This window comes from Marmota monax, unplaced genomic scaffold, assembly GCF_021218885.2.
Source record: "Marmota monax isolate L192 unplaced genomic scaffold, Marmota_monax_Labrador192_F-V1.1 WCK01_AAM20220418_F8-fsc00083, whole genome shotgun sequence".
Taxonomy (NCBI): domain Eukaryota; kingdom Metazoa; phylum Chordata; class Mammalia; order Rodentia; family Sciuridae; genus Marmota; species Marmota monax.
The window spans coordinates 1,189,457-1,473,258 of NW_026692848.1; the positions used below are offsets into that span (position 1 = coordinate 1,189,457).

The 283,802-nt window shown below is 55.3% G+C and overlaps 2 protein-coding genes and 1 long non-coding RNA gene across 5 annotated transcripts; 2 read left to right on the forward strand and 1 right to left on the reverse strand.

Annotated features, from left to right (window-relative positions):
- Window positions 1-11,618: 11,618 nt before the first annotated feature.
- Window positions 11,619-155,726, reverse strand: Smoc2 (SPARC related modular calcium binding 2). Of its 3 annotated transcripts, none has more exons than XM_046449355.2 (13): window positions 155,401-155,726; window positions 106,603-106,774; window positions 95,860-95,966; window positions 94,872-94,971; window positions 83,492-83,539; window positions 80,838-80,921; window positions 79,444-79,518; window positions 53,394-53,580; window positions 45,911-45,993; window positions 24,359-24,461; window positions 22,185-22,459; window positions 14,713-14,750; window positions 11,619-12,900 (listed from the first exon to the last, which is right to left on the reverse strand). In XM_046449355.2, the coding sequence occupies exons 1-13, from the start codon at window positions 155,482-155,484 to the stop codon at window positions 12,883-12,885; spliced, it is 1,374 nt and encodes a 457-aa protein (XP_046305311.1). In that variant the 5' UTR covers window positions 155,485-155,726; the 3' UTR covers window positions 11,619-12,882. The 3 variants fall into 3 exon arrangements, with proteins under 3 accessions (XP_046305311.1, XP_046305312.1, XP_046305313.1); XM_046449356.2 differs by having other exon boundaries at window positions 80,838-80,888; window positions 155,401-155,725; XM_046449357.2 differs by lacking the exon at window positions 155,401-155,726 and adding an exon at window positions 123,985-124,041.
- LOC131424353 (uncharacterized) lies at window positions 141,261-145,311 on the forward strand. Its single transcript, XR_009227213.1, has 2 exons — window positions 141,261-142,084; window positions 142,660-145,311. It is a non-coding gene; the product is annotated as an uncharacterized LOC131424353 (long non-coding RNA).
- Window positions 155,727-240,516: 84,790 nt separating the features above from the next.
- Window positions 240,517-260,086, forward strand: Dact2 (dishevelled binding antagonist of beta catenin 2). Its single transcript, XM_046449369.2, has 5 exons — window positions 240,517-240,883; window positions 245,824-245,956; window positions 246,885-247,157; window positions 247,764-258,250; window positions 258,869-260,086. Exons 1-4 carry the CDS (start codon window positions 240,653-240,655, stop codon window positions 249,458-249,460), a joined length of 2,334 nt encoding a protein of 777 aa, XP_046305325.1. The 5' UTR covers window positions 240,517-240,652; the 3' UTR covers window positions 249,461-258,250; window positions 258,869-260,086.
- The last annotated feature ends 23,716 nt before the right edge of the window (window positions 260,087-283,802 follow it).

Sequence of the window (283,802 nt, forward strand, 5' to 3'; positions counted from 1 at the left end):
TGTCTGAAGGTCTGAATGTCAGGGCTGCGTCTGTGTTACCTCTCAGGAGTGTGGCTGGCTCAATGATGTGTGGATGTAAACTGTGGGGCAACCAGGGGGTCCTCGTGTGCCGTGTGGTCTCTGCAGCCCCCTGGGGCCACTGCCCTCCTTGGTGAGATCTGCTCTGGGCTCTGTGGTGCAGAGGGGCGTCTAAGCATCTGGCGCCAGGGGTTCTTCTGGGGGCAATGCCCCTGGGTAGAGAGACCAAAGACAAGGGTCACTTGGCTCAGGGACAGTGCCAGGCAGCAGGAGGTGGGGTCTGTGTGCACCAGGCTCCCTTGCGCCGGGGTCCCGGGCGTGAGTGTCTGTCAGAGCAGCTCATTTCTCCAACCTCGTGGCTTTACTCCAGGTGGGACCCCGTTGGGCCCTCTGACACCGTGGTCACTGCACTAGCACAGCCGGACTCCTTTCCGGCACTGCCACCTCTGGACCCTGCAGGCTCCTCTGGCCCTCAGTCTGGTCTGCCACTCACTGTCCTGTCTGCTTCAGGACTGACTGTGACTCTACATCAGTTAATCAAAGAATCCATGCTGAATGCACAAGCTACACTTATGCACACACAAGTGTATACACACACAGACGTGTAGATTGAGCACACACAGAGACATGTATAGGCACTGACCACTATGATTCAAGCCCAGGGGCCCTGGACGGGTGTAGGGGACAGAACAGCACCTGGCTCTGACTTCCAGGTGGAAGGAAGGCCTCAGGGAGACCCTGGGCGGGTGCAGGGGACAGAACAGCCCCAGCTGTCCTTCACACGACACCTGCTGCGCTCCCTCTGCACCAAGTGCCCTCTGGAGTCTGATGTGGGGGCAGGGTGGGTTCCATCACCTGCACCCTCACAGTGAGGCGACTCACAGCCCCTAGGGTCATGCAAGTGTCCAGTCACAGAGCTACCAATGGTGTGTCTGGGCCTCAGGGCTGCGTCTTCCTTCTGAATGTCCCTGCCCTGGGTGTCCAGTGGGGCCTGGGCACAGGGCCTGGGTTGCTGGGCGCGTCGCTGCCTCGGGGCTCTGGGGTCCGTCCTTCTCGCCTGGGGACACGGTGGTTCTTGGCAGAAGCTACGCGAGAAGGACAACAGGGAGGTCGGAGAACCGCCCCTTCAGGCAGGGAGGTCTTCTCACTGCAGAAGAGGCAGGGGCCAGGTCCCTCTGTGCCCAGGGCGCCTTTCAGCACACTCTCCTGTTGTCTGCTTCTGAGCCCAGATGCAGGCAGGAAAGTCCAGGAGAAGGGCAGCAGAGCAGGTCTCCAAACCCAGGTCCCCAGGGTTGCTTCTCTGCTGCCCGGAGAATGTGCAGGGCCTGCAGGCCAGGCCACCCCCCCATGGCCATGCTGGACCCAGGGCCAGGGCCAGCCGCAGGCCTCCCCTCCTCCCATTCTGGGCTCTCAGCTAGGGCGCTGGGAAGTAAGGGATTTAAGGGCTCCACCTCCGCGTTGGCAGGAAGGGCGTGGCTCACACAGCAGCCCCCGCCACCCTCCTGAGGTCCAGCTCTGTGGCTGGGAGCCACACCTCCACCCAAGGCCTCGGCTTGGGGAAACAGGAGTTCAAAAGGTCCCTACATCAGGTAACTATTACAAAGCACCGTCAGGTATGTCTCAGTAAGAATCGAGGATTAGAAACACATGAACCATAATTTTCTTTAAAGCCCACTTGGATTTAGAGATTAAGGAACAAAGCCATCTTGCTAAGTGTGTGCAAGGACTGACTGACTCAAAATACTCAAGCACAGAGAGACGTCACAGCCTCCTGGGGGAAGAGTCACCGCATCCCTCACCCCAGGCCGACCTGCGGACCCAGCACCCTTCAGGAGCTCTGGGGGATTCCAGGCTTAGCGTGGCTTCCCTGGGCCACGTGACCCCCACACTGTGTGCCACGGAGGCTCCGTGTGGCTCCCGACCTGGACTCAGGGCAGGGGCTGATGAGACCTGACCATCGTGGGATGCTCTCCTTTCTGTCAAAGGGACAGCCTTTCTTTCCCTGAGTCAATGGTAGCCCCTGGGAAAACCTTTTCATAGCTTACGAAGTGCCTTGGAGTGCAGCTGGTAAAACAGGGTAAAGGCAAGTCCACTACAAAATCAGCTCACGGAGAACGTATGTCCAGAGGAAATAAGGGGGGTCCGAGGTGGAGTTGGTGGTCAAAGTGTGGCGGAAAGGCCCTGGACGGCCCAGGACGACAGCCCTGCCGCTGCCCTGCCTCTCCACAAATGTGTCTGAGCTTCCTAGAAGCCAAGGTGAAGAGAGGAACAGAATCATTCAAGATTCTTCATCCAGAAAGAGCAGCAGCCACCAGAGGGGATCTCAGTCGTGCCGCCAGGAGCCGCCTGGGAGCTGGGAAGGCTTGTCCTCTCAGGGAAGGGGCATGCGTGGGCCCGCTTCCCCTCGGGTCTGAGGCCGTCTCTTCCCACGTGGCTGCAATGCCATCGCACTCTGGCTTGTGCAGTCCTGGGCCCTTCTTCCACTCGAGGGCTCTGGATGTCTGCTCTGGATCATGGCCACGTCTGCCCCTGGTGGACCTGGGTAGCACAAGTTCTCCTGGTTACAGTTGCAAGTATTTTGTAATTAATGTCATAACTTCTTCTTTAACCAATGATTAATTCAGAAATGTGTTTTTTTTTAAAGAGAGAGAGAGAGAATTTTTTAATATTTATTTTTTAGTTTTTGGCGGACACTACATCTTTATTTGCATGTGGTGCTGAGGATCGAACCCGGGCCGCACACATGCCAGGCTAGTGTGCCACAGCTTGAGCCACATCCCCAGCCCAAGAAATGTGATTTTTTAAATTTCCAAATACTTGATATTGTTATATGAATGCTAATTTCCAACAGGATTCTACTGTGGCAATAAACAAGGTCTGTGTGATATCAAAGCTCTGGAATGTGTCAGGACCTCCTTTGTGGCCAAGTTCTTGTTTTTAATTTCCTTCGACATTAACTTTAGTGTTTATGCTGTACTCTCTTATTAGTATATTACTTCTCACTGTTTTTCTACTTTGAAATCCCCCGACTTACAGAGACACTGGAGGTGTGGTGCAGAGTCCCCAGATCCGTCCTCGGGTGCTGACTTTCCCCCATGTCACCTTCTCAGCTCACTTCCCTGTGCACACACCAGGTGTGTGTGCACGCAACTTGCTCCTTCTGAGCCTGTTACACGGAACCCAGGAGGGTTACCCTGCAGTAGACACCAAGACCAGCAAGCCACAAGAGTCCCCCCTGCTCAAGGCCATTGTGACCCTGAGACCCCAGGCTCCGGAACAGGTTGCCCCTGGGTCACCACCTCCCGCCTGCTCGCAGACACTGCCCTCCAGAGCTCTTTGAGGATCCTTTAAATATTTGACAGGTCAGATCACATTTTACCGTGTCTGCAAACCTCCGAGTGGCATGATGGTGTCCCTGTGTCTCACCCACCAGCCTCTGTGCGGCACTAAGAGCCTCAGGGGCTCCTGGCATTTCCTGGGCTGGGAGTTCTTCCCCTCCACCCCTGGCCCTGAGGCCTCGGCCCTGGGCCAGCAGCCTGTACCTCTGGTCTGGGGCCCTTGCCCTGCAGGGTGTTGCAAGGGCAGTGTCCCAGCCCTGGGGGTCTGGGCCGCCCCCCAGCCCTGCAGCTGCCCTGCGCCTGGACTTCGATGCTACGTCTTAAGGACCTTCTCCTGCTGCCTCGCTTAACTTTTCCTGTTCTTCATTTCTCGAGGTCGCGGTGCCCAGGAGGAGTGTGACGCCAGCTCACAGATACTCAAAAACAGCAGGGGGTGAGCACAGGCAGATGGGTGCTGAGGAGTGATGAGCTAGGTACATTCAGTGGGCGTTGCAGGCCTGTCCCCACACCAAAGGCCCAAGCTGCCCACCAGGCCTGCAGCCCGCTGGCCCTCTCCTCTGGGAGTCAGTGTGTTGAACGTGGCTGACACCGTCCGTCAGATTTTTGATGGAAACGTGCCTGAGTCAGCAGGCTGGAGCGCAGGTCTGGCAGGAAGGCACCCGCCGTGGCCAGGAGGACCTCAAGGACCCCATTGCCCTCGCCCAGCCTCAGCAAGATGGTCCTTGAGCCAAGACCTGAGCCCATCCCCTGGGCTCGCAGAGCACTAGCTGGCTTTCAGACAGTGCCTTCGAAGGCCAGGTGTGCTCTGGAATGTCCCCTGCCCGACAGGCTGCTGCGGCTGAGGGACTCCCACCCTGAGCAGGGGACTCTGGCACTTGGCTCCCGTCTGTGGGCTGGTGGCTTCTGTCCTGACCCTGATTCCCCTACTTGACCCTCCCCTTCGTGCACGTCATCAGTGCCTAGCACAAAGGGCAAGGAGATGGAGTCCACAGCCAAAGGGAAAAGGAGAAAGGCAGATGGAGAATGGCCAGCAAGGAACATCGGGCAGATTCAAAACCTCAGCTACTGTCGAGACTCCACTGACCAATGAGAACTTAGTGGGTGACATGGACACTCTGTAACATTATTATCTACAAAATGCTTCCATTCTGTGTTTCTATCCAATCACGTTTTAAAGTGTGTTTTCACCTCTGTTTGTCCGCACAGGCCCAAGGCCATGGTGCTGTTGCCCAGGAAGGAAGGGGGTGTGGAGCTTCCGCCACTAGTCAGCGCACCTTGAGCAGCTCACTGACTGTCCTGCTCACGCACTTTGCTCTCTCACCCCCCCACGCACAAGCCCCGGGGCGTGAGCACCTCAAGGGGAATGTGAAGCCAGGCCAGGGCCTGCTGTGTCGGGGGAGGGACCCCGGGGATTCTTCCTAGGGCGTCACTGGTGGCTTGGAAGACGAAGGCCCTGAAGCAGAGCTGGCCAGCTGGGCTAAGGTAAGAACTGCAGGTAAAGACGTGGACAGGCAGCTCCGGGCAACCGCCGAGACCTAGGCCTGGGACTCTCCCTGGACCCAGCCCGGCCTCCTGCTCTGCGGCCTCCTGGGGACAGGGCTTCCTCCTTCTGCTCTTCACGCAGACCACACGGGTCCCACTCTGAGGTTTGTTCTCACGGTCGCTGCGTCCACATGCTGACACACCATCTGATGGGTAGCTGCCTGCTTGGTGGGGCTCGGGGCTTCTGTCTTGAGAGTGGAGCGGCTACCTGCCCAAGGCCCAGCGTGTGCCCAACTCCAGCGCCTGCGCAGCCAGGGAGCCCGAGTGAGCCTCACCATCTGGTCAGCTGTGTGTGTGGACAGAGCTTCCTGGCTGCTCCAGGGCGGCTCCGTAGCATGTGAGGTACTTCCCTGGGGAAGTCAGAGAAGGGCCCAGGGGGCCTCTGCACTCGGTGTGCCTCTTCCTGAGTCTGTGAGTCCACCAACATAGGAACATTGTACAAATAGGGCGTGGGATGCCTCCACACGCCGCACTACGGTTTGCAGCACCCACCTTTGGATCAGGGAGGACTCCTCCCAGTTCCACCCCCGGCCACTTCCTGTGGCCCCCACCCAGGACTGTCTGCCCCCTCTGTTCCTCTGCTAGGAGCTCCAGTACCATAGGGGATGGACTCCCTGTCCACCCTGCAGGGTCTCATTTCTAGTTTCATTCCAAGGTTCACCTAGTATATGGCTTAGTTTTCCTAATAAATATTCATTATTAGGAATATTCTAAAATATGACATGCTCCTTCAAAGGGAAGTGCCGTCTCCTGAGGGAGTGGGATGTGCTGCTGCTCACAAGGACACTCCTCAGGCCACTGTGAGGCAGAGACAGGGTGTGTTAGCTGGCACCTCAGGTTGCAAGTCTGGGGAGACATGGACACCTCAGGGCACTGCCCAATGGACACTGTCCCCTGAGCCCACTCTTCACAGGTGCTGACCCACAGAGGGCCCTGAGGAAGGCCCTGGAGACCACTGGCAGACACTGTCCCCTGAGCCCACTCTTCACAGGTGCTGTGGGGCCCTCCGGGTGGGTCCCTGAGGCTGAGCCACGAGGGCTCTGGAAGGCCCTGGCCTGCATCTCGTCTGCCCTCGCAGGGGTGGCTCCTACAGTCCTGCCGACACTGCAGGCTGCCGTGAGGCTGTGAGCCGTGTGTGACCCGGGGTGCCTGAGAGCAGTGTGTGCACGTCAATGCAGCATTCTCTGTCCCCGCAAGTTTTCTCCTGTGCCCACACTGTGCACGCTAACCCCACTTAACCCCCAGAACCGCTGTCGGGCCTCAGTTTCCAGGCACAGGTGAGGCTTTAAGGCCGATAGGCATGCAAGGGGCCTGGGGGTCTCGGTGCAGTTCCTAGCAGAGCCGGGTGCTCAGCCCCAACAGGCTCCTGTGGAAGCAGCCCCGTGGCAGGGCTCTGGGGAAGACGACTTACACATCGATCCAAGAAATGGGTTTTCTTTTTTCCGTTACTACAGACCAAAAACCTTTGGCAATCTCTCTCTCTCTCTCTCTCTCTCTCACACACACACACACACACACACACACACAAAGTTAGAATGCACACTTTTCCACTTTCTTTACCAGCAATGTGTAGCTATATAAATAACTTCAGCTTGTTACTCTATCAGCCGAATCTCCAGAGGATCTCTGTCAGAGGAACCAAAAGTACCGTGCAATTAGGCTTCACTAGAACCTTGATATGTCGAACTTGAGGAGGGGAAGGCCTCTGCTCTGGTTCAGACCCCCTCCTTGGGTTGAGTCTGCTCTGAGTTTGGAAATGATGCTGGTCCCGTCTTCCGATTCCCCACTGAGGGCTCCCTCGCCCGTGGTCCTGAATTCTCAGGTGTGCACAGTGGGTTGGTGGCATGTGGATCCCGCGGGCCATTGCCAGTCCCACTTTCACAGTGACACTGCTGTGTTCACGTTCCCGTCCCCTCTGCAGGGCACACACCTGCTGCTCCAGACCACACCCATCCCTGTGCAGGCTCCACTGACCTCACCTGGTCCTCTGGAGTTGACCTTAAATGTTGAGCTCACATCAAATGGTTCTTATGGGAAACACGATAGGGACTGAGTTCTGCACCCCCAAATGTGTGGCCAAAGCCTCACCTTAGTGTGAGGTGTTTGGAGATGAGGTCTTTGGGGGTGAGTAGGTTCAGGTGAGATCACGAGGATGGGCCTCTGCTGCGTCTTCACCATGCGAGGTGACCGAGAGATGGACCGTGTGTGAGCCAGGAGCTGAGGCCTCAGCCGAGCCTGACCACGGGGGCATCTTGGTGTCAGACCTCCAGGCCCAGACCAGGGGGAAGGAACCCCAATGGCTTAAGTGCCCAACTGTGTGGCATAAGAACAAGGTGGTGGCACTGTCACAAAAATAACTGTGACACCAGTGAGGACTGTGGATGTCCTGTGGATTAAAGACAGGAGAGCATCACGCTGGCTCTGTTCAACCGATGAGGGGCAGCGATGGCACATGGCGAGTCTGCGTCTGCCTAGAAGGCACAGTGAGACCTGGAGGCGGATGTATGATCCCCTGCAGCACCCTGGACGCCAGGGCTTAGACTGTCCACGCTCAGCCACGATTACCAGCCCCTGCTCACGTGGGTGAGAGAGCGGGGGTCTGCACCTTCTGCCTGCAGTGCTCAGGGCCCCTGGAGGACCATGTGGGCACCTGAACACTGAAATCGATGAGGACAGACATCTGTCACATGTAGAAGACGACTGTGCTGGAGGTGACTCCATCTAGGGACAGCATGGTCACAGTGGGTCGGCCTTTCCTGCACCGGCCTCTGTGAATTCTGTTTGGGTGCCTGGTAAGCTGCAGCCAGCTCTGGGGGGGTCTCGAGGCTCTAGCCGTGATGTGCTACTAGGATTGGGAGATCCCAATAGGGACCAGGAGACCAGCACTGCTGTGGTTTTGAGTATGAAAAAAAAGTCAAACACTATGACATACGAGTATCTTATTTCACTATTTAAATTGAAATGTTGATTTTAAAGGAACTGTAAACATCAAGAATGCGTAGCTGGGTTCAAACAATCAGCATGGCATCTGGAGGCACTCACATGTCAAGCACCAGCTCACAATTCTTGCAGGAAGCGTTTGCATCTGTGTCTGCTTTATAGTTTTCCCTACAACTGGTGCAGAGACCAGGTGTCTGCAGTTAAGTGGACGACCATAGCCTTCCCAGGACCTCAGCTCTGGAACCTGAGGTCCTGCCCCTCTGTCCTCTGTCCTGAAGCTCCTCTCGGGAGCTTCAGCCCCACAGAACAAACATCTCATCTGGGAATCAGGGGGACATTAGTGCATCTGCTTTGCTCTTGAACAGAATGGAAACGGAAGCCACGTTCAAGGGAGGGTATCTATCGGTCCTGGGCCAATTATTCTCGGAGCACAGGGTACGGGCTGGCTGTTTATTTCGTATGTGCCGGTATCATCTAGGACAGTAGAGGAATAATCAGAAGAACCAGACAGAGGGGTCGCCGGAGCAATGAAGCCATAGAAGGGGGTTTGTACGTCCGGCTGCTTCACATGCCTGCAGAGGGCAGGAGGAGGTGGTGAGCTACAGACTTCTTTCTAAGAGAGAAAGGTGTTGGTCCCAGGACAGGAGGAATGAGTGGGGACAAGCAGTTGTGTGCTAGTGAGGAGCATTGCCATTTCAGTTACAATTGTCAGATACGGAGAATGGAAACCCTAAGATAGTGGGGGGAAGGGAGTGAGAAGAACGGCTCCTGTGACAGCTCTCCTCTCTTCCACGGTGAGTCCTTCCCAAACGCTGGCCACTGCTGGGGGAAGGTATCTTGTCAAACCCAGGACGATAGTGTGACTCCTCTCCAGGTGCTGGCCACTGACCCAGCCCCAAACCCAGAATCCTGAGTATCCAAGTGACATGCTCTCAGCGTAACCCATATAGCTCAACTCCTCCTTTGGCCAGTGGCTCATTTTCCACCAGGACGTGGGTCCATTGGAGGTGTGATCCCATTCCTGATAAAAGGCTGAAATGATCTGTGGAGTTTGCTGAGAACAATCCCACTGCGGCACACTAGGTGCGTGCACTGGGTGCTGTGCTGCGTGCTTCACGTTCACCCACCAGCTCTCCAACCACCCTGACCAGCAGCTGTACCCCGAGAAGCGTTTGTCGAGCGCTCCTGTCACTCCTGCCTTGCTGTTGGAGCCGGCTCTTATGAGCAAAGGATGAAGGGTGTCTTCGGACACCCGAGTGGAGGATTCCAGAAAAGGAAAAGCGAATAAATTAGCCGAATGCATCCTGCTCTGGAGAGTCCCAGGAGACCGTCACTGGAGGCAGTGGCTTTGAAGGCCCCGTTGCTCCATGGTGGACAGAGGGAGGCTCAGCTCAGGCGGGCTGAGCACAGGGATGGCATGGGAAAGTCAGGCGCTGGTCAGCTCCTTGTGAACTTCCCCACTCCACACAGCAGAAGCCCGAGAACGTGGAGTTCCCCAAGACCCAGAGAGGCGGATATGTTGGCCTTCCAATACACCCACGAAAATGACCAGCTCTGGAGAGTGCTGCTGGAAGGGCTCAGAAACCAGGCTGCTGCTACCTGGGGTGCCATGTCCCCTCAGGAAGGCAGGTCTGTGCACTGCCCAGGTCCTACTCCAGGCCCAGGCCCAGCGGCTGACCTTGCTGCTCAGGAGTACCTTATGGGGCAGGGCTCCAGGGTCAGGAGCCGTTGGGGCAGGGGCACCCAAGCTCAGAGCGGAAAGAGACAGTGAGATCCCCAGGAGTGAGGGGGATGGGATGCAGCCTGGAAAAGGCCGAGGAACAGCCTCACCGCTGTGGAGACAGGAGGAGGAGGAGCATCTGGCTGCAGAGATGTGTGGGTGAGCCACCCACGAGAAGCTGGCAAGCAGGGTGACCAGGTGGGAACCAGGGGTGGAGGAGAGAGAAGACTGAATCGGAATACCAGGGACACCCAACGGTCACCCTTGCCCTTCAACGGCAGGTTAACTCAAAACAACACTGAGGGATGTGAGTTTGCAAGTGTTTTGATGCAGGCTCTATGGGAAGGGCTGTGTGGGCTCTCTACGTTGGGCTTTGCCTGACAAAGCTCACAGAGGGGGCTGTGACAGAGATGAGGACATTGCAGAGGGTCCACTGGGTGACAAGCCCAGACCTCCCCAAGTGTGAAGGTCTGACCAGACGAGAAGGTTCCCAAAGAAAAGCACTGTCATTAGTGGACGTGCATCTGACTTATGATCAGGTAGGAGTGCTCTGGGCTCCACGCCAGGGCATTGATCTCTGGGGCTTTTCCGCACCTGGAAGGGCGGCTGGGGCTGTGGGAGGCCTTCCTTTCCAGGTCTTATTTACATGAACGGTTTCCCTATTAATAGTTAAGCCGCATTCCACCCACATGGGGAACACAGCCTCCGTGTCTTACTCTGTCTGCAAAGACGCAGGCTCTGCACAGTCCCGAGCTGCTCAGCGTTCACACAGAGCTCAGCTCTTGGGCATGTCCTCCAGGCACGAAACTCCCAAGACCTGAGAAATGGCCAAAGCACCAAGAGGCTCTCCTGGCCACCATCAGATGGCGGAGAACAAAAAACTTAAGAGCTTTTATTAACTGAGATGATGGAAGCGGACTGGTGGAGAGGGAAATGCGTCCTTTAATCAGGGGCAGGGGCTTCCTTGACATGACTGCAAGGTGTCGACTCTTCCCTAGTCAGAGACTTGAACGGGGCCATCGGGACCTCCTGTAATGGGGTAATGAATGCTGCCTAGGGTGCCACGTCCCCTCAGGAGGGCAGGTCTAGATAGGCCACGCGTGTGTCTGGAAGCACGTCCTTTCTGTGCATGTTAGCCACAGGTTCTGCTCACACCGCAACTCAGCGGTGTCCTCGCCAGCCCTGGGAGAAGAGAGCATTTCAGCTGTGCTCTACTGACACAATGCAGGCAGCCCAGGGAAGACAGGTGGGCAGAAAGGCAGGCTCTAGGCAGGACTGGCTGGGGACTGGGGAGAAAGGTGCTGCTGTGGGGACCTTGGTGCGAGACAAGCCAAATGCCGAGACGTGGAGGACTGTCCCCAAGGCCAGAGCCCAGCTGCCAGCACCGACCCTGCAGCCTGGTCCCTGCCCTGGCCGGGGGCCAGGCTGCACATCAGAGAGTGACCTGCCTCTGCCTGCGCAGGCCTCCCATTCTCCCCTGCCTGCGGAGAGCACGTCCAGCTCGTCTGCCCTGCTTCCTCCTACTCCAAGCTCAGGCTGAGTCAAGAGACCAGTCCTCTCTGACCCGGGCGGCACTCCAGGTGCAAGGAGGGAGCGAGGCTGCTGGAGCAGGCCAGAGCCTTGAGTAGCCCCGGCAGGCACCCGGAGGAGAACTGGGAGAGGTGGGAGCTGGAAGTGAGTGTCCCCTCCGGGTTTCGAGCAGTGTGACTCTTTCATCAGGACGAGGGAACCTTTCTGTGGTCCCGTAGCCTCTGGCACAGGAGGGTACCGGGAGGGCTGCAGCCCTCTCCTGAGCCTGGGCTCCCCAGGAGCTGACAAGCCCAGCACACCTGGGTGCCAGCCCTGTGCATCCACCCTGCCCACACAGCCGCCCCCACGGGGTGCATGGCAGCGTCCCTGAGCTGCAGGGGGACACCGCGGGAGGCCAGGCCAGAAGCAAGGCCTGCGTCTCAGCCCTGTGCCTCCCGGCCCAGAGCCTGGCTTTGCCTCCACGTCAGCACACACCTTTCCCATTGAGAAGTATCAAGTCGTGTTGGTTGGAAAGAAAAGACTCAATGCAGTTTGATCACATGTCTGATTTTAATCTAGGAAAAATGATTAATTTCAAAGTTCAGCAATATAAACGAGTATCCAAAACAACTAGGCTCACAGCTGTTTCCTAGACGATGTTGACGCGCGTTGAGCTGGCCTGGGGCTCCCGGCTTGTTCTTTGCCCTTGCACAGTAAGCACAGTCCTCGTGACGCCTCTCCACACACTCTCAGGGTCATGACTGCACAGGACCCTGCGGGGGACCAGGCCACGAGGGCCCTCCTACAGAAGTCTGAGCTGGCTGGCCTCACACCTCTCGCTTAGGGCCAGGTCCAGGGTGGCAGTGGCCATGAGAGCCAACTCTGCTGCTCACAGTGGGCACGCAGTTGCTGACCCTCTTGTGCCACACCCTCAGATGGACTCTGGCAAGGCCCCTGCCCTGAGGTTTCAGCAGTGTGCGGAGCAGGACTCGCAGCCCTTCCTGAGGCCCAGTCCACACCCTGCCCACACCTCTGCCGTCATGCCTCCTGGGGGCCATTTGTTCAGGGACAGCGTTGTCTTCCAGGGGACCCTGGGGGCACAGAGAAGCAGGCTGGCAGGAGTGGCCTAGTCACAGCCTGGGTCCCCTTTCTGAAGGAAGGGCCCCTCTAGGCCGCCTGCCTGGACTTATCTGAGCCCAAGGCAAAACCCAAAGAGAAGCTTGGAAGTGGAGGTGAAGAAGTTTGAAAGCTCTCCCCCACCCCAGCCATTTCTGCCCTCCTTCCTGGGGACCCGGTCCTTCCTGGTGACCTGGCTCATCGGGTGCGAGAGACCTCGGGAAAGCGAAATGAACAGACCGGCACAGAATCCCAAGAAACAGCCAGTCCGAGCACAGTAAGGGCAAGACCTACGAACTCCATTTCAGTGACACTTCTATGAAGCCCCAGCTGAGGGGACAAGGCTGGCGCCTGTGGACTGTAAGAGCGCGGGCAGCCCGAGGCAGGGCTGCAGAGGGCCTGGAGGAGGCTGCCAGCAGCTACCCCGGGCAGAGCCGAGAAGCTCCGTGCTTTCCAAACTCCTGTCCGCCAGGTGCGGGTTTCCACGGTGGACGAAGGACACATACATTGTATGTGAGGACTCGTCTGAAGCCAGCCTTCCACATTCCAGATCCAAACAGTCCGTTTAAATATCTCGTGTCTACCAAGTGGATTTACATGTAAAGTACAAAGTGCAAATACTATGGGCTTGTTTTTAAATCGCTCTTTGGTGAGGGAGACTCCCACATGTCTAGAAACCGCCATGGAAGGGCCAGCTGCTCATCCTTGCTTCCTCGGCTGAAAAAGAGAAGAGGGGAGTGTGAAGGGTGTGCATGTGCCAGGACCAAGACCTGCCTCCTGGGAAGGAGATGGACGGGCCCCAGGAGGGAAGGCCGGGAAGGGAAGAGCGCTGGCCTGTCGAACGAGAGCGTCCTGGACGGCACTCACACTGGCCCCTGAGAAGGCCAGGGTCCCAGGAGAAACACCCAGTGAGGACAGCAGCACTGACTCAGATATTCTAAGTGGGCCATACCTTGGTGTTCTGCAGATTCTCCTGTTCCCTTAGATTCATCACACCCACGTGGCTTTTATAAGCTAATCTATGCTTCAAATTTGATAAAGCCACAGTTGGTTTTTAAATTTTCCTTTTCACCTTTTCAAGAAATGCACTTGGAAAAGCATTTCAGTGCAGATCTCTTGCTCGGTCAGCACCTAACTTCCTGTTGAAGTAACTGAGGAGGCAGGAAGCAGGAGCCACCCACCGGGACTCCCTCTCCACGGGGACCAGTCCCTTCAGGCGAAGTTCACCCTGGCTTCTGCTGTGTTACTTAGGATTATTAAACTCTGAAAATTTAGGCACCTTCCGGGTTGCCCTCGGTCCCCTTGATAAAGATCTAAGGAGGTGGCGAGAAGAGAGAACTCGACTGCACACCAAGCCAAGGGCGGGTTTGTTCAGCCAGTCACCATGACAAGAGCCTGGGCTCGCTTCCCAGCTACTGCCGACAGACTTGCGTCCCGGCTAGGCCTCAGCTTGAGCACAGCTCGGACACACTAAGGAGGTGGCTGTGTGCCCTATCAGTTCCTGAATCTGCCTGTCACGCCTGCCTTGACAGTCCTGCCTATGGTGACGCACCCACAGGCTTTGGTCGTCGGCACCACTCCATTTCTCAAAGAAATGCCAATGGTCTTCAATTACAGTGTCACAGGCAAGTCCCAGCCCTTACTCCCAGGGTGGCATCTGCAGCGGCAGCCACCCTAGTGAAGACACAGCCAGGCTGCACCTTCAGGACGAGCCAAGCCGGGGACACTGCTCCAGCTCCTTTCTCTGGGACAAGGCTGAAGACCCAGGCTGGTTTTCATTGTCTACGGAAGGCAGTCCTCGGGAGCCCCAGAGCTCCACTGCACACCTGCTTTCCCAGCAGCCGCTTTTCAGGTAGCTGATTTGCAGGGGGATTTGAGAGTTAGACCATAAACATTCGTGAAACGAATCTTACAAGTCTTTCCTAATGAAACAGTTTGAAATTACAACCAAGGTGCGTGTGGAGGTCCCCACTTACAACCCAGGGGCTTGCCTGAGGGTGTCCTACAGATATCAAATGGGAAGGGACCGACTTCCAGGGAGGGACAAAGGTCTGCTAGAAAACGCTCAGTCCTGGCTGCGGCACGTGGTGCTGGAGAGAGGCACCACGTGGCATCCCTTAACCTCTATAAGATGAGATTCAGAAACAGAGAACACGTCTGCAAACACCAGGCAGAAGCCGAAAGCCCTCTGGGAGCTCAGCGCTCGTGGCCGTGGGCTCTCCTCCTCCTGCCCTCTCCTGAAAATGCAAGAAATAAACTTCAAGCACCTAGAGGACAGCTGGAAAACAGCCACTCCACAGAACAAGCCGACTCAGAAATTGTCCTTAAATGATTGAAATTTCAAATGATAAAAGGAGGGCAAAATCTGTGACTGAATGATTCAGCAAGTTGGTGGTTTCGGGTGGCACTTGGTGGGCAGGGCGTGGGCCCACAGGGTCAGGTCCTTCCTCTGCTGCTCCGAGAGGTGTCCTCGGATCTCAGCATACTGTGAGCCAGCGGGCCATTAAGCTCCAACAGAGACACACTCACCTGCCTTGGAGGGGAGCCCTCGGTGCTGCCTCTGGGGGCTGGGAGGGAAAGAGACATCATTACAAAAGGACGCTCACGGTGGCCTCAGGGAGGTCATCTGCTCTAGTGAGGTGCTGCTGGCCAGCAGGCTCCGAGTGGAAGGACACGGGGACGCCTCAGGCAGGCCAGGAGCCGGGCTGCGAGGCTCTCTGCACACTGACATCACAGTGCTCAGGTCCAACTAAAGAGTGTTTCATTTAATCTGAATTCCTGGGCCAAGTCCACTGACCCCAGAGAACTTTCTTCTAGGACCTTCCCCACGTTCCCAGAGGAGACGAGGTTCTGCGAAGGAAGCCCTGAGCCATGTACTGTACAAGGTCTGGAAATCTTTGGTTTCATTTAAAATCATTAAAAATCACCATGTGTGTCTCAAAATTATTTCCCCCAAATATCTGGGTAAAATCAGAGCTGCAGGGAGAAGCACTGTGTCCTTCCTGGCTTCACGGCCACACCCGGGGGAACACCTGGGCCTCTCCTTCCTTCTCACTCCGAGCCTCAACTTGTGTGTCTCGGTAGCTTCTCATATGCAGTCCTCCTGCCTCCCCCTTCCTGACCCCATCTTTGCTCAGTGCTCCTCCCGGCCCACCTGACGGCCACCCTCTCCTTCTCCCAGTTCCGGGCGGCCCCCCCACTCCCCTGGCTTCCTCCTACCTGGAGGGCAGCCCCCCTCTCCATTTTCTTTGCCCTTCCTCCTTCCTCCTTCCTGACACTGAAGATGGCTCTCTGGTGGGCTTGGGCCTCATCTCCTTCGTATCTACACCCACTCACTGGTGGGCTAGGTCAGCCTCTTGGCTTCAAATCAGACCACTCCTGAGGGTGCCCTGGGGGCAGGCGGCAGCTCCTCAGCCCTCTCTCCCTGGTCAGATTCTCCCCCAGCTCCCCACTTAGGTGTGCAGTGGGAGACCCTAGGGAACAGGACTAGACTCCACCGTCCCCCAGACGGTCGTCCCCTTCCTTCCGGGACAGGCTGGTGCTGCTCTCGAGCTCCTCTGGCTCATCGCCAGAGCGTCCTCATGCTGACCCCTGCCACTCCCCCTGCTGTCCTGTCGGCCAGGCGCAGCTTGGCCCTACCCCGAGCCTCGGGTCCACGCTTGGGCACCCCTCTGCTTCGCCCTGTGCAGCCCTCCCCACCCGGGGCCTGCACCAGGGGGCAACCGGGGATCCCTTACAGGAGTCAGGACACGTCCTTCCCACCAAACCACGGATGGCCTCTCGCCAGAAGGCTGATGGCCTCTCGCCCGAACGCTGGCCAGCGTCTCCGACACAAAGCGCAGGCTGGGTGCCTGCCGCCCCCACGGGTCTCCTCTGCTCCAGGGGTAGGCCCTGGAAGGGGCGGGGCTGCTTATTTTCTGACCTATTTTGGCAACGTCCTGGACAGGGGCACTTAGTAAAGAGCCTTCAGTTAGTCAACAGACAAAAGGCAATGTTTGTCCTGCCAAATTCCTCGATTGATTGTTGATTCACATCGACTCGATAAAAAAATAGTGGAAAAGGATGACTCTGTTTTCCTGCCCTATCTTCCTTGCCATGTCGGGGCAAACAGAAACACATTGTGGAAGGGTAAATGCAAATGTATTTAGCAAACTGCAAAAACATTGAATAATTAGGAGTTTTCTTTGTCTCAAATACAGGTTTTGAAAATGACCCAAGTACTAGGAAACCACTGCTCCTCTTCTGCTTTACTTTGCCTGAAATAGGAAAAAAAATGCATGGTGCAGTGGCCACACCCGTAACCCAGTGACTGGGGAGGCTGAGACCGGAGGTCCAAAGGCTAGCCGCAGCAACTTAGCAAGACTTGGTCTCAAAATAGAAAATCCAAGAGGGCTGGAGGTGTAATTCAGTGAAAAAGAGTCCCTGGATTCTAGTCCCAGGACCACAAAAAGAGATTGGTTGATTGATAAATAGATAGATGGACAGATAGATTAGAAAGAAAAATAATAAGATTTTTTTTCCCAATGATTCAAATCCAAAGAGTACTACAGTGATTCTTTGACTCTCTTTGGGGCCAGTGTGGCTATTCAGCAACAGTCTGTTTTTGTTTGGCTTTTCTTTATGGCTAATGTCAATCCCCCTCATAATTCAAGGTTGCTATGGATTAAAGGTAAGTGACAGGAAGAAAAAGTTAATAAGTATAAGAAAAAAGCTTGCTCTGCTGATGAAGAGTATGGACTTCATCCATGACCTCTGGCACAACTTTCCACTTAAGATGGGGAAGGGAAAGGCACCATGCGAAACAGGGAGAGAGGAGAACATGTTCTTAAGGATCTCAAAGGACAGAATGCGAATTATCAACACAAATACCCAGCACTGCCACTGATAAACATGGGGTCCAGGCGGACTACAGGGAGGGAGGGGACACAGGACAGCTGGGGCCTACGCCTCTGGCCCTGCGTGGTGGGGAGCAGCCTGGGCACCCTGGCCCTGCTGCTCAGCTCAGACAGCTTGGCCACTTGGTGGAAAAAGATGATTGGGTCAGAGATGAGCGTCTCCTGATCGCTGAGCTTCTGTGCAAAGGCTAGACTGAGAACTGTGAAATCAAGTTGAATACCTTCTGACTTTGTTTTCTGAATCCTTCATGAATCCATCTTTTTTTTTTGCTTTATAATGATAACTTTCAGACAATCATTTCCTTTTTGTATTTTTTATAATATAATCGTTTATATCAAGCTTGCCAATGTATCTTAGAGGCACTAATTTGAATGCAAAATCAGCTGTAATTGCTTCAAATCAATGGGGTTAATTTAGAAAGTGCCTGTGTTAAGAGAACCCTCGGGGGGCGTGTACCTCTAGACCTGTGTATGGAACGTCTCTTCCTTGATTTCTCACCACTCTAGTAGCAAAAGCCCGTCCTGGAGAGCGAGCAGCACACAGGCACCAGCAGGTTTGCTGTCTGCGCCCAGGCGCTCGGCTCTCACTGAGACGGGCTGACACTCTCCCAGCTCCACAGGGCAGGCAGAGGCCCAGTCCACGCCCAGTCCACGCCCAGGCCGGGCAGCAGTGCCATGAGACAGCATCTGCCAGGACCTGCGGAGTGGACCCCCGCCCCCGGGAACAGGACGACTGCACCACTTTAAACCCGAAGGAGGCGCATGACCCTGAGCCAGGGACAATCTGTGGTCACTGTCCTACAGCCTGACCCACGAGGGCGGCCAGCTTACACACCAGGCTGCCCTCCATCGGTGCTGCCAACTCCGAGCACTTTCCAAAACCAAGCTCCTCCTCGGCCTCAGCAGGCCAGAGTGGGACAGTCACATCGGCCACCAAACTGTCCACACAAGCTTCCCAACACTGCCCTAGGAACTCAGCTTGTCCATCGGAAGGCAGTCAGTGGGCAGACGCCCTCGGCCAGGGGTGGATGATGCTCTTTGATTTTTTGTATCTGCTGCTGTGGGTCTGCTCCCTCTCAGTGCCCTGGGCTGCCAAACTTGGGTTTGGACCTCCATGGGGCCCAGAGCCCCTGGCTGGGTGCGTGCTCTCCTCTCCACACCTGGCATTTGGCAGACCGCTGGGCATTGGTCACTTGGCATTTTGATGCTCTACTCTTTTCCTTCACACGGTGAGACCTCAGACCCTGCACCTGCCTCCTGTAACCCACCCCAGAGGCCAATGTCTTTGGTGAGTGACTCCAGAGCAGACGTGCAGGCTCCAGTGTCATGGCAAGACTGACCCTGACCGCAGTGGACACTTGACCCTTCCTGGGCTGATGGCCTGCTGGGCAGAAGTGTCCCCCATGCACCGTCACCAGCCTGGGAGTACAACAGCCCGCTGGCCCTGGAGGCCCATCATGCAGTTAGCATGGAATGGGTGCTCTGACTGTACCAAGTGCTGAGGCTGAGACAGACTCCCCAGCGAGCAGTTTTGGGGGGACAGGGGTCACAGCTGAGGGGGCCTTACAGGGCATAGGACAGAGAGCTGCTGGCTTTCCTGTAAGAAACCAGACAGCTGGGCGCAGTGGCCAAGCCTGTACTCCCAGAGGCTCGGGAGGCTGAGGCAGGAGGACTGCAAGTTCAGAGTCAGCCTCAGCAACTTAGCAGGACCCTGTCTCAAAATAAAAAATAAAAAAAGTCTGGAAGCATGGCTCAGAGGTTAAACGCCCCTGGGTTCAACCCTTGGAACTAAAAAAGATAAGAAGAAATGGGAGAGTGGGCAGTGGGGGGTGTCCTGAGGGGACGAGGCATCCTTGCAGAAGCCACCTGGAGACTCCCCAGGGACCCCAGCTCCTGAACCCGTCCCGGCAGCAGCTCTGGTCCTTGAAGGCCCGTTTACTGCAGCATGTGTCCTGCTCCTCCAGCGCACAGCCTCTGCACTGCTTCCACCGAGGGAAGGACTCCGCAGGTTGCGACCCACTACAGAGCAGGGGCCAGGCGCTCCATCCTCCGTGGGTCCTCGGGGCTCTGGAGGCTGGCCCTGCTTGGGCTTTATTCCTAAAGTGGCACTAGGCCTCCAGTGTCCCAAGCAGCAACCAGCGTAAAGAGAGTGAGCCAGGTCCCGGGTCACAGGTCGAGTCAGGTGGAGCAGGACAGAAGAGCCCAGAGCCCCAGCTGGGCCTCCGCAGGACAAGCAGGTGGTGGGGTGCAGCTCCTATAGCAAAGCCAGGCACAGGTGCCCAGGACGCCACCTGGGTGTCTGCAGGGGGCAGGCACACTGCTGAGGACAGGGGACCAACAGCAGGCGGGACTGCAGACAAGCGCCCCTGCCCTGCCCTGGTCCTGAGGCAGCAGCTGCAGAAGACAAGACACAGTGCCCGGTCCTCATGTGATGAGCGTCCTTGCCCACGGTGAAGCGGTGGTGACGGACCCCTGCCCTGTGACCTCACCACCCAGGACATGGCCAGGATAACACGGCCAGGAGGACACACAGCCTTGAGTGGACAGCTTCAGTCGGAGCCGCTGCTGCTCCAGGCACAGCAGGGACATGCCTTGTCCCTCTCTGTAGCGCACACCTGCTGGCTTCCTGTCCTCCCAAGAGTCTGCTTCAAGGCCAGCTCCTGCCACCCTGGCCAGGGTCCTTGATGGACACAGAGGTCTCAAGTAATTATGAGATTTGTTCCTTGACCCCTCAGGCATGGCGGGGTGGGCCTCTCCAGAGTACCGTCCCCTTGCCAGAGCAGAGGACAGCTGAGGTTGCCACCTGGCCTGTCCTAGCTGAGACCTGGTCAGGACATCGGGCAGCACTAGGAGCTGCAGAGATGCCCAATCCTCGCAGAGGAATCAGCAGACGGTCTCACAGAGAGGCCAGTGGAAGCAAAGCTGGTCATGAAACGCTGAGACAGTCAAGGCAAGCACCGGGGACAACTCCAGGCTGGTGTCCCCACTGCCTTCCAGGGGCCCACCCCCAGCTCAGCTCAGAGGAACCACCTCAGAGTGCTGCTACACACCAGAGGGCACAGAGACAGAGGATGCCACTCACGCGTGCTGGGGAACAGCCAAGCACAGCTGCCTTCCCAAGGGTGACCCGAGGCTGACCAGACTCCATGATGTGGCTCGGCTGCCCACCCTGCCCAGCACTGGCCCTGCCCAGACGAGGACCCAGGCCTGCCCCAGTGAGGGGCTTTCCCCAACAGCACACATGTGTGGCCGGGGCCCTTGGGCTCAGACCTGGCTTCTCCCTGTGTGTGGCCTCTGAGGACATGAGACCCGACTCTCCTGGGACTCCCTGGCTGCCTGTGACAGCACGCTACTTATGCCAGGCCCACCGCAGAAGGTGCTTCCACTGCTAAATCTGCTAAGCCACAGGAAGAGCAGGTCTGGACACTGGTCTTCTGCTCATACACTGGCCTGGACATTTGGTTGGAGCCCGTTCACAAGATTGGTGAGCTATGTCCAATGGCACCTGAGTCCTACTTTGAATTTTGAAAGGCAAAACGTATTTGGAGAGTTGGCCACTGATTTGAACAGTAAAAGCCTTCTAACCCTGTGGCTCTGGGGTTCTGACCGCTGGCCTGCTGCCCAAGTTCGCTATTATTTCTACAGCAATGGTCTGCAATCACCATGTGCTGTTTCTCAACACCCTCACCTGAGGCAGTCTATAAACCTTAGGAAGTGAGCACACAGACATCACACTGGGACACACAGGGAGTGCATACACCAGGAAGTGAACACAGACATCACACTCGGACACACAGGGAGTGCAGACACTAGGAAGTGAACACAGACATCACACTCGGACACACAGGGAGTGCAGACAGGAAGTGAACACAGACATTACACTCTGACACACAGGGAGTGCAGACAGGAAGTGAACACAGACATCACACTCAGACACACAGGGAGTGCAGACACTAGGAAGTGAACACAGACATCAAGATCCAACACACAGGGAGTGCAGACAGGAAGTGAACACAGACATTACACTCTGACACACAGGGAGTGTAGACACTAGGAAGTGAACACAGGAAGTTCAGACAGGAAGTGAACACAGACATCATGCTCTGACACACAGGAAGTGCACATAGGAAGTGAACACACACACAGGAAATGCAGACAGGAAATGGACACAGACATCATGCTCTGACACACAGGGAGTGCAGACACTAGGAAGTGAACACAGACATCACACTTGGACACACAGGGAGTGCAGACACTAGGAAGTGAACACAGACATCACACTTGGACACACAGGGAGTGCAGACACTAGGAAGTAAACACAGACATCACACTCGGACACACAGGGAGTGCAGACAGGAAGTGAGCACACAGACATCACACTGGGACACACAGGGAGTGCAGACACTAGGAAGTGAACACAGACATCACACTTGGACACACAGGGAGTGCAGACACTAGGAAGTAAACACAGACATCACACTCGGACACACAGGGAGTTCAGACAGGAAGTGAGCACACAGACATCACACTGGGACACACAGGGAGTGCAGACACTAGGAAGTGAACACAGACATCACACTTGGACACACAGGGAGTGCAGACACTAGGAAGTGAACACAGACATCAAGATCCAACACACAGGAAGTACAGACAGGAAGTGAACACAGACATTACACTCTGACACACAGGGAGTGCAGACACTAGGAAGTGAACACAGACATCACACTCAGACACACAGGGAGTGCAGACACTAGGAAGTAAACACAGACATCAAGATCCAACACACAGGGAGTGCAGACAGGAAGTGAACACAGACATTACACTCTGACACACAGGGAGTGTAGACACTAGGAAGTGAACACAGGAAGTTCAGACAGGAAGTGAACGCAGACATGCTCTGACACATAGGAAGTGAACACACACACAGGAAATGCAGACAGGAAATGGACACAGACATCATGCTCTGACACACAGGAAGTGAACACACATAGACATCATGCTCCAACACATAACATCACCCTCCAGGCTTCACACTGGCAGCACACACAGGAAATGAACGGGACATCACACTCTGACACCAGGCGTGGGGACATGGGCAAGGCTCACTGTGGCGCTTCCGCGTGCTGGCTTTGCCCTCCTCCTTGGTGGCGCCCAGGCAGCCCGTCAGCTCCTGCACAGAGATGGCCTTGTTGTTATTCACATCACAGTACTCCACAAACTTCTTCACACACTTTTTGGGCTTGGATTTTTTCCGAAGGAATCTCTTGAAGGGTTTGATTTCCTTCTTGCCAATGTCCCCGCTGGAGTTTTTATCGAGCAGCTTGAAGTACCAGTGCACCACCCGCTCCTCCAGGGTGTGGCTGGGGTCTGGTTCTGAGAGTCTGGAAGGAAGACAACCTGTCAGGATGCAGAAGCTCCTACTGTCTCCACCCAGCCCTCCAGTGTCCCCCTCTGTGGGTACTCACATCAGAGACCGATGGACAAGACTGAGGAAAAGCTAACCAGCAAATTCTCCAAGTTGGCTTGGAGTCACAGAGGCCACAGTGATCGTGTGCACGTCAGGCATGCACCTGGCCTTGTACTTGGGGAGAAAAGCTCCAGTCCTGGGCCTGGGCACCTTGACGGGCGGGTAGGAACAGCCACCAGCACCCTCCTAGGTCCTCTGGGCCCCTCAATGTGATCATTTTTGAATCATATAAAGCAACACACATGCATATAACAGGTGTATTGAAAGATCCAAATCAAAGCTTTTTAAGGCTACAACTATGCCGCAGTCTGGCTGGGCACAAATCATGAGCCACCGAAGCAGGAACAAACTTTATTTCTGAACTCCACCAGCACACTCCACACAGGCTCCCCGGGAACTCTCCCGAAACCCACGCGGCTTGTCCAGGAACCAGCCAATGGAAATATCTCCTCCAGAAATCCCTCCTCCTGCACTTCCCCAACCAATGGGAACTCTCCGGGAATCCCCAGGAATCCCCACAAGAACTCCAAAGTAGTGGCCGAGGCAGATAGTAATGCCTTGCCTGTCAACCAATACTATTGGCAAAATGCCAGGGGCCATTTCGACTCAGCTGTGGCTCTCAGCACAACTAGACAATTTCCCTTGGATTAAAAAGCAGTTTGCTATTTTAAGGAACAAATAGGTCAAAGCTGCCTTGGAAGCCTGGCTTCGAGTCAGACCTGTAGGCTGCACCTGCTCACAAGGGAGGAGGTTGTGCATACCCCACGGGCCCTCCCACAGGCTCTGCGTGCCACCCTGCCTGGGTGTGCTGAGCTTTGCCCCTGAGTGTGAACAGTGGGCAATCTGGCTGGCTGACACTGTTGACCAGTTTCCCAACTGTCAGAGGAGCTTCTCGGAGAGCAAGTCACCCATGGCCTTCAGCTGCAGCTCCCACGAGAGAACCCTTCCTACAAGAGCAAGAGGTGTAAAGCTGCAATCTTGGTGACGTTTTGCTTAATTCAATTCAATTTTCTACCCAGTCATGACCTTTTCCATTAGCACTGCCTTCCCCCTGAGTTGTCTGTAGCAGAGAGAAAATGAAGGTCCTTTTGCTGAGAGACCAAAAGCTTACATCACCCTGGATGGATGAGAAAATTGAGGGCTTGGGGACAGTGGGGAGAAGACCGACACTCCATGGAAATAAAATGTTAGACTCTCCACTGGAAAAATTTCCTTAAAATGCACAAATATGTATTGCTAGTTGTCAGGAAGAATACAGAATGCTTGGGTTGCCGTGGCAACGGCCCACGGGGAGTTTCCATCCTCCTGTGTCATCCGTGGGGTACAGAAAGGCACTTGTTCCCACAGGGAACAGGGAGGCAATGAGGCTCAGCTCCAGGCAAGTGTGCAGCATACCAAGGGGACCCTTTGGGGTCAGAGAGGAGTGACCGTACCTGCTGCCCCTCAACCACACTTGGAAACTGGGAAGGTGGCGAGTTTCATGAGCTGCATGTTCTACAATAAGTAAACCACATTTTGAGAGTTTTAAGTGAAACATTTCATTCCAAGGATTTAAAGCCTAATATATAACTGTAAAATGGGGTCTCATGACAGAGGGCATTCAGAAGTGCTCCCCTATCCCTGGCCCTCCTCACCACAGGGACCCTTGGAAATGCAGGGCCAGTCTCTTCCCCTGTGGTGCACAGAGAAACCTGACGAGCAGCCTCCTGGCCTTGGAGGGCTCTTCCTTCAGGCCCGAGTACTTCCCGGTGTCCCACCCTTAGGATCTGCTCTTCCTTGAACTTCCAGGGCTTCTGCGGGAAGCACAGCATACCTGCCCGATGGGGAGGAGGGGTCAGAGACAGCATGGACCATGTCTGTGGACAGTGCATCCAAGACGCTTGTCAAAAATTCCTGCTTTTTGGCACCAGGACAACCTGAAAAATAAAGGCACATTACAAAACTCACAAAAGCTAACAGGTTTTTCTCGACAATGGAAAGAAATGGCTCAGTGCTTAGAAAGTCTAATGTTGGGCTACTTTAATGTTAATGAGCTAATTTAACACTTATAGGCACTTTGAAATATGCAGCTTTTGATTTTGAATCAGATATTATTGATTGCAATTCTTGACATTTACTGAATTACATGAGGCTAAGAGCCATACAGTATTTCACTGATGGCCGCAGCAGTCCTCAGCTTGCTGTCCCGTCTTACACAAGGCCAGCCAGGCTCGACACGGTCAGGACGCACACCAAGCTCTCCAGGTACTGGAGCTCTAACCCAGGAGGCTTCTTGGCACTGTCCACTCTGCAGCCTCAGCTCTGTGGCCAGCCGCAGGGGGCAGGAGAAGCTCTGCAGCTTCTGCCGGGAGCAGACCTGCACATGGACACCAGTGGGACAGGAGTTAGCACTAGCAAACCCCAGAGCTGACCTCACATAGGTTCCCAGGGTCCAGGAGTAATCCAGCAGTTCCATTCATCTACAGATCACTGTTCACAATGTATTTTACACACAAGTGCCATGTAAGGACCCGTCTGTTGCTCACCCCTGTGGAATTCCCTACACCTCTCTCTGTCCTGCCATGTCAGAGACCTTCTCCCCACCCTGAGTTCAGGACCAAGAGACTGCCACCCACTTTGGGGTCTTTCCCTCCAGCGAGTTCCTCCCGACGTCCTGTTACCAAAGCCTGCGACTGGGAGGCACCATCATGGAGCCCCTCCGCCTAACCACGCTGGACAGCCCGAGCAGCCCTCACTGGGCACACCCTCCCTACAGAGAGAAGACCCAGCAAGGCTCGCTGCTAGACAGCCCAGGAGAAGAGACTGAAGAGGGCAATGCCAGGCAGAGGGCAGGGGAATGGTGTCCGTGCCCCTCGACAAGCTGGAAGGCCAATGATCACATCCACATTGGAGAGACAGAAGCAGAGATGTAGAGGGAGTGAGGCCAGGCTGGACTCCATGGGGGGTGACTAAAGGGACACGGGAGACGGTCTCCCTGGGGAGGGGACGGGTGCTGCGTCGAGCAGCCAGCACACGTTGGGTTCTCCTCACACACAGAGCCAGGCTGCCCCTGCCAACAACGGCCCAGGACCCCGCTGCTCCAGACCCCACCCTGGCAGGGAGGGGTGGCCCTGGGCAGTGAGCAGTCTCCTCATGTGGTGAGACCAGATGCAGGGAGAGGCCCTGTGAGTAGCCTGGACACTGCATGGACAGCAGGAGCCACAGGCACCCAGGCGCTGGTTCTGAGGCACACTGGGCTTCTCCAGCTGCTGTCAGGAAGCAAGGAGTCTAGACCACAGGGACAGAGAACACAGGCAGTGACCTGTAGACACGAGGGACCTCTCAAGATGTCCAGGGCCCTATGAGTCACAGACAGGAGTTTGGACTCATCTGAGGAAAGCAGGGGCCTTGGAAGATGTGGACACAGTCTGATGTGGTCCCTGCAGATGTCATGGTGCCCTCTGCAGACCACAGATTATGGAGGACCAGAGGAGTCCAGCTGAGCCACTGCAGGGTCCTGGAGGACCAAGAAGGGTCCTGGGAACCTGGCTCAGGATAAACCAGGCAGCGGGAAGCTGGGCTCTGGGATTGGGAGGGCCAGGGTCTAAGGGCCTCCTGAACCAAGTTCAGAGCCATTCCTAGCTCTGACCCAATCTCCAGATCACTCTAGTAAGCAGCTCACAACCTGAACTCCTGTGGCCACAGAGGAGTGAGAAGATGTGTCCTGAGCACCCCACTTCCCCCAGGGAGCACCGGAGGGCTTCCATACGGTTCTGCCTTCCTTCCTAACGTTCTATGTGGGCTTAGCCATGGAGGAGAGCTGAACAGGGGGGAGGTTTCTTCTGGAACTTGGACTTTAAGACCCTAAATCTCTGCAGCCTTTACCAGGTGCATGAAGTGTTTCCTAGCAAGTCTCCCTGCAAACCAGAACCTGGCCAGTGTGTCCACCTTTGGGCCATGGCTTGGAATTCAGAGGCCCCGTGCAGGGCAGCACATCTCTCCCTAAGCACCTTCTAGGCATTTTGAGACAGATGCACTGCACATGACCACCTGGGAGGTAAACTGCTCCAGGGAGCCTCCGCGAGAAGCCTCAGCTGGAGCCCATCAGACCTGACTCAGCTGGGACTCTCCGGGTCACAAGGGTGTGAAGACCCTCCCTCAAAGGCATGCTCAGGAGAAGCAGGGCACCCTTGCCGGGCGGGAGGACGTGCCGCTGTGTGCCTGTGCTCCACACCTCTCCTGCTGCTCTTCTGCACACAGACGTCTATTTCCAGGTTTCAGTCCATTCCCCACTACTCCAACTACGCATCCCCGGCTTGCAGGGTCCCCCCAGGAGCTCCTACCTGGGGCACACTGGAGCAGCCACAGGCTGCAGGGCCCATGAGGGCCCCAGGGAAGATACGATAAGAAAGGGTATCACCCCTAAAGAAAGCAGGGACAGCGAGCCCCATGTCCCCAAACACCTCCTTCTGTTCCCAAAGACCTCACTGAGCGAGGGGAGCAAGGAGAGCAGGCCTAGTGCACAACGTCTCGAGGGACACTGCTCTCTGGGAGCCCGGGCCAGTCCTGCTACTGGCAAAGCTACCCCCCTGCATGGTGGCCAGGGCAGTTGCTCCTGGTCAGACGAGCACACAATGACGTCGTCGCTGCTCCTGCAGCCCAACATGTAAACCCTCTCTCAGGGAGCAGTGCACTGGGCTGGGGCCCTGCGCAGAGGACCATGGCATCTGCTCAGCCGGCCACCATGCAGAGGAGGCACTGCTTGGCAGAGCACTGTGAGGGACAGGGAGCTGGCCACCAGCCCGTCTCCACTGACCCCTCCTTGCAGCAGTCCTGGTCTCTGCCAGCCCTGCCCAGCAAGCCCCACCCCCACGCTGTCTCTGGCACTTTATTTGGCCCCTCAGCAGCCTGCTGCACAGGCCTGGCACACGTGGCTGGTGGCTGAGGTTTGGCACACCTGGCTGAGGGCCTGGCACACCTGACTGAGGTGTGGCACACCTGGCTGAGGGCCTGGCACACCTGGCTAAGGGCGTTGCACACTCAGCTGGGGTGTGGCACATCTGACTGTGGTGTGGCACACCTGGGCTAAGGGCCTGGCACACCTGGCTGGTTTGTGGCACACCTGGGCTGAGGGCCTGGCACACCTGGCTGAGGGTATTGCACACCTGGATGAGGGTGTGGCACACTTGGCTGGGGTGTGGCACACCTAGGCTGAGGGTGTGGCACACCTGGGCTGAGGGCCTAACACATCTGGGCTAAGGGCATTTCACACCTGGTTGAGGGTGTGGCACACCTGGATAAGGAGTGGCACATGTGAGTTAGGACGTGGCACACCTGGGCACCTGGCTGAGGCACTGCATACTAGGGCTGAGGTGTGGCACACCTGGCTGAGGGTGGGGCAGAATTGCAGACTTGGGGGTGGGGTCTCCTGCTCTACTCTGGCAGAGCCCCTGGACGTGCGGAACACCCAGAGCTGCCCTGCCTCTGAGCCCAGGGGCTGTGCTGGACAACACCCGGGTGCTTCTCTGGCCTCTCAGCCTCCCTTACTTAGGAGGGGGCCAGTGTGGCCGTCATGAGACAGTGACAGTGCACAGGCCGTCAGGTCCAGGAGGACACCTCGATAGTAAGGCTGAAGACATCCGCAGACCTAATGACGACAGACGGAGCCAGTGGATTGGGTGTCCACGTTGTGGGCAGCGTGGCCGCAGATCCCTCGCTCCCCACCCGCCCCATCCTGGGTGAACTTTGACCTTAGCTCCTGTGGCCACAGTAAAGGCCTGTGAGGAAGCACCTCGGCCTTCAGAGCGGCCCCTGTGCCGGAGCCTGGGTTCTCCCAGACCTGCCCACTTCCAGCAGCCCAGGCCCCAACCGCACGTCCTCTCAGTCTCTTCAGTTGGAAGGGCATGGTGGCTCGGCCCATGCCAGTCCTGGTGGAGGTCCCTGACCTGACCTTCTCAGCCCTACGCCCCTGATGACCACCAGCCCTGCTCTGCCAGCCTGCCCCGAAGGCCTTGCTGCAGGACTGGGCCTCCTGCCGAGCCTGGCCTACGCTCTGGCCGCCACTGTCCTCGCAGGCGGCAGAGCCCCTTACGGCAACGCAGAGAAATTGCTGGAACAGTGTCCTCAGTGAACACAAGGGCAGGGCTGCTCATAGCCAGCATGGTGACACGCCCTGGCCTTAGAGCCCTGGCCTTACAGCCCTGACCTTACAGCCCTGGCCTTAGAGCCCTGACCTTACAGCCCTAACCTTAGAGCCCTGACCTTAGAGTCCTGGCCTTACAGCCCTGACCTTAGAGCCCCAACCTTAGAGCCCTGGCCTTAGAGTCCTGACCTTAGAGCCCCAACCTTACAGCCCTGACCTAAGAGCCCTGACCTTAGAGCCCCAACCTTAGAGCCCTGACCTTACAGCCCTGACCTTACAGCCCCAACCTTAGAGCCCTGACCTTAGAGTCCTGGCCTTAGAGCCCTGACCTCAGAGCCCTGACCTTAACAGCCCTGACCTCAGAGCCCTGACCTTATATCCCTGGCCTTAGAGCCCTGACCTTACATCCCCGACCTTAGAGCCCTGACCTTAAAATCCTGGCCTTAGAGCCCTGACCTCAAAGGCCTGACCTTACACCCCTGACCTTACAGCCCTGACCTTACACCCCTGACCTTACAGCCCTGACCTCAGAGCTCACTGAGCTCACACCAGGAAGCAGGGTCTCGGCATGAAGCCCAGCATGGAGACCCTACTTAACCTGGTCAAAAAACTTCTTAGTCTTGCCATTCAAAGACAGCAATCCCTTTCTCAGGACTGAGGCCTGTGGCCAGTAATCGTCTGCAGGGTCGGTGGACACAGGGGTCCCACTCCTCGTCAGTGCAGTTCTTCTTGGCCAAGGCGGCCGTGTTGGCGTGTGGTTAGCTGCATGCAGTGCGTTGTCATGAACGAGTGCACCGAGGCTGCCGCAGAGCTGCTGCAGAGGGCATCTGCCCACCACCCTGCCACTCTGTGACCTCTGTCCAGCAGGCCGTGCCCCAAAACGCACGGCATGGGAAGGGGTGGCTCCACGGTGTGGGTGCCCCTGGTGCTGCGCCCCCGCGAGGTGACAGGAGACCAGGATCCAACACCCACGGCCACAGTCCGCTGCAGGCCCAGGGACTGCCAGCACTGCAACCCCGACCACCCCCACCACCAACACCCCCACCACCAACACCCCCACCACCAACACCCCCACCACCAACACCCCCACCATGTCGGTGACGCTGAGGGTGCCCTGGCGCCCCGGCTGGCAGGGCTTCGCAGCGGCCCACGTCAGTTCAGATCTCACACCTGGTGTCTTCCACCATGGTCACAGTGCTCCTTGGGGACAGCACCTACAGCAGCACATTGGGACAGGGAAGGCAAAGGTGAGCAGAGGCTGACTGGCCTGACAGAGGCCATGTCCCTACAGGCAGTGCTGGGAGGCTGGGTGGGGACGCCAGGCAGTGGCTGTTGGCTGCTGCTGTCCACCTGTGCTGAGCACCACGCAGCCCACGTCTGCCTGGGTGGGACTCGGGGAGGACCCCCAGACCTGGGGGGGACTGGGGGAGGACCCCAGCTCCTGGGTGGGACTGGGGGAGGACCCCCAGACCTGGGTGGGACTGGGGGAGGACCCCAGCTCCTGGGTGGGACTGGGGGAGGACCCCCAGCTCCTGGGTGGGACTGGGGGAGGACCCCCAGCTCCTGGGTGGGACTGGGAGAGGACCCCCAGACCTGGGTGGGACTGGGAGAGGACCCCCAGACCTGGGTGGGACTGGGGGAGGACCCCAGCTCCTGGGTGGGACTGGGGGAGGACCCCCGTCACCTGGGTGGGACTGGGGGAGGACCCCAGCTCCTGGGTGGGACTGGGGGAGGACCCCTAGACCTGGGTGGGACTGGGAGAGGACCCCCAGACCTGGGTGGGACTGGGGGAGGACCCCAGCTCCTGGGTGGGACTTGGGGAGGACCCCCAGACCTGGGTGGGACTGGGAGAGGACCCCTGTCACCTGGGTGGGACTGGGGGAGGACTCCCGTCACTTGGGTGGGACTGGGGGAGGACCCCTAGACCTGGGTGGGACTTGGGGAGGACCCCCGTCACCTGGGTGGGACTGGGAGAGGACCCCCAGACCTGGGTGTGATGGGAGAGGACCCCCAGCTCCTGGGTGGGACTGGGGGAGGACCCCTGTCACCTGGGTGGGACTTGGGGAGGACCCCCAGACCTGGGTGGGACTGGGAGAGGACCCCAGCTCCTGGGTGGGACTGGGGGAGGACCCCCGTCACCTGGGTGGGATTGGGGGAGGACCCCTGTCACCTGGGTGTGATAGGAGAGGACCCCCGTCACCTGGGTGTGATAGGAGAGGACCCCCGTCACCTGGGTGTGATAGGAGAGGACCCCAGCTCCTGGGTGGGACTGGGAGAGGACCCCTAGACCTGGGTGGGACTGGGGGAGGACCCCCGTCACCTGGGTGTGATAGGAGAGGACCCCCGTCACCTGGGTGGGACCGGGGGAGGACCCCCATCACCTGGGTGGGACTGGGAGAGGACCCCAGCTCCTGGGTGGGACTGGGGGAGGACCCCTAGACCTGGGTGGGACTGGGGGAGGACCCCCGTCACCTGGGTGTGATAGGAGAGGACCCCTGTCACCTGGGTGGGACTGGGAGAGGACCCCTAGACCTGGGTGGGACTGGGGGAGGACCCCTGTCACCTGGGTGGGACTGGGAGAGGACCCCCGTCACCTGGGTGGGACTGGGGGAGGACCCCCGTCACCTGGGTGGGACTGGGGGAGGACCCCCGTCACCTGGGTGTGATAGGAGAGGACCCCCAGACCTGGGTGTGATGGGAGAGGACCCCTGTCACCTGGGTGTGATGGGAGAGGACCCCTGTCACCTGGGTGTGATGGGAGAGGACCCCCAGCACCTGGGTAAAGGCACATGCGTGCTGCCAGATGGCACCTCATGCTGGAAACTCTCCAGGGGGCTATTGGAAGACCAAGGGCTCCCGGGCCCAGGGGTCACTCCTGGGCTGTGCTCTTCCTGCCCCACAGCAAACGCACCCCGTGGCTTCACTGTCAAGGGTCAGTTTTCTGCAAAGATGCCCTCTGACCCGAGGGACAAGCCTCACGAGTGGGAGAAGTCTGTGTGTTCGTCATCAAGTGCCTGCGGGAGTGACCTGAAGTGAGTCCTGGGCAGGTGGCACCAGAGGAGCCGTGTCAGACCAGGAGACCTGCAGAACTGCCTGGGACGGAACTTGCCATCCATTCTACCTACAACGGTGACAGAATAAAGGCTGATGAACCTGAAGCGCTGGTCGGGAAGGGAGGCTGGTCACCTAGAGGCAGCCACAGCCATCGCCCAGCAGAACTGGAGGACAAAGCGCTTCTCCCCAGCACAGCGTGCGCCTTGCCCACCTCAGGACCTCCTCTAACACCACGCTCAGTGTGCACGGACCTCCCCAGTGCACGACCTCCACTCCAGGTCAGGAGCACGCCCTGTGGACCCTCTGTCCTGCCACTGACCTGCCTATCCCCAGAGGCTGCACCAGGTCAGAGGGTCACGGAACCCGGGGTAGATGGATGACCCCATGGAAACCAGGCCTAAAGGTGGAAGCTAGAGGGAGCTGTGGGACCCCACCCAGGAGCCAGAGGCTCACCCTAGGGCCTGGGAGCCGATTCTCTCAACAAGGACTGACAAGGTGCCCTGGCACAAGGCTGTCCTGTGAGTGCCCTTGAGGCGGTGGGGCTGCTGTGTCCTTCACCAGTGAGCACCTGAAGGTCACGGATCCCTCCAGCCAAACACGATGCAGTCCTGTTTCTAAAAGCACAGCAGTCTCGTGCAGAGGGAAAGCTCTGGAACGGTCAGGGCTAACACGATTGTCAGAGAGGCCGAGGTGATCAGAGGTGACCCGCCACACAGGGCTGCCCTCCTTGATTGCGAACAGCACCCAGAGACCAGAGTCCAGAGGGCCCCTGTGTGTGACACCGAGAAGCACGTAAGTAGCGCACTTCTGTAGGAAACTTTCCAAAATAATCGTGGCCCTCAGTGGCTGCCAGCCTGGGGTCCTCCAGCCTGACCCTTGGAAAGTGCGAGGCACCAGGCAGGGGTTCTGCTCCCAGCCTGGTGGCATGGCCTCACTTTGGTTTCTCCATGTATTTCAAATGGTTCCCAGAAACTCCCTTTGGTGAAAGCTGGCTCTCTAGGTGCCCAGAGCAGCCGTGTCGGGGGCAAGCAGTGGCCAGATCCTGAGACCTACTGCCCACTGAGATCTACTGGCTCCTGAGGAGGACGCCCCCAGAAAGACGCCTGTGAGCACTAATGCCGGCCATCGCCAGCCACTGTCGTGTGCCATCTCACGCACAGACACGCCCTGTTCCACCCACAACAACCTGGGGTGGGGTGTCTGTATTCTCTCTGCTAACGGGTGACTGAGGCACAGACAGTGACACAGTGGGCTCAGTGGCATGACCGGCTCCCAGTGTCCCCAACCAGAATGCAAAGCTCATGGCCGAAGGCACACTCAAAGCCAAAGTGACACAACCAATGCCACAGCGACGGGACTCGCCTCTCCAAACGCCCTCCTGCATTCCCACCTGGGCCCCCGATGCTCTGCTGCCCTCTGCCCACCCACGCTCCGGGGGCTGCCTCCCATCCAGCCTGCCGTCCTGCCTCCGCAGAGGCTACAGTCTGGGCTGTCCTTCACTCGGGGCCACCTTCAATGCTTGCTGAGTGGCTCACAACTTGTTTCACACTTTCCTTACTAGGCCCAGCGTCTGTGTCCCTGTGAGCTCCCGAGCCCACGTCGCAGAGAGAAGTTCACTAGAAAGCTCTGTGCGCAGCACGCACCCCGCTTCCCCCAGGGGCTCCCTTTTGCTCAGTCCTGAAACTTGCTCCCTGAGACTAAGAAATGGGGGCACATACACCAAAACCTCTGGGGAGGGGGCCTGGGTGGCACCCCTGCCGAAGGTGCCATCAACAGGTTTCACACATGTGCATTTCCCCACAGCTCAGGGCGTATCTGACTGTGGCACATTTTCCGGATGATCCTCAGCTTCTTCCTGCCTGGAGAACAGAAGTTCCAGAGGCCAAAGAAGAAACATTGGTCACTTTCACCTGGTGTTCTCAAAGAGAAGGCCACGGGCTACCCAGCTGCTCATCGACACCTTCTGGATGAGGGACAGAATGAACCCCTCGCATCCGGAGCTCCGTCTTGATGATTGCTCTTCTGGGAGGATCGGAAGCGAACACTGGGATACTTGAGGGCAACTCAGGATGTCAGAGGGTGCAGTCAGGACGTCAGCCATGAGGCCAGGAAACAGGGCCACCCACATCCTGGTGGTTTTGGAAGATGAATGAGACCAAATATGGCATGCACGGTCCTCCAAGATCCAGCGGAGAGAGGAGCACTCTGTTCTGGCAGCCCTGTTACGACCACTATGGCTTGGGAAGCAAGCAGAGCCCCAGGACACTCCCAGTGGAACAGAGCAGGAAGAAATGGCCAGCCCCTTCCCACCCCAGCCGAGGGCAAGGTCTCTGCACAGGATTTGTCCTGGGTCCTGCCTGACGTCACCTCAGGATGGCACCGAGTCCCTCAAGACAGCCGCCGCAGGAGACTAGGAGACTGCAAAACCCACCATGAGCAGCTCAGGAATGAGTGCCAGGATGAGGCCGGGCCCCGGGCAGCGCCATGCTAAGCGCTGTGCCCAGGAGGGGGCGGAGATCTCCAGGGAGCTGTTCAGGAGAGCGAGTGCCTCAGGGCTGCCTGTGTGCTCTCCACCTGTAGGTGGTGGTCTCCATGGAGACTCTGGCAGCCGTTAACAAGCAAGAAGAGCGGAGGATGGGGACACACAGGAGGGACGCAGCACATGGCAAGTGTCCCCTGTGGTGCCCGGTGCAGCTGGGCTCTGGGTGCCAAAATGAGACCCTTCCTCTGAACCCCACGCCCAGCCCCATGTCTTGAGGCTGACACTGCTTCTTCTTTCCACCAGGCTCCCGGGACCTGCCCCAACCCCTCCAGCGTGTCACTGACATGGGAAGCCGAACCAGCCCTGTTTAGGGACGAGCTGTCTTGCTACTCCTGCAGCGCGTGCGGGAGGCAGCCGTGGAAGCCGACTTCCCAGAGGAAGCGGGTGTTACGGATGTCACTGCTCTGTCCTCGGGGACTTTCACAGCTGGACCAGACCCTGTCACCCAGAGCAAAAGCAGCCAGCTGGAACAGGCCCCTGAGTGCCACCTTGTGCTGGCTGGCAGCGGGCCCTGGGGGGCCAGGTTGACGGCACCCCTAGCCCGCCTCGGGGTACAGCAGAGCTCCCGTGTTCCACCTGTGGCTGCCCCTCCCACAAGAGGAGCCTGGGTAAGAGCTGAGGGTCCTCGGGACCCAACACCACGAAGCCATCTCTCCATCCACGTGGAGGGAACCACCTGATCTGTTTTGTTGCTAGGACTGTGTCACGCTGAGCAACTCAGAATCAAAGTTGCTGCAAGTGTCAGCTGTTTTGCCATTGAAGTGCATGCATCCTCCCAACATCTGCCCTGGGAGCAAGAGGGACGACCCCTGGTGGAGACGCTCCTTCCTGGGAGTCCACAGGGGGCCTTCTGTACTCTATGCCTTCCTGCTTGGACCTGCAGCTAAGGCAGCGGCTGAGGCACCGGCTCCCCCAGGCCAGCCGAGGGAGGCCTGTCCCGCAGTGCCGTCCGTGCACGAAGCCTCCGCTTGCCCAACTCCAGGAAGACCCCAGGCACTTCACCACAGTGCACACACCGTCACGGTGATGCCAAAGGCAAAGCCCTGGGAAGGGAGAGTAGGGCGGGAAGACGGTGGGCAGCGAGAGTCTGGTTCAGACAGAGCGCCCTTGGGCTCCAGAGGGAGCCTGCGTCTGGCTCAGCAGAGCAAGGAGAGAGGAAAGTGCGCTGAAGAGTCCGGAGATTGGGTGCCACTTCCTGGTGGAGAAAGGGATCTTCTCTGCAGCACCACCGAGGGCACAGCTCTGTAGCAAGGGGCCGCGTGCTCGCCTGCAACTTTCCAAATGGCACACTGTCCAGACGGCACACTGTCTGCGGTCTGTGCAGACCTGACCATTGGCCTCACGAGAGGAGGAGCCTGTGGTCCGGGTGTTCACTCAGCTCACTGCTGACCCCAAGTCGACATGCTGGAGGTCAGAAGCAGGGACGTATTGCTCATGAGATTGTCCTATAAATGTTTTCCTCAGGCTAGAGTTTGACACCTGTCCTGCTCCTCCAAGACTCTAGGGCCTGCAGCACAACTCTTCTCTGGAGCAGGTTAAATGAGGAGCTGTTCACCTTGAAATCTCTTGACCTAGGAACCTTACCAGCCACCCCACTGGGAATGGCCCTCCCTTTTAGAGGTGGCAAGTGGGCCACGGCTCTCCCCAGACACCCGTGAGAACTGAGCAGCCCTACACTGCCGAAAGCCACCTCCCAGCCCAAGGGTGTGCGAGCAGGTGTGGCCGCTGTCTCCAGCCTTGAGCAGTTGACATGGGCTCCGAGGCTGCAGGGTGCGGTGGCGGCTGAACACTCCAGATGCACAGGACAGACCAGCCTGGGGACAGCACCTGGGGTGAAGGGGATGTGCCAGTTTGATATCTTCGGTTTGACTGTCATACGGCCCTTCCACTCGGGTGACAATTAGAGAACAGGACGCATGTGAAAGTGAAGCTGTGCCCTGGACTTCCCCGGAGGCCTCACGCCACCAGGGCTGGCCTTGCAGAACCCTGGTGCTCAGGGCAGTTAGTGGTCGGCACTCTTCCAGGGCCTGCTTGCACTCGCAGGGGCTGAGGCAGCATCTGGTGGGTGCAGTCTTCTTACTACAGCAGCTGAGCCACGTGCACACAGGCAGAGCAGCAGCCGGCGGCCTGCACTCCAGAGGGGCCCGTGACGGGCAGCTCAAAGCACAGACTCCCTTCCTGCTCCAAGGCCCATCGCCCGGGTGAGAAAACCCAGAGCTTGTCTGTTTGTTTGCTCTGGCCCAGGGCTGGCCTTCCTGGCCAGGGGGACGGGACGGTGCCTTGCACACTGCAGAGCCAAGAAGCAAGCTGGCGGCGTGGACAGGCACAGCCACCTCAGCCCAAATCACGCTGCTCCCCTCTGCTGTGCACACCCCTCACGGCCTGCGAGGAGAGGCCAGAGCTCCTGTCCTGCAGAGGGGCAAGCCTGTGACAGCCACACGTGTGGCGAGGTGTCTGCCGTGAGGTTTGAGCCCACACTGTAAATAAAGAGTAAAGAAGGTGAAAAACGGAAGCACCACAAGCACATGCCAAGGGGAACAGAGCCTGAGTCCCAGGAGCACCGGGAGGAGAGTCAGGAGGCCTCTTGGTCCGCGGCGTGGAGGACGGGCCTCCTGGCCTGTGCAAGTCCCTGACATCGGTGGGTCTCGACACCACCCTGCAGGGAGCGGTGCTGGGCGGGGCTCCGGGGTCTGTCTCTGTGTGTCCCGTGCCTGCCTGGCTGCGTTCTGGGCATCCGGGGAAGTGGTCGGCACCATGCAGCAACTTTCTCAGTTGCTTCTGTAGAAATCACAGGAGTTTCTAGAAGCTGCTCTTGCAATAAGGCCAGAGGAACTGGTCCTGCAGAGAGTCGCCTCAGCAGGCCGTGGGCACTGTGACTGATGAGTACCTGCAGGACCTGAGAGCTGGAGGTCACTGCAGTCACCAGGGCACACGGTGCAGGCACAGCTCACCAGTGTACACCCACACTGCAGAGCCTCCTCTCCGAGCAAGCTTGCCAAGAGGTCAGGACTGTGCAACTCCAGGACATCAGCTCCGGTGCCCTCTAGGCGCTCAGTGGCACCCTGTGCTGTGCCAGGGCTCTGGTGGCCACTGTCTACTCCTAATGACAGAGGCCAGCCCAGAGGGTGGCCGACTGTGCTCCCCGAGGTGCTTAGATGAGACTGACCAGTTACGGAGCTTCCTCCCGGCCACCCCAGTGCTGGGCGGCTCTGACTCCTCTGGCCGACAGCCCCCTCACCAGGGCCTGAGAGCCCCCAAGGCCTCCGCACATGCTCCCCCGCCTGACCCTGTCTTGTGCATCTCAGCTGCGTCCTCCACACGGCTGCCAGAATCACTGTTTTAAATAAAAAAATGAATGATCCACTTCTCGGCCAAACCAATAAGCCCGAATCCCTTAACAGACATGAGTGAACTCCTCTGAGAACGTTGCACGGTGACCTCGATGGCTTCCCAAGTCTCTCCTGACAGCTCCTTAAAGAATGTGTGCGATATGCCATGGACAGGAGAGCCCAGAGATGAGTAGAGAGGACACCCATCCACGCTCACAGCAGCACCATCCTCCCACAGCTGCCCGGCCTCGGTGGTGGAGGAGACGTGGCCCTGGCCCTGCAGGCCGCCCCTGCACTCCTTCCTCACATGCCTTCCGTGGCTGCAGCACCAGGGCCAGAGGCCCCACCTGCACCTGCCTGCTGGGCTCTCCTGTGGAGGAGGAGGCGCTAGGAGATGGTGTGAGAAGCACCGGGCAAGAGGCTATGAACTGAGGGGGCAGACCTGGTGGGGCCCAGCTCCATGGCACTCTGGCTCTCAGGACGGCACAGCCTCGCACTCCCTTGAGTCAGGAATTCAGCGGTAGCCAGAAACCATGCAGAACTGGACATTAGGGCTGGCAAATTCAGAAAAAAAATAGCACAGGGGTCAGCACACAGCCTCAAGAGCATCAGCAACAGAGCTACGTGGTGATCAGAGGAGGGGCAGCCAAGGCAGCGGAGGCAGCCGAGGCTGGCGATGAGACCAGGTGCGGCAGAGGCATTTTGTTCCTCTCTGCTTCAGAAAGACTTCCCCGTGGGAGAAACTGCAGCAAGCTCCCCTTATGCTGCATCCGAATGACGAATATCTCAGAGCACGTCGGAGGCCACAGTTCATGACAGATGAGTCCGCGTTGTCAGCTGGTTAGATCCTGCATGGATTTAAGGGACAGTGTTGTCGGTGCCACTCCATAGGGGCAGACTCTGAGACGTCTGAGAAGGTCTCGGAACAGAGGGGACCTCAATCCCGGGCCGTAAGGGGTGCATTATAATCAATCCATCAAATAAGGAAGCCCACAGAGCAAAGCAGGGCCTCGGGGTGAGAACGGAAAGCTCTGCAGCCAGTCTGCAGGAGTGGCCGTGGGCATGTCCTGCCGGGGCTTCTGAGGGTGACTGAGGGCTGCCAACACCTCCTGCTCTGCCAGATGGACAGTCCTGGTTCTAGATGGTCCTCAATTCAGCAAGTCAGGAGAGAATCATGCCACCAGGGAGAGCCTTCCAGAAGTGTGCCAGGCCCTCTGCGATTCAGGTTACCCATGTTCCGGCAGCGCCTGCCATTGTGGCCACCAGCATGTCCCAGTGTCCTGCTGAAGGCTCACGGACGAGGACATCCTGGTCTGGGCTGAGCAGCTGACTTCCAGAGGTCGGTTCTCAGGACAAAGCTAACACCATTCCTACCATCAGCCCTGCCCTCTCTAGTCCTGTCCTGCTCCAGGGGAAATGGCTGGTCTGCCAGTGTCCTCCAGGGGCAGCTGGGCAAGCCGGTCCCAGGCTGGAAGGCTGCATACAGAGGGGGTCTTCTCCCCAGCCCCTGCTGGCACCATGAGCGCCCAGGAGCCCCTCAGTGCTAACGGGGTGAGGTGAGGTATTCCTCACGGGGGGACCTGGAATCTGGAGAGGACCTCGGGTCACTCCAACACTGCAGACACCAAGCAGAGTCGGTGCACACCAATCTCCCCCCTCGGGTTTCTGGTCACCTGCAGTGTTGGTCTCTGAGGACGTCAATTCTAGGGCACTGAGGCTGGGATCCCGCTGGCTGTCCTGCAGGCTTGCCTCCGGGCTTTAGGGCCACCTACGCAATAGACATCTGCTCATCGATTTAACAGAGAAAAATGCACAGTTACAGAAAAGGTAAAACCAGAAGGTTCAGTATAGTTGCAGTGTTCCGAGCAGCTCTGGCTTTAAAAGGAGAACCAGCTTTCAAAGGAGCTTCCTATGAGGACAGACTGGCCAGGTTGAAGAGCAGCAGGGGGAAGCCAACGGCCCTAGCTGCTCCCCGGTAAGCACAGCACCGCACTTTATCTCACACCTGACAGCCCGGGTGCCCGAGGACTGCAGGCTGCCACCACCCTGGGGCTCAGAGTCCACCTGGGAAACCCTGGGGTGGGCAAAAGTGGCACTGGGACAGTGGTTATGGCTGGGATCGACACTTAGAGGATTGAAAGTTGTAGGAAAAGTAAAATCAGGACCACAGGCTCTCTAACCAGGGTAGGCACTGACCCCAGACAGGCAGTGTGAGCAGAGCCCAGACCAGACAGGGTCCCACCTGCTTCCCTGTCCTCACCACGGTGTCACCTGAAACAGGCGGGCCTGGAAAGGAAGGGTCCTTTCAGAGTCACCCAGCAGATACTGTGTCCGTGTCACTAAGCCGTGTTGCAGGAGGGCTCTGGTCTGCTCGTGGGAGCACTCGGTGGATCCTGATCTGGTGAGGACAGCCCCATCCACAGCAACGGACTGGGGCCACGAGGAGCCAGAGTGCCTGCCAAGCGTGCCGCACACAGTAAGGTGTTCCAAGTGGTTAACCGTTTTAGATAAGCTGCTTTGATAAAGAGGGATTCTTTGTAACAGGGTAATTGTTGAGCAACAAACTCAACATAATGGTGGTGTGAGGACAGTGGTCCTCAAGCTATTGGAGCTGTCTCTGAGATGCTGCTTCTCTATGAGCCTGTCTGGCAGCTGCTCTTTCAGGATTAATGTGAACCTAAAATCTACTCAGCCTTTCTTCTGCACAGTCCTAACTTTCAAAACCCCAGGGGCCGAGCAGACCAGGAGGCCAGGACCTCACCTTGCAGGTGTGGCTCCCAATGTCCTCTGCCACTTTGGAGTCTTTAACTGGCCCTGAGAGCCAAAAGCCTGGCTTCAGAAGAGAAAACCAACCAAGTCCCGTTCCTCCGGCAGGATATATGCGGGGACCAGGGTGTGCCCAGGCCTGTGGGAGCTGCCCGGGGAGGTGCAGAGCCGCCATGGCCGGGAGCACTGAAGCTGGGGAGCACGGGCCCAGGCAGGCGGGGGCGCAGGATAGGGTAAGAGGCCCTCTAAGACATCACGGTCACAAAGCCTGTGAGGGGAGTGGTCCTCCAGCGTCCCGCCCCTTCTGAGCTGCACTTTTATCCCATCTTATTGACCCCTTGGGAGGCACACCTAATGCACAAGAGAACTCCTCACATTCAGAACGTGTGCAGAAGTGGCTGCTTGTGTCCACCTGCTGTCAATGCTGATGGATGGAGGAAGAGTGCTGACCATCCTCCTCCACGTAGGCATAGGCTGGTGGGAGTGTCCACCGTCCCTATTTGCTCTTACTGTATCGGGCATGATTCCTGCAATCCTTCCTGTGTCTTCTCCAAATTCTCCTCTTCCTCCTCTTCCTCCTCTTCCTCCTCCTCCTCCTCCTCCTCCTCCTCCTATCAACTGAACTCAGTGTTCTAATGAAATCTCACCAAGAATTCTCCAAATGTCACACAGAGGCCACTCTGGATCCTGCCTGTGGGCACCTTCAGAGGCACACTACCACCACCTGGCTACTTATGTGAGAAAACAGCGGGTATCAAATGGAGGGCCTCTGCCGTGCACCCCTCCTGTCCACCATGGCTGCGAGGTGCAGCCCAGGGGGCCCACCAGTGGTGGTCTCCAAGCTCACACCTTCCCACCTTTAATTTCAACGGCCCTGGCCCGGGCCCAGGTGCTCCTGGCTCCTGGGCCTTCAGGGTGCAAGCTACACAGGTGATTCATGGCCTCTTGCTGACAATAGCCTCCTTTGATAAAATGAATCCTGCGGCCCATTATTTTTTTTTCTGGGCTTTCTAAAAGATACAACTGCCCTCTGAGGGGTTAGTGGCTGAATTCTTCCACAAACTTAATTTTATATTCCATCAAAAATATGGTTGTAAATGAGTCCTGAAGGTCAGGTCTCCCAGGCATCACACTTAGACTAGACCCTTGCCTTCTTCAGGAACCAACAAATCGAGATGCCGACTCGGCACTCTGAGGCACACTGTCACCACGGCCTTCAAGAGCAGCGTCCTCTCACACCAGCACACTCCTGGTTCTGTGGCCAGTCCACACCTGGGGTAGGGTCGCTGCTCCTCCTCATCTGTGCTGGGAACAGAGGGCAGTATGCGCCGCCCTGGGCACACCTGGAGCATGGCCTCCTGCAGCTGACACCTTCTCAGACCAGAGGACGTGCGTCTGGAGGCAGCAGGACCTCGCTACAGCTCAGCTACACGGCAGCCTCGGCACCTGACCAGACAGAGGACGCCCTGACACTTTTAAGGAAGAAATGCTGACACTCATTTGCCTCGGGAAGCCTCCAGCCACAGAGGACAATCCTGCTGCTGCCTGTCTCCCTTACAGGCCAGCAACCCAGCACCTTCATGTGCCAGGCAGTGCCTGCAAACGCCTGGCTCGGGTCTGGTCACCTTAGAAAAACATCCTGAGTTTCGCTCACAGCAAGGCAAGAGTCACCTTATGAGGTGATTTAGAATGAAGCTAACATATTGCTTGAAAAATCCAAGAGGTGCTTGGAGGGTGTCGTCACACCTGCCGGTGCAGGAGGTCTCCGGCTGTCACGCTGTGGACACGGAGCGGCTCTGGGCTGCGCTGAACTCTGTCTCAGAGGGACAGACCTGCCAGAGCATATGGAGAGAGCTGTCTGGCCAGACGGAGAGCCAGGGGGGCAGCAGTGGTCTGAAGGCTGACCAGGGCCCCTAAGACCCACCTCCATCCCCAGGCATGAGCTCACATGCCCACAGAACACCACTGCGCCACCGACTGCCCGAGAAGAAAGGCTACGGTGACCAAAGCTTCTCCTGTAGCTGTCAGAGAGTGCGAGCGTCTCACTCCCTGCTTGGCGCCAGCTGCAGTGCCCATAATACGAGGACACCCCGTGCTGCGCCAGTGTCAGGAATTGACGCATCAGGCAGGACACTGCCCGCTTGGCGCAGGCTGTGCCGAGCAGAGGCCAGTCAACAGCAGCTGCCTGTCCAGCTAGAACCGCACCTGAGAAGCAGCCAGAGGGCACAAACCACCTGCAGCACAGGTCACGGAAGTCACAAACTCCAAGCCATAGATGACTTGCTTTGACTTCGCCAGGACAAGGCCTCTGACATCACTTCTCCTGCCACCTCCTCAGAGCTGGTGTTTCCTGGGTGGAGAAGGGGTCAGTCTGGTGTGCTGTCCCCAGACAGCCCCTGCCTGTGCCTGCACCTTCTCTCTGGCAGGCCACACCCCTGCACGCTACGCTGCGGGGAAGGACTCCGAGGCCCTCAGGGACAGGGAGCTCCCTCTGCCCTCAGGTCGCGGGCTCAGGTCACCTTCCCACCTGGCGGCCCCCTTCCTCTACCTGGTTCTGTGGGCCCTTGAAGCAGTCAAAACCCCGAGGCTAGTACATCCAAGCCTGCTGACCTTGCTTAATAGAGGGCCGTCAGGACAGGACGGGGGCAAAGAAACACCGATCACTGTCCTCAGGGTCAGCTCTCATCACCTACCCTGGGCTCCTGAGGGCTCTGTGGGGACAGTGGACGACTCATCTTCCCTCTGCAGGTGAGATGGGTGGTGGCCAGCGAGGGTGTCCCTGCAGAGCCGAGTCCTGAAGGCAGCTTGAGAGCCACGGGAAGTGGAGAGAGCCGCAGCTCAGCAGGGAACGTCAAGCTCACGGCCCCAGATGGGCTCAGAGAAGGCGCCCGTGGCCCTCCAGCCCCACAGCACAGGAGAAGTCCAGGAGCTGGGAGTGCAGGCTGACCTCTCTCCACTGCACCCCGCGAGGGCAGAGAGCCAGGCCGGAACACAGCAAGACAGGCTTGCAAAGGGGGCGGGGGGCAGCTTCCTGCCTGTATTTGGACTTCCCGTCCCTAGGTTTTGATGTCTGTCAAGGTGACAGGGCAGCCCTACCAGGAAACCAAGGGATTCCTAGAATCTTCAGAGCCAACTCTCAACATGGAAGCCATCAGGACGGACCTGGGTGTCTGCTCCACAAGCCTTATGTTTAATATCCATTGGCACAAGCTAGAAAATCTGCTATCTGCTCTGCAGAAGATGTGAATAGATATTTGGCAGCCCACACACCAACGAGTGAGCTGTGCGCGATCTTCTCAGCTCGACCTGGGGGACAGAGGGCTCTTGCTGACCAGAACACAGAGAAGGAGTGCAAGACAAAAGTGTACCAGAAAGAAAACACATCAGCCTATACGTCACTTGGCGTGCTCGCCTACACACTGTCGCTGGCTGTGTTATTTTGGAAAGAGATTTCTCCTCTCCACCAGAACAGCCTGCATCCTGGAGTTAATTTAAGACTCACTTGGCTTTTTTACCTAATAAGGATAATTATCTCCAAATAATGAAAATGATGAAGTGGGCATGAGCAGCACTCCCCACACCCCTGGAGCTCAGCTCGGCTGACCTTCCTGGGGCTGCGTGGGACGTCTGCAGAGTTGAGGGCCCTGTCCCAGGCGGCAGCCTTCCCGAGGAGCCCCAGAGTCCTCCTCCTGTACCTGGCAGAGGAACGGTGGCTGTCCCAGGATAGTGCCCCATCTCCTCCAATGCTGTCTCCCCCGGGGCTCATCTGACATCAGACATGCCTCCAGGGTACCCTTCTTGTTTCTCCATAGCAATGGCCCGTTGTTGGCACAAGATGAAGGATCATTTCAGTCTTCAAATCAGGTCCCCATCTAGTGCTTAAAGGGTGGGATTTTTCCACAAAACGACCTTCCTACCAAGTGCACCCTGGGGGACCAGCAGTGTCCTGTCCCAGAGGAGGGCAAACCTCCTGGGACACTGCTGGGCCACACTCATGCGGAACCACAGGGCACATGTTCAGGAGTCATGTGGCTTCACGTTACCCAAAGACAGAAGACAAGCTCACAAATGCCTTGGGCGCCCTGGAATAGAGTTGAGACCAGCCAATCAGGCAGACGCTCACTGAGGGCCTTCCATGCAACAAGCGTGCGTGAAACTCGTTATTTCTTTTTCAGAAATTTGTCACCTGCTCATATCACCACCTGACTTCAGGGGCTGGGGTGTCATGCTGGAGTGGCCTGGCCTGCAGAAGGCCCGGGCTGCACCCTGGCTCCACACAGACACAAATTTGGACCTCCAATGATACAGGAGACCTTCTGGAGGGAGGCACCTGGTATCTGCCCCCTCCTCACACCCAGTGCAGAAGGAAGCCACCAGGGAAACCGAGAGCAGCTGACCTTCCCCCAGAGGAACATAGGGTGGCAAAAATAAAGCCACCAACAGACTCTTCAATCCTGTCTCTACAGCAGGACCCTGGATGGCCCCCAAGGTGGGGGACAGCTGGACACCTCAGTCCAGAGCACCTTGAGCCTAGAGAACTCTCGATGGGGCAGTCCTGCCATGCTGCTCCTCGGTGCTGTCGAGCAGACCTGGGAGCAGTGAGCGCAGAGTGAGCGTGATTTGGGCACTCTGGCCTTCCCTGCCTATTTGTAAGCAGAGAAGCATCTTTACTTTGCAAAGTTAAAACCTTCTTTATCAATGGCAGTACAAATCCTACAAGAACCACGAATGCTCTTGAAGGGGAATGTATCTAGACCATCCAAGACTAGATCAGACACACAGCACACATGGGGGAGGTAACAGGGCAGTTTTCATGGTCTCTGAGACAATCTGGAGATATTTAAGAAGAAATAAAGATTGAGATGAATCAGAGCAACAAGCAGCTTTGAAACATTTTACTGAAGGCATGGACTCGCCCCATGATGTCAGAGCACTGCCTGCCTCCCGGGTGCAGGGAGCTGGGGGACCGGGTGGGCTCCTGGGTGCTGCTCTAGCCTGGGCAGCAAGTGCCTGTCTCCTGCAACTCCTGGAAGGACACTGTCCCCTGAGGGCTCAGGTATGACTGCTGACACCTTCCTTCTTGGCTCTTCAGATACCCGTGCACTTCTGAGCTCAGAGAACCTTGAGAAGCACCTTGTGGGAATGCGTTTCCTCATTTTGTTTCAAAAGGTCCTTTGCAATTAGACTTACCTGATAACAGACTGAGCTCATGCTTTGTTAAAACTACCCCTACTTTGTGCTGAGGTTCAGCGCTCAGGGAATGCCTGGGAAACATGCTTTGGGCTAAGCATTTCAGGAGCACCCAGGAGTTTCAGAGTGCTGACACTGATGTTGGAGTGATGCTGGTCCTTCCTCCTCCATCACGTGCTGTCACTGCAGCCACAGTGACAGCAGCCCGAGAATCAGCCCCAACTCTCAGCCCTCTGGGAGGAAGTGGGAGGCTCCAATCCACCATGGTGCTGAGCCCCAGAAGCGGGCAGACTCTGTTCCCACCACCCTAGCAAGAGACCCTGCAGTGGTGGCCGATGCCCACTGGCTGTGGGCAGTACTCACCCTGCAGCTGCCGGCCCTTGAACAGGTCCTGGGCCCTGGCGGGGTGTGCCCGGGCTCTGTCGTCACACTTGGGCTGCTCATACCTGGGGGCGGGAGAGAAGAGCTGATGGAGGGCCTGACCCCTGGTTCTCCACCTCTCCAGCGTGTGAGAGGTACAGGTGGGCTCCCCCAGACAGAACCACGGCATCCGGTCCTCGCGTCACATGCCTGTAGGGTAACTACCTCGGCTACACCATGAACACGTCCCCCAGTGACGGGAAGAGGCACCTGCAGCTCCTCCCCAGCAGCCTCTGCCTCACTCTTGTCCCCTCCTGCTATTACGTGATTTCACAAAGGGCAAGTGCTCTGCACTTCGGACCTGTGGCATGGCTCCGGACGGGGACAGGAGGAGCAGGAGTGTGAGCACAGTATACGATGTGGGCTTGGCCACTGGATCCCTCCCAAGAGGTGGCCCAGTCTCCGAGACTCAGGATTTTCCACCGATACATTACTCAAAGTCATTTTCAGTCCAATTCATGAAGCTAAAAGTGTTAAAAATAAAGAAAAGCCACCTGGCTCCACCTGGAGTCAGTCAAAGACCACGGAGCACGCGTGGGCGGGGACTCTGCCACCTGAAGGTGTCAGCCCCCAGATGCCCAGCTTAGAAAAAGCCAATGGTGTGGCCCACAGCCCCTCCAAGTCCACCTGGCCTGGGCGCTGCCTGGGTGTTGGAGATGGAGTGGAGGTCTGTGCCCCATGAGGCCAGCTCAGCCCAGCAGAAAGTGGGCAGTGAAAGCCAGCGCAGAGGCTGTGAGCACAGAGGTGGCCCCAGCCTCCGCTGCCCCCTCCATGGCCCCCCTGCACTCAGGCTTCTCAGGCTGATCCCAGATAAGGACCTGGCCAGCGCGAGGGGAGGGGCATCCACTCGCGGGAGAAACCTCTGGGGGCGGGGGTAGCTCTTGAGCAGAATGACTGGCTCTGCTGGACACGTCCCCTGGTTTTCCTCCCTGGAGGGGACTTCACAGGAGTCGTGGGGCTTGTGCAGCCCTGTCCTGGCCTGCGCCTCCTGCCCCCCATCCGCAGGTCCACTCTTCAGTCCTTCCACTCCACGGCCTCTCCTTGGGTACTCGGGCTCCCGTGCCGGACATCAGTGCAGGCCAGTCAGGACTGACCCATAGAGCAGGCAGACAGACACGTGGGAGCAGCCAGGAGCAGGGGGCAGGAGGCGTGTCCTGGGCCTCGGCCTGCAGGCTGCGGCCCTGCAAGGTCGGCCTCCGCATCCTCCCTTCCTTCCCGGCCCTCCCTTGCTGTGCCCTCCCTCTCGTGCGCTAAGAAGGGGCTGCCAGGCCGCGTTTCCCTCATAGAGATCATGTGTGTTCCCATTTTCCGTTACTCGCTTGTTTCCAATCTTAGAGAATAAAAGCAAGTGGATTTCTCCAGTCCCCTTCCTCTGGTGTCCCAAGAATCGGGCCAGGCCCACACCTCTGCCTCTCCTCCCCGAACAGAGAACCCAACACCCCATGCTCACAGACCAGTGTGTCTTCCTGAAACATGGTTGGGAATGAAGTCCCTGACAGACTCTGGACAGCACAAAGCACACTTTACCCAAAGCCATGAGCCGAGATTTCCTGGGAACGTGAGGTTCAGTGACAGACAGCAGACTCCATGGTCACAGGGACAGCCCCACCCGCCGGCTTCTCCTGGTGCCTTTGGGGCTGCGGCCAGCAGAGGGGAGGTAAAATGCACCCAGCAGGCCTGGGTGTAGCTCAGTGGAAAGCACTTGCTGGAATGTGTAAGGCCCTGGGTTCGAGTCCAGCCCCTCAAAAATAAGACAACCAGGGCACACCCAGCTGGCTGGACGAACACCCTGCTGCCCAAGGGCCGTGGAGCTCCTCGGGCTAAGTGTGGAGAACACTGGCAAGCCCAATCTTCAGTCCCAGCCCTGGGCCAGCATCTGGGCAGCTGGAACAGTCTAGAACTGACAGCTACGTTAGACCAGGCCCCTTCCCAGCACATGAGGTCTGAGCTGCAGAGGACGGGCACTGCCAGTGCCCTCCGACTGGGTAGGCCTGCAGCGAGGCCTTCCCCCCGACTGAGCCTTGACTGAGAGTCCGAGGCACACTCGGGTAGCCATTCTGCAGAGTTAGAAAGCTGCCCCGTTCGTTTCAAATCCCTGCAGTGCATCCAAACCCCTCCAGGACCCAACCCTCCTCACTTAGGATGATGAGATCATTCTAGTTCCCTTTTGTCATCTACTAACTTTGAAGCCACGAGGAAGCTAGCCACACCAGACGTCACTAGGGTCTTGCTCCAAATGGGGGACAGAGTCTCTTAAGGATCCCAGCACTAAGGCTGAATTTAAGAAGGTAGTGAGGGGAGCATCTGCTCCTTCCCGAGTCCAGCAGAATGCCGTCGTCTGCAGGAATGGTGCTCTCAGGACGATGCCCAGGGCACAGCTGAACGGCTTCCACGTGTCTCCACTCTTCTCAGCAGTGTCTGTTCAACTTATTTGCATAAAGAATAAACACATCTCTCTGCTCTCTGGCTGCCCGTCAGACCTCAGGCCGACTGCCATGGAGAAGTGGTTTCATGCCTTTGTGGCCACCGGGACAGAGCTCTAGACTCAGGAACAGAGGCGCCCTTTCAGGACAAGGGACAAGGGTCTGTTCTGGCTCCAGGGTAGCAGCTGGGTCTCACCTGCCCCCTACTGATCCAGTACTCATTCCTACTCTCTGCCAAGTAGACACCTGTCCCTCTCCTCCCAGCCTGGATCCCACCAGCCTGGTGGCCTGGGCTTGCACAGGGGCCTGGGCCCAAACTTCAGGGACCTGCAAACTATGGCCAAGGGGTTGATCTTGACACCGAGGCAGGAGAACCAGGAAGGAGCTGGTCCCTCAGTGGGCAGGACATATGCTCACTGGACTCCACTCCAGTCTGTGACAAAGGCCCTTGATTCTTTAGCTTGAGGACATAGGCAAGTGATGAGGCATTTGATACTGACAGCTGTTCCACTGGCAGAGTTCCACGTTTTCTTCCATCAGAAGACACAGGATCACTGAGGGAACCAGCTCTTGAGTGCTCCACTCAATGCACCTCCCACCTGCAGAGCACCTCCTGAACACCTCCCAAGCTTCGGGACATCGGTGAGGATCCGTGCTCAGGCAACGGAGAGGATGTGAACAGCCATGCGGGTGGCTGTCCCTGTGCCCTGGCTGCCCAGCCCTGGCACAGCAGCAGAAAAGACCCGTGAGGCTATTCTCTCCCCTGATGCTGCTGACCTGGTTTTTTGACGGACTGCTGAGCACCGGTGATCCACTGCTGGGCAGTTATCCACGCACTAAATCTACCTGGGACTTCTTACAAACTTTTCCCCCCAGCAAAAGAGAGAGAGGGGGCTCCCTGAGAACTATGGCACGTGGGTGGGATGCCTGGATCTTCTGCAGCTGCTTGTACCTAAGAGGGGAACCTGTCCAGGGCAAAGCTAACACACGGGGGCTGTTGGAGCAGATTTGAGATTCTCCCGGGCAACACCACCAGGCCATGGGATCAACTGAAACTGAGCTTGCTGTACCTCCATGCCGCCTGGTGACATGGCCAGCCCCGGTCAAGCTCACCTGAACCTTGCTGTGTGGGCAGCATTCACCCCTGCTGGGCTGGCCAGCCCTTGCTCCCTGGTACCTGAGGCCCTGACCGCCATCTGCCTCTCAGGGGTTTCCCTGGCCTTGTGGGCTGCACCCACCACTCTGCCCAGTTGTGTTCATTTCCTACAGGGAATTTGTCTCCACCCAGAACACTGACCCATCGGGCTCCTCTGGTGTCATCTGCTCCCTCGCTAGGGGGGAGCTTCACGGGCAGGGTGGCAGCCTTTCTGGTGGACGGGCATCCCCGGCTCCGAGGACACTGCTGGGACCATTCAGGGCATTCCAAGGCTCACTGAAGGAAAACAGAGGCGCTGGCGCAGGAGGGTTCCAGAATTGGCAGAGCTGTCCCTCTCCACTGAACCCCCAGTGGCTTCCCACCGGGCTGAGGCTCGCCCACACCCTGCTCCCAAGGCGCGACTTTCCCACGTGCACTTCCCCTGTCCCCAGCTGACCCTCAACAGCCTCATGCCTGTGCCCCCACCTGGAAACCCAGTCTGGCCACCAGCTCCTGTCCTACCCCTGAGGCCACCCCTGCTTGCTCCCGTCTGTCTGTGCCTCCTCACTGGGACAGCAGTGAGGGTGGCCCTCTCCTTCCTGTTTCTCAGGAACCACAGGCCCTGCATGATCTGGGGACTGCAGGGAACTCTCCTTCCTGACCACCTTGTGACAGGCCACCCCTGCAGGGGACTCCTCCTTCCTAGTCACCCTGTGACAGGCCACCCCTGCAGAGGACCCCTCCTTCCTGACCACCCTGTGACAGGCCACCTCTGCAGAGGACCCCTCCTTCCTGACCACCCTGTGACAGGCCACCCCTGCAGTAGACCCCTCCTTCCTAGTCACCCTGTGACAGGCCACCCCTGCAGTGGAACCCTCCTTCCTGACCACCCTGTGACAGGCCACCCCTGCAGGGACCCCTCCTTCCTGACCACCCTGTGACAGGCCACCTCTGCAGAGGACCCCTCCTTCCTGACCACCCTGTGACAGGCCACCTCTGCAGAGGACCCCTCCTTCCTGACCACCCTGTGACAGGCCACCCCTGCAGAGGACCCCTCCTTCCTGACCACCCTGTGACAGGCCACCCCTGCAGGGACCCCTCCTTCCTGACCACCCTGTGACAGGCCACCTCTGCAGAGGACCCCTCCTTCCTGACCACCCTGTGACAGGCCACCCCTGCAGGGGACCCCTCCTTCCTGACCACCCTGTGACAGGCCACCCCTGCAGAGGACCCCTCCTTCCTGACAACCCTGTGACAGGCCACCCCTGCAGAGGACCCCTCCTTCCTGACCACCCTGTGACAGGCCACCTCTGCAGAGGACCCCTCCTTCCTGACCACCCTGTGACAGGCCACCTCTGCAGAGGACCCCTCCTTCCTGACCACCCTGTGACAGGCCACCTCTGCAGAGGACCCCTCCTTCCTGACCACCCTGTGACAGGCCACCCCTGCAGAGGACCCCTCCTTCCTGACCACCCTGTGACAGGCCACCCCTGCAGGGACCCCTCCTTCCTGACCACCCTGTGACAGGCCACCCCTGCAGGGACCCCTCCTTCCTGACCACCCTGTGACAGGCCACCTCTGCAGAGGACCCCTCCTTCCTGACCACCCTGTGACAGGCCACCCCTGCAGGGACCCCTCCTTCCTGACCACCCTGTGACAGGCCACCTCTGCAGAGGACCCCTCCTTCCTGACCACCCTGTGACAGGCCACCCCTGCAGTGGAACCCTCCTTCCTGACCACCCTGTGACAGGCCACCCCTGCAGGGGACCCCTCCTTCCTGACCACCCTGTGACAGGCCACCTCTGCAGAGGACCCCTCCTTCCTGACCACCCTGTGACAGGCCACCTCTGCAGAGGACCCCTCCTTCCTGACCACCCTGTGACAGGCCACCCCTGCAGGGGACCCCTCCTTCCTGACCACCCTGTGACAGGCCACCCCTGCAGGGACCCCTCCTCCTGGCACTGCGGTGACGGGCCACCCTGGGGTGAAGCCCTGTCCCCACCAGGCAGGTGGGGAGGCTTTCCTCCTGCAAAGCTTCCCCAGAACCCGCTGTCCTGGCTGCACAGGAGGCTTTCGAAGGCCCAGGCAGGACAGGGACTGAGCCAGGGACGAGAGCCGCAGAGTGGAGAGGAGAACACGCACACAGACAAGTGTCATCGACTGCCAGAGCCGCCGGGAGACCCCATTGCTCAGAGCGGGGGGGCAACTCGTGAGAAGAGGTGGGATGCAGGACAGGTCAGCCGCCCCTCCCCAGGGGACACAGGATGGTGCACTATCCTCCCCCAGAGCCTCCGGGACTGACCCTGGGTGCCCTGTGTGCGGGAGGAGACAGGGTTAGGACAGGACTGCAGCCAGCCCCTGAGCAGCCCCTCATTGGCCCAAGTGATGTCCTCTCCTGAAAGGGGAAGAAGAGGGGGTTGCCCCGCCCTCAGGTGCCTGGGAGAATCAGAATCCGAATCAGTCCTGAGCTGGATGAAGGGGGCGGAAGAGATGAGGGTGGCCGGGGGAGGGTGTGTCAGGAGAGCAGATGGGGACACAGCAGCCTTCGCGGGTCCTTAGGGAGAGCACTGTTGATTCCAGAGCCAGTTGGAGCAGCTCTGGTTTTGATGGCATCAAGGTTTTCCTTGGCCGGCACTAAGAAAACGCCTGCCAGGGACACTTCTCCCTGTTGCAGAGCCGCAGGTCGGGCCAGGGCTGCGGCTGGCACAGCCCAGTGGGGGAGCAGGCCAGAGCTCCCAGCATGCAGCACTTGTTCCGGGTCTCCCAGAAAACTGCTCTCTGGGTGCCGATGCACAGGGACAGAAGTGGTCTCACACCAAAGCCCTGGACAGGGGGATGCTGTCTCCAAGCCGGGCAGAGCCCACTCGCTCCTAACGACCCATTGCTGCCCTGGGGCCCTGCTGGGATCTGCTCTGAGCTGGCTGGCTCCATGGGCACTGATCAGAACACGCTGTCTGTCCCATGCAGCTGGGCAGGGCATGACGACCCCCTGGTCAGCTCTGATGTCATGATGTTACTGCAATTTCCAAGCAGGGATCCCGGAAGATGGTACCACTCCTGGCCAGAGGGTGGCCAGGTTGGGCTCAACCTTAACAGAGTGGGCGTTGGCTGGTCACCTGCGCCTCCATCTCCTGGGTCCTGCCAGCTAGCCCCTCTCCTTCCCCTGGGTTCACACTGGAGAAAGTGGGGAATGATCTAGGGAGTGTCGGAAGGCTGACGCCTGTGCATCATGTCAACCATTTTGATATAAATCTAGGGAGAGTCGAAGGCACGGTCAGGACAGAGCTGCTAGAGGACAGTGCTAGCCCCTGGCCGGCAGCCCTGCCTTCAGGGGCCGGAGGCGCTTTGCACCCGGACCAGGAGTGAGGAGCTATTGTCTTGCATCAGATCCTGGGCTCCTGTTATCGCTCCTGCTTTCCCATATTCCCACTTTCTGTAAAGCGAGGACTTGGGATTCGAGAATCCTTACACCCCAGCAGGCCCCCTGGGCGCCGGTCCCCTTGGCACCCTACACGTCTGGCCTCCTCTGCCGGCACAAGGGGTGAGCGGGAGTGGCACTTGCTCTGGGCTGTGGCCCGCGTGCTGGCCGAGGCACAAGCTGGCACCAGCCACACTGATGCGACATGAGCTTTTAGGGCTGCCCTGCTGGGCCTCGGTTGAGCTCAGGACACACACTCTCCCCCACTGTCTGATGGCAGACACCACACATTCCTAACCAAAGCCCAAGCAGAGGACAGATGGACCCTCAGGGTGTGAGGCCCAGGTCTAACAGGTGCCATGCCCATGGCATGTGCCGAGGTGGCCCTGCCCTCCTGGTTTCCATACCCAGCGCCTTACCTACCGCCCATGGCCCAGGACTGTGCTTTACCTGGTGGATGTGCCAGGAATGGGGCGCCCTGTGTCCACCAGCACACACCAGCAGTACCCCGTGGAGGGGTGGCACTGAACTGGCTTGTAGAGGCCCCCGTGGGCACACTCAGGGATCACCACGTTGTCATTCTTGGGCTGCCTGGCTTCCTCCAGGGCGGACTGGTGCTCCTGGTCACAGGAGGACACTGCGGAGGAGAAGCAAGGGAGAGATGGTGAGCAGGGCTGAGGAGCCGGCCAGACCAGAGCTGGCCCCCAGGCACAGCTGGAAGGGCAGGAAGCGAGGCTCAGAGAGGGCTGTGGACATGCCAGGGGACCCAGAGGAGGCTGAGCAGCAGAGGGTGTGGCCCCTGATCTGAAGCAGTGGACAGGGAAGCTCCCAGGCAGCACCGCTGCCTTGACACATGTCCTGAGTGAACAATGCCACGTCCTCCCTGGTGCATGGGAGGCCAGGACTGAGGAGGGACCCGGATCTCTCCAGGCCTCAGCCACAGCCTGGAGGCTGCCAAGCGTCCGCAGCTCGGGGTGGGGTCCACCCTAGGGGACTGCCCATATTCCCAGCATGCCATTCTTCAGGGTTCAGAGCTCCCTGAGGTATCAGAAATTATCCACTTTTCCCCCAGAGCCCCCTTGAGATCCAGCCTCAGGAGGACAGGTTCTCAATGTTCACAATGTGGTCACCCCTGAATAATGCAGCTCAACTGTGGTGCTCCTTAAATAGCCATGTCACCGGTGGTCAGTAGACAGCAGTGGTGTCGGGAACCTGTACTTAGTCCTGTGTGCCCGGCATGAGCCACGAGAGTTCTAAAACTCACACAGGCGTTAAACAAGGACAGGTAAAGTCCCCGAGGCCTGCGTTCAGTGTGCAAAGGCTCAGCCCACCTCCAGCGCAGCCAGCTCCTCCTGGGTTTAACTCGTCTGACCTGCATCCCTGTGTTTGCCACCACACACATGTGTGCTCCTGACTGGCCCACACCTGAGCTCCAGCCAGCGGGCATCTAGGGACCAAGGCCCACCCTGACTGATTGTGGCCACAGCAGGATCACCACAGAATAGCCAGAAGTCTCCACTCAGGCTGAAAGACACACTGGCAAGGTGCAGTGGCCGAGGGCGGCCAGCATCTCTCTCCCAAACGGGAAGGGTCTTCCATAGCCTGTGCTTTACACCCACAGGAAGAGGCGCCGCCGACTCCAGTCCCAGGTTGTACCAGTGTGAGCGTGGTCACACAGGAAGCTGCTGCAGGGCCCTCGCTCCAGCCCCGCCCAGTCAGAGGCAGCAGATGCAGTGCACCACATGGACACCCCGACACAGGTGACTGTCACACGGGACACAGGGGACTGTCCTGAGGCTCAGGGAGACCACGGAGGCAAGCTGTGGCATATGGATCATGTTCCACCAATGTTCACTGTTGCCGCAGTCTGGCTGGGCACAAATCACGAGCCACTCAAGCAGGAACAAACTTCATTTCCGAACTCCCCCGAACGCCACCCACGCGGCCCTTCAGGGACACCACACACCAACCGGAACTCCCTCCACCGGAACTTCACCAACCAACGGGAACTCCCTAGGAATCCCCACGAGAACTCCAAACTAGCAGGCACCGGAGGCGGACAGCAGGGGTCTACGTACAATCGAATACACAGCCTGTTTCAATCCAGCCTCGTCTTAATGGCTCCCCTCACAACCATTACTTCTGGCAAAATGCCAGGGGCCATTCCGACTGGCTGTGGCTCTCAACACACTGTCATGTTTTTTATTTTTCTAATGCTAACATAATACCTGTGTAGACAAGGCACGCAACTTGTTCTGAGATGCAAATCATAGTTAGGGTGTCCAAAGGTAGAGCAGACCCAGACTCTGCCTTCACCAGTGGTTCCCCTTACAATGGCGTGACCACATGGATGATTTTATGATTACCATCTACTACCTGTATCCCCAAATGTCGTCATTAGATTTTCAAAACATATGATTTGTGTGTATTCACTGGAAGAGAACAAGAAAGTCTTCGTATTTCCCCTTAGGCTTCTCTTCAGAAAGTGCGACAGTGATTCCCTTGCAGTGGCCTCCACTGGCAGGCGTGGCTGAGGAAGACGGAACCACACCGGGGTCTCTCCAGACCGACTGCTGAAGGGTGGCCTCAGAGAAAAGGGATCGCTCAAATCTCAAAGTTGGTGCTTAAAACTGGTTTGTAACAAGAAAAGAAGGAAAAAAATGTAAGTTTCCTGTTTCTGCACATTTGAGTGTGACTACAGCTCAGCAAATGCACAGACACATAAACAGAGAAATCTACCACGAGTTACGTGGCTGTCTTGAAGAGGCACTGCCCAACGGTGACTGGGAAACAGGCAAGAAATAAAAAAGACAATTCCACAGAACTGTCTTTTTCCAAATTGCTATAAAAGTTACTTTAAGACCACGTGAAGAAACTAAGGAAGATGGGTTGAACTCTATGTTTTTGCAGGCAACAGATCACTGCTCTGTGGAAGTCCTCTCCCTGGAAGGAAGTCCTCCCTGTGGAAGGAAGTCCTTCTGTGGAATTAAGTCCTCCCTGTAGAAGGTAGTCCTCCCTGTGGAATTATCTCCTCTAAGTCCTCCATGTGGAAGAAAGTCCTCTCTGTGGAAGGAAATCCTCCCTGTGGAATTATCTTCTCTAAGTCCTCCATGTGGAAGAAAGTCCTCTCTGTGGAAGGTAGTCCTCTCTGTGGAAGGAAGTCCTCTACATGGAAGGAAGTCCTCCCTGTGGAAGGAAGTCCTCTCTGTGATAGGAAGTCCTCTCTGTGATAGGAAGTCCTCTGTGGAAGGAAGTCCTCCCTGTGGAAGGAAGTCCTCTCTGTGATAGGAAGTCCTCTGTGGAAGGAAGTCCTCTCTGTGGAAGGAAGTCCTCTGTGGAAGGAAGTCCTCTCTGTGATAGGAAGTCCTCTGTGGAAGGAAGTCCTCCCTGTGGAAGGAAGTCCTCTGTGCTGTCAGTACATAACTAAGTGGAATGGCGCACCAGGTGATGAGGGTGCAACTTCTCTTCCAGCAGACGTCTCTGGACACTCATGGCTCACTGTAGTGTTTGCTTGGCACTTGGTCAGAATTTTTATGAGTGCACAGAATTTACAGTGTGATTATCTGGCCACAAAATACTTTCTGTGCTCCATCCAAGGACATACTGTATCTATGGAAGTGGTTCTGGAAAATTCTTGAAATGACCCTTCTGAGGATTTTATGTCATCTTTGCAGGATCCCCATGAGCAAAATAGGACTCATTAAGTCAACAGCCTCTTAAAGCCTTCTGAGCATCTTATAAAGTATCAAAGATATTGCAGCAGAGTCAGAAGAAGCCCTGAAGTCCTGTAGGCACCTTGAGCCATGAAGACGGCCGCCCTGTGGGATTCTGTCTGACGACCTGGTTCTGGTGGGGAATCGAGATAACTAGAGAATGCAACCTTGCTTTCTTCTGGGAGGAGCCGCAGAGAAGGCCGGGATCTTTACACCCATCAGTACAACCCGGAACCCAGGCCAGGCAGAAGCAGCTCACGCCGCGGTCCCCTCACCAGCCCAGCCCGCCTGTCTTCTGCAGGGACTACTCGGCCACTCTCAGGAACAACTGGGCTGAGTATGGGGAGCTGCTCCAGCCTAGCTCTTCCCACAGAACCAGCCCTCACCTGCAAGGCCCTTTCAGCACACCAGATGTCAGAAGGAGCCTCTGGACACGTCCAGGAGAAGCTGACCAGTAAGGATCTCCCATCTGCCAAACACACCACAGCAGAGAAAGAGAAGTTGAGATGCTACTTGGAATTGATGGTGGAATCAAAGAGCGACTTTCTCTCTGGTAGAAGAGGGCTCTGTGTACTGAGAGTGAATAAAAAGTCAGACTCTCCAGTGAGGTCTCGCGGCTGGAGAATTAGGATGTGAATGGAGAGCACATGGTACAGACATCAGGGGGGGACGGGGAGGCGGGGAAGGGCGTAGGCAGCCAGGGAAAGATGGTGAGGGAGGGTGGGTGGATTCAGGAAGGAGGGGCATGCAGAGGGTCCCCTGGTGAGGTCAACTTCCTGCTTGGTGAAAGCACTTGTGGACACAAGCGGGGACCCTTCTGTACCCGTGCTCTGTGTGGGGGATCCAGCAGAAACCAAAACAGCCAAGTGGACAGAGGGGACACCAATCAGTAACAGCGAGGAGCACATGGACGGGGGAGGAGACAGGAAAGGAGGGAATTCCAGAGACCATAAATAGACCAAAGCTCCCCTGGATTCCCAGCCCTGGGGCCCTCTCTGCGGAGAAGTCTCTGTGTCTCTGTCACCTTTGCTCTGTGTCCTGCTCTTCAGTTCTTTGCTGAGCAGAGACAACAAACCCAGCACCCCTGACGGCCACAGGAGGACTTAAAGCAAGCTTTGGACCAGCGGCCAGAGGCTCCAAGCAGCTCTTCCAGCCCCAGATCAGCATCTTGCTAGAATGTCAGCAGGAGACCCATCTCATGAGCACAGTCCACATCCCACTGGGCGGATGAAGTCAGCGAGATGTGGTGACAAACTGTCTATGGTATCGTCATTGCCACTGCGTAAACCTGGGACATGCCTATTAGACACAGAGATACAAAGAGCAAAGAGTTGTATAAAGAAAAACAGGAGTCGCGACCCTAAAAGCAGATTTTGAGCCCTTAGCACCGGGAGGCAGCTCTGCTCACTCCTGGGGCTGACTCTGCCACTCCGGTCCTGCCGCTCAGCTGCCCTGCCCTGAGTATGGCGGGGGCCGCCCTGGGCATTTGGTCTCTGGCTGTGCGCCTCCTGGAGCAAGCTCTGGACACATAATTAGCACTTTGGTGACAGTCTTCCTCCATATTTTCTCACTAAATATTAGGCTAAGAAAACACGATTCCAATTCCAGTTTACCTCCATAAATTTCAAGTTTTACAACCATAGAACAACTTTTTATTTTTAGAAAACTACCTTTGTAAGGTTAGTAAAATGCCTATTTGGGGGGAAAAAAAAGTTTATTTCCCAAACTAGCATAAGATGTCAGTGGCTTACCCTGTGCCTGCCAGCTATCCAAATCATGTGACAACCAAAGGGGCAGGGGTCAAAAGAAAGCCCAGGATGCTCCTCCTCCTGGAGGAGGAGCCGGATTCCAGGGGCAATGCTGAGGCCTGTTCCAAGCCCTGCATGCGGGGCCTGGGAGCTTGGTGGCCGGCCATCTTGGTGAGAAGCTCGACTACAGTCCAGAGGTGGCTGCCTCCGGAGGTGCCGGCTCCCAGGGAGCTCAGGGACTCAGCAGCCCTTGAGACTCACTGGACCCCCGGGTCTGCACCCCGGCCGAGGGCCCAGGACTCCGACTCCAGCACTCACGGGCTCCACCACTTCTGCGTCCAGCTCCCGGGGTCTCTGCTTGGCTGCCTGTGCCCTGCCAGGGTGCCTCTCAAGACCTGAGCATGTCACCACAGGTTTGATGGGATCTGTCCTTGAGGACGTTCCTGGTGCAGAGGGTGGCTGGTGGCGTCACTCTTGTCACGGGCCCTGCAGGCCTCCTCCACATATTCTGTCCTTGGAATGCTTGGTGGCCTTCCAGACGTGCCTGGCTTGTAAGGGACTGCCTAAAACCGTTGCTCAGCAGCTGCAACGCCTCAAGAGTTCTTCAGAAATTCATGGCAGATATCGGGAGCGAGCCCACACATCACCCTCATAGCTTCAATTATTAAATAAATCGGCACGAGACACAGTGTGCTTCATACTTACCTTATCCCATGTCTAATTTATACTGGTGGGTTCTGTTTACTAGTCACGCTTATCTTCTTATTTATGTCTACGCTGAGTACAACGAGCAAATTAAGCAAACTTAATTTTTGATGTCCAAGAGTCTTATTTAATTCTATGATAATTCTTTTGGAACTTTGTGTGCGATGGAGAACAGGAGACCATCAGAAGACACATCGGGTGGAGACTCTGCTCTGACCAGCCTGGCCATGTGGCCTCTCTGCCTCCTGTAAGCAGTGGGAGTCACTGGCCACAGAACCCTCCCTGCTCTGAATGCATGTGCCCCCCACACTCGCATCCTCACTCCAGGTAGGGAGGGGCCTGGGAGGTGGTTAGCCTCGTGGGACGTCAGCGGGAGCTGCTTGCCTCTGCCACCAGGTGAGGCGCAGGGGGAGAGTGCCACCTGGGAATGGGAAATGAACCCTGGCCACACAACAGGATGCTGTGCTGTGACCTTGGACTTCTGGCCCTCAGGACTGTAAGGGCGAGTTTATGTTGCTCCGAAGCCACTCCAGCAAGGTATTTTGCTACAACGTCCAACAGACCAGAAGGCATCAGACCTGCCTCAGGGAGTGGCCGGAGAAGCTGCTGGAATAGCAAGAAGGACCAATGTCCTGCTCCTCGAGGGGCCTGGGGAGCACTTGCCCTGGCACTCAGTGGCTCCTTGATTTGCAGGAACACTGTGTCCTAAGAGTCTTCTGACAGGAGGACTTAGTTCATTTTTATTAAGATGACAACTTTGTTATTTAAATGGCAAAACTCTTAGAAAACTGTCCACAAAAGATGAATCTTCATCTGGTAAAAACTATATTTTTAAAATCCCCAATGGTGAAAGGCTTCATGTTTTCACTCTAAGATTGGGGACAACCTTACCACTTTTTGTCATTATGGAGGACGTCCTAGGCAATGCAATAAAGCCAAGAAAAAGACTGCAATAAAGATTGGAAAGAAAGATACAAAGCTCTTTAATCACACAGGACAGGGTCAAGTATGTAAAAACCAAAGGGAAAAAATGCAGGAGTAGCTACAAAAAAAAAAAAAAAAAAGACCATGCCTCTTCTACATATGGTACCGTTAGTCGGAAAATTGAAAAATCAAAATCCTTTGCTGTAACATCAAAAATATAAAATACTTACAAATAAACTTGTGAAAACATTGAAAATTAAAAGGCATTGCTAAGAAAAATCCAAGGAAGCTGCCATGGTGGAAAGGTGTAGCAGGCTAATGGTAAGAAGGTCAATGCCGTCCCAGCGACTTCCCCAAAGTGATCAATGAGTCTAAGACGGTTCCTATCAGAATCCCAGGGACTTCATTTTAGTAGAAGTTGACGTTTTAAATTCTAAAGTGTATATGGAAATGCAAAAGACCCAGAAGATCCAAAGTATTATTCCTTCTAAAGAACAAACTTGGAGGACTAACATCCCCACGTCTGAGAAGTTATTATAAACCCTGCCTGGACAGCATGTTAGTGCTAAAGGACAGGTAAACAGACGGAAGGAAAGAAGAGAGCCCACGACACGGAAAGTGCATGTCCAGCTGCCATCGGACCAGCACCGGGCACTGACCTAGGAGGTTCTAGAACAGGGATGTCCACTAGCCACCCACGGGAAGAGGCCAGCATGCCACCCAGAGCCTGCTTGGGTGAATCAGAGATGCCACCATAAAGATAGAAATGTGAAGACTCTACTGGAAAATGCAGGGAATACCAGGGGGACTCTGGGCTAGATGACATCTTGGGCAGAGTGACCACAGCAGAAAGCCTGGTGAGTTGGACATCATTAAAACTTAAAACAAGTGCTGACCAAAGGACACCGTCAGGAAAGCGGGAGGCAGGCCGCAGACTGGAGAATGTTCCCAGTGCACACCTCAGACAAAGCTTCTAGAGTCCTACCAAGCCAGACCCACTACAGACAACCCCACCCGAATGCTCTGCAGACCCGTAAAACAGCAGGGCACGCGTTGGCAGGCCGTGTGATGCTGGGGCTCTCGTGGGCTCCTCCTCACAGGACAGCTGGTGAGGAAGGGACTTGGAGTCTCCAGTGGTTGCAGCCTTGCAGTGACTCGCTCCCCTCGCCTTCCTTCTTCAGGAGGACCCCCTGTTCCCCGATACGCACTCCCTGGGGAAGACCGCTCTCAGCTGGGGGTCAGGACACGGAGGGAACATGAGCAGCCGTCCCCAAGTTCAACAGCACACGCACAATCTCCCCTTGTTTGTACTGACACTGGGGCCTGCGGGCTGGCTGTATTGGCAAAGGAAGCTTCTCTTCAGGAGCGAGGGTGAGACCACCGGAGTGCCTCAGGCGGTGGAGCTCTCGCGTCCAGCGGACGTGGACTCGAGCTGGTCTAACTTAGAAACAGCTGACAGGTCCTCCCAACTTTATCACAGTCTTGTAAGGCCACCCGTGTCCCCAGTTTGGCCTCTTGGTGAGCTCCCTGTGGCCTGCTTATTTCCGCTGCCCCTGAATGCACTGCCCTTGGCTGTGGGCTGCGGCCTGGTTTCGCAGCCTGCTTGCGGCTCTGACGCGCATGGACTAGTTTGTTTACCTCCGGTGTCCGGTGCCAAGTCCCAATTACTGTTGCAATCACAACTGGAAGGCTCACAAGTGCCTCCTCGTTTCCTCAGCCGGCCCCATACTGGCCCCAGATGGTGCCTCCGTGGGCCCCTCCGACTCCCTTCAGTTTGCCCCCAGGATACGTGCAGCCTCACTTCCAGGAAAAGCAGATTCACGCCTGGCCTGGCTCGCGCTCCCACCTCCCAGGTCCTGGGGTTACCCGAGGCCGGGTGCTGCTCCCTCCTGAGTCTTTGGCTCCAACAGGTGAGCCCACCGTGGCCGGGGCCTGCTAGCACGGCAGGGCAGGCAGGCAGGGCTCAGCATCACCTGGGTGCCCCTGCCACCGGGGGCCTCTGCTGTTGCCGCGAGGACATCCTGGTGTTCTTGTTTGTGCAAGAAAGATGAGAGCACGTGACTCCAACAGGCACTCACAAGACCCAGAGCGGTCACTCCCAGAGCACAGGCACTCACAAGACCCAGAGCGGTCACTCCCAGAGCACAGGCACTCACAAGACCCAGAGCGGTCACTCCCAGAGCACAGGCACTCCCAGCAGGACGGCGAGGCTGCACGACTGCGTGGGCGGACCTGCTGCAGAGCACCTGCTGAGGATGAAGGAAGCCCCTGGAGGGGTCCGAGGGCCGCCCACCTCTAGAGGAGATCCCTGGGCCCTGTCCACCTCTGAGGCAGACCTATGGATCCATCCTCTCAAAAGTGGACTGTGGCTTCCATCTGGCCAGCGTCTTCTGGCAAGCAAGGAGAAAGCCCCTGGCTCCCTGAGCCTGAGTTCCACTGGGACACCAGGAATCAACCAGTGAGCAAACCAGCAAACATGGTCATCGGGAAGAATTTGGGAAAGAGACAGAGGAAGAAGGCTCCGGGGAGAGGGTCAGACCTCGGACAGAGGAGGCTCCCCAGCCGAGGCTGCAGAGGTAGCCTTGGAGTCAGGCCGAGTGCCGTGCTGGGGTCACGTGGCAGGAACAAGGCAGAGGGGAGCCAGCGGGTCTTAGGCCAGGATGGGGCTTGTGGGCAGATTCCTCCTCCAGCATCCCCCCCGACGTGAGGCGGAGCTGTACGAGCACCCGTGTGTCCAGGCCCACCTCCATCCCTGTTCCCTCTTAGCTGAGATGCTTTTAGCTCCTGGTGACCACGATGGCCAACGGTGGGTGTCACTACTCCACTCCTAACTACACGACGACGGCCGTGACAAGCCAGTGTCCCAGACCTGCCCAGCAGGAGGGCACGGGGGCACGGGATCCTCCTGTTCAGAGTGGCGAGCGTGGTGCATCTGTGCAGGGTTCCCTTCCGCGTGCTGGGTGTGCCTGATGCACGTCTCTGGCCAGCCCTTGGGTGATGCTGGAGACAAGCCTATGTCTGCGCTTGCCGCAGCCCTGTCCACAGGGGCCTCCCGGCTCAGGACTGTCGCAGCACTGGCTCTCTACGCAGGCTGTCTTCACCAGTCAGGGCGTCTCTGTGGTTCTCCTCTTAATCACATAACAGATGAGATGATCAAAGAAGGCAAGAAGTAAAATAAAGAAAATGCCTCTTTAGGTTTTGATTTGCTCGAAACGGCAGATGGAGGAGAGGGGGAGGTGGGGGGAAGACCTTGAGACTCACAGTTTTAATGAAGGAACGTGATTCGCATGTCCACTTTCAGTAAAAGATCAAAGCAGCATTTTCAGTGCTAAGGCTTTGCCCATAAGCAGCCTCTATTTATGATCTGCTTATAATTTAATTCCAAAGAAAGATTTTTTAAGATAAGAATTCAGATCCAAGGTCACTGCCTTCATGAACTAAGCATGCCCCCTGCAATCCTTACAGCAGAACAAGACGAATGAAAATGGTTTCATCAGGAGAAACAGAGAGCCAGAGAGCTGCCTGCCTGCTGGAGGGCACGCGGTGGGGGGGGGGGGGGTGCTCTGGTGCAGGTGCGGGGCACCTGCTCTTACCCAGCCCCCGCCCCTCTGAGCGGCATCACGCTGAGCACCAGCCCTTCCGGGGCAATGCCGGACGCTCTCACTGAGGTCCATATTTAAAAAGGGGAAGGGTTGGATAAAATGGCTGGGTCCAGTCTCTCCAGAAAGAAAATGAAAACTGCAGATGTTCATTCTGACTTATTTCCTCCCTTATTTATCATAGCAAAGATCCAGAGTTAGAGTCACTTCTGACCTATAAATCGTCTCTGATCTGAAACACGAATCCTAGACCCTGGACAGGGGAGAGGAAATCATCCTACCAGGCCCGGACTAAGACCTTGCAGAGGTTTTGGGGATCCGCTAGGGAGCTGCTCCCAGGTCACAGTCCCCTCCCTAGCCCACCCCCTCCCGTGCTCCGGAACCTACAGAGGGATGCTGTGTCAAAACCCAACCTCCCAGCTTCCTCTACCAGAGCCAGCCTCACAGACAGGGCTCCGGGATGGCGATGGTTACCTTGTCCCATTTCTTCCAGTCTCTCCTTTGCTCATTAGCCTTGTGCTTCCTGAGTCTCCCGCCCTCTGCCCAGGCCCCAGCACAGAGCCCCCAGGGCTGCTTGCCCTCCCTGCCATGGGGCAGTGGATCTGTCCAGGTGCCTCCACACAGTGACCTCAGGCTCTTAGCAGCTCCCATCACCCTCCCAAGGCTGGTCTGTGCTGAGCCAAGCCATGGCCCCTGTCTGTACTCAAGGGCCTCTATTTGTCTTTAAATAGGACCTGTAGGGATCAGCGAGGGAAACAGAAAATCATCCTGAAATGTATGCACAGAAATGTTCCTTTATTTCCCTTTGAAATTCTGTAGCGTTGGTAGACTGGAGGCATTTGAACAAGTTAAGAGCACTGGTCTACTTCATACCCAGATGCCTATGTAAAGAACCCAATAGCTCACACTTTCCAGAAAGTCCCACATTGAGGCCAAGCCTTTATCCACCACGGTGACCGCAAGACTGAGAAGAGAGCCCAGCCTGCAGCTTCCTGTGAGGGCTGGATCCGGCAAGTGCGGTCCTGTCCCACCCGGAGCACTAGATGCCGCTGCCCTCTCTCCTGCAGGTGCGTGCGTGTTGGATGGAGAAGCTGTTGAGGATGGGATGACTCTGCGTAAATCCCTTACTGTCCTATGCGTAAGGTCCCTTACTGTCACGGCAAGGAAGAGGCGAAGCCTGCAGGCTCCACCAGTGATTCCCGAGTCCCTCTGACCTCGCCGGCTCTTCCTCACAGGAGCTGCTACAAGAGGACTCAAGGAATCATGAAATGCCAGGAGAAGACAGCTGCCAGGGCAGGGCCATTTGGAAGGACGAGAAGCCACCCAATCTTGGGTACAGCTCTGATGGGGCCCTTTGTGTTCTTGGGACAGCTGCTGCTTTTAGCAGGAGCCTGTGAGCCTTGGCCTGCACCAGAGCTGGCCTCCTCCTGCCACGGGACAAAGAAAAGTGTACGCTGTGTTTGCAAGGAAGTGACTCAGAGATGGCCAGCTCTCTTGAGATCACCCACAGAAAGCCCATCTTTCAAGTCTATGGATGTAAAGGAAATAAGAATTTCTACAGCCCTTTCCACATGGGAACACGCCCTTCCCCTCCTCCTGCAGGGCTCTCCCTCCGCCTCCCTGAAGGCTTGGTCCACGCTGGGCACACGTCTGCTCCAGGAGCTACTTGGGTCTCAGCTCACAACTTACTGTCACTGCCCCAGTTTACAGGGGAGGACGCGGGACATAAGCGTAGCCACATCCCCTCATCTGGATCCTCAGAGCAGCAGAGCTGAGCCAGCTGCTGACAATCACTCCGTGGGCCCTGCATCGCGCACACGACTCCTGCAGAGATGGCCACAGAGATGGGCGGCCCCATGGGGGCTTTGCAGTAAGTGGTGGTGGGCACAGACCACCATCCGAGCCCCCAGCCCCAAGTCCATGCTGCTTCACGTCCAGGATCAATCCTGTGGGCCCAGCTGGGACCGGGTGGGTGTTCCTGAAGTCCGACCGCAGTCCCAGGCTCGGCTCAGGGAACAGCAAGGTGACCCATGTTGCTGCGTCATCTATTCCAGGTCTCAGCCAGTGAGGCCCTGGCCTGGTCCCGCAGAACAAGAGTGAGTCTGCTGAGAGTGCCCCGGGGTTCAGTGACCAGCTGCAAGGTCAGGCAGAGGGGCTAGACAGGGCCAGACCAGGAGGAGCGTGCCCTTTACCTTGGAGCATCCACCAAAGGTCTCCAGGAGGCTGGGACCAACTGGTCCAGTACCTTCTATGTAGAACAGCCTGCTGGGAATGCTGGCACTTTTCAGTTACTTTCAGCCTGATTACTGGATCTGGAACCCCAGCACGGTCACAGCAGAAGAGCTGCCCATGTGCTGCAGGCCATGGATCACCAAATGCAGACGAGGCCAGGGGCTACAATCTGGGACTTGAACGGCCACATATGTCTGAGTCAAAGACGATCTTAGTCTGTGACATGCGAACACACGGTGACGCTGCCAAAAGCCTGAGATGTCCTTCAGCCCTGCCTCCTCAGTGGAACATGGCCACTTCTCTCCACCAGAGGAATTCATGCTGTTGGGACTCCTTGTACCCTCAGCTGCCCACTGGTCTGAGCCACAGGGAGGTGGCAGCATAGGGCTACCTGGCTCCTGTGATACACCCTGTTCCTGTCTCTGCTACTGCAGCAGCAGTTCTCAATGTGCCCCCAGGGGTCCCAGGGTGCTGTGGGCCTTTATGACATCAGTCACCAGACACCTGGCAGCTGTCCTCTGAGTTGGGATGCTAAGTGCCAATACTGATCATAAGTATCAGCAGATTCAACTCTTCTTTGTGATACTCAGTTCCAATACATGTGGAGTTATAAGGAATTCTATGCTAAAATGTCTGAACACTCCCAAATCACACTATGAACTTACACTGATTAAGAACATGAACCTCGTGATGTGCACCTTTTTTGAACAACCCCACAGTGGAGTCTCACAAGAGTGGCAGATCCATGTGCCCGTGCTCTGTGCACACCTGCTGGACTGAGCCCTTGCTCAGTCCTCGCCCACTGTGTGAGTGTGGTGCACGTAGTTGTCATTCCAAGGGGAGGAAGCCAGAGGCTGAGTGGCAGCTGCAGGAGCAGGCAGTCTAGGGCAAGGCTCCGCTGCCTCCCCAGTGCCCAGGGTGTTGCTGGGAGAGAACTCAGTGAGCACCCAGAGCCAGGGTCTTGTCCAGGTGAGTGGATCCACAGCAAGACACCTGAGAAAGCTCTGCAACTGGCAGAGGCAGACTGGCTCCTGTGCCTGGGGTCCGGGAGGGACTGTGCCCAGCGGTCTGGCTTTCAGACGAGCTCAGCTGCTCCGAGACGCTCTGCCTGTTTGACTTTCCATGTAAACCAGACACTGGGCATCGTCCTGCCCTGAAGTCCGGGGAGGTTCTGCGGGGTCCTTGGCCCCTCCCCGTGCCCCACCCAGGACCTGACACCCTGTGGAAGGCACAGTGCCCACTGCACTGAGGTCTGGCACCAAGCTGTGCTTCCCGGCAGCATCATCACAAACCTGTTGAGAGTCACATTCATGTCCTTGTAAGACTTAGAGCTGCAAAAAGTAAGGCAGGACAAAGAATCATTCAGACTACGTCCAACACGCATCCGTGTCGCTCATGTTGGCACCTGATAGCCACCGAGTTGACGTGCCAGAGCAGCTGTGTGCATGGGGGGCCAGCACTGTGAAGATGGCCTCTGGGATGGCCACGGGCCCCAGCATGCCCACCAGGCCGCTGCCTCCCCACACACCCTCCCTTGCCCCTGGATCTGAGCGTCTGTGCAGTTTGAAGCCCTTCCTGACCAGGGAGAGAACCTAGGGGACACTGCGGCAGAACTGGGCAAGCAGGAGGGCTCTGAGTCTGTAGCTTCTGGGGCTCAGCAGCAGCCAGGAAGCCCCTGCTCCCCAGCAAGGAAGCGGCTCTGCCCTGGGTCACAGGGCACCTGTGCCCTCCATGGGACTCTCACGGGTGCCCGGGTACAGGTGCTCTGATGGGGCAGGAGGAGCCCAGCTCCCAGCAGAACCCCAGGGGGATGGACATGCAGGTCCTCACAGAGGCCAGGACCACAGCGGGAACCGAGCACCCAGCATTTTGTCCTGTGACCACACATGGCCAGTCCAGGGTGCTTCCTGTTTTCCTGGGCCATTTTTAGCAGAGTAACTGGGTGCTTCAGGAGTGAAGTTGAGCTTCGTGACACTGCGGCCACCTCTCCTCGCCTCCCCAAGTGAGCCAGAAAACTCTCACGTTGGCGACCTTTGGTGCTCTAGAACATTCTCCAGCTCTGCAGGGCCTGGTGAAATGCTGGCTCCCCAAGAGTTACTGTTTCAAGTGCCTGCCCCCCACCCAGGGACCTGCCCTCTGTCCCGTCACAGATGTTTCGTCCCCTACAACCCTTGCTCTTGATCCACCAATGGCAGCTGCCCCCAGACAGCCTGTTGGCCCTCACAGGTCTCCTCCCCACCCTACCTGGGCACTGGGAGTCTGCCGTCTCAGCAGCCCTTGGCCAGGTGCCAGCTGTTGGTCATGGCTGTGGAGAACAGGGCTATGGGGACATCAGCTGGGTGGCTTCCCCAGCATCCTGTCCTTGTCCTTTGGGGGTAGGGAGCCCCTGTCCGCCAGGGTCAGCCCTTGCAGTGGGCATGAGGCTGGAAGTCACCTTCTCCCAACTCCAGGGAGGGACCCATGACCCCAGCCTATCCAGGGAGCAGTTCTTGACCCTCTGGCTATAGAGATTGGTTTGGGGATGGAACTGTGACCCAAGACAGTCACCAGAAACCAATTCCAGGGTTGTACTTAAAAAAGAACACTTCATGGGACTGGAGTCGTGGCTCAGCGGTAGAGCACGTGTGAGGCCCTGGCTTCCATCCTCAGCACCACACGTAAGTAAACAAAAAGATCCACTGACAACTGAAAATATTTTAAAAAGTCAAAAAGGACACTTCATGGGTTGCTTCAGGCTGGAGCTCACAGGTAGAGAGAGCGGATGAGAATGTGGGCCAGGAATCGAGGAGCTTCCGTGGGCCTGGTGTCCTTAGCTAGCACCTGCGTAGGCTCCAGGATGAGCGCCCAGCACACAGCCACAGAGGGGAGGAGAGCTAGCTGACCAATGGACTCCTCCTGGAACTGCTAAAGCCTCCAGGTGTGAGAACCTACTGGTGAGAAACTGCTTCATTCCGCTAGCATACAAAGGTTAAGGCGGAGCCATAAATAACACTGCGGAGTGTCCCACATATTCTATGCAGAAGAGTCACCTGGAAACCACAGTACGACTTCCCGTGCCCCCTCTGCAGGGTAGGGACTCAGCAAAGGACCCAGGAAGCTGCACTTCCCCAGGTCCCCAGATGGTGGTGCCAGGTCACACCAGGAAGCAGAGTGCAGAGAACACGGCACGACCTGGGAACAGGCTGATGGTACCCGGGGGCAGAGCAAGACCACGTGCTGCCCACATGGTAAACAGGGCGGCACAGCCCGTCTCCACCTGTTTCCCCTGGATCACGGATCTACAAGGTTTCTCATATTACTTTTCCTGTTTGCTGGCCTTTCCTACCAAAGCCACTTGTAACTGTGGTGCGAGCTGTGCTCTCTCCGACACAGCGCGGGGGAGAGAAGGGAAGAAAAGGTTTCTTAAAACCACACTGCCCTCCTCCAAAAAGACAGACCAGTGCCAGGGAAGGTCGGGGACTGGCAGCCATAACATGCTTTAGATTTCCCACTACAGACAAGGCTCAGGGCGCATTCTCAGTATTAAAGGTGTGTGACATCCTTCTCTCCTCGCTTTAAGTGTTCTTTTCAGATTCTTTCTAGATCTTGCCTTACGGATTATTGTAAACGGCCCAAATGTGTCTCCTTCCAAAGGTACTTTCCCCAGGAGCTGAGGCAGAGGAGGACACAAGACAGGGCGCTGTCAAGGCACTCCTGGCTGTCCAGGACCCTGGGAGGGCCGCCAGGCAGGCCACGCAGCCGTCTGGACTCCTTGGCTGCTCCCCCCACCTCCCCGCCACACCAGCCTCGCAGGTCCTTGCTCCTATGGCCCCATCTAAGTCACCTTTACCTCTGTCTGCACTCGGCCACTCACCCCAGGGACAAGTTCTAAGACAGTCCCAGAACCCAGAGGCAGGCCTGCACGGGTACAGCCAACGCCACTCAAAGGGACACAGGCCACAAGAGGAGGACGGGGTCCTTCCAACAAGTGGTGCTGCAACAACCCATGTCCACATGCAAAGAAGAAAGAATCCAGCCGGGAACCTCACACCTTCACAAAGTCAAACTCCCGAATGGGAGACACCCCACGTCCTGAAGGACACGGCTGATGAGCTGGGCACCGGTGCAGGGCGAGAGAACGAAAAGTCACAGGGGCCAGAACGTAAGATGCCTTCTCCCAAAATGCACAAAGAACACAGAGGCCCTGGCGGACGGCAAGACGCAACAGCCTGACCTTGGAGACCACAGCTAAAGCGGTGAACCACAGCCGCCCCTGCTGGACAGCTGAGGTCCAGACACCTCCAGCGCTGCGGACGCCTGGGGCAGCAGGGATCTCCTTCACTGCCATGGGAACGGGAACGCACAGCCACCCAGGGGACCGCCTGAGTTTTCCCAGGAAGCTGGACACACTGAGCAGATGGCCCAGTGGTCCTGCTCCTGGCACTGGGCCAAGTGAGTCGTGTCCACAAAAGCTTGCCTGTGGCTGTCTATAGCAGCTTCGTTCCTAACTGCCCCCAACTGGAAGCCACCAAGATGCCTTTCAGGAGGTCAGTAGGCACACTGGGCACATCCGGACCCTGGGACGTTAAGCAATGACACAGAGGAAATGGACAGACTGTAGCTAAGTGCAGGAAGCCACGCGACATGGCTCCAACCAGCTGACCGTCTTGAAGAGGCCAAACCTTGAGACAGGAATCAGAACAGAAGGGGCTGGGGAAGGGGGGGGAGAGCAGCTGGGGCAGCAGACGGGCCGTTCATGACGGTGACGGCGGGGGCCTGCCACTGAGCAGTCTCGAGGCAGAGGACATGCAACCACAGTGTCTCGGCACGGCTGGCCAGGCCTGGCCAGGCTGATAGGCAGCTCCCATCCGCACGGACTCGGTGCTGACTCACAGCTTGCGCTGGGTGAGCCACTGCTCCCCTGGGGACTCATATTCGGTCCCCGGAGCCCCCTGCTCCTTCCCCCCTTTCTATTGCCTCAAACTGCAAATCTCTGTCACATATAAAAATGACTCAGGATGTTTTCAAGCTTCCATAAGGAGTCATCAGTATTCAGTACTTCATTAAGTACCTACTAGATAGCCAACATGGTCTTACACATCATACAATAGCCCAAACAGGAAATTTTGACTGATTTTAAACATGGAGGCAAGACATGAAGAGAAAGAACTGAAGTAATTTATGGATTAGATTTGCTTCAGTCTAAGATTTCTTACACACCCATCATTTCATATCACGTGTAGTCTGGTTGTGACACACTGCTCTTTTAAAAATTAAAGCAATGGCTCTCGATAAATATTTTAGCATTCATGAAAAAAAATATAATAATTAAAAAATGCTTAAATTAAAAAGAATTTTGAGCTAGTAAAATCTCTTTCCAACCCAACATTTTAAAGGAATGGTCTATTTTCTTAGTTTTACAAACTGACTTCTCAAATGAAGAAAGTGTCCTTCCTTTTCTTGATGCAGAGTTGCACCAAATAGAAAAACAAAGCGATTTCCAAGTTTCCAAACAAAAGAGAAAAAAAATGCCTTTTAGTTGAAAGCAATCTTGGAACACTTATTTCTCAAGTTCTGAAAGTTATGAGCAGTCAAAACCGGGCAAGACGGAGTGTTCTCAGCTGAGGGTCCCATCATGGACGGACCTGGGCCTGCTGTCCTCACCAGCGCCCAGCCTTCCCGGGGCCTCTGACGGCGCGTCTGGAGGTGCCTTGGACATGATGCAACGCCAGCTGTGGGGGGCGGGGGTGGCCACTGCTTTAACACTTTTGAGCTTAGCTAAAAATGTCAAGTTTGAACGCAAATTAAATCTGCAGATGTACAAATTAAAGACTTATCTCCTAAGACAGGGTTGTGTCATGCTTCACGGGCCCCGTGCATTCCTGGAACCGTGCTGGGAGCCCAAACTGCGTCACCATGGTGCAGCTGTGTGAATACACGGGGTGTGCCCAGGTGGCACAAAGGACATCCCAGCAATGCGCACCCCCCACCCCACAGAGGGGCAGAAACACTGCTGTGGTCTAGGAAACACGTGAGTGTTTTATTAGCTTGAGCCACACTTGGCTGGTTTTCATAAAAACAGTTTCATAAAAAAAAAAGGGATCACGGCTGAACAATGACTATTCCACATGAAATCACTGTGGTCATGAAAACAAGAGCTAAATTGGGAGAAATTCTCACCCTGAGCCAACATTTGATTTGCAAGAATAAACTCCATCCCCGTTCAGAACGGAGACATCAAGATCAGAGAGAAGCCACCCAAGCAGCTGCCGCCCGTCCCTGCTTGTCAGGGGGCTGTGGGACCCTTCCTGATGTAAGGGGACAGTTTAGGAGAGGAGACCTGGCCCCAGGAGACAGAGGAGGAAGGGCAGGACACAGGGTGAGTGTCACCTCCCACCCCTCCAGCTCACTGTCTTTGCCTTCAGGGCAAACCACCCGCACTAAGGACCACTCTGTCCTGCATGGGTGGGTGGAATGTGCGCCCCAAGCTCCCAGGGGGAAGCCTTGCATGTGGGACTTGGAACCTCTGTGTGAGAAGGGCCCTCAGGACGTTACCAAGGATGAGCAGGTCCTGCCAAGGGCGGGCATCCCACAGGAAAAGGAAGTGGCAGCAGGGACCCACAGAGGAAGGTCCGGAGAGGACCCAGTGAGGAGACTTGGCAACCAGAGTGGGGCCTCAGGAGAAACCAGTCCTGCCCACGCCCCGGTCTCGGAGATGGAGCCTCTGGGAGGGTGAGGCAGCACATCTCTGCTGTTGAAGCCGTCCTGCCTGTGGTGTTGTGTCACAGCAGCAAACGCTGACTAATGCACTCCAATAAAATCCCCTTTTTGAAGAAAGCCCGAGGAATTTTCCCCCGATGATTTGTAAACAGATATTGTGAGCATGGAGTTGCATTTATTTGCAGGCCAGACTGTCAGACACAAGACAGATGTCAGGCTGATCTTGAGTTTCAGATACCAGGCAGAATCTCTATTTTTAAGTAGTGTTGTCCTTTATTCTTCGCCATTTATCATTGATATAGATGTTAGCTTTCATCCGCTTTATCAGCCTAAAATGAAATCCCTGATGAAGGACTTGTATCTTGAACACAAAGAAGTCTATTACTCAACACCTTCAAGAAATATTGTGCCCTGTAATTACAAGAAAATTTAAATTTGATCCAAATCGTACCTACCATATTTAACTCTCATCTGTGGCAGTACACGGGTTTTTACATTAAAAAGTCCCTGAGGAGCACTTAGGATGTGTCATCAGACCTGCACCCAGAGCCTGTGACCCGGTAGCCAAAGGGCGTGTCTTTCATAGGGATGAGGAGGCAGGTGTGTGGCATAGGTGAGCTACCACCCTCAGGTGCGCACTGGAGAGGAGGGTCTTAGGGAGCTGGGGAACAGCAGGGGCAGGGGCACCAGAGTCACATGACCTCTACTTGGTTGTTGAGCTGATAAGAAAACCACAGAAGTGGAGTCAGGTGAGCCTGTTCCACACACCTCCACTCTCAGGTGTGAACAGCGGACGTCTCTCGGCTCTTGAGGAGCTCCCTGGTTCCTCAGAGCAGCCTCCACTCAGAGCTGCCCCAGGAGCCAGTTCCACTGCCAGGCAGATCCTCCGCACACCTGCCGCAGTGTGTGCACCCCATCCTCACCAACTCTAGCATCTGCATCACCCAGAACCTAGTACCTCGTTATGAGAGTGCGGACACACACACACACACAGATTCTCAAGAACGTGCCAACTGACCCCTGCTCTGCAGAGCTGAGCGCCCCTCTGGGACGTGCCCCCTGAAGTTAATCCCATTCCTACAGGCCCCTTGGCCATCGATAATTCCACAGGACCAAGCCGGGGGCCTCCTGGGGGCCTGCCTTATCCTTACTGACCCTCAGAGGTCAATCACCTCCATCTGGACCCCACAGTGGGCTTCAGCCACAGCCCCCATCATCTGTGCTTCCTGGGGCCCAGGAGGCTCTAAGCAGGATAAAGGCTCTGAGCAGTTCAGGAGAAGCAAGGTCCACACCTGTCACCTGTCCAGTCCAGGGACCACCGCGTGCAGAAAGGAGGGTGTTTGAGGTCGGCAGCACCCCAATGCACACTCACAGGGCCGGTGCTGCACTCGGCTATTTCCACCTGTGGTCAGGGTGGCCCTGCCGAAGTCAGATAACAAGGAGGACAGGGCTTGGTCTGAGGGAGAGTACAAAGTAGAGCCTCCTGGCTCCCCATCTGAGGCCCCTTCCCTGTACCCAGGCTCTTCTGCCAGTTCTGTTGCCAGAGGTCACTTCTGAAGCTGCACTCCTGCCCACAGCACCCGTGGACAAGCCCTCATGGTCAGCAGATGCCCAGGGAGCGGCATGTGCAGCCCAGGCCTCTTCCAGAGGATCAGCAACATGCCCTCAGGGCAGCGAGGCCCTGCGCTGGGAGCAGAAGAGCCTGGCCTTCTGCATTCCGTGGAATCACAGTCTGGGCTAAACGCCCTCATCCACGTAGAACTGAGACACCAGGCAGCCCCAGCTCACGGGGAGCCACCTCAGGGGTTGGCTGCACCGTGCATGGAACCCAGCAGTTTGCGGAGATGGGTCGGGCCTGCCTGCTCCTGCACCGAGGCTCCGAAATGCTGGCGAGTGCCAATTTAACCAGAGTTTGACTGAATATCATAATAGGAGAAATATGAAACCCTGAAGTATTACTGCAATTAAAACCTCCATGTGTAATTAAGAAGACTCAGTGATGGATCAACTCAGTGATGTCCATCTTCAGAGGAATAATTGATGCCTTTAAGGAATACAGTCTCATAGTCACAGTTAGCAGGAATTGCCAGATTCATTTTAACACCGTAAGCTCTTCAGATGGCCAAGCTTTATAACTTACAAATCTACCTGGTGTCTTGATGCTTTTATATTGTTATGTTTGAAAAACAGAATGAAAAGGAGAAACTCAGAAATTAAAAAAAGAAAATATGATTTGTATTATTTGCCTCCAGGGAATGTAATCTACCATGATTTAAAGCAGAATTAAATGATAATTATCTTTTGGCACTAATATTAATATGTGCAATAAAACAAAAATCATCAGACTCTGAATGAGGCAGAGCAGCGTTTCCGCTGAGGGGCCCATAAAACCGCAGGGCGCCCGGCACGCCAGGCTCTCCCCAGACACGAAGCAGGGCTGTCTTCGCAGTCTGGGGAGGAAAGGAGACTCTCTCCTGGTAGGAGGAGGGTTCTGACAGTTGACAGAAACAGGGTCCTCTATGTTTCCTCCAGCTCGTGTGCAAAATCTTAAAAGGCACTAAATGAGAGGTCAGCAAAGCCAGAGGATTACAGAGGGAGGCCTGGGGCAGGCCTGTGTCCCGCGGAAGTCTGCAAAGCCTCAGCCTGGGCTCCAAGGGAAGATCAGGCTCCCGCAGGCCCTGGAGGGAAGGACACAGGCCACTCCCGTACCAGCTTCAGATCCGAGGTTAATAACGTAAGACTGAGGTGTCCAGCGCCCGGGTGCGAAGCTGGCCCTGGTGGAGCCCCGAAGGCAGTGCTGCAGCCTCAGGAGGGACACAGGGGCCCTGGGGTCCAGCAGGGGCCAGCAGGTGATGAACTGCTCGGCCAGTGGCCCTGCAGAGCCACCTTAGGACAGTGTGGGCTAAGGCTGAGGTGCTGACCTGGGAGGGCAAGAAGAGCCCTCAATCGCCCCTGGTTTTAGGAGCTGCTGGCGGTGAGGGCGACCCCCCACACCACAGCACTGTGCAGCACAGGGATCCCCAAGAAGGAAGCACCCTCACAGAGGACAGTGGGAAACGTGACGTGGGCCTCCCCTGAGGAGACTTGGGCTGCCCCCCTCCCCTCAGCCCAAGCAGAGGGGCCCCAGGGCACTGCAACCCACATGATCCATTCTGACCCAAGGGCAGTGGCCCCAGGGGTGACCCAGCCCAAATGCCACTTGGTTCCCTCCTGGCCAGCATCAGACCCTCAGCAATGCCTCAGTGTCCGCATGGGGCAGGGGCAAGTGGAGGATCTGACTGGAAAATCGGTGCCCAGCAATAGGCAGCCGAGGGTCTACCCCACCCTGCAGAGCCCGGTCCCCCAGCCGGACCCTGACCCCACTGACTGATGGGTTCTGCTTCACGCGACCCCTAGACTGGTGTGGTGCGGACGACGGCGCCACGCCGGCCACACGGGCACAGAACATCCTGAGGCTTTGGGCCCTGGAGGGCACATGCCCAGCTCTTGATGTGCAGAAGAACGCAGCCCTGGGCCCTCGGGTCCCTCTCCACCAAGAGGGCCTCTGCCTCCCAGCCCTGCTGGGCTCTGCCACCTGTTCTGGGCTGAGCTCCTATTTCCGCCCCTCTGTACTCTCTTCAGCAGGTAACGGGCCCCGAGCAGAATCCCAATTCATCAATACAAATCAACACACGTTTTTTTGGCATAAACTTTAGAATCTTATCTGCATTATCAGACACCTCGAGTGAAAAAGAACATGGTCATCTTGTTCTTAGTACTTTGTAAAAGACGAAGGCCCCTGAAACAAGGTGAGGACAACGGTCTGGCCTCCTGTTGGGGAGAGGCATGCCCCATGGACCCCAGGATGAACACGCTCTGAGGACGGTTGCTCAGGTCACACCCCACTGCAGGTTCCTCTCCAGGCTGCAGGAAGCCAGCCTCATGCCAGCCACACTCCCCCTCCCGCCACCTGGGCACTGAGAAGGACTCGCACTTGGACTCCAGAGACCAGGGCCTGGGTGGCCGCTTCTGGCCCTACAGGCAGCATCCCGTAAGCCCTGAAGGCCCAGCTCACGCTCCCTTCTGAGAGAGGCCCCTCGTTTGGAAGGCCACAGAGCCCCAGCGCCTGGCATCTGGGAATCGCTGCACGCCTGAGGCATTCTCCAACCAAGAAGAGAAACCCAAAGCTCCTCTTCCAAATCCTAGAGGGGGCTTCAGGGCAGCCAGGCTGGGATCGGGGAAGCACTTGCCACGCCCCAGGGAAGAGCAATGGTTAGGTTTACACTAGTTAATCATGAGACACTAATGCAGTCATCTGATTGAAAGAAACTTGCAAAATCTACCTGATAAATATCTGCCATACCTGGTGTACCCGTTATGAATAGAGCAAAGCTCAGATGGTAAGATGACTCAAGACAGAGACGAACCAACACCTAGTCTTATATAGATAGGAAAAGTGGATACTGCATTCCTAAGTTAAAAAAAAATGAGATTCTAGTCATTTCTTTAATGTATATTGATCATTAAATGAAAGAGATGCTTTTCTTACTAAATGAACAGAAAACATTTCATATATGATTATATTTGCATTGAATTTCAATCAATATAAATCCAGAAGCCAAAGCACAGTGGTACTGAGGTTCCCTCTTTCCTCACTATTTATCAACTTGGTTATACTTCTGTTTCGTTAATTCAGGTTTAGAAACAAATGCAATGGTACCATCAGAGTACCCATGGGATGTGTGATGGTAAGACTCTTTGTTGGTTTAGTAAGTACATATTTATTGTGGTAAATACACATTTATTGAGTAACTACTATGTGAAAAGCTTCACAGGCTGGGAAACTTGGTTTGTTTTGGAAGAATGGTCCCTTGGAAAGGCTACTGCCACTCTGCTGTAAGCCACGTGCTCACAGCACACACTCGCTCCCATCGTGAGGCCTGGGGCTAGTGCTGGCACTGCTACCAAAAGAAATAACATTTTTTATTGCAAACTCACAGGGAAAATCCTATGTTTTGCTCACCTACAGGAACATCAGAGGACAGATAAGCAATGCCGTTTGTTTCTAGGTTGACCTTTTCTATAAAAGAAGATGAAAGAAAACTGACAAACTAAGAGAATTTTTAAAAACACAGAGTACTAAGTCACAAATCATTCATTTTTGGTCCAATAAATGTGCCCATGTCTACCAAAGATGATTATAAGTAAAAGTAGCTTTGAACAGCAGAAAATAAATATGCATACAGTTGATTGATACGTTTGAAACTTCAATGACAGTGGTGGCCATTATGTAAATCCTGATTGTTTGTGATACATCATCTCACTGTTAAAACGGAACAAATTAAACACTGTTTTTAATGTCCCAAAATACCCTCTTCAGACTGAGACAGACCTGCACCTGGACAGCTGTCACTAAACACAAATCTGACCACTCCTTTTCAAGCCCCACATCCACAAACCAGCTCACGCCACCTTCCTGTACTCTACTCATGCAGGCAGACTTAGATCAAGCAATGTGCAGGGTAGCTGATGTGGATGGGACTTCCCGAAGCCCGATTTTCAGCCCCATGACCTATACTGAAAGCCTGTCCAGCTTCCATGGGTTGATTGCACCTGGCAGGCCACCTGGCAGCCCAGAACAAGGCACAAGCAAGTGTCAAACAATGGTACACTTGTTCTTTGGGCTTCTGGGAGGCTCAACCTGCCAACCCCGAATGGCCCCTGCTCACAATGACCTGTGCTTAAGAGCGCCCAGGGATGGGGCTCACAAAGACTGGGCATGTGTCTCCCAAAGCTCAGGCACTGCACGTCACCCCTGCCCTGAGGAGCTTCCAGACCTACTGGCGAGCTCATGCACGTGTGTTCTGAGTGGTTTCTCCTGCATTAGTTTATAGAATTCAGAAGCAAAGCCAATAGCCTCACTGTGCAAAAGCAAACAAGACTGAGTTTCTAAAGTTTATGAGAGAAGTACACAGTTGCATATTTTTACACAACAGGGAGAATTTATGTGTAATATCATTCCTTTGGAAAAAATCAACACTTTATAAATCGTTTTAATTTCCTGCATTTGTACCCACGTATCTGGTGGTGAAACCTTTGGATCCTGCCTTTCTCAGCCCACCAGGAAGGTGAGGGACAGGGCTTGGCCAGAGCCAGGTGAGGGCCGCAGTGGGCTGGGAAATGCCCTGGGCAGACGCCAGGTGGGAGGGAAGTGCCAGGCCCCGGCCACCCAGTCCTCCCGGGCAACACCAGCCAGACACTCCTGATTCCACCTGGGGCTGTGCCGCTGGGCCAGTGCACGGGTGAGAGCAGAGTCCAGCTGCTTGAGGACCCTGAACCTTGGTAAACCGCCCGACTTTCCAGTAAGTTGTTATTAAAAATGCATGTTGACAGAGACATAGAGCCACCAGCAGCCACCTCGCAGTGGTCACCATGCAGCCTTCCCAGGAGGCAGCACAAGAAATCTCAGTTGTCACCAGCTCGGTCTCCTCTGCACCAAGCTCCTTGAAACCCCAAGATCACTCCCTTCCAAAATGAACTGTGGACACCAGCCAGAGGTCAACAGGAACTACAGGAAGAAGCAGGTTTCCTGAAACCAGCCAAAATCACAACCATGGAGGACGCAACCAATGCTTGTCTAGAGTCACCCAACACTTGATCCCAACAGTCAAGCCCCTGTCATCGGTGTCTTTACATCAAACGTTTCCATTTTCATACATAAACCTTTGAAGAATTTAGAAAGTGTAATAAGAAAACACCAACATCTTAAATGCATCTGGTGGCCCGGCCATAAGTGACACTCTTAGGACTCTGTGACCAAGTTACAGGACACAACGCCTGGCACCCCCTCAGGTGAAGCTCCCAGCTGAGACGTGCATTTGCAACGGTCGTCCCACTTTACCTGAGTTTTTATTGGTCTTGTTCTGTCGGCTTTTGACTTGCTCCGTCCAAAGGGTGGGATAACGTGATGCGATATCTAGTGAAGTAAAAGGAGAATTATTCTCATCAAAGCTCCTCAAAGGTTCCAGCAGGCAGCAAAGCAAACAAACAAAGTGGGTGTAACACACAAGTGCACATCACTCCTTCCTAAAGCAATTGTTAACGTGATCATGTGCACAAAACAAAAAGAAATGGTAAGATTACAATTCAAATATTATTTTAGCATATTTCTTCTTTAACCAAAGTATGATTAAAAATAGTTTAAATCCAGACAGTTTCCTGAGAACTGGGTATTAGAAAACAACTCAGTGTATGAAAATGTACTGTGTGGCACAGATGGTTGCTCATCTAACACGCAGGTTTTCCCCAAGTTGAAAGACTCAACACAAAATATAATTTTTGTGAAAAAAATTTCAGGGATGTACCATTTTAGTGAGACTGTGTAAACAAATGCATTTGAATATTTATAGTGAAGGTCAGAGCTCTGCCCTGAGAACACAGAATCTAAAGATCCCTTCGCCCTCACCACCCAGACACCTCTGGCTCTCCTGTTTGGAGGGGTGCCCAGGTGCAGAGAGGGTGTGGCGTTCAGCACCATGTGCATGTCAGCTTATTTGCAAAGCAAGGTGCAACTGTATTCCAATCCCTGATTTATTTGTATTTATTTATATTTAAACCCTGATCCCAACTGATTCCAATTGACCTGAGGATTTGACCTGTCCAAAACAATTTATTAAAGGTGAAGAGGGGAAATCTATCCTCATCATAACAAAAATGTGAAAAGATGAATAGAGAAATGGCATATGTTATTGCACACTTTTGAAATATACACTTTATGTTATCTTAATTGTAAGACCTCAACTCACAGATTTGTATTAAAAATTGAATATCTCAGTGTTCTGCTATGTGAAGTACCATTCAACATTAAAATCCCCAGGAAAACAGCAGGTGCCCTCACAGAGGTTCAGGCCAAATATCTTGTTTGGGCATCTCTATTTAGGATAGAGACTGAAACGAGTTTTGCAATCAAGCAGGTTAACACACCCTTCTTCTCACTTAAGTTGTGTGTGGTAGAAGTACCTGAGTTCACTGTCTTAGGAAATGCTCAGGACAGTAGCAACGACGACCCTCATGCCACACATCAGATCGCTAACCTCCTCATCCCACGTAGGTGCAACTGGTATCCTTTGGCCCCTCCCACCCGGTGGCCACCTTTCCTGTCTCCCCTGTGCTGGAAGACCGTGTTCCTGGCTCATCCCCATCCTCTGTGAGTGGCATTCCTCACAGGGCGACCTGCCTCTGCCTCCCAGCTCTCTGGCCTCCCCGCCACAAACCCAAATCATCTCCCAGGCTCACCTTCCTCATCTCCTTGAGGCTGTGTCTCCAGCGCCGGAGCTGCGGCATCATCTGAATTCAGAACGGAAAAGATTTGCAAGGAGACTACAATCATGAGAGTAAGCTAAGTAAGTGTGCATGCAGGACAGAGCTCAGGACTCGCAAGCAGCCCCACCAACCCCCACAGCCACCCTGAATGGACGCAGGGGCTGCACCCATGCCAACCCCGACCAGACTCTGATGGAGGCCGCAGGGGCCACTGCTTCAAAACTCAGCTCAAGGCTGAAAACCAAGTCCCAGGCAGGACATGCTAGATGTGGCCCTAAGCCAATGGGCCAATGCCCAGCCCCAGGATGGCTGGGGAAGGGGTGAGACACCAGGAGCAGGGGAGGCTAGATCTGGGAAAGGGTTCAAATCAGCAGAGTGGTGAACTCAGGTCACCAGGAGTCGAGGAGGAGACAGGGGGACAGGGAGGGTGGCTAAAACCAGCACTGGGTGCACCCCCCCTTTGGTGTGTGGAAAGGCAGCAGTCAGGGAGGCGTGGGCTGGACCCCTGGCTGCCACCTCTGTGCGCCTTGAGCTCTCCCTTGTGCAGAACGATGCAGAAGCATCACACAGGAGGAGAGGTGGGTGGGGTGAGGGCTAGGAGCAGGGAGCAGGCCGGGCGTGCAGAGGGCACCTGCTCAATGGACCATCTTCACTCAGACATCTGAGAGGAGTCCTCCAGTTCCCGGGGAGGAGCAGGCGTAAGAGCCCAGACACAGCCTGCCTGCTCCAGAGCTCCTGCTCACCCTGCTTGGGACCAGCCCCGCTGGGCAGTGGGGAGGCCCTGGGCCCCCAGGACTCCCCCTTCCCCACCCAGGCTTGCCTGTGCCCCCTGCTAGGTAGGAATTTCAGGATAAAACACAAGATGACGGCAGACCCTGGGCCTATCTGCTAACCCTCCCTGCTGAGGAATAGCAGTGAAGCTTAGCATAAGGTTTTTTAGGAGGAAAGCCAAAAAGAAATTTTTAAAAATCTTTAACATTGAGCTCTCTTGTTTATGGTCCAAATAATGAGAACAACGTGACATCATTTGATAGCAAAGTCTGAGCCGGACACCAATGGTAGCCAGAGCCAGGCCCATGTCTACTAAATGTTTTGCCATGTTCTCAGAGAAGCTGCAGTGAGGGCCGGTCCAGGGCCCTGCTCCAGGTCCTACGTGCACATGGGGAAAACCCTGCAAAGGCTCATCCTCAGTCTTCAGGGCTGGCGACGGCAGTCAGATGCGGAGGTCTAAGCAGGTTGCCACTCTGGGCCCTCCAGCTGTCCCCAGACTCATGGGGTCCCTGCCATCTACGGGCTGCTGGCTGCCCAGGGCGAGGGAGGTGAGGGGTGGGGGTGTGGCTGGGGGGGCAGACCCCAGGCACCCTCAGCCTGTCCTGTGCTGCCCTGAGCAGCTCTGTGTCAGCACAAGCCCTGTGGGGCCAATGCAGCCCGAGGACATGAGACAGTGTTCTCAGCGGCTGGGTTCCCATTTTCCTTCTGTTAAAGGCCTGTCTTCTGGCTGGGGGCTTCAGTTCATTTTCGTGCCCACACACCAATTCCCCGGGAAGACCCCACAGTGGGTTCCATGAGCATCTAGAATCCTAAGGATCAGGAGGAGAGCCGTCCTTGAGCCGGATCCTCCCTCTCCTGCTCCTCCCTCTTCAGCGTTTGATTGACTTCTAGAAGCATGAACATTGCCACTTCCTTTTCCCCAACCTTCAGTCTGACGACCACCAAAATCTCACAGATGCAGATCCAGACCCTCACTCCAGTGCTCAGTGTGCCTGTCCCTTCTTCCCCTCGCAGACCTGTCAAGCCAGGACCCCGTTCTGCCTGTCACTGCGACAGCTGGAAAACGAACGGGCTCTTCCTGCACCGAGAGCTCCATCTCCCAGGGACTGTGTCCGTGTCCACAAAACCACCTCCCTCCCATCCCCATCGAGTGGTCTCTGGGCAGCTGGAGGTGACCAGGTGGCCACCTTTGTCTTACAAAAGCAAACACCTGACAAATGTTCCTCCAGGGAGGGACGGAGCCTGTCAGAGTTTCAATGTATGTTTCAGGAATGGGGTTGGATACACCAGGGTCCGTTTGTCTTTACGTTACTCTTCTTTGCTACAGGTTCATCATAATAACCCAGATCAGGGAAAGAAAGTCAAAGTCTGATTTCATTTAACCTGGAGAAGATGAAACCAGAAAGGGGGCCTGGGATGAGGTCCACCACCCTGGTAGCCACAGAGGCACCTGCAGCCCCTGGAAGCTGACCCTGGCCAAGGAGTGGTTCTTAAGGGAGGAGCTTAATGGCCCTGAGCAGGAGGGGTGAGACCACAGTGACTGGAGCCGGAGCCCAAGCCTGAACTGGCCCCTCCCCAGAGTCCTCCCAGGGACACAGTGCAGCAGTTCTGATACAGTCAGGGCAGGAGCCCCGAGGTGGACCCCAGGGCTGGCCAGGGATGTGCACCATAGCCACAGGGTGACTGCAACCCCAAGACTGACCACATGTCTGTTGAACAAATCAAGAACTGACCACTATTTCAGCTCTATTACCATTACTAATACATGTTTAAGTCTCAACTTGAGAAGTCACTTCAAGGCACCAACTGGATTAGATACGAAATATCATCATGAAAATTGATGTTAAGATAGTTACCTGTTTTTCCTGTGCCTTCCCGTGCAGGTAACTTTTCATTTACAGAACCTAAAAGAGAAAAATAGAAAATGAAATTATTTTTGGTCACCAAATGGTGATCAATAATTTAGGTGAGCAGCTATTTCCTCATTTAACAAATTCACAATGCCTTGGCACTCTATAGGTAAGGGCCACAATTTTCTGGTATGCGGAGGAGCCACAGCCACAAAGAGATGGCCTTCAGGCCACACGGGGTTCTGTTTCTGGGCTGGGAGGTGCATGTAGGGCTGCCAGTCCTGCGTCCAGCCTCTCTCCCCAGAAGGCCACAGTGACCTTCTAAGCAGGGACCATACCTCAGGGTGCTGAGGCAAGGGAGGCAGCAGAGGAGATGGTTTTAAAAATAAGTAACTAAAGATAATAGTTAACTAAGTAATTAACTAAAGACAATTTAAAGCCCTTGCATCCGCCTGCATCAGATTTATAGAGAAGAAAATTGAAGAAGTACCTTTTGAGAGGATCAGAGGACATGGGAATTTGTCACAAGGAGCTTTGACACTTAGGCGATACTGCCAGGTCTGTATCACAAAGGCGAGGAGAGGAGAGGACAGTGTGGATCTTCTTTTACAAGGGATCAAAACTGCTGTAAGTGCTTCCTGTCACTCATCATTACTAAACCTACTCAAAGCATTTTTTTAAAATTCCGTTCAGATTAACTTAGAACTACCATCCTCCTGTGCTGGGTGATCTCCTTAGCAAAAACATCTCGGAACTTGAAACTGTTCTTTTTTCATTTTGAATGTGCTACTGAAATGCAGACCAGCGTCTGCACCGAAGAGGGCACTAGGACGTTGTTGGGTGGGGCAACAGGTGCCAGGAAGTGCACAAGCCGCCCTCCTGGCTGAGGGGACGGCGGGGACGGCAGCTCAGCTCCCGGGTGCCGGGTCACTGTGGGAGCTCCACTCCACAGGACCAGTGGGGACGCAGCCAGCCCAGCGCCTCCTCTCTGGAGGGCCTGAATCAGCCAGCACAGCCTGGGGAGGTGGACAGCTGTCTGTGAGCTCTGTCTGTGAGACTCAGAGCTGCCAGTGTGTGGACAGGCACAGGACCCCTGGTCTGGCTGGTGGTCACCACTTTTAGGCACTGGCTGAGGACCCTTCCCGCCAGCTGCCTGGCTGCTTGGTTAACTGGGGCAGCACTTCCAGGCTCTGAGCACCAGGCTTCCTCTTGGGAAGGGACTGCCCCTGTGGGCCTCCTGGCCTGCAGACAGCTTTGCTGGCCCCTCCGTGTGCCACTTCTTCACAGAGCCAGATTTGAAGAGCTTGCTTCTTACTTGTCAGCTTATGTTCATCACATGCTGCTGCAGTGACTCAAAAGCAATTTCCTTCCTTTGACTGGAAATGACAAAATTTCAGTAATATTTCTGAACATTAGTGCGTGGGTTTTGACTTTGACTGAAATATAAACATGCCCAATAAGAAGTACCCACCCCCATGAGAGTGTTCCTCGACTGAATTAAGAATGTTTCTTGTGATCTGCAGACAGGAGGGTATGAACTGAAGTCTGACCAGAGGCGGTCAGGCAGCCTTCTCCACCTCCCACAGTGTTGCAGCTGGCCAGCAGGCCCCACGTTCAGCCCGCACTTACTTCAACAAATCCATGCAAAAACAGTCCTATCTCCTGTTCATGTGCAAGAAAGAACTTCCCAGCAGAATCGAGCATCCTTCCTGGACCTCACGCCCTGGGTCCACACTGCTACTCAGGACTTGGATGTGGGTCCAACGGTGCATCTCCTCAGGGTCCCGGTGCCTCGGGACAGGACTGTGGCCTTCCTGCGCAGCCTGCCCTGCAGCGTCCTGGCTGCAGGGACGTGGACACCGCTCTCTGCACACAGCACAGCTATGGAAACTAGCCTGAGTCCAGAGCCAAAAGGACAAGGCCCTTCCCCTCTGCCCTTCCTGGAGGCAGGGTCTGCTGAACTCCCAGGGGCGCCAACTGGCGGGGTTCCAGCAGAGGGCCAGGACAGGAGTGATGAGCATGACCCTCGGCGGTCGGCACGCGTTCTGAGACGCTGGGCCAGTGGGCAGCTTCCAGGCCGACCTCCGTTCACAGGTGGGAAGACCCCACTCAGCCACGCCCTCAGACCAGCCAGGCCACAGCTGGAGCTCCCCCATTTCTGAGCTTTTGTGCCACTTCATGCACAGGAAGGGGTGGCTCTTCAGCACTCCGGGTATGAGTTTCCCGTGAAAGACTCCACGAAGCACACGCGAGGAGGCCTCCAAGCCCTGAGCAGGGGCAATGAGCTCTCCAGGCCTGTGGTTCTGAAGGCTCGGTTCAAACCCAGCAGTGACGAGCGCTTGCCAGACGGCCCAGCTGAGTGGCCACAGGCCGCTGAGAGTCAGAGGCCTAAGACGGCTCCTTCACTCAGCACTAGATGCACTTCAACAACAAGCAAGGAGACCAAGGCGGTGACAGGGGAAGTGGGGGTCCCGGGGGCCAACCAGGACAGGGAGGCCTCTTTCAGCTGGGGAAGGGACGGCTCCCCAGGGCTGAGCCAGCCGGAGAGCTGCCCTGCTCCACTCACACTCCTTGGACACATGGACACGTTAGCCTTTGCTTTGGGGCTGAGAGCTCAGAGGGATGGTGAGGGACACGTTCTTCCCAACAGAGAGGCATTTCTGCTCCTGGCTCTTCTCAGTGGTGCTGGCTGCTCCTGCCTTCTCTTTCTCTAACCAGGACAGCAGGAAAGTGACCTGAAAGCTTGTGTTGAGGCCAGACAGCCTGTGGGCAGAGAGGGAGCATGTTCAGCACAGCACACGCCACCGCTCCTGGCCCGGGGCCTAGGGGCCCCTTCAGCTCTCCCTGCCTCCGTGTCCTCGTCTGTAAAACCAAGTTGGAGGGAAACCAGCGCACAATGTTGAACGTCTGCTTAGGTCATAGAGCCACACAAAGTCCAGCTGCCCTCTGGGGTGGAGGACCCGTGCCATCTCCGCTCGACCAAGCCATGGAAAGCAGGCACCACAGCAGGGCCACAGTGGCCGCATCACCCCAGCCCCTCTGCCATGGTCTCTCACCCACGGTCCCACATGCATCCCTTGTGTGCAAGGAATTCACCACTGGACAGTCAGTCAGGTTTGGGGAGATGGCATCAAATGATAATGTCCAGTGACAGTCCAGCATGCCCAGCTCATGCCTAGGTAGTTCTTAGGGCACACTGGTCTCTGTCATAAGCAGTCTGCATGCCTTGGGTCTCTCAGTGCAGAGACAGCCTGTCCATGCCACTCCACAGAGGAGGGACTGTGGCCCAGGAGGGCACCTGGATAGTGAGCAGCAGAGCTGGCCCAGGAGGTCTGCTGCCCTCGGGAGACGACATGGTCTGGAGTCAGAGGGGCCCCTCTGCAGAAGATAGGTGGTGAGCGGGCACCAGAGAAGCAGGCTAGAGAGGACGGTGGGAAGGAGACCACAGGGGCTTGCGGCGCCCAGGGCTGTCCGAGGCCATAGAGGGTGCAGGCCCTGCCTCTGCATCATCTGCTGACACCGCAGACACAACTCCCAACAGGGCCACAGCCCAGAGCAGAAACCAACGGGGGCCCATGAAGAGCCTGGCCCTCGGGCCTGCCCTGGCCCTTGATGCACTGCTGGACTTTAGCCAGCTGGCTGGCCCCCAGGTGTGGACCCGCAGGGGTGCACAGGAGAGCCCGAGAGGACTGCGCAAGAAACACAGAGGACAGAACTGCCCAGCACAGCACTGGGCAGAGTCACAAGAGCCAGTGGGCCACAGAGCCCTCGTCAAAGGACCCGAGAAGCCAGCGGGAGCCATTGGGCTTTGATTGTCTCATGAAAAAAGCAGCAAACTGTCTACCCCATTCACCCCCCAGGTGCCTGGAGGAGAGGCCCAGCCACATTCGCCTCGAAGCAGTTTGGAAGCTGGACCAGCCTGGCTTGTCCCCCAGCCTGACAGCAGGCCTCCTGGCCCTCCTCACTGTGGGGCACACATGCCCGTCAGGCAGCTCCTCTCCTCTCCCCTGACCAGCCTGGTCTGGCAGGAGATGGCTCCTGGGGACGGCTGCTCTGCACTCAGCACTGACGCCTCGTCCGAGGCAGACATTGGTACCGGGGGACGGGTGGATCAAGTGGGGTCAGCCCCACCCGATCACACGCCTCTTGCGCATCAGGAAGGATATTCTAGAACTAAGTCAGATCCCAGCAGATGGAAGAGGTTGGTGCACGTCACCTCCATGATCTCAGGCCCTGGTGCCCCGACTTAGGGATCCATGCCAGGGGAGGAAGGAGAGGAAGCCTGGTCAGTTTCCAGTGTTGAAATGGACATAAGGGGCCATAGGAAAGGTCCGTGGTTCACACAGACTCCCTGGCCCTGACCAGGCTGGGAAGCACAAACTTCACAGGGTCAGACACCCCAGCCACGTGGGCCTGAGACAAAGGGGAGGTTTCTGAGTTCACCTGAGTTTCACTGTGTCACCTGAGACACGACAAGGATGCACTCTCGGCCTGTGACAGTGGGTAGGCAGGACCCCTGTGCCTGGCTGGGTCCCCCAGGGCGCTGGGGCCGTGTGGCTGGTAGGCATCGTGGAGCTGACACAGAGCCACCCTCATTCACTCTGAGAGATCCTTCCACGCATGCTGAAGCATGGCAGCTGGCCACAGCAGGACCCAGAGCTCTTCAAGACCCACACAGTTCCGTGGGACAGAGCCAGGACAACGCCAGGACAGCAGCCCGGGTTCTCAGAGAAGCTTGGTCAGTACCTGCAAAGACTTAAGAAGACACTCTGCCTCCTGGACGGGGCAGCAAAGGACAGAAGGCTCACACGACAACCGGCAGCACTTGGCAAGCTTCTGTGGCCCAAGCCTCTGGGCTCGCCAGCGGCCTCTGCAGGGGTCAGAGCCAAGCCCGTGAGGGAGGCCAGGGGCCCACGCGCCTGCCACTCCTCCCCACTCCTGTCCTCGACATCTCCTCCATGGGGCAGGAGGCCCCCAGGGTCAGGGCAGACTCCACACATGCAGACCCAGAAGGTGCCTCCTCCCTGTTCCCAAACTCAGGGAAGTTGTACCAGATCCCAATCCTAAGCCTACCCTGGCCAGCAGTCAGTGACCCACAGAGGAAGATGCTGTCCACTCCACTCTGAGCCCCAGAGGGCTTGGCAGAGCATGGTTTATTTACGTTTCCTGAACGTTCATAATCTTCAAGGCACAGGGACTAGAAGCGTCCACGTTGCCTGCTCCAGGGACAACCAGGTCACACAGCAGGTCAGCTTCACCCAGGCCTATGTGGATGCTCAGGCCACAAGGCAGCAGGGTCCTGCAGCCCACGGTGACTTCTGACTGACCCAGTTGCCGTGAGATACCAAACAGGGTGGAGCAAATCAGTCAGGTGGCAAGGGGCTGGTGTGGTCACCTGGTTCCCAGCAGGTGGTCAGCTGGAGGAGGGACAGGCAGTCCCAGGTCCTTGCCAACAGCAGGCCTCTCACAGCATGCAGGTGGCCATCCCTACTGCTCACCTGGGTGGACACACTGTGGCCTGGGCAGCCATGTGGGGCCCTGGCCTCACCCATGCCCTCTGCAGGAGGGGCTGGGCCCATGGACGGCACCACGTGGAGACTTGTCAGGAGGCAAAACCTCTGTGTCAGGGCCAGGCCACCGTCCGGGCTTGTCAAGCAGGGTCCTAAGGCACACTGACCTCCCTGCTGGAGCCAGGTCCAGCGGGTGTTCGTCACCATGCAACAACCAGTGACCCAGTTCTGTCCTCACGTCTTCTGTCTGTTACGGGGGTCTCCCCCACGCAGGGGCAGCTCCTTCTCATTGTGCACCCAGCTTGGACTCCGGTGGCGATTTGCCGTTTCTGCAGATGCAGAAGCCAAACCCAGTCCAGCCAGTCTCCCAGTGAGCCTCTGGGGCCATGGTGGATGTGGAGGGCTTCACAGGGCTGGCCTTCGCTCCAGGGGTCTCCCTTCTCTAGTGATCCTGGTGTGAAGTAGCCTGGACTCCTGGCTAGAAGCGCACAGGGCAGAAGGAATGTTCTGTACCCACTACCCACAGGTGAGGCCCCTGATCGTCCCCAATCCAAGGACTTCCTTCTCTAAAGTCGTGAAAGGAGAAATTTCCCATGAATTTCCCCTTACACAAGTCGGGAGCCATTAGGAGACGGCCCCTGCTCCCCAGCCTGTCTTACACACACTGGGTTTAAGAGTAAAAGCTTCACATTCTTTAAGTTAGAAGAAGCCTCAGTGCAGCAGTCAGCCTGTGAGAGGGTCACACAGCTTAGGGTCCTCAAAAGTCCCCCCACACCTGACTCCGTAGTTACACACAGGAAAGAAAACAAAAGATGCTTGTTTAAAAAAAGCAGCAGCAGCATTTGTATTTGACCAGCTGTCCCTCTCCTAGGTCTACACCCAGAGGACTGAAAACAGCACACTACAGGGACACAGCCACATCATGTTTATAGCAGCACAATTCACAATAGCTGAACTGTGGAGCCAACCTGGATGCCCTTCAGTGGATGAATGGATTAAAAAATGTGGCATTTATACACAATGGAATTTTACTCAGCAACAAAAGAGAATAAAATGATGGCATTTGCAGGTAAATGGATGGCGTTGGAGAAGATAATGCTAAGTGGAGTTAGCCAATCCCAAAAACCAAATGCCAAATGTGTTCTCTGATATAAGGAGGCTGACCCATAGTGGGATAGGGAGAGGGAGCATGGGAGGAATATGAATTCCAGATAGGGCAGGGGGGTGGGAGGGGAAGGGAGGGGGCATGGGGTAATTAATGATGGTGGAACGTGATGATCATTATTATCCAAAGTACAGGTATGAAGACACGAATTGGTGTGAATATACTATGTATACAACCAGAGATGTGAAAAATCATGCTCTATATGTGCAATAAGAATTGTAATGCATTCTGCTGTCATATATAAATAAAACATTAATCTAAAAAATGCCTGTGCTTGTTTTCCCGTGCATAAAACCTCCAGAGAGACCGAGGCTGTTATGGTTTAGATGTGAGGAGTCCCCAGAAGCTCACTTGTGAAGCAAGCCAAGAATGCTCAGAGGTGAAATGATCGGGCTACGAGAGCCTTAAACCCAATCCATGCTTCAGTCCACTTCATGGATTAACTGGGTGGTGAGGATGGCAGGAGGGGTGTGGCTGGAGGAGGGTCACGGGGTCGTACCTCGGGGTCTATGCTTTGTCCCTGGTGTGCAGAGCTCTGCCTTCCTCCTCCCTGCCCTCCCATGATGCTCTGCCTCCTCGGGAGCCCAGAGCTGCCGGGTCCGCAGGCCACGGACTGAACCTCTGAAGCCAAGAGCCAACAGAGACTGCGCCTCGTCCCGTCATTGTCATCGGGTCTTCTGGTCACAGCAATGCAGGCCTGAATAGAACACAGCCATTTCTCTTCAGATGAGCTACACAGACAGGGACCCTTCACTTCTAAAAAGCCCTCGATCTCTTAGAAAGAGTTATTAAATACTAGGAAGCGGAGGCTGAAGCCATCTGTGGACTGGTGTCATTAGGGATGATTCATGGAGTACTCTATTAGATGCACGTGACATTCAAATCACAAATCAGACACCAAATCACACATACTGTGAAGTAGAGTAAGAAGGCAGACAATCAAAAATGTGACTATTACACATGGAAAAGTACTTCTTCCCAAAAGAAAAGAAACATTTTTCCTGAATGGAAAAATATTTTCTGTCAGTGGGATGACCACAAGTGAGATGTGAAGACCAGGACAGGGGACAGAGGCCCGCTCAGAGGAGGATCAGATGAGCCCAGAGGCTGTTCAGATGCAGGTCTCCCCACAGGTGGAGCAGGGTCCTCTGACCCCCAGGCTGCAGAGCCCCTCTGCAGGGCGGCCACCACACTTTGCTCGCTGCCTTACCTCTACCCAGTGTCTTAGGAAATTCTTATAAATTAAACACCTTCAAAACCACCCACAACTTCCACTGCAGAGTGGGCTGACCCTCTGGGGCTGCTCCTGATCACAGCCACCTCATGGAGGACAAAATGGGCACGTCCTCGACCTCTGAGAACATGTGAGAGGAGTGCCAGGGATGTATACTTTCCTATAGAAGCACCTCACGGGATTGCAACCACAGGTAAAATCCAGATTCACAGGCTGCAAAGAGCTGAGTTTTCAGTGCATTTTCTACTTCTTGTTGGAGTTATTTGTTCATGTTTTTCTTTATTAATATTTATTAAAATTTTAATAACTAACATTTTAAGGAAGAGAAGTGTTAGACCCAGAGAAAAGGCCATTTTGAAGGATGATTTTGTTTTGTTTTTCTGTTTCATTGTTTGTTTGGTTGTTTGGTGGTTTTGGTACCAGGGATTGAACCAGGGGTACTTAACCACTGAGCCACTTCCCCAGTCCTTTTAAAAATTATTATTAATATTATCATTTATTTTTTACTTTGAGACAGGGTCTTGCTAAGTTGCTTAGGGCCCCTCAATCCTCCTGCCTCAGCCTTCTGAGCCTCTGGGATTGCAGCTGTGGCCACTGCGCCTGGCTGAGGAGATGATTTTTTTTTAAAGCAAGTTTTTAATCAAAGTAGTTACAATTTTCCATTTTAGTAATTTTTATAAAGATATACTTGAGAGAGGTCAGAAACCAACTGCAGCTTCTTGCTGACTTCAACATTTGTGGATTAATTGTTCTGGATGTTTCTTCAATGTCCTCGGCTAGGTGGGGTCCTCCACTTAGTGCCAGAGACACATTAGTGAGAAACAGGACCCCAACCAGCTGCTCGTTAGCAGGACTGCTCAGCAATCACTGGGAACTCTGCTGCAGACGTGGCCTTCTGTGCATCAGACAGTGGCCAGTACCTTGGGCAAAGTAGGAAAATGTAGGAATCAGAGTTAAGTCAGCATCAACAACGTACTGAAATCACTCAGTCCAAGCCGGGATCCTCCGTCATCAACATCTGGGTCTCCCTGACACCAAAGCAGACATGGTGGGATGAGCAATCAGGCTCTGCCTGAGCGGAGGTGGGCAGTGGGTAAGACCACGGACCTCCTCGGCCCTGGGGGAGGGGGCAGTGCAAGTGCTTCAATACTTAAACCAAGTTACAAAGTTTGATGTTATGAATCTTGTTAGGGACAAATAATGGCTTTCTGTCCTCAGCTGTGAGAAGGGACCACTCGCATCCCATGCAGCTGTGGCAGGCTGGACAAGACCTCCAGCCAGCACCTGTGCCTGGCCCTTGGTGAGAGAACGGGGTGGGGTGGCACCCGTGGTGGGCACCAGCTGTGCTGTTCTACCCCTCTCCCATAGCGAGAGCCCATAGACCACTTCAAAGACATAACCCAGACGGAGCTCTATATGAAGAGTCTTTGGATACTGTGATATTAAAAATTCCTGCATGTCGATTCAGCTTTAATATTGTAAAGCACTTTGTTCTCGGGCCAGGAATAAGCTCTTGGCCAGGGTGCAGGGTTACAGAAAAGAGATGAGATCAAAAACCTGAAGCGATTTCCCGATAGTAGAAAATAGGTTAGCTGTAGGAATCCTCCCTTGGAGAAAAAGTCCCTAGGCTTTGTTCCTGTCCCCTGCAGTTAGACTTCAAATCTTTGAGAAAAGAGAGGGAGAGAGTCCCCCAAACTCCATGAAGCTCCCAAAGGAGCTGGCGCTGCACCTGCCCTCCCACCCAAGTTGGCAGAATGAAAGCCTGGAGCTCTCGGGGGATAGAGGGATGTTCCGCTGCTCTCTGGAGTCGGGGAACAGGTTACTCATCCCAACCACGAGTCACACCTCACAGGGGCAGCAGCCACAGAGCCACACCAGGCACCCGAAAAGGTGCGACTGCCTTGTAGGAGCGTGAGTTCCAGGAGAGTGCCCTGTGGATCGCACTTTTACTGTCTTTGCTTCCTACCGGTAGCATTTCCACACAGTAAATACCAGGCCTTTAGAGGAAAAGCACAGAATACTCTCTTTCCCAATCCACTTCTCAGACCAAAACATCTATAGGATCAGTGAAAGACGGAGAAGTTGCTGCAGCCGAGTGCTAGTGACAGCTGGCTGGGAAATGAGAGCCAGCAGGCTGTGGGCCGGCAGTGCTGCACATTGTACGCCGTTCAGCCAACTTTGCACACGGTTTTCCGGGAAAGTTCTTCCATGCACTACTTGATTTTTCAGACAACCTCCCTGCCACCCCAGCAACAGACACTCCTCCCCGCTTCCCCTCCAGGAGGGAAGACTCCACCCAGAAAGCTGACGCAGGGGGAGGTGCGGAGCCAGAAAGGCTCACAGAGGCTGCCCCAGCACAGCCTCTTAGTTCCTCCCCTGGCTTCCTCCAGGAGTCCATGAAAGAACGACTAGATGTCAATGAGAGCTCACTCAAACTTTGTCCAGCTCTTTTGAGGCCTTTGGTAACAAAGCAGCTTTGGGAAATACCCATAATTCAATTCCACATCACAAGCCACACGGGACCTGTCACATGGAACCTGCCACGAGAGACCTGCCACGTGAGACCTGCCACGTGAGGTCCTGAGGTTCACGCTGCTGGATATGCAGCTGCATCATTCCCGTGAGGCCATGCCATCGTGAGCTCCAGCCTGCACTCTGGGGGCTGGGACTCTTCCTAAGTCCCTGAGCATGAACAGAACTCCCAGCTAGAAAGTGCCTGTCCTTAACTAGAAAAGAAGTCTAAAAGTGAACTCTAAGTGCAACTGTTTCAATGTTTTACATGAAAAGTTGAGGGAAATGTTTGATACTTTATTTGATCATATGATGATAGTTCTACCTATTTTCATATGTAGAATGTAAGAATTTTGAAGGCTAGATATGAGATTTTTTTTCAAGGAAACTTATAGATTTCCCCGGAAAATTAACCAAACTTGGGCTATAGACCATTTTCAAGTAAAAATGATCTGAATCATTTATAACCTTTTTGGTAAAATATTAATGGAAAAGAAAGCATTTCACAGATTATTATCCTGCTAATTTTCTTACATCTAGCCCTTTTATGAGTAATAAAATAACACAAATAAACCCTCCGGAAATTCACCGATGAAGAATGAGCCACTTTCTCTCTGAAAACCTATGTATACAAGACCAGAAGTTTTCACCTTCTTGGCCAAAGTAAGCACTGCGTCATTTCCACTGGTGACTAAAGTCTCTGGTTATTGAGATTTCCCAGTCATGGTCCCTCCCATGGCTCAGGCCAGGGAGGCCTTCCTGGGAGTGCTCTCCTCCGCCCTGAGTGTGTGTACAAGCACCTCCGCTTTTCTTCCCTCCAACACGCTGTCGAGTAGCCTGAGCCCTTCTCACTGTCACTCAGGGTGCCACCAAACTGGCTTTCCTCTTGAATTACAAGCAAGCATAAAGAAGACAGCCAGAAGAGGCAACTGATTTCCACAGAGCCGGAGGTTGGATCAGACCTACCCGGGCACCTGGGCGTCTTGTGGGCAACAGCGGTGCCGCTGATAGGCCTTCCATTGGGCGTGACGCACCAACAGTACCCCGTGTAGCTGTGGCACTGGACCTGCAGACAAAGGACAGGTGGTGAGCAATCCTTGGACACAGGAGCAGAGCTTGTGGCTTGAGAGGCCAGCTCCATGTTAGTGGAGTCACTTCAGAGGCCTGGGATAGCCAGTGCCACTTAAGGTGACTCCCTGGTGGGTGGCAGGGTTTGCAGATCTTAGAGGGACGAGGGTGCTGGGCACCTTTGTTGTGAAGGACCTAACTGCCCTTTACCGTCCAGACGCCGCAGCACAACCCTCACCCTGCAATGGGGAAACTGAGGCCTGGGCAGGCGGGAGCCTGTCTGCGGTGGAGCGCTGCGGGAGGGTGCTCCTCCAGGGAGCCTCCTTGGCCTCCAGGACCAGGCTCAGGCCCTGCTCAGACCAGCAGAGGCACCCTCACTCTCCATACCCATCTCTCAGTGGTCAAACGGCTGTGTAAGACAGGGATCCCACGCTGTCACCTGAAGGTGACCTGGCCTCTCAACCGTCCCTTGGCTAAGGACATGACCATAGGTAAGCCTGGCTTGGTCAGCTTCCAGCCACAGGCCGCCCGCTGGGCTGTCTTGGAGCTCCCTCCTGGCTCTGACGCTGCGCATGCGCCCTGTCACCTGAAACCCAACCTGAACAACCCGGCCGTTCCCCTGGTCTAAGAGGCTGGCCGAGGCTCTGCCCACGCCAGGTTCTCAGGCAACGACGGGTGGACGTGGGCAGCAGAGCTGGACACTGCCCGATGGGGCACAGACGTGTTCAGCCCCCCTCTGCGCACACAAGGCTCCTTGGGGAGACACTTCTGCGGTGCGAATGGGAGGCCTCCCGGGGCACCCCGGCCGCTGCTCCGCCAGCTGCCCGCCCTCCTGGCGCCCTCCGCCCTCACCGCCCGGGTGGCACGTCCCCGGCAGGGTGGTCACCTGACTGTAGGTGCCGTCATCGTTGCACTCGGGGATGAACACCTGCTGGAACTCCTTCCGGGCTTGCTCCTGGGTGTACTTCCTTTCGGCCACACACCTGGAGACGTCTGCAGGGAAGGACAGACAGGGTTACGCACCGGCAGGGAGCTGCGAGACGCAGACACGCACCAGGTTGGCAGGGGCTTCCCGGTGAGAGGGATGCTCCCGCCTCACAGTCCTGCCGCCCGACAAAGGCCACGCAGTGAGAAGAGGGTCGTTCTCCACACTGGATGAGAGGGACACTGAGGCTCAGTCAGCTTCCTGAGCACATCTGTGGGCAGCAAGTGGACCTTGCTTCCTGAAGATGACCCCAGTCACAGTCAGGTTCTCCTCAGGCCCAAGGAGACCCACCTGGGCCCACCTGGGCCCTTGAGCAGTAGTGGAGGCCGAACACCTCCTGGGAACAGGGACTTTGACGCAGGTGGAGTACTGGGCCTGCCCAAGCTGAAAGCACCTGGCGGAAGAGCCACAGCCCATTCTTCCCAGGTCCCCAGGGTCCCAGGTGCACAGGAAGTTTCTGTCTCTTGCCAGGAATCCTAAAAACCCAGCAGGAAAGGGCCAGGCTCTGCCCCAAACGCAGCAGTGAGCTAGTGCACTTGACGGCAGAAGGCATGGTGCTGCTGGTGCTGTTGAGGCTGGAATCCCCAGGGACAGGAGGGACTCAGGAAACCTCCAGGCTCCCGGGGCAGCAGCAGGTGCTACCCCCTGTAGAGAACTGCGGATACTGTGAAGATGGGCAGGTCAGCAGCAAGATGCACACACTCCAGACCAGCTACTTCTCCCCACAGCTTGCCCTCAGAATGGTTCCATCCCAGGGACCACAACCCTGGCGAGGAGTTCAGATGCCAGCAGGCAGATGGAAGGCCTGGGCCTCCAAGCAGCCACGCTGACCTCTCCGCATCCTGGGAGGTGAGGGGGGCCCAAGGAACCGGCAGGAAACTGTGTGGACAACGGCATGCTGTTCAGCACCAGGCTCCACACCCAGGGCCACTACCACAAGCAAGCACGCGCCTGGCTTCCTGGGCCCACAGCTGGACACAGCTCCTTTGGAGTTCAGCCCTGGGAGGAATGGCTTCCCCATGTTTGCAAATGTTTGGGGCTGAGACAAAAGCGGCCAGGTGTCTGAACAATGCCTTTTCACGCAGTCTCCACTCCCCACCTTCACAGGCTCCTCCCCTTGACACTGGTGAATAGATACTGGCAAGGACACAGTGCCACCGGCACACCAGTGGGGGTCCTGCAGGTCTGTGGCAGCTCTGAGTTCTACCAGGTCTCTGCATCTCTTATCTTGGGCTCTCTGTACCACTGGGGCTGCACCCAGAGCTACAGCCTGCCCGTCCAAAGACCTCCGCTCCACCCGGCCTCTGCTTCCCATCTGTCCTGCATTCTGGCCTGGTGGTCATCTCTCTGCAACACGAGGTTCTAATGCAGTCTTTTGGCTGAGGAAAACTCACAGCAGTGCTAGGTTTGCTTCCTTGTTCAGTGAGCCTATGGCTGACTGTCTAAGAGGAAAAGCAACCTGGGCTCTGGCTCACAGGTCTCTAGCAGGGGACCCATTTCCAAATATTTGAACTCTCTTGGAGTATGTCAAGAAAACGTCACTTTTCCGCACAACTTGAGGCCTCTAGGTTTCATATTTGCCACTGGTTAGATAGTTCTCACACCTGTAGCCCTGGAGATTATTAGATATTAAATTCTAAGATTGCATCTAGAGTACTAAGGACCATCAGTCAGCGCAGACAGTGACAATAGCAGCATGAAATCACAGGGTCTGTGTTATAGTGCCTCCAAGTAAGTCTGCAGTCACCCTGTGAAGTGTCGGAAAGCAAGCTCCCCACGCCGCTCAGGCCACCCGTCAGTCACCTCATCCTGGAGGTCTGCTCGGGCACAGTCCTCACTCCCGGTGAGCATGAGCAGCAGCCATGCAGACCTGCCTACAGACGTGCCCAACCACAAGGGGCCCAGCTATGGAAAAGTCATGGCTCCTCCTTGCTCCTAAATGTCACTTGGAACTGCTGTGTGCATCCTGTGCTCCTCAAACCAAAGATACCAAGACACACCCCACCCCTCCTGTCCAAGCTGCCAGTTCTGCAGTCACTCTGCCGAGAGCGGAACTCAAGGTTGGACATCCCCCGGTGCTCACTCACAGGCCGTACATTCATGTCATTAGGTTGTGATTAAATTATAGGTCAGGCAGATACCTGTGTGGCCTTATTAAGATTTTACTCTGGACACTATTTCTAACTATTTGATTATTAAATCCTCAAAATACATGCAAAATTATTTTTTTATCATGGTCCAACTAACTACATGTGACATAAATTTGCCACCTTGGCCATTTAAGGGGTACATTTCGGTGGCACTTGGCACATTCTCTGTGTAGTGCGAACAGAATATCACTGCAGCAAGCATGTTGCCTAGCACCAGGACACCCGTGTCACCCTGAAAGTGTGCACCTGAGGCAGTCCCTCCAGCCCTGCCCAAGCCCAGAGCAGCTAATACACTCTCTCTGTGGACTTACTGTTCTGGATCATACAGTATGTGGACTTTGCATCTGTTCCTTCACATATCACAACATTTTCAACATTTGTCCACGCTACAGCGGGACCAGATGTTCACTGCTTTTCAGAACTCAGAAATGTCCCCTTGCATGGACAGGCCATGCTTTGTCCGATCATCTGTCTATGGACACAGGTGTGTCCACCATTTGGCTGTTGTGGATGGTGCTGCAACGAACATCCAGACACGTTTCTCTTTATTTAATTCCTGCCTTCAAGTCTTGGGGCGCGTGCCTGGCCCCAGACTCACGGGTGCCACTGTCCATTCTGCTTCAAGTAGACCAAAGAAAAACTCTGTGATTCAAAGTTGGTCACATGTTTTTAGAAACATTTTGCCATTTCCAGAAACAGCCAGGACTTTATAAGCCGAGAGTCCCTCACTGCTCAGCAGACGTCACCGACAGGATTGTAGCAGCCTGTTGGTGGACGTTTTTTTAACACCAATGGGTTTTACAAGCAGTTGATCCTGCTGGTGGCTGCTTTTCCCTCAGTTGCAGAGGGGAGTGAATGGCAAGGAGGTGGCGGGACAGCTCCCAGTGAGCGCACATTGGCCGTGGAAAGCACAGCGTGCCGTCCACTGGGGGGAAATGAGCGGTGCTTCATGGTACTCATTCTGATGATGGCTTTCTTTCAAGCAGGAAGCAAATAATTTCCTTCTTTGCTAAAATCACTCAAAACAGGATTAAGCAGTAATCAGAAGAGATGGCTGTGCTGAATGTTCCCTGCAGAGGGACTTTGGAGAGCAGCAATTAAAAGGATTAGTCAAGGATGGCCGAGGAAGCTGGCCAAGGCTAGACAGGCCTCGAGACAGCCCCAGGCCCGGGAGCTGCCTCGGGCTCCTGGCCACCGCCGCAGGCTCAGGCCGGGTCTCCCTCCCTCTCCTCCCCTGGCCCTCTGAGATGCAGGGCAGCACCACGGCAGTGCCCCTGGCCTCGGAGCAGGCAGAACCTTTGGTGAACAGGTGAAAGTTTTGTTGTCCATCACGTGACAGGGAAGCAAGGCTCCTCTGGGCGTGGACAAGCTTGATGGTAGCCCACTGCGTGCTCACAGCTAGGGGGTGGCCACAGGGACTCCTGGGGTCAAGAGCAGTCCTGTTTTCCATGGCCCAGGCTGAGCCTGGCACAGACTGGGCTGGCATCGCACATGGGTGGAACGAGCGAGGGCAGCTGGTATGCAACTTGCACTCCCCTGTGGGGGCCACAGACAGGACCGCCTCGGAGCAGAGGCCTCTCTTCACTGCACCAAGAGAAGGCAGACGCCGAGTTCCAGAATTGAAACGTTGTACCTGCGTGTGGTTTTGAAGACCAGACTGGGAGAGCAGTCAGCAGGGTGCCAGGCAGGGCCTCCACCAGGGCCAGCAAATGCACCAGGCAGTGTCTCCCAACAGTGGCCAGCCCCTGTACAGCTCCGTGACAACAAAGAGCACGGACCCCAGAGCCGGGGGCAGGGGCTCAATCCTCATTTACATTCACAGAGGCAGAACAGAATACAGCTAACCCCCCAGAGCCTAACTGGGGGTGCCCAACGGCAGAGGAAAAGTTGGAGCCAACGGCAGGCCACTTCCCTGTGCGTGAGGTTTCAGACAGGTGCTGTCTCTGCAAGGAGCCGTGGCTGCCACGTGTCCCCACGAGGATGACAACGCTCTCGACACCCCAGAACAGGTCAGTGTGTGAGCGCCCCAAGGAAGGCCCCCCACGGGAAGTGTAGAGGCCCACGGGAAGTGCAGCTGTCACCACTGGCCATAAGAGCTGAGGTCGTGCTGCCCTAAGGCCACAGCCCCCGAAGAGAGCAGAGGAGGGCCCAGAGGAAGGACCCTGTGCTTCCTGCCACCATCGCCCGAGGCGGGAGCCCCTGCTGCTGCTCTCCCAGGGCTACACAGCACGATTCCCAGCCGCTCTCCTGGCACCAGGGCTGGCGAGGGCAGCGTGTCTGGAAGAGACTCACCCATCACGCCAGGACCCCTGTACACCCGCACACCGCACCCACTCACTCCCAACATGTCAGCCACCCAAACACGCTCACACTCACTTTTGCTCTCACACTTACATGCACACACAGACACAGCCATACCAGTACATGTGCACACATGTGCTCACGCTCACACATAGGGTTACACTCACACCAGTACACACACACATTCACACATAGATACACATTCACAGAAAGGCACATACACATGCACACTCACACAAGGCACACTCACACTCATTCACACCAGCATTCACATGTACTCACATTCACATGTGCACACTCACACACACATTCACTCATACTCGAATACACTCACACTCACATACACTCATTCACACCAGCACTCACACAGGCACACTCACACATATGCACACTCACAAGCACTCACACGAATGCTGCTCACACGTACACACCACATGCCAGTTTCTCTGGAGACAGCTCTAGGGCCATGCCTGGCGCACAGCCCTCAGGAGATGCTGCAGGTGCCCTTGGTGACACAGCATGCCCTACTTCAGCTCCTGACCTGTCCCTCTGATCTCTGGCTTGAGGCTTGCTGGAGACACCTGCAGGGCAATGGAGTCTTCAGACAGGAGGGATCCTGAGAATTTGCAGGATCTGGCTCCTGGTTTCAGAGGCAGAGACAGGTCAGACCTACACACCTGCCCGGCTCAGGGAGGCAGTGCAGTGGGCCATGACGCTGGGTCCTCGAGGAAGACCGCCTGGCTCTGGGCCCTGCAGCCAAACCTGGATGAGGGCCCATCGATACCTCTCCCTGTGATGACAATGATCAAGTGACAGTGCAGACTCGCAGGTGTCACTCTGGCGTCCACACAGGCAAAAGGCAGGAGCTCACAACCTCATCTTAAGGGTGACTGGACAACGTCCACTCCTTCCCCGACGGGGAGGGGCCTGTGCCCCGGCCTCCCGTGCCCAGCACCAGTGCCACACACCCTGGGTGTGCGGCGGGCACTGGGTGCTCAGGGGCCCAGACTGAGGTGGGAGGCAGCAGCGAGGACAGTGGTGAGCAGCAGGAAGGACCTGGAGGCCCTCCACACGCCCCATTCCCTGAGCTCCGGCCTGGGACGCTCCCAGGAAGCCACTCTGTGGGCATCTGTTGCGAGGCAGTTTCCAGAAATCTCAGAACAGTCCCGAGGCCTCCTGGCGCACAACCCCCACCCTGTTTTTTTTCTTTTTTGCCTTTTTAATTAAATGCCAGAAATTTCATTAAGAAGAAAGTTCCACTGGTCTCAGATCAAAAGAAAAATATTAATGTGTTTGCTGAGTTCTGAAGAAACAAGTTCCACAAATTTCTATGAAAATGTGAGAAAAATCCACCCTGTAACCCACTGCCACTCTAGTCCAGGTCACTGGTTAGATCATGATATGAGATGCAGAAACACTAACCCCATCACATCAAATGGGGACTCAAGTATTTTAATTGTTGCTTCCAAACTAGGACATCTAAAAGAGACAAGCCCGCAGAACTGTCACCCACCAAAAATGTGAAAGTGCCCTCAAAATACTGACATCAGCAGCAGCTTTGGGCTTTCTGGGGGCACCAGCAGTAGCTCCGTCAAAGGCAGGGCGGCTACTCCTACTGCCTCAAGGGAGGCTGGGGGACAGAGGAAGCTGCCCCCTGCTCCACCTCCAGGAAGGGAAGCTTAACTGGGTCTTGTACAATGTGCAGCCTCTAAGCTCTGAGAGGATGGAGCCAAGACCCTGCCTGGCCTCGAGACCCAGGGCTCAGGGTCACCCTCCCACGGCCGGGCAGTGCAGGTCCGTCAGTGCTGGCCTCCAAGAGCATGTGGGAAAGGCTGGGCACTGCAGAGCAGCCTGTGGGAAGGGATCCCCCCATACCAAGGTCCTGCTCCCTGAGACCGAGACCCCGCAAGGGACCCACCCTGACACCAAGCCCTGTCCAGGGCAGCCCCAGCATGGAGCTGGCTGTCTTTCGGGGTGTGATGCGCAGCTGGCCCTCTCTTTGAGCAAGTCCTGCCTGGCTACCAGGTGGCTGCCGCACCTAGGAAGCAGGTCTGGGGATCTGCAGCCGCCTGGGCGCTGTCCTCATCACATCCCTTTGGCTGATGAGCCTGCTGGGGGGTACCTCTGCTTTGCTTGTCCATTTCCATCACCATTTTGGGTCACAAGTTTACAGCATTGAATTTCTTCCATGAAGTGAATGAAAATGGCAACAGAGGCAGCTATCCAGGAAGGCAGGCCGGGGACAGGTGCCAGGAAGCCAACACCAGGCTGCGAGGGACACCCACGTCGAAAATCTCCCGACAGAAAGAGTGACTCCACCCTTCAGGGTATTGCAAACCAAGGGCCAGAGGCACCACCCAGGAAACCAGGCCCTGGGGAGCGAGAGTCCACCCTTCCTCTTGAGGAAGATTCTGGCCTCTATCAGAGGCCCTCAGACTCCCGTCCTGAGAGGCCACAGCCAGCACCAGCTGCCCCGACGGCCCCCACACAGCCCTTCAGCAGGACGTCTGCCTGGGGTTCTCTCCAGGAACGTGGCAAAGGGGAACACACCCAGCCATCCTGACAGATGGCGAGGCCCCACCATGCCCTCAGCACCCGTTCTCACGAGCCAAGGCTTCCAGGAGCGTCTCTGGTCTCACATTCACCCTTAAATCGCCACCTTCTGCAGCACAGGGTGGAGGGGAGGGCAGCCATGGCACAGAATCACACCTGAGTCTTCATCACAGGTTGGGCACACAGGACTCAAACACGAGGGGGACAGGAGAGTGCCCTGTGTGGATGGACGCACCTCACTCTGATTTCTACACCCAGGGCCACACTGCTCCTGAGGGGAAGCACCCAAACCCAAGGACAATCATGCAGAACCACAGTCCTTCTCAGTAAGGGTGTGAGATCTCTCAGAGGGAAGGGGTCTGTGGTTGGAGAAGCAGAAGGTGGAGTGAAGCCCATTATTGGTGGGCGTGTGTCCTGCCATTTGAAAAACACTCCTTAAATGAACATTATCTTTCTAAATAAATAGGCAGCCTTATTCTTTGTCAATAGAGAAATAAGCAGTTTTTCTGCACCCATCAGCTGTAGGAAGCCAGGTGGGTCAAGGTTCCGGAGGTCCAGTGTTGACAGCCCCAGAAACGCAGGTGCCACTGGGCATTAAATAGCAAAGCAGCCCTCAGCACACCCACACAGGCCGCGTGCCTGTCCCTGAGGCGTGCACGGTGTCCTGCCACCATGGGCCCAGCACCCCACCTCCAGAGACGGTCTGGGGACAGGTTGGGTGGTGTGGACATCTGGGATCCAACAGAAAACACCACTGAAGACCACTGTGAGCTCCTCGGAGGAGGCCAGTTAGCTCCCGGCCTCTAAGATGTTGCGTGAAAGTCTGATGTTTAGAGGGCCCTCTCCCCAAGGACCACAGAGGCCCAACAGAGGGAGAGGAAAAGACTCCTGGGGTTTCCTGCTGGAGAGCGACGCTGCTTCTCTGCAGGGGCTGGTCCTTAGGCAGAAGATGAGCTGGTGGGTTTGTTCCTACCAAGTGCCTTCTCAGAACCTGCTGAAGGAGCCCAGGTTGAGCCAACAACATGATGCTAGACCCAGAGAGCTGAGCTGCCCGCAGAGCACCCTCCTCAGTGGGCAGGAGACACATGTGTGGCTCTTCATCCGCGATGCCACCAAAGAGATGGAAAACAGAATGCCGAAACTCAATGCCCACCAAGAAGAATGTCACGAGGACAAAATACTGATAGGGAATCTGGAACTTCAGGTAGATGACATTTAATAAGTTATGTTCTGCTCATTTCTGTGGGTCAGAATGGATGCTTAGGGAGAAAAAGTAATTTGGCATTTGCCAAAAGTCATTTATCTTATATGGTATGACCCACTTCCCCCACCACCACCAAGGAAGTCAGAGCACGGACTGCAACTTCTAAAATCAAATTTCCAATTATTTTGTTGTAGATAGCCATATGTAATTGGATAGAATAATTTCAATGCTTTAATTTGTATTATGTTCATCTTCATTTTTATAGATATTTTCTAAAGAAAGTATTTCCTAACTGTATTTTAACATTTTAAAACTATTTTCCCTGCTAAAATTTTAATTTGAGAACAGTATTTGCTTTGTACAATAAAAATGATAGTTCTTTCCCTTCAACACGTTCTTCAGGGGGCAGCTTTTGTCTATCTGGGCTGCAGTCTGAAGAACATGCCCTGCCCGGGGAACTGTCTCTCTGTACAGAGGTGGTTTGCAAAGCCAGCCGACCTCTGCCTTCAGCCCCCAGCTCTGTCCAACCCTTTAGAGCTACCTCAGGCCTAGGAGATGGTTCTCAGCAAGAGTCACCTGCTTCAGAGAGGTGTGGACCCCGGTGCCTGGCTCCCTGGGGCACACTGAGCTCTGGAGTCCTCCCGTGAACTGAGGGGCTGGCCACCTCCAGCAGCCCCAGGCGTTCAGGTATGGCCAGTCCCCAGGCGCTCAGGTATGGCCGGTCCCCAGGTGCTCAGGTATGGCCAGTCCCCAGGTATTCAGGTGTGGTCAGTCCCCAGGTGTTCAGGAATGGCCAGTCCTGGGCCTCTCCTACCTTCCCCTGTAGCATGCTGATTAAAAGTATAAATAAAATTCTTTCTTTATTACATTTTTTTCTTTGCAAACCCAAGAGCATATTGAGGTTAATGAGTGAATCCAGATTACAGTTCCCATTTGAAAGTGGCTGGTCTCTTCCCTTCAGAAGCACATCCTGATTTAGCAAACTCAGACTGACCTTGATGGTACTAGTCCATCTGCAGCCTGGGAACACCTGGCTGAAGGTGTAGTGTAGGTGCATAGGGGCAAGGCGGTGTGGGTACTCAGCCAGGATTTTCATCCAACCACGTCTGCCACAACCTGGCTCCACCTTCTCTCCCAACCCCACCTGTTGCTCCTGGTGATAGGACCCTCAGATTGGCTTCTGCCTGGATTGTCATAGCTCTCTTAGCACAAGAGGACAAAACACGAGTCTGTTAACATTTCAGGAAAAGCACCTACCGTGGACTCTGGTCTCAGGAGTATCATTCTCTCATATACCCTCACGAGTAGAAGGACCTTCCCAGGACTCTTCCTGGAAGATCTACCTGCCTAGCTACATGGATCAAGCCTTTCTGTAGCCTTTAAATGCCACATGTCCCAAAGAATAACTTTGAACAAACCATGACAACAGAAAATGTCCTTGATAATGTGTAACCATCAGTCATGGGCAGAGCCACATGCACATGCTAAGAGGAAGTCCAGGCTCCAGATCGAGTGTCTTCAGACAGGACACACCAACGTGTACAGAGTGAAGGTATGCCACTGTGCCGAGGTCAGGCTCCAGAGGGCATGCTGGCCGCCCCTCTGTTGGGAGCCACTACTCTGAGTCTGGACCATAGGGAGGGCTCTCAGGGATAAAGAAGGTGGCAACATTCTGCCTTAGTCTGGAACAGCAGCACCGATCCATCGGCCTGGTGTGCTGCTTTATGAAAGGAGGAGCGAGTGCTTTCCAAACCTGGTCAACTACGCCCGACATTGTGCCCCTGGCTGAGCTTTATTCAGCTAGGAGGACTGCGGGGGCTAATCCCCAAGCGACCCGAACACCACCCAGAGGCTGCTCCAGCCTGTGTGGTCTTGTTTCCCAGAGAAAAAGAAAAAGGAGGCAGATCTCTTTGTGCAGCGATTCTGTTTGTGTTTGAAACACCAGTATCTTTCCCTGCATCAAACCCTTCATTAACGTGGGCAGCATTTCAACGTGCTGCTCTAGGCAGGAGTGTTAGCTCTAGATGAGATCCCAGGTCAAGAAGAGTGAATGTCACAGGAGTAAAATCAGCACTAACACCTGCGAGGAACCACACAGGTGCTATTGAGCACCCACCTGAGAACACCCAGGAAGAGTGAAATACCCAACAATGAACTTGGGTGAGGGACATCAGGGAAGTCTATAAAACACTTGGATAGATTTGTTTCATGACAGCACAGAACACTTTAAGAAGAAAAGCATTAAGTAATTTTCAAATGACTCTACTTTGAAATTCACAGAATCACTCTTCACCCTTCACATGCTCAAAAAAACTATAAACAAAAAATTCTTTAGCCTTTCAATATAAACTTTTAGCAGATGTGAGAGTAAGCAACACAGGCACGTGTTCTAACGACAGCTCCACGGTCTATACACGGACCATCAAGGGGGCTTACCTTTGCAGTTTCCCCGGTAAGCAATTTCCAGCTGAGGGTCTTTGCATTTGGCACGCTGGAACTCGCAGCGGGATAAGAAGGTCCGTCCATCCGACGCACAGAGGGGTTTCTGAGCAGAGCCCGCACAGTCCAGGCTGCAATCTCTGTCTTTATCTTGATCGACTCTCAAAAACTTTGGGGAGGAAAAAAAAAAGCAAGATATAACTGCTCTGCTCTGTCAGGCAGCAGGAAACAGGTCGCCTCGGGCCACAGAAGGTCAAGGAATGAAATACCAAGGGGTACCACCGCTCAGTGCCCACCACCCACAGAAATGTCCCGGGAACCTCTTTAAATGTCGAAGCCACCATCTGTCTCAACAGCCCTACTCTAATTCCCTGAGCCCACAGTTGACATCTGATCCAAAATGGCCTGCGCACCTGCTTTGGCTCTGCAAGGGGACTCGCCGTGTTCTGCTCTAGTCTGAGCAGCAGGGCTTTCTTCCGACTGGCACACCCACTTTTCAGCTTCCTTCAGAACCGACCGTGCTGCTCATTCTTCTGGAAGTCCCACGTGTTGGGGACCTGCACTGTTAGGAATTGGAAGGTCATCCTTCCTCCTTCAACTGGCCTGCACAGCTTCACCTGCGTTCCCAGAATCTGTGAGTGTTCCCCTTTGGAACACTGAGATGATGAGACCTGGTGCCCCTCAGGGAGCTGGTGTTTCTGTGGCTATGACTTGGGACCTGCATGCTCTCCCCTCCCCTGCTGCATGAAGGGCAGCACACTGAGGAAGGGGACCGAGGGGGCCGCCTCCCACCCGGGTCCTCGGCATACCCAGGGAAGACTCGGCTGCAGCCCCTGCTGGCCTCTGCCTGTTCTCCTTGGACGTCCTACCCAACCCTTCCCACCCAGTCTGGTCCTACTTCATGCCAGACAACATAAGACACCTCGTGGACCACACGGTAGGTGTCTGTAGATGACAAATGGAACTGTCCCGAGCCTGGGCCATGCAACATCAGCGGCCACCAGGTATCGTCTCTGGCCTGTGGAATGTTAGCAATGCTCAAAGGAAAACCTTAAGCAGTGTTCAAAGACAGAATAGAGCACAGAGCTGTGGTCACCTGGTGACCAGGTGGTGTGTGGGCCTCCCGAGCATCATATGTGCAAGCAGGGTTTTTGGCACTTTGGCTCAGTCTGCCCTATCAGTGGAGGCAGAGAGCTCTGGTAAAAGTGACCACCCACACTCCTCATCTACACCGAAAGGAACACAGAATCAGGATTTAGCAAACGCCGGGGTCCCTTGGTCTTGCTCCCTGTCAGTAAGAGGAAAAGCAAATTCTCCAGTTCACGAAGTTCCCCTCCTTGGAAAGCTAGTGGGACTCCTGCTGGAGGCTGAGCATCCAGGGTCACTCTGGGAGATTACCAAATGCTAAAACAGGAATTGGAGCCACGGGACAAACAAGATACCCACTGGGGAGCTATGGCACGCAAGAAGGGCAGCACATGTGTTGTGGCTAAAGGCACCTAAGCATGCCCCTTATGGAGCTCGGGAGACATCTCTTCAGTGGCCATTTCCTGGGTTTGGGGTAGAGGCTTGGACCAGCAACTGGGGAGACACTGGACCAGGCTGGACCTTCCCCTCCACAGGGGAGACCTAGTTTCCAGAGAGTCCAGCTTCAAGCATCAGGCGCTAACTTTTCCTGAGATACCACCATCTGCTAGAACGACTCACGCTTATTCCAACCAGAAGCAGCTGGTAGCCAGGGGACAGATCACTGCCTTCTGGCGGGGACGGCTTCCCTGGGGGCAGGTAGTGTGACCGGCAGGTGCTCGGAGGTGATGGCCTGGGTACTGCATCTTGGGACGCTCACCCCAGGGCAGGAGGTCTGTGGGCACTCCAGCAGCAGGGGGGCTCCTCCGCAGACCAGTCCCCAAGGCCCTGCCTGCCCAGAGTAGCACTGCTCTACACCTCGAGAGAACAGGAACAGGGAGGGTCCCGGGGAGCAGCAGCCCAGCCCAGGTGCCCCGACTGGGAGCAGAACCACCCAGAGACAGCGCCTGCCTGAGATGGAAGAGGGAATTGCCCAAATCCCATTGATTTCCAGGTTTCTGCGGTGGTCTATTCACACTTCCTGAAACGCTAAGTGAGGAAATGCTGAGGACTTAGGTGAGACTGTAATTACCATCCTCTCCTTGGAGAAAGAACACCTCTGTTTTTGTCTTAAGAAAAAGTCTCGCATTCGAGTGTTTGGAATTGGAGCACAATGCTGGGTGCTGTGGTGGGGCCTAACTGACAGCGGGGGTGTCCTTTCACAGAACAGGATCACACACACTATGCACGTGTTTTTCCCTTCCCATCTTAACATCAATTAAATTCTAGGGAGAGGGTGCATGAAAAAATAAACTACTAAAACTAAGTTGTGTTCTTTAATAAACAGAACCTACTACAAAAACTAAAAAATAAAATATTCTCCTTCTATAGAATTCACTGTTTGTTGAAAGAACTTCATTGAGGGTCTTCAAAGTGACTCAGGATGGAAAGCACTTGGCCAGGTTTACAATGAAATCAATTGGGCCTTGAGCAACTTTAACTTTGGAAAGCCCACCTGGATTCCAGGGAATTCCCGGTTCTTGCTTTCCCAGAGCAAGCTGTTTGCACAGGTGTGAGGGCAGCAGGTGTGAGGAAGGTACAGGCCCAGCCCAGCTGCCTCTGTGGACGCCAGCAGCCGTGTGTTGGAAGAACATGGGTCAAATATGGGATCAAAGACATTGCCTTTGTCTCTCTTAATCAATGTCTGGGTGTAAGCCAAACCAAAGACTATAACAAAATCAAGCCCGTTAAGAAACGGGTCAAAACACTCTCCACATTGCAACACAGCTGAACTTCCTGTTGCCGCGGGCAGAAGAGGCCCGCTCGGGGACCGTGCCATGAGATAACTTACAGGAGACATGGGGACAGTTCCCTGGAACACAGAGCAAAGCTGATGTGTTTGTGTCTGTGGGATTCTCAAAGCAGGCAGCTCCTCGACAGTGGGCCTGAACAGACAGCCCATGCCCCTCACTTGCCCTGGGGAGGAGGCGACTCCCAGGAGCCAGACTTCTAGGACAGCATGGTGGCCCTGCCCGGACCTGGCCACTTGGGGGGCGTGAATGATATCGGGAAGGCAGCCAGGTCAGACCAGAGGAGGGAAGCAGACCCCAGCCTTCCCGGAAGAGCTCGTCTCCACCCCAAAGCCTGATCTTCTGGGGTTTCAGGAAAGGGTTCCCAACTCCAGAGCCCCCAGCTGAAGCGGCACAGGGGACACAGCTGGCTGCCCGCACCGGCCCCATGAGCCGCCAGGTTCTCCACTCACTGGTGCTCTGTGCATGTCCTGAGTCACCTGGCTTCTGTGCCCCAGAGGCCTCGCCTCCCCCATACCCCCAGCCAAGAACAAAGCCTCTTCATCCCCCTTGGCTCACAAGCCAAACCCACTTGAACCGAGCTTACGTGCAGTCACCCAGGCACGGCTCTCTGCTGGAGGCCGTCACTGGGCTCCAGGATGAAGGCCCTGTCCAGCTGAGCTAGAGGCCAGACTGCAGAGAGCAGGTCCACAAGTCACTGCTGTGTCATATGAGAGGAGCACACGGGCCTGGGAGGCTGGCCGAGGGACCAGCTGGGGACATACTGCTTCCTAAGAGACATCTCAGGAAGCCAGAGAAGACAGGAGGCAGATCAGTGGAGGCCAGCGTGGGAAAAGCCACACACAGAAACCAGGAAGAAGGGACCCTTTCTTCACACAGGGTCATGGTGGCAAGCGGCCCACAGACCTGTGCATGGGCTGGAGCCACCTTGGGGAGGGGAAGCTCAGGTGGCCAATGAAAAGCAGCAGCAGGAAGAGGGACGAGGCAGTGGCTCCTTCCTGCATCTGAACATCCTGAGTGGCACAATCTCGTACTACAACACCCAGGTGATGCCAACCCGAGCCACTGGCAGAATCTGGCCTTTGTCCAGGGCGGTGTTCTCGTACTGCTATGGTTGGGTCCCTGCATCACCCAGAGGCCATTTGGTAGAGGCTCAGTCCTCAGGGTGATGCTATTGGAGGCCATGGGACCTTAAGCCGCTGAGGTCACTGAGGGCACGCCCATGTTGGACCCCTGGCCCTTTCCCTTCTCTGTTTACCAGCTGCCATTGGGTAAGCAGCCTCCTCTGCCACCCACCTACACCATTTTTTCCTACACACAAAGCGACAGGGCCAAGCAACCGTGGCCTAAAACCTCTCACACACTCGGCCAAAATGAGCCGTTCCTCGTCTGAAGTTGATCTTCTCAGGTACTTTGTCACAGGAACGGAGAGCTAACTGACACAGATGATTCTTAGCGAACTGGGACAAATGGCACAACTGTGGAAGTGCCAGTTAAAACCAGACTCTGGTGGCCACTCCTGACGCAGCACCATCAGCAAGCCGGAGTTGGGCCAGCAAGTCCGATGGGTCCTGAAGCAGTGGACTGAGGGTCAGGGAAGCTCATGCACTTGCAATCCTGCCCTTTCTCCGAGGCTCCGCCCCCTTGCCTGACATTGAGAGTGGGCCACTTTCCCTCCTGCCTTCGAGGCCACTGGGAGAAGGAGGGAAGGGGTGTCACACAGGTGAGCAAGGGCTTCTGGGAATTTGCCCCATCACATGCACGGCCCTCGGTGGAGCAGCCACACAGGGCCTGACTCTTTCACCACGAGGAGGGTCACCCTAAAGTCGGGGGCACAGGCTCCCGATCCGTCTCATCTTCAGGGGAGTCAGGAGGGGAGGGAAGCCACGGGAACAGGGTGTCCCACAGGGAGCGCCGTCCTCACAGGCTGAGGACCCCAGTGCAACCCTCGCGGGCAGGGAGGCAGCAGGCATCGCCAGCAAGAGTGGTTGGCAGGCCCCGTCCACCCTCCCTATATGTGCTGGGCACCTGCAGGAACTCAAAGGCCAAGAGCAAACTTCTGGGTAAGAACCACCTGCTGAACACGACAGGACGGAGGAAACTGGGGACCCAGCCAAGGGCCCAGGAACAGTGATGGCTGCCGGCACCCCGGGCTCATGGAGGCCTTGACCTGGAGTGGCCCTGGACACTCGCCTGGCCCTGAGACTTGGCCTCTGCAGCTGTAATGGGGTTGTGGTGACAACCGTGCCTCTTCCGTAAAGACCCCAGTGGAGGTGAAAGGGGGCCCGGGGCACACCACACGGAGGGCACCGGCACCTTCCAGAGGGACTCCCGGCCCATCACATGACCCTAAGTGGCCCTCCTGTTCGTGAGGACCCCCAGGGAGAAAGCCAAGTAGACAGCAGGGAGCTAGAAGGCGAGGAAGAGGCGGTCTCCCAAGGAGCCCAGGAAAGAAAACCAGGGGTCGGCCAGAGCAGGTGACACCCGCCACGGGACAGGGGTCCAGACACTTGCAGGCAGTAGACGGGATGAGGCGGGGGCTGGAGGGCAGCCTCTCAGGGCCCAGCACAGGGGATGTCCACCTGGAGAGGAAGCCAGTCTCTGGGCACCCAGACCCGAGGGGAGACAAAGGCCGGGCTGCTTTGCCTTTCTTCTCGTGCTGCTGCTACTGTCTGTTGTAGGGGACACAGGACGTTTTACAGGGCTTTCAGGACACTTGCTGGCTGTGGGTACCCTGGCCCCCCTCCTGCTCTTCATTCCGATTCTTCTTCCTCCTCCCGTTCCAGGAGGAGACCTGAAGATTCCTGACCACAGCTGGGCACGGCCGGCCTGCCTGTCCTCCTGGTGAGAGTCAGGCCCTGTGTGGCCGCTCCACCTGAGGGCCTTCTCCTCCCTTCCCCAAACATCTCCTTTTCCTTATTTCCTTCCCTGTCTCTGTCTCCACATCAATGTTCAGCTCAGTGATGAAAACACACGTTTGCTTCTTGCTAGTTCTTCTTGGAGAGAGTTCAAGGGGTTCCTGATCTAGGTTACTTTGGGACTCAGTAGGAACTTTATTATTCTGAATTTTTCCTAATAAGAGCCGTGTGAACCATGGTGACTTCATGCAAGCATTATCCTTGGCATGAAGAAAGCCTGCCTTCCTCAACCTCCAGTCACATTCCTACAGAGTGCAGAAGGGGGTGGACGACTCCTCCACGGTACTGAAGCGGAGCAGGGCTGCCCCTCTCGCAGGCAAGGCTGCACCACCTGAGGTGTCCGCACGGGCTCTCTGGGCCTTGGGACTGTCATCACAAGTTCAGCTGCAAAAAGAATCCGTTGCTTGTCTCAGAGCCCAGTGAGAATCGAGCGACCTACCAGAGGGATGTTAACCATCCACGTTTCCTCGGGCCACGCCTTGGTGACACCACGAGGGTGGAGACGTGGGAGAACGCACAGGACACTCCACCATCTGTGCTTGCGCCCTTGGAATGGGCACCCTTCAAGGGCAGAGTCTGCTCCTCCTGTGGCCTTGGAGTCCCAGTGTCTGGCCTGCAGTCATGCTCAATCCACGTCGCTGCCTGAAGAGCCTATCATAGTCGTATGTCAGGTCACCGCGGAATTATGAGGGGGTGGCAGAGAACGCGTTGGACAAAACTGACACAGGAGTATTCACTGGAAACTGAGCCTGAGAGAGCTGGGGAGCCCAGCTGCAGGCACACAGGGCATCGGAGTGCCCGTGGGGAGCTCCACAGACGGACGGCAGGAGCACGTGCTTTCCACCTGGGGCCAGCACACCAGGCAGGAAGCACTGTAAGGAGGACGGACGTGCTCTTCTCCCCACTTCCTGTCCCTTGATTCTGCTTTCTCTCAGGACTGGAGGGTGGGGCTGCTCCCTGCCTGCAGCTAGGTGCATGGGCTTCATGCTGAGCTCTCGCACACACCCTTATCTCCGCTAGCCTGAGAGCTCCTGCGCCAGGTACTGCCATAACCCACTCCACTCATGGTTGGTGGCTCCCTGGCTAGTGAGCGGGGCCCCCAGGGGTCCAACCCACGGCCTGGCCTGCTGTGGCAGTGCTGCTCCTGAGCCAGAGAACGTGGCCTGGGCTGCAACAGGACTGCGGGAGGACTCCATGTAAGGCCGTTCAAACATCATCCACGGAGGATATGACAGGGCAGTGGGTGGGCCCTGTGTTCACCTGTGAAGGGAAGTCAGACACACCTGGGATCCTCTGCAGGACAGTGTCTGGGGAAACCTGACCTTGACCCCATGGCACCCAGCAAGCATGTCAGGTCTGACACAGAAAGTCGGGGGAACTCCACCTGCAGTGACCCGCGCCAAGCACAGTGCCGCAGTGGCCACCCAGGAACAGGGTGGAGAGGTAAACGAGGACCTCGCAAGTAAAAGCATCAGCCCTAGAACAAGTGGATGCGCCTGGGCTCCACGTCCTAGGGACCACATCTGCGCTATGCATCCGAGGTCCTGAGAACTAGGGCACCGGTCCCGGGCAGCAGGATCCGGTCTCCACCCCAGAGCCCCTGCTTCAGAGACCCAGGGTGGAACCCGGGAGTCTCCGCCTGCAGGAGAAGGCCACAGGAATGCATGGGGTCCTCGGTGGCCCCTTATGGAGAGGTCACTCAAAGGGCCACAAGAGTATTACTCGGCCACCTGGTCAGAAAACAGGGAGGAAGACAGGGCGATGCTGCTTGGACACAGATCCAAGGGAGGCGCCCACAGCCCACGACCCCTTCTGCTCTATTACAGAAACAGCTCTGTACTTTTACAGCGTGACAGTCACAAGTTCCCTAACGACCTCAACACTTTCTGGAACAGCTTAACTGTTCTATTCAGCTTTTTTATTCATTTATCTTTTGCTGATGTGACCAAAAGACCTGAAAAGAGCGATTTCAAGGAGGAAAAGCTTACTGGGGCTCAGGGTGTCAGAGGTCTCTGTCCATAGAAGGCAGACTCCATTCCTCGGGGCCTGAGATGAGGCAGAACGTCATGGTGGTGGAGTGTGGCAGAGGGAAGCAGCTGGGAACATGGCACCAGGAAGCAGAGAGAGCTCTGCTCCACAAGGAGAGAACATGAACCCGAAAGGTGCACCCCAGAGACGCGCCTCCTCCACCACACCCCGGCCTCCAGGCACCACTCGTCGGCCCCACCAGGGCATTAACACGCTGGCTGCGTCAAGGCTCTCGTAACCCAGCCACCTCCCTGTGAATCTTCTTGCACTGTCTCTCACATGAGCTTGTGGGGACACCTCCCATCTAAACCAGAACCCCAAAATGGACAGCCAGCATTTTCCAAGTGGTCTTTACTTTCCTAAAATCAAATGTGATCCTAATGAAGAGACTTTAAAGGGAACCCAGCTGAGTTTCTTAAGGCTCCTGCTCATCCCAAAGCATGTAGAGCAAATTACACAGAACACAGGTTGGAGGGGGCAGAGCAGCCTGCAGAGCAGGGTTCCACAGACAGCCTCGCAGACACGGCACCAACGGGGAACCCGTGGGCACCAAGGGCCCTGTGCACAGGATGGAAATGGAGAGACAGATGGACGGGTCCTCTCTGGAAACCGTGCTGAGAGGAGCCCGGAAAGGTCGCCATGCCTTCCACTCAAACAGAGGAAGAGAAGCTGCCCTTGGAGAGGAGGCCTTGGAGCTGTGAAGGCTCATATGCCCAGGCCTCTTTCCACTGTTCAGAGAACGGCGGATGAGTACATCCTGAAAAGGCCGGGTGTCTGGTCTCTACCCAAAGGCTAGGCACGGCCAGCCCTGTGTGTCCATCTAAATGCAGGAGACCCTCGAACCATTCCAACCGTCACCACCCCCCATCCTCCATCTGCATGGCTCCCCTGTGTCCCCCTGGCTTGCTGTGTCAATCAGCCTTTTACGCTGTGACAAATACTAGCGGAAAAGAACTTAGACGAGGGAAGATTGATTTCAGCTCATAGTTTCTGCCCATGGTCAGCCACTTCCAAGGCAGAAAGGTCTGACAGAGGGAAGCTGCTCAGCATGGCAGCAGGGCAGAGAGAGAGCCAGGAAGGGGCCAGGGACAAGGCCCAATCCCCAGAGCAGGCCCAAGCCTACTTCCTCCAGCAGTTCCCACCACCTCCCAGGGTAGGTCCATTCAGCTGTGAATGGAGAGGTCCCCTGGGGAGGTTGGAACAACACCAGGAAAGCTCAACTCTCGTCAGACAAATCCAAATGCCGGGGGCCCTGGTGATGGACAGCCCCACTTGGGCACAGCCCCACCTCTGAACATCAGGCACGGAGCTTTCAGAGTGCCACTCCAGGTCCAGCGCACAGCCCTCGCCCTTCCTGGGGTAAAACTCACTCTCAGGAGTTTCTGGAAGTAACTAAGCGTCAGCTGTTAAAGAAGGGTCATGAGACAAGGGCCCGAAAGTCCCAAAGCCAGGGGTCTCTGCTGTCATTCACTCAGGTCGTCCTGACAAGGACACTGGCAAGTCAGCTCTCTGCGTCCCCACCATGGGGGAAGACCCCGTGACTGGGGCAGGCAGCGGGGCCCTGGAGAAAGACAGAGAAGTGGGAAGGTCCCTCCTGTCCCACGAGACTCCCTCCACCCCCACGGAGCAAGGCAGGAGGATCCGTGGAAGAAGTCTGGATCCCTCAAAAGGGCCCAAATCCTTGGCTCACAGGCCTTGGGGCAGGCTCAGTGGATGTCCCTTGGGGACAAAAGGCTTGGGGGCTGCGGACACTGCTCAGTCCACCCAGCTGGAGCGGCTCCCAGGGCCAGCACAGCCTGGCAGGCATGTCTCCAGAGCGCACCCAGCTGGCCTGCGAGACCCCGAGAACCCCAACAAGGGCTGTGCACTGGGGCCTCTCCCTGCACTCCAGCTGGGCCCTTCCAGAGGGGCAGGGCTGGCTCCAGGCTTCTGCTGTCCGCCTGACCCACAGGACTGACTCGGAAACGGAGCCTGACAAGATGAGTGCAGCAGGCTCGGGGACCCGCTGAGCCTGCACAGCACGCCCTCCGCCTTCCTGGGCTTCCTCTCCTTCCCCGAGGAGCCCGGCTGCTGCGCAGGACGGGCGGCAGAGACGTGGACAGTGCATCCTTTCGCTCTCACCTTGGCTCACAGGCAGAAAGAGATTCTTGGAATTTCTGAACCGTCTCTGTTTACACTGTGAGATAGCGGGGGCATGGCTCGCTGCCAAGAGCAGTCTCTTCCCAGCACTGGAGATGGAGCAGCGGGACCCCGCGCAGCCACACCACTCCCCTGCGCTATCACCCATACCGAGACAACGGGCACAATCTCAGAGATAGGTGGAAAGTGCTGGAAGCCTGAAGGCACTCATGCGGTGCTGCTGCAGCCCTTCAGCCGACACCTCCCAGGGGCCTGCACCCTCCCCCAGGCGCTCCCTGGGCAGAGCGCCTGGTTCACTTGCCCTGAACACCAGGGCCAGGGTCACTCGGGCTCTGTCTGCAGCCGAAATCTGTGCAACACCTACAGATTTCCCTGGACCTGCACATTCCAGCACAGAAGCCACTGGCCACATGGGGCCATTCACATTTAGAAGAACTGAAATGAAACTGGACTTCACATTCCACCACGGGTGGCACTGGCTACCGCGGAGTGCTCAGTGGCCACCTAGGGTAGTGGCTGCCGCTCTGGACAGCGCAGATCTTTCTGTCCTCAAAGACTGCTCCTTCAGGCAGGGCTTCCTAGAAACAAGAAGCAAGTAGCAATTACTTTCTGTTTCTTCCATAAAATGCTAAAGAAAGGAACAGTTGGAACAACACCAGGAAAGCTCAGCTCCAGGCTCGATGACCAAACAAATCCAAATGCCAAGAAAAGAACGACTGTTAAAAGCATCTTGAAATTCATAGACTTAATTATAGAGGAAAGAGAAATGCTTTAATTACAGGAAGAAGAGAAACTGGAGATTTTTGTGGAAGGAACAGAGAGGTTTGGGGGGACTCCCAAGGCACTCTAGAAGTTGACGGTCAGAGAGGAGGCTGGTGGGGTGGCTCCACCCGAACTGCTGCTGTCTGTCCCAGGGCCACTGCTCAGCCCAGAGCTAAGCGCAGAGAGGCTGATGGGAAGTGACCAGGGGCAGACCATCAGCAGGTGGAGCCTTGTCCCGGGCTCACTCCGTGTGGCAGGGAGCAGAGATGTCACACTGTCCTAGGAGTCAGCCTGGCCTTCGGGGAGCAGTGATCTCACCAATCGTGGCTCAGGGCACTGCTGGTCCCAGGGCTCGCCATAGAGCGGATGTGTGCTTGGCTCTCCACCAGGCTCTGGGAGCACCACGTCTATTCTATGCACTTTACGGAGCGGCCCGGGAAGCAACGCCCCAGTGTTCTGGGAGGATCCTGGTGGGAACCAGCCAGTGTCAGGGGAAGGTGGTATCGGGCGCCAAGGCAGGTTTCCCAAGACATCCGAATCCACAGCCTGCAGGTGGCGGGGGTACCTGACAGAAAGGAAGGGCTGGGCAGGCAGGTTCATGGAGGCCTCACCCTTGACCCATGGAGCACAACACATGGCATCTGAGATAGGAAGTCTCTTCCTCAGCTCCTGACACCAGGCCTCAGCTCCCACCTGGAGACTCACAGAAGGGCAGCACAGGAGCCCGGCACTCCACTGCTCCAAGAAGGTGATGAGGCAGCAGCCACGCAGGCATGCTGTGTGCAGGACGCTGGTGAAAGCAGGGGGCAGCTCCCCAAGGGTCCCCAAGGCTTGCTGGCAGATGGCACCAAATCCAGAGTGATCTGCACTCGGGCTAAACCAGCCTCCCCTCCACTCCTGGGCACCAGCACCTGCCTTCCTAGCGCGTTTCTTCCCCTTCAGCTGCACAGAGCTGGGGCCTGGGCTTATTGTTTCTTTATAAACCACCACAAAAGTCTCAAAACACATAGAGAAGGAAAACTGCTTCCCCATTTACATCTGTTCCAAGCCCTAGGGCTTCCCTGACCCAAAAAATCCATTAATTCTGAGGAAGTCAAAGACATCACCTTCGGAAATACCAGGCATGGATTCCCCATGCATCTGTAAAGACCGTGGGTACACACAAAAGAAGCTTTTTCAGTGTGTGCTCCTTTATCCACGAGGATCTTGATGGCTTCTTACCCTAGCAAGTGTCAGCCGGAGTCAGAAAAATGCTCTTTAGGGAAGGGGAGGAGAGAGGACACCTGCCCTTGGTTCTAGTCACTTTCTGACCTACAGCCTTGTGAGCAGCCGGTGCTGGGGCCTGCTCCCACCTACCAAACCGCCTGGCTCTCCTCTGCTGCTTTGCCTCCCCTGGAAGGATGCATTCCCTTGGAACTCCGAGGAGGAAAACCTTCTCTACATCTGCTAGAACTATTTAGAAAACCTGCCAAGCTTCAGCCCAACATGCCTGGAAGAATGTCAAACCAGGAAAACAAGGAGGTTTGCAATGGAAACAGAGAGAAGCTTCAATTTAGGGCAGCTCCAGTGGCTTCGGGATGACTCCACGCTCATGATATCTCAAAGTTGCTGAACTCACAGTGTGGACCAGGCAGAGTTTATAAAAACGCTACTGCACAGCGTCTAACACTGTGTTTTGACAGGCGGCTTCTGGAAATTCTCGTCAAAAGACACTGAATGGCAAGAACCAATTAAATCACAACCACCATGAAGACAGCCAAAATCTAGACAGGTCTGATGAAATCAACCAGATGGAATGGGTTTTCTTAGTCACCATTTAACGGGGAAAACTAGGATGCACACACTTTACCAAAAAATAAAATTATGTCCGTGCTGTCCATGTGTCTGTCCAAAGCTCACTCGGCTCACTAGGATTCAGTACGCCTGACATCCCACATTGACCCGTCCAATCGGCACAGCTTCAAATCTCCGGTGGCTGAGAGCCAAGCTCACCGCAGGCTCCGTTTCCAGGGCTCGCCCTTTCGCCCGGAGCCTCCTTTCCCAACGGAGCGCTGTCCTCCGGCTCTGCAGACCATCACTTCACGTTTGCACGTCACCCACAACAGTGCTCTCCTCACTGTGCAGAGACACACGGCACCCTGCACAGGGCCACGCTGTAAAGTGACACATCTGAGCCAACAGGGACCAAGTCGCTGCCCTGGGAGAGGTGGCTGGTGAGCACAGCTGCTGCCGACAACTGGACGTGAGCCGCTGTTGGTCAGTCCTGGGACTCCAACCAGAGACGTGTCCCATCAAACTTCATCAGCTGATGACCGCAGGGTCAGGACAGCAGGGACCTTCCACTGCACAGAGGGCAGCACTGAGGCCAAGACGTGGCGCCTCGCTCAAGGTGGGAAACACGGTTCCCAGTGACGGGTCTGGACACACATGTGCCTCTGGCCATGCACCCATTTGGTGCCATGAGACTGGTGCTGTCTCTCAGAGTGTCATCTCTCCCACAGGCCACCGAGACCTCACCTCCTGTCCCACTCTGCCATCCCACTTCTGGCGCTGGACGGTCCCTGATTCCCACACACTGAGAAGGGACTTGCTCGGTGCAGATGGTCAGACTGACCTGCAGGCTGTGAGCACCTGGCCCTCCTATCCTAAGTGCAGGGCCACTGACCTGGGTGAGGGTCACCCTTGGGGTCTGTGTGCTGTTCCTGCTATTCCTTCAGGTCACTGAAGCCAACCCGCAGGTAGGTGGAAGTCCCCTGGATCAGCGCGAGCCCGGCACACAGGAGGGTAAGGATGCGGGCACCTGTGCCTCCTCTGGAGGGCGTGTCCAGGTGGCTGTGCTCCTGGAAGGGGCCAGGGGGCCCCCATTGTAAAAACAATTGGCTTCTCCATGTTGATTGGCAGGACCCACGGTGTGCTCCCCTGGGAAAATTCCCCTTCCAATATGACCTATGATTTTCCATCCACAAGTAAAAAAAAAATGGGGATGGGGCACATTTTTCTGTTTAAGTAAATTCATCTTCTCCAGAGGCTGACCAGTGAGGCTGAGCTGACCAACAGTGTCCCTCCCACGGGAAAAATGAGGCTCATCAAAGAAGAGCTGAGGGAGAATGTGCAGGTCACCCTAAGATGGTTAACAAGGGCATTTGATAACTTAAAATGTTCCAAAACCCAGTGTTTTTGAGAGTGCTTCTTTCTGTGACTTGTGTTTTTATACTAAAATGACTTTAATACTGAAAACAAGAATAATAAGGACCCTGCGTCCCACAGCTGATCTGTGAGTGCATTGCTGGGGAGGCGCGTGGACCCCAGGGCACTCTGCAGGGCACTCTGCAGGGCACAGGCTGGGGGCCGGCCTGTGTGAGACGGCGACCTTGAAGCCATGGGCTCATGCAGCACACACTGGGAGCAGGGCTGCGCCAGCATGATGTCCCCACTTGGCAGTGGGGCGCTCCCAGGAGATGCCCGAGCTTTACCCGCAGTCTCCTTCCCCAGGCGGAGCTGAAGCCAGAATTTCCCCTCCGATGAAAGAACAAAACCCAAACATCTTAATTGCAAATTGATGCTTATTAGCTAGAGATACACTTAAAAAACTGGAACACATGATCAACTGAATCATAGAAAATCTTATGAAAATGTATCACTTTTAGTCTTAAAAACTACATTAAAAACTAGTCACATACCCCAGAAGACTTTGTTTTGCACTTGAAAAGAATCCATGAAAACGCCACTCAAACTGATCCCCATCTCCATCTGTGTGCAGGTGGGTCTCTCTGTCACAATGTCGGAGGTTACCCACCAGATGTGCTTGTGAACATCAAAACTAGCCAGACAACAAGTGGCATGTCAGCTTAGTTTCCAAAATCCAGGATCACTCCAGAGAAGACTTGCAACATCAGACCGCAGAGCCCACTCCCTGGGTCTGTCAGCTCTGTGCTCAAGCTTTCCATTTAATTTTGATGTTTATAACACAGCCAAAATAAAGTGCTTCTTTGAAAACAAAAAATAAAATCACAGTTAAATAAACCCAATGGCTTTTCTGCATCTGTGTCTGAGAAGCTGAGGGCGTTCCTCCACCTCCCATGTACTGCTATCCTAACTAAGTTCATGTTTTGGTTTAAATTTTCACCAAGTATCTCGTTGCCATTCACAGGATACTTTTTCCCATCTCACTTCCTTTCTACAAGGAAGACTGTGTTGACCCGAGAAGGGAAGGAGGCATCTCACACCCATGCTCAGGGCGCACCTTGAGAACAGCGTCACTCTTTGAGCCTTGGAAAAGCGACACATGCTTGCTGTTCCACTGCAGTGTGCTAAAGCTCTTTAAGGAAAGCAAACAGTGCTTCACCATACACGTTCTTGTGAATTTAGTTTCCGAATCTCAGTAATCCACCTAACTGTTATTAATAGCTGTTTTACGTTCTGCACCACACCAGCAAACACACGAGCACCTCGCATCAGGAGTACCCAAACGTCACGATTTTCCTCTACAAGCCTGAAGAAAATTAGGGGCTATTTCAACAGCCAGTCTGGTCAGAACCTCTGAAGGCAAGGATTGCATGTCCCAGGAGTAACTGTGCCGCACACACAGGGTGTAGCAGTAATTGGGATCTTTAGGTATGTGCTCAATGCTCCAGCTGACTGTGGTGGAAGCCACCCATGATGGCTTAGGTCTGAATTGACCCTCAAAATTCATTTTTAAAATGCACATGAGGTGGTGTCATCATGAAACTCAAAAATCAAGCAAGACGCTGCCTTCCAGGAATCAGGCCTGCGGCAGACTGTCCTGGGTCCTGGAAGCACCTCCCGAGTCCTGCTCTTCGTTGTCGTGCCTCGAGTCAAATGCTTTGGAAGCGAACATCTTCACATTATTTTGCCTCCATTATTGGACATGCACAAATTAACTTGTGATTTTAACAGAACTAAAGTTGCTTTGTGTTCCGCCTGTTTTCGCCTCTTCATACTACAGATTTGTTCAGCTTCACCTGGACCTCGATCAGAAGTTCTGCATTCCTTGGAAAGATGACAGGGACGGCCTGATGGAAGGACTGCACTTAACTGGGCTGGCCACCGAAAGACAGACAGGATGAGCTGGCAATGCTCCTTGCTGTCGGGGATGAGCTCCCCCGAGTCCACAAGGGTCCTCCTTGAAGAGGGAAGACACTGTCCACTGCGCTGCCCCCTCTAGGAGGCAGGGGAGCCTGCCGAACCCAGGCAGAGGGCTCTGTCCTCTAATGAAGCCCCGCAGAGCTGGTGGGGAATGAGATCCCACATACATCCCAGACAACACAGGGCTTGCTGCAGCCAGCCTGGGGTCCTGGTAAATGCTGTCGACGAGGGGACATCCGAGGGACGCCAGGCTCCCTGGGCTGAGCCACCACAAGCCCACAGCACAAATTGGCCTTACTGACCCTCAGCACTCCTGGCCAGGGCTGATCCCATCTGTTGGTATCAATCAACTTTCTGTTGCTGTGACCAGGACCGACTTAGGTGGGGGAGTTTATTTTGGGGTCATGGTTTCAGAGTTCAATCTGTGGTTGGTGGGTTCCATTGCTCAGGGCCCGAGTGGGCAGAACGTCACCTGGAAGGGTGTGGCAAGGGAAAGCTGCTTGGCTCAGGGCAGCCGGGAAGCACGGAGCTCTGCTCACCAGGGACAAATAGAACCCTCGCGAGCACCCCCAGTGACCACCTCCTCCAGCCGCACCCCACTCTACAGCTTCACCAGTAAGTCCATTCACACAGGGTGGACTGATCAGGTCACAGCTCTCACGGTGGGATCACTTCACCTCTGAACATTCCTGCAGTAACAGGAGTTTTAGGGAACACTCCTAACAGGCAGCTTTTCCTCCGGCTCGAGGCGGACTTCTTACTGATGAAGCTGGGTGCCTGCATTGAGGGCTTCCTAAGAATCCACCAAGTTTCCAAACCCAGACTCAACCCCCTTTTGAAAGGGAGGACTACCTTACTTCCAAGTTGCCCTAGGGAACTTGTTAGCAGCCAAGCAAAGCCAGGCACCTGGTGTCCTATGAGAAAAGAAAACAGATGCAGAGGGGCACAGAGAGATGGCAGGAGGACACAGCAAAAGACACGGAGCCTTGGAAGAGATGTCCACAGCCCAAAACCGGCAAGGACTGCCCAGAGGCAGCTGAAGCCTGAGGAGACAGGACGTCAGTGTAGCCCACCAGCACCCTGCAGGAGGAGACCCGCCTGAAGCCAGCTTATAGACCCACAGCAGCTTGCACTGTTGGGGCTGGAACCCAGCAAGAGCACCAGCTTCATGTCATCCGTGATTCCGCTCAGAGGCGACCTGGCTGAGCGTGGGACTCAAATTTCAGGGATATCATGAAGTCTCCGTGAGGTAGGAAGAGTTGGATCAGGAAAAATGGCCTCAGCTCTGTATAGTGAAAAGTAAAATAAACCACCACCACCACTGATCCATGGGTAACTGAGATGAAGCAGAATAAGGGTCTGGGGGCCCAGGGACATAAAGCTGTTAGGGTACAGCAAGGTCACGTTTCCCTACCTGGACTTACTCTACTGCATCCCCAAAGCCCCCTCCACAAAAAGTCCAGACCCAAGGTGCCTGCAGGAGAGGGAGGGTGAGACCCACATGGGTGCTCAGGGGTCCAGAGCGCCTGACCTTGTGGGGAAGAGCTCACCTTCCAGCCAGCCCAGCTGAGCCCTGCCAAGCCACCAGGCATCGGTCAGGGCTTAGCCCAGAGGACAGCCACCACCAGGTGCTCCTGCGTGCCCGCAGTTCCCTGGCCAGACGCCTCACAGCGACGGTGGCACATGCCCTTCTAGGGAGCTGCTTGCAGGACGGGACCCGCCCTGTGAAGGTCCTCTTCCAGGAAAGGCGGAGCGGGACACTGGCTCTCACTTGTAATGAAGAGTTACAAGGCTTGGCCTTCGCCCCCAGAGAGTTGGAATCAGCAGTATTTCCTTTGCCAAACGCTGTAGAACCACAATAGAATGTGAGCAAACTCAACAGGAGGCAGCTAGGTTTCTGCAGATCGGCCTCCAAAACGCCCGGCTGGTGAATCATGGTGGGTTTGGAAGTGCTCGCAACCCGCCCTGGCTGTAGGGAGCCCTGGGGCCAGCTCCAGAGTCCAGAGACAAAGGACAGCTCCTCTGCAGGAGCCAGCCATCAGTCTTCCTGTGAAGGCCTTTGTGTGAAGACGTGGAAGAGACATGCTAGTTCTTTCTAGTTTGTCTTTCAGTTTTCCCTCTGTTGCTCAATTGCACAAGGAAACGTGAGGGTCTTTGTAAGTGCTGGACCCAAAATTTCCATGAAGCTTGACAGAGGAAAGTGGTGGACACAGGCCTGCTTAGAGAACAAAGCCCCCAGCATTTTCCTTCTGCTGTGCTCTCAGATGGCTTCCCAGTGACCTCAGGGAAGATGCTATACTGAGTCCCTCATGTGCTTTTGGTTTACATTAAATGAGCCTCCTCCATCTGCCAGGCACTGTGTGGACCAGGGGCCTCCACTGACAGTACCCACAGGAAGGAGAGGCCAACTGCTGGGAACCTACAGGGCACCTGCAGGAGAGAGGGCCGGGAGCCAGGCGGAGCCAAGAGCAGCCCCCCCGCCACTCTTGTCACTATTGCTCTGTGTCATCCAGGACTCGGCTGTTCAGGGCTCTGAATTGTAATAATACTTGATCAAATGAATTTGTTACACAGAACATGCGTGGACTGATGAAAAGCCATAGGGCCCTATAAAGTAGACTTTGGAAATTTATTATTAATTCAAACTACCAGCAATTTCAAAAGTAACTGCTGTATTGAGGTGCAATTCACACACCATACATTCACCCATTTGAAAGGTACAGCTCCCTGGTGAGTAGTCTATTCTCAGCTGCACAACACGAGTACCACCCTGGGTAGGGAATGTTTTACAGCTCGCCAGCCCCTCAGCTGCCCAGGTGACTGATCTGCCCTCTGTCCCCACAGGTCTGCCAACTGCGGGCAGCCTCGTGGAGTCAGGCGACATTCCCTTTGGCCTGTGCAGGTCCAGTGTTCTTAGCCCTGCTTCTCGAAAACACTGCCCTCTCCCTCTTGGAGGGTCTGGAACCCGTCAGAGCCACCTGGCCGCATGCTGAGGGTTTCTATCCGGGACCCCATGCTGCTGCCCCCGTCGCTGTGCCCGTCTTCACAGCAGCACTGACCCGGAGTGACCGCTGCAGCTTGTGGAGAGTCATGAAATCAGGAAGTACCATTTCCCTCAGCTCACTCTTCTCTTTCAAGGTTGCTTCATCCACTCAGGCCCTTGTGATGGGGTGAACTCCGGGATTTGCTTTTGCTACTTGAGCAAAAAAAAGAGTGGTTAGAATTTCTGGAGACTGCAGCTCCGACATCTGCACGGCACTAATTCTTCCAGTCCATGTGGATGGGACGAGTTTCCATTTATGAGCACATTATTCAGCTTCTTCTGGTGAGTTTTGGTCATTTTTGGTCATGGTCATTATACATCTTTCACCTCCTTCCTGGAGTTTACTGCTATGATTCTTAGTATTGATAATATTCTGAATGGAATTGTTCTTCTAATTTCCTTTTACGTGTTGTTCACTGTTTGTATATAAAAATGAACTTGAGGCGGCCAAGGGAGGCCCTCCCCCGAGAATGTCCGCCTGCCTGGGGGTCCGCGCTGGGGGGCTCTCCGCAGGGTCAGGGGGATGCCGTCTGCACCGAGCCCGATGACAGGGGAGTCAGGTCTTTCCCGCGTGCCTTTGGTGTCCAGGGATCTTTTCGGGAAGGGTCCGCCCGTGCAAACGGTATTGCACCCACCTTCTGTGCTGGAGGGCGCTGGGTGTGCGCAGGCGGACGCGCGTGTCTACTCCAGCGTGTCTTCTCCGGGCCTCGTTCTGAGTGTCCCCGTTTGGTAGAGGTCTGAGTCTTTCATCAGGTCTTAAAGTCAGTGCCGAATCTAAAGGTGGCATTTACCTCCTCACACAGGCAAGTCCTGGGATGTGCTGGTTGCATCACGAGCTCAAAGGAAGTGTCCCGAGAGCGGTGCTTTCTAAAGGCTCTCTCAGTTCTACTTCCTTTTGAAAAATTTGCATCCTCCCCCCTACCACACCCCTGGAGGGCCCCAGGAACTAGGATTAGGCTACACTCCCGGACCTTCTAAAAGTTTTGAGACAGGGTCTTGCTGAGTTGTCCAAGTTGGCGTCTAGCTTGAAATCTTCCTTTTTTCTTTCTTTCTTCTTCTTTTTTAAATATAAACTTAGTGCTCAGACAAGTTCTGTGCAGTTATTTCCATCTCATTTTGTAGCTTAGTCAAAATAGAGAATTTTTGTTAAGCTCACTTTCATCAAATTATTGGTTTTGATTTAAGAAGACAAATCTCAAAGTAATAAAGAGGCAAGTCAGGCGCTAGGTGCATCCAAGTCCAAGTCACTACCATCTGTCTCCCAGTCAGTTCTTTTTTTTTTTTTTTTTGCACCAGGGATTGAACCCAGGATGCTTAATTACTGAACCACATCCTCAGCCCTTTATTTTGAGACAGGGTTTTGGTAAGTGACTTAGGGCCTCATTAAATTGCTGAGGTTAGCTTTGAATAGAGACTCTCCTGCCTCAGCCTCCTAAGTCGTTGGGATTAGCACCACCATGCCCCACCAGCCCAGTTCATTTTGTCTCTGTTTCCTTTACTCCCTGTTACTGACTGTTGTCTTCCCTTCGGAGTCTGAAGTTGAAGCCAAATGGGCAATAAGGCCTTTAGGGAGGTCATTAAGGTTAAATGAAATCTGAGAGAGAGGCCCCATCTGCTATAAGTGGTGCCTTTAGAAAGAGGAAGAAACCTTAGACCCTGCCCCACTCTCTGAGCGTGCAGGAAAGGCCATGGGAGGACACATCCAGAAGTTCATCTCCTCTAGTCACCAGAAACTCAATTTGTTCACATTTTCACCATGGACTTGTAGCTTCCAGAACTTGAGAAAATAAATGTCTATTGCTTAAGCCAAAAAAAAAAAAATGAACTTGATTTTTGAATTTTTAATATGCATCTTGCAACTCTGCTGAGTTAATTTATTAGTTCTAACAGCTTCTGTGGAATTTGGGGGATTTTTTATATATATATAAAAACATGCCATCTGACAACTGAGGTGATTTTGGCTCTTCCTTTCCAGTTTGGATGTTATTCCTTCTTCTCACCTGATTGTCCTGGCTGGACCTTCCAGCACTATGGCAAACAGGAGTCACAGAATCAGGTCTCCCTGCCTGGCTCTGATGGTAGAGGAAAGCTCTCGGTCTCACCACAGAGGACAAGGGTCTACAGGGAGTGTTCACAGGTGGCCTGTCCTACAAGGTCCTGAGGGCAGTCTCCTCCTGTCCCTCGCTTCTCAGTGTGCCATGTTTGGCCAAATGCTTGTTCTGCATACATTGCAATGGGTGCATAGTTTCTGCAGTCCCTCCTGTGGACGTGGTTTGCCACACTAGTGAATTTGCACACATCGAACCATTCTTGCATTCCATGGATAAATCTCACTTGATCATGGCATATAATCCTTTTAACATGCTACTCAATTTTGTTTTCTGGAACTTTGGCATCAATGTTTATAAAGAGTGTTGGTGTACAGTCCTCTAATTGTGGTATCAGGGTAATGGAAATATTCCCCCTTAAAGTTTTTGGAAAAGTTCAAGAAGGATTTATGTAAGCTCTTTATATGTTTGGTGGAGTTCGCATGTGGAGCCTTTAGGTCAGGGGTTTTCTTTGTTGGGAGATTTTGATTATGGATTCAATCTCTATTGGCTTTAAGTCTACACCGATTTCTATTTCTCTGTGATTTAGTCTTGATAGGGTTTGTGATTGTAGGAATTGATTTCTTTTATCTGAGCTGCCCAATGAATTCTTCATGGTAGTCTCTTGCCCTCTTTTTATTAAATCATGTAGAGAACAAAGAGTGGAGTTACAAACCGAGTTCCAGCCACACAAGGTCAGAGTCGCTGTGTGTCTGCCTTCAGGGAAAGCGTGTTTCCACACCACTCCGAGCACTGGCTGGTGCCCGTGATCAGCTCCCTCAGCCCTCGTTTGCTGAGAACGTCTAACTTCCTTGGTTTTGAAGAACCACTCTCTGGACACTGGTGTCCTGGTTGGTGGCTACTTCTGCCTTTTAGCCTTTGAATGTACGTGCCCACTGCTTCCTGGTCTCCCGAGAGAGCTGTTCTGATGCCCTCCCTGGGGGCTGCTCCAGCCCTTTCTCTCCCGATGCTCTTCTCCCCCAGCTCTTCCTCCACAGCCTCGGCTGCCAGGTTGAGGTGCCCCCCCACTTGCAGTGCACTGAGCTTCTTGGAGGCTGATGTTCATGTCTTTTATCAAATTGAGAAGACTTCAGAGTTGCTTCTTCAGATATTCCACTGTGCCTCTCCTGAGAGGCCACATGCCCATGCTGTCTGCTTGACAGTGCCCCACAGGTCCCCTGGACCCCACTCCCACTCCTCCAAAACTTTCACTGTCACTCTGACTTGATAATTCCATGTTCTATCATCAGGGTGGCCGATTCTTCCACCTGCTCAAATCTGCCTTGCACTCCCTCAAGTGAATTTTTTTTATTTCTGTTATTTTAATTTCCAACTCCAGAATTTCTCTTTGGTTTCCTTCCAGATTTCCATCTCTTTATTGATATTTCCATTTTACTCCTACATCATTTTCTTGATGATGTAGTGTTTTAAAGTCTTCATGTGGGACTGCCATCAGGGAGTTTTCTGAGGGTTATTTTCTTCCTTTGAATGGGCCCTACCTCCCTGTTTCTTTGTGTGTCTTGTGACCATTGTTATTTGATACTGGACATTTGAAGGTATTTTTGTGATAACTCTGGAAATAATTCTTCCCTTCCCCCTGTGGGTTTTTTCCTTCTGTTTCTGTTTGATTATTTTTATTGTCATTGGCTGGCCTGGTGCCAAGGATCTGCTTGATGTGCAATCCTAGGGTCTTCTCAAGTCTACTCTGAGCCTGTACCTTCCCTAAGCATGTGTGACACTTTCTAAATCCCTCGTATTTTCAGTTATCTTTGAATGCACCCCAAAAGGTGCCTGGCCCCCAAAAGGTGAAACAGAGAAAAATGAAGTGTCCAGAGAATGTTCTAGCCTTTAAGTGCCCTGGAAGTCCCTTCAGCAAGACAGAAGCTCTTACCAAAATTGGGGTGTGATGTTGGGGGGGGGGTGAGTATGACAACTATGGCCACCCCGCTTTGTCCACACTCTCTGATCAAAAGCAACAACCAGTAACTAGCACAGATATTTGGAGGTCAGGATCCTTCCTGTCTACCCTGGGTCCTGCCAGCCATGTGCCCAGTGCCCCAGAATCTGTACACACCCACTCCAAGGGGCTAGGTAGAGGCCAGTGCAGCAGGTCCTAAGAGCTGAACTGACCTAGAGTAACTTCAGGGCATCATCGAACCTCCTCTGAAGCTGCAAATCCTCCGTAGAATGCAGAGTTTTGGAACAGCTAAAGCAGAGAGATTCTTCCAGCACGTCCCTCATCTGGGTGGGGCGAGAGATGTGGAGTGCTTCCTCCTCTACCCCCTTCTCCAGATGGCTAGCACTTTTAATATCATGACTCTTCTTACAGGATGGAACAGAATTGCCTCATAAATGTGGTTCATAAATATATAATAATAGATTTATCAAAGATCGCCTATAGATAATCTTGCCAAGACTCCCAATGTGAGTCAAATATTGCATATGGAATCACTGATCAACAGCAGGGTCATTCTCTATAAACCGGACATGTATGTCCCTCATGCTGCTAGCACTGTCCAGCCCTGGCTCCTTCCCCCATAGACAGCGCTTAGAAGCCACCAAGCTGAATGCTCTGTCCCACAGACCAGGCTCTCGCTAGGTGACCGTACCTGCTGCAGCTCTGGGCATGGGCAGATGGCCCTTTCTGGCAGGACACTATCTTAGGTGCTGCTCTAGCCCATGCTGACCTCCTCTCACAGATGTGAATCCTTCCTTCTTACCCACACCATTGCTGGCCACCCAACTACAGGTATCCTGTGCTTGTCCAAATTCCCACAGCCACCATCTTCCTGGCCATGTCGGGAGACGCAGGCTCCTCTGGCCTGGGCTCTTGTGACACCACATCAGACACAGGGCTTTCAGCTGGACAGAGGGGTGTGGAGGTCAGACCCTCTAGCTGCTGACTCATGGTGTGGGTGACGTCTGGGCCCAGTGCCTCTGCCAGACCTTCAACGGAGACTGGCGAGGGTCCCATGTGCTCCACCAACCCTGGGTAGGGGGAGCAAGAGAGCGGGAAGCCTATGGGTAGAGAAGCTGGGACACTAACATGTCTTCAAGGGCAGAAGAAGGGGGTAGGCTGCAGAATACGAAAGCACTTCACAGGTTATGCAATGCTGGGGAATCGAAAAGCACCTCAGAGACGTGTACTGTGGGGTAGGCTGCTTAGAACACCTCACCCAAATGCCTTCTCACCACCCTCTGCTTGCCACCCCAGGCCACAGCCACAGCAGCCACAGCCCACACCCTGCCCCAGGCCATGGTGTTCTTCGCATTCTTTGTCATTCTCCTTGTCTTTTTGTCTTTTTGGTACCAAGGACTGAACACAATGGTGCTGAACCACTGAGCCACATCGACAGACCTTTTATTTTCTTTTTACTTTGGGACACAGTCTTGCTAGGTTGCTTACAGCCTTGCTAAGTTGCTGAGGTTGACTTTGAACCTGCGATCCTCCTGCCGGGGCCCCCCGAGCTGCTGGGATCACGTGTGGGGGCCGCTGCGCTGGCTGCCATTCTTCCTCTCTCTCCACCTTCCTTTTCCTCTTAGGACTTGAGATGTCCTCAGACAAAAGGGAGGGGCTCGGCTAAACGCCCTACCCTCCACTGTGCCTGTCGATCCTCTCGGTGCCACAGAAGCTCAGGCGATGCCACTGATGGTGCTCTCCAGGGAAGAAGTGACTGGAAGCTGGCCCAGTAGCTCTGAGCACCCCTCACAGGCCGTGGGGCCGGGAAAGGCAAAGAACCGCGGTCTGGAATCGCAGGCCACAGGCGAGGCGGGCTGGGGAGGCCCCGGCTGCGGTCAGTGATCTCAACACACGACCCACACATGCGCTGTGGCTTGGAAGTCCATCTGAGTTCTCACTTGTCCTTGAGCGTGGGCTGCTGCGTCCACAGGAAGGGCTGCTCTCCAGGGTCTGAGCCCATCTGTTCCCACTTGACACTGAGATCAGAAAAGTGCGGCCCACAGGAGAATGAGGCTGCGCCTGCTGCAGCCTGAGGAGCTGGCCAACCGCAGCTGGGACCCCAAACGCTCTGACTCAGCCCAAGTTTGGTTAAAGGTTTGGAGTCACTGGCATCACTGCATACAAAAGTCCATGATGAGTGCAGATTCTCAGATCAAAAACCAAGGAAAATAAACTTGCTGCCTCTGAACTTGGAGCAGTGACCGCCTCCAAGCAGTTCTGAAGTGCTCATGGCTGCAGAAAGCCCAGCTTGACCTGTATATAATGACCTCCACTCAGCAATTCCACACCCAGAGCACGCTGAAGAAACCTTCAGAAACACACACCATCATGGACAAAGTGGCTCACGGCAATGTTATTTTCAACAGCAAAATAAACCAGAAAGAAGTTGAATCTCCAATAATAAAGGTTTGTCTAACTAAATAACTGTAATTCCATACATCATTTAATGAATATTAAATATTCATTTAATACATCATATTAAATGAATTCATTTAATATCATGTAAAAACATAGAAGATATTTGTTATGTGTTTTCAAACAACGTTTTAAAATGCAAATATAGAATCTGATCCCAGTTCTTTACCCACTACACATAGACACACTTATGACACACAGCGCACCCCACTTGGGTAAAAGACCTCGAGATGCTCAGCACAGCAGTACCCAAGGGCATTTAGTCTCCGGGGCAAAGTACTAAGGAGGTGGTGCTTTCTTCTCTGTGCTCAGACAGTTCCCAAATTTCTACAATGATCCTCAACTACTTTTAAAAAATAATAATTTGTTTTCACCAGATTTCATTATTAAGTGTTTAACTTATGAAATCCTTAAAATCTACCGAGAGTCAATAGTCCGTCTCATCGGTAGATATGCATCAGTAGTAAAGAAGAAAAGGCATTAGTTACACAAAAAAAGGTAGGAGAGTGGGCAGACCACATGTCCAGTGAGAAACAGGCCACAGGCCCTTGGCCTTGCCGTGAGAGTGGATGTCACTTTCTCAACCTGTTAGTGAGTGGCCACACTAAGGAGCCCCCGGGACCATTACACCACACCTGCTGCCTCCCAGGTCCAACCCTGAGCCAAGCTCCTCCTGCATTCACAGCTGAGGAGGGATAAGAAGTCAAACCAGGCTTCACTCAGACACACAAGGACCAACGACCCTCTGCAGCTGAGGCCCCTCGTGCACTCTCCAGCCTCACCTCTGTGGGACACAGCAACAACACCCGCCCCAGGGCAGAGCTCAGAGTTTCACGGGACCAGACCCAACCTCCAAAGCCACCCAACCCCACACCCGCCACACCTCCCCTCCCTGTCAGCCGTACCTCTGCTAAGGACACAGTGGCCCACTGAGCAGCCGCAGGTGGCACATGTGGTTTCCTCCCCTCCACATCCAGGGGGCGCCTGCTCCCCCTGGCTCTGCAACCCACCTTCCCTCCCCTGCTCGCACCTCCATACAGCATCTTCCCACACTGGCTGTGTCCCGCTTCCCTGCAGACTCCACAGCCCATGTCCTGGGCAGCAGGTCTGTGCTGGCCCCTCCTCCCTGCTTACACCTCGCCCTCCTGGCCACATGCTCCGTCCCCCTGCACCTTCAAGACCAGCCCTGCCTTCCCTGGGGGGGGGGCTGTGTCTCCTTCCTCCCCGAAGCCTTGGGGGTCTCTCTGCAGCTGGCCCTCGGCTCACATCCTGGACCCCCCTGGGGCTGCTCTGCTCAGGGAGGCGGGAGGCTGAGCAATGCGGGACTCCGCACCTACTTCCAAATGCCTGAGCTAGGAGGCTCTTCCCAGGGCCTCAGGGGTGAGAAGCAGCTGGACTCTTGGGTCTCTGTCCACAGTCGTGAAGGGAAAGCACTGTGGGACTGGGCTGCCTGTGGGCAAGGCTCAGCTTCTGGACAGACAGACTTACAAGTCAGGAGAGGGCAGATGATACAGACACAGATGCCGTGGCTGCTATGGTTTGGGAATATCCTCCAAAGCCCCTGTGTGGAAGTCTTGGTGCCCAGCCAGCCACACTACAGAGAGGTGGTCCAGCCCTCGGGAGGCCAGCCTAGGGGGGAAATGAGGTCATGGAGACATGCCCTTGAAAGGGGGCAGCGGGTCCCAGCACCTCCTCTTCCTTTCTCTTTGCTTCTCAGCCTCCTCGAGGCCTCAGCGTCTCTGGATGCCCCTGGGCTGAGGTGAGGGCTTCTTCTGCCACATTTCCAGGTGATGTGCTGCCTGGCCACAGACCCAGAGGCAATGAGGCCAAGTGACCACAGACTTGAGATCTCTGAAACTGGGAGCCGAAATAAGCCCTTCCTTCCTGGAAGCTGTTATCCAGGTGCGCTGCCGCAGTAACAGCAAGCTCACTGACAGGGGCTTCGCTGGGAGGGCGGGTTCCCAGGGACAGGGCAGTGGGGCTCACCAAGCCCTAGCCACACCCACACAGGAAGCTCAGCTGCAGGATGGGCCTGGATAGGGGGCTGGAAGGGTCAGCCGGCTCTGGAACAAACCCAGGAGGGTGGCACTGCAAGGAGGTAGCCACACACGGGTAAAGGTGCGGGAACAGCTCCCACTATGGGTGCCTGTGCCCCTGCAGGACCTGCGGGGCCGAGTGGGCCCTCGCCAGCCTGGGTCTGAGCCAGCATGCCTTCCCACCTTCAGCAAGCTCCCTGCGGCTGGGAGAGGCATCAGTAGATCCATCAGCTGGTGCCATGAAGGACAGAGGGAAGAAAGTGCTCGGTGTCTCACAGACCCTCATCCACGGGTGCACAAGTTCAGGCTGCAATGCCAAGTCCCAGGAGCCTGAGCCAGGCAAGGTGGTGAGCCTCCTGAGAGCAGCTGGTAACAAGCATGTGTCCAGCGTGATCCCCACAACCTGCGGCACAGACACCGCTCCTGCTGCAGGCGAGGTCTGCCCTCCCCACGTTGCACACACCTGGGCGCACACCTGGGCGCACACACCTGGCCTGGAGGAGCCTCGCTGGCTGCTGGATGCTTTCAGTCACAGTTCTGCCTTCGCCTGTGCTGTGCCCTCGTCAGCTGGTGACACGTCCTGCTAGTCCCCTGCCCTGTTAGGTGACACATCAGGGACAGCCTGTGTGCGTCTCCCAACACTGACAGCCTTCCTGAGAAACCAGGGCTCTGACACTTCTGTGGGAGGGGTTCCGGGGAGATGCCAGTTCTGTCTGAGGTGGCTCCTGTGATCTGTGGCGGGGCTCCTGGAGCACAGGGAGCTTCAGCTAGAGGAGTGAGGACCCACCCCTGCTGAGGACGGGCCGTTTAAAGAGGGGAATTCTGAGCCCTGCAGCAACACGGAGGAGCCTCGAGGACCCGGAGCTGCGTCAAGAGTAGTCACAAAGCACACCCGCTGCCCCTTCCACCTGCAGGGGCCAGAGAGGCCGACCAGAGAGAGGGAAGGCAGGGTGGTGTCTCCAGGGCCACCGTGGAGAGACGGAGCTCTTGCCTGTGGGCACAGGTTCAGTTTTGCATGGTAAATATGTCCTGGGTATTGGTGGCACAACAGCACGAAGACACCTGAGACGATCAGGACGGAAAACATGTTAAGACAGGAAATGCTACGTGTCCTTTTACTTCAATTTTAAAACCTTTAATAAATAACTTGTATATACGGGAATCACACTATCAAAAAAATCAGAAGATACACTGGAATCTATTTATTGTCAACTCTCAGCATCTCACATTGATCCTCCCTCCTTCCCATCTTGGCACAATCATCAGGGAAGTGCCTGACACAGCAGGGCAGGGTCTGGACGCACCCTGACTCCAGTGATGGACATCCGCAGCCTCGCACATCCAGTGCCCCACTGAGAAATAAAACGTCAGAAAACTCCTTACGGAATCCAGGAACAGGAGCTCTTTAAAAAAAAAAAAAAGGTTATCAAGCAGAACAACGTGGCGATGTCAAAGGAGACCAGTTTAAACACTGGAGTTTTGACATGATGAATTAATAAACCACACATATTGAAAAATAAACTAAAATGTGTTTTTCATGAAAAGTAAAAATGCCTTGTCAGGAAAGAGCAGGGGGCTGGGGGCTGAAAGGTCTCACTGAGGATGGCCAACAGTGTCCCACGCCAGCATGCAGAAGGTCACAGGGACCCTCACTGTAAAAGGAGCATGTTTGTCTCTGTCAAGTTTCTAAAATTGTCACAAAAGAATGAACCTAGAGCCCCACCTCTCTTCATAGGCAAGACCAATGAGACATGATCCAGAGAGCACAGGGAGGTCCCACCGGGAGACAGCTGGAAGACGGCAGCTCTACTCTGTGCTCCTCGGCCGAGGGCAGCTCTGGTGCCGGTCAGCCGTGGTGCACAGGGGAGACGGCAGCGAGTCAAGTCTCTCACGGGGCCAAGTCCAGGGAATTTGATATGTATTTTCTAGGACCGGATCAAACTTGGAGAAAATTATTGTTTCTAATTTAGTCGTCCAGCCCCAAGACCAGGACGCGTCTTGCACCGCCTCGCTGCATGGGCTGGGAATTTCCACTCTGCTGGTGAAGACACAAAGCACCTCCAAGGAGGCTGCGCGGCAGGCAGGCTGGCGGTGCTCGCCTGTGCCAAGTGGCCGGTCTCCGTGGATGCCCTCGCCCTGACCAGCTACGCTTGTCCAGAACCAGGGTTTTGCTTATTTACCACCAAGCCACGTGATCAGGCTCTCAGATAGGCCTGAAGCTGTATGATGGCTTGAACTGCTGAAGTTCACGGATTTCAGGGCCATTTACAAACTGAAAGATCTGGAAATCACCTCTGTATCTCAATCCTGGCCCTCCGAATTCTATTGATCCCCGGGGTTGGGCCAGCAGGGGCTTCCTGTTTACATAAACCTGTGCCCCCTTATCTGTGACGAAACGCACGGAGTCGCCCCAGCAAGCCATCCCTCACTGCAGTCTGTAAACTGTCTGCCATGTGCTAGGCGGTTTGGACGTTTCCAAGGGAGTGAAGACTTCAGGAGGTTCCACTGTGGCCGCAATCACTCCCACCCAGCACGTTGACGCCAGGGAGGACTGGCAGACCCTAGGGCACAGCTCTGATCTCTGGGTAAAGGTCCCTTCTCTCAGGCACAACAGGGCAAGAAACATCCGTCTTGCAGAGCCGATCAGAGGGGCAGGGCTGTGCTGCAGCTACCCTGGCCAGGAGAAGCAGGAGCATGCCTGTCCTGTGCCACGCACCCCAAAATGGCAACGCACACCCAGGGGCAACCGCATACTCCTGCCATGGTTTCCATTTGAGACAAAGGAAAGTAGAAGATTCAGCAGAACTCCCAGCAGGGCTCTCTAGACAGGGCACTGCAGGGTCATTATCCAGGTCATCACAGAAGACCGTGTAAACAGCACTCCATGCCGAGGCGGGGAGAAGGTGCTGGTGGAGTCCACATATTGTGAATAGGAGTCCCTTGGCTTGGGGAGCATGGAAGTCCCCAAGCCAATGGGCTGGGAACACCTGTGAATGCCGGTGTGCTTCTGGAATGACAGAAGGTTGGCAGGGCACTTGCTCCCCTGCTACTAGCCCGGGCAGTCACCAGGAGACTTAAGAAGTCTGGGGCTTTCCTTTGTCCACCTGGAAATGAATGTCAGTGACCGCCACAGAAGAGCAGTGAGCAGGAGCCCAACACTTCCTGAGGTCCATTATCCAGGGTCTCAGTCATGAAATACATTCAGCACTTTTAAAGAAACAAACACGACAACTGGTACTTCCTTAGCATGTGGATAGATATGCAGTGTTTTTTAGCTAAAGTTTCACTTCATATACAGTAAACCCATTCACAGAACAGATGCTACATTGAGTTTAAGAAGAATCCACTTTAGGAATATCAAAAGGAAACTGATCCTTGATTAACAGGGAAAAAACCCAAAAATTCAGTAAGATATCATCTAATACAAAAACATGCAATTTTGTATGGCTTTATTGAGATACATTTCACAAACCCTAAGGTCCACCTGGGGGAAGAACACAGTTTCCACTTCACTTCGATTGTGTCAGTGTGGCTGTGACCCCGCTCACCCTCAGCTGGAATTTCAGAAGCTCTGTGACTTCTGATAAGCAAGGCAGCTGCCCCCCCACACAGCCGGGCAGCCGGGGGACCTCAGGGATGCAGTACTGCCCCAAGAGCAAAGCGCAGAGCCGGAATGGAATAGCTGCCTGGACGGAGCTGCACTGTCCTGCAGGCGTGCTGGAGGACAGCGTGGTCCAGGGCCCACCGCACCCGTCACCATTCCTTGGCCAGATGACACACCCAAGGAGCCAGGCACTCAGACAATGCTGCTTCTTGGCCTCTATCCCCACCCTGCTTCCTTCCCACACAGGCCTTGACCAACCTGGACATAAACACCCTGCAGGGGTGCCCACCCTGGATCTGGGGTCTGAAGGATCTGCACTCGGGGACAGATGCAGTAAGCCAGACCAAAAGCAAGCACAATGCTATGACAAATATGCTTTGTCCTTGGGATGGTAACAACCTTGGAGGACAGCCAGGGGTGGTGTTGACTCCCTTGTTACCCACCACTCTTCCAGAAGGCAGGGCCTGGCAATCAATCACCTCCCCCAGACACTGTCCAGGCTGGCTGACCCTCCCCCAGGGCCAACCCCATGAAGCAGCCAAATGCAGCCCTGCAGACCCTCGGACGGAGTGGAAGCAGAGCCCAGGCACTCGGTAGCACCCAGCTTATCCAGGGCACCTCGGGCGGGCTCTTCCCATGGTATCCCAGCCTGGCACAAAACAGGGCATTTGAACAAAGAATTCCTTGGCAAAAAAGGAGATATGATTTTTCAAAACCACAAAGCAGTAGAGAAATTTGTTCCTGTGCAGTTCACGTGCTCTGTGCCTTCATAGGGTAACTTTTTCCCACAAACCTTTCTTATTTCAGCTAACAGAGCCTAGGTGCAGAACTGGGTGTCCTTAAACTGCATCTAAATCTTGACAAGCATGGAAAATCTCTTCATGCAGAGCCCAGAGATTTGGGGGAAAAGAAAAGTGTCCTAAGTTCGCTCTTGAGAATGAAAAAAGATCAATCTACTTTCTACAACCAAGAGAGGTTTTTTGTTTGTTTTGTTTTGTTGTCTTAAGACAACCAAAGAAAGCCAGGGGTGGTAGCACATCCTGATACCCAGAAGACCAGCAGGGAGATGGCAAGTTCAAAGCCAACCTCAGTGATTTATCAAGACCCTGTCTCAAAATAAAAAATAAAAAGGGCTGGGGATGTGGCTCAGTGGTCAAGCACCCCAGCGTTCAATCCCTGGTACCTAAACAAAAGGCTGCAGGAAACAGCTGGGAGATCAGTGCCAAGTGGAGACTACATACACATGGAGAAAGGAACCCTTAGTTAAAGGGAAAAAAAGAAGAAGAGAGAATGAGGGTGTCAAAGCTTTCACAAGTGACGGATCAAAGCAGCAGCAGGAAGCAGGGAGCCACAAGCCCTGGTGGAGGTGGGAGGGTGCACGCAGGCCACTGGGTGGGGCACAGGTCTCGCCCCAGTCATGCGGCACCCTCAGTGGTTGCGGCCGCTCCAGGCCACCCAGGCTGAGGCACTCAGGGCCAGGTGACAGCACAGTACTGGAACAAACTCCATGGATGCTAGACCTCAAGACAGAGTGGCCTCAGGTCCCCGATGTCTTTATAGTCACTGCTTGGAACTTATACAGGGAGAAGGGGCCACCACTTGGCATGGAGAGCACAGTGCTCATGCTGCACTTTAGGATTTTGTTTTCAAGTTTGAGTTAGTAAACATGACACCCTGTGGGAGTAGTGACATCCCTTCGCACACTGTGACTCACTGAGCAGGTTCTGAATGGGAGCCCAGTTCAACTTCCCAGCAGGAATGGGAACAATTTTTGATCCAAGATAAACACAGGATGCTTCTTTTTGAACAAATAATTTCCAGTGTCCGCAGAGGTTGTCTGAATCACAATCTTCAGGCTGCTGGACCTGTCAATCATCAACTCAGCACATCACCCAAGGGTGCACCTTGCCTTGGCGGGGACAGTCATGACAGACAGCCTACAAAAGGAGCTGAGATGCCTGAGGGCAGCCATGTCCTCCAGGGTGTTCAGATCAATAAAGCGAGTCTCTGACCCCATGCCTTTTCCTCCCTAGGTCCTCTATGTTCGCTACAGAGCATCTCTACCAAGCTTGCACCTGTTTCTGTTCATGCAATAACAGCTTCTGTCTTTCCTTGTTATCCAGACTGGAAGCCCTGGGAAGAGCCTTGAGAGGTCTGGGGGTTCCCAAATAGGAGAGGGGGCCTCACAGCCACTCTCAAGAGCCACTGGGGGAAGGACACCCACCTGGAGTAGCTACTAAGCCCTCAAAAACAATGCATTGCAAAAGTGAGACTTCCCCAAGGACAGGTTTGTCCTGGGAAGTCCAGGACATGGGTGGTCAGAATTACATGAACGGGACTGGAATCCCCAGGGCATGCGGAAGTCAAGGTCAAGTTCAATGTAAATGTGGCAGCAGTTCCACCTTAAAGCCTGAGCAGTGAGAGACTGTGGCAGAAAGTCGGTGAGGACCCTGAACTCCTGGCTCTGCACCTGCCCAGAGCTGCCCAGGGCTGCCCAGGGCTCAAGCTTCCCATAGTAAAGTAAAAGGCACAGGACCAAGAGGTGAGTGACAGCCAGCAGACGCATTCCGCCCTGGCCCCCGCCGCCCAAAACGGTCCGCAGTAACATACACGACGACTTGGTGGTTCCTCTTCCGGACCCTGCTCTATCACCACGGGAGGAACATCCTGCGAGGACCCCGAGAAGGGGGCGGTGTGTCAGGCGCACCCTGAGGGGGAGCCGTGGGTGGGTGGGACCGTGAGGGGGAGCGCTGTGTGGGTGGGACCTTGAGGGGGAGCCGTGGGTGGGTGGGACCGTGGGGGGGAGCGCTGTGTGGGTGGGACCTTGAGGGGGAGCCGTGGGTGGGTGGGTCCTTGGGGGGGAGCGGTGTGTGGGTGGGTGGGTCCTTGAGGGGGAGCCGTGGGTGGGTGGGACCTTGAGGGGGAGCGGTGTGTGGGTGGGACCGTGAGGGGGAGCGCTGTGTGGGTGGGACCTTGAGGGGGAGCGGTGTGTGGGTGGGACCGTGAGGGGGAGCGCTGTGTGGGTGGGACCTTGAGGGGGAGCCGTGGGTGGGTGGGTCCTTGGGGGGGAGCGCTGTGTGGGTGGGACCTTGAGGGGGAGCGCTGTGTGGGTGGGACCGTGAGGGGGAGCGGTATGTGAGGTGCACCATGAGCAGCAGGGGTATGTCAGGTGGGACCTTGACGGGAACGGTGTGTGGGTGGCACCGTCAGGGGGAGCGCTGTGTCGGTGGGACCAGGAAGTGTTGGCGCCATTTGTTTCAAAATGTCCCCCCGCTGTGTGTTGCTTCTCAGCTGTCCCTTCATCTTGTTAGGAGGACCGCCCATGATCTCTCTGAATGACCGCCTGGAGGACGCGCGGGGATCCGCTTCTCGAGGGGTGGGGGGTGGGGGGCGCTGAGGTCACTTGAACGCGGGACTTGAGCTCTCGCTCGTCAGTGAGGGCAGCTGGGTCCCTTGGGGCAGATGAAGTGCACCTGAGAAGCCTTTTGCAGAATCAGTCCATCAAAACCAAGTTTATCTTATTTATAGTAAAAGGTATCTTTGAAGGTTCCCCAAAAGTTCAGAATTTCTCAGAGAGAAACATTGATGAGTGAAGATAATTGAAGCCATGTGCCGCGTGAGTCAGAGACCAGGAAGCCAGCTCCCGCCACACCGACTGGGGGTCGCTGGGGCAGGGCCTGGTCCACCAGCCTCCCGCTGCTGGTCCCTAGCACGTTTGGTCCAGTGTGGAGATGATGCCGTGGACGGCCCTCCATTAGCTCTCCAGGATCTTGAGGCTGAACTGTGCTCCGAGCACCCTGAGTGTTCTCCTTCTGGATGTTGCAGGGAGCATTCCTTCCAGGTTCTCCTAATGTGGTGCTTCCTGTCCATGACCCAGATTCCTCCACCACGAACCCAGAGGAGCTCGTGACCTCGGTAGCAGTGTGTCCATGAAACTCCCCATGAATGTGGCTCGAGACTTGAGGCCTAGCTCTCAGCTTATCACTGACACACATGCATTGACTAAAACCTTCCCCTCTAGTTCCAGGGAGCTGGAAAGGTACCCAGGCCAGAATCTAATGGCTGCATGTCCCTGGGCACGCTACTCAATCCATCTGTGTCCCAACTTTCTCATCTGCAAAGTGAGAATAGCGAGAGAGTCCCTGCTAGGGACGTGTCTAGGAAAAGAGGCATCACATGGTACACCTTTCTGAAAGGCCCTGGATATACTTCATGTTGCAGAAGTACTAACTAGTGTTGCCTCAGTGCCAACAGTATTAGAGCAGTTAAATTTCCAGAAAAGTAAACTGTTACACTATGCTAATATCTAATGCCATGCTAATTTCTTCTTAACAAGTCAGCTTTCAGCCATTATAAACTGAAAATGAATAGAATAACCTGCCTAAGTGCCTCCAGCACCCTGCTTCCTGCACATGGAGGAGTAGACACCTAGAGCACTCCAGGTGCCCTCCTGGAGGAGGCAGTGTGAAGAGAAGGGGTAGAGGCACCGCCACAGCGGAGCACAGGTGAGCCTGAGCACAAGGTGGGGCCGGCAGAGCCAGCAGCTAGGCCCCAGTGGAGGTCCACCAGGCAGCACCGCAGGGCCAGCACCTAGGTCCCAGTGGAGGTCCACGAGGTAGCACACAGGGCCAGGCTGAAAGCTGGCCTTGTCCTGTAGCATCAAGGGTGTTGATGAGGACAGAGTGAGCTCACCAGGGCAGAGACTGAGGAGGTTACTCTCCCTTCTGTAGCACAGACGGAGAACAGTGGCTGGCCTAGCCCAGAGGGAACCCCAGGTGCAGCACTCACAGGGGAACTGCCTGGCACCATGGCAGGCAGCCTATACCCTGGGGCAACCCAAGTAGTCACCCAGATAGTCATCCTGCCTGCCCATGGGTGTCCTGCAGACCCAGGAAATTGGTGGCCCAGGGAAGTGTCCTCACACACAGAACCCTCCTCACCCTGGGGTCACCCCTGCGGGATCCCTTACTGTGAATCCCTGCACCTTCTCAGTAGGCTTGAGAAGGCCCAGAGGCCCCTGTGCACTGAACCCTGTGGGGCCACAGCACACAGGGGTTCACCAGAGCCTCTTTCACTGCAGGTGAAGCAGCCTAGCCACTGCCCTGACTCTGCCAGGGAGGATGGGAAAGGGCTGTGAAAGTCAAGAGGGAATAGTGCCAAACTCCTGAGGAAGAGACCAGGAAAGAAGAAAGCAGTCGGAAGACTCCAGCACTTCCCTGAGCTGCTTGTAGGCGGATCTGCTGTGATCACACCAGGAGGGCCACCAGCGTCTGCTGGTGCCCCCGTGGCTGAGGCGCAAGGCTGTGCTGCGATCCCTGGCAGCGCTCACCAGCGGGGCTGGAAGGGCACGTCCTGGTGCTCCGCTGCCCGTGCTCTGTGAGGGTTATTTGGCCACACGTGATTAGGATCTGGCTTGCTGTGCACAAATGACAGCCTGGGTCCCTGTGTAATCAGGAGACACCCCAGGTCCCTGTGTAATCAGGAGATACCCTGTGGGCAAAACAGAGGATTAAGTGATTGCAGCTTCAGAGAGCCACACACAGGCACCACTTGTAACTGCACCGTCATCATCACCAAGCTTCCAAGCTCAGTGCTATCCTGATGACACAGGCACTGGGGTGGCATCTGCAGCCAGAGGGCCACGCTGGGCTGCTGAGGTTGCTACCCAGCCCTGTTTGGACCAAGCCTGGCACAGGGACGAATGGCATCCACCTGAAGTTGCACCATTTCTGTTGAGTGTTTAACACATCTTCCTCGTGACACCCCTCATGGGGCCACTTGGCATCTCTAGGTGACATTGGCAAGACAGCTGGTGGGACTCAGTCCCCCACACAGTTCTCAGGAAGCAGAGGCTGCCCAAGCTGGCCTTTGCCATGACTTCCTCATTGCCAGAGGAAAAACGCAAGTGAGACATGGACAGTGACAGCTTCGCACGTGCCTGTGTGTGCCTGCTCCTAGACAGTGCCTCTCAAAGGCTCCCAGGCCTCAGCTCTGCTTGGCTGTTAGCTGTGCCCTGAGCTTACACCCCAAGAAGAAGCCATCACTCTGATGGATGTGGAGATGCACCCTGACCAGTCGCCCACACTGAGCCCCAGGTGTCCATCTCTCTTCAACAAGTTCCTTCTCCACCCATGACCTGGCCACCCTGCTACACCAATCTGCCCCTAAGCCTCCTGGGGTACCTCTGCTCCCAACACACTCATTCCCCACTGCCACCTGAAGTCTGCAGAGTGCAGGTCTACAGCCTACTGACTCTGCTCTGTACACTGGCCAGCCTCAAACGGGACTCTGGTCACATGACACAGAGCTGCCATGTCTGTGGGACCACTGGATAGTGACCACTGAGCCACAATGCACATCGCATTCTTCAGCAAGGGACAGTAGAGCAGGTGGGAAGGCCCCTGCTCCCTCCAGCACAGAGATGTGGTGTGCGTGTTATTTTGGAGCATTTCCATTTCTCTACTCCTCTGGACGTGCAAAAGAAAATTCCCAAAAGAAGCTATGCAAGCCAGGGGTTTAAGGCAGACCGTCCACCTGAAACCCTGCTGGTCTGCAGAGAGCCCACCTGAGAACCTGCAGCTGAGCCCTGGCCTGCCTGCACTGCAAGCTGGTGCGGGGCCACTGTGCCAGCAGCTCGGGATCTCGCTGCCGTGAAGTCACAAAAGGCTATTTTGTGTTCTGAATGAAATTTGGAAACCCAGAAATCATTGAAAGAAGAAAAAGCAAAAAAAAAAAAAAAAATGCATGTGTGCGTGCGACAAAGTCTAAAGGCCAATTGGACTTGGGCTCTGAGTGGGGTTCTGGGCTGGTTCCAGGATCCTTCCCAGATCATCTGGCTCGGGCTGGGGTCTTCAGCCTCTCTATCCACCCGCTGGGAGCAGGTAACGCTGCTGGTACCCACTGGAGCCTGGCCACAGAGCATGAGCAGAGCAGAAGAGCTTGTCACGGCAGGAGGTGAGGAAAGGAGTGAGGGACCACGGGCATCTGGACAGGCTGGACAGAGCTGGAGCCGAGACAGACAGGAAGAAGTGGGGACAGAGAGAGTCATGGCCCTCCTCCCTGGTGACTTCCAAGACCAATGTCACTGCACAGTCCACAGGTATGTTCTTTCTCATTAAAAAGAAAACTGGCTAAAAAGCAGCAGTCAAAATGAGGGAAGGGAAGAGGAAAGGACGGGAGTGTAAACCTGAATGGGGGCAATGAATGGCTTTCAGAATTCCTCTCGAGTTTTGGGAAATAAGGAAATGTAAATTGTTTTGAGTCAGATCTAGTGAGGAATCAATAAAAATAAAAGCATCAAAAAATATTGTACCCCCCAAATGAACGTAAGAGTCTATCTGGTAAGGATGCACTGAGTGAGAATGTATTTGGGGGTGCACCCAACAAGGTGGGTCCAAAGGGAACACACCAGTGAGATGGACCCAACAGGAATCCCCTATGGGAATGTCCAAGGAAAATCCAGCAAGGACACACCCTGTAAGGACGTGTCTAAAGGAAATAAAAGCTGACAACTGACCTTCCCACAGAATTTGCATAAAGAATATTAAAAAGTTCATTGGGAAGGCTCAATAGGAAAGAAAATGTGAAATCCTGAGCATGGAATGTTGATTTGTTACAGTTCTGTTCTTTGGGGTTTTAGTGTATCATAAAAATGACATGTCTGAGAACGTCTATCCCTGAAAAACACTGAAATATAATATAAAATTAGCCAATAAAAACCTTCAGGAATTGCTTTTCAGAAGTCCAGTTCACTAAGTGGTTGACTTTACAGCAGAAAGAAAGAACATGAGTCCAGGGTCCCTGCACAACTCATCTCCAGCTCCATCCCCGAGCCTGCTCATTGTAAATCCTATACTCTACATCAATAACATCGCTCTCATCTATTATTTGGGTAGTAACACTGAGCTGAACACACATTTTCCAGACCTCTAAATAAACTCCTAGAAAAAAAAAAAAAAACATCAAATAACAAACCTCCCTCTTCTTACTTCCCTAATATAACATTTTGCATTATGAGTCAAATGTCTAAAATGGGAAAGTTGAACCCACATTAAGTGGCAGACCAGGCCAGGCAGCAGGGACTTGGCTAGTGGCAGGTGCCCCAGGCCCACCTTGTGACCCCTCCCTGAAGGACAGAGCTCTGCATTCTAGGGCGCCCTCCTGTGGTTGAGTCAGGAAAGGTTGAAGCATCTGGGTAAGGAAGGTGTTTGCAAAGCACCCATGGGTGAGGCAGGAGGGTGCCAGGGCAGGGGTGATGGGTGGAGAGGTGCCAAGAGTCAAGATCATCAGACTCTACTGGATTGTACTCTGAGTGAAAAGAAAGACCCGACTTTGGCAGCCCCCTCCGAAGATAAATCTGTTAAGAATAAAGAACCCATTAGCATAGGCACATGTCTGCATCTGCTAAAGAAAGAACTGGAACATGCATGCTCAGGCTGGGCCACTGCTGCTTTCCCTGCCCTAAGGCACTTCCAAACACCTGAAGTGCATACACCCTGGATGTGCACTCCTGGCCACCTGGCAGGATACAGTGAGCAGAGAGAGCATCTTCAGAGCACAGAAAACCAGTTCTGCGGGTCAGAAGAGTGGTGCAGAGTATGGACACAGTTGGTCCTCACCCCACAGCCCCATGCAGTCACCTTCTCTCAGAAGAAGGTTGGTGTCTCCGCCAGGTAGTATCTGCACATGGAGGAAGTGGGTGGAGCACAGTTCTGTGCCACTGTAGCTAGTGCACAGCCTTAACCACAAGGCCAATTACTGGATTACCATAAGCTTTTTAGAGTAGCAGTCCCAGTTATGTGTACTTGGGAGTCTAATTAAGCAAGTCTAATTAAGCATTTTATGGAAGATGATTTTGACATCATTGAGGGGGCCAGACCTATCCAAGCCTCCTGGGCCTCTTCCAGGGACCATGACAGTGGACAAATGGAAATGCCTCTGTGCCCATGCTGGGAGAAAGTCCCAACCCCTCCATGCATTGAGGCCAGTCCCTTCCTAGGAAGATGCCAGGATGCTCAGCACATCATGTCAACCAAGAGAGTTCCAACCCAGGATATCGAAATCCAAGTGCAAATCCGGTTTCAATAGGAATAGTATATAAAGTCCCACCTTTGAGTTCAAAAACCTTTGTAACAACCAGTCCTGGGGCTGAGTGATTTAACAGCACCTCTGACTTACAGAGCTGTATAGAAATGGGTATCTCTCCAGATTATGTTCTATCATTCAGTGACAACTACTTTTGAATATTGTGTCTGGTTGAGAGATGCATGCTTCAAAGATGTGGATTTTAAGCTCTGGTTAGAGATAGAAATGGGGCTTGGATGAGACAGGAACAGGAATCCTCAGCCTTGGGACTGACTGTGAGGGAAACCAGGAGGCAGCACCCCAAGTAATGGAGTACTGGGATGTCAGGACCCCGCTGGGTTAGCACAGCACTCCAGCCCTGGAGGAGGGTGGGCGGGGCAGGGGAATGAGGCCCTGTGGATCCGGAGCCCCTTCTTCAAAACCATGGCCCTTGGGAAACAGCTGTTGTCAATTCTTGGTAATTTACCATAAGGTGAATTTTTAACATTATGTGATTCCCAGCCTGAGCTGCAACAGAAGTCCTCCCAGCATTCCCACCGAGAACCCTGTCCACGGTCCACCAAGAATTCTACCATGACAAAGGTCACTCCCTGTTGAATGGCCAGGGAGCAGGCCGAGTGTTTATGGTCTCTCTTGCAGTGTTTAAAACTTCATGTGCAGATGACGGGGGCCTCGACGGTCCAGCAGGGCCAGGATGTCAGTGCTTCCCTTTGCTTTGACAATGAGCAGAATCCACCTCTGCTCACTTTCCCCTCTTTTTTCTCCTTTGCTTTCTTCTCCACCTTCTCCTGATAAATGAGCACATCTGAAGGAAGAATAAGGTGAGTATGGCCAGTATGCTGACCGGCACCACTGACCCTCGGGAAGCAGGGCAGGCAGAAGCAGGGGCACAGTCCTCACTGGACTGAGGGGACAGGCATGCTATTGCATGCAGCCACTTCCCCCATGAAGAATGTAAGAGCCCCTGAAACATGGGTATACTGAAGTGCTTACCTGGGTTGTTCTTGGAAGCAGGACGAGCAGCACAGCGCGCTCTCCACACCATACTGAAGCCATGGCCTTACAGAGCTCCATGTCCCTGGAGGGGACATGTGGGGAGCAGCTGCATCCGGAACCTCAGCCCCACTCTGAGCTCCCAGAGGCCCCACATTTGACCATCCTGGGCCCACCAGACACCACAGATAGAAAGATACTAAGAATTTTTTTCACAGGTAAATTTTTAAAATTTAGTTGTATGTTTAAAAAAACACATCCTATGTGGGAAGAATTAAATATATACCCAAAAGTAAACAATACACTGAATTCTGATTAATTGTTTTCTTTCAAATATCTGGAATTTTTTTTTTTTTTAATTAGGAGCACAGATGGAATTTCCGTCATTACTATGATAGTTCTACTTTCTGTTAAAAGTGATTGGTTCCTGTTAATGGTGACGACTGTGTCCTGTGAAGTCTTTGTACTTTGAGTTGATGTCTGGTGCAGGGGAGGACAGCACAGTGGCCACTGCAAAGGGGAGGGAGGTGCAGGCACGTCCCTTGACACTACTTTTGATCTATATATTCTGCCAGATGGTACAGGGAGATTACGGCAGCCTACACGAGGCCCGTCCTGGGCATGCCTGGAAGTGCAAGGCCATGCAGGCAGATGGCGGCTCCCACCTGTTGCCGTCACCAGCAGGCAACAAGGTCAGAGGAGGAAAGGGTGCTCCTCTTCTCAAGATGCCATCAGTAGTCAGGGGTGAGCAGAGAACGAGAAGAGGGAACTGCCCCCCACCCCCTGCACAGGCCCGGTTTGAACGAATAGGAGCGGCAGCATCTGAAGCAAGTTGAGCACACTGCAATACTGCAGTGGGGAAGCTCAGCACAACTGTCACCACGGAGGTGACAACTGTATCCCCATCCTAGAAATTAATGAGCACCCTATAAATCAGAATGACTCGTCTCCTTTAACAGAGCACTTTGCCCTCTCTCAGAGGGCTACAGTTGCTCTGAGCCCCTTCAGCCATCACAGAGTTCAGTGCAGAGAACACCCAGAGACAGCCCTGCCTGAGCCCCTTGGGGCAGCAATGCTCAGCAGCCTCTGGCACCAGCAGGAGGGCAGCTGAGCCTGCTCGGGGCTAGCTTCCTGGGCACATCCCAGAAAATCCTGCCCGGCTCTTCTCCAGGCCTCAGTAGCAAAGCCAGGTAGTGGCCGACCCATAGTCACAGTGCTGGGCAGTCTTGCCCTGGCCTGGGGAAGTGGCTACCATCTTGCTAGACCACTGTGGGCTGGTATCTCTGTGCTGACAAGGGCCTGCCCCATCCTAAGAAGTCATTGATTTCTCAAAAAGAAATCAATGCTACCAGTATACTCACTTGGACAGAGAGCTGATCCACTTTCTCTAGAGCCTGGGTAAATGAACAGAAATGGGGATACAGAAAACACCCCAATTGGGACAAGGCCAGCTTAGTTACCACAGCACTATCCCTCCTAGGACAAGGTCCGCTTAGATACTACAGCACAATTCCACCTAGGACAAGTTCATCTGAAATACCACAGCATCCCATTAGGACAGGTTATCTTAGAAAGCACAGCACTATCCCACAAAAGAAAATGTCAGCTTAGATACTACTGCCCTTTTCTACCTAGGGTAGTACAGTACTTTCTAAACTAGGACAAGGTCAGCTTGGGTACTACAGAACCCTCCCGAGTAGGACAAGTTCAGTTAGATTTTACAGAACATTCCCACCTAGGAAAAGGGCAGCTCAGAAACCACAGCACTATCCTACGATAGATAAGGTGACCTTGGATACCACAGCAGTTTCTCCTTGAGACAAGGCCAGCTTAGATAGCTCGGCACCTTCACACCTAGGAGAATACACTTTTGACACCATAGTACTTTCCCACAGAGGACAAAGTCATCTTGGATACTATGGCACTTTTCCACCTAGGACACGTCATCCTCAACCACAGCACTTTTGCACAAAGAATAGGTCAGCTTAGATACCATAGCACTTTCCCACCTAGGACAAAGTCAGCTTAGATAATACAGCACTTTCCACCAAGGACAAGATCATACCTGATACCACCACACTCCCAACTAGGACAAGGTCAGCTTAGATACTATAGCTGTTTTTTTTCCTTCTATATTTTATTTTGTTTTTTGCCAAGAAACTAATGGATTTATTTTTTGTGAAGTGGCTGCCATCCAGCAGATGGACAGCATCCACATGAAAGAGACCTAACTAAGATTGTCCCAGGGAACATCTGAATGCCAACGCAGGTGCCCAGGGCCACCGCTTCAAAGGCAGCTCCTCAGACTCTGTGAATCCTCACTCTCATTGGAGTCCACATACCTCTCCTCCCCACAAAGTGGCCTCAGCCTGGGGGCGGCCAGTGGGTGCAGTCCATACCCTCATCTGGGTATAGAAGGACTGAAGAGGCCCAGCCACCAGAGGGCGACTGGATGTATCTGAAAACTTGTAGAATCTCAAATGGTGCTAAGATAGATGGAGTGAAATTCACCACAGCACATAGGTGTGAGGAGAGGAAAGGGGCTCACTGTAACTTGGGCAAAAGCGTAAAAGAGAAAGAAAGAAAAGAATACCAAGGAGAAGAAGGAAGAGATGGCCATGAGCACAGATCCTGAGGACAGGCCAGTGTGGCGGCCGCTCTAGGACATGCATAACAAACATCTGAAAGGATTCTTCGGGCTTATCAAGGGAGCCATCGAGAGGCTGCCTGGGTTGAAGAGTCTAATGGAGTCTGGCCACAGAGTGATCCAGAATATTCCCACTTATTTTTTTTTTAATCCTGAAAATACAAAAGTCAGTTCACATTTTACTTGGTTTTATTTGTGTTTTATTACAACCTTTGCTTTTTTATTCTCTGCCTGGCACTGTAACACCACAAAAGAATGTCTGAGTTTTGCTTTTAAATTCTTTTTAGCCATATGAAATCAGGACTCAACAAAATACTAATTCATGTTCTGAAGTTTTTCATTCTGTGGGATGGAGGTGAGAACTCAATATGTGAACTGTCATCAAAAGTCACACAGTGAACACTGAGGGACTCAGGGCGTCACCATCGATAGGGGAGCCTAAGGAAGCAGTTTTTCTCCTACAGATGAATCACACATAACTGAACACCACCCTTAATTCTCTTCTCAACTCACAATCCTAATGGGAAGCGATCATCATGAGTGTGTGAAGTGGTGCACAAGTGGAACCGTGAGCCTCTTTACTCAGAGAACTGTGCACCCCCACACTCTCCACCCCTGCCCGCCTCCACCACAGCCACATACACTCTGCCCTGTCAGCTCTAGGCTACTGCCCATCTGAGCCACAGCCTCCTACAGCTCTGGATTGTCATAAGTCTTGTTTGGATGCAGAACAGCTTAGAAATCTGTTCTGTCCTGAGCCTTCACAACAGGGGACTCACCATCTTGTGAGAATCAACATTGCTTATGGTTTTATTTATTTATTATGATCTTAAAATTAAAGTGACTTTTCCAAATGTTTGGGTTTACATGTCACATAGATGGGTTTGTGAGTTGACGGTTTCCTGTGGTCCCATCCCCTTCTCAGCACCACCTCTGTGGTCATCTTCAGAGCCTTGAACTCCTCCATGGGAGGGGAGAAGACACACCATTGCCTGTTCAGCCCAGTGTTGAACGTGAACAGCACCAAAACAGATGGTGGCTACCGCGTGTCCTAACTGCTGGGGAACGGAAAGGCAATTCTGTTTCTGACATTTCAGGATGATCAGTTTTAGGCCCTCTCATGGACTGGGGACAACTGGATTTTCTTCTAAATTCATATGTGTCAAATACTATTTTCCTTCTCTCTCAATGCAAACAAATACTATCAGGAGTACAGAATGTCCATTTCAGCACAGGTGATACACAGTTTCCCAGACCAATGGCAGGTACTTACTATAGGCTGACCCCACAGGTCAGGGCCTTTAGTTTATTTATGATCTATTATGATCTTATGATTTTATTTTTGATTTATTATGATCTTAAATTTAAAGTGACTTTTCCAAATGTCTGGGTTTACATGTCATGTAGATGGGTTTGTGAGTTGACGGTTTCCTGTGGTCCCATCCCCTTCTCAGCACCACTTCTGTGGTCAGAACTGGTGGCTCAGGCTGGAAGTCCTCCAAGATGGTGGTGAAGGAGGCAGGATGGGACCTGTAGTCCTGAAGGTGGTGCAGGGCACCCGCTCTGAGGAAAAAGAGTGAATCAGGCTGACTTTCAAAGGCATAGGCCAGCTGAGCAGGCAGGGCTGAGATAACCTCTCAAAGCTTCAGTCCTCCTCCCTTGGGACAGGGAGTTGCGGCTTTTTAAATGAGCACTGGGATAGGAGCCTAGAGAGTGTCATCCACTGGTGACACAAAAAGACACAAGGACGGGGCTGGGGATGTGGCTCAAGCGGTAGCGCGCTCGCCTAGCATGTGTGCAGCCTGGGTTCGATCCTCAGCACCACATACAAACAAAGATGTTATGTCTGCCGAAAACTAAAAAATAAATATTAAAATCAATCAATCTCTGTCTCTCTCTCTCTCAAAAAAAAAAGACACAAGGACACCTAGACATATCCAGCTCTCCCGGTACAGGGTAAAATGCCAGCCAGTCTATTCTGAAATGCGTCAACGGCTCTAGCTCAAAGCCTCTGGAAAGGTCAGGTCATTCTTCACACACACATGGATTCACTGGTCCATCTGTCAAACTCATCTAACTCTATTCATGACAAAGTTGAGGACCTGTGCTCACATCTGCTCGCTCCCTGAAGAAAGTAATTACATTTAACCAAAACAATTTATGATAGAAATGATTCCCTGGTCTCTGTCATTTATAGAAATAAGAAGAAAAATACACATGGTCTGGCATTAGAATGTACCTACTTTTTCAAAGAATAAACAGATGAGGATCCAAATTAGGGTGTTTTACATCCACTTACCAATGCCAGCTGCTCACTGGAAATAATAACGAGGTCTGAGAGTGACCAGGTCACACAAAGCACCAAGAAGACATGGGGACAGACACACAGTGCTGTTTCTAAAGAATCATTTGGATGGGGGAAAGGGTAATTACCAAGTAGAGCAGTAGAGCTCAATCTTCACCGTAAGGGAATGGGGTGCTCACACCCTGGCAAGGTCAGCAAGGCTGTGCCCACAAAGCAAACACATCCACCTTATGGAGGGAAGCCATGGACAGAGCCTGGGAGCCCAGGTATGGCAAACTTGAACCCCCAAAAGAGAGGCCTGGGCCTTGCTGTCTCCATGAGGTCATGGATGGAATGGAAGGAGGCAGAGAATCAGGCTTCCTCCTTCGCCTGTGCAGTCCCATCTCAGATAAGCTCACACATACCCCAAAGCCTCAGCGTCCACCCACTCTAACCACATGGCAACATGTGCATTGATGACGGTGTTTAGTACTCTCTGCCAGGGGCCAGAGGCATGGGTATAAAACAACATGGACTGGAGAAGAACACTCATAATACATGTTAATCGCCCCATGTGCAATCTCCACAATGGGCTAAACAGACATAATTACCTCTCCCCTTTTCACAGATGAGAAACTAAAGGTTAGGGAAGTCAAGCAACTCACCTAGAGATACCCAGCAAGACACTGCGCTGTCACTTCCTTGCACGTTTATGAACTGACACCACCTCCAAGGTTTGCTGAAGTAGGGTATGAATCTCCTGGAGAGGAGGACACTGTCTGAAGGCAGCCTCAGGACCCCAGTGAATTTTCCAAAAACCAGAAGGTGATTTGAAAAGAGATCATTACCACAGAAAAATCCAGAACATCCAACATGTCCAGTGATCAGTTAATTTTCAATCTTGAGTACTCTGCAAAACCCAACTATTTCTTGATTTTCTTGATTAGGGGAGGGGGGTGAGAAGGAGATGCCAAGGATTTTATAGCTTTAACTATTTTCCTGGATAAGAGAGGTGCACAGCATTTTACACGCAACTGTGATTTTAAGAAAGTGTTCTTGGGAAGTAAATGGGATACTTCCTGCGTGGTGCAAGCTCAGCGCCTGCACAAGGACCCCACATGTAGTTGGCACCACTGCAACCCAGGAAATCCTTGGAGCTACACAAGGAGGCAAAGGGCAAGAGGTTTAAAGCAAATAGTTTTGAGAGGGGGAGGGAGCAAGAAGACAAGAAAATCTACTGAGCCTGAAACTGTTGTAATTACTAACCAACAGGCCCCCACCACAGGGCAGATTTTCTACACTTAGAAAATCCCTGGCAACTTCAGGTAGCTACTGCTCCTGCTCCAGGAGAAATGCCATGATCTCATTTTGAGGATTGGCCTCAGTTTCCCTACTGTCTTTAACGGGCTTTAAGATGTGTTTATACATACCAGTATGTCTGTGTGATTCCAACGGCACATGTATGTATAGGAACATATCTACATGCTTGTACATACAGCAGCACTCCTTGAGGGTCCTTCTGAGGTCTCAGAGGGCTACAGAGAAAGGCTGTGTGAAATTCCCAGCTACAGCTCTGGTTTCTAATCTACAAGTCATTTGTGAGACACAAGGCAGGGACCTAGGACGCCCCAGAAGAATTTTAGGTATGAACAATGAACTCACTAACTCCTTCCCCCTCACACTGCTGAGAGAGGGAAGGGGGGTGGAAAAAGAAAAGGAAAGCAAAAGCAAACACCGCAGGACTGCCTTTACTTTACTGAAGGGCAGAGGGACCGGCTCCTGCTAACCATGGTTATTTTCCATAAGATAAACACCCTCTGCATCGAGTTGTCCTGGCCACTTGGAAGCCCCTCTGCACACAGGCCTTCTCTCTACCTCCGTGTTTTCTCAAGCACTTGTTCAAAAACACATTTAAGTGGAATGTTTTCGTTTCTGCAGATTGCATTAATTATGGGTTCGCAAGCATGGCAGGCGCACGAGGTCTGCCCGAGCTGGGCGCTGCAGACAACCGGCCTTGGCGGAGCAGCCGGCCGCAGTTGGTTTGGCCCGCTGCGGACGCCGCTCAGCCCCCATCGCAGCTCGGCATTTGGCACCGAGAGCCTCAGCCCCGCCAGGGCTGCAACTAAGAGAGACAAACAGAGCGATCCTTCTCTGTGCCCCATGCGCTCAGGATCGCGCCTGCCCGTGCGCAGCATCTTGCCACTGAGGAGAGGACCCGGCTGGAGCAGAGAGCGCCTCCTGGCCCGTTTCTACCCTGAGAAGAGAGGAGAGAGCTTATTGTCCCTCCTTTATTAGAACTTAGTGAATATCTGTCATCTGCTTCTTCCTGCTTTCTTTAGAGGGTCTCTAAGAGGGACAGGCCCAGTAGTCGGGCCCTCGACGCGCCCCCGTAGCCCAGCGAGTGGCCACAGGATCTGCAGGGCTCCCTACCAAAAAAAACGACCACCTAATGCAGTCAGGCCAGATCCCTGCGGGGTGAGGTGGACTGAGTGCTCAATGGGTCGCCCTGGGGACAGCCAGCAGGGCGCCTGCGTCCCATCCCTCCTAGTTCCCGCGCAAGTCCCTGCCCCATGAGAGTGCATCAACGCCGGACACCCTGACTCTCACCCATCTGGAGCTGGGAGGACTCGGGAGCCCGCATTAGCCGGGAGCCATCCGCCGGACACGCACGCGGCGGGACGGGTCTGGGTCCCACCTGCTGGAGTCACGCGGGCGGAGGCGCCAACACCCTGAAGGCCACCTGCTCCCCTTGTCTCCGTCCGGAGGGGAGCGTGGGGACCCGGCCGGGCGGCACTGCCAGGTCCCGGGCTTACCGTGAGCGCTGAGAACTTCTGCGCGGGCGCGGGCGGCAGCAGCCCGGCGAGCAGCGGCAGCCAGCAGAGCTGGGGCAGCAGCATGGCGACCCAGCGCGGGACCGCGCGGACGACCCACAGAGAGCGGCCGCGCCCCGAGCCCCAGTCCTGAGCCTGGCACCGCGGCCGGGAGCCTTGGGCTAGCGCGACCGACCCGGCGGGTGGAGGCGGCTCCTCCGCAGTCCTCGCTTCCAACCGCTCCGGGCCCGGACTTGACCAGCTCAGCTGCAGGCACTGAGCGGTCCTCCAAGTACTTTGCGGCTTCCCTCGCTCCTGTCAAATACCCTCAGAACTTCCCGGATCCTCCCCCTGCCACCCCACCCCCGCCCTCTTCCTTCCCTCTCCCCTCTCCTCCCCCAGCCCCACCTCCTCCCGCGGGCCGCAGAGCTGGGCTAGGCTCAGAAGCGCGGTCCACAGAGGGACTGCCCTGGGAGCAGTCTGCTGAAAGGAGAGGGAGAGGGGCCACCAGGGTGGGCTAGCGCCCCAGTGTATTTTCTTGCCTGCTTTCTTGAGCTCACACTAGTTGCACATGCACTCACATATATAAGCGTGCATTCACAACCACATGTGCGCCCAGCCAAGGAGAGTTCCAGGGCACAACCATGTAACCAATGTCCAGTCTTGCCCCAGTGCAGAGTCTGCCCACTCCAGACCAGCCCTTGTGCCCTGTTCATCCACTAAGGTGAGCCTGAAGCTTTGGCCAGTCCACCAAGCCCAGTGGCTCTCCTTGAATGCGGAACTCCAGGACACCTTCTGCAGACCAGAAATGGCCCTCAAATGTGCTGACTGATCAACTGGCTCCCAGAGTAGGGAACCGAGAACAAATATCCCAACACCAGGGCAGTCTCTTTACACTGGATCATCCACTGGAGGGGGTGGACACACAGATCTGGGAGGGTCTGACTTGAGCAGCAGCCTTAATCCTAGGCCAGTGTGATTGGACTGTGATTAGGCATACTGTATAGATAGAGGTGCTGCTTTTAGCAGCTCTTTTGGAGCATTTCAGGTGTTTGTGCAAGGAGCACAGGGTGGTGGAGGCTGTTAACCTGTCCCTGGAGACTTGATGGAAACCAAGAGAAGTCTGCACACCCAGATTCTGGAAGACATCCACTGCAGAAAACATTGCTGAAATAGTTTAAGCCTTGGCTTGTAACTTTACAGGAAAAGGCCCTAATTCCATCTCACACAGAAAGCCAACAAAGTGAAGACTTTCGAGAACAATGAATCAATTGACTTGTCAGGGGCTCTAGGGAAATGAACAGAATAGCAAATCCGCATCTGAGCTGTCATCTGCCGTCAGGTTCACCGCTAAGAACCAGAGGGCAGGGGGCTGGCTCAGAAAGTTCAAGACTGGCTGCTTGGAGGGGCTGCACTTCTGCAGGCGTCCACTCGGCCATCTGCAGTGATGCCGGGGACCAGGAAAGATGGCAGAGGAATGATCCTTCCCAGGAGGGCTCCTCTAAGAACTCTCCTTCAAATTCCAAAGCCCAAAGAATCTATTAAACACTTAAACACATTCCTGCTGGTTTGAGGACACAGAAGGAAATTATAATAAAACTCCTCAGGGATTGCTCTTGGGTCCAGAGAAACAGGTGAGCATGCAGCTGTGAGCAATTAAGTAAATAAGGACCAATGTGAGGCAACGTCAGTAAAAGTTAGAGTAAAAATAAAACCAATCAATAAATGTTGCATACCACTGATTCTAAAATAATCTGAAGAAGAAAATGTACACTCAGAGCTGGCATATCTCCTTTAAACATCCTTTGCTATTGAAGATTTCATTTCTACTTTATTGAGAGTGCTGCAAGTCATGGGCTGCTGCTATCTGATATGTTGCACTTCTCTGCAGAACTCAGAAGCCTGAGAGCACTGGCATTTATTACCTGCATCAGCTACAAAGTGGCAATCAAGAAGTAGACCTAACCATTCCCATTTTACAGATGAGGAACAAAAGCAAAAGAGAAAAATGCCTCAGCCAGATCTCCTAAGCCTCGACATCAGAACAGAATCCAGATGTCGCAATATAGAATTTTGACCCATCCACTTCACTTCCCCTGGAGATACAGATGGCAGAAGGAAGCTTCTTGACTCTCCAGGCCTGGAGTCCGAGATTCCTGCATTCTTCATGTGTTGACTCCAGAATCCTCTGGCAATTCCAGAAATATCAATGAAATGTATTTGTCCAAGATGCTGACAGATGAGGCAGGATTGGAGCCTTCAAAGACCTTGTAAAATCTGGACAGACTAATGTGGATCGAAGGCCAAATTTCATTTTCTCAAAGACCATTGAAGTGGAATTCGGAGAGATATTGTTTCCATTTTTGTGGAGAAAAATAATACACTCATTTAAAACCAGGAGATAGTGTTTTTCTGTCTGTCATGCTCAGGTCTCCCAGGAAGCCACTACTGGCCTGAGCAGCTGACACCACACACCGCTTCACCTCAAGATTTCTGAGGGTTCCCACAGGACAGAAAGAAGTCCTCTTTTCTTGGAAATAGCCTACATTTTAAATTAAGAGGTGGCAAAAGGCCCATCTTAAAGTGTGGCCTATGGATCCAAAATTTAAATTTCTTCCACTGATCAGTCACAATAAAGAGGAGCAAGAAAAATCAATGACCCAGAACTGGCTCTTCTCACAGGTCTCAGCTCACTTCCCCTCTTCCGTCACTAATACTGACTCACTTTCCTATTACTTTTACTATGCAAAAACTGCAAAAGGCTTGTGTTCTTAACACAGACATGATATAATTTAATTATCATTCCTGGCTTATTTGTGTTTAGCCAGAGAGCTCATTGTCAGCCATTTTCCATATTCCCACAGTGTGCAAGGTACAGGCTTAATCGAATGTCCCTTTGTTGTTCTGCGACTTCCAAAAGCTTTCTTGGTCATAATTCTGAGTGACACTGAGACCAATTGGAGTGGGTGCGCCTCACCACTGTGTGGAGCATACTGGCCGCCTGTCAGCTGCTCATCTAACCGACGCATGACCCAGGTTTTATTCACTCATAGGAAGAGGAGTCTTCTGAGTTCACTGGGGTTCTTAAGTAAATTCTCCATGATTGACCTTTTGACTGCCCCCACTGCTGGAAACACAGCAGACAGCAGTCTGCGAAGGACAGGGCCTATAGGATGGGGTTTGTGAAGTCTGTCCCCTCTACTCCACCTGACAGTTCTCATGGGCAGACCAGTGGTCCCACTTCTATCCCAGGCTTGCGCTGTTCAACTCCAGAGACCTGGGCGTCCATGAGAGTGACCGACACAGACACACTGTGAATTTCTAAGTCGGGGAGAACCTGCTGCCTGGGGAGGCAGACGTCACGTGCCCTCACAGTGGAGCAGGGAAGGCCCCTGAGCCATCTCAGGGGTCCCTTCCCCACTGGGAATTATTTTAGAGACAGAGAATCGAGGTTGTCTTTGTGCCCGTCCACCACATCGTCACCTTCTTCAGATGCCGATGACAGGTTCCATGAGGGCCTGCTGAGAGCCATCCAGGCACTTCATGGAAGTTGTCAGGAGCAGCTGGAATGTGCAGGTGTCTTGTACTCAGCATCTGAGCCACTCCCACAGGGCGCTGAAAGGTAGCACTTCACAGATGGTGACAAAGCCCAGGAGGCCACGGGACCCCAGATCCTCATGTGGAGGCTGCAGCCACAGACTCTCCTGGATCCTCGTCTCAGAAGCCAGGGTCTTTCCCCTGTAGCCACTACGATTTGGATATCATTGAAGAACTTGTTGGCTGCAGCAAGGAAAGGCCCAGGGTCCACAGTCTACAGATAATCAGTTCTCAGACATTTTGAGATCATAAACCCCGTGAGGAGTGAGGAAAACTATGGGCTATTTTGTCCAGAAAAATATGCAAGTGGTGGACAAACACAGTCCCGCCTCACTGACTGGCTGCTTTGTACAAACATACCCCTTGAGCATCCACACTGGGAACTGTCCCTCTGAAGTGATGCTTGGTGGCTGTCCCTTCTGAAAGGTGTGATTATGGTGTGGGGGAGAAAGCCACTCTCAGGCTCAATCTCGTGGATTAGTCAAAACACGCAGCAATGGCCGCAGTGCAGGGCCAGGCTTGCTAGAAGTGGTCACCGTGATCCCAGGGCTATGCGTGCCTTCCCGTCATAACAGCCTTTACTAGCATGTGAAGCCCTCAGAACCCATCAGCAGCAGGACTAGTGAAAGGCACTGCCACAATGACGAAGCGCTATACAAGGTGTGTTCCTGGAAGAGAACGGGCGACACACATGAACCGGGAGAACTCAGAGCACCCGAGCTCTTCTCAATTCAGATGGTCTCGACTACTTTGATTTTCTCTCCTTGTTCACCCATTTGGAGTCCTTCTTCCTTTCTTAACATGGCAAAAAAACATTTTAAGATGACAATGGAAATATAGCTTCCCAAGAACACTCTGGTGCAGGGTGAACCAGGCAGATGCAGGCTGTGGCCACAGAAAGAGGAGTAGGAAGATACCCCAGTAAAGAGAGCCTCAGCTCCCACAGAAGCTCCCTCTACCCCGCTGTGCTCAGGCAGGAGGGAGCGCCCCGCCCTCCTGGCCCAGCCTCTGGGACTCGGAGCTGAGTCTTCCACTGTATCAGACAAGCAGGAAAATCCTCAGTGACTTCAGACATCGTACCAGGCCCTGGCCGCTGGGCCATGGGGACAGTGAAGTGACGTGGCTTGCTGGTTGGCCTTCCACCCTGTTCGGCAGACCCCTCTGTGGGCTGTCCATCAATAGCTGCCTCTTCTCTCTCTGCATAAGCAGGAGCCCTTGCTGGTGTTGCCCAGGAAGTCAGGATCCTCCTGGTTTGGGCTGGTTCAGCCTCCATCCTGGGAATTTTCTTACTGCCTTTTGTCCCTAGAAAACAGTGTGCAAACTAGAGATGCAGCTCCACGGTTTCCAGACCCTGTTATTCCTAGGTCTACAAGCCACGAAAACCAGACTTCTTCTGACTCTTTTCTCCTGTGAGGTGATTGGCCACGAGAGCCCTGGGGCTGATGGTCTGCAGAGGTGCACACAGGGGTGCTCTCTGTGGCTCTCAGACTTGCAAAAGGGATCTGGATGTGCAACAGATGGTGGAAAACTTGGCACGCAATGTGGATAAAAAGTGTGCCGCGGAGTGTAACTGGCAGGCCTGTGCCCCAGAGGCCCTGCAGACACACGGGCATGTGGGGCCTGGTACAGCTGCAGGCGCTCGCAGAGACACGAGTGAGAATTACACAGCACCTGTCCAGTGCCTCTGGCTCAAGCCCTGGGTGAGTCTGCTGTTTGTCCAGCACCTGGACCCTTCCTCTGGAGGCTAACTCTTCATCCTGCTGAGGCTGCAGCCTCTTGGGTCCTTCTGGAACAACAGCACCAAGTCTAGCCACTGTAGCATCATGACAGCACATAGCAAGATGTGCATCCCTTGGTTTTCTGTGACACAGGAGTAGCTGTCTTGGAAAGTCAGAAAAGATTTCCCTGGAAATGCATCTTGGTTTCCTAGGACCAAGTGAAATCATGATGTGTAGACTGTGTCTGCACCTGGAAGGGCACCAGGAAATCCGTGCCTGACTGGACAAGGCCACAGGGCTGCCGTGCTCAGCATCCACACGGGTACGACAGGGCTCCAGCTGCCTCGGGTTTAGACCATTGGTCACCCTGAAAGAGTGGCTGAAATTATTAGCCAAAAGAATATTTGGGGGTTTTCTTTATCATCTAATGCTGGTAGCCAATGTCATCAGCTTGGTTTTAGCCCTTTATTCATTTTTAAGGTTTTAAAAATTCATTTTAAGAATTTTAGGTTATTTTATGACTCTTTAGAATATTTTAACAGTTCTAATTTGTTTTCCACCTGGAAAATATTTCTCTTTTCAAAGAGAAGAAGTCTGCTCTTAACTGTTGGTCAATGGCAATAACTCATTACGGTTTCTTTTTTATTTCACTTTATTATTTTTGTTTGAAAAAAGAAAAGTTCATGCTCCTACCCCCACAAATAACAACAATCAGAAACTTAGGAGAAGCAAAAGCAATGCCCACACAGGAGGCGAGGGTCTGCCCTGCTCTCGTGGAAACCCGTGGCAGCAGGGGCATGAGAGAAAGGAGAAGGGGAGAGGGTATACCCGCAAAAAGGCTCCGGAAGCTCAAAGGCACGGACACCAAGAAAATGGCCGAAGCAGCAGAGGGAGGCTGAGGGGATGGCGGGACCCTTAGACGGCCGAGTGGTCCTGCCCCACAGGGATGAGACCAAGGATGCAGGTGCGCCCCTCCCAGAGGCCCAGCAGAGGAGCCGGGCCACAGGGTGCCAGGCAGCAGGGCTGGGCATGCAGGTGCAGGTCGTAAAACAAAGGTGGGAAGTCTCCGCTCTTCCTCCAGAGTTTCTTCTCCCTCCCAGAAGGAGACTTCCACGCACCCTTCCCAGAAAGCCAACCACCCCAAAGGACCCGCAAAGATACCCTCAGCAGGATTTCCCCAGGAAGGGGATGCCACTTGCTGACAGTGGGAAGTGATGGCAGATGGACAGGCCTCTCATAGGCTCAGACCTAAACGGCTCTGCACCCTCTCATCCTTCCTGATAGCAGATACCAAAAGCAATTCTAAGGAGATGAGCTGTGGGGGCCGGAGCCCACCTGTGAGGGGCAGCAAGCCCCACTGAGGCGGGACCACAGGCAGCCTGCCCCAGCAACCCTCCCCAGCACCACGAGGTCTGCAAGAAGTACACAGAAGGAGGGTGGTCCTGGAAGCCACCCATGGCTTAGGAAGCCCCCCAGGCCCAGGTAGCATGTTTCTGGGCTGAAAGGCCCTCCAGGAAATCCTGGAGGGCACAGAAAAGTAAGAAAAATAGTCTGAAACTTGTTTCTCACACATCATGAGAATCCTGCAGAGCAGGGGAACAGGACAGCCCTCAAAACTGGCCCAGGATGCAGAAGCCACTTAATATATGGAATAAGGTTCAGGTTGGCTTCTAGCTTCCCTGAGGTGCAGTAGAAGCAAGGGACAGGTTGTTACATACATACACACACACACACACACACGCAAATTCACAGTATAATAAACACATAGATAGAGACCCTAACACAAATGTACACACACACAGACACATAATTACACACATGCACACACAAAAATACACAAACACATGCAAACACGAACAGACACAGAAACATGAACACACGTGCACATACACATAAACACTCACACACATGCACAAGGCATACAGGGAAACATGGATATACTACACATAGAGACACCCACCCCCACACACACTCATCATCACCAAATTGCCTAAAGCACACCATCTGGAGAAAGCCCTGTCCCCGGGCCTACCCCTACCCATGGCTTCCCTGCAGAATGCCAACCCACAGGGAGACCCCGGGAAAGGTAAGACAGGTGACCTTCCCAGCCAGGTATATCAAGAACAAATTTAAATAACTGCTCACAGCAGGGGGTCACAATGACAGGCTCTGGGATCAAAGTGGGATGAGGTATTGTGCAGAGGAAGTTGTCACCAACTGGTCTTTCTAAGTGGAGCAGAGGGGAGGTGAACACAGGAATCACAGCAAGGACTGATGGGAGCCTGAGCTGTGCGGAACAGAAGGATGGCTGGCCTACCCAGCAGCCTCCCAGGTGGTCGTCTGACCCCAGCTGTGAAGCGCCAGCTCACCCAGCTCCTCCCTGAGGTGTGCGCTTTCCGCCCGCCCCCACTCATGGTCCTCCTGGAGGCCCGCTTGGTAGGACCTTGCTCCTTGCTCCCCAAGTCCCTCCCTCCAATTCTAAGCCTATGGGTGCTGCTGTCTGCATGCCAAAGCATGTGTCCTCACATCGGCCTCTGTCCTGAAATGCAGGGCCACTCCCTGAAGACCAGGATGCAGAGGCGAGAGGGCAGCTACCCCGCAGTCTTCTGGCGTGGTGGCAGGAGAATCCTCGGGCTGCTCTAAATAAAGCACCCAGCTGTGCCCTGCTTGCTGCAGCTCAGCACCTGCATGCGGCACGTGTTTCACACACCTGCTTCAGCAGAGGCAGCTGAGGGTGCAGATGATCTGCAGCTGAGATAGGGCACGAGACACCCCTCACACAGGTGGGCACGTGTGTAGAATTTAACCCCCACCCCGTCTGGGTTTTCTGGTTTCTAGCATGCAGCTTAACTCAAAGGACCACTGTGTTGGTCCATGTCTCTTTGGCTAGCCTGGACTCCACTCCGTTGGCCTCCCGTCCCTGCAGAAGCGGCCCCTTGCCTTCCAGGCCTAAGGTCCCACGGTGTTGTTTGTTTTGGGGTTGTCTAGGTACTCATCAAAATTGAGGCCTGGCTGCATTTCCTCTGAATCTGGCTTTCAGAAAATCTCTGACTAATATCCCAGCTAATCTTTTTCCTTCTATAGACACAGGCTGGGTGCCAGCCGCTCAGATCCTCCCCTTCCCCCACCTCCTCTTCCTCGATCACACCGTGCATGAGTCACCTCCGAGGCTAGGAGGTCCTGTGTCAGATGTCAACGGGGTCTGCTGGGTGTCCCCATCACCTAGCGTCTTCCCCAGCACAGAGCAAGTCTCTCTGTGCTTGTTAAATCACAAGACGGTGAATGGGGAGGAGGGCGAGAGAGGCAGGTCTCACTGTGGATTAACCACAGAGGACATGGAACTTGAACCCAGGATGGACAAGTCTTACAAGAGGAGAGAGGGGCTCACCCACAGGCACTGCCCATGAAGGCATGAGGGGAATGTGGCCCACGAGGAGATGCGCCTGAGCAGGGCAGGCCTGGCTTCTTGAGAGGCCACACTTAGTGGAGCTGATTGTAAGGTTGGACCCCACCTTGGTGAGTCTCAGACTCCAGCAGGAAACTCGGACGCTTTATGGAACCAATAGAGAATCACTGCAGTACCTGGGTTTCTTCAAAGAAACCGAGCAATGGTGTGTGTGCACACGTAGGTGAGAAGAAGAAAAGGAATCGGCTGCTCCTGTAGGGGGGCTGGCGGGTCTAAAGCCTGCAGAAGACCAGCAGCTGTAGACCTGGGGAAGGGCCGACGTTGCAGTCCCGAGTGTGAATGGCCCCAGATCTGTCCCTCTGGGGGCCTCTCTCTTCTCTGAGGCCTTCAGCTGACTGGCTGAGCCCATCTGCACGGTGGAAGGCCACTTGCTTTGCTCCCTGTCCACCAACTTAACCCCTTGTCATCTATGAAGGATGGCTGCAGCCTGGGCACCCCAGGCCAGCTGCATGGGCACCGGGGAGAGCTGGAAAGAGTCTCTGACAGGGCAGGGGCTGGCCAGTGGCACTGCAGAGGAGCCCTGTGAAGCCAGCGCTGTCTCTGGCCCCACTCTCGGTCCCTGCTGCAAAGACGACTCCACCTTCAAGGAACAGACTGAGCAGATAAGAAAGTCCAGAGTGGGTGGCTCAGTCCCTGGGTCACCCCCACCCTCGGCTCTTCCCCCTTCAGATGCCTCCGGCTCCGGCTGGAGGACCGGCAAGTTTAGGGGATTCTATTGAGGCAGCATCCCTGCTGCGGCCTCGGCCCATCCACTCCAACAAGAGAACAGACTGGATGAATAGTCTTTATTAATTAGCACACCTGCTTTCAATTACTCCTGTCTTATTTTATAAATCACAGATAAATTTGGCTACAGAAGCAAGAGAACAGCGCGCGCGTGTGTGTGTGTGTGTGTGTGTGTGTGTGTGTGTGTGTGAGAGAGAGAGAGAGAGATAAAACTAAGGCCATGAATCTAAGCTGAACTGTTCAGGGACTAGAGAGAGTAACAGGCCAGAGACCAGACATGACAACCATGCCCCTCCTGGGGGAGGAGGGTCCTGCCAGGCAGAAGGCAGCTCACCTGGATGTCGACTGTGGACATGTCTATTCTACTATACCTTTAACTAAAGATATACACTTACCTTTCTCCTCAGACTTGGTATTTCTGGCATGGTCTCTGGTCTGCATCCTAGGCCACAGGGAGAATGCCATAGGTGTGGACTGCAAAGCAGGGGTTAGACCAAGAGTGTGGCTGCTTTGTTTGGTACGTGGAGCAAAGCAGACTTGCTTTCCTCCTCATCAGTCAGCTCTTCAACTAGCGAGCACTGAAATGGCTTGAAAATGGTGATAAAAACAAAGATATTCCTACATGGTAAAGATTCCCAGACAACGAGGAGCCCCAAAAAGTCTACTCTGTTAAGACCAAAGCAAAATGGCTGCTCTCACCACTCTCATTTAACACAGAAGCAGAGGCCCCAGCCACTACAGTAACAAAAGAAGAAGAAAAACAAGGTTCACAGGATCAAAAGGAAAAGGCAAACTGCTCCATTCTGATGATAAAAATGTTCGTGGATGTAAAATATCCCAAGAGATCACAAAAAACAACCCTCAGAAACGAATGAGCTTAATATGATTGCAGTATACAAGATTAGCATGAAAAATCAATCACGTTTCTATATGCTAATGACCAGTGAACGCTGAAATTTGAAACACAGTGTTATTTACAATCACTCCAAAGCAACAAAATGAACATTTAGCAAGTAAAATCTAGCAAAGAATTGATAGTGCCTGTATTTTTAAATTATAAAATGCTGAAGAAATAAACCGAGAGAGACCTCCATTGGACCCTGGAGATACAGATCATGTTCATGAATCAGAAGACACAACAGGACAAAGATGTCTGTTCTTCCTGATTTTATCTACAGGTTTAGTGTAAGTACTTTCAAAATCCCAAGGGCTTTTGTAGATATAGACAACTTCATTCTAAAATGATATGGAAAGGCCTTGTGACCAAGAATTACTAAAAATTTTGAAAGAGCAGAAGATACTGGGAGAAATCATTTTCATCTTGATATTCAGGCTAACTTTAGAGTCACACTAACCAAGGCAGTGCAGTCATACTAGCCAAGCTGGTGGAGGGGTAGAATACAGAATAGAATTGGCAGTCCTCAAATTTAACATTGAAAGCACAAGCCAGAGAAAAATAAATTGACAAGTTGGAACTCATTAAGATTAAAAATCTTGCTCTGCAGACATTGTATGAAAAGGCAAGTCACAGACTGGGAGAAAATATTGACAGATCACCTATCTGATGAATGATTTGTGTTCAGAGCATTCAAAGAAGTCTCAAAACTCAACAATGAGAAAAAATTAAAAAGTGAGTGGAAGACAAGCACATAATTTCATCGAAGAGGATACCCCAAATGCAAAGGAGAACAGAAAAGGCACCCAGCATCATGAGCCCTGGAAACACGCAGAACCACAAAGAAAGATGGGTGCACCATCAGAAAGGCCAAGTCAGGAGAGAGACAGGGTGAATGCTGGAGAGGAAGAGGAAGGAGCTGGCCACTCAGACCTGTTGGCGGGGTGGGCATGGCTGCTCTGGAGAGATGGCCAGAGGAGAACCGCTGCCAGGCTTCCTGCCTGCCTTCTATCTGGAGCCACCTAAGGGACCTGATCTAGAGCCCAGATCCCTCAGCTGCTTGTGCTGTGTGCTCTACATGCCTTAGGACTAAGGTTTCACCTACTTAGCCCTTGCCCAGTTTTCCCTCCTTCCATTTGCAGCCTCAGGAGCCTGGTTCCAGATCTCATCCGCCTTCCCACTGACTCTGACTGAGACTCCACCCTGCAAACCCTCCTGGCTGCTGCCAATGTTATTTTCAGGAACATACTTTGTAATCTTGTCGCTCAGTTAATGAAAACCATCTCTAGTCTTGCAGAGTCTATAAAATATGCTATGAACGTTTTAGTGTGCTATTCCAAAAGCTTCCGAAGTTGGCCAGGACCCACTATTTCAGATGGTGGCAGTAACCCACGCCCCTCACGCTGGCACTGTGTTTGGCAGCTCCACACACTTGTGCCCTAAGTTGGTGATGCACGTTAGCTGCCTGGTCCTCTTGCTCTCACACACCACCTTCTCTCCTGGGTGTGTCCTCTTCTGAAGCATGTTGCCTGGTCCTTAACCAGACCGATACTGAATGCCCCCAAGCGCTCACCATCACAGAGAGAGGGATATGGCACGCGCTGCCTGAGAGCAGGCATAAGTGAGTGAGTTGGCTTCCCTCTCCACCATGGTGTACCCTCCGTGTCGGTGCCAGGTGCAAATGTTATCTCTTCAGATAGAAAAGTCCCTCTATGACAAGTTGTGATGCAGGAATCAGTAACTGTTCTGCCCAAAGGTCTCACTGTAGACTAAAGACATTTCTGCCCAACTTGGCTATTCTGTTACCTTCCACGGGGCGTCTCAACCCTCTGATGCACCATGGCCATTTGATTTCTTAAAAGTTTTCATGGTTTTAAAATGTATTCATGAGAGCAACATCTTATGACCTTTTAGAAAACTCTTTCTTTCTCTGCATATTCATTAAAGAAGTTGAAATAATATATAGAAAGACATTTGTGTTCATTGATTGGAAAAAATAATATAGTTAAGAAAAAAAATAATATTGTTAAGAAGCCCATACTACCCAAACAAGCTACAGGTTTAATGCAATCCCAATCAGAATTCCAATGACATTTTTCACAGAATAAAAATAGTCATAAAATTTAAATGGACATATGAAAGACCCCAAATAGCCAAGCAACATTGAGAAAAAGAATGAAACTGGAGGCCTCATGTTTCCTGATTTTAAAACATACCACAAAGCTATTGTCATCAGAAAGCACGAGACAAGCACGTGGACCACAGAAACAGAACACGGAGCCCAGAGATCAATCCACATTCACGGTCCACTGACCTCAAACAAAGGGACCAAGAACATGGAGGGAAAGGAGTCTCCTCATAAATGGCTCTGGGGAAACGACCTTCATGTGCAGAAGAATGAAACGCACCTTCATGTCACACTACCCCAGCAGTTAACCACGGGAGGCTCCACAGGAGAGCTCCACGGCAGGACGACTAGAAGAGGACATCGGGAAAGCTTCTGGGTGTGGTCGGGGCAACAGAGCAAAGCCAGGCAAATGAGATCACATCTAAATAAAAATCTTCTAAACCAAGGGACACTCAACAGAGTGAAGAGATGGCCACGGAATGGGAGAAAATATTTTCAAACCTGATAAAAGCATTTAATATAGTAAATACTGAAGAAACTCAAAGAACTCAGTAGAAAAATATTTTTAGTCGGCTAAGGACCTGAATAGACATTTCTTAAAATAATCCAAATGTCCAGCATTTGTATTAAAAATTATTCAACATCATTAATCATCATGGAAAAGCTAATCAAAACCATAGTGAGGTATACCTCACATCCGCTAGGATGACTATGACCAAAAATCCATTGTTGGCAAGGAGGTGGGGAAAGGGAGTGCTTCCTTGCTGTTGATGGGAATGGGAATTGGTACAACCATGTGGGAAAAGCATGGAGGCTCCTCATCATGTGACCCAGCCATCTCGACTCTGCACACCCAACCAATGGAACTGAAACCTGCCCCCCGTGATGGTGGCACACTGCTCACAACAGCCAAGGCATGGCAGCCTCCCAGTGTCCCTCAACAGGTGAATGAGAAGTGCAGGTGTGGTGCTTAGATAAGCAAAGTATGGGTCAGCCTTGAAAGGCAGGAAACCCTGCCATCAACAGCAAGACGGACGGACAGACGGGCGGCATTATGCAGGAGGAGGAGCCAGGCACAGAAAGACCAGAACCACGGGCCTCACTCAGGAGTCCAAAGGCCAAGCTCATGGAGGCAGAGAGTGGGGGCCTGAGGCTGGAGGATGGCGAGCCAGCGTGGGAAACAGGGAGCTGTTGGCCACACGTGTGAAGCTTCCAGGATGCAGGAATGGGGGCAGCATGATAGCTGTGGCTAACAGCTGTGGCCAGCAGAGTTCTTTGCCACAGCCTCCCCCAGGCAGCCATGTGCATTCAGTGCAGGGAGGACAGGCAGCAGCACTGGGGTGAGTGTCCCCACAAGACCCATGGGGCAGAGCAGGCAGTGTGGCTTGCCCAGCTCTGTGCCTGACAGATCCCTCTAGCTTCAGGGTGTCGCTGAGGGGAGCGTGGTCTGGAGGCAGCAGAGATCCCTTAGTCCTCTGGCGGGACTTGGTGTGAGTATACACTACAGGGGTGGCAGCGGAGAGGAGGGCGAGTGACACATGGAGTGGAGCTGCAAGCACCATTGGCAGGGCTGGGAAGGACAGGAAGGGAGGTTGAGCGAGAGGTACGTGCATTCTGGCTCCTGTGACTGAGCGGGTGAGATGGCCATCAGAGAGACAAAACAGACCAGCAACCTGGGAAGGGTGAACAGGAACTGCACTGGGGGCCAGCTGATTTGAGATGTCGAGGAGCAGGGGTACAGGGGAGACTAGAGTCCAGGAGAAGTTCTGGGCTGGAAAGGAGAGGAGGCCCCACGGCCCTGCCCAGGCGTGTGGGTGTGTGGACTCACAGCAGATGAGTTTCACCTGGTCCCTGAGCTCCACCAGGCATCCTCGGCCACCTGGGTCCCACAGGGCTCTCAGCAGTCTAGGACAGGAAGACTCCTGGGAACAGAAGTGTCACCTCCTGAGACACCAGCTGCCCATTTCATGCAGGGGCCAGGCGCCTCAGGCTCTCCTCCTCTTTGGGTCCTCCGCTCTGGCTGCCTCCCTCCTTCTGTCTCGCCCCACCCTTCTTCATTCTCTCTCAAAGGCTCAAGTGCCTTTTTGGGCTGTAGGCCACAAAAGACATCCAAAGACATTTTCTCTCTCCTAGAGCATAGCGATCTCGTTGGAGTCAGACTCGGGCTCTCCAGGGACTCCATCTACTCCAGCCTCAGGGTCGAGCTTGTCCAGAGAAAGTGGGAGCAAGGACTGCTGCACCAGATGTGAATAGCATCTCTGTCTGAGCCCAGCACAGCAAACACATTTAGAAAAGGGCCAGAAAAAAGTATTGCTTCACCCTCAGTCAGCCAGACGGCCAGTGCCAGGTGCGTAATTTTACCTTTCATCAACAAATGAAAATTCTTGGCTCCTTTTACGCCAATTTTGCCTCTTCTTTGGCCCACCTGGGACATGAACAGCTTTTGACATGTCTCAAAGAAAGTTTGCTTTGCAAAATTGATGGTGGTTTAGGATGAGAAAGGCAGGATTCATGAGAGCGGGGTGCACACTGGAGTCGCTGTGTCCACACAGCTGCACGGGGAGGTGGAGCCACAGAGGCTGGGCCTCTGCCAGCCAGGCCCACTGTCTGCAGTGCGGCGGCCCACGTGTTTTCTCTGGGGTTCTAGAATGATCAGCCCTCCCCTGCGTGTCTGCACAATGTGAATCTTGGTCTCATCTGCAGCAGCCCTGGCTGCCTGGGACTCCCTGCCCGTGTCCTTGAACGGGTGCAGCAGCGGTGTCTGGCAGCGGGGAGAATTCTTAGCAGATTCGAGATGGCATCAAAAAGCACTCCCTTTACATCTGGCTCCTCTGTTCCCAGGTCCTCAGGGCGCCGAGGCGCATGCTCCTCCAGGGCCTCGGGCCAAGAGTGGAGGAGAAGCTGGATTCTACACAGGCCTCACAGCAAATTTGCTCAGAGTCTTTGGCAGCACCAGAATCCCCTGTTTTCATGATACTTTTCAAAAATAAATGTTGAATTTATCCTCAGGGTTGAGCAACATCTCCTTTGTGGAGGATAGGTGGGGGAGGAGGAGAAGCGACCTCAGTGGCAAGCTGTGTTGAGGGTCCTCGGGTCCCACGGGGCTCTCTGTGTTGCTCTTTGGCACAAGAACCTTGATTTGTTCCCACACGTGGAGGAGAACACCACTCTCTGGTCCCTCCAGACCCCAAGTCAGCTAGTCTCCCAGTGCACACTGAGACAGCAGGCCTGAGGTCCTCATGGCTGCCGCTGAGGCCCTCGTATGAGTTACAACTGAAGAGTGTCCTTGGAGACACCGTCTGTGGGCACATGTGACCCCAGGTGAGCCCTGGCTGCAGAGTGAGAAACTGGACAAGTCCTCTCAGAGTCTGCCCCAAGTCCTGTCTTTCATCTGGCTAGGAGGACACTTTGTGGTAGATGGTGGTTGCTTCAAGCCAGCTTTGTAATTATTTGATAAATATCTGAAGACTTCACTTGCCAGAGACTGTCTGTATCTGAACCATAAAGGGGTACCTCTTCTCTGCCAGGAGTCTGTAATGTCATTCCAGACCAGGAGCTTTGAGCGTGCATTGCAGAGATGCTGGCACTCTGCCAGACACATCCAGGGGGTCCAGGAGCTAGCCCACAATCTGAGCTCGGCAGCTGAGGAAGACTCCGCAGCTAAGGCAGAGCACAGGGCTGGGCCACCAGGGGCTGGGGGTTCTGAGAAGCCTCTGCTCAGCCTGAACACCCATTGCAAGGCAGGGTCCATCTGGGTCAGAGGGGAGGGCAATCTCTGCCTCCTGAGCCCTGGGGTTCAGCATGGGGCCTGAAAATCTTCATGAAGTACTCTCCTGCAATCTCGTCCTCCGTCTTGGGCAACTTGGTGTGGCACTATAATGCACAGCAGAACCTTTCTGGGCCTTGGTTTGCGCATGTAAGTGCAAGACCCAGACCCAGCAAGATCTGATGCCCCTCTGTGAGGTGGAGATCATCACCCCACTGAAGAGTCACCCACTAAGGGCCAGGCATGCAGAAATTGCTCCATGAAAGTGAACCACTACCTCCCTGTGACCAAACCTCTCCCCTGGAGCCAGGAGCTCTCCCTCCAGGGGGGCTGAAGCTGTCCCTGCAGGCACCCATGTCTAGTCCGTCCAGCTGAGAGGGCAGACCTAGAACCCTTCACAGCCACATGGTGCAGACACACCACAGACCCCGTCAGAGAGCAAGGCACAACCAAGGCCGGGAGTGCAAGCCGGGGCTGCGTTTCTGATTTAGGCTTAGTATTGTTAGGCGTTTTAATCCTGCGCACAGAGGGGAGAACACCCAGTTCTAGGGTATGCTGGGGACTAACCTCCTCCTGCTGTGGTGGCCACTCGGCACTCCCCACCCATCTCTTAGCCCAGGCCCTGGCCTCCTGGTCCCCAGAGAGGCAACCTCTCTTCATCCATCAATGCGCTGGGCGCACTTGGGAAACTCCTGGAAAGGCCTGTTTCCCTCTTTGGCGGCAGACTCTGCTGCTGCTGGGACTTGCCCCTCGGAGCGGGAGCTGCTGGGCGCCCTCCAACCCAGAGCCAGCAGCGTCTCCTGCAGCTCGGGCCTGGAACACATGCTGACTGCCCTCAGCTGGGAAGACCAGAGGTGCCCTGCAACTGCAGAAAGTCTCCACGTAGCTGTGTGTGAAGTCCTTACTGCAGCAGAGGGGTGTCACGGGGCTGTGGGAAGACACAAAGAAGGGAAAGACAGGCCCCAGAACGATTAAGTTTCAAAACTTCTTGTGCACACACAAGAAAATATTTACATGCAGTGCGTCAGCAACTGCGAAATGACCCGCAAAGGGAAACATCAGACTGCTCGGGGCGTGGGGCGAGCAGACTTGGGGAGGCTGGAGAAGGAGAAGGCTTTCAGGCTGCATCTTCCCGAGACAGAAGCGAGCTGGCAACGCCACGGAGACTACAGCAGCTTGTGAGATAAACAGCTGCGGCTCCGGATGCTTGGGAAACTGGGCTCTTGCCTTGCCCCCTGGCCCCGCATGATCACCTGTATTCAAGAGTCAGAACTTTCTGAAAACTCTGGCTGAAACTATTCAGTCTTGGTCTCTTTTTTCTTCCCTCCAAAGAGGTGATTCTGTGTGAATGTTTAAGACTGAACAAAATTGTGTCTTATTTTTGAGTCGAGGGAGAAAGAATTTTTAAAAATAGTCTCTGCTTTCCAACATTTTAAACGGTAGAGCCAGATTATTTAGATCTCATGTGCTTCTGAGGAATGCTTGCTTATTCCCAAGACTAGTGGGTCATTTGTGGACAGAGTCTGTTTTTGTATCCACCAAAAAGCTGCAACCCTCCTTTCTCCCCCCAGCGAGGACGGTGCAGGGAGCATGAAGCCCTTCCACCTTGCAGGGCTGAAAATACCCCCAGGCAGGCTGGCACAGTGATCCAAGTGGGAGGGACTGAACAGGTGAAAGACTCACATCGTTTGACCCACCAGGCTGGACTGTCCCCGAGAGCCAGCCGCTGCCTCCCTGTCCACAGGACAGGGAAACTGCAGGGTGGCTCCTCTGACCCCCTGAGGGTATCACCAGGGCAGCATGGAATTGGCGTGCCCTTTCCTTCCATCAACAAGCACACAGGGGACGGCTGAGGGGTCAACCAAAGGCAGACCCTCGCTGAGTGACACTAGCTAGAGCAAGGAGGAGCCGGGGCCTGGGCCAGGATCAGCATCACCACCGCAGTGAAGGACCCGACTCGGACCTGAGGGGCCAGGGGCTTCCTGCACAGCTGACCTGAGCTGGACTGGGGCTCTCCTGGAAGACCAGGGAGAGGAGCTGGAGGGCCACAACCGCAGTAGGAACTGCACTCTACAAACCTCTGGATAAAAGGGAAAAGCAAGGACTAGCAGAGGAAACACACTCAGCACCATTGCACCTTGCACTTAGGAATGGCTGGGATGGTGAGATTTATGTTACTCTAGGTGTGCTTTTTTAATAAAATTAGAAAGAAAAATCCCCCAGGTCCCAAGCTTGGAGTTCTCCCTCTGTGCCTAGTCCACCAAGGAGCACAGCCTCCTCCCTGGTCAGGCTCAGCCTCCCCCCTCCTCCCTGGTCAAGCTCAGCCTCCCCCCTCCTCCTCCCTGGTCAAGCTCATCCTCCCCCCTCCTCCTCCTCCCTGGTCAAGCTCATCCTCCCCCCTCCTCCTCCCTGGTCAAGCTCATCCTCCCTCCTCCTCCTCCCTGGTCAAGCTCATCCTCCCTCCTCCTCCTCCCTGGTCAAGCTCATCCTCCCTCCTCCTCCTCCCTGGTCAAGCTCATCCTCCCCCTCCTCCTCCCTGGTCAAGCTCATCCTCCCCCTCCTCCTCCCTGGTCAAGCTCATCCTCCCTACTCCTCCTCCCTGGTCAAGCTCATCCTCCCTCCTCCTCCTCCCTGGTCAAGCTCATCCTCCCCCTCCTCCTCCCTGGTCAAGCTCATCCTCCCCCCTCCTCCTCCTCCCTGGTCAAGCTCATCCTCCCTCCTCCTCCTCCCTGGTCAAGCTCATCCTCCCTCCTCCTCCTCCCTGGTCAAGCTCATCCTCCCTCCTCCTCCTCCCTGGTCAAGCTCATCCTCCCTCCTCCTCCTCCCTGGTCAAGCTCAGCCTCCCTCCTCCTCCTCCTCCCTGGTCAAGCTCATCCTCCCCCCTCCTCCTCCCTGGTCAAGCTCATCCTCCCCCCTCCTCCTCCCTGGTCAAGCTCATCCTCCCCCCTCCTCCTCCCTGGTCAAGCTCATCCTCCCCCCTCCTCCTCCCTGGTCAAGCTCATCCTCCCCCCTCCTCCCTGGTCAAGCTCATCCTCCCTCCTCCTCCTCCCTGGTCAAGCTCATCCTCCCCCCTCCTCCTCCCTGGTCAAGCTGATCCTCCCCCTCCTCCTCCCTGGTCAAGCTCATCCTCCCTCCTCCTCCTCCCTGGTCAAGCTCATTCTCCCTCCTCCTCCTCCCTGGTCAAGCTCAGCCTCCCCCCTCCTCCTCCCTGGTCAAGCTCATCCTCCCTCCTCCTCCTCCCTGGTCAAGCTCATCCTCCCTCCTCCTCCTCCTCCCTGGTCAAGCTCATCCTCCCTCCTCCTCCTCCTCCCTGGTCAAGCTCATCCTCCCTCCTCCTCCTCCTCCCTGGTCAAGCTCATCCTCCCTCCTCCTCCTCCCTGGTCAAGCACATCCTCCCTCCTCCTCCTCCCTGGTCAAGCTCATCCTCCCTCCTCCTCCTCCTCCCTGGTCAAGCTCATTCTCCCTCCTCCTCCTCCTCCCTGGTCAAGCTCAGCCTCCCCCCTCCTCCTCCCTGGTCAAGCTCATCCTCCCCCTCCTCCTCCCTGGTCAAGCTCATCCTCCCTCCTCCTCCTCCCTGGTCAAGCTCATCCTCCCTCCTCCTCCTCCCTGGTCAAGCTCAGCCTCCCCCCTCCTCCCTGGTCAAGCTCATCCTCCCTCCTCCTCCTCCCTGGTCAAGCTCAGCCTCCCCCCTCCTCCCTGGTCAAGCTCATCCTCCCTCCTCCTCCTCCTCCCTGGTCAAGCTCATCCTCCCTCCTCCTCCTCCCTGGTCAAGCTCATCCTCCCTCCTCCTCCTCCTCCCTGGTCAAGCTCATCCTCCCTCCTCCTCCTCCCTGGTCAAGCTCATCCTCCCTCCTCCTCCTCCCTGGTCAAGCTCATCCTCCCTCCTCCTCCTCCCTGGTCAAGCTCATCCTCCCTCCTCCTCCTCCTCCCTGGTCAAGCTCATCCTCCCTCCTCCTCCTCCCTGGTCAAGCTCATCCTCCCCCCTCCTCCTCCCTGGTCAAGCTCATCCTCCCTCCTCCTCCTCCCTGGTCAAGCTCATCCTCCCTCCTCCTCCTCCCTGGTCAAGCTCATCCTCCCTCCTCCTCCTCCCTGGTCAAGCTCATCCTCCCTCCTCCTCCTCCTCCCTGGTCAAGCTCATCCTCCCTCCTCCTCCTCCTCCCTGGTCAAGCTCAGCCTCCCCCCTCCTCCCTGGTCAGCTCAGCCTCCCCCCTCCTCCCTGGTCAAGCTCATCCTCCCCCCTCCTCCTCCCTGGTCAAGCTCATCCTCCCCTCCTCCTCCTCCCTGGTCAAGCTCATCCTCCCCCTCCTCCTCCCTGGTCAAGCTCATCCTCCCTCCTCCTCCTCCCTGGTCAAGCTCATCCTCCCTCCTCCTCCTCCCTGGTCAAGCTCATCCTCCCCCTCCTCCTCCCTGGTCAAGCTCATCCTCCCCCTCCTCCTCCCTGGTCAAGCTCATCCTCCCTCCTCCTCCTCCCTGGTCAAGCTCATCCTCCCTCCTCCTCCTCCCTGGTCAAGCTCATCCTCCCCCTCCTCCTCCCTGGTCAAGCTCATCCTCCCCCCTCCTCCTCCTCCCTGGTCAAGCTCATCCTCCCTCCTCCTCCTCCCTGGTCAAGCTCATCCTCCCTCCTCCTCCTCCCTGGTCAAGCTCATCCTCCCTCCTCCTCCTCCCTGGTCAAGCTCATCCTCCCTCCTCCTCCTCCCTGGTCAAGCTCAGCCTCCCTCCTCCTCCTCCTCCCTGGTCAAGCTCATCCTCCCCCCTCCTCCTCCCTGGTCAAGCTCATCCTCCCCCCTCCTCCTCCCTGGTCAAGCTCATCCTCCCCCCTCCTCCTCCCTGGTCAAGCTCATCCTCCCCCCTCCTCCTCCCTGGTCAAGCTCATCCTCCCCCCTCCTCCCTGGTCAAGCTCATCCTCCCTCCTCCTCCTCCCTGGTCAAGCTCATCCTCCCCCCTCCTCCTCCCTGGTCAAGCTGATCCTCCCCCTCCTCCTCCCTGGTCAAGCTCATCCTCCCTCCTCCTCCTCCCTGGTCAAGCTCATTCTCCCTCCTCCTCCTCCCTGGTCAAGCTCAGCCTCCCCCCTCCTCCTCCCTGGTCAAGCTCATCCTCCCTCCTCCTCCTCCCTGGTCAAGCTCATCCTCCCTCCTCCTCCTCCTCCCTGGTCAAGCTCATCCTCCCTCCTCCTCCTCCTCCCTGGTCAAGCTCATCCTCCCTCCTCCTCCTCCTCCCTGGTCAAGCTCATCCTCCCTCCTCCTCCTCCCTGGTCAAGCTCATCCTCCCTCCTCCTCCTCCCTGGTCAAGCTCATCCTCCCTCCTCCTCCTCCTCCCTGGTCAAGCTCATTCTCCCTCCTCCTCCTCCTCCCTGGTCAAGCTCAGCCTCCCCCCTCCTCCTCCCTGGTCAAGCTCATCCTCCCCCTCCTCCTCCCTGGTCAAGCTCATCCTCCCTCCTCCTCCTCCCTGGTCAAGCTCATCCTCCCTCCTCCTCCTCCCTGGTCAAGCTCAGCCTCCCCCCTCCTCCCTGGTCAAGCTCATCCTCCCTCCTCCTCCTCCCTGGTCAAGCTCAGCCTCCCCCCTCCTCCCTGGTCAAGCTCATCCTCCCTCCTCCTCCTCCTCCCTGGTCAAGCTCATCCTCCCTCCTCCTCCTCCCTGGTCAAGCTCATCCTCCCTCCTCCTCCTCCTCCCTGGTCAAGCTCATCCTCCCTCCTCCTCCTCCCTGGTCAAGCTCATCCTCCCTCCTCCTCCTCCCTGGTCAAGCTCATCCTCCCTCCTCCTCCTCCCTGGTCAAGCTCATCCTCCCTCCTCCTCCTCCTCCCTGGTCAAGCTCATCCTCCCTCCTCCTCCTCCCTGGTCAAGCTCATCCTCCCCCCTCCTCCTCCCTGGTCAAGCTCATCCTCCCTCCTCCTCCTCCCTGGTCAAGCTCATCCTCCCTCCTCCTCCTCCCTGGTCAAGCTCATCCTCCCTCCTCCTCCTCCCTGGTCAAGCTCATCCTCCCTCCTCCTCCTCCTCCCTGGTCAAGCTCATCCTCCCTCCTCCTCCTCCTCCCTGGTCAAGCTCAGCCTCCCCCCTCCTCCTCCCTGGTCAAGCTCATCCTCCCCCTCCTCCTCCCTGGTCAAGCTCAGCCTCCCCCCTCCTCCTCCCTGGTCAAGCTCATCCTCCCTCCTCCTCCTCCCTGGTCAAGCTCATCCTCCCTCCTCCTCCTCCTCCCTGGTCAAGCTCATCCTCCCTCCTCCTCCTCCTCCCTGGTCAAGCTCATCCTCCTCCTCCTCCTCCTCCCTGGTCAAGCTCATCCTCCCTCCTCCTCCTCCCTGGTCAAGCTCATCCTCCCTCCTCCTCCTCCCTGGTCAAGCTCATCCTCCCTCCTCCTCCTCCTCCCTGGTCAAGCTCATTCTCCCTCCTCCTCCTCCTCCCTGGTCAAGCTCAGCCTCCCCCCTCCTCCTCCCTGGTCAAGCTCATCCTCCCCCTCCTCCTCCCTGGTCAAGCTCATCCTCCCTCCTCCTCCTCCCTGGTCAAGCTCATCCTCCCTCCTCCTCCTCCCTGGTCAAGCTCAGCCTCCCCCCTCCTCCCTGGTCAAGCTCATCCTCCCTCCTCCTCCTCCCTGGTCAAGCTCATCCTCCCCCTCCTCCTCCCTGGTCAAGCTCATCCTCCCTCCTCCTCCTCCCTGGTCAAGCTCAGCCCCCCCCCTCCTCCCTGGTCAAGCTCATCCTCCCTCCTCCTCCCTCCTCCCCTGGTCAAGCTCATCCTCCCTCCTCCTCCTCCTCCCTGGTCAAGCTCATCCTCCCCTCCTCCTCCTCCCTGGTCAAGCTCATCCTCCCTCCTCCTCCTCCCTGGTCAAGCTCATCCTCCCTCCTCCTCCTCCCTGGTCAAGCTCATCCTCCCTCCTCCTCCTCCCTGGTCAAGCTCATCCTCCCTCCTCCTCCTCCCTGGTCAAGCTCATCCTCCCTCCTCCTCCTCCCTGGTCAAGCTCATCCTCCCTCCTTCCTCCTCCCTGGTCAAGCTCATCCTCCCTCCTCCTCCTCCCTGGTCAAGCTCAGCCTCCCCCCTCCTCCTCCCTGGTCAAGCTCATCCTCCCCCTCCTCCTCCCTGGTCAAGCTCAGCCTCCCCCCTCCTCCTCCCTGGTCAAGCTCATCCTCCCCCTCCTCCTCCTCCCTGGTCAAGCTCAGCCTCCCCCCTCCTCCTCCTCCCTGGTCAAGCTCATCCTCCCTCCTCCTCCTCCCTGGTCAAGCTCAGCCTCCCCCCTCCTCCCTGGTCAAGCTCATCCTCCCTCCTCCTCCTCCCTGGTCAAGCTCATCCTCCCCCCTCCTCCTCCCTGGTCAAGCTCATCCTCCCTCCTCCTCCTCCTCCCTGGTCAAGCTCATCCTCCCCCCTCCTCCTCCCTGGTCAAGCTCATCCTCCCCCCTCCTCCTCCTCCCTGGTCAAGCTCAGCCTCCCCCCTCCTCCTCCCTGGTCAAGCTCAGCCTCCCCCTCCTCCCTGGTCAAGCTCAGCCTCCCCCTCCTCCTCCCTGGTCAAGGTCAGCCTCCTCCCTCCTCCTCCCTGGTCAAGCTCAGCCTCCCCCCTCCTCCTCCCTGGTCAAGCTCAGCCTCCCCCTCCTCCTCCCTGGTCAAGCTCATCCTCCCCCCTCCTCCTCCCTGGTCAAGTTCATCCTCCCCCCTCCTCCTCCCTGGTCAAGCTCATCCTCCCTCCTCCTCCTCCCTGGTCAAGCTCATCCTCCCTCCTCCTCCCTGGTCAAGCTCAGCCTCCCCCCTCCTCCTCCCTGGTCAAGCTCAGCCTCCCCCCTCCTCCCTGGTCAAGCTCATCCTCCCTCCTCCTCCCTGGTCAAGGTCAGCCTCCCCCCTCCTCCCTGGTCAAGCTCAGCCTCCCTCCCTCTCCCTGGTCAAGCTCAGCCTCCCCTGTCCAGGCCTTCCCAGGCCACCCAGAGCACAGCAGCTTCGCTGAGGAACAGGTCCCTCTATGGAGCTTGCTCTCCCCACACCATCCCACTCTGAATGGCTGTGATGTCATCCTGCTCCTGCTGGGTTTGCAGGTCAGTCTGTGTTCCTGATTGAAGTGCCAGGTTCCCTCTGGCAGAGCCTGGGCTCCATCTTATCTCGAATCTCCCCTGCACAGTTCCCCACATGGGTGTAAACTGAGGGGTGCCTGAGAAACATGAAGTCAACTAGGCAACGTGCCGGGAAAGGGCGAGCTTGGGGTCTGCATTCACTCATTTTCTGTTGCTATGATAGAATCCCTAAGACTGAGTGCATTTTAAAGAAAACAGGCTAATTTGGGCTTTAGGTTTAGAGTCTGGGAAGTCCACTATCAGATGGCCACACCTGGGGAGGACCTTTTGCTGCTTCACATCTCACAGAACTGGAAGGGCAAGTGGCCTCTGCAGGAGCGGGGGACACAAGGTGGCCTCACTCTCATGGTCACTAGTCCAGCCTGAGAGAGCAGGACTCCCAACCTGGAGAACAGTCCAGGAGATAGAGAGAAAGACACTCATCCTGGGAAGGGCCTGGCACTCTGCAGGCCCCACCTCCAACACCCCGCAAAGCCAGTGACTTTCAAACTGAGCTTCAGGGAACCAAGGACCTTCAGAGCACATAGCGCTCTGGGCCGTCAGGGAGGGAGCTGTATCTACACCAGCTCTGCCTTCCCCTAGGGAACTGTGTGGGCACCTGAGTCTGCAGGCAGCCGGGCCCACCAGAACTCAGCCCAAAGCTCTGCACCAGAACCCATCACTTTTCACAGGTTTCTCGGGAGCTTCCTGGCGGTCAGGCTCCACCGCAAGGCAGCGAGGGAGTGGAAAGGAGCCAGTGCTCTGGGCAGGCGGAAGAGACCCAGGAGATCTGCTGTGGGCGAGGGCTCCCAGCCTCAGTGCCCTCCACTAGCACGGCTTCCAGCCTGCCCCCATCTCCCCACCCGGACTGTGGACCTGGGCTCTCCCCATGTGCCACAGAGGAGGCATCTGTTGTCATGGAGGGCAAAGCAGATGTGGAAGCCCCACGCCCAGTGGGTCAAGTGTGGAGACAGGGCCTTCAGGGGGCAGCTGAGGTTGAATGAGGTCACGAGGGTGGGGCATCATCTGACAGGTCTGTGTCCTACAAGAAGAGGAGGTGCCTCAGAACTTGCCCTGTTCCCTGTGCACTCAGGGCAAAGGCCATGTGAGGACATGGAGAAGGTGGCCAGCTATGAGCAGGGAAAGGCCCCACCAGGAACCCAGCTGCCCACATGTGGACCAGCACTTCTGTCCTGCAGAACCCTGAGCAGAAATGGAAGGAAGCTGTCTGAAGCCACGCTGCTGGGGCATGCTCTTGCTGCAGCCCACCAAGCCCAAGGAGGCGGCGCCCGGCTATAAGCCCGGCTATGGGTGGCCAGAGCTAGTGGCCATGGGAATCCCAGCCCCATCCTCTCTGACCCGGTTGTGGCAGTTTGCCCCACCCAACTCCCGCAGGGCCTGGAGCCCCTGATGCAGTCTCTGCATGGCCCAGAGGCACTCCTGTCCATGGCGACTCCCAGCCAGCTTCTGTCAGAGTTCGGGAGGCTGCAACAGGTGGTCAGGGTCAGCTTCTCACCCTCTGGGGCACTTCAGGGACACGTCACCTCTTCCTCTTTGCCTGTGTGAATCCCCTGCTGCCTTCTCAAGCCTCTAAATGATCACTCAACAGACAATGGAAGGCTGCGTTGTACACTGGAGGGATACTGCTTCCGGTTTCTTTGACCTTGGATAACATCCTCTCTGTCAAAAACCAGGAAAGCCAAAGGTCCACCTCACTGCTGAGCACATGAGGCACACCCAACCCAAGCCAGACCTTCCACAAGTGAAAGTGGCCTCCCTTTCCTTCAATGTAAGACCCAAACCACCAAAGACAGGTGCAATCTGCAATGTCCCTGCTCTTCTGGGTTGCTCTCCGGAGGGCTGCTGGAGACCCCAAGTTCCTGGAGCCACAGCAGGAGAGCCTGATGGTAGGGGCAGGGGGCTGAGAGCCTAGCGGGAGAGGGCCTTCAGGTCACAGTGTGGTTGTTCTCTCTTCTCCCTCCTGACTAAATATCAGACCATGAGCATATTTTTAGCTTTTCTTATAAATATTTGGGTTAAATCTTTATTAAATTTCATGTGATTCATTCCATAATTATGGTTAAGTACCTCTCCATGAATCACTCGATGTTGGTTTCTGGATTTAAAAGAGAACTTATAGGAACACAAAGGTTGCACACCTAGAATAGAGAGTCGTAGACCTCCAGGGGATGGAGACCCTCATCCCAGGCAGGATGGACTTTTCCCCAGCCCACCATGCAAACGCTGGGCCAGGCACATGCATCCCTATCTTGCCCAGGCACCTGCTCGGCCAGGCCACACCCACCAGGCCACACCCCACCAGGCCACACTCCCCCAGACCACATCCTCCCATCAGGCCACACCTCTGTCAGGCGGCACTCCACCAGGCCACACCTCCCACCAGGCCACACCTCCCACCAGGCCACACCCTCCCATCAGGCCACACCCCCTGTCAGGCCACACCCCTTGTCTGGCCACACTCCACCAGGCCACAGCTCTGTCAGGCCACACTCCACCAGGCCACACCTCCCACCAGGCCACACCCCCCCATCAGGCCACACCCCCTGTCAGGCCACACCCCTTGTCTGGCCACACTCCACCAGGCCACAACTCTGTCAGGCCGCACTCCACCAGGCCACACCTCCCACCAGGCCACACCCTCCCATTAGGCCACACCCCCTGTCAGGCCACACCTCCCACCAGGCCACACATTACCAGATCATAACCCCACCAGGCCACATCCTTCTACCAGGCCACACCCTACCATCAGGCCACTGCCACCCCAGGCCTCAGTTCCCACCAGGCCACACCACCAGGCCAAACCCTCCCATAAGGCCACACTCTCCCAGACCACACCTTCCCACTAGGCCACACCACCAGGCCAAACCCTCCCATAAGGCCACACTCTCCCAGGCCACACCTTCCCACTAGGCCACACCACCAGGCCAAACCCTCCCATAAGGCCACACTCTCCCAGACCACACCCAGGCCACACCACACGAGGCCACAACCTCCCTCTAGGGCTCCCTCCTGCTGCGCGCGACGGGTTGTTGAGCAGGTGTCATTTCTACAGTTTCTCTTTCCTATTTTTTCACAAAGATTTTGGATCCCAGGTTTTCCGGGTGGAAGAAGAGAAGGTGGCTTTCTGAAGAGATCGAAGACAGAATAATCACACTTTCCAACAGTGCCCCAAGAGCAGTGAGGTGACCTCGCCTCCCTGCAAGCCCAGCTATCGTCACCACCACTGGGCTGGTCCTCCGCACCTCCAAAGCTCTCTCCCATCCTCTCCAGCCAGCGGCCTGGGGCACCAGCAGTGGCTTTTACCACCCCTCCTCAGTGATGGACGGCCCACCCCTGTGGTGGCTGGGGGCTGCCGCACCTTCCCAGAGCGAGGGCTGAGGCGGGAGGTGAGCGCCCAGGAGGGCACACCAGGCACCAGGGGGAGGCACCTGCCGCTGCCACATGCTCTTGCCACCCCTCACCAGCTCCCTGCGGCTAGTCACTGTGTCCAGCATTCCCTTCGTCCCAGCACACACCAGGCCATTGTTCTGAGGAGAGTGGCCTCTTGTCCACTCGGGGATAAGAAAACAAGCACCCCGTGTGTACCAGCTTCCAACCCAGCCTCGGGCTTCAGAGGTCGAGGCCTGCCCCCGGCCCCAGGGCGTTATCTGGCAAAAGGGGGACTGGCCTTTGCCTGCAGTTCAGGAGGTCGGGGCTCAAGCCAGGACTCAAGTCCGGGCCCTGGGCAAAGCAGGAGGGAAGACACCCTGAACAAGGACAGGTTCTATGCAGACAGCGGAGGTGCTGTGTTGAGAGTGTGCGGAGTGCAGAGCCGGAAGTGACCCGGCCTGGCAGTGAAGGCCTCCAAGCTCTGCTCCAAGCGCTGGCCTCCAGCATGCTGCACAGGGCTGAGGCATGGCCTCCCCCCAGTCTGGGCCCGGCACTCCACAAACAAGTACTGAGGTGTTTGGATCCCCTGTCTGAGGAAGCCTGTGGGTGACTGTCTGGCTGGCCAGGACACCAGCGGGCGGAGGTCAGGCCCCTCCTTCCCAAGGGTAAACAGGGCTCACTCCAGGAGACGAGGACAAGCTCTGCTAAGTGCTCAGCCACAAATTTGTTTTCTTTGAAGGAAATAGGGAACAGGTTTTGTATTGTACAACAAGACGTGCAGTGGCTAATTTCAGGCTCCATCGCTCTGAGCAAACTTACCCCCCAGGCCTCAGGGAGAGAGGTGCGGCCTCTCTCCACCTGCCTCCAGAAGGAGGTGGACACAGAGGCCCCTGAGTTTCAGACCGCTCCTGGGCCCCGTCATGGTCGGCGAGGTGATGCCCCCGGAGCCTCCTGTCCAGATTCTGCGCCCACAGCCTCCTGTCTCGTCCTGAAGGCTGGACTTCCATCCACAGCCTGTGCCCAGCCGAGCAATGCACAGAGCTGTGGGTCATGGAAGAGCAGGGTCTACAAGAAAAGCAATCGCGGACTAGACACCCTATCCTTTGGCAATTCCAATATTTTTTAATACTGTAAAAAATAATATAAACATGGGTTAAGAAAATTCTCAGCCAGGGCAGAAGGGCACCATATGGAAAGCAAAGGTCTTCTCTCCTCACCCCTGCCACAGCCCCATGGCTCTCAGCCCGGGGCTAACTCTTTTATTCCTGGTGTCCAGCTCTTATGCTACTTCCATAATTCACATGATATGCAGGGACCCTGAGTGGAGTAGGCAAGTGCCACCAATTTTGGTTTGCTTGCTTTCATAGATAGCATCCAATGTGGTTTTAAAAAAGATTGTTGGAGATCTGCAGGATCCATCTCCCTCCTGCCTATGCCTATCATCGGCCCTGCTCCCACCCTGTAGGCCACCACTGCCCGTGTCTCTCTGTGCATGGATTTCTAACTTCTGTCTTTTACAGGAAAGAGCACAATATCTACACTCTTCAGGGCCTTTCTTTTTTGGTACAGGGATTAAACTTGGGGGCACTCAACCACTGGGCCACATCCCCAGCCCTAATTTGTATTTTATTTACAGACAGGGTCTCACTGAGTTGCTAAGCTCCTCGCTGTTGCTAAGGCTGACTTTGAACTAGCAATCCTCCTGCCTCAGCCTCCCAAGCCCTTGGGATTATTTTTATTTTATTTTTTTCTTGACAGTTTATTATAGTATGTTTCCACAGGGGTATGCAATATTGCACCTTCTTTGCATAACCCCCTACGTTTCCTCACATGGACCCACTAAATTACTGAGCCAACCCCTCCATGTTGGAGTCGTGGTGGCCCTGGGTGCTGTTGTGTATGCACCTTGGCATACATCTGCCAGGATGCCAGCAGCTTCCGCATGGTGGTGCCGTAGAGGCGAAGGCAGATCTACACGTCTGCGCCTTTGAAGCAGAGTGCTGCAGTGCCTTCCACAGCGAAAGGCTTCTTCTGCTTTTCTTTGTCAGTTTACACATTGTCTACGGCCACGGGAAAGTCCACGGCTCGTCACATTTGCGTCGCTGGCCACGGCCACTGGCTCCCACGGCCTGGTCGCTGGGGATCGCTCTACTTGCAGCCTCAGCCATAGACTGTCTAGTGGTTCTCAGCTGGAGAGAGAGCCAGCCTGCGCTTCACCTCCTGTCCACCTGGCGCTGAGTTGGGAGTTCCTTCCCTTCTGAGGACACCAGGCAGCCTCTCTCTCTGGCCACCTGGCATCACCAATGGGCTCATGAGCAAAGGCAGGGATGGCAGCCTGGCAGCCTGGCAAGGGCTGAGCAGCAAGGACTTCCAACCACGACTGACCTGACCATGGCCACGGCACACCCAGCCTGCCAACTGGCCCCTGAGCAGGTACCATGCCCCAGGTGACCATCCAGCTACCTGAGGACCACTAACAATGTTGGATTGCTTCCGTCTTGGAGGCAGTGGTCTTTTATCCCTACTAGAATACACCCCTGGATATGAATCAGCCTTTCAGTTATTATGACTCTTCACCTGTGGCTGCGCATGTGTGCAGGTGTGTGGCCCATCGGGTGTGGGCATTGCTTCTGCCCAAACTACCCTCCATGGGTCACAGAGGGCCATTCCCCATCCTGGTGTTCCACCAGCATGAGTGCTGACGCAGCAGGAAGTGCAGCCAGGGCACGTGGCCACGGATCACTAGTGCACTTGCTCCCCACCATCCTGAAGCAGATGGCCTGACAGGACGTGGCATGAACTTCCAGAGCTGCGACAGGGCTGTCCAGGAGGCTGCAATCTCCGTCAGTGTCTTGTGTCTGGGGATCTTTCCCCCAGAGCTGGGACCCGCTGGTCCAGGAACCAAGGGTGGAAATGAGAGCGGCCCACTCACCACACCCTAGTGACCTTCCTGCTTCCAGAACCTATGCTCCAGTGACCTGAGGGTCTTCGGCATGAAAAGAGGAAGGCTTCCACCAGCAGACCCAGCCAGGACGCCACGGACCTGGAAATCAAGAGGCCGCCAGCCACTCGGCTCCTCATGACTCTGAGTCCACAGGCAGGGAAGGGGCTGCAGCTCTGCTGGGCAGCTGAGCCCCCTCCCCGGGGAAGCTGAGCTGCTACTGAGGACGGGTTGGGAGGCGTGCCCGGGGTACCTGAGACCCCTCAGGTGTTCCTTGATATCACCACACCTGCCACAGGGGCGGATGGAAAGCAAGAGCCCAGCCAGGCAGGACCAAGGGTGGACCAGACCCCTCCGGGGGGATGTTGGGTTCAGCTCACAGGTGAGAGTCAGGACCTGTTAGGGGCAGGCAAAAGGCCCTGGGACAGCAGGGGGAGAAGTTGGCAGAGAAAACCAGCTGTGTCACCAGCTACCAAGAAACGAGGCTGCAGTTACCATGACTCTTCACCTGTGGCTGCGCATGTGCGCAGGTGTGTGGCCCATCGGTGAATGCATGACACTGACCACAGTCCCCCCTCTCCAACTTGTCACCCATGCGTGCTTCCTTCAACTAAGTGTAATCCTAGAGTGAAGACCACAGTAGGCCACAGTGCTGCCTCATGAGAGACCAACGGGAGGTCCTTCTATGTAGTCATACAAACACGATGTCCTTAATGCATACTTAACACGCGGAGTTCATATTCATAGTGGCTTTCCACTCCAGTTCTTGTAAGTAGCCTGCGATGCACTGATTCCACAACACAGTGTTCAAGTGTTGATTTCCATCCACAACTAAGCCACGGGTCTCCAGAAGAAGAGCAGACATCTCTCCAGGACTTGAGCTCCTCTGCTGGGGAAGGGGCTGGTGACTTTCGGTAGGACTTGTGGTTGTATCAAGATGGGCAGAGGAAGACCTCACTGTTGCCTTTACTTGGAGGTTAGATGTGGTTGAAGGAGATGTGTATGGTACCAGTTCACTAGGGGTAGACTATGGCTGATTTCATGAGGAATCTAACCAGGCAGGGGTGCCTAATTATTTGTACAAACACTGGTCTAATACTTCAAGGGTGTTTTGTGTGAGTTTATCTTTGACCTGATGACTTTGCAAACCAAATCATCCTTCCTTACATGGTGGCCCCATCCAATGAGTTGAAGGCACAGCAGAAACCACGGGCTCAGGAAGAGCTCTTCCACCCCAGTGCTGAGCAGGGGCAGTGGCTTATCCTGCCCTTGAACCTGAACCAAAATATGACTTCCTCCAGGGTCTTGAGTCTGCTGGCCTTCAGAATGACACTCCTGGGTCTCCAGCCTGCCAATCTCAGGATGACCCTCAGCGTCTCCAGCCTGCCAGCTGCAGATCTGGGGCTTCTCAGGCTCCAACAGAACAAAGACAGGAGCATGAGGAGATCTAAGCACTGAGGCGAGTCCCACGCCAAAGGTACAAGTCAGGGAAAAGTGGGGACAGAGAACCTTGAAAGAGGGATCATGTGGCTTCAGGAACTCAAGGCAAAGAGGCAACTGCATCTTACATGAGGACAGCACATCAGGAAGAGGGAGAGAAGGCACCAGACCCTAGAAGGGCCAGACGGAGAGTGCACCACTGGGTTGAGTCATGCAGGAGTCTCCAGTCACCTCACCAAGACAGCTAAGCTGGGGGCCATAGAGAGTGGTTTCGAGAAACCAGGACCAGGTCAGAAAAGTGTGGGCAGCAGGAATCCAACATGCATGTGGACAGAGATGCAGAGCCTGGAGAACAGGAATTGTGAGGTCAAGAGGAGGGTCCTTTCAAGATGGGAGGGAATGGTGGTCACCAGTGGAGGAGGGCAGGAGTGGGCCTGGAGGGGGCCTGGAGGGGGCTGGAGGTGGTTGGAGGAGGGCTGGTGGGGGGCTGGAAGGGGCTGGAGGGAGGCTGGAGGGGGCCTGGAGGGGCCTGGAGAGGGCTGGAGGGGGCCTGGAAGAGGTCTTCAGGAGAGCTAGAGGTGGTTGGAGGGAGGCTGGAGGAGGGCTGGAGGGGTGCTGGAGGAGGGCTGGAAGTGGTTGGAGAGGGCCTGGAGGAGGGCTGGAGGAGGGCTGGAGTGGGGCTGCAGGGGGGCTGGGGGAGGGCTGGAGGAGGGCTGGAAGTGTTTGGAGGAGGGCTGGAGGAGGGTTGGAGGAGGGCTGGGGAGGGCTGGAGGAGGGCTGGAAGTGTTTGGAGGAGGGCTGGAGGAGGGTTGGAGGAGGGCTGGGGGAGGGCTGGAGGAGGGCTGGGGGAGGGCTGGAGGAGGCCAGGAGTGGGGCTACAGGAGGGCTGGGGGAGGGCTGGAGTGGGGCTGCAGGGGGGCTGGAGGAGGACTGGAGGAGGGCTGGAAGTGTTTGGAGGAGGGCTGGGGGAGGGCTGGAGGAGGGCTTGGGGAGGGCTGGAGGAGGCCAGGAGTGGGGCTGGAGGAGGGCTGGGGGAGGGCTGGAGTGGGGCTGCAGGGGGGCTGGAGGAGGACTGGAGGAGGGCTGGAAGTGTTTGGAGGAGGGCTGGGGGAGGGCTGGAGGAGGGTTGGAGGAGGGCTTGGGGAGGGCTGGAGGAGGCCAGGAGTGGGGCTGGAGGAGGGCTGGGGGAGGGCTGGAGGAGGGCTGGAGGAGAGCTGGAGGTGGTTAGGGGAGGGCTGCAGGGGTCCTGGTGTAGGGCTTCAGGAGGGATGGAGGGGGCTGGAGGGGTCCTGGTGAGGGCTTCAGGAGGGATGGAGTGGGACTGATGGAGGGAGGCTGGAGCTGTAGAGGCAGGTGGACCTGTGTGTGCAGGCAGTGATTAATGTAGTTCCACTCTTCCTGGGGACACATGCCTTCCACGCCCCCTCTGGGTTTCCCCTCACAGATCCTTTTGGAAGGAACACACGTTCTTCTTGAAGACCTTCCAGGGGCTCTGACTTCCGCTCCCAAGTGGGACTGATGTTCTGCCAGGGTGCGTCCTGAGCTGTCCTGGTCTCTCTGCTGAGTTCCTGGATCTTTTCCATCCTCTCAAGTCCCACATCTCTCTGTGTCTGGGATCCCTTATGTGACTTGCTGGAAATAATCAGTCCTTTTCCAACCAATGTGCACTTATCAGATAAATTTTTATTACTTTCGGCTGGCCAGAAAATGTCTGTTTTTCTATTCACACTTTTTAGAAGTTTCTAGTACTCTGCTGAACCATTTCCTCAAAATCACTCTTGCTGTTTCAAAGCAATTTTTCTTCTTTTCTCCCTATAATTACAGTTGTCTTTCTAGTAACATTTGTCAAATCTGATTCCTGTTTCTTTGTAGGTGACACTTTTTGGTCTCTCTGAACACTTTTTGCATCTTCTGATTGTCCTTGCAAACCTAAATGTCACCAAAGCATGATTCAGTTTGAGTCATTATAGCTTCTCCTAGTCTGCAGCCAATGAACCCTTTCAGCCTAAGGATTTATGACTTTCTTCTGCTCTGAATTTTTTTTCTATTACTTTGATTAGTTTTTGTGCCTGTTTTCTGTTCTTTTCTACCATCATTCTTGTGAAAAAGATATGGGGCCTCCTGACCTGGCTGATTATACTCACTCACATTTTTTTGACATTTTTCCCTCTTTTTATTTTTATTTTGTTCAGAGAGATAATCTGGTTTTTGTCCTCAAGCGTACAAATGGAATTTTTTATTATCTCCAATGTATTATTTAGCCCCTTGGTGGAGTTTTGAAACTCTCCTCAGTCCCGTGTGTGAGTTCTAGGAATGGCCTGATTTCCTTCTTATTCAGGCTCTGAGGACATCTGCTTCTTCCCCTTCTTTCTGATCCATAGGAACACTGATTTGGAACCACGCAGGTGCTTCTGATGGCCCCTTCTCTTCTGTGTACTAACAAGTATCCTGTGGCATGCTGTGGCCACCCTGGTCACCTTGCTGTGTCCGTCCATGTGCCTCTGTCACACATCCAAGGACCTGGGCCGTGGACTCATATTTGTGAGGTCAGTAGGGAAAGTGTTCACCTGGGCAGGAGTTCCTCCTGATGCTCAGCTGCTGTGAGCAGGTGCCCCTTCCCCTCCAGCCGCCCTGAGTGCTGAATGCCCTGCCCTCCTCCTGAGCAGAGCAGAGCTGCCTTCTCCTGGACAGAGCCGTCCTCTGCTCCACCACCAGGCAGTCCAGCAGCAGGCTTCTCTTGGGCAGGTGCGAGCACTCACACTGGGAACGGCGCTCCCTAGGATGCACCTAGGTTCTCAGTCTCCTCCTCCAGGAACCCTGCTCTGCTCAGTCCTCCCAGAGCCGCCCGTCGCCACAAAGGCTGTGTCCTCTGCTCTGATTTGCCCTGGGCCTGCTCTTCCCTCCTCGTCCATCCTCAGGCTTGCTCCCCGCTGCCTCTTCCTCCTGTCCTCGTTGCTTTTCTGAGTTTATTCCCTCTCGCAAAGGAACGACCCTGGCATGAGCTCTGGGGACAGTATCGTCCTGAAAGGGGGCATCTGCTACGTCATCTTGAGCTCTAGCTGGATGCCCCATTCCCAGAAGCCTGTCCCCAGAGAGCTCTGCATCCAGTGCCAGCGGGCACCCCAGGCTCTGCAATCTCTTCCTCCCCACAACTTCCCTTCCAATGGCGCTCGGTTCCCCAAGGGGACAACTGAGATCTCTGCAGCTCACAGCTGGGCCTGGCTACACCCACCTCACCCACCAACAATTTGCTAAGGTTTCCACCTGTAAAACATCACCAGCCACTCTCTTCAGAGACTCCAGAACCTTCCTTCCTCAGAAGACAGTTATCATAAGTAGCAAGTGCTTCCCCTGTGAAAAAGACATTGGGCCTGGAGGAAAACCTGCCCTTAGACATCAGGAAGCCAAGTTCTTGGCCCCTGCTAGGCGGTCTGCAGAAGACAGAGGAGCAAGACTCTCTTCACGAAGCAAAACCAATTCAAGGTTCTATTATTTATCACTGAAGTTTGGATCTAAAATATCCCCCCAAAGGTCTGTTTGTCAAGGGCTTGTCCCCAGGAGGTGCTGTAGCAGGTGAGGGAGCTCCAGAGCTGGGCCTGGTGGGGCCCTCTGCATCCTCAGGAGCATGCCCTCCTCTCCTCCTCCTCCAGTCTCCTCCTCCTTCTCGTTGCTCCCTGGTTCATAAGGTGAGCAGTTTTGCCCTGCCACAGCCTTCAGCCATGATGCACTACTACCTGGCCACAGACCAGGAGGATGGACCAGTTGATCGTGGACTAGGATCTCCAAGACTATGGGCCAAAATAAGTCTTTCTTCTTCATAAGGTGATTATCCCAGGTTTTTGTTATAGAGACAGAAACCTGAATCTCTGCATAGTGAATGTGTATTAGCAATAGGAAGGTGGGAATATGCCCTGGGAGTCCACTCCCCTGCTGTGGGTGGGCCTGAGGATCTAGTGCCATCTCTCTTCTCTCTGAAAGGCAGGCCTCAAGTACAGCACCCTAGAGAAGCTTAGCTAGTCTGTTCTTGGGTTAAAGTATAAAATGGAGTACTCATTATTTGGGGAAGCTGAATCATCATTTATTCATTTCCTGTAACATCTTGAACACATTGTAGAAGGACAGATAGATCCCTCTGTTCCCAGTTGACTTCTGACCCCAATCAATGGCCTGGAAAAGTCATTTTACTGATCACCAAGGACATCAGAGGAGAGAATAAAAACAGATGAACACATCTACTGCTGCTGTTGGAGGAAACTGCAGAGCCCGTGCCCACGTGAAGACGATCTGTCTAAACATTTGGTTTGCTACTTGCAAGACAGTAGCATTTACTGAGTGGGCAGTAGGGATCCTTGAGCCTCTGCATCCCGGCTTCCAAGGTTACTGGCATCAGACAAATTCACTAAGTTCTGGGCTTTGTGGGACAGCCACGGAGCAGGGCCATAGGAGGGGACATTGGGGTGTTCCACATACTCCCCTCTTGCCACTGACACCTGAGTCCTGGCATGTCTGGGTGCTGCCACTCAGCACTGGCCCCCAGAGCATCAGTTGGTCAGCTGCTGTGAACACTTGGTTGCTCCAGCTAAACCTGGCACATATTGCAGGGTTTTCTAACAGGAAACATCCAGGGCTTGGTATCCACAGGACTAGAACGGTCACGGGGGAGTGTTCCCGTGAAGAGGGCCCAGGCAGCGTGGAAGGGCTTTCCCCCATGTCATTCCTAAAGAGTGTCTGCTCAGCCCCCACGGCTCAACGTGAGACTCCTGTTCTTGATATGTTCGTGTCAGTGTGACGGCACACGTGGCCCTGATCTCTTCCACACAGGCCTCACCATGCTTAAATGTTGTCTCATGGCTGCCGCGCAGGGGAAGTTGCAGTGTTGAGAGTTCCTTAGGCAGGGGTCCCCCCAGGAGGCTAACAGGAGTCCAGTTAGGGGACCTTAGGTTAAGAGAGTCTGTTGAACAGGATCACTTATTGGGACAGCACCCTGAGACTTTGGTCTCTCTGTGGGACGTGGGCTGGTGGGCTCAAGAGCACCTGACTGAGAGCATGTGCCTGTCGGAGTCTATCTCTGAAAGCGTGCTGACATCCCCGTGCTCGGAGCAGGCCTGAGTGCTTCACGCCTCCTATCTTATCGACACCGTGACAGCCGTGTGAGTTAGACACTGTGGCTGCTCGCTGGCAGAGGAGGACATGAGGATCAGGGGTGGTGGGGGCTGGATTGTGTCTCCCCAAACGAGATGTGTTAGAGTGAGCTCCTGCCCCGGGCCCTGAGAGGGTGACTTTATCTGGAGACAGGAGCTTCCTGGAGGCCCCTGAGTCAGGACAGGGTCAGTAGTGTGGTCCCTGGTGTAGTATGAGCGCCCCAGAGACTCGGACCAGACCCATACCCAGGAAGAGCACCATGCGAAGGCCGGGGTCATGCTCAGGGTCCAAGACCTTCAGAAGTGTGTGGCCTGAAGGAGACCCCTGGTGCCTGCAGAGCCCTGCAGAGGGCATGTGGCCCTGCTGGCCTTGGTCTCACTCTCTGGGACCCCAGAGCTCTGAGAGGAAAAGGCCGGTTGTGGAGTGTCATGTGCCCCAGTCCTTCTGCACTCCCCCCTGCTGAGAACATCTCAGCCACTCATGATGCTCAGGGGTGGACAGCCTGGCCTCCAGACTGCTGGGAAGGGCCGGCCCGAGCTTACTTCTGGTTCCTGGGGTGCGTTGACCACCACCACAAAGCCCTGCTTGTGCGATGGCTTCAACAAAAAGTATTGATGGCACACAGCTCTGGAGGCTGGAAGTCCACGGTCAGGCTGCGGCGGCTCCTGGTGAAGGCCCTCTCCTGTGGGTGGGCATTGTTCGTGGACCCCTGCGCTATTACTTCCTCCCCTTCATTTTCATCTCCCATCCCGGGAGATCTATCCTCATGACCTCATCTGACCTGACCACAGGCCCCACCTACCTCCATCACCTGGGGGGGCTTGGCAGACGACTTTCGTGGGGACACAGTTCATTTCAGAGTGAATGCACCCAGAGCTCCCTGAGGCTGTGGACTCCCAGAGGGTTGCTTTGCTCCAGAGCCCACCCACACCAGTCCCTCACTCAGTGGGCAGCTCCGGCCAAGGAGGGAGCCGGCCCCAGCACCCTCTAGGTGCCACCTGATGGTCCCTCTGTGGAGGACTCGCTCTGAACCCACAGCAGGGAGGACACCTTGGAATCAGGCACAGGTGCACAACAGGCCACCATGACACGTCTGCCCCAGACTTGGTGAGGTCCAACCAGCAGGGTCCTGCTCGCTCCCAGGGCTCCCTGCTCTGTCCAGACGCAACAGCACTCCGTGGCCCCAGGCTAGCTGCCACACTCAACCCCCTCACAAGACACAGTCCCACAAAAAGGAGGGTAAAGAACTGGAAAGAAGAGGAAAGAGCATTTGGGAAGTGGACACACGCACAGGACTTGCAGCAAGAGACATGTCCAGCTGCAGAAAGAGCCATCAGTCATGACTGGCTACCATGGTGACAGTGTCACTTGGTCCCAGCCCCAAGACAGGACCTGCCCAGAGGGCAGGTGCAAGCCCTCACAGTACCCCCAGAGAGAGGGTGGGACAAGCCAGTGATGTCATCTGCTCCCTCGGTGGTCCTACGGTCCAGTGTCATTGTATCACTTTTTAATGGATTCCTGCTCTCTGGCTCTTCCGTGCAGAGGAGAACCCTCTCTGGAAATGGCACGTGTGACGTGCCTCTGGGACTCCCAGCCACTATGTGGCACAGCTGGCCTCTGGCGCCAGAGGGTGCTTTTTTCACATTGTAGACTGCTGAGGGAGGGACACACATGTCTCAAATGACAATACCAAGCTCAGCTTCCATATTGTCATCAACATTGCCAGGTTTTTAAAAAACGATAATAAACAGAGGAAACTGGTTCTAACAGGAGGGAGGATGCAGGGGCTGGTGATGGGAGAGGCTGGGGAAGGGGGAGGAGGTGAATGGGGAGACAGGAGGCGTGTCCACAGTGTCCCTGCCATCCTGCCCATGTCCAGTCCTGCTTCTAATGATGGAGAAAGGAGAGTCGGGTGAGGGTCCCTGGGGGCGAGGAGGAGGTGTTGGCAAGTACCATTTCCTGGAGAGTGACAGTGGAATTCAAGTCTGGCCAGCAGCCGCAGGCTACGGACTCCACTCTCAAGTTCACACACTTCAGCTTAAAGAGATCACCAGAAGTCTGCACAGTGACTTATGTCAGAGGATGTTCCTGAAGCCTGTGTACAGGAGAGAAGTTCCAGAGTGCCCCGGCACCGGGACCGGCTTAGCACGCCACAGCCCAACTTCCAGGGAGCCTGCAGGGCAGATCTGTGGGTGCCGCTATGAACATGTTTGCCCAGCGCCTGCTGCGCGTGCCCCTCCCAAAAGCTGGTATTATCAGTACTTCACATGGACACAGATGGCCCTAGGGCCCGTGCTGCTTCTCTCTCCTCAGCTCCCAGCAGCCCTGGGAGTCACCACTGTCAGTGCTCCGCCTTCAGAAGGAGGAACGGAGCCCAGGCAAGCTCGTTACTGGGACTTCCACCCACTGCACTTGACAGTGAAACACGCGTGCTCATTTCCTCTCGAGAACTCACAGAGCATGTTGTGTCCCATATGCATGCCTGTGTGTTCCTGTGCCTGTGTGTGCACACATCTGCATGGTCTGTGTGCGTGCCTTGTGTGTGTGGGCTTGCACATCTGTATGAAAGGTCAGAGTGCACAGGTGTGTGTTAGGAAACAAGCCAAGCTTTGAGCAGGTCTCCAGGCTCCAAGCTTATGAAACCATCTTCGTCCCTTTCTTCTCTTTCCTCTTACAGTTTCTGTGTTTTCTCTTCCTGAAGGAAACATGTTACCTTTATAAGGGGAAAGAGGTCAGCCTGAGAGGACAGCGACAGTGCTGCCGTAGGGCAAGCCACACGCACACGGAGCCCTGCAGGGTGGAGTGGCTGGAGGCAGCTCCCGAGCCGCGTGGTCACACCACCGGGCTTTGTCCTGTCCTGGGACACTGGCTCAGACGCTCACACTTTGAAACAATGGCAAGCGAGGCTGGAATCCTCCAGGGGAGGCCTTGGCGTCCTCCGACCAGGGGTGAGGGTGCAGGTGGCAGGGTGGGTGCCCGTGGGCAGCCGAGGCGGGCACAGGTGTCCTTGTCCTGAGGTGCTCACGGAAAACAGCATCTCCAAAGCCCCTGAGCCGGCTGGGGCTCAGCTGCAGGCCTCCCGTCATTCGGACACATCTGGTAGCTTCAGGAGGCTGTCCTTGTCCGCCATCCAGCCAGCGGGCTCCTGGAGGCCTGCAGCGTGGGGCTTCGGGCATGGTCTGCCGGCAGGACTGGCAGGAGCTCGGCACTTGGCCACCGTGCCTTCCACCTGTGCTCTCTCGGTCACTGTGGGAGCAGCACAGCACCTGTCTTCTTGTTCCCCAGGGACCAGGGTTGGAGCCTCTAACAAGGGAGGTGGGCTGCAGGGAGGGCAGGGCCAGGCAGAGAGGGCAGCAACCCCGCGGGTGTTGTGATGGAACTGGGTGACTGTGGGCTCAGGCCAGGCCCAAAGTGCCACCCAGCTGTCCCTCCAAGGAAAGGGACCAGCTTAACCCAGCAAGGTCCAGGGCTCTCTGGTGGACAGGCAGCCACGGGGGCTGCCACAGGGCCTAGGGCCTGGGGTCTCTGAGGAAGGTCTGTGGGGACATGGGGCCCCCAGGAGGCTGTCGCCCTGTGTACGCATCATCACACAGTTCAGCGGCTCCAACAAAATGCTCGCAGAGACCTCTGCCGAAAGAGACCTACTGTGTGATGACTTGTGGAAAGAACACTTCTGTGTGATGACTTGTGGAAAGAACCAGTTTGAACACTCCCACAAACAGGATGATACTGCGAAGAGGGTTAGAAGACCTTAGAGAAGAGAATGTCATCCCAGGCCATCTTTCCCCCAAAGCAGGGCCAAGACTATCTCCATGTGTGCCACCAACAAGGCCGGCGTATCACAGGTGATTAAAAACCCAGCTTAGTTGAATCTATCCAGGTGCACTTATCCCTGTGTGGTCTGTGTGCTCTCTGTGTGTGACCATGCTCCATGTCTTTATTGGCTTTCAAGTTTTAGGTCTTTCAACTTGAAGTTCTTTGCTGGGTGACGTGTCCTTGAGCTTCAAGCTCATAGAGTAACACTGAGTTTTCTTATCACCAAAGAGGAGAGTGTGCTCAGCATGTCTCTGCTGGGCACCTCACGGAGCATCCGTGCATTCCAGGGTCCGCTGCCCATGAGGGGAGGCAGGCAGCTGTCACAGGACAGCAGGTGACAGATGCAGGTGGAGTGGAGACACAGAGAGCTGAGCAGGGTTTATTTTAGCACAACAGTGCTCAGCTGCCAGCCAAGGTCTAACGTGAGGGTTTCCAGCACCTTTCCCTCCCTCTCCCCTTCTCCCTCTCTCCTCCTCTCTATTCTTCCCTCCCTCTCTCCCTCTCCCCCCTCTGCCCCCTCTCCCCCTTCCTCCCTCTTCCCCTCTCTCAATCTCCCCGCTCTCTCCAGCTCCTCCTGTCTCCCTCCCCCTCCTTCCTCCTCTCCCCTTCTCTCCCTCCCCCTCCCCTCTCTCTCCCCCTCTCTCCCTCCCCTCTCCCTTTCCCCTTCTCTCCTTCCCCCTCCCTCCCTGTCCCCCTCTCTCCCTCCCTCCCCCTCCTCTCTCTCTCCCTCCCTCCCCCTCCTCTCTCTCTCCCTCCCTCCCCCTCCTCTCTCTCTCCCTCCCTCCCCCTCCTCTCTCTCTCCCCCTCCCTCTCCCTCTTCTCTCTCTCTCCCTCCCCTCCCCTCCCTCCTCCTCCCCACTCCCCCCTCCCCTCCCCTCCCTCCCTCCCCCACTTTCTTTCTCTCTCCACCCTCAGACTCCGATTCCTTCTTTAGGAGAAATCTCTCCCAGGAAGGCTGAACCAGCAGAAGTGATGACCCAGCCTCTTCCCTGAGCTGCCCTGGTGCAGAGCTCCTCCGTGTCTACTCCTCAGGAGACCTAGAGCCACAAGAAGCCCTAGGGACAGGAGGACTCATAAACCTGGGCCGTGGCTGGACAGAGAGGCCTGCAGATAAGATGAAAGGAGCCCCAGAGCCCCAGGGCCCCTCCTCCACAGCTCTGCTGCTGGCCTGAGCCTTGGCTACTACTGCCCCCTTGGTCTAGCATGCCGCCAAGGACAGAAAGGGAGAGATGCAAGGTGCTACTGTGCACACCTTGTCAGTGTCCACTCCTGCAGGGCAGGACAGGGCGGGGCCTGCTGTCACAGTTCCCACGGAGAGCAGCGGCACAGCTGGACAGAGTCCAGAGGAGCAGAGGCTCTGCCCTCACAAAGTGCCGTGATACCACGTTTGCAGCAGAGCTGGGGCTCAGACCCAGAGTTCCACGTGCAGAGGCCGAGAGCCTGGGTGCCCGAGGAGAGGCAAGGCAGAGGCTGCAGTCTGCTCAGGACAGGCTGGAATCCAGTCAAGCAAGGCACCGAGGCCGGGGCAAGCGGGCATAGTCCTGCAGTGAATTTTAGTCTCAAAAAGAAAGTGTACACAGGTGCGTATGCTCGCTCGCGCACACACACACACACACACACACAGAGAGAGCAAGTTAAAACCAGACAGCAAAGAGCCTGCGGCTGCCCAGCTGCATCCACTAGGAAGGCCATGCAAACCCCCCTCCATTAGGCAACAGTCACAGTATTATTAACGACGCTGTCTCTGCAGGTGGAGGAAGGGGGGCCTCCATTATGTCCCCTTTTCTAATAGTTTTGCTTAATTGTGGGTTCATGGCCACTGACCTCCTCTCAAAATCAAAGAGGTACACAATCCAAAAGCAGGCCTGCAGAAGGCCTCCTGGTTTTCAGTCAAAGCATCTTCTCCTGGACCCACCCATTCCAGAAGGACGCGGAGAGCTAAGGAATAGAGCTTGGCTCCCAATCAGGCTGTGAGCTGCCAGGTGCACGGGCCTAGCCAGGCGTCTGGGGACCAGGCCAGACCACAGTGGAGACCTGCTGGAAACCCTGTGCCCTCGGGCCAGCCTCTGGGGACTCTGATCAAGGGCTAGGAATCTCCTGGCCGGGAAACCCAACCAGCGCCGGCAGGGGATTCCACAGGCCTCAGCCAAGTGTGGGGTCTTCTCTGCGTCCTGAAGCCAGGGTCTGCTTGTTTCTGACGCTGCCTACAGCCAGCCCCCCTCAGCAGGCGCGTGCCCGGTCTCCAGGTGCACAGGCACACACAGAACACCGTGCTCTCTCACACACCTCACATGAGAGATCGCAAGTTGTTTTCAGAGGAATGAGTGACAGTTTCCAGTTTCAGGGACCTGGAGCTATTTGTCCTCGTCACTTCTACGGGGAGGAAGAAGCCACGGAGGTGTGTGTGAGAGGAGTGCACAGCAGGCACCTCCCCTGGCCTGGCACGGGTGCTGCAGGCTCCCACCACTCTGCAGGACCTGAAGCTCAAGGGCAGAGCCACCCACGGGCAGGCAGTCTCCTGTCTACGGGGCAGATGTGTCTAAGCCATTTCCTTTTCCCACCCCACACCAGTTCTTATCTCTCAGGATATAAGTCAAGACATGTGTCTGGATTTCCAGGGATGGAGCAGAGAGGCCTTTCCCCATGGGTGGCACCAGGGCACAGGACTCCAGCCCCCCACAACAGCAGTGAGCGTCCAACCCTCCACCTGGTGTTGGTGCCGAGGCAGGGCCACAGCTGGCAGTGCAAGAGCCAGGAACCGTCCAGTCCTCCCTCACACGTGAGGGCCAGAGAGCGGCCTCCACACGGTCTCTCACAGGCCGCCAGCGGCTCTGTGGCCATGGGCAGGCGCACTCAATGCGGGCTCCTGCACGCCCAGGCCCCTGCGTGGGGCTGGGCGGCCTCCCCCCTCACTGGGTTCGCACTCACCCAGGTGCAGGGCTCTTGCGCCCCTCTGGGCCGTGTGTCCTCTTCGTCAAAGAGCAGAGGGATTGTCTTTGGCCTCTCTGATGAAGGAAAAGGGGGGAAGCATCTTTTCAGTGTGTTTATTTCAGGTTCAGCGTATAAACTCATGGGGACCGCCTTGCCGAGGCACGGGACAGCTGTTCCTCATCTGGCCTGGTGCTGTGGGTCAGGGCAGGACCACAGGGGAGGGCCGGGGCCAAGCCCAGGTCAGAGCCCAGTCCAGCTCACCCTCGGTGACCCGGGCCTGGGGCGCTGCTGCAGATGCCCTCTGTGGCCTGTCCCTGCGGCATTTTAGGCTGCTCTTCACATGACTTTGGTTTGATGAAGACCCACAAACATCTGGCCAACCGCATTTCCCTTCAAGTTTTCACGAATATTCTTTTAAGAGCCACGTAAGCCACGCATTTCTGAGCCCTGGAGCTGCCTCTGTGCTGTTTGCTGATGGCTCTTGCTGTGCCCTGGGCCAGCCTGAGATTCCTGTCCCACCCCGCAGCCACCCAGCCCCACAGCACCCGTCCCCTCATGGTCAGCAGCGTCGTTCCCAGAGACTCGCAGTAAAGGGGCATGGGTCATAGTGACGTGTGGAGCTGGGACGTGTCCGCCTCTGAGCAGGACTGAGCTGTTGCTGTGACTGGTAACCCATGATTTCAGAGTGGTTTTAGCCTTGGAGAGACAGTTCCTGCTGCTCTGACAGAAAGCTCAGGTCTGACAGACGCACTCAGAGGAGCGCTCACAGGCGCAGTGGCCACACACGCCACCAGCCCGCTTCCCTCTGTGGCTCTGGACGGCCAGTTCCAGTCCCCACGTCTGACTCTCTGTAATCTTCCTGGAAGGCTATCAGTCAGCCTCCCAGGACTATGACTGAGCCCCTGAGGTCGCTGGCTGTGAGAGGAAAGGGCGTCTCGCGCATGGTTTTGGAGTTCTCAAGCAAAGGTGGGGCAGACCCATGGCTCTGGGCCTCTGGGGGATGCCGGATGGCAGTCGTGGGGAGCACGGACAGGGCACACAACTCTTCTCATGGCCAGGAGACCGTAGCAGAAGAGGAAGGGGCCAGTTCCCACAATCCCACAATCCCATTCCAGAGGGAGTCCCCAGTGACCTGAGCACCTCCCACTGGACCCTCTGATGGAGGCCTCACCACCTCCCAGCAGGGCCACCCTGGGAAGACAGCCTTGAACACGGGGGCCCTGGGAGACACGCATCCTACCTCCAGCCCTCCAGAGGCTCATGCCCACCCACAACGCAAAATGCCTTCAGTCCACTCCCAAGAGTTCAAAGTCTCAACTGCTCTAGCATTGCTCGAAAGTCCAAGTCCAAGTCCAAGTCTGCTCCAAGACTCTGGCAAACTCAGCCTTGGACTCCGGTAAAATAGAAGTCTACATACCACAGGGTACAAGGCCCCGGGAAAGCACCCCCCTCCAAAAGAGGAGAACAGAGGGCGGCAGTGAGGAAGCAGACTGCAGAGAGCCCAGAATCCAGGAGGGCGAGCTGAACCCTCCAGCTCCCCATCCAACCCCCGGGGACACAGTGATGGATGCCAGCTCCCCAGGGCTCTGCCGCAGCAGCCCACGTGGCCACCCGGCTGGGCTGCCTCTGCACAGTCTGCAAGTTGTTGGGTCCACCTTGCGGCACTGCACAGGGCGCTCTGCCTGCAGACGCTAGCAGGTCTCTGACCTGCCACGTGCTGCCCTGGAGCACAGGGACATTGATTCAGGGAAAGGGAACCCGGGACTTAGACTCCTTTCCCTCGAGGTGACCTCGAGGCTCTTGTCTGAAACACTGCTGCTCTGGAAGGCCTTTGGGACCGACTTGCATTTCTACACCTTTGAGCCTGCAGAGCAGCTGAGACCCCTCCCCTACGGTCATAGCCCCACTGGGCTGCTTCCTGCTGGCACCTGCAACCACAGCCTGCTTGGCTGTAGCATGACAATGCTCCCTTTCTGGCCTAGCCACAAACTTTCCAGAAGTTTCTGCTCTGCTCCTCTCTGCAGCCAATTCTCACTATGAATTTGACTAAGAGCAGCAAGTAACACCCTTGCTGCAGCCTGAATGCTGTGCTGCCTCTAAGTTTCCTCCATGAGATGAACTAGCCCACACTCAGTCAGCTCAGCCTCCCACCATGTCTCAGGGCATGGACACAATGCAGCCAGATCTTCACCATGGGCCATAAAAGTGGCCTCTAGCCAGATCCCAATGGGGTTCTCCTATCCATCTGAAACCTCATCAGCATGGCCTTTACCATCCGCATTTCCATCTGCTTTCTGATCTTCTGAATGCTCATTAGAATTGTCCGCTAGGCTCTACCCACAGCTTTCTATGATGTCTCTGACCCTCTCCAAACTCCTCTAAACTCCTCTGGCGAACAAACCCCAATGACTCCTCCCCATTGTCAGACAGCTTTAGTCAACAACCCCACTCCCGGTACCCATCCCTATGTTAAGCAGCTTCCACCTCTGTAGCAAAATACCTCAGGTAATTAACTCATGAAGAGAAAGGTTGATTCTGAGCAATAATTTTGAAGGTTCCAGTTCAAGACTGGGCACGCCATTGCCTCGGCCTCTGGTGAGGGTGCACGATGGCAGGGAATACAAGGCTGAACAAACCACTCACCTCATGAGTCCAGAAACAGAGAGAAAGGTGGCCAGGTCCTACAGCCCAACAAAGGCACACCCCAGTGACCTAAGGACCTCCCCATAGCACCATCCCAGGGACCAAGGTTGCACCACATAGGACTTGGGGGACCCTCACCCAAACCACGGAGGAAAGGCAGCTCTCTTGACCTTAGAGGAGGGAGCCATTGCTTTAATGAGAGGAGCAGAAGGATGGAGAGGGACCAGCATGGTTCTTGGAGAAGAGCCACTGAGGACCAGTGACCAGGCAGCAAATGCTCGAGGACACCCCAGGACTGCCATGGGCCCTGGAGCACCAGGAATTGTCCTCGCTGTGCTTTGGGCCTTACTCAGATGGTGGGCGAGCATGCAGCCCAGCGGGTAGGACAGGATGAGGCCCAGGCATGGGGGCCGGGTTTCATTAATCCGCTTCATAACTGTGTCTCAGCCTGGCCCTGCCCCAGCCATGATTTTTGGCCTCTCTTCAGGTTAAAGGTGATAGAAAGAAGCAGAAGACCCCTGATGTCCTGTGTGGACACAACCCACTTGGTACTTACAGTCCACGACCACCTTGGTAGTCCTCATGCTGAGTGCCCAGGAAGACTCGTGGACCCTGACTCACAGCTATTCACTCGTGCAGAGGGGGCCCAGGGCCTGCTGTGCCCGGGAGGTCTGCCTGGTGTAATCGGCTGCAGAGAGTGGGTTATGTCTCCTCCATCTGACGCCCTTATTTTCCATGAATGAGTGTCACGTTTTTCTCAGTGCCCATGGCCAGCACCTTGGAGGTCATCAATTCTCTATAAAAGCATCCTCAAGCTTAGGTCCAGGGAGCGGCACCGGCGGTGGCAGCAGCTGGACTTGGCGACCGACTCACCCTTGGCTAGCAGAGGGCTTGGGCGAGACGCTGCGCAATTCCGGGGCCACCAGGTATTGAACATGGAGGGTTTGAGGGGTCAGGACAACAGCCTCCTTCACACATCAGGGAAATGTTTGCCCAGTGTGGAAGGCCGACAAGGACCCCGGGCTGTGGGTACCTGACCTCAGGGCCTGTGGATGTGTCCCTCATGGTAAAAGGAACTTTGCAGATATGACCAAGTTAGGAATCGGGCACTGGGACGATGATCCTGAACCATCTGGGTCCTTACACAAGTGTCCACGTAAGAGGGAGGCAGAGCTGCAGGGGCCACAGGAGAGCAGACGCAGTCCTGTCAGAGGCAGACAGGGAGGGACGTGCTCCCCAGGAGAAGGAGGAGCCCAGGCTGAGAGAAGCTGCACTCCAGAAGCCAAGGAGTTCCGAGGACCCCGCCCTGGAGTCCAGAAGGACCCAGCCCTGCGGGCACTTCAACCTCAGGCTAGTGAGGCCGGCCTTGGATTTCTGACCACCAGAGCCAGAGGGTGACAAATCTGTGCTGTCTAGAGACCCTGAGTTAGCGTAATCTGTCACTGCAGCAACAGGAAACCTACCCCTGTGCGATGAAACTACCAACGGGAGGAGTCACAGCTGCACCCCATGACCTTGACCTTGACCCTGACTAGCCCCCACTCTCTCAGGGCCACATGTCCAGACTGTGGGTGAGACTGTAAGATGAACACTGCAGTGAATCACAGAAAGCTCCGTGGGAAGAGGAAAGGGGACAGCCTCTGCGCCTCTCTAGAGGAAAGTCCTCCTGAGAAACTCTCCAGCCACGAAAGTGGAGCTCGGCCAGCCTCCCTGGGAGACTCCCGGGTTGCTCGTGGGCTGTCTGAGCAAAATGCATGACCTTTGAACAGGACTGGGGCGGGGGTGGCATGGATCTGTCACCTACAGGTCTGCTGTGGCGCAAGGCTCTGGCCTCGTGCTCCGCTGTGACCTTCTTAGCAGCCCAGAGGGTGGACCGATGCCCACAGGGTCCTGGTGCTGGAGGATGTCTTCTCCCTGTCCCCTGAGAGACAGAGGCGCCTGGAACCCCAGCCTGCCCGAGATGGGCAGTGGATCAAAACGGCTCTGAAGGAGGCTGTGCTGCAGGGTCCGGGGGGTCAGCGACTCTGGCCCAGTTCAGCGGCAGCACAGCAGGGCCCTGAAGACCCATCCGTCAGCCTCCCAGCTGCGGTGAGCAGGCTCCGGCTCCCCTCCACAGACCACAAGGCCGGTGTGGGAACCGTCTCAGGGGACTGACTCTGCCTCAGGACCCATTCTGCCAGTGTCACATTCCAGCTGTGTGGCCTGGGGCAGAGCAGGCAGGAGTCCTCAGGGTGAGAGCCTCAGGGCACGGGTCCAAGGGCAGACTAGCCTGGGGGACTCTGGGCTGCCTCCGGGGAGGCAAATGGAGTGGCTGTGCAAACATCATGTTTAAAACACTGATTCTTCTTAAACTTACACCTGAAGGTCAGCAGAAAAACGGAGATCACCCTGAAAACATCAGTGACCACACAGGTGAGACGCAAACGGCCCCAGCAGGAGCCCTGGCTTCTCTGCGCCCCACTCGGTCACCCTGAGACACGGAGCTTTCAAGTTGCTAAACGGAGACTGGCTGCACTGACACCAGGCATGTTGGGATCTGTGGAGAAGGCACAGAGTGTCCCTGTCACCAGGTGGCCCCTGGACCTGGGAGCCCAGGCTCAGTCCCTTCTTGACTCAGGTCTGTGCCTGGTGGCGGGAATGCCAGCTCTGCATGGGGACCCTCTGGGGTCTGAATGCATAGGTCACCACATCAGCAGAGCACTCAGTGTGGGGTGGCCTGAACACAGAGCCAAAACCCAGCCGAGGGGGAGGCCCAGGGACACCATGGGAGGTGCCCATAGCCCTGTGCCTGTGACAGAATTGTAGACGTCAGAGTTCACGAGGTTCTGGAGAAGAGATGTGCAGGCTTGGCTCTTGTACACGCCAAGTACAGGACACCTTTGTGTTGATCATGATGGCGTTCGCAGGACCCAGAGAGGGGATTCTAGACAGACAGGTCCCCAGAGACAGGTGGGCAGGGAGTCAGGTCTGGAATCCAAACTTGGGTCCTGTAGCTCTCGCGGTGCAGGCCAAGAATTCTCGCACTCAGTTACTTCCTGCTTCCAACGGGGAAAGGCCAGGTAAGGAGGGACCTTGCCCCTGGTCCTGGTCCTTCTCTCAGTGCCCCCAGAACAATCCTCTGCTAAGAAGTCACTCCAAGTTAATCGTGCAGTCCTGGATTCTAAGAGATGCTCAGTACCCAGAGGCCATTTTCAAGCAAGAACCCGGCTCTGGACCTGTGCAGGCGAAGGCAGGCCCTGGGAGCGCTGCGACTTCCTGGTCTGAGTCAGACACTCTGAAGGCAGCTCTCAGGCACCCAGGGAAGGTGCAGGCCGAGAGCGCTTCCAGGTCTGAGTGACAGAGCCTCCTTGGGCCCGACTGCATGTGTTGCCTAAAACAGAAAGGCAGAGTGCTGTACCCATGTCCCTGTCACACAGCCTCGGGTGGACACAGGACTGTGTCTGCCCAGGAGAGGGGGCAAGATGGCACAGGGAGCTGGGGTGAGGGGCTAGGAAGTGGACGTGGTGTCCTGCAGAGGCCAGCGCTCCAGGGGAACGAGGCCCGGTGGGCCAAGGCTTCCTGTGCTCAGGTCTGCTGGCCCGCAGGCCTCCCCCATCAGACCCTGGGCACCTGTAGGTGGCCAGGAGACAGGGCTTCGGGAAGCAGCACCCTCTGTGAAGTAGGCTTGTCAAGTGCTCCTTTCACAGATGAGCTGATCCCCCCAGATGGCCCGCTCTCAAAGCTAAAAGGTGGAGAACAAAGATACAAAGCCTCCCTCCCTGTCCACCCCCACAGCCCAGCATGGGAGGAGGCCACGGTGCTGGCTGGAGGGACAGGCCAGGCCTCCTGTGGTGGTCACGGCTGGCCCGAGGCTTGCCCGAGGTGCCACCAGAGCCTGCCGTTCCAGGAAGGAGGAGTCGCCGAGCTGCTGACTCAGGAGCTCAAACTCTGGCTCACAGTTTCCTTGACCTCAGAACCTTTCCCGCAAGCGCTGCCCTCTGAATCGCAACATGCCCAGGGCCAGGGAGTCTGGGAACAGGGGCGGAGCTCCGTGTGGAGCCAGGCACACCCTCGAACCCTCTGCCTCAGCGTCCAGTCAGGTTCTGACATTAAGGCAGTGGCCTGAGAGGCTCTGCTTCTGTGCCCGAGGGGACAGTAGAGACATGGGCCTCAGCCACCTGACCAAGCTCTGTGCCAGGTCCCTGAGCAAGGAACCCAGCCAGCAGGCTTCAAGGGGGTCCTGGAGCAGCCAGCTTGCACACTTCAACCTCCGCAAGAGGAACGGGGCTTTGGGTGGGCCACGGCAGATGACCTGAAAGAAGGGACCCCTTTCAAAAATATCATTTCCAGATGTTTTGTTTGCTTGTTTTCTCTGGTACTAAGGATTGTACCCAGAGGTGCTCTGCCACGAAACTACATCCCCTGCCCTTAATTTTGTTTTGAAACAGGGTCTCACTAAGTTGCCCAGACTGGCCTCCACCTTGAGATCCTCCCAGTTTCAGCCTCCCAAAGGGCTGAATTGCAGGTGTGGCCACCACTCCCAGCGAAACTTCATTTCTGGAGGCAAAGTGAGGAGGTGACTAGCCTGCCGTGTGAGCCGAGGCTCAGGGTAGCAAAGGTGCAGGGCTGCATCTGGGGCCAGGTGCACAGGGAGTTGGCACCAAGGGAGAGGGCCAACCTGGAGGAGCCGGGCACAGGCGCCCAGGGCCTCAGGGCCAGCAGCCCTTGGAGTGGCGTGGGCACACACCAGGTGAAGGGCCCTTGCTAGGGTCTCAGTGCAGCGGCTGCCCCTGGCTCTGCCTCCAGGCCCTGAGGACCCCCCCACCCCGCCCAGGCCCCACCTGGAAGGGAGGGGACTGTCAGAACCCCAGGCCCAAGCCCAGCCTAAGCTGCAGCTGATGTCCCCCAAGGATCCTCCGTCACCTACCTAAACCCAAAGCCAGGGAGCCCTCCCTGCTGACGCAGCTCTGGGAGAGGGGCTGCAGACGCTGGTCTTTCTGGCTAAGGCCAGCTTTGCCCTGCAGCGCGGTGACTAAGCCAGTGCAGGTGTTCAATGACGCCAGGCAGGTGACGGTTGTTTTCTGTTTACAATCATCTCTGTGTTCACCTCCACTTCCATCAAGCCACGTCCAGCCGTGTGGATCCGGGGAGCGTCACCTAGCGCTTGCCAGGTATTGAGTTTCCTTATCAATAACCACCCGCGCTGCCCACTGGCCCTCTGCGGGCACCTGCAGCACAGCAAGGACCACTGGGAAGACCTCTGCCGCTCGGCCAGGGGACCCCTGCCCAGGATGGACAGCGCCAGCCTCAGAGGGAGCAGACCTCCAGCCAAAGGCACCTGGTCCCCCAGAGGCCAGGAAGGGACACAGCAAGCACCGCCTGGGGAGAGGCTCGCCACGCCTCACTCCTGCACCTCAGCCTCAGGAGCACTCCTGGGGGAAGGGGGCAATCGCGAGCAGTGGGAAGGGGCTTCTGCGGGGCTGAGGGGACAGTGCAGAACAGCCTCGCCACGGACTCTCCCGGCCTGTCGAGGAGCAGAAGCTCATGCCCAGGATGCTCCCCCCTGAGCCACGTCCCAGCCCTCGTTGTTCTGAAACAGGGTCTCACGAAGCCGCCAGGCTGGCCTCTTTACCTCTCCCTCTGAGGGAGACATCTTTGGTCTGCCCTCTAGACACAGGCACTGTCCCCGTGATCACGGGGCTGGGCAGGTGACTGGCACACACACGGTGACGGACTTCTGTGATGTGGCAGCAGGTCAGCCTCCATGGCTGCCAGTGTGTGCCTGGGTGTGCCCAGGGACACGCCTGAGGTGGGTGTGTGTGCACGGCGTGTGAGCATGCGTGTGAGCCCGTGTCTGGACGTGTGCGAGCACTCCTGTGTGTGAGGTCTCTGGCTCTAGAACCCTCCTCCCTGTTCTGCAGCTCACGTCCTTGCATCTCTGACCATTTCCTCCCAGAGGAATCTGCCCCGCATCCCGCTCACCATCAGTGCAGTGAGAGGAAATGAAGCCTCCTTGCTGCCACCAACACCTCACCCAGCCCACTGAGAGCCATGTATGGACAGCAACACCGCCCAGCAGAGCTGCCGGTGCACATGCTGTCCATGAACCTGGAAAACACCATCAGTCAATAGAGGGAAAACGGATTTTACTGCAACCGCAAGTCGGTCCAGAGTAGCAGGGCACAGTCTCAGCACCAGCACATGCTTCATGGGGCTCAGAGGAAGATGCCCCCAGATCCATTTCCCCTCTGAGGGTGTGGAGCCCTGGGAATACCTGCGCTGGGACCCAGCACCATCTAGGGTGGTGACCCATCCTACAAGCTGCAAGCCTCGACAGCGGGCAGAGAGGGGACAGCCTCACAGCCCCTGACCGTGCAGCCTGACACCTTCGCAGACTGAATTGTGTCCCCCAAGAGGTCACGTCCAAATAGTCACCCCGGTACCTGTCAGCGTGACTTTTTGGAAAGGGGATCTCTACAAGGTGAGGTCATACTGGAGTCAAGCTGACCTAATCAACAACTGGTGTCCTGGTTGGGAGAGACACAGAGACCGAAACACATGGGAGGGCAGCTGTGGGAGGACACTTGACAGAGCACATAAGCCCAGGGCTGAAGCCTCCGGAAGTGTCAGGCCCCGGTGGCTGCTTCTGGCCCCAGGACTGGGAGGGAGCAGGTCCCTGACTTCATGGAGTACAGAGCCCTGGGCACACCTGCTCCTGGTCCCCGCGCCATCTAGTGGTGGTGACCAGCTCCTGTGAGCTGCCCGCCTCCCCATCAGACCCAGCATTCACACCTGGAGAAGAGAAGGGGGACCCCACCATGAGCAGGCAGAGCAACAGGCGGGAGCCAAGGCAAGGCTCCACCCACGAGGTGACGCTGACTTCCCCACCTTGAGGAGTGACACAGTGGGCAGTGGTGGCAGCAGGTCCTGGAGGGGATGGCACCAAGACTGACCCATCTGTTTCAGAAAGACCTGGAGGATGGAGGGGCACTCAGAGCTCCTCGGCCTGAGCTGGGCGACCAGGCCACCAGGGACAGAGGAGCACCGTTCTTCCCAGCAGAGCAGGATTTCCTGCTTACACAGCAGGGTCCCACAGCCTCACAAGGGACCCACGGAGGCGGCAGAGCCCTGTTCCTATTAAACTTTGGAAAACCAAGGCTTTTTGAAGCCCAAGCAGTCCTACTTGGGAGAGGAGGGCGAGGCCCCCAGAAAGTCCTTCTCAAGATAATGACATTTAAACTCTGTTTTGAAATGTCAAGATGGATGCAGACAAACAGACACCACCCCAGACAAACAGCAGGCCAGCTTATTTTAGACGAAGGCAGGACCAGGAGAACTGGACGCTCCTTGCAGGGGGTGGGGTGACTGTCCAAGAGGAAGGGCTTGAAGGCCACAGTCCTGGCCAGGAGGCCTGGGTGGGACCTGCTGTGGGGAATACCCACAGTTCAGCCATCTCTAGTGACTTGTAATCGTCCACGCCGTAGATTTTACTTCAATTCTCAGTGAAGTGAGTAACATTTTTGGGTGTCAGTTTTTCTTGTGAGCCCCAAATCAACACCACAGCATATTATAGGGGGCCATGGGGACAAAAGAGGCATCAAACACAGGACACTTGTATTCACGTTTTGAAGTGATTTTCCTGTCAAGCTCTGTAAACAATGAATGTATTCAAATTATCAGCCCTTCTCAGGCGTAGGAGGCAAGAGGCTTTTCCTAGAGTAGATTAGCTGCAGACCTCAAACCTGTGATGCCCACACAGATGTCCCTTGTGGAAATTAGGCTGAGCAACAATTCCAAGTCCCCAGCCCTTCTCGCAGCTGGCCCTGCAGGATGGAGGGGTGCATTTCAGTCATGAACAAGGTCCAGTACCTGCTCCCCAAAGCTCTAGTGTCGACCCTGCAACAATGTAGTGGCAGTGACAGGGACGCGGCCGAGGGTGGGGACTGCAGCCTCTGCTGCTACCCAAAGGCTGTGTCTGATCCCAGGGAGCCTCACCCCTGTCCTGCTGGGTCCACTTTCTGCACTGGGCACCAGTATGGCTTCTGCCTGTTTGTTTTGCAAATGACAGAAAGGAGGTCAGGCAGCCTTGCATTTTCTGACCACAGTACTCATTACCAGCCAGCGTTGCAAAATAACAATTCTTTTGTGTGGCATTTTTCTAAATCATAAAGCTCTGCAGACCTGGTGTGCCACATGCCTGCAAACCTTCAGGAACAAAGGGAGGAGGAAGAAGGCCCAGAGTTTGCTCCCCAGCACCCCACCCCCCACCCCAGAGCCAGAGGGTCTAGCCAGGGTTTGCTACCAATTCAGATGGGCAGCTGAGGACCTGCTGCAATGTGGGCCAAGTGTGCCCCCTGGTGGCACATAGTGGCACTGCAAAGCCAGGTATTGCCTGGTGAACCTTCAAGACCCAGCGCTCGAGACCCCAGGTCACCTCCAGGCGAGTGCTCTCATGAATGTTAAATGAGGTGGTCACAGCTCCTCCTTGTCCATTCATGAGCATCAAGCACCAAGTTTGGGTCCATTTTGTTGCAACAATAAAAAGAAGCAGAATTTCCTATTATCAATAAAGAAACTCCAAATGCGACCAGGCTCACATTCAGTCCTCCTTGCCGTAGAGGTGCCTGGGCCGCAGAGCCAGGGGGACATTCCACGGATGGCCAGATCACAAACCACACAGCCTTGCATCTGGAATTCGGGGTGGGAAACCAGCAGCAGCTGCCGGGACGTGGGTGGGCCTGCGTGGGGGTGCTCTGTGAACACACTCGGCACTGAGCACTGTGCACACAGCAGCTAGACCAACCTGGGACGGCCCTGGGGCTGGAGGAGACCTGTGCTGGCTCTCCAGCTGCCCCGCGTGGGGCTTTTCACCCAGGACTGCTTCCCCATGCTTAGGCCATAGGATCAGCAGCTCAGGAGGACAGCTGGTCCCCTGCCTTTCAAAGTCAGCGCAGCCTTGAAACGCGTAGCAAGAAGCCACTGCATGCTTATTTTTCTCGAGGTGCCTGCAGCAGACTGCAGTGCTGAGCTTTGGATACATCCTGTTCCTTTAGGAAAGACGGCTCTGTCCCCTCGTGGGTGGCACTATGGGTGTGGGTCACAAGGAAAGGTGAGGTTCTTGACACTGCAGTGAGTGGGGGGGGGCGCAGAGAGTGAGGTCCGGGGACCACATGCACATAGGTGGTCAGAACTCCTGACCGCAGAACAGTGGATGGGATGGGGAAAAGGTGGCACCTGGCTGCCCCAGGGTGGACATGTGACAGAGAGAACAGAAGTGAGGCCTTCGTGTGGAGAGGTGACCAGCTGAGGTGCACATGGGTCCAGGCCTAGCGTGCCGAGAGGCAGACTGACCACCTGTTGGTGTGTTGTCCACACAGCCTCACGTGACTCGAGAGCAGCCCACAGTCCTGAGAGCAAATCTGGTCTGGCCGGGGCCTCCTCCACCCCCCATGGTGGCTGTGTCCTGAGTTGGTTCTGTCCTAGAAATCTCAGGGGTCCATAAACGGGGAGAGGCCAAGAGAGGTGGGGCAGAGAGACATCTGCAGCCTGTGTCACCAGGGGGATTTCCCAGAGGCCTCCTTTCTGCTCTGCACAGCAAAGAACCCCAGGGATGGCCTGTCTGGACAGGGCAGTGCCTAACTCAGGGCCTGGCTCATGGTGCCACCTACACGGGGAGACAGGCCCCTCTGCTTCCTCCCAGCAGATTCTTTGACTTTAGAGGTTTCTGTAGGTCCTCTGGTGTCCCAGAAAGCCAGGCCAGAAGTGACCCTTCCTTCTGGACCTCTCCCTCCTGAGGCCCTGTGGACTTAAACAGGCCAGGCTGAGAAGGTGCAGCAGGACAGCCCTCCCAGGGCCTGCCCCTCGGGGCAGAGGGCTTCCTGCCTCAGGGCTGGCTGCTTGCAGATCACTGAAGAGGGGTCAGGGCAAGGCCCCAAGGTCCTCTGTCTCAGGGCCAGAGGGGAACAGGGAGGACAGTGCATGGCGATTCCCGAGTTCCTGACTGGAGCACCATGTCCCCTCTGCTTCCGGACCGTCAGAGCTCTCTCCTGCAAGAGGAGTCAGACTCGGCTCTCCCCACTTTGCCAGAGTTTCTGCCAGAATCTTGCAAACAGTTGAGGTCAGGCTGCCAAAGGCTTCGAGACTTGGGAGCCAGTGGGTCTGCAGACCGTCTTCAAGATGAAAAAGAAAAATAATGATTTTGCTTGGTGTGATGGTGGGGCTGCTGGTGAGTGCAGCTTCAGTGACAGCAGGTGTCCCGGTTCCAACCCGAGCAGGACTGGCCTCTGCGCAGCTGGGTGCATCCCGCAGGTCGGAGGGAAGGAGTTTCCCCTTGCTCAGGCGGTTTCCCGGTTTCCCCTGCTCACCTTCTTGTCACATTCTCATCCCTGCTGGTGGCTCACTGGTCCTGGCTGGAAGACGGAAGTCCAGGGGACGTCAGGACACGCTGACCGGTGATCGGAGCAAGGACCCGAGGCCCTCTGTCTCAAGGCGAGAGGGGATCAGGGCCCACGCAAACAGCCACTCTGCCCTCCACATGGAAATGCATGTGAGCGGAGCTCCCCCGGGCTCAGGCCAGGAGCTGGTGGAGAGGCCCTGGATGGGAGTGTGACATTTGGGACAGCCGGGAGCGTTAAAGTCCTGGGGGCCAGGCTCACCGAGGCCAAATGTATCAGAATCCCTGGTGTGTCCAGGTGTCAAGTTCCTGGTGGTTCTCAGAGGCCAGGACACTGCCTGGGACCCAGCTGTGTTCCATGGGGTGGGGCTCCACGGCATGGTCCCAAGTGCAGGTGCGGGTGTGGGCTTGACCTGGCTCCTGCTGCCCACAGGCCAGGATCGGCAGAGCGCCCCTGCACGTCTTCCCTCTGTCTGCCGGGCTCCGGCTCTGGTCTCCTGGTCTCCACCAACGTGGGGTAAGACTTCATTCTCCAAGTGCTGGTTTTGGAGCAGGGCCGGACTCCTGTCGAAGGCGGAAACAGATTCACCCGTCGTCTCCTTTCCTCTCAACATGGAAGTTGTGTGTGTGGCGTAATGATCGTTGATACGGCAAGCATCCAGGGGGCCCTGAGCCTCTCCCCATGGCTACCTCCATGCTGCCTCCACCACTGGACACAATCATTCTAGAATGTTCCTTCAATATTTTATTATGCATTTTTCTACCAAAATAAGATTGTTTTGAGGTCAGCTCTATTCCTAGTACGTAGCGCACGGGAGCTGCAGGAAACGGTAATAACCTACTCCCTGTGTCTCCACAAAGCTTCGCGAGTGACTGGCTGAGCCACTGAAGGAGTGAGTGGAGACCACACGGCCAGGAGCAAGGCCGCTAGACATGGCCACCCAGATGCCCCTGGCTACTGGCTCCCAGAGCCAGCTCCTGGGCCCATAGCGCTGACCCGCTGGGGGGAGGTGGCTGGTGGGAAGGAGTCATTTGTGCCCATTGCCACTGACACTGGACATCCGAGTGTGAAGCAGGAGGACATGGGCTCAGCTCCTTCTGCAGCTGTCATCAAACAGCACCCCTAGGGGACAGAGGAGCTCGGGCCAGGGGGGAGCTCTGGCAGACACAGACACTTCATGAGTTCTGGCTGGGGACTTTCTTTCCAGACCCATGCTGTCCAGAGAGCAGTGAGAAGGTCACAGGTCGCAGTGGACTGGCTGGACTCCCTTTCCACAGAAGTCCCCCCCGGAGGGCAGCACTGTAGACCTTTCCCCCAGAGCCGCACCTGGGCAATCAGGTTTGGGGTGCAGGCCCCAAAGGCCCAGCCACACTGTACGCACGGAGGACGGGACATCTGGGTGTGTCTGGGGACAGGTGTGGGGGAAGGAGGTGACAGAGATTCTCTCTGCAGCCTGAAGCTGGGACCTGCCCCTCATGAGGGCCTGGCCCAGGCCACCCAGCCCCAGACTGAGCTGTGCAGCTCCTCAGGACCCTCTCCTGCCCCTTCTCTCCCACGGGGCCCACAGCTGGCCAAGACAGGGTGCCATCAGTGTTGGGGCCCTCTGGGTGGAGCCTCAGACAGAGGTCAGTCAGAGACCCTCAGGCCCCTGCGGCCCACTGGCCCAGGACGTGGTCCTGGGACTGTTGAATCTGCAAGAGAAGCTCCTCCTTCCTGCCTCTTTGCCCGTCCTGACGCATCTCCCTGTCTCCAACCCAAACCTGGAGGAAAGCCGTCAGAAAATCTCTCCAGGATGGACCTGTCCCCAGGCACCAGCTGCCCTTGGCTTCCCTCAACCACTTTTCTGTGAGCCTGGAGCACTTCCTTCGATGGTGTCTCGCAGGCTTGGCCTTCCCCAGAGTGGACACTGTCCTACCTGGGCACTCACACAGCACTGGGGTCGGCCGGCAGCAGGTGGACCATCTCCTGATCCCCTGGGGGCTGTCTCTTTGTCACAGCCCACAGCCAATTGTCCTGATGCTGCTGAGTCCACTCCTCCATGCTCCCAACACAACCCACATACAAACTCCAGAGGCCAGAAGCCAGGGCCACCTGCCAGGACCATGACCTGGGCCACCTCCGGGGCAGCCTCCCAGGACCTGGATGACTTACAGGGACATCACCCAGGACAAAGACCTGGACCACTACAGGGACATCACCCAAGACCATGACCTAGAGGACCTTCAGGGTCAGGACCATGACCTGCACCATGACCAAGACCTGGACACCAAGTAGGACCAGGATGTGGGCCACCTTCAGGGCCAGCTCCCAGGACCACGACCCGGTTACCTCCAGGGTCACCAACCAGGTCCATGAGCTGGGCCACCTCCAGGGCCACCAACAATGACCTGGGCCACCTCTGTTCCCGTCACTGCCCGGGTTGGCCACATCTCAGAGTCCTTCCGGCTCCCCTTATTTATTTATTTACAGTTGATCAGAGACCCGGCCGAGGTGCCGGGGGATTCCCACGCAGCTCTCGTTGTCAGAACATGAGCAATGCCCACGGCCTGTTTGCAGTCTCACCCTCGGCCACCTCTGGGGGAGGTCTTACGCTGCTCCAGAGACACCCCAAAGCTCCAGGCAGCCGCAGAGCAGCCCTCTGGAGCCCCCGAGCCCAGTGCCTCTGGGCCCAGCGCCACTTGGCTTTGCTTCTCACAGGGGCATTTTCTCCTTGGAAGCCAGGCGGGTTTTCAACGCCACCTAAATCGTTAAACAAAGATCGTTTCCATGTCCAAACTACGCCGGGTAAACAAACCTGTTTTACTACGCAACAAAGAATGTGCTCCAAAAAGGTCCGACCCTGCCACCTCCGACACTGGGCTTCGTTCCCAAGGCCCACTGAAGTCTGAACCATCAACTTTACAGATGCTCCCTGGGGAGGGGTGGTCTCCAGGATTCTCAAAGACCGTCTTTACACAGCACACACATCTAGAAACAAGCAGAGGCTCTCGGCAGGAAAGTGTCTGAAAGGCCATGAGGACCCAGAGCCGAGGAGCAATCCCCCTCCTCTCTGCTCCCCTCCCTCCCTCCCTCCCTTCCCGCTCTCTGGCAGGTCCATCCATATGCAAGATGCCCGGGTGGATGATGTTCTGCTCTAATCTCATCTGCTTCTGTCTTTATGTGAGGAATGCTGAGCTCCCAGATGGGAATGCACACCCAGACAGGAAGGGCAAATGCATTTCCTTCAAAGAAGCCAGTCACGTCCCGCGCCTCACCTGCCCTGGGGTCCGGAGAGTAGAGATGAGCCCCGGGGCCCTAGGAGAACGAGGCAGGCCCCAGTGAGATAAGATGACGGGGTGAGCCAGGACCCCAGGGAGGGCGTCACAAGGAGAGTCTGGTCCACTGGGGTGCAGCCCAAGGAGGAGTCCTCAGGGACATGCATGCGGCTGGGAGTAGCTGCCTGGGGCCCCTCTCAGCCGCTCCGGGTCAGGAACCATGAGGCGTGGGCAGGGTTCATGGACTGGTGGACCCAAGCCAGAGTCCCCAGCCGGCTCCCAGCTCAGCCGCCAGCCAGGCTGCCAGGGCAGAGAGCCGGCAGGGAGTGACCCCTGGACCTGCTGGGGTCGCCCTGGTGCGACAGGGCCTTCAGCCCAGGACCCTCACCACTGTCCCCACTCCACCCACACCAGGGGCCAGAGACAGCCGTGAGCCCCCTGCTTGAGTGCACAGGAAAGGGGGAGGTCACAACCCTCGTGGCCATTGTGAAAAAGAATGAGAATGAGTCTTCAGAACACAGTCCTTCCCTGGGGCGAGGAGGGGGACCAGCCCGAGAGCGAGCCGCCTCCCCATGTCCCCGCCTCGGTTTTGACTTTGGGGAAATGTACATTTTTAAGTGTAAAATGAAATAAAGAAGAAAACAGCAAACGCCAAACCTGGAAGCGAACAACCCTGACTGTTCTCAAGTGTGCGGCCCGTCGCAGGGAAGGCGGCTGCTCCCACCTCGCCCCGCGCCCCAGCCACGGGCACCACGGCCGCAGCTCGCCATCCACGGCCACCTTGGAGACTCGCGGGTGGACGCCGCTCCTTCCCGGTGGCTGTTTCCTGCTTGATTTCCAGGAGTGCTCTGCCCTCTCCCACCACCGCCCACGGCCAGTCCATGGCCTGTGAGGTCCCTCCCCCCTGAACTCTGCTCTCAGTCCCCAACAGCATCTTCAAAAGGCAGATGCCATGACTTTTAAAGGAATCCGGCTTCCCAGTGTGTGTGCCTGTGTGTGTGCCTGTGTGTGTGCCTGTGTGTGCGCGCGAGGGCTTCTGAACTGGTGTCTGTGAGTGCCTTTGTGTCTGTGTGTTTATGTGTGATCCTGTGTTCATGTGTGTGTGTGTGCCTTTGTGTTTGTGTATTTATGTGTTATCCTGTGTTCGTGTGTGCGTGTGTACCTTTGTGTCTGTGTTTATGCGGATTTGTCTGTATTTTTTGTATGTTTGTATGCACTTGTGTTGTGTTTTGTGTTTTTTATGTGCTTGCATTATGTGGGTTTGTATTAATTCATGTGGTTTTGTGTATGGTTCTGTGAGCTTGTGTTTGTGCATGTGTACATTTGTGAGTGTGCTTGGGTATGTATGCAGGTATTTTTCTTTGTGTATGTTTGCATGTATGAATCTTTGTGCATTTGTGTGTGTGTTTGTATGTGTTGGATAAGTGTGCTAGTATGTGTAAGTCCGAGTCTTTGTGTATGTGCATGTCAATGTATGTGTGCATGGCTAAGTGTGTTTGTGTGCATTTTCGTGTTTGTATTTGTACATGTTTGTGAGCTTGTGTGTATATGTGTGTGTTTCTGTGAGATTGTGTCTTAATACATAAGTGCTTGTGTGTTTGGTGAGTGGGTATTCATTTCTTGGTGTTGTGTTATTTTTGTGTTTGTGTGGGTTTCTGTATTTCTGTGTGCATGTTTGAATGTACTTATTTGAGCATGTTTTAGTCAGCTTTCTCACTGCGGTGACAAAAAGACCCAATCAGAACAATTTTAGGAAAGAAGAGTTTATCTAGGGGCTCACAGTTTCAGAGGTCTTGGTCCACACAGGTCAGCTCCATCCCTCGGGGCTCGAGGTGAGGCTGAACATCATGGCCGGAGAGCGTGGCAGAGGGGAGCAGCTCCCATGGTGATCAGGAGGCAGAGAGACTCCGCTCTCCAGATACAGAATATGTACCCCACAGGCCCCCCCCCAGTGCCCACCTCCTCCAGCCACACCCCACCTGCCCCCAGTCACCACTTGGTTACTCCCATCGGGGTTAGTCACTGACTAGGGTGAGGTGTGACCCCATCATTTTCCCTCCGAGCCCTCTGGCACCATCTCACACGTGAGCTTTGGGACCCTCACATCCAAACCATCACACAATGTGTGTGCATTTGTGTGTGTACTTCTGTGTGTTTTGTGTTTGTCTCTCTGTGCTTTATGTGTGTGCATGTGTTTGTGCATTTGTGGGATGTGTACATGTATAATCTGGTTTCTGTTTGTGCTGGTGAGTTTCTGTGTTAGGTGAGTGCTTGTGCTTGTGTGTGTGCTGGTGCATATCTTTCTGTTTGTGTCTCTGTGTGTGAATGTGTTTGTGCATCTGTGCTGTGTGTCCTTGTATCTGCAGGTTTGTGGTGTGAATGTGCATGTTTTTGTTGTTTGTGTGTGCATGGTTTTTGTTTTTTATGTTTGTGTGTACATATGTGTATGGGTTTTGTGTGTTTGTATTTATGTATGTACATGCTTATGTTTATGTGTGAATGTGTTTGTACACACACTTGTGTTTGTGTAGGGGTGTTGTTTCTGTTTTTATGTGTGTTCTTTTCTGTGTGTTTTGGTGCCATTGTATATGTGTGTTTTTTTCTGCATGTTTTTTGACTTTTTGTGTGTGCGCATGTTGTGTGTATTAATTTATGTATGAATTCATGTTAATTTTCATTTGTGTGTGTTTTTGTGGGGAATTTGTGTTTTACATGTTTTTATGTTTGTGCATGTTTGTGTGAATGTGCATTTGTATCTTTGTGTATGTGTGAGTGCATTTTTCAGTGTTCTTGTGGGTTTGTGTGTGTGTATGTGGGAATGTGTGTGCGTGTTTGTGTTGATGTGTGTGCTGTGTGAGGTTGTGCTGCCATGTCGTGTCGAGGGGTGCTGTCTTAATGAAGGATCCTAAAGTCTGCCTCTGCTTCCCCTCGAGTCTCCTGGTCTGGGTTTTCCTTTTAGACTTGTGCTCTGTTGTGAGCTAAGTGCTGTCCGTGGTGCGTGGCGTAGACCCAGACATTTTTGTCTGTATTTTTTGGTTCAGCATATAGTCAACTGTTTCTGCTAACACACAAACATGCACACACAATAACAAACACATGAATGCACACACATTCACACACGCCCTAAGCCACACTTGAAAGACACACGTCAATACCCACACAAGTGTGCACGGGGGCAAGCACACCCACAAGCACAGGAGCACAACACACGTGCAAACTAGCAGACATGTGGACCTACCAGCACACACAGTGGGTCTTTAACTGGGAGCGTCCCTGTCCTGTCCGTGGCTCCCCCTGCAGGTGTCTTGCTGTGGGAGAGCCTTCCCATCTCCAGGGAACGGAGGACTGTCGACCTGTGGCGAGGTCCCCGCAGGGTGCAGGGGGAACTGGCGCCTGGCGATAGGGGCAGCCGACCGCGGACGAGGCCCCTCCGTTCCTTTGTGGGCGTCGGCCTCTCCAGCAAAGTGGGCCGCCCCGTGTCACTGCGCAGACCTCCACCCGGCCCTCAGTCATCCCGCGTCCCTGCTCCCGTCAGGGGAGTCGCAGTTTTATGGTAACTTCCCAGCATCTGGTGCCAGCATTTTATAGACAAAGTTTATTTTGAATATTGACAATGTCGCCTGTAACTTGCTGAACATATTCATTTTAGTAGATTTTATAGGTCCCGGTGCGTCACCTTCCCTCACTTTTCCTGACTGGATTTATCTGTAAGAGAACGGCACAGGTGAAGTCGAATGAAGGAAGGGATGATGCCACTCACTTCCCCGGGACCCTGGCTGGCACCTCCAGCAGCCCTGGCTGACGTGGCGAGGGGGGCACTTTGCTTGCCCTGGTCTTGGGCAGCGCCCGGTCTTCCCCCATCAGTGACGCTGGCTTTACTAGCTGGGGACATTCTCGACTTTTAGCTTGCCTGAAGCTTCGCTTCACTTTAACCAGGAGTGCGAGGGATTCCACACCTGTTGAGAGCAGCCTTCACCACGAGGAAGCCTGTGGACACCACCCTATGCAGCCGCCAGAACTGCCATCACCAGCCCGGAGACACCACAGCCATGCACCCCAGGGGAGGCAGAGAGAACACAGACCCCCCTGACCAGACCTGGGCACGGGGACACAGTGGGCTGAGCTGGGTCAAATGTCCTGCAAAATCCTGTCATCCTCAAGAGCGCCCGAGTCACAGAAGAGACAGACCAGGGTTCCAACCAGGGCAGAGACCAGAGGCCAGCAAGGCACAGGAGCTGGTTCTGACCTGGACTCTTGCCAGGAGGGTCACTGTTGAGACAATGGTGAGACTCTCCGGGGCGGGGCTCCACTGGTGGAGGGAGATGGCGGCATTCTGTTCAGTGGTGTGGCCCTCAGGGTGTGCAGGAGCACATCCAAGAACAGGAAGGCATGCTAAAATTTCTGGGGTCAGGGGGCCGGGTGGCCACTTGCTCCTTCTTGTTGTCAAAACCATACAGTTTTTGGCATCATGGTTCCAACTCCTGTGCAAGTCTGTGACTATTTGAAAAATAAATACAGCTTTAAGAATGAATTTAATTCTATTCCCTCTAAAAGTTGAGACTCCAAGTTCTTCTCTTCCCTGTTGTAGAAAATAGTCCTCAGCTGCCCTGGTCAGAAAGAGAAAAGCGGCCTGTTCCTCATGGACCCTCGTCATGGGTCTCGACCCCACGCGCTGCTGCCCACGTGCTCAGCTGAAGGCACAGCTTGATTTGCACAGCCTCATGATTTTCCTACTTCTCTAAAACCCTGACACCCTCAGGAGTTTCCCAGAACGTCAGCTCCAGAGAGTCCTCATTTCTAGGTGTGGGCGCCTCCGTCCACTGTGCCGTGGCCAGGAGGGGAGCACACCCAGGATTCTCCTACGGTAGCCTCTTGGTGGAGACGTCAGAGGGCCACAGTGACTTGCACTAAAGCCCCCGAGCAGCTGTGAAATGGCATGCACTTCATTGAAATTCCCCTTGTGGACACTGTTTAAAGATGTTGGTGGCCACCCACTAGATGACACCAACTCCAGGGAACCCGGGGCCGCGGGACAAGAGCATTACCTGAGTGCTCTTATTCTTCCCATCTGCACACATGGAGGAAGCTCCCGAGGTGTGCACAGGGGCCGCGGAGAAAGGTCCCCATCACAGCCAGCAGGGTTGGACACTCCGTGGGTATGACCTGCACTCAAAGGGGTCAAAGGGCCTCTCCAAGGGCTCACTCCGACCCCAGAGTGGGAGGCCAGCCTAGGACAGGCATGAATCAGACCCAGAGCTCCGACTCCTCCCATCAGGATGAAAGGCCGCCTCTGGCCCTGCGTTCCCTGGCCCCCAGCTGTCTCAACAACTCCAGAGCTGACGAGCCGTCCAGCTGAGGATCCCAGCCCTCACTGCACGTGACTGGACCCTAGAGAGGGTCTGGGGCACAGAAATCCTTCTTCTCTGACTGGGGACATGTCAGACAACCAGATGCCCCCATCTGGGATCCCCAAGGTGCCTGGCAGTCGTGATGAATGTTGTGAAATTTTGAATGTTACTTAAAAGGGTGTGACGTATTTAAAAAGCCTCACCTTGTGTAAAAAGATTGAAATAATGCAAATTCAAAAATAAAAGACTAGCAGAGAATCACATCACCCCGAGGCTGGCGGGACGAGTGAGCAGAGGTGGGGTCTGTGTTCCGGCAGCACCTTCAAACTCACGCACAAAATCCCACTCCCTTTGTCCATGGAAACCTTGAGTTTGTGAGCTGGGTGTCAGGAGCCCTTCGGGACAGCCAGGTGCCCAGGAGGGACCCCAGCTATAGATGGGACCTTCATGTATCCTGAAAATGAGCCATAAGAGAATTGGAAGTAAGCAGCTTACCTGGTGATCAGGAAGCAGAGAGACTCCATTCACCAGATACAGGTATGTACCCCATAGCCACGCCCCCAATGCCCACCTCCTCCAGCCACACCCCACCTGCCTCCAGTCACCACCCAGTTGATCCCATCAGGGGTCAATTCACTGACTAGGTTAAGTTTATAACCTTCTCCTCCAAACCTCTTGCCTCATCTCACACAGGTTTTGGGGGCCACCACATCCAAACCATCACACCTCTCCAACAGGGCTGCTCGGAGTTGCTTCAGCTGTTGTCTCTGGTGGATTTTCAACTTCTAGATGCAGCATCTGGCCCACGTAGGTGCTCAGTCATTGAATGGCCGGGAAACATGCTACTGAGCAAGTCTCCCTCATAACAAAAGCCGAGTCGGGAGAGCTGGGCTGCAAGAAGAGCTGGGTGAGTCAGAATCAGACGTCGTCCCCATCTCATGCCGATTCCCACCTAAATTAGTCTGTATCTTATCTTCATAAAAGAAAGCTAACTGATGATAGGAATGGCCGGGCAAGCAGGCGGCTGAGGAGTTATGGAGCCCGTTTCCTGATGATAAGAAACATACAGCATCGTAGCTGGCACTTTGAGGAGCTGATGTGGCCATTTGTAGGGACTCTAGAAGGTGTCTACCAAAGTGACTGCTGCCAGTCCTGGCCTCATCCTGGGTCCTGGCCTGACCTGCAGGTGCAGACAGACCTGCCCAGGGCCCTCAGACTGCATTGCAACCAGTGGCCCTTGGAGAAGATGCCCGAGAGAATAGGGCGAGGGAGGAGCAGCTGGTCAGCTCTTACTGAGGGCCATGCCCCCAGGCACCTGCAATCTTCCAGGGACACTTTCTGCCCTCGTTTCACAGCTGAGGAACGCGCAGCCTGGGCTTAAGGAACTCATCTGAAGTCAGAAAAAAGTGATTGTCAAAACCTGACGGAGTGCGGAGCGTGGGAAGGAGGAGGTGGAGAGGAAAGGCGCCAGGCCTTGGGGAGGCGAAGGCAAGGAGGGTATGTGTGCCAGGGGCTCGGGAAGCCCTGCCCAGGCCCTGCTGCAGCACAGTGGGCCAGGCCGATTTGAGAGGCACGTCCCCAGCTTGTGAGGAGCTGGGGACACGGAAGTTGATACCCTAATTTTCACAAGGAATGTGGTATGTCTTCCGGCTGCCTTGGGGAGGATTCTCTCATCTGTTCCTCCTTTCCATCTGAAGACCCTGCAGCCTCCCGTGGGCACAGCAGGGGGCGCCCTCTCCACGCTGGAGGACGGCTCTGTGCAGAGGGAAGCCACCGCCCTCCAAGAAGCCAGGCCAGGCCCCTGGCGGGGTGATCACTTAGAACTGGGTTTCTGGGGATTTCAGATTGCTGATGCTTTCAGCCAGCATGCTCTGGTTTGGGGAGCAAGTCTGTACGGGGAGGCTGGGTCTGCCCCACGTCTCCCCCAGATCAGACTGCTGTTCTGAAGTGGGTGGTTTGTTAAGGTGCAGAGCCCATGGTGGCCCTCCTGTATGCAAGGGGAGGAGGATTCCTGAGGAGCCGCAGGGCCTCACGGCAGGCTGCTGGTGCCCAGGAGCAGCACACCACTCCCTGGTGACAGCGGCACCCTGGGGCCTGCTGCCACCCCAAGTTAAAGTGCTTGTCCCTCTCAGGCTTTTTATTAAAACTCAACATCCCAAGTTTAATAAAAGACAATTTCAATCCTGTCTTGAGGTTGATTTTCAGTCAACTGCATTAGGAGAACATTGTAAAAACTGGAGCACGCTCTGGGTACATGGCAGGGCCACTGTCCATTGACCCTCGCTGGCTGTGCTGTCACTGTGGCTTGACGGCTGTGTTTACAAAGCTCACAGACAACAGGTTGAAAAAGTGAAATATTTGTATCGTTTTGCCTATTAAGTCCTCAAGAAGAACCTGACCCAAGGGGAGATGCGCTGAGCATGAAGACCTCCCTGCACATGAGCATGGAGACCGCTCTGCCTTGCAGTGCCCTGTGCAGACCAGGGAGGTGCCAAGTGCTGGCCTGGACGCCTTCCAGGGCAGGTGCTGTCTCCGCTCTGGAGCTCCCCAACGAGGTGTCATTCGTTCATGTTTTGTTTTATGATTGAAAATTGGGAGAATTCATCTTTAAAAGCTGCATCGTAGATCGCGTTATTATGGGAACAGGGGATGCTCCTCTGCCAGCCACACGTCACCAGAAGGCGACATTCAGGCCAAGCAGCAGAGGGAGCCATGGCGGGGGACCCTGAGGCCAGGTCCGCAGTTGGGAAGCCGGGCCCCCCTGGTCCAGGTAGCAGAGGGATCTTGGCCGTGCTTTCCTTCCTGGCGAGGACTCCTCTGCTAGATGTGTGCAGTGTAGTCCACGCCTCCCGGGCCCCTGTCAAGATGCAAGGGGGACGACGCGTGTCCAACCCACGTATCAAGGAGTGTTCCCACTGAGAACAGCAGGGGCGTAGCTCCAAGTCCCCCCTTCCAGGGACCCAGGACTGGGTCATTGATTCTGCAAACGTTTCTACTCCTCATGAAACTGCTGACCATCAAGCAGCTGGCCAGCACCGGGGTCTGAGGACAGACACGACACCAGAGAGCACCTGGACAAGCAGCGGGCCACGGCGGGCAGGATGGCCCTGCTTTGTCCCCTCCAGGCCGGGCCAGTCTACTGGTTCACACTCAAGGGCCACCTCTGAGGACGCCTTCGCTGAGCCCGGCAGTGGCTGATTTGTTTTCAGGTTTCGCCTCCTGCCTTATTCTGGGATCACACTTTCTCCGGGAAAAGAGACTCTCCACTGAGGAGAGCATTCGGGGAATTGTACTTGTTTGCCCACGTCCAGCGGCAGGTCAGGAATTCCAGGTCCCCAGTGCTTGGTGGGGAGCTGCTCCTCCTCTGTTGGTGGCACAGCCCTGTTGGGTAATGGCGATACCAGCCTGGCCTCCTTGGCCTGGGTCAGCTCAGTGCCCGCTGACACCTGCAAGGCCTCTGTGGACAGGGGCACCCGCCAGGGGCCCTGTGAGCCGAGGGGTGAGGGCCACAGGTGCTGTTCACATTCCTGCCAACAAGCCGTTCCCCTGTGACGGCCAGGAGCCCTTCAGCAGCTGGGGCGTCCTGCACATGTGGCTGGCCGGGAGCTCCAGCTTGTGGGCAGGGCTGGAGGGTCCTGTGTCCAGTGTGTGGCCCCTGCAGATCTCTGAGGACACAAAGCTGACAGCACTCTCCCACAGGAGGCCACCTGGGGCTGACCTGGGGCTGCTGGGCCAGGCCGCTGGGCTGGTTGGGCTCGCCTTCCTGGGGGCTGCTGTGGGTGACCCCGCGGTGGCAGAAGTGTCAGAGCTGGGAAGTGCGGCATGGGGACAGCTGTGGGATGACCACCGCTTTCCTCTCTCGCAGGGCCCAAGTGACCGTGAGAGTGCAAGGCTGGCGAGCCCTGGGAACGGCCAGGACACGTGGCTGCAACCACACTGTGGGGGCCGTCCCTCGCCAAGCTGACCTGGGTCAGTGAGCCCCTCATGGCCCCAGATCACCAGATGGACAGAGCGCGGGCACCTTCTGCCGCGTGAGCCCTTCTTGTGCAGGTCAGCAGCCCCACCTTCTGTCCCCAGAGCTTCCCTTCTGGCCAGAGTCCCCATGCCCGGGCTCCCACCGTCACACTCAGGAGCCGACTCCCCTGGGAGACTCATGGAGGTGGAATTAGATAGAATCTCTCCTGTTGTGGCTAGTTTGCTGGGTTTAGAAAATTAAGACAGCTTCATAATGTATTTCCAAGCACGTAAAAGTGGGAAGTCCTCCAACCTGGCCCGGTGGGTGGTCCACAGCGCACCAGGATGAGGAAGGGCATGGGGGTGGTGATCTCTGCAGCAGGGAGCCCCCTGGGTCCTGAAGGAAAGACCCAGGGCCAGCTGGGCAGGGCCCACTGATGGAGTGTGACAGAGGGGTCCTGCTCCCATTTGGCTTCTTGACCCGTGACCGCCCGTCCTGAGCGTGACGGCTCCCACAGGCCGCGTCCACCCTGCCTGTTTTCCTTCCCTCCTCCTGGTTTGTTTCACCTGAGGTCCCTTCAGAGTGCCGGTCCAGTGCCCGGCGTGGCAAGGGCAGGACAGCAGCTGGGGACTCCCTGTGTCTTCTGGGTGGCAAGGCCCCTCCTATCCCAGCTGATCCGAGCATTGCCCGAGCCAGCCGGCACTCACTGAGAGCTCACAAAGTGGCCCTGCCCAGAGGACTTCACGCACCTGGAGCCGTTTACTCCACCACTTCCGCGTGAGCTCAACACCTGAGGGGCGTTTAAGAAGCAGAAACCGGGGCCCACGTTCCAAGCCAACAAGGAGCTCCACCTGCAGATGTGGCGCATGGCCAATATTGCTAAGGTCTGGAGGTGACTTCTCAAGAGGTCGCCCTCGGTCACAGTGACCCAAGAGGCTGGAAGACTCCACCTGAAGGCCCCCGGCAATGCTACAGTTTCCCCGGAATTCAATTTTCCCACACCGGCCAGCTCGGTGCCCCAGTGGCAGGGCCAGGACTTCCTGCAGCGGGTGCTGTCACTCGGGAAGTGTGACCTGAGGTTCACAGCTGTGCCCTGGAGTAAGCCACAGCCAAGATGACCACGGGAAACACCCCTCAAGTGCAGCTGAGGGCCCCAGCACTGATTCTGCTCCACCAATAAAGCAGACACTCCCTCGGCTGGGAAGGCTCGGGGTGCCCCACGCACCTTGACAGTAAGGCTGGCATGCAGCAGGGGCATTCAGACTGCTCTGCCAGCCTCTCCAGGTCCAGGATCCACAAGCTGCCAGCCCGGGAAGGTCACGGGAATGGGGACACAGCCCCTCCCTTGCCCCAGGCCCTCAGAACTCCTGGGGCGGGAGGAAGCACAGTGGGAGCAGCTGGAGGGACACACGTTGCCCGCAGGTGGCCACAGAAGCACCAAGTCCCCAGTGCAGGGCTCTGGCAGTGTGGGCACTCCAGGATCCAGCGAGGTCTCCCGGAAGTGCCAAAGGAGACCGGCTCACAGGCCCTTTCCAGGTGACCTAGTGCTGGGCCCGGTGATGCTCTCCCCCGCAGCCTGGTGGGCAAGGAGGAGGGCAGAGACCATGGCTGTGCCTGGAGAAGGCTCGAGGCCTCCACCGGTCTCACGTGGTGATGGGGAGCCTCCTGACAGCAGACCCATTGTCCCTTGGCTCCACAGTGCTGGCCCTTACTGAGCACTGTGGGGGTAAGGAGCTACCTTCGGCCCAGCTCCAGCTGCCCCTGCTGCCCTCCCTCTGGGGAGGCACGTTTGTCCCACCCGGGCTGCCGTAGAAGGTCCTCAGACAGCAGCACTGGGCCACCTGCCTAGGGGTGTCCCTGCCTGAGCAGGAGGCATCGAGAGCTGAGCTGGGCACAGGTTACCATGGAGCCGCCAGCACTGGGCAGGGGGCATCCTTTGACATCCCGTATGGTGACCAATCAGACACCAGGACGGGCTCCCCTCCTCTCCCTCTGTCGGCCGGCAGAGGTGGGCCACGTTCCACAGGCCCAAGGTTGACTGGACCACAGTGTTGGTTCCGAGGCTCTGGGGCACAGAAGGCGGCTGGTGCAGGCTGGAACTGCCTTCCCAAGAAGCCAGGCAGGGACTTGGACCCTCTCACCACCAAGCAGCCACCAGCACTAGTCACCCTGTGGCCGGCCTGGAGCTCCACACCTGGATCCAGAGCACCCAGAGACCAGCCTCCGGGTCTGTCTGATGTCACCGAGCTGGTGGTGGCCCTGGCTGGCTGTCGCTCAGTAGAGCCCTGCAGGCACGGAGGGCTGGGCCACGCCACGCTCCCGGACCAACCATGTGCTGCACAAGAAGGACCGGCAGGCACCGCGGCTGCTTCCAGGGCCTCAAGGACCCCCAGCAGCCAGAACCTGCAGGAGGAAGGTTTGGAAAGCATCTGCGGCATGTTCTCCGACGCGGTGAGAGCACCTGTGGCTCTCCTAGCACACACCCTCCACCCTGCCGTCCCCACCGTCATCGCTCTTTCCCAGACACAAGCAGAAGCCCCGACAGTGTAGATTTGGGGAGTGAGAGCACTAGCAGGGCTGTTGCTGGGCAGGGGTGTGGCTAAGGGCTCCGCTGCTGTTCTGGCCTGGCAGAGGCCTGGCCGAGGGAGGCTGGCGGAGGCTGCACTGCTGTGGTGTACCACCTGCACTGGCCAAGCAGGTGGTGAGGCTAGGAGGCCCAATCCCGGTCGCGCCTGTTCACCCAGAGCATGTACTAGCTGGAAACATGGAGGGGATGAGGGCGCTGCTTTTAGCAAATGGAAGTATCTTAGAAAATTCATTTGACTGCTATTAAAAAGCAACAAACACAGTTCTCCCGTGAGGAAGTTCCTGTTTGAAAGCTGGCTGGGTGCCCTTTGCTGATGCCCCGTCCCCCAGGGACAGCCATGGAGTGTCTGTGGGCTCGCGGCCCTGGCTCTCTCCATCCGCAGAGGACACACTGGTGACGGAGCCTCCCAGGCACACCTCTGAGCTCTGCTCGTCCCGTTCGTGGATGGAGGGACCCGGTCTCACCTGCTTCTGCAAGGCGGGCGCCTCTGTTGCCACGGTGAACTTGGCCGAACGCCTGCCTTGGCACCTGCTTTCAGACATCCCCAAACACGCAGACGCTGAGGAACAGCCTCACGTCGGGACAGGAAGCAGAAAATGCCCCAAACCTACGGGTTTGACCCCTGAGGTGCCAGGACGGAGGGAGGGCAAACAGGACCCAGCGGTGCCCTGGGGCAGACACTTCTCAGCACTCTGACAAACACCTGGGACAAGGACCTGAAGAGCGGGGGCTGCGCAGGCCACACTCAGAGCTCCCCACCCAGCGCCTGGCCGCGTTGCCATGGGCCTGAGGAGGCAGAGAGCAAGGAAAGGGCCAGGGACAAGACAGGGTCCCCAGATGCTCCCCAGTGACCTGCGCCCCCCCCCCCCCCGCCCGATCCCCTTCAGTTACCACAGCTCCCAGCAGACCGTTCAGCCGTCAATGGATGGATCCACCCGCGAGGTCAGAGTCCACGACCCCATCACTGCCCCTTCTCTGAATGTGGCTGCATTGGGGACCACGCCTTCAGCACACGAGCCTTTGGGGGACCTTCCAGTTCCCCTCAAATTGTAAAACCCAGTGAAATCATGAAGAAGGTGCAGAGGCTTGAGGGACCCTCGCGGGAAGAGAGAGGTGGAGAGGGGTCACCTCAAGTGGCCTGAGCCTTGTCCCAGGGCAGCAGGGCCCCGGGATGCAGCCAGAAGGGAGCCTAACAGGAGGGACCCAGGAGAGGCCTTGAAGGAAGAGCGGGAGCTGGCCCAGAACCTGGGGAGGGGCCCAGACACCCAGGACCTCCTGCAGGTGGGCAGCACAGCTGGGGACAGGAGCTCCTCCCCACGAGAAGGCCAGGGCTGGACGCAGCGCCTCTCCAGGGAGGGCTCAGGCTGCACCCTGGAGACCCGCACCACCAGGGCCCGGGAGCCCCCAGGCAGCTGCACAACAGAACACTCGGTCTCCGGGAGGAACCAGGGGCGGGAGGCAGCCGAACCCGTGAGGAACCCGTGCCAGGGGAGGTGGGGCTTGGAGCTGGGACTCCCCAGAAGTGCTGCCAGGGCCCCAGGGGACAGTGGGACAGTGGCTGCCCGGCTGAGCCCTGGCTGGCACCGGCCAGGAGGAGGGCCCAGGCCAGGCCACCCCGGAACTGCTGTTCCTCTGGAGCCGACTCTGCCACAGGGAGGGAAGCTGCTGGGCGCGGCCACAGGGCAGGAGGTGGGAGATGTGCTCCCTCCTGTTCCTGGGAAGCCAGCGGGATCCCTGGCAAGAGCGATGGCTTGGCCACCCCCAGCCTGGCCAGCCAGGACAGAAGCGGAGGTGAAGCTCAGGTGATCGCAGGAGGCTGGGGGCAGCACAGCAAGGGCAGCAGGAGACAGAGCCCACCAGGGAACGCTGCATTAGTGCCCGCACACAGAACCGCACTCACGGCTGGACTGCGGTCCTGGCCAGGCAGGCCACACTCACCCATGCCAAGCCAAGAGGCCGCACCCCGTGTGCCAGAATCCCATTTTAACATAACCCCAAGTCTCTGCAAAAGACTCTAAATGCACCCTGAGATCCACTACTGCAGTTCGGCTCTGAGAGTTGAGATTTCAACATTTTTTTCCCTCCTTCTTGTATCTGTTAAGTGTTTCCCAAATTCTACATAATTAACATGGAATGCTTTTGTAATCGCAGGAAAACAAGGTTGTTTCTTGGTTGGTTGGTTTTAATAAACTAAGCTCAGGTACAGCCTGTGACCAACAAGTGGGTCTATCCTCCCAGCAGAGACTGTGGGTCCTGTCTGCACGCAAGGCAGTGGCCACGGCAGCCCCAGGACGAAGGGCAGGACCATTCAGAACCTCAATCTCTTGGCGTGGAGGCCAGGCGAGATCTGGATCACGTGACCTCAAGCATTCAGAAATCACTGGCACAGGCTACGGTGCACCGCACACTACCGTACGCCAGGCCTGTTTCTCAAGGATCAGCGTGTGTTGGCCTCTCAGCCGGAGTGGCGGGCTGTTCATGGTATTGCAGTTTCCGTGAATTGGTCACCGCGGGGCCCTCTGTGTGCTACTTACCAGGATCAGCTGCCCAGAGTGGGTTGGTGTGTGTTTCTGGAATGTTCACTGGTGCACACTCGGGACGGGCGTCAGCCTGGGGGTCCACACGCAGCACAGCACCCCCCAACTGCCACTCTGCTTTATTCCCTTGACTTCAAAGGGCCTCTTTTCAAAACATAAGTCCCACTTGAAGGAATCCTGCCTGTGGTCGCCCTCCTCATCCCAGGGTCCGCATGCTGGGCAGTTTCTGGAGCTCGTCGCCTGAGGCTAATGACCTCACACACTACTGCGCTCCTTCGCCTTCGTTACGTGGACCCAGATTTCTTCCATTTTGGGTTGTTCTGTTCTATTTTCCCCATGGCATTAATATGATGTTCTTATGTACCAATCGTTAACATTCTGATTAATTTTCTTGTGTTCATGGGAATTAAACCCAGGGCCTCACACCAGCTACATTTGACAGTCCCAGCAGGACGGAGGAGTACAGGTATGCAGCCTGCATGGAAGGGGGTGCTCCGCTCAGCCACTGCGGGCCCGCAGGCCGGGATGTTCATGGCCACCCACTGTGCCGCAGGCCTCAGAGCAGGAGGGGAGGCACGAGCACTTTTGTGCAGGAAGATTTAGAACAGTGAGAATAACCAGTCACAGGGGTGTCACCAACAGAGGACCGTTAAATGTGTGGTCGTATAGCCACGTGGATGTCAGCCACTGTATTTGTGCTATTATAGAAAACGTAAAACACATGCAAAGAAAGAAGCCGCATTTACACACATGGCTACGTGTGCACTGGCAGGATCTGCCACCTCCAAACCTGTGCGAGGTGGGCAGGCAGCAGAGGTGACACCACACAGGCCTCAGCTGTCTTCCCTCATCTCCCTGACGGTCACCAAACAGGGCGGCCACTTACAAAGGAAGGGAGGCGCTCCTGTGGCCACCCAGGACATGGGAAGGCATGGCTGGACCTCTGAGGCTGACCGGCCACTGCCAGTCGCTGCACTATTGGTCTTCCAGGCTCTGCCTGGGTGAGTGGCCACATTCGACACCAGTGATCCAAAGCGGCGAGGCCATGGCACTGTGGCCCTTCCCCAGACCTCCAGAGGTTCACGGCAAACATGAGGACAGCTCACGTCCCTGCACCATGACATGAGAAGCCCGTGAGACATGGCTGATAGCCCCCATTATCCAAGTGCCACGGCACAGTAAGGACGTCTCCTTGCTGCCACTCATGTGCCAAAGTGGGAGAGGCAGGCCGCTCAGGTGCCGAGGTGCCTTTGCCCTCGGTTCAGCTCCTTCCTTACAGAGGCTGGCGATCCACAAGCTTCGGCATGAAACATTAAAATAGGAAAATGATGACCGTTACTAATCAGCCACAGGACACACAGCACCCATCTGCCTTTTAACATGGAAACATGCACCACACATGCTCACAGGCACGCCAGACACCACACGCACACTCACACACGTGCACACAGATACCACACACGCTCACACACGTGCACAGAAAGGCACCACACGCATGCTCACACACATTCATCCAGACACCATGTGCATGCTCACACACATGCACAGACAGGCACCATGCATACATTCACACACATACACACAGACACAACACATGCTCACACATGTGCACAGGCACCACACACACACACATGCACATAGTCATGTGCATGCACACACATGTGGACAGACACCATGCACACTCACACGTGCACACAGACACCATGCACACTCACACACATACACACAGACATCATGCACATGCTTACACACATGCAGACACGATGCACACTCACACATGTGCACACACAGACACAGTTCACATGCTCACACACGTGCACAGACCCCATGTGCATGCTCACACAGGCACTGCATGCACACACATGTGCACACATGCACTTGCACCAGGCACCACATGAAGAGCACATGTATGCACACACACACATGCACTCCACACACATGCTCACGTGCACACACAGGCCCCACACACCACAGTCACATATTCTACATTCTGAGTTATTCTGCCTCCCTGGCATGTACTGTTGCATCCCAGAGAAAAGAGACAGAAGCACCTACCCCCATCACAGATTTCACGCTGTCCCACGAACCCTGGGAGGCACATAACCAGCCCGCAATGGTGGCCGGGGATGGAGTTACGTTGCAGAGTTCTGGAGCATTCCTGCAAGCACTGAGAACGCGGGGCTCCACTTCAGCTGGTCAGCAGGCAGTTCCTAGTGGCGCTGGTTTGTCTCCGGGGCACAAGGCTTCACTCTCCCAGATGCTCATCACGACTGTGCTCAGATGAGAAGTCAGGACACCTGGGTCAGCACGGTGAGATTGAGAGGCTGCGGAGGCACAGGCACAGCAGGGAACTCCCTGGCTGCCTGTCCCCAGGCACCACAGCTGGGCATGAGAAGCCCTGTATCCCATGCACTCCCGTGGGGAGTTTCCATGGGACTCCAAAGTGCCATCCTGCCGCTGCCTCTGGAGACGGGAGAACGGCAAGAGCCACTTCCAAATCGTTCAGCTGCAGCTATGCCGAGAGGTCAAAGTCTGCCAAAGTGTGCCCAATTCGCAAGGCCCTCGGCAGCACTAACCACGGAGAACTCAGATGGAAGCAGTGCTGACATGCAGCTTCAGACCTGAGAACTGTCCACTCAGCTCTGCAAAGCACTGAGCAGCCAGTGGCCTCGCCAGAGGCTGAGTGGCCAGCACACAGAATGGCCAGCCTCTGCAGAGCTGCGCAGCTCCCCTCCACGCCTGTGTCCAGCCCCGTCCACTTACCACTACCTTAGGGCAGAGCACTTGCTAATGGTGGAACTTCAGGCCTTAGGCCTGCAGGTCCAGGAACCCAACAGCCAAGAGGAGGGTGCCTCCGCTGCCGCCGTCTACAGTGGGGACATCACAAGGCACCAGCGACGCTTCCTGAGACCATCTTGGAAGGGAAAGTCTGCTGCTGACAGATGGATTCAGAGAGCATCTAACTGCTCGGCCCCGTCGCCTTCAGCAATCCTCAAATCATCCATTTAACGCGGTTGGAGGAGCGCGGGAAGCCAGGTGCCTTTGCTGTCATCTCACTAGTGTGTTGTCCCCTTACCCACATGAGCAGGATGCTCTTCACAAGCCCTCGCCAAGAACACCAGTCCTCTCGGCTACTGCCCAGAGGCTCCGAGACAAAGCGACTGGGCAGCTCTGTGGGGTCAAGAAGTCTCCGGCTTCACCCTTCTGCTGACCACACAGGAGGCCCCAGTGAAAACGTGGACACAGAGGAGGGGCACCTTGGCCCGTCTTCCCTTCCCCAGATGCACCCGTGACTCCCAGAGAGAGGGTTTGCTCCTCTGCATGCAGAAAACCCACACCACACACACCACGCGTGCCCTAGTGCACACACCCACCACACCACACCCCCACAATGTGCCCTAGGTGCACACGCACACACACCACACATGCCCTAGTGCACACAAACACACATGGATTCAGATGGATTCAGACAGCATCTAACTGCTCCACCCCGTTGCCTTCAGCAATCCTGAAGTTATCCATTTAACGTGGTTAGAGGAGCATGCTCAAGATGCACGCATGCACACATACCACACATACAACACGTACCCTAGCTGCGCACACACACACACACACGTGCCCCAGCTGCACATGTGCACACAGGTGTGTCTTAGGTACACACACAGACACGACACATACCCCCACATGCCCCTAGGTGTGCATGGACACACACATCCCCACACGTGCCCTAGGTACACACACACCACACCCCCCACATGCCCTAGGTACGCGCGTGCACACACACACACACACACACACCACTTTCAATGGTACAACACTGTCCCCGTCTGCTCTTTAGTCTCAACAGTCTGCGGTGTCCACTATCACACATGCACTGGAGCCAGTGTCCTCCTGGGACTCCATGGCTGGTGGTCAGAGTGTGCAGACATCATGGGCCGAGGAGCCCAGAGGGTGTGAGCGGTCAGCTCATGGGCAGCACACAGAGGGCCTCTCACAGAGGCCTGCGGGCCAGCAGCCAGTGGGGAGACCTCAAGTCACCTTGAGCCACCTGCAAAATGAATGCTGGGTGGAGGAAGGTGCGTCTGGACACAAGTGCTGCTGACGGCTGTCTCCCGATGAAGAGAGGGAGCTGAAAGAAAGAAAGAAAGAAACAAGGGGTACAGGGCGGTGCCGGCCTGTGGGGCACCCCAGGAACTCAGCTGGAACCAGCCAGGCAGGATATGGACACCTGGGTGAGCAGCTCGGCCTGGGCGTGGTTCCCAAGAGCTGGCCAGTCCAGACCAGGGGAGACACAGCTACAAGGGCAGAGACAGCAAGCGCTGAAGGGCGCAGACGCCCCCGGCCACCGGTGCTCCCCATCTCGGAGGGTGCGTCCTCGGGATACAAGGCCAGCATGGGCCAGGTGGGGTCGGGGGCTTCCTGCAGCACTCTGCAGTCGGGGAGGAAGAACAACTGAGCGTCCGTCAGAACCAGAGAGGCGGAGCTGGAGAGTGGTCACCCACGTGAGGAAGGGCAGAGGGGGTGCAGTGACGTGTGTGGTCTGCCTGCGGAGGGGACAGGCCGACGGCGATGGAGAGTTGAGAGGTGACAGGTGACAGATCGGTAGAGGACAGATACAAGGTGGTAAATACACAATAGATAATAGACCCGTGAATGATAAACACAGACGATGGGGGGCGGGAGAGGCACAGACACTGGAGAGTAGGTGTTTAAATGGTGAGAGACAGTAGGTGACAATAGGGTAGAGGGAAGACAGCTGGCGGATGATAAAGGTGACAGGTAGGTAGAGGACAGGTAAATGGGTGGTAGCTAGATTGACAGATGGATGAGATGATGGATTTGTGAAATACAACAAAATTCATAACAAAGGTGTGACTCAGGGAAATGACCTGGTGTGCCCTACAGGCCAGCACCGCCCTGTACCCCTTCTTTCTTTCTTTCTTTCTTTCGGGGAGCTCCCTCTCTTCATCGGGAGCCAGCCGTCGGTCAGCAGCACTCGTGTCCAGACGCGCCTTCCTCCACCCAGCATATCTACATATTCCTTACATGTCTACAATATCTTGTTATTATCTTCTTGTGATAACATAAAACTTCTATACGATAAAGGAGATATTTCGGAAGACCATCACATACATTTTAGAATTTTTCTTTCATTCAGTGATAAACAAAACCATGGTGTCTTTGTTCAGGAAATGTTAAGCGGCCGCTACGAGCCAGACACAGTTTCAGTGTCTAGGGGACACCCGGGAGGGAGCGCAGCACAGTGCGGGAGCCGCCCAGCGCAATCCTAAGGGAACACAGGCATGAAGCCTGTTAAGGACAGTGTGCAGCCGGTGGAAGGGCGGAGGGAGGCCCGGGGCACCCAGAGCCTTCCACATGGGCAGGCAGAAACAGAAGAGATGGGCTGGGCAGGGAGAGGCCAGGGAGGGTCTGCTGGAGGCCACAGAGCCCCTGTGACCCAGGGGACCCCTCCCATGCCTGGGGCTGGGAGCTTAGGTCTACAAGGCTGCCCTGAAGCCAGGTGGTGGGTCGGGGCAATGTTGAAAGGAAACCACATGGGGGCGCCAGAGCAGGAGGTCCCATCCAGGTCCCTGCAGAGTGGGCGGAGCCCCAGCCTGGGGACCTGCCAAGAGCCAGAGGAGGGGCAGTTCAGCCAGGCACACTGGGCGGCAGTTGCAGGGCACGTCCAGGAGATTGGCTGGTGATGATTCATGGCGATATTAACAAGATCACCTTTACTTACTCTATTACTTACCTAGGAGAGCCGTGTCCCCAAGAGCAGAGACTAAAGAGGAAAGCCTCTCCCTTTAGGAGCGTCATCTTAACGTGCTCACCTTCTCCACGCGGGCATTTCATACTTCAGTTCCCACCAGTGCTCGCGTGAACGTCCTCAAAAGCTCCTGTGTGAATGGCCCGCTGGTCACCTCTTTAGGATGAAGTCCCTGCAGTGACCCAAGAGCACAACTGTTTCTAGGTTCCTGACCACACTGCCGACTGCCTGCCGGAAGATCCCCCCGGAAGACCCCAGAGGCTCAGGAAAGGGCTTCCCCAGTCTCACCGACGATGCCAACCTGGGGGATAAGAGGGGTGTGTAATCTGATCAGGACACATCACGGTGCGTGTGTGTGTTACATTGGATCATTGCACAAACGAACTGATCAATAAGGAAATGGAACGACCCAGCAGGGAGGGTCCCACCACCATCGCCAACATGGAGAGATACCTTCTTTCCTGTGGTTCTGTAAGGACCCTGTAAACGCCCTGCATACTTCACGTAACTTGCAACCCCAGTGTAGCCTCAATTTTAAATGCACTTTTTTCTTGGTGTCTTCTAAACGCTTTCTTCATTTCTATTCTGTGCTCTACATCCTAGTCTGAAACCACCATGTGGATGGACATTGTTATTAATATTATTAAGCAGGCAGCTTGTGATCAGTAGGAAAAGAGGGGGAGGCCAGCGTCCCCAGGAGTCCACAGCCTCCTGTGGAGTTGAAGTGAGAGGAGAGGAGGGGTACACGGGGGCCTCGGGAAAGCCCACGGCTGAAACCAGAGGCCACATCACACAATAGCAGTGACCCCAGCAGAGTCGGCGTCAGAGGGGCTTCAAGAAGCCACTGTCACACCAACGTGGCTGGAGCCACATTGATGAGCAAAGCCAGAGATGAGCAAGGACCCAGTAAAAGGGCAAATATGATCGGCCACAGATTAGGAAAAACTCATCAGCCCTGGAATAAGGTCAAAGGAAACTCAAAAACACAATGAGGTAGAAAATAGGGTAGGACAATTGACACCAGAAAGGTCACATCAGTGCACAATGAGGGCCCAGGTGCCTGTCAGGAGGACGGGCCGTAAAAGGAGGAGTTTATCAAAGAAATAATAGAAGTTTATCCTGAGTCAAGAGAAAGCATCCCTCCATGTTGAGGAAGTCCACCCACAGGTGCGTGGCTCACTGCGTGCCATCTTGGCAGGCCACAGTACCCAAATGTCGGGTCAAACATTATTCTGGATGTTTCCACCCTAAAGGGTGGCTACAAAACACAGTCATCACTGGCGGGACAAGAGGAGAAGCTGCCTTTGGAAGCGACACTTGGACACTGGACCCCATCATCTTTGGACATGCTACTGAAGCCTCAGCCACTGCAATAAATCAGGAAAAACAAGAGAACAGTGTGCAGATCAGAAAGAAATAAAGAAAACTGTCATCACAGATGATTCAAATGTGAATGAAACGGACCCAAAACAATCTAGAGATAGATTCTTCTAAGGGGTAAGGATTTCACGGAGCTGTGAGGTGGCGCATTGGTATTCTATACACCATTGACAAAGACAGAATGGATTTTGGAAAGGTAACACCGAAAGTGTCCTCAGAAAACAGCATTATGAAAGGGGGGACAAATCACTGAAGGACACATAGACTGCTACTCAGAAGGCCTCAGTCACAGACACCAGGAAAAGCTTTGGGACACCAAGGTTCGTTCTAGGAACAAGGATAAAAAGCCAACATGGTGGAGGGATCATCCCCAGATCCACCTGCAGACTCCACACAGTCTCATCCAGTACCAGAGGCTGAGTGTGTGTGTGTGTGTGGTGTGTGTGTGGTGTGAGAGAGAGAGAGAGAGAGAGAGAGAGAGAGAGAGAGAGAGACTTACCTGCTGCTTCTAAACTTAAGTACTATTACAGAGTACCAAGGACACTTGAGATGTCCTGAAGAGTCAACTAAGACGACAAATAAGATTACCTAAAAGTCAAGAAGTCGCTCACCAAAGACACCAATAAGAGAGTCCCTGACACACAGGAGACAGACGACTGATAGAGGGTTCCCACCCAGTCTCCCCCAACCCCGCCTTTCTCTCTGAGAGAAAACACACATGGATAATTATGAGCTTTCTGAAAAGAGAGGCAGCACCAGGGTCTTCCTGGACATACTCACTACACAGACAGGACAGGAACTCGGACCTGAGTGCCGCCAGTGCTCAGCCTGGTCCGTCTTCTTCAACACTAGGCTAGATAAGCACAGAAGACCCTGGAGGAAAACAAAGAAATCCTAAGATAATCTGAAAAGTTCAACACACCTTTATGATTTAAAAAAAAATTGTTTTTAAAGCAACTAGAACTAGAAGCTGGGTTCTCATGCGGGCGAAAGGCATCTCAGAACCCATGCGCCCTGCTGTCCCCTGAGTCAGGGGACATGGGGGTGTCCCTCTTGCCACCTCTCTTCAACATCATGTTAGAGGCTGTAGCCAGGACAATTAGGCAGGAAAAAGAAATAAAGGGCACCTAGTTGGAGAGGAAGAAATAAAACCATCTCTCTTCACCAGGGACGTGGCTACAGACAGAAAAGGCAATGGAATCCACCAGAATCTATCAATCTCAAAATCTCCCAGAACTAATAAATAAGTATGGCAAAGCTACAAGGATCAATATACAAGAATCATCACCAAATCCTGGACACTAGCAACAAGCTTTCTGAAAATGAAACTAAAAAACTATTTTATACAATAATACCAAAAAGGAAAATACGGAGAAATAAAATTTTTAAAGTATAAGACTCATGTACCCAATCTGCAAAGTACTACAGAAAGCAATTAAAAGGCTGAGCAAACAGAAAGAGCCCGCACCCACAGCCAGTCTCCACTTAAGGTAGCACCATCTCCAGGGCTCTGCAGCCATGCTGTCCTCGTCAAATCCCAGGCTGCTCTGCAGAAGCGGACAAACTGGCCCTAAAAGTCACGTGGAAACACAAAGGGCATTAAACAGTCAATCTTGGAAAAGAAAAGCAAAACTGGAGAACCCACCCTTCCTGACTTTGAAACTCATTACAAGCTGCAGTAATCAAGAGAGCATGGCCCTGGATAAGGACGGAGAACGCACAAGTGCAAGAGGCTTGAGGAACCAGGAACCGCTTTCCTACTTCAGCTGATCATCAACACTCGTCCCAGACCATCCAGAGGGGAAAGAACCATCTTTTCCATAAACGGTGTTGGGTCAAGTAAACCTCCATGCTGAGAAGAGCAAAGGTGACCCATACCTCCCATCCGAGTCAACTCAACACGGATGAAAGACTTCAGCCTAAGTGCTTGACCTTGGACTAGGCAACAGTGCACACGCACAAAAGATATTAAATTGGACATAATTAAAATTAAATATGTTTTGCTGCAAAGGCCACATTAAGAAAGTGGAATGGCAACCCGAGGAATAGAAGAAAGACCTGCAAATAATGTATCTCATCAGTCTAAGATGTGCTTCTGAAAAATAAGATCTCTCAGTTTCACAGCAGGCAAGGATCTGACATTTCTCCAGAGTAGACACAAATGAGCACCTGCAGAGATGCCAGCATCCTTGGTCCTCAGGGTAGCTGCTCAGCATCCTCAGCCCCTCAAACCACTTGAGACACCACTCTACACCCACTGGGTAGATGCAACCAGAGACAACTGTTGGCAGCCCGTAGAGAAATAACACCCTGGGCTGGGGTTGTGGCTCAGCAGCAGAGCGCTCACCTACCATGTGTGAGGCCCTGGGTTCGATCCTCAGCACTACATAAAAATAAATAAATAAAATAAAGGTATTGTGTCCTACCAAACTAAAAAATAAATATTGAAAAACAAAAGAAAAATAGAAATGATACCCTTTCACCTGTAGGTGAGGGCGTGAGCAGTCTGAGTTCTCCCAGAGGTTAAGCCTGACAGGTAACCATGGTCCATCTCCTCAGTAGATTCCCAAGAGAAATGAAACCGTGTTTCCCCACCAGAACCTGTACAGGAGTGTCCTGGCTGCATCCCTGGGGATAGCTGAGAGGTGGAACCAAGCTAAGTCACAGAAACAGAAAACAGAGAAGCAGAAGGTGCTGTGTCCAAAGGCTGCATTCGGGCACCTGGAAAGCATCATGCTCTTGAAGGAAGCCAGCCATATAAGGCCCTAACCATGATCCCATTCCCATGAACTGTCCACAATTGCAGATGAGTCTGGGTGTGACAAAGGAAGTGGGGGACAGGGCTTCAGGGTGGTGAAATGTTTTAAAAGTGATCTTGGGACAGTCCCATAACTCCACAAACGCGCTTAAGGCTACTGGATTGCGCACGTTAACTAAGTGAATGGCACGGTGTGGGCTTTACAACTCCATGGAGCTACCATCTGAAAATAAAATCGAAAGGCAAGTCACGGCCTCCGACGTACAGGTATCCCCCAGGGAACGTGCTAAGGCCTTATTTTCCAACTTTACGACAGTTTATAAATGGGAACAGGCCTCTTAAAATGTGATACTCTTTTCAATCCAAACAAAACCTTCCTCCGGTTTTGTCCCACTTTCGCCTCCTTCCCCTTTCGCCGGCTCCTCCTTCCCCGACGTCTGGCCGCCCTCCGAGGCGAGGCGCGGGGATCGGGCGCAGGCCCCCAGCAGCCCTGCTCGCCGGGGCGGCCGGGGAGGGCTGGGGGCGGCCGCTGTGACCTGGGGCGTTGCAGACACCGCCCCCCGCGGCCAGCGATAGGTCCCTCTCCACCTTGGCGACCTGCGGAGCGGGGCGGGGAGAGGAGACGCCGGGCGCGCGCCGCGGTCCGCAGGCTCGGAGGCGCGGCGGCGGGATGTGGGCGCCGGGCGGCCCCCCGGGACCCGCGGGCTGGGACCGCCGCAGAGTGGGCGCGAGGCTGCGCGCGGCGCTGGCTGGGCTGCACGAGCTGCGGGGGCTGCGCGCTGCGCAGCAGGCACGAGTGCAGGGTGCCCTGGCCATGCAGCCGGCGCCCGCTGGTCCCCACGGCCCCAGCGGCCAGGAGCTGCGGCTGGAGGCGGCGCTGGCCGCTCTGCAAGAGCAGCTGGTAAGGGCCGGTCCGGAAGCGCTTTTACCCGGCGGCGGCCGGGATGGGCAGAGGGCGAGGGGCTGTGTGATGGGCCGAGGGGCCGTCCTTGTGCTTAACTGGGATGCAGCTCTGTGCCCACGGAGTGGGACCTGCAGGCCCGGTGCGTAGGTGCGTAGGGGTAACGGGCCGCGGGTTGCGATCCTGGGAGCAGCGGGAGGAACCGCCCGCCCTCGCCCCGCTTGCGTGGGAAGCGCACCCGCTGCATGCGTCCCACGCAGATCGACTGGGGTTGCCTTCACGCCCGGGTTGCAGTCTGCTCTGAGAGGACTCCAGTGCCTTCATTTCCCCTGGCTGGAGTTGCCTGCGCATCCTGGCCTTATCTCAGGGTACCCGGTCCTTCCTATGCGCGCTGGGTTAGGGACAATAGTGCAGAGCGCGCTCTGAACCGGCCTGGACGTGTGCTCAGCTTGAATAGGGTCCAGCCTGGACGTGTGCTCAGGTTGAATGGGGTCCGGCCTGGACGTGTGCTCAGGTTGAAAGGGGTCCCACCGCCATAAGGAAACAGGTGGGGGAAGTCGTGTGTCTGACTATGTCTGAGGAGGGCATCTTTCCCCTTAACAGGCAACCTGAGCCATAAAGAGGAGGGGGGAGCCAAACTCTTGAAGCTTTCTCTACCCTGTGTGTTGCCTGAACTCCCCAACACCAATTCCCTATTACACCCTTGAAGATACTCCAGTTACTACTCTTTGGGTTATTACCAAAGAGTAATAATTTGTTGTGTATAATTTCATTTAATTTATTGAAAACAAAAGAGTTTTTGCAGTATTGCAATATTTTTTTTTAAACGTCAATTAAAATGCTACACACAATGTCTATTTGAGTTACCCCTATCTTTCCAAGTGGAGTTTCTTTTACATTGGAAGTCCAATCTGTCCTGTTAAAAGTTACCCTCTTCAACAAGCCTCCCCAGGAGGCCTCAGCAGCGTTCCAATCAGCTTAGCTCATTCGTGTCCTTAACGGGGCAAATGCTTCTGGATTAAAGAATCAGGAAGTCCAGTGTCTCCAGACACCTCCCTGGACTCCTGTTACCTTCCCTTGCTGCCAGACACAGGTGAAGCCTGCCAGAGGGGGCCTGTCCCCTAACCCTGCAACCTCCCTCTGCACCAGGTGCTCCACAGGAGAGGAGGGAGCTGGTGGGCAGAGGCTCCTTCACACTGCTCCAGCACCTGCCGACCCCACCCGGGCCCTGCGTGTGGGTTAGTGCCCAGCTGTGTCTTGGCTTCTGCGTGGCCTCAGCCAGGCACACACAGCCTTCGGGTGTGTTGCACGCACGCGTGAATGTTCTCAAGGAGGTGGGGGTGTGGCTGATGATTAACCTGGCCTCAGTAACACACCAATCAAGCTGTGGACTCGGGCCTCTAATTACAAGTAGCCTTTTGGAAGAGATCAAACAGGTTTTTGTTTAATTTTCTTTTTTTTTTTTTAATGTGGGGACCAGAAGGAACATGCAGACTCTGACTTGAAACTTTGTTCTTGGAACGGATTATGTGATCAAAAGAGAAAGATAATTGACTTTGGGTGACATCAGCCAGTGCTTAACACTTTTACATTTTTCTTACAGGGAGAACAATTAGGAGTGATACTAGTTCTGTAATGAAGGAAACAATCCAAGGCTTTAGTCCAGCCGCTAAACACTCCAGTAACCAGCTGCCCGCCCCTCCCTGGCTTCACCTGGCCTAGGTCAACCTCCAGGTGTGAAGACAGGAAGAGCCTCTCTCTGGAGCAGCAGCCTTATCCTGCAGGAATTCTCAAGTGAGAACGTGCTCTAGCGTTCCTAGGGATTAAACTGTCTGAGAAGCAGCAAGTGTCAGATGAGCTGCACCTCCCGAGTGGAGTGTCACAGGTCACAGAGATGCATAGAACGCTCTGCTGAATAAATCCATCAGTGACTTTTGTTTATGGAACAAAAGGAGAGATTTCAATATTTATTTCATCCTCTTCCAGGTTTCTATGCTAATGGCCCCTGTGCCCTCTGACCCCGGCAGGTGGCAGTAGCTCAGCCAGTCTGGGCAGAACCAGGGATGCTGTACCTGTCCATGTCTTCAAGAGCCTTGGTCCTTCCCAGTCAGCAGCTGCCACTTTCATTCCTGTAAGGTTTAGCCCCCACAGCAGCACCTAAGTAGAAAGATGTCCCCACTGGTGACCCGGGAGGGGCCTGAAGACCTCTCCCACCAGAGCTGTGCCCCTGGAGGGAAGCAAGGAAACGCATGGGGACCCAGTGAGGTCTCACCCTGGAGAACGTCTCCCGGCTGGCTGTGCTGGTCACGACTTGCTCTAAACGTGGTAGTCGCAGCAAGTCCGTCCTGTGGGCAGGCTCCAGGTTCCGAGCTGCAGGAGTGGGTCACGCAGCTGTGAGCGCCAATGTGATGCTGGGTGCTTCCTGGACCCACCGTTTTGCTTTGTGAATGCTCAGAGAGCCGAGGAAGGGTCGAGAGCTTGCTCAAGATCAAGGATGAGGGCAGGCGTCCACAGGACCTGCCGGGCTTCCCCCAGGTCACAGGACTGTTGTCCATGAGTCCATCAGGGAACCCGGGCCCCTTGGCTATTGATTGATGGAGCCCTTTTTAACCCATCTGTGATGTTTACCCCTCTACAGGACAAGGGCCATAGCTGTGTCCTTCATGCATAAAATATTGCCACTGTACATTCTTAGCCTTCAAGGAAAGAAAGGAAGTGGTTTAGATACCATCGCTAGAGCCTGAGATTTAAGGCACTTTTAATTTCTGCCCTGTGAATACAATTTTGTGATGACTACGATGCAGAACTGTTGATGGGGAGGGCAAAGCAAGTGCAGCTTAGATAATTTCCTGTGGGCCATAAAGTAAGCATTTCAAAGAAAGGGCTTAGCCAAATCTCATTTTTAGAGAACCACATGGGAGAGACATCCTGACTTTTCCAGGTCTGGGAAATGGTTCTGCCCCTGGGCTATTATTAACATCCAGGCTCCAGGCTTGCAAGCCCAGGATCTGCAGGTGTGCCAGGTGATTCCCCCTGTGACCCTGGGTGGTCCACCCATGTGCCATGTCCTGCCTGACCAGCCCCCGACCAGGGGTCAGGCACTCTGACCCAAGAGCCCCCAGCATGTCTTGAGAAGCCTGAAAGAGGAAGGAAGCACAGCCAAGGAACCCCAAGTCATGCACGGTGGAAAGGGCTAGCAGGGTGGTGTGAGCCTGAGTGGTGGCCCCGCAGGCAGGCAGCGGGGCCTAAAGACGTGATGAGTCATCTGTGTGCCTTGACCAGAGTCGGATACCAGCCTGCAAAGGCTGGCCAGCAGTGTTGATCACAAAGCAGCTAGCCCCAAGGCAGACACCGGGCAGACTGTGGCGAAGGGCTGCAGGTGGAGGGGAGGCCATCGGGGTCTGCAGGACTCCTTCCCTAGAAGGCAGGGGAAGTCGTGATTGAGGAGAAGTAGATGCTTTTAGAGATGAAATGAGACCTAAGAGAGGAGCCTGTGTGGCTTTATGACAGGAAAGAAAAATCATTTGCAATTGCTGGGCCTTCAGTAAATCTTTCTTGTTTTGTTTTTTTCAAGAAGGTAATGGGGCTGAGCCTGTCTGTGCTGCAGGGCTTTTTTGGTAGTGCTGGGAAACATTTTGCTATTGTGACAATGGGCATGCTGGGACACCAGGACACTTGGACCAGTCTGGGTGGTTCTGGAAGCACAGAGTTCTGTTCAGCTCAAGGCTGGTTTTGCCATGTTCCTGTTTACAGATGATATTGTGGCTTGGAGACTCCATTCAGACCTGGGAGGTTGTTCCAGGACCTCTGATTTGTCTCCTGGAGGAAAAGCTAAGCTGACTTACATAGTCCCCCCCCCCAAGCTGTGTGTCACCTCACCTGGGGTGATGGGGGGATTGTCAGTCATGACTGGGAAATCTCTGCAGAAGTAATCCTGTCCTGTGAACAGGACACTGTGACTACCTCCTTCCCCTCGTGAAGATTTCTTGTAATACTGAAATTACTGAAGTCGTACCCCAAAGAAATGCAATCCATCACTTTCCTAGGATAAACCCACTTATTAATTATTTGAAATGCTGCAGTCAGCCTGGAAAACATGCTGAAATTCTATGATTGAGAGAAGTCAACATTTACTAACTACTCAGTGCTAGATGATGTAGAACCATGGATATAGACATATATGGTATTTACCTGTGTACATAGATTGTGTTCGTGGCAGGTTAGGTGGGCAGGTAGACACACACATGTGGTTAATGCTCATAAGAACCCACTTGGCTACCAGGTGCCCGGCTGGAGGAGACAGCCTCTGTGGGCAGATCAGAGTGTCCCTTCTCCAGGGAAGACCCCACCATTTATTTCATGCAAAGTTGAATGATCTCTTTGTCTCTTGTGGTGCCCGAGGTTATTCCCTGAATTCTCTCAAACCTGTGGCAACCAGAGCCATCTCTCGGGAAAGGGAAGGGAGGCAGGATGAGGATGTCTCTTCTCTTCCTGGGGACATTCTACCCTGGGAAGGTGGCAGGAGGGCACAGATTCACCATCCCCAGCTGCGTCTCCCAAGGGGCTGCTGTGAGGGTCACTGTAATTGGGGGTGAATTCGTGCCTGGAGCAGAAACAAAGCAGCAGGGTGAATGTCTCCGGGTGGGTGCTCGGAGGTGGGGTCCTCGTGCTGCTCCACCCTCCAGGGAGCTGCTTTCCTGCCTCCCCTTAGGAAGAAGAGCCTTACTGGAAATCGCGAAGCATTTCACAAGTCTGCGTTGGAGGAAAGTGGTTTGTGTGCGCCTCGTTCAGTGTGTGCCAGTAGCACAGACGTTGCTCAGCCTGAGTGAGGGGCAGCCACCGTGAGGAGCCCCCGGCACAGATGCTGCCTTGCAGCCGCCTTTCTGCCCACAGAGCCTCATTTCTGCACCCACTCAACTTTCTTTTTTTTTGCTTCTTAGTCGCAGCTACGACGGCAGGACACTGGGCTGCAGACCCACCTGGACCAGCTGGACCAGCAGATCAGTGAGCTGCAGCTGGGCGTGCACAGGTCTTCTGTCGAGGTCCCTGACAGCGACAGCAGGCCCAGCTCAGGTAGGAGGGCCAGGGCTGTGGGAGGGGCCGCCTGCAGGCCTGCCACCCAGGGGCTGCAGAGCTGATGGGCATCAGAGTGACACCATGTGCCCACAACCCTCTTGGGGACCTTGTCTGAACTGGTGAGCAGTGCTGGCCCTGGGCCTGAGGCTCGGCTGATCTGGAAGTTAGGCGGCAGCTGGAGGCCTGAGAAAGCCCATGTTGTCCGAGAGGACCGAGCAAGGCGCTGTGAGGTGAGGCACAGCTCCGTGTGTACCCGCATGTGGTGGCAGTTTGCCTTGGACGGGACCCGGAGCTTCTCCCTCCCCGGCTCAGCCGTCAGCTCTGCTTGGAGGACACCCACGCCTTCCAGTCCACAGACTTGTCAGCATGTCCAAGGGGACAGGGACGTCCCCTTCCCACCACATCTCAGAGGCGACAGGGGTCAGCCAGTCTCGGCCGACACTTGTGGCTCTGGTCACTTTCGCCTCCATCCCAGGCCGCACTGGGCAAGCAGGTCTGTCTTCAGATCACTGTTGGGAGGTTCCAGTGGCAGCGTGGGGCAGGACCAGTGCTGCCGGCCACCACGCTTTCCAGCCTGGCCGGGCTGTGTGGCGCCTCCCCTGGCCCAGGGCAGAGGTGTCCTGAAATCACCGCTCGCAGGCGCTGGGGGGATGGGGAGATGCCTAAGGCCTGGCTCAGGCTGGACCTGCGGAAGAGACCTCCCCTTCCATGGGGCAGCTACCACAGCTGTCGGAACTGCTGGCCAGGGCAGGGAGGGGTGGGGGCCGGTGAGGCGGTTCTGCCCTTCCCACCAGGCTCACAGCTGCTGGAAGGTTCTGCAGGCTCCCCGCTGGCCCAGGAGGAGTGGTGGGGAGAGGAACCCGGGGTCCTCAGGCAGAATCCACTGCTCAGGGCACACTGACCTGCATATGTCTGCTCTGTCCAGGCTTCTACGAGCTGAGTGATGCGGGCTCCTGCTCTCTGTCCACCTCCTGTGCCTCAGTGTGCAGTGACCGCCTGTCCCCATCCCTGGGCAGTCTGCTGCCTGCGGTCTCCATGGTCAGGCCCAACATGGGGGACTGGCGACCTCGGTCTGCTGATGAGACCACTGTGCCAGCATGGAGACCCCAGCCCATCAAAGAGAGTGGCAGGCTCCTGGACAGTGGAGAGGACACTGGCCAGCCCAGAGGCATGTTCCGGCCCAGGCCAGTGTCTACAGGTGAGAGAGCCAGAAGGGGTGGTCGCAGCCAAGGACAGCCTGTTCAGACCTGCTAGGGATGGAGCAGAGACCCCCTGGGGTTGGCTGGGCACTGCCCTGCAGGGAGAGGAGCAATCCAATGTCTGCATCTGGGCATGATGGACACGCCATCCTAGTATCCTAATGGTGTGGGTTTCCTTAGTATTTAAAATGCATATCAGAAAGTTAAAAGGCAATCCTTCCAAACCCTCTGGTCTGCCTGAGGTTGGGGAAGGTGGAGAGATGAGCCTGCTCCCCCTTAGCTTCCTCCCTGATCCAAAAAAAGGGAAGATGCCATTTGACCTCATTCCATTTCGGTGTAAGACGGAGTTTCGTGCCAGCCATGGCTCTCCTGGTGAAGGCACCTGCAGATGCCCCAGGGGGGCCCAGCCGCCACCTGTGGAACCTGTGCTGCTGCAGAAGCCTCAGCCCCCGCAGCCTGCAGACCCAAAGCAAGGGCCTAAGCTCACTGTGGACAGGGACTGAAGGCCATGGAGGAAGAGCGGGCGCCCACGGCCAGACCGCCCTCACGCCTGACGTCAGTGAATCTTGGTCACTGATGCCCTTGTTCATGGTGTTCTGTTCCAGGAGATCTTGAACGGGTCCTCCCAGTGGACGTGGGGCTCCAGAGAGTTGACCAGGAGGCCACACCCCCCCCTCACCTCTGCCAGGGGATGGATGTGCCATCCCCCAAGCTGGACCCCAAGTACCAGCGTGACCTGGTTTCCAGGGGGGGCCGGGAGGTGTACCTGTACCCCAGCCCCCTGCACGCAGTGGCTCTGCAGAGCCCCCTGTTTGCACTGACTAAGGAGACCCCGCCGCTAGATGGCCATTTGCCCCCCAGGAGCCCTCTTTTGGGCCCCAGGGCTCTGAGCACCACCCCAGCAGGGCCAGTCCTTGAGGCAGGCCCAGCTGGAGCTTACATTGACAGGCTGCTGCGTCTGCGAAGCCAAGAGGCCGCGTCCAGGGGACCTGGTGGGGAGCAGGGACCCGCAGGACATGAAGCATCCCCATCCCCCAAGAAGCCAGATGCCCAGAGACTGGGCAGTGGAGGTCGGCCTTCGAAGCTGGTCTGTTCCCCAGGGAGAGGGGATCTGGGAGTGGCAGCTCAGAGCAGGGCCAGCAGTGGAGACGGCCTTGGGCAGCAGGAGCCTGCACCCCTCCTGCACACCCAGTCCCCCAGACACCCCCGGGAAAAGGGCCCTGAGCCCTGGAGCCTCTGTGCCTTCGGGGAGACCTCTGTGGGCCCCTCTCCCTGCCCCCAGGCACAGCAGCCCCATGGAGACTGCAGCCCAGGCATCTCGTCCTCTTCTGGGAGCGTGGAGTGTGGAAGTCCCCCTAGGGCCCCAGGCCATCTTGTCCACCCACCTTGCACCGCCATCGAAGCCTCCCGGATGGGGCTGAAGACGGGCCACCCCAAGACCAAGCCTGTGAAGGTCAGGACGAAGGCCAGTGACAAGATGCCGAGGCTTGGGAACCAGGCGCCACTGCTGCCAGAGAGACCTTGGGGTGTCCACGCTGCCCCCCAGCTGTCCCCAGAGTGTGGCCCCACACACAGGCCCCAGGAGGGAGGGCTCAGGAGGAGGCCTGTGCTGGCTGGGGTTGCTCCTGGACGGTCCTGTTCTGAGTCCACTCTGTACCCTGTGCCCTTCTTCGTCCCCCTGTTGGTGGCCCAGCGGGAGAGCTACTGGGCACCGTCCCAAGCCCTGTCCTCCTTGGAGACAGCCCCACTTTGTACCGCCGCCAGGAGGAAGCAGCGCAGGTGGCAGTCCACCGTGGAGATCTCAGCCGAGGCCCATCTGGCCAGTGCTCAGGAGCCCAGCCTGGGGCCCGCGAGGTCCCCCGCCAGGAGAGCAGGTGGCCTACAGGCCCAGGGCCGGCCCACGCTGGCCCGCCAGGACGCCTGCTCCGGGAGCCAGTCGGACTCCGCGGAGTGCTCAGCAGAGTGCGCCTCGCTGCTGCAGTCCACCATTGCGGAGAGCAGCGAGGAGGCGGCCAGCGACCACACTGCCAACCGCTTCGGGGATGGGGAGTCCAGCAGCAGCGACTCAGAGGACTGCTTTCAGAGCCACAGCCGCCGCCTGGGAGTGGACGTCGCAGCTGCCAGGCGGGGGGAGCTGGCCTGGCCCCGGGCAGTCCCCCAGCAGCCCCCACGGGCCCCCATGGGTGCAAGGCCTCCCCTACCCCCGGTGCCCAAGCTGTGCCGCATCAAAGCCTCCAGGGCCCTGAAGAAAAAGATCCGCAGGTTCCAGCCGGCGGCCCTGAAGGTCATGACCATGGTGTAAGGCAGGCTCCCTGATGGCCCATCCCTCTGCGTGGACAGGTGTGGGTTTGCAGGTTGGCTTCACTCCTGAGTGGCCACTGGAGGAGCCCCTGGGAGGCCTGGCCTTGGGATATGGCTGCATGCTCTGTGGGGTGATTTTTCTTCCCAGCAGACTCAGGAGAACTTTGAAGTCACAGAGGACACAAGTGGCCTCTGCCCCTCTGACGTCTCTGTCCTGTAGTCTAGTGGTTGCTTTCCTCCCCCTGACCCACTTCAGCCTAAGCCATGCCTCCAGAGACCATTACTGTAGGAATGTGGCGAACTCTCTGCTGGTGCCCGTGTGAACTTGAGCTCATGTTAAGCTCTCCATGTGAATAAACACCAGTTTGCCGTGGTCCTCGCACGGAGAAGCACGCGTCTCCTTGACCTGCAGCCTGGTCCCTGTGCGGCAGGCACCAGGTGCTCCGAGAGCGCCCTCCTTCCTGCGCTGGCCTGCAGGGCAGGAGAGACATGGTGGGAGCAGGGTCCCCCTCGGGGCCCAGGCACTTCCTTTGGGTGTTGTTTTTTTCCAAAGAAAACTCCCCTCGGCCTCTCAAGGAGAAAGATGGAGACTTTTTAACTGAGCTGCTCGGTGAGTGTCTCAGCCTGCACAGCCCACACCAAGCTTTGTCCTGGGCCATCACAGGCTGCTCCAAAGTGCATCCTGGCCCAGAGCTGGAAAAGGGGTTGGGGGCACCAAAGTCCTCACACTTCCGGACCCCCCTTCCTAATTTTGGGAAGAAGCTCTTAAGAAAACTACTGAAAATACTAGTAAATTTATCCCAGTTGTCAAATATTCCTGGAACAAGTAGGCAGCTATGGGTGCAGTCTGAAGGGCCTAACATTGTGAAAGTTGATTTGCATCTTAGAATCCAGAAGAGGACCTCCTGTCCTTGCTGCAAGGCTTCCTGTGCCGGCCATTCCAAGACGCACGGTCCAACTCTCATCCTGTGGGCCCCAGGTGATGGGAAACTGGCTTTGCCAGGACCTAGCCTGTGAGGCCACTGGCCCCTGGGCAAGTCCACAAGGTGCTCGGGGGCTCTGTGTCCCCAGCTGGGCATCCTGGGGAGGTGGTGGCTCCTTCTGCTCACTGGACATCTTCTGTAGCATTTACTGGGGCTTTCAGGAAGCTTCCAGTGAACCACCTGGAAAGTGCACCCCTCCTGCTCTTTGTGAGGCGTGTCCTGTCCTGCATCACCTGTCACTGACCAGGCTCCCATGCAGGCACTGCAGAGGGGAGTGCAGAGGGTTTGGGAGGCTCAGCCTCTCTGCTCATCTCCCTGGAGAGCCGGCCTGACTCCTGATCATTCAGGTGCCCCCTGCCCCAGCATGCAGGCCTGTCCACAGCCCTGAAAACCAGCCAGAACACCACACCACCCCAAACCAGTGGGCAGAAAGGGTCCTCAGTGACCACAGTGCAGAGCAGCCAGGTGCGGCCTTCCCCTTGCCCTGCCCGCTGTGTGTCTGTCTGTCTTCCTCAGCAGCTTGCCCTCTCCCTGTCCACCCTCCTTCCTCTCACTCTCTACTGACTGTCATTAAAGAAAAATGTTCCAGGGACACTTACTAAAGTGGGCGAGGGAGACGCTAGGCAGGACCATCCTGACAGGATCAAGGACACTGCAGTGGGATCCCCAGGAGGCAGGGGCTCAACTCTGAGCAGCATGGGCCAGAGGGACGCTATGGCCAAGCAGCAGGTGGGGGTCTCTGAACAGGAAATGACCAAGAGGGGCATCTGGGGTTGGGGACTGTGCCTAAATCCCCCCACAGGAGTGTCCTGAGGGCAGACCTGGTCCTCAGATTTCCCATAGGGAGAGCCCAGTTGGACCTGCAAGGCAGGGGTTCTTAGGAACCCGACTCAACCAGCCCTTGCCGAGACCAGATTTTACAAAGACACTCACTGGTGGGCTGGGGAAGCTCCAGTAGCCCACCACAGAGTGGTCTGAGGATCCCAGTCTCTCAGTGGGGCCAACAGACATTTTGATTTCCTGAGCTGGACCCTTGCTTTCTGCTCTCAGTTACTCTCAAGGAGGTTTGGAGCAAGTGAATGCAATTCTTATGATTCCTAATGGTTCCCCTGGCTGCGTGCCTGATCCACCCTCAGCAGTGAGCAGGACCGTGCAGCCGGGGGACAGCCAGTGGCCAGTGTGTGGCCTCAGGCTGCTTTCACAACTGGGCTGAACCGACTTCCTTTCATAAATGAGGTTGACAGTAGCTTTGGGTTTAGAATGAAGACCAAATTGACAATGTTAGACGTGGAACCCTGGTCTTCTGGGCTCAACATGAGTGCCTTGAGCCAGGACATAGCCTCCTGGTGGGGTGAAGAGTCCCCCAGGCTCTTAAGACACGTGGGCAGGCTGCAATGCGCAGGCTCTGGGGCAGGTGTAATTCAAGGAAGTAATTACATACTCACAACCAGGCACAGTGACCCATGCCTGTGATCCTAGGGACTCAGGAGGCTGAGGCAGGAGGACTGCAAAGTTCAAGGCCAGCCTGGGCAACTTAGTGAACAACATTCTCAAAATAAAATAAAAAGGGCTGGGATGTGGCTTACTGGTAGACGTCATGCATGGGTGAGGCCTTGGGCTTGACTCCCAGGACAGCCAAAAAACAAAACAAAACGGAAAACACAGTTACAAGTCAGAGCACCAGTGATGGACGAGAAGCCCCTTGAGGCCATGGGTGGATGGTCCAGGGTGGACTCAGGGAGGAGTGCCCAGAACAAGCGTGAGCCGAATGTTGCACAGGACACTGTCCATGCATCCATCCGCCTGAGAGCAGCTTCTAGCCAGTGTGGTTATCTTCCAGACAGACATGGGTGGCCATTCGCAGTGAGGAGACCCAGCAGGCAGGCTGTGGCCTGTGACATGGGGACTCAGGGAGGCACCAATGGGCGTACCCAGAGGCAGAGGAACTCACTCATCCCTCCTGCTGAGAGCTGAGGGTTCAACTTCTGGCCCGTGAGAAATGCTTTGTAGCTTCTAGCATGATTGAAATAAAATATTTTAGCTAAATAAATAAATAGAAACAAAGTGAGAATCAAAGTAAGTAAGTAACCTCCACCTGCTCCCCTACCCCCACTGCTGCTTCCTTGATTCCGCTGCCGCCAGCCTGAGATCGCCTGGAGGTCTTCTATCTGGTTGCTGCTGCCCAGAAGAAACCGTGGCCCCCATGCAACTGAGGCCCACACTGCTGCTGACCCCCGGAGATCGCCTGGTGACGCTGCCCCCACAGCTGCCATTGTGGCTACCGCTGCTGCTGACCCACTGCCTGCTGCCAACAACCACTGCCACTTCCCCTGCCACCGTGGCCTAGAGAACTGCTGTGGGGAGACTCTGGGTTTGGCTGCAGGTGGCTGCACCCACTTGGGGACACCAGCCAGGGCCTGGGGCCTGGGTGCCAGCAGGTTTACCACCACAGGAGCCTCTGCCTGGGGACTCCAGCTGGGACCTGCAGGTCCAGTGGGGGTGCCTGCGGGTTTGGAGGAGCCTGGGGTCGTCCTGCTGAGGGAGCTGGTGGCCCTTGTCTTGCTGCTGCATCTCGGGATTGCTCCTTGGCATGAGTGTGACCTGGTGGTCCCTCTGCAAGTAGCAGCAGCACTGAGGTCTTGGGACTGCAGGTGGCCGTGCCTGGGTGACTGAAGCCCAGATCAGTGGGATAGAGACTGGGCTGGGAGGACGGATCTGGGTCTGGCGATCCCGAGAGACATCTGAGAGAGGGCTGAGAAACTGTCGAACACTGAGAGAGACAGTTCGACTTTCCAGCAAGATTTATTGTATTTTATTTTTTGATCCACTAATCTCTCTGCCATATTTGGAACAGGATGTATTTTATGCATCAGTGTGTGGAGGACAAGGACATATGATTGGTGTTTTGCAGTTTTGTGGTATTCTTATGTCTTTAATTTTTTCTGTTTGTATTCTTCCTCTCTCTGTCTGTTTTCTTGGATTTTCTTTCCCACTTTTCTCCAACCAACAGCCAATCTCTGTCGGCTCCTCTTCCACTCTTCCTGTGAACAGTGTGTACTACACCACCTCTCTTCTCTCATCCACCACTTGAAATTGTAAATCATTTTAACAGATATTCTGTTTACACTATAGACAGTTATTGAACTCATCATTGTGGTTTAATGAGAGAAAGCAGTAGATGCCTTAGTGGGAGCTATTAAGTTTAAGGCTATATATTGTGTGCACTGGGTGCTGTTGATATTGGTCTCACCAGTAACAGTGAGGTGCTGGAAACCTCAGGGACACTATAGGTCTTCAGGGTAGAACCTACCCTGCCTTAGATCCATACTTTAGATGGGAAAACACACTAACAACATGAAAAAAACAGGGGAATAAAGTGCCCCAAACAAACCAAGATGCATCAACAACAGAAGGCACCGATAATACAGTAGAAGAAATGTCCAAGAAGGAGTTCAGATTGTACATAGTTAAACTGATATGTGAAGTATAAGGAGTGAAATCAAAGAAAAAATACAGGAAGTGAAAGACCACTTCAATAAAGAGTTAGAGATCATGAAAAAAAAAAGAAAAAAAATGAAAAAAGAAAAGAAACAAGCAGAAATCATCAAAATGAAGGAATCAGTAATTGAAATTACAAATTCAACAGAAAGCATCACCAACAGATTAGACCACTTGGAAGACAGAACCTCAGACAATGAAGGCAAAATATATAACCTTGAAAGTAGAATTGACCATGCAGAGAAGATGGTAAGAAACCATGAACAGAACATCCAAGAATTATGGGATAACATGAAAAGACCAAATTAAGAGTTATCAGAATCAATGGAAGAGCAGAGGCACCAAAGGAATGCACAATCTTTTCAATGATACAGTAGCAGAAAATTTCCCAAACCTAAAGAATGGAATGGAAAATTAAATACAAGAGGCTTACAGGACCCCAAATATACAAAATTACAGCAGACCCACACCAAGACACATTATAATGAGAATGACTAACACAGAGAATAAAGATAAAATCTTAAAGGCCGTGAGAGAAAAAATCAAATTACATACAGGGGGAAACCAATTCGGATCTCAACTCCTTTCTCAGCCCAGACTCTCAAAGCTGGGAAGTCTTGGAATAATATATTTCAAGCTCTGAAAGAAAATGGGTGCCAACCAAGAATTTTATATCCAGAAAAATTAAGTTTCAGATTTGAAGATGAAATTAAAACCTTCCATGATAAGCAAAAATTAAAGAATTCACAGCTAAAAAGCTACACTACAGAGCATTCTCAACAAAATAGTCCATGAGGATGAAGTGAAAAAAAAGTGAAATCCAGCAAAGGGAGACTCTGCACTAAAGGGACATTCAACAAGTGAGAAACTAAGACAAATCCAGAAATAAATCAAAAACCAGAAATTAATCAAAATGACAGGGAATAGAAATCATATCTCAATAATGACATTGAATGCTAATAGCCTAAACTCATCAATCAAAAGACATAGGCTGGCAGATTGGATTAAAAAGCAAGACCCAACAATATGCTGTCTTCCAGAGACTCAGCTCATGGGCAAAGACATCCACAGCCGAGGGTGGAAGGCTGGGGAAAAACTGATCACTCATAAGGATTGCGTAAACAAGCACGAGTGTCCATCCTCATCTCAGATAAAGTAGACTTCAAACCAAAGTTAATCAGAAGAGACAAAGAAGGACGTTTCATACTTCTTATTGGAAGTATATATAAAGCAGGACATAACAATTATAAATATTTATGCCCCAAACAATGGAGCATCTATGTACAACGAACAAACCCTTCTCAATTTCAAGAGTCACAATCCAACAATACTGAGGGACTTTAACACACCTCTCTCACTACTGGATAGATCTTCCAAACAAAAACTAAATAAGGAAACAATAGAACTAAATAATACAATCAATAATTTAGACTTAACAGACATATATAGAATATTTCATCCATCAATGAGCAAATATACTTTCTTATCAGCGGCACATGGATCCCTCTCTAAAATAGACCATATCTTATGCCACAAGGCAACTCTTAGTAAGTACAAAAAAGAGAAATAAAAAAAAGCAGAGATAATACCCCACATTCTATCAGAACACAATGGAATATAATTAGAAATCAATGATAAAATAAAACATAAAAGCTCATGTAACAAATAGAAACTAAATAATGCACAATTAAATGATGAATGCATAGTAGAAGAAATCAAGGATGAAATAAAAAAATCTTAGAGGTAAATGAGAACACTGAAACAATATATCAAAATCTCTGAGACACTATGAAAGCAGTACTAAGAGGAAAGTTTATTGCATTGAGTGCATTCATTAAAAGAATAAAAAGTCAACAAATAAATGACCTAACTACATCTCAAAGCCTAGAAAAAGAAGAACAGATCAACACCAAAAGCATTAGAAGACAGGAAATTATTAAAATCCGAGATAAATCAATGAAATTGAGACAAAAGAAACAACTGATAAAATTGACAAAACAAAAAGTTGGTTCTTTGAAAAAAATAAATAAAACAGATAAACCCCCTGGCTGTGCTAAGGAAGAGAAAAAGAGAGAAAACTCAAATTACTAAAATACAAAATGAAGAAGGAAATATCACAAAGGACATGTCGGAAATACAGAAGATAATTAGAAACTATTTTGAAAATTTTATCTAGTAAAATAGAAAATATCAAAGACATCATCAAATATCTAGAGACATGTGACCTACCCAAACTGAGTGAGGAGGTCATACATGATTTAAACAGATCAATTTCAAGTAATGAAGTAGAAGAAGCCATCAAAAGCCTACCAACCCAGAAAAGCCCAGGACCAGATGGATTCTCAGCTGAGTTCTACAAGACTTCCAAAGAGGAATTAACACCAATACTCCTCAAAGTATTCCATGAAATAGAAAAAACTCTTTCAAACTCATTCTATGAGGCTAATATCACTCTGATTCAAAACCAGACAAAGACACATCAAGGAAAGAAAACTTCAGACCCATATCCCTGATGAACATAGATACAAAAATTCTCAATAAAATTCTGGCAAATTGCATACAAAAAATGGGATGGATTCAAATTAAAAAGTTTCTTCTCAGCAAAGGAAACATTAATAATGTGAGGAGAGAGCCTACAGATTTGGAGAAAATCTTCACCACATGCACCTCTGATAAAGCATTAATCTCTAGCATATATAAAGAACTAAAAAAACTTAACACCAAAAAAAAAAACCCCAATCAATAAATGGGCTAAGGAACTAAACAAATTGCAAAATGGAAAGCAGTATGGAGATTCCTCAGAAAATTGGGAATGGAAACACCATTTGACCCAGCTATCCCAAAGGACTTAAAATCAGCATAGTATAGTGATGCAGTCACATCAATGTTTATAGCAGCTCAATTCACAATAGCTAGACTATGGAACCAACCTAGGTGTCCCTCAACAGATGAGTGGATAAAGAAAATGTGGTATATGTGCTCAATGGAATATTACTCAGCTTTAAAGAAGAGTGAAACTATGGCATTTGCCAGTAAATGGTTGGAGTTGGAGAATATCCTGCTAAGCAAAATAAGCCAATCCCACAAAACCAAAGGCTGAATGTTTTCTCTAATATGCAGATGCTAATCCACAATAAGGCGGGGGGCACTAGGGAAGAATAGCGTTACCTTAGATTAAGCAGAGGGAAGTGATGGGAGAGAAGGAGAGGGGATGTGGGGTTAGGAAGATAGTAGGAGGAAACAGACATTATCACTGTGTGCATATATGTGACACGTGACCAATACGATTCTGCAACATGTCCACTCAGAAAAATGAGAAATCACACCCCATCTACGTACGATGTATCAAAGTGCATAAATGCATCCTACTGTCAAGTGTAAGTAATTAAAACAAATAATTTTTTTGAAAAAAGAAAGTAAATAATTACCGTGTTAGAGAAAACCCCTCACATACTTTAGCACTTTCTACTGTATCATTTATGAAAACAGATGTGTTATCTTCAGAAATTAGATTCAGGGACGCCACTGGTCCTTGGAAGGGCTTCCTCGGTGTCCACTTTGTGCCCAGTGCAGAGAATCCTAGCCCTGCAGGACAGAGTCCGGTGTGACTGACAGCTGCTGGGTTCTTAGCACTGAGCTCCCAGAGCATGGGAAGCCCCCAGGGCCCCCGACAATTCCACCCGGTCCCACCTTTCCATTAGCTACTTAACCAGCCAAGCTGGTGAAAAATGGTCAAAAGTGGTGAGATTCTCATACGTCGCAGACTCCGTGGGCCTTCGATGCAAGGCGCCCCATTTGTGATCAGTTTGCAAGACATTCTTCTAGAGGTGAAGGTCTAGAGGTGTTCATCCTGACTTCCTCCCCAACGTTTCACAGAGAGAACTGACTCCCAAGGCTTCAGACTGGACCCCCCTGGGCCCTCCTGGGCATCGCATAGACCCACCCCAGGCAAGTGGGAGCCGTGTGTCAAGGCGTGTCCACCCACACCAAATGGCCGCTTGTGCTGAAGAGGTCAGGAAGGGCAGGGAACGGGTCCCTTTGGCCTCCCCTCACTAGGAGACATCCCTCACTGCCGCTGCCCTAGTGCCACTTGTCTTCCTCGTGACTGGAGCAAGGTGGGACTAACAAGAGGTCCTGCTCCGTTCTCTCTTCCACTCAATTGCATTTATTGAGCACCGGCTGTATGCTGTATACGGGTGAGAGCGCTTCTGGAAACAGTATCCTTGTGGAAACAGGGGACCCGCTCTGGGGAAGCTCCTTAGAGAAGGCCTGCAGGCCGGATGGGCTCAGAGCGGCAAGTGCAGTCCTTGGTGAGTCAGGGGCTGGGCTGGGTTGAGGGGAGGTGGGAGGAAGGAGGGAGGAGGGAGAGGAAGAGAAAGGGAAGGTGCAAGAGCAGCTGGGATGAGGGCCAGAGCAGGGGCCTGGGCTGGGGTTGAGGCGGGACAGGAAGTGGGCATAGGCTGCCCTCGGGACCCAGGTGGACAGTCGCCCCTGGGGGCCTTGATGGGTGGATCGACACGAAGACCCACCAGACAGAAGAAGAAGGCCTGTCTGGGGAGTGAGACTCAGGCCCGCCCAGGAATGGCAGGCCTGGAGGGAGGGGGCCGTGGGGCCTGAAGGCCTGGGCTGGGGAGGCTGACCATAATCAGATTTGCGTCTAGAAAGACCACTGTCTGACCCAGGTTTGTGACGGGGACCCCGTGCTGGGGGAGGCTCCGGGACCCCTGCTCTTCCGCAGAGCTCCCTCTGGGATCCGCCCCGTCTCTGTGGTGGTCACACACAACTGCAGCTCAAGGAAAACGGGGTTTCCCGGTGCCACCTGCGCCCTGTGAGAGCGGAAACAGGACCCTGCAGAAACGGGCTCCTTCAGGCTTTCTATCTCCATCTTTACATGTTTGGTCAACACTTGGGTCTTATCTTCGTTTCAGCCACAGTCTCCTCATCAAGAGCAGAACCCACAACGGAATGAAGCGAGTCTGGCATCAGCTCCATCTCCCTCCGTCTGTGTACCCCTTCCCACTTCAGGACCTGCTGTGGAATGTGTCACAGGCGGACGTCTGGTGGAAGCCCACTAGTGCGCAGCGACGGCCTTCGGGGGGGGGGGGGGTCTGAAGCCCCGGAGCCTGTGGTGGTGGGTGGGGCATCCGGGTGTGGAGGGTGCACAGAGTAGGTGTGCTTGGGGTGCTGGGTGTGCACAGCATAGGGCTCTGAAGCCAGAGCCCGTGTCCTGTGGAAGGCACCTCACCTATGTCAAGCAATGAGAAAGGCTCACTTGTTGTTTGTAATTATTTACTCACTTTGCCAAAGTTCCAACTGCTCGGCCCAGCGGAGGTTTGGGGATCCAGGCTCGGGCAGACCCAGGTGCGCTCGCACCTGCCCACACAGGACGGCCATGACGAGCCACAGCCAGGCACTTGGCTGTTCCTTTCCTTCCCTCCTGTCATGCTGCAGCAGGGACAGCCGTCAGCCTGAGCTTGGCTCCGACTCGGGGTGCAAAGGGAAGCTCTTTCAGAACTGGCCTGGGCACGGGGCCCTGGCAGAACGCTCCTGTCTGCAGACCATCCCAGACACCCACAGCCCCAAAGCTAAGGAGCCCGAGGAGGCCCCCCGCAGGGTCAGGACGGCACTGGCGGGGGCCGGAAAGGACGCGAAGGGGGCTGGGTGAGGTGTGCAGCCCCGTTGCTGATCTTCGACCCAGGGTCCCCAGCACATCTCTGTTGTCCCTGTGGTGCTCTGGGCTCTGTGTCCACAGGACCATATGCACAGCCCACTGCAGTGTCGTTTATCACCCCGAAAAACAGCCAACCTGCTTCCTGGAGGGGGGCAGGGTTGCCCAAACTGTGGCTTGTCCATGGCTCAGAAGATCGTGCCGACATTGGAGGGAGGATTTTGGATATCTCAGTAAGAAAATTAAAATGGAAAATGATATTCAAAAATATGAAATGGCAGAGTGAAAGATCAGAATAGAAAACCGTGGTTACATGAAATTTCAGCTAAGAGAAAATGTATGCATGTGAGAAATGGTAATAGATTCACTTCATCAGGGTGGAAAGTGCTTTTTGTTCTAGTTTTCTGCTTTTCTAATGTTCTGCTTTTATAACTGAATGCTGTATTTGAATAATAAAAGGGTGTTTTCTTTCGCAGCACCAGGAAGTGCCTTGGGTGGTGGGGCCCAGTCTGTCTGAGCAGAGGCAGCCTGGCGACCAGAGCCTCCGGTGAGCTGGGGTGCCAGTTCTGGCCACAGACAGACACGGTGACAGGTGTGTGTGGGCCCCAGGGACAGGACTGGTACATGAGTGGCCACTGCACCACACTCAGTGTGGTTGGTGGCACGCTGCCTGGCCCACTCCTCATCTCCCATGCATGTTAGAATCTGTTGTCTTTGGATGTGCGAGGGCCACCGTTGCTAAGCACCACAACTGAGAAGTGCTGTCCACAGCTCTGGAGCCTGGCATCTGGGACCGGGATTGGGGAGCTGCTCTTTCAGGGCTGGGGAGGGTCTCCCAGACCTCACCCCTGGGCTGACAGGTACTGGGTCTCCCCGTCTCTTTATACCATCTTCTCTATGTGCCTGTCCACCTCTGTGGACCTCACCTAAGCAAGCCTCTATGGAGGCTTCATTCTGAGGTCCAGGGTGGGATTCCCACTCACCCTTTAAGGGCAGACATGATCAACCCACAAAGGCCCTTTCTCTAAAGTCTGAAAATTCCTACAGACAGGAAGAGGCACACCTGCCCCTACAGAGGAAGGAACTGAGAAGTCACAGTGACCGACAGCCCACCAGCAGCAGGCCTCGAGCTGGGCTGGGTGGACTCTGCTGTTGGCCTTCACCCCTCTCCGGGGGACTCAGGCTGCATCCCCTTCTGGGTTTGTAGCAGGAGCTACGGTGCTGGAGGCTCTTGTTCAATATACAGAAACTCAGGCGACAATTTCAAACCCCAATTCCAGAGAGGCTGGGATTTTCTGGGTAGAAATGTGAATCTGAGAGACAACCTTGTTGTCTGTTTCAGTGACTCCCCAAGTAGGAGAGCTGACTGTCTTTGGAAGGTGAGCGGGCGGGAGCCCTGCACCCTCCAGCCCTGCTCACAGTCCACACCCCCACCCAGCAAGGCCAGCTGCTGCCCACGGCCTCCATGCTCACACCTGCCCAGGTGACTGGAGAAGAGAGTGGGTCCAGAGCCCTCTGTCAGATGGAGCACCCCAGAGAGGGCGAGAGAGGGTGCCCGGGCTGGGCTGTGGGCAAGGGCTCTGCGGCCAGGGGGAACGCACAGAGGAGAGAAGGCTCGCCGCGCTGTACGGTCATTCTTGGTCCTCCTCCATGGCTTGGGCAGCAGGCTGGGAACGCAACGCAGCTTCTGCGGAATGGACAGAGGCCACTCAGGCCTAGCACCTCGGCAGGGGTCACCTCCAGAGGAGCTCCCTGGCCGCAGCCCAGGGCAGCAGGCCCAGACCTTCCCTCACTATAGAGCATTCGCCTGCTGACGTTCTGCAGAGCTTGCTTTCTTGATTTCACTATTTATGCACAAATAATTACTCATAAAATTTATTAGTTTAGTTCTTCATTTCAGCAAAACTGGTGTTTGTGTCTCTGTGAGATAATGCAATTGCTCTGTAAGAAAAGCCATGCTCGTCCCAGGGGCACACCCATCTTCACCATGGCTCCGCCCTGGCGGGTGCCTGGGCAATCATCCAGCACAGGGAGGGCTGCCTCCCTCCAGACAGCTGCCTTCCACAGGCCTGTAAGAGGCCAGCTCTGCCCCGCCTCCTGATGGACCCTGCCGGTCCCTGGCCCGCCTGCCCGCAGGTGCTGCCAGCGTCCCCCAACCAGCACCCGGCTGCAGGAGCCGGCAGGCCGAGGGGCAGCCAAGGGGAAGCTGAGGGCTGGCTCCTGCATCATGGCTCTCGACCCCGCGGCGGCTCAACATCTCCCGGGTCAGCCCACTGTGCAGGGGCTCCGGCACAGGTTCCTGAAACCACCCGGGAGGCCGAACAAGGCAGCCTGGTGCAGGACACGGCTGCCACCCCGGATCCAAGATTGACAGACACAGACCACCGACTCCTCGGGCGGGGGCAAGCCTCGGGGTGCCAGCTGTCGCCACTGTCAGGCTGTGAGGCAGCAGGGTGACCAGGACTGGCAGGTCCAGACTGCCTGGCTGCACACACCTGCCCTCCCCATCCCTGCAGCCATCTCCCACCTGCACCAGGGACTCTTCAGTCCCGTGTGTAGACCGAGGGGCTCTGTGTCGGGTACGGAAGTGCTGGGCCTTGTCTCTAGGAGAACTCCAATGAGGACACCTTCTGGAACTTTCCAAGTGCTTGGGACGAATGAGAACATGTACAGCCTTCTCACAGGGGAGAGAAGATGCTCTCTCAGAGGCACAGCCACACTGAGACCCAGCTGGACACAGTCCCCTGGTCCCCATGACACCTGGCTGCCATGCCCAGAGGGGCAGTCGCACAGCCACCCAGGCCGCGCCACACCCACCCCCCCACCTCACCGGCCTGCAGGGTGCCGTGCCCCATGGGTCACGTCAGGAAAGAGGGCACAGGCCCTCACTCACATACAGCACCAGAAACAGTCCAGGGCAGAGGACAACATGCAGGAGAACGGTGAGTCCCTGTCCAGGGCACCCACAGTGGCGCCCTGCCTGGGAGGCCGTCCCTCTCTGCCCCACGGTCGTCTGGGCAGCTTTCAGATCTAACTCCGTCTCTTCCCACCTTCCTCCTGCTGCGCCCTGCAGCCCGAGGCCTTCCGCCCGACTCACCAAACAGCATAGTGGACTTGTGAAGCAACAGTGCTGAGAGTCAGGCGTGGATAGGAAGGAAAAGTGGTTTCTAAACCCCAGAGGCCTGGGAAGGAGGGAGGGCAGGATGCAGGCCCCTCACGGCCTGCCCAGCGGGACTGGGGCTCCAGCGACTGGACCAGAGGAGCGGCTCTGAGGCCAGCCTCCGCTCCCTGGCTGCAGAGAGCAGAACAGGAGGGTGGACACTGCCCAGAGTGGCCCAGGAGTGGCTGAGCCCAGTGATGCTCATTTTTCTGGTTTATGAAATGAGGGTGACCATAGAGTCTGCGTGGTTTTAAAAAGAAATGCAGAGCAGGTGGGATGTGTCTGCCGCTCAGAGGACGATGGGCTCTTTTCTCGGGTCTTGGTCTTCATCTGCAACCCCTCTAAGTTCCCACATCCCCAGTGCGCATGCTTTGCCTGATACTTCCCATTTCTCATTACTAGTTCAGTGAAACAGTAAAGTGCTTGCAACTTGATTTTCTCTCCCAAAGAAACGTGTGTTCTATTAGTAAGTCAAAAGTGTCGACAGGTTTTGTAAGGTTGAGGCCAGGCCTCTGTGTCTGATGACGACAGGATGCTTGTCTCTGACGCGCTGTTCTGCCTGCCCCGCCAAGCCTGGTGTTGATCGCTGCAGCAGTCCAAGGCCTCCTGGCAGCTGGGTCCTGTGGCCAGGCGTCTGCTCTGCTCTAACAAGCAGCACCGCCTGAAGCCGCAGGGCATGCTCCTGTGGGCCTGGCTGAAAGACAGGTGTAGATAGGACGCCTAGAAATCGGTGTGCGCGTGGCGTGTCCCTGCTGTCTAACTCCGAGTGGTCTCAGGCAGACAGTGCTGTCTCTGAGTGAGGCACCGGAGTGAAGGACTTCGGACTTGAGCTCTGACTCCAGGATCAGGATGGACACATTCCTTTGATCACCCCGGACTTCTGATGGGTGTTCACAGGCCCCGGGTCCCCCTTGGTCCCTGACAGCCACCACGGTGGGGAGTGGAGAGGACAGGGCTGGCTGTGCTCTGTGGGGTGCAGACTCTGAAGGGAGGACTGCCCCGGAGCTGACTTCAACCCCAACCCGTGAGCACAGGCAGAACCAAGCACGTGCCCTGGGAGGGTGGAGGACGAACCCTGGCCCCCGGGGCCCCCTCCCAGCCCCTGGCTCCCATCCTTCCTGACTTCAGTTGCACCCACAGAGGATCTTGCTTTAGAGCCTCTTGCCCTCCAGCACTGGGACAGGGACCGGGCCAGGAAGGCCCAGCCTGCAAGCCTCGGGTGTCAGACTCAGTTAGATGCGACGGAGCCAACTCGGGGAAGGCAAAGGGTCTCCCGAGCAAGGAGACAAGCGGAGAGGTTCGCCTCTTGTGTGGAACGGCAGGACGGGCGGGAAGCCCGCTGCAGGTCCCACACGCAGCTCAGTGACCTGCCCACTTACTGCTGTCGCTCAGGTGTGGACAAGCCTGGTCGGGACTTCTCTCCATGAGCAAAGAAGGCTTTGAAACACCCCCGAGCGTGCGGGACTCGGGAGCCAGTGCGGCCTGGGCCCTCCTACCTTGTCCAGGGCCCAGTGCTCGGGCCTCGCCTAGCGCCTGCCCGGAGCTCTCCAGTCAAGTGTCCCTCCCAGCGTGTCTCTCAGGCCAGCTCCCGGTGAGCAAGACAGAGCCCCAGAATGGGAAGAACCTGGGGACATGAGGGACCCCGAAGGGCACAGGACCCCAAGGCTCTAAAGACCCCAGGCTGGAGGGGGATCAGGAACCTTAGGAGACCTGGGAAGGGGACCCCAGGACAGCGGGGGTGATGGTGCATTGGGCCAGAGGCAGGACTTGCGGGATGCAGGATGGAGACTGCTGGCCCGGCTGAAGCACTCCTGCCCTCCCACCCTGTTCCCTGGAGAAGGTGATAGCCTCATGAACACGTGTCCTCCCCTGTGGGAGAGCGGGAGGTGGGACAGGAAGATGGGGTCAGGCTCCTGCTCTGAGCTGGAGTCTGAGTCAAGCTTAAACCCAACACGCGCTGGTCTCAGGCAGACAGTGTCTCTCTCTCCTCAGGATTCTGGCCCCTCCAGGGGGTCCTGTGAGAATAAAAGACACCCAGGAGCTTGTGGTGCCGCAGCCGGGGGACCCAGCACCAGGACCTGACTCTGTGCCTGGTCTTGGCCACTCTCTCAGTCTGTGTGCTGCATGCACAGAGGAACCAGTCCAGTGCAGCACCCTGACCTGTGTGCCGCAGGGGGGACACGAGCCCGTCCTCAGGACCCCAGCCCACCCAATGCTCCCACCTCCTTGCTCCTGCCCGGCCGGGGAAGCTGGGGCTTTGACAAGGTGGCATGTGCTTGCATTTTACCCGTTTCTCCTGCCCACCCCAGGTCCAGGCTTGAGCGGTCTTTCAGAGACCGTCACAGAGCACAGGCAGAACCTGCTTACCACACAGGTGACATGGGCAAAGGACACCAGGGTAGAGCCCAAGACAGCTTCCTGTCCCCGGCCTGCAGCCCTGTGCAGTTTAGACCCCTGGAGATTGAGACTTCTCAAGTTACACATCAGTCACACAGACGGGGCCTAGCCCTCCACATAAGTTAAACGTTAAACCCCATTGGGGGGGGGGCAGCCGGCAGTGGAGGCGCGTTCCCGGCTGTGACCTGTCCCAGCAGCTCCGCTAGGTGTGGGTCTCCAGTGAGACGCCAGCCCCTGGTGGCTGCCCCTTCCAAGAGGGACAGGGATGGCTGTGCCTCACACTGGCTTAGGGAGGGCGACCAGGTGCTCTGGGGAGAGCCAGGGCCAGCAAGCGTGGCCCAAGGCTTTCATTGTTCCCTTGGCCTGGTGACACTGGGCCAGCAGTGAGGGGAGGCCCCTGGCGCGCAGTGGGACTGGTCGATGGTGTGGGAAGCTGCGGTCAGGAGTGTCCTGGAGGAGATCCAGGCCCCAGCTGTACAAGACGGGGCAGCTCAGGAGTGGGGTTGAAGTTCTCTGTGGGGCCAAGGGGAACCCAGCAGCCACCGTCTCCCAAGAGCACAGACAGAGACGAGAGAACCCAGGGTGGAGGCCAGGCCATCAGGGTGGCACAGCTCCCAGGGCAGCCTCCGGTCCTGGAGGCCTTGGCTGGCCAGGACAGGGCAGCTGGGCCAGACCTCCAGGGCCTTCCCAGCAGTGCCGGCCAGCGGCTCTCCCCAGCGCTGTGGCCCGCAGGGGCCAGGCCACGGTCAGCGTCCCCAGCCCAAGCGGGACCCGGCACACCAGCTCAGGCGCATCAGAAGAGAAAGCGCTCCTTTGAGCTCCTTGAATGAGAGGAGCCAAAGCCATGTCCAGACCATCCCACCCTGCGGGCTGAGCATGCCTGCAAGCACAGGCCCCAGGAGGGGCAGTGGGACTTCCAGAAGCCCAGGTTAGGCCTCCCCAGGAGCAGCTCTGGGGGTCTCCCCCACTCCAGAAGCCCAGGTTAGCCCCAGAGCTCTGGAGGCAGCCACAGCAGCCCAGACCAGGCCTGTGTAGGCCACAGGGACCTCAGAGGAGCTGTTCCTGACGGAATCCGCTGACTCAGCAGAGAGGGTGCCGGCTGGACGTGGGGTGGAAACAGAGCTGGGAGCACTCTGGCGGGCTGCCCCGGCCTGTCCAGCAACCGTCCAGTCCCAGGAGGAGAGGGCTGGCTCCGGAACGCCTGGGCTGTTGCTATCTAAATAAGGGATTTAGCAGACACACCCTCCCTCTCCCGCTCTGCACAGACTTGCTGGTCACAGGAGGGCACAGGGGCTGACTGGGAGCCTTGACGGGGATTCAACGTGTCATTTCTCCTCACCACACTTGAATCTCCCACATGGTACTATTTTAAGATAAACTTCCCTCGAGCTTTGTGCAAAAGGAGGGCTGCACACATCCTTGTCTGTTTTGAAAACGCATGTACCTTCAGGGTGAGACGTGGGAGTGGGATTCATCGTGCTCCGTCCACTCCCAGACCTTGGAGTGGCTCCGCTCAGAAACCTGCTCCATGAGAAAGACTGGTTCGCCCCCAGCCGCTCTTTGTAGTGGGGTCTGATCAGCTCTGGCCAGGGGGAATGGAGAGGTGGAGATGGACACTCTGGTTTCGGTGGCTTTTAAACTGAGACGACCTGAACCTTCCCCCCGGGTGCCGAGGAACCTCTGCTGAGACAGTTGGCCGTGCTTTCAGAATGTGCCTTTGTAGGCTGCTCAGGGCACAAATCCCAGATGCTCCCCACAGAGTCCCTCAATCACATCAATCAACATCGAGAGCAGGGTGTTGGGTCCCGCTGGGCAACAGCCAGGTGGCGGGCACCCGGCTCTGTGGCGCACTGAGCTCCCCTGGGCTTTACCTGTGGCCGGGCTTCGTCTTGGCAACAGGCCTGCTTGTGCCTGTTTTGAGGTCCTTGGGGAGAGGAGTGCGCAGAAGGGTGTGTTAAAAACCAGGAAATCCACACTGCGGGGTCCAGTGTTCCCCTCCTGGGCCTGGGGAGAAGTGGGGCCTGCTCTGCCTCCAGAGCCTCCGTCCAGGCCTGCACGGCCTCTGTGCCCTGCCCACCCAAGGGCAAGATTGTCTTCCCCAGGCTTCGTCCCTCACCACTCCAGGTTCTCCAAGCTGCCTAGCCCCCCACGGGGAGGGGCACGCTGCAGAACCCCCACCTGCCACCCACCGCCTCTGTGGGTGAGGCGGACAGCAGGTGTGGACCCACACCCTTCTCCACGGGCCTTCCTCTGGGCCACAGTTGGATCCCAGTCCCTCTGGTCCCTACATTCCTGCCCCGAGCTCGCCATTCCCTTGATAAACAGACAAGCAAAACCCTCCTCCAGAATCGGCTCTTGAGCCCGTTGTTTCCTCCTGAAATCAGCTGCAATGTCTGCAGAGACCGGGAAGGCAAGATGGCCCGGGAGGGAGAAGTCCCACCTCCGAGGTGGAAAACCACGTGACCTCTGCTCCCCGCAGCTGGGGACAGGCAGCCCTGGGTGCGGACAGGCTCAGGACCAGTCTGTTCCAGGAGGTGAGGTGGCATGGAGGAGGGGAAGAGCGTGGAGGCCATCTCCCTGGTGGACTCTCTCACCCAGGGACACCAGCCTCGTGGGCTCTGTCCTTGGGGTTAGGGGTTGGAGACACCTTGCTCTTCTGTCTGTCTTCTTCCATGCTACACAGCAGGCAGGTGAGCAGGCGCTCGGCACCATCCTCACACGCAGGGGACCAGGGGCGACGTGCGGTGGGAAGCCCCAGGAAGGCCGAGAGCACTGGCCGTTGGTGGGCGTCTCTCCTGTAATCCGTGCGTGTGGTCAGCACCTCCCTGGTTGTGGGTGACAGCCACAGAAGCGCCACCTCCTGTGAGGCCACTTGAGGTTTTCACCCCGTGTCTGTTGCAGAGGGTGGGGTGCAGCACCTGGGGAAGGAGTGTCTTCAGTGTCTACATGAACAGGGTGCTCCGCCCCAGGAGGAGCTGGAAAGCCGCAGGCAGCCCCGGGTGCACAGCTGCAGGGTTTGGGTGTCCGCAGACGGGTCCAGAGGAAGAGTGAGTCCTGGTATTCACTCTCCTCGAGACCCCACTTCTCATGCCCGGCTCTGCGGAGGGACAAGGCCTCCACTGCACTGGATGCCAGCCGGGTCGACTGAGGAGCAGACGAGCAGGCCCGGCAACCAGGACTGGCCGCTGGAGGACGGAGACAGACCTGACTCCTTACTTCTTCAAGGGTGGCTTGTAACTTGCTTGAGGTGGGACTTCCTAGAAGTCCCAGCAGGGCGGCTCCTCTCCTGGCCTCCCTGGGTGTGCCCCACTCACAGCATGCAGGGTGAGCCCAGTGTCCTCAGCACCTGCCGGACAGGCCTCATGCAGCCCCTGCCGCTGTGCGTGCTGATGCCAGTGTGGCTTCCGGACTTACCAGGCCCATCCAGTGTCCACAGACCGTCTCCCTCCTTCACTGTGGTCCCCAAGGACCTTTGCTTCTCTCCCAGCTCTGAGTGCACAAGTCACTTGCAATAGAAGGTCTTCACTTAAAAGATTGGAGGCTGGAGAGGAAGAGGAGCTGGGGACCCACAGGTGGCCAGGGCTTTAGGGAATCCCAAACAGCTGCAGCCTTTGAAGTGGCACCCCCTTTCTCCACAGAAAGACTTAACTGGGCTTCTCCAGAAATCCTCACCCAGACTGATTTTAGGACTGTCAGCAAAAGAGTCTCTGCAAAAGAGTCCAATGTAGATAAACTTCCTATTTTCATGTCACCCTGCTTACTTGGCCACTGGCTGAGAAGATACCAGCACTCCAGGTGATGGACACCCCCTTACTAGTTATCACAAACGTCTCCAGTATAGTAGTTTGAAGAAATGTGCAAACAAGGCCTCTGGCCTTGAGCTGGGCTTCACAGAGATGTCTACATTTTTAAGATAAGTTACAAATGGGCCCATGGTAACAGCTGGCAGGGGAGGAAAGAGAGGGGAGAAGAGGCTCCCCCCTTCTCAGGTGTTGTCCTTGAAGGGTCAACTTGCCCAGAACAGTGAAAGAAAAAGCTGATTTTACGTGAACTTCTGCAGACTGTGAACTTCTGAGCCCCTCCCCTTACATGCTGGGGATAAAACTCTGAAACTCCCTGAACTCGGGCGGGGTTCAGGGGATTGATTGATTACAGCAAAAGCTGTGCCCTCTGAGCCTGGCTGCAGCCAAATAAAACTGTTTCCTGCTGTCTTCGGGTCCTTGCCTCGTCTGTCCCTACAACACCTCCAGGGCTCAATGACCAATCAAACTTAAGATCTTCTGGGGACACATGTTTACTAAGATTTTCTCATTGTCTGTGGTTGGCCTTGGGAGGGAACCTGCCCCTTCTCTCAAGAAAATCAGCTTTTCTATTCTAATACTTAATGTGCAGTATCAGATAAAGAGACAAGAGGTGTAGTTTATGACACAGTGGAGCACTTCACAGTCTATGAGAATGAATCAGAGTGCAGAGTCAGGCACAAAGCAGCCCATGGGGAGGAGGAGCAGGGCCCAGGGAGGAGGAGGAGGAGGAGGAGGAGGAGGCGGCGGCGGCAGGGCCTAGGGTAGGAGAAGGAGAAGGCAGAGCCAGGGAGGAGGGGGCAGAGCCCAGGGAAGAGGGGGCAGGGCTCAGGGAGGAGGAGGAGGGGGCAGAGCCCAGGGAGGAAGGGCAGAGACCAGGGAGGAGGGGCAGAGCCTGGGTGTTGGTTGGGGTCCCTGCTGCAGAGGAGACAGGTCCTCGCAAGTCTGTTTAGTGGGGAGCAGGGAAGCCCTGTCAGTCCTGAGGCCATCTAGGTGCTCATGCATTCACACCACTGCTCTCCTCCTGCTCGGGCAGCCGCCTGTGCCTCGGGGCTGAGAATCTCGTCCCTGAGACTGTCCCTGGGGAAACACTGCTCCTACCAGGAGAGCAGCAGGGGAGCAGGAGCTCGGGTTTGGAAGGAGAGAGGCAGACAGAGGAGTCTCTATTAGGCTTCCTTGGTGCTGTGGCCGATGCTCACTTGGGTCCAGGGCCTCGAATCCCTCAGGATGGTGCAAAGCTTGATTGACTCGGAGCCTCATCTGTAGGTTCCCGGGGCTCACTCTAGCCTGTGGACCAGCTGTACCCCAGGGCACCTGCACCCCAGGCAGCTCTGGCAGTTGCCATGGCCCCGCCAGCACTGTCTCTGCTCTGATGACGCCCCTGGCCCATCCAGGAGGCTGCCCCACGTGGGCCTGCTGACTCGGCCTCACTTCCCTGGCAGCTCCTGCACCACGGAGGCTTCTGAAGACAGGGAGGTAGTGAGCACCAGGCAGGGACCAGAGGCCAGGCCCCACCTGCTCAGCCCAGGGTGGATCTAAGTCCCACCCTGGTGGCTGCTGTAGGGCTGGGGCCTGTGCCGGATGCTCCTCCCGTGAGGCAGGAGCCGACTGGAAGGCTCCAGAGGGAGGAAGCCAGCACATGCCGTGGCACACCTGGCCAAGCACACCCCGGGGACAATGACAACCGTCATTCAGTGGAACAGGACCAGTCCGAGTCTGGCAGGAGACTCAGGCCTGGCTCCTGCTTGCTGAGCGCCTCACAGGAAGACAGCTTGTGCTTCCAGAGCTCAGGGCGTGGAGACTCGGGTCAGCAATGGGGTCAGCCACTTCCTGGGGTGGGAGCCGGGAGCAGGGCTCTAACGGGGTGAGTGGGGACGCTGGGACCCAGCAGGGGCCCCACAGCTGCTGGAGTCCAGGTTAATTTTTAAAACTTCTGTGAACTCTCAGATTCCTGAAGAATAAACAAAAGCCTCTCCAGCTTTAACCGTCCCCAGGAAGAAAGCACAGTGCCCGGGAGGAGGTCACTGGAGGTCAAAAGGGACGGGAGGCTTTTCATGGGGCACAGCTAATGTTTGTTTTAAATAAATATTTTAAAAGTCAAGATCCTGAAAGAAGCCACATGCCTCCATTTGGGGCCAATTAGTTCTTTTCATCTGCAGTTTATTCACCAGGGCCTGGGCCTTTCCAGACGTCCTCAGTTGGAGAGCAGCGGTGAGCGCAGGCTCGCAATCCGCCGCGCGAAGTCCAGGGGCCGAGTGGAGAGCCACTTCCAGAGGAATGCGGGAAAGAGTTCTAAAAGGAAGGCCTGGACTTCTTTTAAGTTGACATGTCTTTGAGACCAAGACCTGTCCCTCGTTGTAGGGAAATTCACTTAACGTCTGCCTGACCTTTGTAAATTAAATAAATCAGCTTCTGTCTGATGCACTTTGTGTTTAAGAGCCACCAGCGTCTCGGGAGGTTTTCAGAGCTCACTGTCCTTGCCTCACCCGTCCTGTCTGCTCCTCCTTCCCAGAGACACTCTGGCTCTTGGCTCCATGAACTTGCGCTGCCTCTCATTCTCGATGCCCAGTGCAGGTGAATCTGCTCCCATGCCCTCTACAGACCCGGAGCAACTTGAGCATGGTGGCCTTCCTGGAACCCTGCCTCCCCAGTGGCCTTCAAGTGCCCTGGGCCCTCCCATGAGGACGTGATCCTCACGTCTGTCACCTGTGCCAGTGGGCCCTCGCTGCTGAACTGGCAACGGTGGCCATCCCCACATGCAGGAACTTGTCCCCACAAGGGAAGCATCAGGAGAACCAGATGGAAAAAGATGTCCACACTCCCCACTGAGCACACCAGACCTGCAGGACAGAAGGAGCCCCTGGTAACTGCTGTCCCCCAGAGCCTCGGGGAGTTTGTGGTGAGAACCACAGGCCTTCCTTTCCAGTGCAGCTCAAAACCCACTGGAATAAAACAGTCTTCTGACAGAGTGATCTGGGGCGGGAGGGCGGGTGGTTCTACTTGGTAGAAGCAACAAGATGGCCTCTGATGAAGGACATGGCTCACTTCACACAGCACACAGGGTCCCGGGAGATGAAGTGCCACCCTGCCCGCAGAAGCCACCGACGTTGGCCATGGGCACTGGACCAAAAGCTGAGTGTGGCTAAATCCAGGAAGAAGGGAGCAGATGGACACACAGCAAGCAGTCCACTTCCAGCAGCCCATCCACACACCACACCCCTCCTCACGACAGCAGGAGGCGGGGAGAACCATGAGAGGGCACTGGGAGAGCCCCTGGCCACTGCCGGAGCCCATGCCTGCCCTGCATGCCCTGCACACCACCAGGCAGGCAGGACCGTCACCCCACTCCACTGGTGGCATCTCCAGATGGAGGAGGTTAGTGCTGGTGGTCCAGAGACGCGGCAGTCTACCTGGTAGTGGACAGGCGCCACGCTGGCCCCAAGAGGTGGGCTGAGGCAGGAGCTGGCTTCTGTTTCGTGAGCAGTTCTCCAACTTGTTAGAAATAGAGGCCTGTCCATCAAATGCCATGTGTGTGGTGGGTGGTAAAGTCAGGCACTGGATCCCATGGAAGCCCACTGAAATGCCGTGGACAAGCAATGGGCACGTGACCAGGCATGGCGGGTCCCAGAACTGGCCCCCACACCCATGCCAATGGCACCCACAGGTGGGCAGTGGTCCTGCCCAGTGAGAAAGGGACACCTCCTACTCCTGGGGTGGTGGACCTGGGATCATGAGCCAAGGCAGTACCCACCCACCCAGGCCTGCGGTCAGCCTGCAGTCTGACCAGCCCCTGTGAGTCAGGCGCACCTCACTGTTCTGGAAATACTGTGCCCTGGGGTCACAGAGCACAGGCCGAGGTGATGTGGAGCGTTGCAGACTGCAGGTGGTGAGGGCTTATTGGAAGGCAGAGCCAACGAGTGCCCTGTCCACTGACCTACACTCCACAGCCCCATGCTCTCGGTTCTGTCCTTGAAACCAGGAGAGGACTCAAGGGCTCAGGTCATGCTCCAGGCCAGGGGTGCGACCCAGCTTTGTAAGCTGGGAAGAGATAGAAGAACCCGCAGTTATGACCACACCCACTCAAGATGGTCAACGGGGGCCATGACAGCAAGTACGCATGCCCAGAGGCCCGGGTATCTGACCCACTTTTAACCCTGTACTGCAGAGTGAGCATTCTCTGCTTCACTACTTTATCATTACAGAATAACGTGTCATCATTGAAGAACGTGTAGAGGGGACCGGTCGGCAAAGGAGGAAGAGGAGAGAGAAAGCTGGAACCAGGTGGTGCAGCCTCAGGGGCTCAGGGCCTGAAGCTTGCACATCCCAGGTGATGACGTCAGGGAGGGCTGGGAAGTGAGTTTTCCACTTAACACAGGAATTAAGAACTTCTTCCCAAAGAGCCTTCACTTTTGATCTGACGACTTACACACAGAACGGCCGTGGCCCCAGTAATGTTGATGTAATAATTAGGCCGGCAGAGCGGAGGGAGGCTTCAGGTCAGAAAAGCAGACACTGTCCTGGGAAGCCACACGCAAAAGTATTCATTGGTGGCCATTAACTTTTTCATGGTGATCGAGAGCAATCGGTGTCCAGGGAACCTAAGAAGACTCGTGCAGCTCTGCAGCCTCCTCTCTGGGTGAGGCTGGACCCGGTGCCCTGCCGGAGCTGGTCGTCTGGATGGAGAGGCAGGAGGGCTGACTGGACTCTGCAGCAGGGGTCAGGGGAGCAGGCGGTGGGGTCGTCCACTGTGTCAGCTCTGTCCGCGACCAGGCTGCAGTCATCCCTGCTGTCTTCTGTCTTAAGTTCATAAACCCCAGAGGCATGTCCTCGTGTTCTGGCCCTGAAGCTCCAGGTGCTTGGCTCCAGCCTCGTGTGGCTCCCTCTGATTAGGGGTCTGTGCCTTCCTACATTCCTGAGCCAACAGAGACCCCAAGTCCTGCACAGACCGTCCCTCCATGGTGAGTCTGGGGGCAGGCCTGGTGGGCAGCTTCTTGGCCCTGCACACTGTTGGGCACTAGCCCATGACCACCAAGGGTCTGCAGGATGAAGCTGAAGTCTAGGAAGGGCCTCGAGGGCGGTCAGCTCTGTCACTGCTTTTAGTTCCCTCCCTCGGCCACAGACCCCGAGCCCCCAGTCCTCCCTGCTGTCTACCCCTTTCTGTCTCCCAGGAGCCTTGTGCTTGCCTGGGAAGCCCTGGGCTGTGGAGCCCAGTCAGTCTCCTTTTCTGGGGAGCAGGTTCTGGGAGGAAACGGACCTGGGAGGTTCAGATGACCTGCGGATAGCACAGGGAGCCGTGGCCCCAGCACTTACTTCCCACTGGCCCTGCTCCTGCAGTCCACTCCCACTTTCCCATGGCCTCCCTGGGCAGGAGACAGAGAGATGAGGACAGATGGTAGCTGTCCCCCTCTGCCTGACATGGCAGGTGGGGTGAACCTTATAGGAAGCCACACCACAGAAGTACTGACCGTCCCCATCACCAACCCAGCAGCAGCTCCCCTGGACCTTCACAGGAGCAACTTCCTGACCCCCAAGCTGGGAGCACAAGGCTCGTTACTTGTGGGTGTTTCTTCCGTCCACAGCAAGTACGCCTGGACAGCAGACACTCCTTCACCCACGCCACACGCCGTCCTTCAGTAATTCACTGCGTGGCCTGACCCTCCAACCTGGAGACCTTCCGCCCAGGAGCCCCTCAGGGTGGGGCGGGGGCTATGACTTGTGCACCTGGGCTTCCGTAGAAAGGACAGTGTGGAGCAGGTGTGGCCACTGCCCCAGGACAGGAGAGCTGGTACAGTAATGACATACCGTGGAGACACTTATACTAAAGAGTTCAGCCAGCAGTTCAGATCCTACTGGTAATGAATCAGCTTCATTTTCTTTAGCGATTATTTGTGTGTTCTCTTCTGCATGAAACTTTGGTCTAAAGAAAAAAAATTATCTTGAAATCCTCCGGACAGTCGATAACTATCCTTGTGAAAGTTGCCACAGGCAGAGTTGCCCATGACAAGAGATGCCGTTTCAAGGTCAAGTTCATTGGAGGGGTGCTGCAGTGTGGGTCTTCGGCTTCCAATTATCACACATTGGTAAGAACACAGGTGCCCACAGGTAGTGCCAGTGTAGCAAGGGCCTGGCCCCACGCCCATATCCTCCAGCCAGTCAGCCCACGTCCGGCTCAGGACATTTTGAGCACTGGGCTGGCTGTACTTCTAATTGTGTTTGTGACTGTTTTGTAAAATAAAATGGTCATTTCCATCCTAAAACCACAATGTATGTGAGTTTGCTTGTTCTAATTAGCAAACAACTATTAGAAATTCCTAGTTTATACATTGTTATTTTTATTTCTATTTGCTAAGTTATTGATTTGTTTCTCAAGTAACATTTTCCAAACTTTACATTTTTAATGCAAAAGATACTCAAGAACTTTGTTACACTTATTCTCCTAACTATGAAAATCTGCAGGCTCAGCATTAATTTCCTGAGCTTGCCAAGAAATGACCTGCCAGACCACTTAGTCTCCCTTGCCCCCACCCCACACCTGCCCTGGAGCCCAGGACTCACCGGGTAGGCAGTGCAGGGAGTCCTCCTGAGCAGAGGAAACCCGAGCCACAGCTCATGACCTGGTGCTAGGGAGAACACAGCCCAGAGCTTCCGGCCCTAGAGGCGTTGCTTCTAATCAGTGAGAACATGGACCACTGTGATAAAGACCGTTCTTGTTTCAATTATCTTCACCTGCTCAACAAACAAAGGCATAGATGTGGTTTGGGATACAGCGCAGGCTTTGCTCCTCCGACCCCTACCATGTCCTACAACCTGGTGATATTTCCAGATCTTCAAAATCAATGGAGTGCTTGCCTCTCGGGTGGCATTTCTTTCATGCCAATGAATAGCACATGCTTAATATATACCAACAGGCCTTTTTGCATGGCATGTTTCTCTAGAAACCGTCACTCAAAAATAGTTTTACAAGACCAGGTGCGTTCCGCAGGCTTCTCAGGCTCCTGGGACCACTGCAGGCATGGGAGCTGTCTGCCTTTCCACGCACCTGGTGCACGCAAGCTCCCACCTGCTCACACGTGAGCAGCACTCAGCATCCCACACATGTGTGAATACGGTGGCTGTGGCATGAAGAGTGATGATGTTCACACACGAGCACGGGCACCTCCCGAGGTCATTTTTAACAGAAACGACTTGGTCTATTAAAAACTTGGAGACAGCAGTTGTGGAATTGGTTTCCTGTCACCCTGGGAGCCTCTGTCTTCTCTGTGACATAGGCCCCTTCTCTGCCCCTCTAGGCTTTCGGGGGAGGGTTAGGTAGAAGCTGGCCCAGGGGAGACAACACACTGGTCCTGTGGTGTGCAGGGCTCGTGGGTAATAACTGAACCATTGACCTGCTGCGGGGCTGGTGTGGGTTTGCTTTTAAGCAATCATGGTGCCAGATGAATACCCTGGTGTGTTTCCATGGACCTGTGCATCTGGGGGCTGTAGGTCACATCCTCAATGCTCACAGCTTCTTGAATTCAAAACAAACCCACCTTCCTGCCCGATGGTCCTGCCCTGCCCTAGTGGCAGGCAAGTCCTCAGCAGTCCGTCAAGGCAGCGAATTATGCCGAGCTGCCCAAATGATTGGATGACATCCGACTGCCTCTCCCGCCTCTCAAATATACCACTCCAAAATAACCAGGGGGTGACGAGCAACTTGTGTAGATTGATACAGCAGGAGTGGGAGCCCTTTATTGTAGGACAGGAGGGGTATATATACATTCCACACAGCTTATCTTAATTAACATAAACTAGATACAGCAGTCAACCAATCAGGAATCTCCACACTTAATGGCTCGCTGGCGTTACTTCACAAACCACTCCCCCTGGCAAAATGCCAGGCGCCATCTTGACTTGTTTACAGACTCTAACACATCCCCAGTCCCGCTCAGCGCTTGACTCAAGACCCCAAAGTGCTCGCGGGTGAGCCTTGCGGACAGGCAGGAGATGACGTGGTGGCAGGCATCCCTGTGTTTGCACTTGAGCTACGCTTGGATATGACCCTGCGGGACATAGGGAAGCCTTGTTCGATGTCACGCTGGGCCTGGTGCTGCCTTTCACACAGCAGATGGCCCTTTGGTGGACACGTCATCAGTTCTTTCATGAAGGAAAAAGGAGGCCTCTGCTCTGAGATCAGTTCGTTCATGACAGGATCCTCTGCTCTGAGGAGCGTGACAACACAGCCACCTGACCCACAGCCTCCTTGGGCCTTCAGAGCCAATCGCTTCTCTCTCAGTGTAGACCCTGGACTAAGGCACCATGAAGCCTCCTTAGGCAGGGGTGCTGGAAAGGGTGCAGCACTGTGGGGGCACGAAGCTGCACGACACACCCCACCCCGCTGCCCCCTGCTGGAACAAGTCTCATCGTCGGATCTGCTCATATGACAAGCCCCGGTGGGGATCCAGTCTGCGTAGCTCAGCTTTTCATAGCTGTGACCAAAATACCTGACAGGAACAACTTGGAGGAGGAGGAGTTTATTTTGGCTCACAGCTTCTGAGGCTCAGTGCCCGGCTGGCCGACTCCATTGCACGGGGCCCAACATGGTGGCAGAAGGGCGTGGCGGAGGAAAGCTGCTGAGGCCAGGAGCAGGGGGGGGAGGCCTTGCTCTGCCTGTCCCCATCTGCACCTGGAACTTCCCCTGGGCGAATACTGGACGAAGGGTGTTGCGTAGATCCCGAGGATTTCTTCACTCTTTCTCAGTCTTTTCCCTTTCCCCTGAGTTACCTCCAAAGACCCATCTTCCGGCTGAGGAAGGGGTTCTACTGGATCTGGCCTGTTGTCCATGCCTCCTTTCCTTTACGGCAGCTCGAGGCCCCGGGGTTCTGGGGCTTTCCTGCTGCTGTGTCTTTAAGGACCTCTGTCCTTGAGGTCCCCCCAGACAGCGCGCGCTCCTCCTGACTCCATTGCTCCTATCCCATTCGTCTGTGGCTTGCTGAGCTCCCTGAGGACCACTGCCGGGTTATCCTTTGGCTGAGCAGCTGACAGAGCTTAGAAATCCCCAGGAACAACGTTCCTGCAGATGAAGCGAGAGAGGCTTGAAGAGAAGATGGGAATTTGTTGAGGAAGCTTCCAAACAGGTGGAGCTGAGATGCCGTGTCCTCTGGATGGAAGGAAAGGCCTTGTCCACAGGTGCCTGTGGAGGCAGCTCCCCAGCTGGCGGCCACTGGAGTACACACCTGAGGCTGAGCTAGCCCTGGGTCGCCAGCCGACACACGGGTGGCTGCCGTGTTATCCAAATTTTGAATTAAAGCAATCCCATTGTGTGTTTCCACACACGCACCCCACAGACCTTGTTAGGGGTCAATAGTTTTCTTTCTTTTCCACTAGTGGCAATGGATTGGGGGACATGCTCAAAAGGTCCCAGGTGTGCAGCTCCTGGAGAGACCACCTCCTGGTAGGAGGACAGCCAGACAGCTGGCCGCCCTCTGCCCAGTTCACCAGCACACCCAGCTCTGCGCTCCCTTCTGGACTTGGGAGCCTTAGAAGTGACACTAGTACTCTCGAGCTCCGGAAGAGCTGGCTTTCTGAGCTCTGAGTGGAGCCAAGTGTGGCTCTGTGGGGACCCACCTCCCTGGTGTGGCCTCCTTGGGCATCGTTCCCCTGACTTGGTCGGGGCGGAGGAGCAGGGCTTCCTGGGACCTCAGGGAGTTGGAAGCTGCCAGGCCCTGCCCTGCCCTCTAAATCCTGCTGGGCCCACCCGCGCGATGGAGCAGCCTGTCTCACCACATGGCTGGCTTGGCCTGTGCCAAGTTTCAGTTTCTCCCTGGTGTCACCTGTAGTCTGGGTTCTTGGCTGCTCTGTCACAGGTCCCTCTGTTAACCATGGACCCTCTGAAGCCCTGCCCCCAGCTCGTCAGCACCTGCCTCAGGCACCCCAGCCAGGGCCTTCTGCTACCCGCCACGTGGCCAGGGCAGAACATCTTGCTCTCCCCATCTGTATGCACCCGAGGTCCTTTCCTCAGCTCCTCCCCAACCCACCCATGGTGTCACCTGCTCCCTCTGCGTCTCTGTCCCTGAGCCTAGGAGGTGGCTGCTTGGCCAGGCCCATCTTACTGCAGCACCCTAAGTAACAGGACTGCCGCTTGCCAATCAAGCCCAGCTCGGCTACCAGAGTCAAGGAAGTTCTGAGCCTGCCACCCAGGACTCCTGGCTCAGTGTCATCTGCACCTATCCGTCTCCATGTCACAGCCTCATTCTTTCCCTTTGTGCTCATTGATGATGATCTTTCTCCCCTCAGGCTCTTGTTATGACAAGAAGGTCGGAATACAAAATGCTTATTAATATTTCTCAAAAAATATTAGCCTCCTCACACAAGGTGGAGACAAAGAGGACCTTGTGACAAGGATAAAGGAAGACATCTGTGCATTACCCACTGTGGGACCCAGAAGCCCACTCTTGAAATAGGCAGAGAAGGGACCCTCACCCTGACTTGTCTCCCTCTTATTTTGACACAGCAGCCAAACTTTCTTTATATGGAAGAGAGTTTTATCACAATTAGACACAACATAAATGCCCCTGAGAAAAGCACAACCCAAATGTACCCAAAGGCCTGCTTGAGTGGACTGCAAGGTGTAGAGTGCTGTTCTGCTCTAGGAACTACGCTGACATTTCAGAGTTTCTGGAAAGTGGGTAACATCCTGGGGGAAACAAGAGTGCAGAGAGAGAGGGGGTACACAGAGAGATGAACCAGGAGAGGAAAGGAACAGAGAAGTCAGGCCGGGAGACAGCAGGCACAACCTGGGGAGGGTCGCAAGCATCTGCTGGGGCCACTAGGCTGTGGGGACGGCAGGGGCTGCCGGTCATAGCTTTGGGAACAACAGTCTATGTAGCAGAGCTTGGGAACAATGCAAGAGCACACTGGACATCATGCTCCAGGATCCTAATTTTCTCCAAATCCTATTAAATGTCCTGCAAAAGAATCAGGAACAGAACTTGGAGAAGGGTCCGTCAGGTTGTATGGCTCCTTATTTCCCACTCTCCTGGGTCTGGAGGGTTCTTTCTTCCCTCTGCTTATGCTATTGAGGTCAGTGAGACTTTCAGTGTGTGCTGGGAAGTCAGGGGAGTGGGGAGGGGCACCCAACGTCCTGCACTGGGCTGTAGGGGAAGAGAATTGGGTTGTGAGGGGGAAAGGTGGCAGGGGGAAGGTGGGCAGAGAGAAGAGCCCACGGGAAATCACAGGATGGCCGTGGGGCCATTGCCCGCTGCTTCCCTTGACCGTCTTCTCACACCCTCTGATGGACACTTCCTCCCATGCAATCTGTGCAGGGTGCTGACAAGTCACTTCTCAAGGTCTTCTCTCCTGACCAGGCACCCTTTCCAGGTAGGTGGCCCAGGAGTACGCGTGTCTTCAGAAGGCCTTTCGGCATTGAACTAAGAAAAGGAGTCTCCGTGGAAAAGGTGTTAAAATTCTAAGCCCTAGTCTCCAATCCCATGAGAATGCTCCAGTTTCCTCCTGTGCATTTTAAGTGGGGTGCATAGGTTAGGAATTCTCCAGACCCCAGGTGCCGAGTCCAGTAAACTGGGGAGTGGTTTACGATCCCTGTTTTCCTGAAGAACAATTCCACCATAGGACGCATAGTGCAGCAGCCTCTACGGCTTTGAGAGGCCTGGCCCCGACACACCTGGATACACCTGGACCCTTGGGAGCAGATTAAGAAGAACACCTGCTTCAGCATGATGTCATCTCTTATGGTGACAGACACATCAAGCTGTTTATCTCCATTAATCTGACATCTGAGGGCTCCGTATCAAAACTTCAAGAAGGTTTTCTGTTACTATTGTTACATTCTCCTGTGCTTTGCACATATGAGAAATTCAACTAATATTATGTACATTTAAGGCCTATGCTGAGTTTTAAAACACGAAGAGATGAGGTTTAAAACCCAGGTTGCAAATTTAGTGGCTTATAGGCCAATGGGGGGCGGGGGGGACAGTTGTGTACAGACAGCTCTCACTTGCAGACCAAAAAAATGGTGCGGGCAGGAAGGCAACTAGCATAATTGAAATCCGTCATTAGCTTTGAAATAAGACTCGATTTCCTCTAAACACCATTCGCATACCGGCAGTGCAGGGTCCGTCTTCGCTGTGGAGGTTTTAAAGTCTAACTCAGCCTAAGGACTTCATGAAGACAGTGCTGTCCGTGTGACTCCTCTTCTCAAGCACACCCTAGCTCTGCACTGGAAGAATTCCCTGCACCCCACCCGGGAAAGGCCCACCCAGCGGCAGGCGGAGCTGCTGCGTGGAGGTGGCCAATCTGAGCAGGTGTGTTTATCTGAGCCCCGGGAGGTGGGGTTTTGATTTGCTCTGGTAAATACGCTCAGCATTTCAAAGATTCGACTGTGATGGATTTTAGTCAAATTACGTTCCTATAGAATTGACGGTTCTTGCAGAGATGACAACATAGGTCTGACCCTCAGGTCAAGAGAAAAGGAAAACTAAAACAGAAAATGAGATCTAGCTTCTCCTAGGCCGATAATTTGCTATTTAAACTCACTTATTTCTTGACTCTCCTGATACTAGAAAACCGTGTGGATCTGAGAGCAAGGAAGTGGGAATTTGGAAAGATCAAGTGATTCGCCAGATGCTGTTTGTAAAGTCTCTGGTTTCTGGGCCGTTGCCCTCTCCTCCCTGGTCACCACCCTGGAAGGTCGTGCTGGGCCTAGGCCCTGCAGGGGCCAGCCCTGTGGTTCACAGCAGGGGCTCCATCCCGTCCAGGAGGGCTGAAGCCAGCTGACCCTGAGATGTCCTGCTGTCTGTCCCACCAGGCAGCCACCTGGGCCCTAGGTCTGGCCCCATCCAGAAAGCAATTCCTCTGAGGTGGCTGCCTCCTCGGGAGACGGCTGGCTTAGAAAGGTCCTTCAATGGGAACCGAGTGAGTTGGTTGCTCCCCTGGCTTGGGCTGCGCCTATGCCCACGGGCAGTTTGCTTTCCTCTGAGTAGCAGGTGTTGTTGGTCGAGGGCCTGGGAGCTCACACCCATGGGTGACCACCTGGGTGCTCACACCCATGGGTACCAGGAGAAGGGTGTGTTTATCAAAGGGCTTCCGGCTGGACTCCACATCTGGAAGAGCAGTTGCTTATCAGCTTACCTCAGTGTCTCACAGAACAGAGCCTTTAAAAATGTGCATTTCCAGCAAAGGGATCACACTTGCTGCAGGCAATTACGCTGTGAGGAATTCAGAGGGGTAGTGGAGATTGCATTTGTGTGTGGGTGGCCGTGATCGCCTTCTGAAGTGTGCAGTGGCCATCTCAAAGTCCAGCTGAAGACCACCACACTGGAGGTGTTCTGAGAGTGGGCAGGATGGAGAGAGAGACCTGCTCGGGTGCAGCAGTCCGACCTGCGGGTCCCGGCCCCATCTCTGGCTGGCAGGCCACCTGGTCAAGCCTTCACTGCCCACCTCCTTTTAAAATTGAATTAAAGGAGGGCAGGTGGACAGGAGACCCTGGCTTGCCTTTGATGGGCTGGTTCTGGGCTGGGTGGGGGGGGCTGTCCACAGCCTCAGAAGAGTGAGCCAGAGCCAGATCTGATGTCCCCAGGGGTGGAGACGGTCTCTCCACTGCACCCGCACAGGGCTCTCCCTGGGTGCTTTTGTGGCAGGGTGTTGAACTCCAGGCTAAAACCTAATTCAGAGCAATGCCTGATCTACTATTCCGAGGTCTTGTCCATCGGAATGCTCAGGGTCCCTTCTTCTAACTCAGTCAGCTAAGAGATAACTCCTGCACTCTGCGAAATCTAGGGTACCTGTGAGGACCCCAGGTGAGGAGTCAGCTCGGTGTGGCTTACAGACATAGGAATTCCTCCTGAATGCAGGCGGAGGGGCCTGGGCAGGTGATGGTGGGCAGGGCGGGGCAGCCCCAGAACCTGCTGTGTGGGCCAGGGTTTCCCGGGGCTGTTCCTGGGGGTTTGTGCCAGGGCCATAGTCACCTGCTGTCCACCACGGCCCCTGCTTTCCTTGTGCTGCTGTCCTCAACTGACGCCCCTTCTCTCCCACTTCTCTGTCCTCGTCACAGTGCTCAGGTGTCTCTTATACATTTTAGTCATTTTTTCTTACAAACCAGAAACTAGAAATTGAAGGCAAACTAAAAATTGAAGTATTTAAAGCCTGATGCTGCACTAAGGCCTTTGGGACACGGTCATGGAACACACAGCGACAATGGAGGGTCAGACACACACGTGCCTGCCAACCCTCCAGTCTGTTCTGCAGGCTGCCAGGGTCCCGAGACCCCCTCAAGGGGTCCACAAGGGCCACACTGTCTTTGTTCTGACGCGGAAGCGCTTTCCGTGGTGTGAACAGTGAGTGCAATGCAGGGAGAAAACTCTCGGCCCCCTGGCCCAAGCCAAGGAGGTGCGCCTCGCCCCACAGGCACTGGGTCCCCCAGCTCCCACTCGCAGGGAAGTGGAAACCGTCCACCTGAGGACACCCAGCGCCGAGCCGCCATGTGGCCTTACTCCACCTCCACTCCAGGGAGCCTGGTGGCCCATCTTCCATGGGATGAGGTGGGTGGTCTGTGAACCGTGCTGCCACCTGGGGCAGGGTCCTGTCGGAGAAGCACCTGCCCACAGGCTCTGCCCTGGCTAGCCTTTCTTTTGGCTTTTGTTAGGCAGATGCAATGATAACTTGTAAGGAAAACTGGTAAGAAACTACGGTCTTCAAACTTGGGTAGCAAGCAGCCTCCTACCTGGATGGAAAGAACTGATGGACTTGGAGACACTTTCACCCACTTCCAGCTTCATGTTTTATATGATTTACAGACTTTTCTGGGGAGATGCATGCCAGTATTAACAGTTGTGGGTTTAGCGGGT

Bases quoted from the DNA above. Each gene is read 5' to 3' on its own strand.
- Smoc2 (XM_046449355.2), bottom strand. From the start codon at position 155,484: ATGCTGCTGCCCCAGCTCTGCTGGCTGCCGCTGCTCGCCGGGCTGCTG. The intron at 45,994-53,393 runs GTAAAGCACAGT...TCCCGCCCCCAG, and splicing joins ATTCCTGGCACATCCACCAG to GTATGAGCAGCCCAAGTGTG. The intron at 22,460-24,358 runs GTATGCTGTGCT...TCTTCCTTCCAG, and splicing joins CCCTCCTCCCCATCGGGCAG to ACTCTCAGAACCAGACCCCA.
- Dact2 (XM_046449369.2), top strand. From the start codon at position 240,653: ATGTGGGCGCCGGGCGGCCCCCCGGGACCCGCGGGCTGGGACCGCCGC. The intron at 245,957-246,884 runs GTAGGAGGGCCA...TGCTCTGTCCAG, and splicing joins CGACAGCAGGCCCAGCTCAG to GCTTCTACGAGCTGAGTGAT. The intron at 247,158-247,763 runs GTGAGAGAGCCA...GTTCTGTTCCAG, and splicing joins GCCCAGGCCAGTGTCTACAG to GAGATCTTGAACGGGTCCTC.